The sequence below is a fragment of the Netta rufina genome, assembly GCF_964035555.1.
Source record: "Netta rufina genome assembly, chromosome: 10".
Lineage (NCBI taxonomy): Eukaryota > Metazoa > Chordata > Aves > Anseriformes > Anatidae > Netta > Netta rufina.
The window spans coordinates 12,666,423-12,916,490 of record NC_140133.1 but is presented as its reverse complement, the minus strand read 5'-3'; the positions used below and the strand labels follow the sequence as shown (position 1 = coordinate 12,916,490).

General features: G+C 42.6%; 5 protein-coding genes across 8 annotated transcripts; 3 read left to right on the top strand and 2 right to left on the bottom strand.

Moving 5' to 3' along the window:
- Positions 1 to 7,094: 7,094 nt before the first annotated feature.
- On the bottom strand, positions 7,095 to 54,977 carry LOC311212977 (netrin-4-like; the record flags this gene model as incomplete). The annotated part of the gene is made up of 10 exons (XM_084292710.1): positions 7,095 to 7,231; positions 9,096 to 9,266; positions 10,354 to 10,422; positions 11,439 to 11,575; positions 12,426 to 12,639; positions 20,704 to 20,892; positions 21,425 to 21,551; positions 35,338 to 35,601; positions 47,584 to 48,125; positions 54,911 to 54,977. 10 exons carry the CDS (start codon positions 54,975 to 54,977, stop codon positions 7,095 to 7,097), a joined length of 1,917 nt encoding a protein of 638 aa, XP_084148836.1.
- A 3,474-nt stretch (positions 54,978 to 58,451) lies between these two features.
- On the top strand, positions 58,452 to 97,158 carry UROC1 (urocanate hydratase 1; the record flags this gene model as incomplete). The annotated part of the gene is made up of 20 exons (XM_084292613.1): positions 58,452 to 58,577; positions 65,365 to 65,495; positions 66,584 to 66,677; positions 67,764 to 67,823; positions 70,416 to 70,544; positions 71,223 to 71,284; positions 72,368 to 72,434; positions 72,891 to 73,034; positions 76,693 to 76,781; positions 77,230 to 77,292; positions 78,005 to 78,184; positions 79,611 to 79,708; positions 79,970 to 80,042; positions 81,333 to 81,454; positions 85,253 to 85,323; positions 86,243 to 86,341; positions 87,855 to 87,954; positions 90,775 to 90,856; positions 96,060 to 96,159; positions 97,018 to 97,158. The coding sequence occupies 20 exons, from the start codon at positions 58,452 to 58,454 to the stop codon at positions 97,156 to 97,158; spliced, it is 2,031 nt and encodes a 676-aa protein (XP_084148739.1).
- A 4,283-nt stretch (positions 97,159 to 101,441) lies between these two features.
- ZXDC (ZXD family zinc finger C) lies at positions 101,442 to 112,088 on the top strand (the record flags this gene model as incomplete). The annotated part of the gene is made up of 10 exons (XM_084292516.1): positions 101,442 to 102,606; positions 103,079 to 103,231; positions 104,310 to 104,388; positions 104,506 to 104,636; positions 105,299 to 105,469; positions 105,846 to 106,531; positions 107,299 to 107,383; positions 108,345 to 108,517; positions 109,386 to 109,487; positions 110,536 to 112,088. 10 exons carry the CDS (start codon positions 101,442 to 101,444, stop codon positions 110,620 to 110,622), a joined length of 2,832 nt encoding a protein of 943 aa, XP_084148642.1. The 3' UTR covers positions 110,623 to 112,088.
- Positions 112,089 to 113,312: 1,224 nt separating this feature from the next.
- CFAP100 (cilia and flagella associated protein 100) lies at positions 113,313 to 127,010 on the bottom strand (the record flags this gene model as incomplete). Its single annotated transcript, XM_084292905.1, has 14 exons — positions 113,313 to 113,426; positions 114,411 to 114,504; positions 115,510 to 115,712; positions 116,182 to 116,317; positions 116,977 to 117,128; positions 118,594 to 118,645; positions 120,313 to 120,585; positions 122,116 to 122,196; positions 122,826 to 122,989; positions 123,637 to 123,704; positions 124,263 to 124,455; positions 125,532 to 125,635; positions 126,452 to 126,538; positions 126,944 to 127,010. The coding sequence occupies 14 exons, from the start codon at positions 127,008 to 127,010 to the stop codon at positions 113,313 to 113,315; spliced, it is 1,788 nt and encodes a 595-aa protein (XP_084149031.1).
- Positions 127,011 to 150,707: 23,697 nt separating this feature from the next.
- On the top strand, positions 150,708 to 163,652 carry KLF15 (KLF transcription factor 15). 4 transcript variants are annotated; one of them, XM_084292971.1, is made up of 3 exons: positions 150,708 to 150,861; positions 154,852 to 155,958; positions 161,626 to 163,652. In XM_084292971.1, the coding sequence occupies exons 2-3, from the start codon at positions 154,916 to 154,918 to the stop codon at positions 161,792 to 161,794; spliced, it is 1,212 nt and encodes a 403-aa protein (XP_084149097.1). In that variant the 5' UTR covers positions 150,708 to 150,861; positions 154,852 to 154,915; the 3' UTR covers positions 161,795 to 163,652. The 4 variants fall into 4 exon arrangements, with proteins under 4 accessions (XP_084149097.1, XP_084149096.1, XP_084149098.1 ...); XM_084292970.1 differs by lacking the exon at positions 150,708 to 150,861 and adding an exon at positions 152,949 to 153,078; XM_084292972.1 differs by lacking the exon at positions 150,708 to 150,861 and adding an exon at positions 153,658 to 153,784.
- The last annotated feature ends 86,416 nt before the right edge of the window (positions 163,653 to 250,068 follow it).

Genomic DNA, 250,068 nt, shown 5'->3' with positions numbered 1-250,068 from the left:
TCTCTTTGAGGAAAGTTGTTATCTAAATAGGTAGGACCTACTTTCTTATTCCTAGGGAAGAAAAAAGGATAGTATATACTTCTTGGACTCTTGTTTTACTTCTCATTAAAATTCTAACCGTTACTGTCGTACAGTGTAGAGAAGCTACCAGCAGTTTGTTGTTTATTTTTCATCAGCTCTGTTTATTAAATATGACTTAACTTTGTAGAACAGCACTAGCTTGCCTGCTATTATTATTATTATTATTATTACTTTAACTGCTTTTAACCCCTCTGGAGCTGATGGTTTGCTAGTAATGCTGAGAACTTCAGAGAAAAATCCTCCCCAGTAAAGGAAGGGTCAAAAAGTACAGCAGTAATTACAATACCAATGTTATAATTCTTTCCCAGTAATATCAAACAGTACCTAGTAGTGTTCATTTGTCAGTGTTAGGCTATTTGAAATACAAACTATGTAATTTGGTATCAAATTCATAGCCAGAGCACAAAGTTCTGTAGGCTTGAAATGGTAAGATATTAGTGGGTTTGTGCTCTTCACTGTAGACTAATTTTGACTGCTAGGGTAAAATGACTGGAGTTCTAGTTCTGTAGCTAAGCATGCAAGGAGAAGCTTGTCTCTCAAATACTGACGTATCTTGATGTTATGAAGACCAAGAAATAATGTCAAAGACTGCTAAAATATTGAAGTATTAATGAATGTAGTATGTAACTGCTTTTACTAACACTGAGCGGTGCAGACAGCTGCTGTTAACATGCTAATAGCATTAGTAAAAGCTTGCTTTTGGTTTTGTGCCTATCTCTGCCAGAAGCACAAGGGCTTATGGTTAGAGTATGCTGTGCATCAGCCAGTGGTTCAAGCTGGAAAGGCCTTTTCAGGCATTCAGATCCACTGAAAGTAGCCCCACGCAACACTGAAATGCTTGGAATGCTGCTTAATTTTCTGCCATTTGCTAATTTAATTGAAATCATTAAACAATAGGCCTTTTGTCCTCCCTGTTATGGGGACTGCAGTATCTGTTGCTTCTTGGTATACAAAAATTTTTTATTTTTTTTTTTAATTCAAAGAAAATAAGCATGAGGTGACATGTTTCCTCCAGTAGTGTCAGACGTAGAATATACAGCTGTGGCTGCCTAACACAGGGCTCTGATTTTCTCCTATCTGCTGCTGACTTTACTTTCCTCAGGAATCCTTGGACTTTCTTTATTTCTTTTTGTGTTTCCTCTAGTGAATTCCATGTTCTTAGCATAAGCTATGGTCAGCAGTCAGAGCCTGAATGGAGATACAATCTCTAAATCAATAACAAATGTATTTTGTAAAAAAAAAAAAAAAAAAAAAAATTAAAGATAACACATTACAGACTAGTCTTGATGAATCAGCGCGCAGACCATTCACGAAGGCCCTGTTATAGCCAAAACAAAGAGCACAGGAAGATTTGTAATGATTGCACAGTGCAGATTAACCCGGATGCCACAACGCTTTGAAGGGTCATAGGATTTGCTGTACCAGATCTGATGACAGGTCCTGTTGATTTGTTTGTTTCTGAAAGTGGCAAGTCCTTTATGCTTCCTAAGAAGGTGAAAGCATCTTCTCAAAATAATCTTATTCCTTTCACAGGGTGCTGTATGAGAGAGGGGTATTGGATTTCTGCATCTGTTTCCAGTGCTTTTTCTTGCTGTTACCATGCTGTTTCCATGCTGTTCCTTTTCCTTTTTATGTTGTCCCCTTCTCATATACTCCCAAATATTATTACTGCTTTCTTTTTATCCCCCTTCTGCTGCAGGCAGTCCCCTTTCTTCTTACAGGTGCTTTGTTCCCTTCTTTGGCCCCTTCTCAAAGAGCCTAAAAATGACCTAGGTTGGATACAGCTGATACTGTTCTGATTTGGGACTGCATTGCATGGGACAGGCTAGGGTTGGCAGAATTTGATAGTTGGGTTCGGTGCTTGTAGTTTGCATTTCCAACGCTGTATATATAGTAATTCTGGTTCAGAATTACTTCTGTTTATAACCATTGTTTTTATATTGGGAATGTGTACACATGTTGTTAACAGATGTTTCCTGTACAGGTAAAGGTTGAAATACTCTCAGTGCTTGTGATTTTTCTCATGAAGAGCCATATTTTGAATACATTTGAGTTAGTATTTTCGGAGCTAGACTTAGTTTTTTTAAATGCAGAAGAGCTACTGTCCTGAGAATCTGGTCTACCAGAATTTGTTCTATGTGTTGTCCCCCAACACTGGTACCATGTAACAGCTTTATGTCAGGTGTAGTGCTGCCATGACAACATAAGCCAATGTGGGACAATCTCCTAAAACTAAATTTTAATTCAGGACTCAGACCTGTGCATTTAAAAGTAGTACATCACAAGCTGCAAGACAAAAGTGCTTTCCCATCACAAACTGCAAGACAAAAGTGTGATGGCAGTATTTATCATGTCATTACTGTATGAAGAAAGAAGGTTAGGCCTCAGAGGTCCAGTTGTACAGTATATTGAAGAATAAGTTCAACTACAACAAAGAATTGCAAAGGTAAGTCTCTGATAATTTGTTGGGTTTGGTTTTAAGCATGGGGACTAACACAAGCAGCCTTCTAAGTTCTGAGCATTTATAGGTAAGGCATCTTCCACATAGCAAAAATACCTTTCTATTTTCATGTCTTGCATCCCAGAAATCAGCTATGTGCAAAGAAGTGGTTAAGAACCTGGTAAGTATCTTTTTAGACTTCAAACTTGTAAAACTTCATGCATGTGTTTTAATGGGGAATTAAATACCTGCAAGTACCTGCATGTAAGGTTTTGCAGCATTGAATTTCAATCAGCTATTGGGTTAGCATAAATCAACAGCACTTGTTCTGCGTTCAATCTGTACCTTTTCATACAAAACGGACATTTTTTCACAAGTTAGTAGAAAAAACCATCATGGTTGCCTTATTGGCTAAATGCTTTTCTCCATTTGCCTGACTATGCCTGACTGTTGAAGCAAGAGCCTGATGTCTGTAATGCTTGTGGTTTATTAATTTAAAAAGAATTAATGTGCATGTGGTTTGAGGATTGTGTGGTTTAAAATTTTAAAAATAGATCCCAAACCTCACATCAGTGTAAATGTTTTGAGTATTTTTAATTGAAGTTTTAAGTACAAAAAAGAATGTGCTGTAACACTTAACAAATAACACACTAACTCTTCCAGGTTTGGGGGATTCTTCAGAGAGCACATCAGATGAATTATATTAATTCAAAGAAAACTTACATCAAGCAGCATGGAAAAATCATGAGACACAGTAAACACTACAGAGAAAACTTGTTCTTTATAGCAATGAGCCATTTTCCAAAGAGCACTGCACAAGGTTGTGCGTAGATAGATTTTCCTTAGCCGCTTGCCAGGAGCAGCACAGGAAGAAGCATTAGTAATGATACTACATTGGAGTTAAGGCTGTGCACTCACGATAGCCACTTAATGAACTAATTTGATGCTTTGGGGTCTGTGTTGCAAGAGTGACCATGTGTTAATGGCTGCACATGCTGTACAGCGGCTAGAGAGCTGTTTTGACCAGCAGTTCCAAGCTTGCTGCTGTGGAAACTTAAATGTGCTTCTCCTTCAAGCAATTGCCTGCACTATTACAAATTTTCCACAGCTTTCCAGATTTGTCTTGTGGGTAAATGCTTTTATTTAATCCTTATGCAGGATTTCCAAGCGATGCATTATTGCTACTGTTTGGTATGTGATTGCTGCTGCTACTGAGACACCTTATCCATGTGGGTGTTGTAGGGTTGTTCATGGGGACATCTTTTAAGGTGGGCACTAGTACTGAAAGAAGCTGTCCAGCCACTTCTGTATTGGGCAAATACATATTTTTCTCCATGTTAGTGCTATTTATATTGCTGTGCCACCTATGACAGATGGGCACAAGATATTTGATAGTGAATACAGACCTACAAAACAATTCCTCTTGGAAAGAGATATCTTCTGTGGTAGGGTTCTTTAACTGTTGTTAATTTACTGTGCCATGACCATGTGTACTTGTTCTGAGAAATATGTAACAGCTTCTGCTAGGAAAAGAGTTGTCATCTTGCCATCTCAGGCTCATCTTTTCACATACCAATACGCAAGCAAATAACTTTTTTTTTTTTTTAACTTTCCTGAGTCACATTATGATCACTTAAACTTTCTCCTCAGTACCTTAATCAGTAGCTGTTCTAACTTGATTTCTGCAGTTCATGTTGACTAATTTTCAATACTTATTTTCAGATAGACTACTTGGATTTTTAACACTGCAGAACAAATAGATTGCATGTGGTAGTCTGGGTTGGAACTTCATTCTTCTATTTTTCTTCTCTGTTAATTCAGGTACCAGATCAGCAGACAGAGACATGAAAAGTCAACTTGCAGTGTTGACTCACCCTCATATGCTTTCATTTTGTACTTTGAAATTAAATTCCATACTTATGGAATACCTGTTACTGTACAGAGCAAAGCCATTAAATGAGAACTAGTAGTTGGAATAAAATGTGCATTGTTTCTAATAGAGGGAATTAATTACACTTAACTATACAGCTATGAGCAAATAAATTAGAGATCCAAAAAAATGGGAAACTAGGAAAATAAATTGGTTGAATGTTTTTAGGGTCACCCCCCACACACACCTCACATGGATGTCACCCAGTTTTGAGATATTTGAAGTGTGTGATATATTAATGGCAATCTTTGCACACAGCAGTGTTTGCAGTATGGTAGTCATTAATCGCTGTATTACAGTAGGCCCTAAGAGAACATGCTGGGGTATGAATATTTGCGTTACAGATGGTATTTCTCCTAGCAGTTGCTGGAAATACTTGTGAATGACCCTGTAACAAATAATTTTCGCCCACAGAAGGAACTATGCAGCTGTTTACTCTCTCCACAAAACCATCCATCTGGCACAAAAATTGAAACATGGAAGTTTGCTTTAATACAATACTGACTGTAAACCAAAGTGGAATATGATCACTGGTAAATGGGATGCCCCGCAGGTAAAATGGTCTGTGTTGAAAAGCATGTTCCTTAACTTAGTTATAAACCTTCACTTGATTTTCATTTATACTGAGAGGCCCTTTGAGAACAGACTATAAATTAATGTGCACATCTTTATTGCTACTTGGAAGGAAGATCATCAATCTTTTTGTGCAGACAGCCTGAAGACTATAAAGAAAGCAGTTGTTATGCTTTAACTTCTATAAGCTTAATATAAATTAAGCCAAATATCCTTGTTAAAATGTGTTTTATTGCATTAATTAAATGGCTTGTTGGAGATGCCATATACTTGGATACCACTTTAGCAACAACAAATAAATAGAAGGGAAGAGGAAAATCAATGGCAATGGAGAAGGGGAGCACTTGAAAAGGAAGGGGAAGAAACACTACGCACAGTTAGGAGAAAAGCGATGCTTTCATTTTGTAAATATCTGCCTATCGCCCACTTCCAAATGACCTGAAGATTTTTCAGCTGTTCAACCAATACACAGTTAAAAGGACAACTGACAAATGGAATTAATGAAGCTGATTTGTTCAGGTTCTCAGTGATAAAGAGAACAAACTGATGGCCTGAATGTAACGTGGAACAGACATCCTTGTGCATTAGCTTAAGATTTTCCTAGATACTCCATGCACCAGTCAGGGAGTGCTAAATTACGATATCTCCTCTTGAGAGCTCAAGTCATAGACATGGAGCAGAAATATACAGAAGTGGTATTTGTAACCACCTGGAAGTACAGACTGATCCATTATAATTTTTGCTTTACTTAGCGAGGGAAGGCGTTCCAATGAGCTTCATTTGCTCGTGAGTCCCCTGTCCCATGGACAGAGTCTAGAACTACACTTTCCTCAAAATGCTTTGTTAGGGAACAATTTAAGTAGCTACCTCTCCTTTCCTTTGGAGAACGGTGAAACAGATTTAGAAAGAATGCTTTTGCAGAACATAACTACTATCTAGAGGGCAGGTGTTAACCTCCCCTATATTTCTGGGGGGAGAAGCAATCCTCAGGTACGATGGAAAGGCAGCCTAGGTTCAGATCTTAACCTCAAGTATGACCAAGAGAAATAAAGCAGAATGAAAGCGCTAAGTGCAAATCAAATGGCAGTGGTCTTGAGCACAGCTCGAATAGCCAGGTTGCTCTCACAGTACCTCATCTAACAGTACCACATCTCTCTCACAGCTACCTCATCTAAAACGCAGTCCAGCCAACCAATTTACCTCCGCCTACTTCTGTAGCTTTTGTAGAATTACAAATTCAACAGTAGAGCAGCTGACGTTCATCACTTGTTTTGGCTCTTTCCTAGCATAAGGCTTTTTGGTGGTAATCATTGTGAAACCTTTGTGTGGTGTTACAGACTCAAGTACTACAGGAAAGAGCAAAATGACCTTAAAGAGCACAAGTTGGATTTGGAATCAAGTTGCTTTTTGCAGCAGGCCTCATCACTAAGCACTGATGATAGCAATGTACATCTATAGAGCCTTGTCCGATCTAAGTCCCATGTTAGTTTCTGTTCAGCAGTGTGATAATATTGTCCTCTAGAAAGCAGCATGTTATATTGGCATAACAACAGTTCGATGGTAAATAAAAATATATGAGCTCTTGTAGGTAATTATTATGACATACTTGTCTACTTTATGCCACTTGTAAAGCTGAAAGAAATTGCTGCCTGTTAGTGGTCACTTACATAAAGAAAACTACACCCCAGTAATGAATGCATTATGTAAGCAGCTTATACATGCTTATATCAGGCTCTGACTTGAAGTATGGAAACACTGATCCATAGCTTCAGTTTGGCCTTGTAAAATGATTCTCTGGATACATGGAATCAGGCTCAAATTAAAAACTGACTTGCAACCTATGTATGATGCGCTAGTTCATTTTTGTGTGATAAGGCTGTGCATTGCTGGAAGAAAAGAAGTCATGTCCCAAAGTTTCCTGTCTAGGGAAATGAAAGGAGAAAGGGTGGTGAGCCTGCCTTCATCACTTCAGCTAGGAGCACAATGAATGGAAACATACAAACTACCTAAACCTTTCACTGCAGTGTTATTAAAAGGCAAAGTTCATCACTGTAAATTTTGAAGCAGAAATTACTTGCACCCAGTTCGAAGAATATCTGCTACTTGTTTTCCCAAATGTGCTTTCCAGGGTTTAACCAAGCTGTTCATGTTCACAAGAAGTTTGCTGGTCCTAGAGTCTTCCTGGCCTGCTATAAGGTAGTCAGTACCTAGTTTAAAGAAGGAAAAAAAACATAAGAAGAGAGTAAGACTAAACAGAATTTCTCAATTTCTTAATGATCTGGAATGTGATATTATGGCATTTTTGCTTCCTGCAGTTTTTATATTCCAGCTTGTGCATGTGCAGTCTTACCTATATACATGCCTTTGTGGGCATGTTGTCAGTGCTGACTCCTGGCCACACAGGTTAAATGTCATGCAATTACGTGCAGAAATTGCAATTACAAATTGATTTAGTTCCAGTGGGTTTACCACTTGTGAATTCACTGCCTCAGTGTGCAGGTGACCAGTTTTGAGTCTTATCTCTGACCTTTGTTTTAAGCCAGTATAACTCTGTGTGCTTCAGTAGCATTACTTCTGGCCTGTGTAGGTATAATGAGTAGCAGAATTCAATTTTTATATGTGATAATAGTAAGCCAGACTTCCTAGACCTATAACCTGAAGATACAGGTATGTGGGCCTCAAAGAACAAGGTCTGTGAACAAAAAAGTAGGTAACTGCATGTGCAGACTAGGAACAAGTACCAGTGAAAATCCCGTCCCTGACTTAGATAGATAAGCACTCCTTGTGTTTTATGAACTGTGTCAATTAAAATTCCCTCAGTGATTAGAACTTGGAGGAAATGAGAGGCACCCACAGCAAATTACGTGTGGGGCTGGATATTTTGGTTTTGTAGTATTATTAATAGATGTGTGGAACATGGACTGCACATGTGTATTTTCTGGTTTTGCAAATGCCAGAATACGCTATGCACGACTAGATTTGCACTGGCAGTTTATGATCTTTTATTTTCAGCAGCCTCTATGTGGAGGTGTTCAGGGAAGAAAAGTGTTTTAAAGTCATACACAAAGAATAGGGTTTTTTTTGTTTGCTGTTTTCTGTTTGTTTAATTTTACTTGTTATTGTAAAATTTTGTGCTGGCTGTTTGATCTTAGCTGAGATTTCTACATCCATCCTGATGGAAGGCAGACAACCTTTTTATATCCACCCACTTAACTTCCAAAGAGCAATTCTTTGGGTTCCATCTGTGGAACGAAACTTTTTGGAGTAAAGACAAGAAGGAACTCAGAGTTGAAACTCTTGGCAACAGAAAGACCACATTGTCAGTGTTCTGGAGAGAAACAAAATAAACACAATTACTGAAGTGCCTGAGAGAGGCTGCATGCGGGCTGGCTGTTGAGCAGCCTGAAGGGCTGGATTAATCTACGTGCCCTGTGCAGCTCAGCTGGCATGGCTCTTCAGTGTGACAGCTGTGTGTTCTGCCACAGCAATCCACACTCCCTTCTCGCAGTTGGGAGACTACAGCAATTCAGACCTCAGGAAACAGAACCATCAGGCATTCATGGCAGGATCAGAAGGCTAACCTGCAGTGATGGGGTACCCTAGTAGGTGATCACTCACTCATTGTGTCTCACAGATGTTTAATGAACTGTTACTCCGAAAACTCAGAATTGTCACCACTGTTTACAGGGGAAGCAAGCTGTGGGCTGGAGTAGCTGAACTGCTCATACAGTAGCTGTTGAAGGTAGTTTAAGTCTAGCTACTGTCCAATAGATAAAGGTTCCACCTAGCACACCCACCACAAGGAAGCGTGGTTTGGCTTTGAGTGTTTAAACCTGGAGTGCCTTACAGCTGGCATTTTTCTTAATAGTCCACAGAAAGAAATAGGTTTACTCTGCTTTATGTTACCTGGAACTGCTTTACCACAGTTGGTTTTGATCTCTATCACTCACGCTACATGACTTTCTTCTTTTCGGGGAGTTATTCCTTATTTGTAGCAGTGCAGATATAGATGAGACTGACGAACCTGAGTGTGACCCCACAGAACAAGATCTACAAACATTTTGTCCTTACCAGGATTGAGAATGGGACAGGTACATCCCCTGTTGGTCCAGGATTCGGGGTAAATGCTTCTGTTGCTCCGAGCAATTTTCACTTTGCCTGATTTCAGGATCTTCTTCACTTTCACGACAACTTCTGCATGCGTCCCTTTGTCATGAGCTGATAGGATTCTTGCTTTTATCACTGCCAGAAAACATCAAGATAAGACCAACAAAGAATTTCTAAGTGATTTAACACCTTGGAAGAAGACATGAAAAACACTGAAGTTTTACAGAAGTTGTGTTCCATGGCATTCATAATTCCTTCTAAATGAGTTTAGAGAAGGAAAACTGGCTTTTTCTGTTGAATTACCTAATCCTTTCACCATGTTATTTATCAACTGCTCTTTAATGGGTTGCTGTCAAACACCTGGAACTCATAGTAAAGCACTTGTGTGTAGGCAGAGGAAGGGTACAAAAACAGATACAGTTAACAGTCTGATAGAAGCACACTGATTATTTGCCTTATATTTGACAATTTGAAAACCTGTGTTGAATTTGTATAGCTTTACCTCTGACCTTTCAAAATTTGTGTCCTGCGGGAAGGGACTGTCTCCTCCACAGGAAGGAAGTCAGGAAGTTTCCTGTCAGACTGTAGGCATGTCACATGGTGAAATTCCATGATTGCACAACAAGCCAGAAAAAGTATTTTTGTTTTGTGGTCTAACATCTGGTTGCCATGATAAATTTCTGCTCCTTTAACTTGGTAGGATCCATAACTTTTTGGCAGAGTAGTCTCATCCAGATAGGCCCCACAAGCAGGCTTTGTTGTGTCATGACACAAGCACATCAAACCTCAAAGCCTTCCTTTCTTCATGTGCTGGTATGAACCAGGTGTTCATAACCCACAGCATTAAATACATTCTCGGTAAGCAAGCGTGGCCATTTGAGCCTGCACAATGAGTGCAAAAGCAATGGCGGGTTAGATGCAAGGCTTTTATCATTTATTCTTGATCTAGAGGTCGACCATTCTGCAGACTTCAAATTGTAGCACTCCTGCTGCAAAAAGTGAAAGTGGAAAGGAGACACCAAGGAACCTGGTATGAAAAAGGCTATTCACTGCTCAGCTCTGATCAAAAGTTGGACGCGTCACTGGACAAAAAAGGCAGAGGAAATCCTACCTCTTATTTCATGACTTTGCCAATTCTGTAATTCTTCCCTGCTATCAGCTAATAACACGCATAAACAACATAGTGAAAGTATCATACCTTGAGGGCACATCACTCACTTACCGTAAGCATATTTCATTTGGCAGAAGTCAGTGACACTTCCAAGCACCTTCTCTTTGCACACACACTTTTCTAGCAGGAAAACCACAGCACACAAGGTGTTGGAGAAGAGCCAGGACATGAGAGAGGAAAGAAAAGCATATGCTATTCAGTTATAAAGTTAGATGTATCTAACTTCTATAATCTGGGTGGACCTGAAGTTTGAGAGTGAACTCAGTTATTTGCAAATGTGTTACTTGTTAGATGATACAATAATTGGTCTGACAACTTATCAGTACTGTTGAGTAAAATGAGGCCCTCATGGGGCCTATTATATAGATAATAAACTGATATTTAATAGAGTTTTGTTGGACCCAGGTATAAATCAAGTAAGTAAAAATACATTTTATTCAATCACATAAGCTAAGAAATGCTGAACTTTGCTGTTATTAAGGTAATATGCCTCTCAGGGGAAGTCTTGATATGAAACAGGTGGCACTGTTACCTCCGGGCCTTACCAAGTCATTGATGCTAGTAAGTGCTGACTTTCACATGTGGCAAGCAAAACCAACAACAGTTCAAGTATTAAAGACTCCACCTCGTTCTAAAAGCTTACTTATTTATGACATTAGCTGGATACAGCATAGTAACTCTTTGCTTTCTCTTTTGAGCTGTTGTGCCATGAGGAATTCCTTATTCTTAAAACCATTTGCGTGCCACCCCAGAGGTGGCTGCGTTTCAGTGACGGCTGACATGATATTTTTACAAATGGCATCTGAAGTTGTGGGAAACTGAATACTTGAGAAGCTGTGCAAATTCATAAGCATTGTGACTATAATTAGGACCACAAATGGGGCGTGTTTTTTCACACAATCTTAATTATGTCTCATCAGTTTCCAAAAACAAAGTGCTAGAAAAAAGTAGAGCCTTGTTTGGAAAATAACAATGTAGGTATAATAATAACCAACGATAGTTCAAATCAGCAGATGTTGCCAGCAGATGGGGGACAGATTGGAGCTAGAGACGAGTAGGAGAATTTAAGTAGGGGTGAAGAGAAGAAAGAGCTGGCACAGAGGGAAGCTTCCAGCTGTTCCCAGACTGGGCTGTACCTGGGTGCCTCAGGGCAGAGAATCCCTGCTCGTGGTCATTCCACTTCCACTCATCCTCACTCTCATTAATTGGTGTTTGCACAAGGTCAGGGATTCGTCCCCCAATGGGGATATTAAAGAATGGCTCATTGTCATAGCTGGAAGGGAATAAAAAGAGAAGACTCGGTTAAAACACAAGGTGGGTGGGAAGCAAGTGGTCATAGCATGTAGCTGCATCCAGACAGGTAAACTTTCTCTCTTCTGCTTGGGAGTGTAAATAAGAGCAAAACCTCATGCCATACAGAGAAACCACAAGATCTAGGCTTTTATTTAGGCCTCAGCAATGCTGACTTACTATTTCTATGAAATAACTGTGTATTGAGCCTTTCTTGCCTTTTTTTTTTTTTTTGAGGTTATTTTTGGTTTTGTTGGTTTTTTATTTTATTTTATTTTTTTTTTTTTACTGAACAACCAAGTAACTCAAAGTTAGTGGTCACTTGCTGGCATCGCTAGGAACTAAGGCCACCTGCAGGACCAATAAAACTGCAGCCAGTCAGCAAGCAAGCCATGGGACTCCTGTACTGAGATTAAAGCATGTTTGGGGTGCAGATGCCTGCCTTCCAGAAACAAAAAGGGAGACCTTGTATCTTTTTACCCTGGGCACGGAGGAAAGGCAAGCACTCCAGACTCTTACATTTATTTCCAAGGCAAACAGGTGCATTTAGAAATGCCATACAGACTACTTTGGTGCTGTGGACTTGCCTGTTACTGCAAAAGTCATCATTTCTAGTTTGCCTTGGATAACACAATGGATTTTCAAGTGTGCCAGCCACCAAATGGCATCTAGGATACATTTTACAACTTACAGCCACCTTTTCAAACTATGTGCATCCCCTGGTCCCCTCCAGCATCCTCCATTTACTGTCATCACTGCACTATTTCAGTTAAATTTCGTTTCATTTTTACAGAATCCCATCTCAAAGTGAACCCAAAAAAGGGCTTCTTTACCCATTGAAACAGTTTCCAGTATGCTGGTCGCAGTCTCTGGCACAGTCACAAGGACGACAGCCATTCTCTCCAAAGCCCCAGTAGCCCATGAGACATCTATCGCAGTTGGGGCCCGCCACACCTGGCTTGCAGTAGCAGAATCCCGTCTTGGGGTGGCATCGCCAGCTTCTGCTGAAAGTTGCGTTGGCTGAACCCATTGGCTGGCAGGAGCAAGCTATGGAAATACGGGAAGAGGTGACTGAGATTATGTGCCCAGGGGTCATCAGGTTAAGTGACATTTTTGCAAGGTTGAGAGACCCCTTCCCTCTTCCTGATACTCAGCAGTTTTATATTGAAACGATGCAGGTAACCATTGCATTGTCAGCCTATGCTTGCAATATTCTTTTTCTTTATAACATGAAGCACAGCAAAACACATCCAACTAAGACCCATGGGTGTGAAAGTCAATTCTTTCCTGCTCCACAAATCTGGAACATACAGGGTTTTGAAGCAGTGGCAGGAGGCCTCCACTGTGTGTTCAATTTTCAAGCAGCTTTCAGGTGATTCACAGAGAGATGCACTATCATGGATATGGTCTCAAATGATAGCTACTGCCTGCATTCTTTCCTATGAAACAAACTAGTGTTTCTTCTGGGGCTAGTTGTGGCTTACACAGGTGGTTCAAATGACCTGAAATATTTCTTCAATTTCTGCCTCCAAGAAGTCCACGAATTTCCTTCACTGTGAGATCTAAGGGATGTCTCACCATGCAGTACTATAGGTGTGTGGGGAAACTCATTAAATCTATTGTACAAATACATAAGCAGACTTGTTGAAAGAAAAGGTGACAGAATGGGAGAGGATCTCTAAACTCACTAAACATGCTTCATATATAGCTGAAGGGCAATACAAGAGATAAAAACCAAACATCTTCAACTCTATTGCCTGTTTGACACCAGCCTCAGCAACTCAAGAAAACACAGCAGTATAGTTCCAGCTTCTGTTGGCCATTCTGCCTTCAAAAACAATAAATTGCCATAGTCCCATGCCACCAGTATATTCCCAAGGTGACAGTGTAAGGGAGTGAGGTGGAAAGTCATATCTATATTTATCCATATCTATAGTGGTACAAAGCCAGGCTCGGTTGACTCTTCCTCATCAGGAAAGAGGCTAGTTGAAATGGTCAAGCCTTGTGCCAACAGCTCTGCATAGGTAAAATAAAAGCAGTTAACATACCCATCCATTTTGATATTCAAACAAATTAGATTAAAAGGAGAACTAAGCTGAACTTATATATTAACAAAGCATTGTGCCCTGGCTTTTGCTTGTAGCAGAGACTGAGGAGTAAATGTATCACTACATCATCCATCTGGAAAAGGGGAGAAATAAAACTGTTATGGCTAAGACCTGCTTTAACAGAGATTTTCAGTTAAATGTTGGACACCCAAGGTGTTTGGATAGCTTGGATCAGGGGCCAGCCTTTTGGATGGTTATCTGAACCAAACATGATCTCCAAAGCTTTTGAAGTTTGCCCATCATTGCTACTAATCAAACTACTTTTCTTCATGAGCTCACAGATACTAGAACAAATGAATGCTCTGATTCCACACGTCATTTTCCAAGGGGAGGGGGAGTATATGACTACAAAGAGTGTTAACTGTAGCAAGTGCAGATTCACTTTCATCTGGAACCTCACATCTGATGCTCAAGAAAAAATATCTTCCAAAAACAGTATGAGAAAAAGGGTGAGCAGTTTTGTTTAATAGGCATTTTTCTTATGATCTGCTTACTACATAGTTATTTTTTTCACCATGCCCTGTGTTCTTTATGCCAGTATTTTTAATAATATTATTACACTCTGCTGTAGACAGATCTCAGTCAGTTGTTTTCAAGGGACACTAGCACAATAGCCTAAGGACAGAAAATAAGCGTGCTGTCATGGGCAATGTACTCAACACAATGAGCTGGTTGGCGGATGGCAGCAGGCTCGCCTGTTTGCCACAAAGCAGTCTTGACTTTGGGAGCAAACCCAGGGATTTTGCTGTCAGTTCTGGAGAGCAGGTGTAACAATGAAGCGCTCATTAGCATTGACAGTTTCAAAGGCAAGTTCTGATTTGTCACTGCTCAACTTGAATTACTTTTGCCCAGATTTTTGCAGGGCTGACTACATCATCCTAAAAAAGAAGACTAAATGTCTTCTTTTTTGTCATCCACCACTGAAAAAAAATGGATGCCATAGATTTGGGGATAAGGAGCAGAAACACTCTTTCTTTAATGCAGGTTGTCTGAGGTTGACAAGAAATCAGAGGTTGCCAACATCTATGTTGGCTTGAATCCAGGTTTCTGATTTCATTCTAGTATCTCTGTAGATATGATCTACCTGTGGAGTTTTCACCTGAAATTCCTCATGTTTCTGCAACTTCTGGATCTGTCTTCATTCCTATTTTACTTCCAGTTTTCATGTTTTATCTGTGAGGGTCACATAACAGATGGGTATATCCTTAGCATCATTAGCCTCCCTATTACTGAGTCTAGATTCTGATTCAAGACGAGGCCTTCTCACAGCCTATCCCCAAGGGAAAGTATTGCAGGACAGTGAATGACAGCATTGACAGCTGATAAGGAGGTAGAAAAAAACATGGTTTGTTGTTGTTTTGTTTGTTGTTGGGTTTTGGGTTTGGTTTTTAATTTATTTCAGGACTGCAGTTGATGAAAACTTATGTTCCCAAATGAACTGTGGGGCATATTTCCCAATTAGAAACATGGACAGCCTTCTGGTGGATCAGAGAGCAAGCCAGATCAATAAATGTACAACACTTTCAGATGAGTTATACAAGTGGCTTGCAAATGCTTTACTCAGTCTGTGTTTATTTAGCATTTCAGCTTGGGTGTGTACATTGTCTGGCTTACAGAGTGTTATGGCCAAAATCAGTTATGCATCTAAGGAAACTCCCCAAATAAGAGCTCACTTGCCACATGCTGAAGGGGCTGTTGTTGACGACTGGGTTTTATCTGCTTAATGGTATCATAGATTTGCAAATAAACCTCATAACTAAAAGAACAGAAAAGCAAGTTTCCAAAAACCCATCCTTTCACATTTCCCAATATTTAACAAAGAACCTTCCCCTGCTGAGTTTTGCTTCTTTCCTCTTGGCAAACCCTAGTCTTCTCTTTATCCACCTCCCTGTCTAACAAAACACGAGCCAGCATGACAATGGCCTTGTTTGTCAAAGGCATCATCAATTATGTTAGGGACGGTGTGCGGACAGTTCTGGCCCAGAGATGGCTGGTTTGTATGGGTTCTCCCCTTGACAGCAGTGTAATGAACAACACTTCACTGTGTATTAGCAGCATCCTCTTGGCTTTTACTCTCCTAAGTTTTTTTGTCACTCTACTGGATGTAACATACTGTAAAAGAGGGAGACAAGGAATAAAAAAAAACATATTCATACAACAGTCTCCACTCTAATCCTCAATAAATCTGTCTGCCCTCAGCACAGCTGTCTTCTCCATGTAATTGGACACAGATGTAAAATGCAATATGGGTTGCAACAATGTGGTACCACGTTATAGAAAAATAGCAAGAGGTCCAAGTAGATCAGTGGACTTTGAGGCATCTCCCCTTAAACTTCTGTGCAGTTACACTGCAGGAGATAGTTGTGAGCAGACCAGCTACTTGATGAAAAACAGGCAACAACGCCTTTTGAATCTGAAATATATACACGTGCATCTTTTGAGCATATGACCAAGTCAGAGCAATTTTTAAAGCATGTCAGATGTGGAGATTGACTCAGCCAATGATGCTTCTTAACTGAAGGCAATAAGATAGACAGCTGTGTGTGTGGTCAGGGCTGGTTAAGACAGACTGAACCAAGATGTGATCAGGCCTTTGTGATATCACAATTAAAAGTTTACTCCCTCTGTGCAGAAGTAAAAGGAAGAGCAGCAGAGCTTTTCAGAATGTGTGTGCATGTGCATCTGGTCACATTTTAATTTTCAACCCTTGTGCTTAGAGTAGAAAGCTTGTTTTCCTGGAGAGCCTTTCTAATTGGTCTACATGCCTGCATTTTTTTTTTAAGCTAAGCAAAGTGTGAGTACAAAAGATGGTGCCATTTCAGAAGGATCCTTTAAGCCTCCAAATAAGCCACAGGAAAGAGCCAAGGATACAGCAGCTTTTCTAGCCATTGGTTAGGAAACGATTAGGCTTATGAGTCAAAGCTCTCACACAAATCTATATTCAAACTGCTTAATCCTGTGTTGTCACCCCCAATAACAAGCAGGTGTCCCAGGCTTGGCTCTGGGACTTTTCTCATGCCTTCCTTTTTTTTTTTTTTTTTTTTTAATTTAATAAATCTAAACAGTGTTGAAACAAGTCTCTGTACATGACCTGGCTCTCATTCATCCCCAGCTGGAAGAAGAGAAGCAAAGGGATCAGAGGCGGGCTGTCTCTGCAGATGAAAAGGAGTAGCAGATTCACACTTACATGTCAAACTTCAACAGATTTTTATTTTTTTTTCAAGGGAATATCTTTGCGGTCTCATACTGGAGGTCAGCAAAGGGTGGTTTGGATAGTGCCAGGACATCCAATTGTTATACAACTTTTTTTTTTTTTTTTTCCTAGCAGTGATTAAGAGACAATGCTGTTCATTATTATGACTAATGCTTAAAGACTTTCTGGGCCTGGGCAGCGTCCTGTTCACTTTCTGGGAGCCTGAGGGGGCTGCCACAGCTGAACCTAGACTTTGCTCTGGATGGCAGAGCACTCTTCAAGCGTGCTTTCTCAAAGGGATTAGCACAGCATTTCATTCAGCTTTTTCATCAGATTTCCTTTCCCAGCTCAGTATCCACTGTACACATGGGTCAAGTTTTGATCTCCCATGGAGATTTTTCTTCTCTGATTTCAAAATGGGAAGCTGATGACCAGGTTGCTCTCACCAAAATAATTCATTCAGCCTGCTGTTTGCAGTTTATTACTGCTTTTCAGCATTTGCCCAGTGGGTGGGTTATTTAGTGTAGTTTGCCTGGTGCTGCTTGCATGGTTTTCTCAAAATGAGTTGATGAAGTCCCTTCCAACCTCAACTATTCTGTGATTCTGTGAAGTGGTACGTGCAAATCTTCACATTCTGGTCCAGCATTGGCAGCTCTTCAATTTATGATCAGCAGGCTGAGAAAAATCTACCCGATATGATTATTGCTTTTAGTACTTATTAACAAGGTAAAACAAACAAAAAAAAACCAGTAACTTTTTAACAAATAACCATTTTTTAGGGTCATACAACCTGAAAAATTTACTCATACCACACCAGATTACATTTAATAGCAATGCAGATCTTGCAACATAAAGAATGGAGAAGATGGTCTGTCCTTCAATCTGCATGGAGTCTTTGAGTCTAGTATCAGCACTAGGCACAAGGAGATGATGGTGGTTCTGAAGGTGAAATCTCAAATCTCACCTCTATCAAACTGAGTCTGTTCTAACCAAAACAATTCTGCCTGTCTGCGCTATGGTTCCTAGTTTTGCTATCACTGATAATAATGTCCAAAGTATGGTAATATTCCCTGAAAATTATCTGCAGATGTACAGCATAACAAAGTGCACACTTTCTCATGTGATATGTAGGCAGTGTGTAAGTGTTTGGGGATCAGTTCTTTCATCATACAAAATGCTACCTTGTTAAGGTAATTTGTCAAAGGGCATTGTAGGAATTGTCTTCCTCACCTTAGATAAGAAAAAGCAGACTAACGCCCCTCTCCCAACACGCACACTCCTCACTACACATAAGCTTAACTTTTTAATTATATCTCGAATATCCCTTCTTTTTCCACACAACTACAAGCATCATGCACACACCAATCTGCTATAAAAGTTGATGCTTTCAAGAGTGAACTGCCCGCCCTTCCCTTATACCTTAATATGGCAAGCATTCATGCACTACTTAACATGTCTTTGAAAGGTCTCGGTTACTTCAGTTATGCACACATAAAGTCAGGTTTACTTACTGGTATTAATGCTTGGTCAAACCTGTTAAATTCATCTCAACCAACAGAAACTCTGATGCAGGCTAGTGATCCAGAATACCTCTTAAGTCAGGGAAAAGAAATAGAATTGTACTTTAGAGGGCAATTCAGTTAATCTGTTTCCCCAAAGTATTGACATTGAGCAATGCCATATCAATCATCTGAAGTGCAGACCTCAAATTCTCTTCAACTATCAGTGTAGCACAAGTTTGTTCGGGACTCATTACCAAATCCATAATGAACATTTTCTTTAATACACATATGTCTATCACTTAATATGCAAAATATATCAATGCATCAATGAATGGTGATATTTTCATGCTGCATTCCTAATAGTTTAAAGTAGTTTTCTTACTACAGGACCAGCTACAAAAATGTTGAACGTCATGGTCCTGCAAGCAGTGATGTCCCTGCCCAGGGCCCCACGTCAGCCCCAGGGCCATCAACCTCTGCCCCAGCAGGGCCGGTCTCCATCTCCTCAATCTGTCACAGGTGTCTATGTTGGAACACAATAAATCATCCCCTGGACACCCTACTGCTTCTCCACTGCCTGTACAGGGAGGCTGGAAAAGACACACAACTTTCAGGTAGCTAGAGTGGAATGGCAGCAATCTAGGCTTGATTGCACAAGGCAGAGTGGAAACAATTGTATTTGGGGGACTTCTGCTGGCAGCAGCATGTTCCCAGGTGAAAAGAATGTTACTGTGCTTGATTGGCATGATAGGAATAAAGTTCTTTCAGCATGGTAAATTTCTGCTTATCCCTCTGAATAGTTTTTCTTTTGCTATGCAGAGTATTGGCAGGAGGCACTACAAGGCTTGTAACGGGACCAGACAAAAGATGCAGAGGTAGAGTCAAGGTCTGATTTCACCCAGGCAGACTGTTCTAGGGTTTCCTCACAGGTAGGCTCTATTTTCAAACATTTTTTTTTCCTTTCTGCTTCTCTCCAGCGCACCTTTATGTTACTGGTTATCTAATATTACACACAATGTTGGTTACTACACCTTCACTCGACTGCTGTATACCAGTGTTCATATACAAATACTTTCAGATACTATAAGACTGAAAACTAATCTTCTCACATAAAGATGTATCCCCATTACAAACATTTCCCTGTAGAAAATCTGCACTGAATAAAAACAGGACTGAAGAGAAACCACTGTAGAACACTATGGCATACAGAGTAAATTAGGTAAACTCACTGTAACCCTGTCTATCAGTTTTCTTTGGAAATTATGAAATCAAAGAGAAAGAGTTGTGTGGAAGCAGTCCTTACTGGCCCTAATTGGGAAGATATTCCAGTGGAAAGTATACAGAAGACCAGAAGCATAGGATGTGCTGTTCACAGAAAGTTTAAGCAATATCACAGGCCATTAGTCCCAGGGAGAGGAGTGTTTAAGAGAAATCTTGATGAAGACCATCAAGGTGTTAGGAAAGCTTCAAAGGCATATGCTGCCAGCAGACGTGAGTATGGATGACAGAGGCCGAAGTTCTCCATGCTGGCAACCGATGTCTAAGTTGAAGGGAAGAAAGACTATCCAAAGGGAGAATCAAAATCACGTACATTGTTGAAAATAGCATCCTCCCAAATAGATGCCAGATGGAATAAGAGGTGTGAAGCTTGGCAGAATACTCAGAGAACATCTACAGTAAGGGAGATTTGGGCTTGTTCTGGCTATGTTCCAGACTGTCTGGGTGCAAACTACCTTGATCCAGAGGTTATACATGCGTGTGAGTTACTTCCTAACACATCCTGCTGAAGTGTTAATGAGGCAATTAATTTGGGCAGAGCACCCCATAATACAGCTGTAGAATTTAGAGATAAGTCTGTGAGCTCTGATTCATCTGTTCCCATATGGATATACACCTCCTGTAGCCGTTATCATATACATTTACGTCCACAGATGTTGCATAATCAAAGGGAATTTAACAATAGCTTACACATAGGCACCCAGCCTTAAGAGAGGTGCAGGAAAAAGTTAAATAAAATGCACCTCAAGTGAGAAATAGAATCACATTATTTTAAATGCAAGCACAAGAGGAATGTCACTTTCACTAGGATGTAATGCATTGGGAGAACTATTACAGTCAGCAGAAAAAAATAATTTGTGACACCATAGGGGAATAGACACAGCAAATCAGAAAAATGGCCTTTGATCAGAAAACTGAAGTCTAGGAACAAAATACAAAGAAAGGACAGTAATACTTCCATAGTTGCTGATTGTTTCAACAGGCTTCCACCACTCATTTATCTTCACTGAACATAACAGTAATCACTTACGTTTGCAGACCTCGCTAGAAGACATGGGTTTCCCTTTATCTCGGTAATACCCTGGTTTGCACCTTTGACACCGATGTCCCTCTGTGTTATGCTTGCAGTTGTCACAGACTCCACCACTGCGTTTTCCTGATGCCAGCCAAACACTCAGATCAAAATGGCAGCTGTCAGCATGGTTGTGACAGCGACACTCTGATGGGAAACAGGGAAACATACTTCAGGCTTATCCAATAGGCACAACAAATGCTATTTAAATAGTATCATTTTCCTACTGTGAATCATAGAGGAAATATCTGAATACAACACATTTCCTCTTCTTGCAATCCTTGATTTTCATTAAAAAAAATTCAAAGTTGCAACACAGAGAACACCCAAGAAGCTTGGGTGGTTGCAAATTGTGTCATGTTCTCATAGTAACACAAACCAATCTGATGGTATTGTAAGCCTTACACAAAACCCTAGAATGCTAAAATGCAGGAGGGGATATAGGCGCGGACAAAAAGATTTCTGCCTTGTGAATTCCGCTTTCCAATAGCCCAAATGCATCAGCTGCAGTAAAACAATAAGCATACTGAAATATTCCATCAACGACCAGCAACTTACCACCATTTCTGTAATGGCATCATTAATGTGAATTGATGACATCTTAGCCAGAGAACTTTGCCTGCTGTCATTGTCAGTGCTCACCCTGAAGCCCTGGATCAGTAAACCCCCTCCCACTTACTTCTGCATTCATTCGGTGCCCCTGTTTTTCCATCTCCTGGCTTCCAAGGCTGATCGTTGTATAGTGGTGCACATTTCTCACAGTGGTCCCCTGCTGTGTTGTGTCTGCACACACACTTCCCATGGACCTGTCGGGAAAGAGAACACAGTCAAACAGCTACAAGCATTAACATGGTGGAGTGCCCAACAGCCTCATGAAGATCCAGGACTTCTGCACAGCTCTTCCACAGATGCCTGACTCCGTTAAGAAACCTCCAGTGTCAAATACAGGCTTGGTTAGCAGAGCTGAGTCATAGGAGAACAGAACACAGCCTACCAGAGGGTGTTGGTCCCTGTCTTATTAGGTACTAACAGTGATCTGGAAGATGGTAATTAAATCATCATGAATTACTAAATTATAAATTGTTAGAAAAACAAGCAAGTTATCTGGGACCTCCCAGCACAGTTAAAAATTGAGCAAAAATAATTGTGAAATTTGGAAAAATACCACTCAGCAGACCCACAGAGAAACAATCCAAACCACATGTTCCATGAGGACAGCACAGATGCTGAAATAGACCTAGGTACAACAGGCACCAATTTACCAGCCTACATATGAATATGCAAAGAACAGATGATCAGGAATGACCCAGTTAAACTTTGGGCTGTGTAAGAAAAAGCATTGTGATTCTAAGTAGATAGGAAATAGTTATTTATTGTTCAGTTGTGAGAAAACTGTACCTCCACTACAGCTTTCAGTTCTGACCATATTGTTACCAGATAATGAGAAACTAGAAGATGTTCAACAGAAACTGGTGTGGATGAAGAACAGAGTTGATCTACAGAAACTAAACATATGAACCTACCTAGGCAAGGAAATAGAAGTTCACCAAATATTTGAAGGGGAAACAGTGAAGTGATAAAAAGTCTTGACTGGAGATGGCTGAATAGCATAGTTTCCTCTGCGACTATTTTCTTGAAAAGTTATCTGAAGAAAGATCTTGCTTCCTCTATACTTACCTGCTTTCAGTGGAATACAATAATTTATTTTTACTCATGAAAATATTTTAATACATATCAGTTTTGAAATCAGGTATTCGCACTAGAAACTTGATATCAGAAACTGGGTGAGTCCAGCCTTCAAATGAACTATTGAAATTAGTTCAAATCTAATAAATGAATCTAGTTCAAATGTACTATTGAAATTAGTTTCGTACACAATAATAATAACCAGGTCCACTACAGGTGCATGAGATTCTATAATTGAACTATATCCAAGAAGTGCTTTACACTTTTTTTTTTGTTAATTTATTAAGAAAAGATTGTAATATATTTGCAATGCCTCAGAGAAAGGCCCCTGAGAAATTATTTGAGGAAAGGTGGGACCATACATCTTATTTGTTGCCCACCACAAAAGCAGTTGTCAATTAGTGGCATGTATTTCACATGGAGGGAGACATTTGTTCTAGAGTAGCAAACAAAATCTGGGACTAGACTCTCTCCCTCATGCATGATTCAGGATGCTAAGCTCTGTAACCACCATCACAGCTCTGCCCACGTTACACAAAAAGCAGAAGCCGAGATTTCATTTTGACTGTGGTGTGAATTGAATGTAATCCTTTAATCTCACCACTAATGTGAGTTATGCTTCTCCACAGTCTTTCCTGAAAGTCAGACTTCCCCTTTGCTGTTCTCCCTCAACCCCATCCCTCATAGCAGGTAGCTTGGGATCAAGACAAACATTCAAAAGAGTGAATGCTCTCCCCTGCCCCCAAAGCCATCTCCCTGCAGCAATTTGCTCTCTGCTGCCCTGGTTTTTAATCCTCCCAGACCAGATATGTCATGCAGCTAGCAAAGGGGATAGGCTGCAGCTGATGCCATTGCCCCTCTCTGGCCAGCTGGCAGATTTGCTGCTGCACAGAGCGGTTGGCTGCCTCCTCACGGAAGACTGAGCACAGACTTCAGGGTATGCATTTCTCTGTCAGGGCTCAGCACCAGTAAACCTCAGGAGGATACAGCATGTAGCACATTATGGGATGCCTCTCCAGACCTTTGTCCAAGAAAGTCATCCACGTTCAAAGTACTAAATATGACAACAAATTACAGAGAAACAATAATACCAAGAAGAAATAGTGTTTGGCTTTTCTTCATTTGAATTTGGCTCTTCAGGCTTTTTAGTTCCCCCTCTGAACACAGTGACTTAAAAGCAATGAATACTTTTCAGAAGCCATAGAACAGAGAAAAGGACCAGAGCTGAGGAAAAAGTGAGCCTGACTCAGAACTACAGAATTATTTTTTTTAGTGACCCCAAACTTCAAACTATCTGAACTTTTCAACTGATTCCAAAACAGACTAGAACCAAAAATTTCTTAGTTTACAGGAAATGCCTGTGTATTTCAGCACAACATTTGTAAATTGTCTTTTTTTCAAAATGATTACAGGTATACAAAATATACACTTTCTTTATACAATAAAAATCACATGAAAGGAATAGAGACTATACAGCTGGGAAATGGCAGAATTAAACTATGCAATCTTGTTTTAGCCTTGAATGACATGATCAAATATTCATTATTCCACAGAACCCTGTGCTTACAGTGCACAGCACAGATGGTATGAGTACTCATGAACAATTATTAAGAATAAACAGGAAAGTTCAATGAGGAAGGAAGAATGAAGTTGTTGTTTGAAGGTAAATAGATGTTGTCCACTGACTTGTTTTGTTGCAAGTTGTAGTTTGTGGAGACTATCTAGGGATGACATGTTGCAAGTAAGACAAAGGCATAAAGGAAGCTTCCTGCTTACAATCTCTACTATTGAACAGTTGCAAATATACTTCCAAATGCATGGAAGGATAACTGGCTTCGAGCAGGGAAGAAGCACTGACAGGCATTAAGAAAACAGTAAAGGATAATTGAAGAGAAAGCAAACGTGCCTGTGTTTCTTGTGACTGGGTGGAAGATGTTTAGTCAGTGAGAATCATCTCATGCTACATTTACATGAGAAAATAGTTAAGGAGGAGAGCGCAACATGAAGTGACAAGTACAGAAAGAGGATCAAAAGAAGAGAGCAAAGAAGCAACTCAGCAAGTGGTAATGACAGGAAGACTGGAGGAGAAATTGAGTTATGAAGAGACCTGTTACACCTGACCAAGATGTGAAATGAGGATAGAAGAGGCAGCAGTAAGTAACAGGAGAAGCAATGTGTTCTGTTAGAGAAGAAGAGATAGGAAAGGCAGCCAGGAATGGAAGTCCAGGAAGGAACAAGAATGATATATAGGAAATTGTAAGATAAAATTGGAAATGAGATATCTGCTCAGGGAAGGAAGAATATGAGAGTCACACTCAACACCACAAGAGCAGGCTGGTCTCTGACTTGTTATTCCCTGCTGAAAAACATTAAGAGCTCTTAAGTGGGTCCAAAAAGCAGGTTGTGCTCTCTGCATAACAGAAGACCTCAGGATGCACAGGATCTCACCGGATGATCAAACCACAGTAAATAAAATAGTTAAAGAAATACAGATTTAAGGGAGAGACACACGTTTTCTAGGTTCTAGAAAGCAAGGTAGAAGTAAAGGTAGATGATATGATAGATGACTATCATGGAACAGCAAGGACATTGAGGGATATGGAGCTATAGGTTGACAGTGACTATAGCAAAGACTGTGCCCTGACTTCAAGAACAGCAAGAGACAGACAGGCCTAGAACCAAGCCTACAACATCTGACCAAAACCCACACTGGAAGCAGAAAGGGAGACAAACGACAACAAATGTAACAGCTCTACCAGGAGGGAAACCACCTGTAGCACAAGCCCAACATCCCTCCGGGGGCAGATACGAAGGCAAGAACTCCCACAGCACTGCTTAAACAAAAAGTACAGGCCCAGGGCTGAGCTTAAATGGAGCCTCTGGGCCTATGGAGAGAGGGCATGGGTGTGAGTCCCAGGTGGGGCTGGTTACAACCATTAAAACCCTATTAAAGCCTTCAGGACACTGATAATTGTTTGATTACTACTGGATTCATGTTATTGGGAGATTTATGATATTTGGCTGTTAGAAGGCAAAAATATTTTTCCTTTCTAGGCTTGGAACTGGTGGTCCAGATAGAGGGGATTTGAAAGTAAGGTATGAGCAACACAGACTTATTTGAGATTTGTGCAGTCACTTAAGAAGCCTAGCCATTTTTCAGCTCAAGCCTGATTAGTTTATGACAGAGATTTATGTGAATACATATAAATGTGTTGGTACAGCAGGAGAAAGATTAAGACCCAGGGGATTTGTGTCTCACATCTCTAATATTTCACTTTATCTAACATGAAATATGTGACACCACATCACTCAGCGCTTACTGATCCGTAGATATAAAAGAATTTAGGCCTATATGGGCCTTTCCACAATGCTTATTGCTGCGATAATTGAGTACTTCAGAAATAATAAGGAATTTATTTTCATGACATCTCCCTCCATCTGCTTCTCCTCATTACTGTGATAACTCTAGTTATCTCCAATGATCGTTCCCCTTCATTGGATCATCATTGTATTAAGAGCTCAGTTGGTCTGACAAATGTGTTTGAAACTGAATGGTGCCTTCCAAAGTTACTGTGCTAAATGGATCAAAGAAATAGGTGCGCTTGCAGGCAGACCGTGTGATTATGTAAACTACCACATTTATAAAACCAGTCAGAAGTACTATGTTCATAACCTGTGATGGTTTGTATTCCTGCAGTCTAGCTTCTAGAATGTTTTCTGCCAAGGTTATTCATGTCACTAATGCATGCTATGAGCTTTGAAAGATGAAAACTGTAGCTTTCAATACTAATATTCTGTCTACGTCAAACTTCCAGTTTTTTAATCAGCTTTTGCAAAGGTTAAAAGTTTACAGGCTGATATGCTGGCAGTCTGAAGATATTATTAGTCTAGGACAGGAACCAAAATGTTATACTACACTCTCAATCACAATCATATTGGATTTAGCAGCCACTTGAAAGCAAACTCTGCTTTTGTGTCTTTGTATAGTGGCTATGTTCTCAGTCAGTGGTTTTAGGATATGAAGTCTTTGTCAGCAAGCACAATTTAAGATATTTCTGCTTTTAGTACTGCTTCTGTCTATGTTACTACCTTTTGCATCATGCCTTGAGTCATGTGTAAATTGGACAGTGAAACTTAACCATATTAAAATTATTTATTTATTTTTACTTTGGCAATAATATTCTTAATCTGGATTAATTCCATGATCTGACTCACTGTACAGTTGTGCTGTTATAACAGTCTGGTATTGTTGCCAAAGGCTGTGATTTGTACATCTACCACCTGAGCAGCTTTGAGTCATGACTTGAAGGAGGCTATAGCTTCATAGACTTTAATGCCTGAATGATCAATTTCAATCACTTAGCTCACCCTGCTACACTAAACCACGAATTTCATCTCGTAGTTTTTGCATGGAGCTCAGTAGCTTCTGGTTGGTTTATAACAAATAGTGTAGGACCACCTCTTACTTTGGTACAGTGCTTCCCATAAATTGCACTATACCTATTCACCTTTGCCTGTACAAAATTTCACCTAAATTCTCATCTGCAGCTGAGAGAACAAGTGCATATTTGCCATCTCTGTCCCACATTTTTTTTATTTTTTAAACTCTGTTTAACTTAGAATAACACCTCAAGCATTTTGCTTTTCTGTCTCCCTGTTCAGTTTCTTTTACCTTTTGTCCTTTCAGTAAATGTTGTGGTTGCTAGTCTTTCTCCTGGGCTATTCTCAGTCTATTTTTATTTTTTTTTTCTCTAATGAATGAAGGTTAAATTTGGAAGCCTTCCAGAACAGAGCAACTGTTGCTGATTCAGAGAAAATGTTTGTCTTTGGGCTCTGTATTCACTTTTGTAATGTCGCCAGAGCAATTTTGGATACAGCAGTTTGCAATGACATCAGAGGCTGGTCCCTTACCTGTTTTTAGTAAAATGACCTTTTCTGGGTTGTTTGAATGGTTAAATACAAACTAGTGTCTCCTGTTCCCCTTTGTTTGCCTCACAGTTCAAATGTACTCTGTTGTCTCTTCTAATTAAGAAGTGTATCTGTGCAGATTTATAATAAATTTTTCAATATCAGGTCCTGAGGAGAGTAGATTTGACTTCTAAGAGACCAAATTTAAAAATTACGTCAACTTTTTCAAGTTTTCAAAGACTTAAGAGAATGAGTGGTTTGGGAGTACAGTGCCTGCCATGGGTAGGTTGATAGTTCAAATTCCTGCTCTAATCAGGAATGAAAAAAGCCATTATTTTCCTATGTCACTTGCTGGTTTCTGGGGAAAGGTCTAACAAGTGTGTGTGTCTGAAAACTAGTACACATATGGGTGTTTTCAGAGGGAATTGGATTTCTGGCTTGTACTTGGTCACTTTGGTAAATTAAGTCTGAGGGAACTTGGCAGGGATAAGGAGAGCTGGGGCAGTTGCGGCAAGGCCATCTGAGACCATACGGCCTGTACAGCAGTGAGCGAAAGCTGCCACCAGTTCCAAATTGACTAACCAGGTAATGGTGACAAAAAAAAATCAGTGGCAGTGTTTAGCTGCATATTCAGACTGGCATCGCTAAGCCCCTATCTGAACAGTAACAAAGAACAGGATAAATAGAACGGAAGAGGTACAAAATCCATGCTTCGTGTGAGGGAATATAGCAGGCCAACCTCGGCCTGTGGCAGTTTCAAGACACAACTCCATCCTCTGCCTGCATTCACCTCCGTCTGTCTTTACACACATGCCTGGCTGTGCCTTAGGCCACATTTCTCTGTTTTCCTGTTGTTTTCTTCCTCAGTGCTTTTTTCTTCATTTTTGAGCTGGTGTCCTTTTATTTTTACCTACAGTGCCAACAACTCCATTATCAGTCTATAACAAGCTGCATACAAGTAACAGCTGTCGTGCTGAAATGCCGCCCCTGAGTTACAACAGGTCACAATATCTGAGGGACTGTCTTATGAAAGCAGGAAGCAGAAGGTGGAGCAAGTCCTAATATTTTAATAAGTGAATACCTGAGTCACTGTCTGGACTAGATGAGTTTCTGCTGGTTAATCCATAGTGGCTCTGGGGGTGTGAGATTCAAATCCACTCCAAGTGTGGGCCTGCATACTCTTCTCTGAATTTTTACCTCAGCGAATTTGGCAACATGCGTAGCTCCCATTCAAGTGAAATTATGTTGAGTAATGGAACAGATGAAGCCAAGAGAAAAATAGTTTTCTACAGCTCCTCTGCAGATGGCTACAGTTCGGAGAGTGGGGGAGGGCAGGGTTGACATAGCACTGGACCAGCCAAATTTATAAGGAATCTGTCTGACAGAATGGAGAAAAAGGGAGAGAAAGTCCATAATTTAGCAGAAAACTTGTACATTGCAAGAGAAGGACTCTGAAGCCCTAATGGGCATAAGACTCATCCCCAAGTCCCTTCTAGCTCAGTGGGTGAAGCAAGGCAAGGAAATGGATGTAGGATTTTATAACTTTTAAGCAGAGTAATATGGATTTTTTTTTAAAGATCCTGTGAAAATTTTCTCTATGTGTGCACCTGCCTCCAAATCACTTAACTGCAAACTCCACATACCCACAAGGTACAACTCTAGAAAAATTTGCTTAAATTACTAGGTTTCTGGGGCTGAGTGCATGGGCTGAAAAGCCTTGAAAAGCTTTGGTAAAAGACTGCAAACTTGTGTTGTGGTGAGAGGTAGGTGAGCTGAGGACAGAAACAACATAGCAGTCTGTTCATCCCAGGGGAGCTTAAAAACACAAGGTCCTAATGTATGAGGCCAAATGCAGCAGCTTCTATGACTGTCACATCACAGCAACTTCCTAGCACTGGTGGCTGTGTCAAATTTAACCTAGAGACAGAACAGTGTGCATTCTGTGGAGCTTAAATGAAAGACACTCAGAAACATGCTGGACTACAGGACATTAGAGAAGTGTTGGTAGCAAAATGGTGGCTGATATCTCTGAGATAAAGCAATTTTTTCTCCCTCTCACACATACACAGACTCTCGTAGCTTTGTTGTGAAAAGTAGTTCTTGAAGGAATTGTAAGGCATATTTTACCAGCCCTAAAGCATATTTACAACTGTTTGCAGTCAAATGGTTCTACTAGCAGGGTTATTGTGGTTCCTTCACAGAGATAAAATTAGCAGAGAACATCAATTCAGCAATTAAAAACACAACAACAACAAAAACATTAATGAAAGCAATTAAGCAATAAAATTAAACTACTTTTAAATAGCTCTTTCATAGACATGCTTTTAAGAAAAACACCATTTAAAGGCTAATAATGTGAGATAAGAAATTGTTTACCCCATTCCAAAAAATAAGAGACAGTTTCCTAAACGTAGTATGAGTGTTGCATGGGTGAATCTGCCCTGAGCCCTGACTCAGGAAAGCATTTAGACATTTGTTTAAACACCACTCCTGAATAGGCATGTTTTTCTGATTTGGACTTTAGCAGTAGTAAAAGATATTTCCACAACAATAATAAAATGCAGGGAAAACTTGTTGACTTTATAATTGCAGAATTCCTGCTGGCTGAACCACGATGTGGATCATACCATCAAAATTGTGGTTATTCTCTAAACCATACGTAAAACCTCATGTTGATGGTCTGAATGCCAGATGCTGTGGTGGCAAACCACAGGTTTTTAGTAGTGCTTATGGAGAACCTGCATGAACATCAAGTTAAACACACCAATTATAATCAGTAGAAGCGCAGTCCACACACCTGATGTGCCACAAGTGAATTCAAGGTACAGTAAGACATCATATATTTTACACCAGAGTAGCCAAATTAATTGTCTTTCATCAGATGAAATAGCCCTTAGACTAATTTCATTTCAGAGCTCAAAAAGACGTGTTAGCCAGTGCAGATGTATGGGGCTGCAGAGCAGCACAAAACTCTTCCTGCTCTTGGCTGTAACTCAGTGGGCAGTGCTAAGTGGAAAAGTAGGGGGTGGGCAGACCTGTCCTTACCTGAACCTTACCTGAATGTCAGGTTCATAACTGAGTGAAGTAGTGCTTACACATGTCCCTGCTATTCTAGCTGAAACAGCAAAGTAGCAGGGATGCTGTCAGGGTGGGCATGACCATCTTGTTCAAGTTTGAGTCTACTGGTGAAGAGCCATCAAAACCAGAAATGTTGTATGGTATTTTAACTTAGATGTGAATTTTTAATATCTCAGAAGGAATTGCTGATTTGGGGGTTTGCCATATCAGCGTAGGCATATATTTCTATAATTTATTCTGAAGCTTTTGTGATTCTTTTTAACATTCACAATGCTACTCACATGGCTGATACTCAGACTAACTTTTTTCTAAACAAAACCTGCTCTTTGAGTTGCCAGCTGCAGCATAGTGCACCTCCTGGCAGCTCTGAGTGCTGGACATCATACAGACTGGCACAGCGTGGATCAGATAATGTGAAAACTTAGTTGGGGGATTATCAAGAACTGCACAAGATATTTGAAGAAGAGATAATGTTTGCAAGAGAGATGACAGCCAAGTTGCCTAGAAAATCACTGTAGAAAAACAAGTTTTACCTTATGTAACCTGCCTTATGCCAAACAAGGAATCTTACTTAGGACCAGATCCTGCTCCCTTTGAAGTAAATAGAAAACTTTCCATTTGCTTCATTGTGGAGGATCAGACCCACAGGGAGTCTAGTTTGTCTCTGTAAACAGGATGAAGAAGGAAAAGAAACATCCGAGGCAACTTGTAAGAATTTCCTGGCAGTGAAGGTACCAAAAATTAACGAGTAAAAAAACCTAATGCTTTAGTCAGTAACATTTTAATCTACATTTGCTTTCCTCTGTCCATGCTTATTTCCCATGTACCAGAAAGAGAATTGTGAAATGTTTGGCAAATGGAAAGGAATTTGGTCTAGATTCAGACAGAATTGTCCATGTGTGCTTTCTGCTTTGTAAACATTGTAAGTTCTGGAAGCCCCCCTGGATTCAGCTAAAATATGTCATCAAAGCAGATTCTAAACCTGAAAGGTTCCTAACTTTGCTGGAGCTTATTAAAGGAATCATGTACTATAAAACAACACATACCCTTGTATACTCTTCATCAGCAACATCTTGGACAGGATTACTTTCCATTCCACCCAATGGTGGAAGATGACGAGATGTGTTCAGGTGGCTAGGTCCTAGTATTTGTTTCCCCCATAAGAGCATATTCATGCCCTACACTTAAAAGCAAATGCACCTCTGCAGTTTCTTCACCAAAATACAATGTCAATAGACAGTTTTGTTCACTGACAAAGGAGCTGCCTTAAAAAGTTTGAATATTACAGGCAATGAAATTAAGAAAGAAGAATTTTGTCCATAGTTATCATAAGAAGCTATTTAAGTTGGTCATGGCATCTCCGTGTCTCTTGTCTTTGGTCTGAAGAAAGGAAGTAGAAAAGAGAATATCACTGTCTCTAGCAACAAACCCCAAATTCAATATATGCTTGCCCAGAAGTTTCTTGACTACTGCTTACTGTTCCCATCTTCATTCCTCAAAGCTTTTCTCCTGTCTGACATGATTCTCTCAGTAGTTAATACGGGAAATAAGATCTAGATAAATTGTACTGAGGTGGTTGCAAACTAATTAAAAAAAAAAAAAAAAGCCATGTTGAAAGAGTAATTATTAGTGGTTTGCAGTCCAACTAAGAAGCCAAAAGACTTTTCCATGGTATCCTTTGCTCCTTATTTACTCAGTATTTTCACTAGTGACTTGTGGCCAAATAGAGTCAATATACATGACACTATCTAGGATTCCAAGGTAGGAATAATTATATGCCTTTTGGAGGGTTAATATGATAATTTGCATTTGTCTTGTATCATTAGTTTCTGTGACACTGTGGCATCTGTGACATTACTTCTCATACCACTACATTTCTTATTGGCAGCCTCTGTGGAAAAGCCAGAAGCTGAACGGGTTGTCCTGACTGAATTGACAGATCCACAAATAAACTGGTGATTGATAGATTATCTACTAGTAAGAAATTATCAAGACCCTCCAGAATGGAGTTGAAAAGTGTTGGTTCAGAATTGTCAAGAAATTTGTTTTCATTTTCTCCATTATTTAGTCTCCATACAGTATAGCAGTGCAACAAGTATTAGAAATGGAACAGATTTCTTTCAAGAGTAAGAAAAGCAGACTTAGAAATTAACAATTACATCTTTTCCAAGACCTAAGTGCAGAATGATCTCAGTTTTTGGGCCTATCCCATGACAAATAATCACAGTTGTTTTCTACATGGACTTGCTTCTGTTTTTGTTAAGTACAGAAAAGACCATTGCATGAGGGCTCTAAAATATTAAGAGACATTGACTCCTATTGCTTAGGCCTTTCTGTGGAGGTCTGTATTTTTTCCAGCATTTTATTTAATTACATGACAGAACACAGGAAACTTGAAGTTGCTCTGCATTCATGCTGTTTTATCACCCACGCTAGCCACATAATAAACTCTGTGTCTTGAGACTTTCTCTGTCCATGTGCTTGTTAAATATTAGATGTGGCTAGTGGAATGAACCAGATTATTTCTGAACAGGCAGTGTTTGTTTTTAACATCCTTTTCCTCTGTTCTGTTTTAGTCCTTGTGTGAAAGAAGAGCACCTTCCATCTCTCTGCTGAGAAAGGAGAACTGGAAGATGACAGAGTTTTGTTGCAGTGCAGTTTGGTAATATGACATGTATCATTGGTGTTTGCCACTCAACAACAGAAACCTTTTCCTTCTGTATGTAGGCAAGAAGGTTACCATATTGTAAGATGCAGAGTTATATACTTGCTTGAATACCGTCATTTTAGCCAATTTTCACCGTATATATGAAAAAGAGCTAAGATTTAATGACCAAAGCATAGAAAACAGCAGCAAAATAATAAGACCATCTTTACTTCAGGCTCGTATGAACTTGTGTTAGAATTTTCAGTTTTGACCACTGAGGTTTCACGCTTCTCTGGTTAGTGCAAAAAAGCAAAAACCAGGAGAGGACATGGTAAGAACCTTCCAGATCTATCAGCAGAATGAGAATTGACTGCTCTCCATGATCACTGGAGGAAAAGGGACAAGAAGGAACCACCTTATTGAGGCAGGCACCATGGAAGGGCTTTCAGACTGTTGGAATGGTAACAACTACTGAAGGCTGCTATTAAATCCCCCTAATTAGAGATTTTCAATAACTATTTCAATGGGCATTCACTAGCGAACAGCTTAGGTATGCTTGATCATACCTTAATGCAAGGACTTAAAGCAGCTCAATCACAGTCTTTTCCAGCCCTCACCTAGGATTCAAGAAGTAGTTAAAGCTCTGGAAGGCTTTTCTTACTTCCTGCTGTCTTTGAATCCCTGCTTAGGCAAAGACTTGATAATATCTGTGCCTGTGTTGAATGCTGGGATGCATCCACCCTCTGGTCTCCTGAGACATGACTCACTCATGAAGTGCGTTTCATCAAAACTGCTTCACCTTCTGCCCCATGAAGTCATTGATGGCACGCAAAGATTCTATTCCCTTGTGAACGGTGTAAAAAACCTCCAGTCATAGTTTACAATGGTTATGTCAGTAACATACACAATACCTTGTTTTCCTCTTCTGATGGACAGAGTGTTTATTCTTCTACCAGCTGTATTCATTTAGCCTGTTATTTGGTTTCACCATGTGTGTATTTAACAGTTTGCAATGGGGAGGATGCACTCTTTAAACAGCTTTTCTCCACACAGTTATGTCCTATGTGGGTCTATATTTGTAGTTAACAGAGCCTCATGACATCATCCAGTGCTAGAGTACTGTAAATTAGATTTATACCACAGATGGTACAGATTCAGAAATGATTTTGCAAATATTGTGAAATCATGCAGTCCTAATTATTTGTACAATATCTACGTCTCAACTTAGAAGAGCTGAAAGATGATGAATATATATTCCAGAAGAAAATAAACCAAAATGTCAAGTGCCACACATCTGAATGGATGGAATTTACCTGAGGATGTATTTCTTACATCTATTTTGTCAGAGTGCATGAGGGACTAAAAAAATTAAGGTTATTTTGGTTTTCAAAACGCATTACAGGGATAGACAGCCTACTGGAACCAGTGGAATCATTGGCTAGTTTAAAGTGGCTTGAGGTCTGTCTGTGATGTACATGTTTAGAAGTACCTGGGTATTGGGTTAGCATCATTTCCCTGTGACTGTTATTACCATTCTTCTGCATAATACTTGCAGCTAAATCAAAATGTAGATATCAGTGATAACCCCTGAACAGCAACATCTGAGCATGCATATAAAACACTGAACAGGGGACAGTAATAGTACTATGGAAGATGATTCATATGAAGTTTGTCTCCTTTTATTTTTTATTTTAAGTTCTAACATTTTCAAATAAGTTAAGTAGTAAAAAGGGAGGGAAGAGAAAATATTTTCGGGTCCTGAACACCTCTGGCTATGCAGTGAAATTAACAAAAACATACAAGGCTGACAACTAAAAGTAAAGACTGAAACCCTAAGTATGGCAGAGCTGTTCATGTCTCACAAACTCAGAAAACCTGAAAATCAAGATCTAATAATAAAATTCTGGTAAGTCAGGGCACTCTTTGCATTAAAGAGATTGGTTCATTCTGTGCAGGTAGATTTCAATCCCTGTATTTGGACCTCTGTTCCTGTTACAAAGTTCCCTCACGGTTTATAGGTGTTTGGAGATCCAGAGGTTTTGGAAAATCTCATCTCTAGTGATGCAATTAAAGCTTGGAACTGTATAAAGGATTGTAGAAAATCTTTACCCAGGGTGTTTTAGGTTTCACTGATGTGGATTAAGAGTGCTGTCTTTTTTTTTAGACAGGCTTAAGGAAGATGGGACAGGACCATACACACAATCCACAGTTGGATGGAGACAAAGCACAAGCAGGTAATGATTCTAGGAAATCAGTGAATGCCTACAACTCACCACGTTCTCCATGTCTCCCGTCCGGTTGGCAAGCTCACATTCTTCTGCATGCCCATTGCAAAAGCAGCTTCCTCGGATGATCAGGTCATAAATAGCGTAGTGGGCAAACCTCTGAGGTTTCTCTACCAATCCTGAGCCGTGGCACGGACATTCCTGTCTTTTTAACAAAAGGAGGCGAAGGTTGGTGAGTTTCAGGAGATCTTGAGCCTCGGGGCTGTAGGGGTCTTCAATCTTGTTAGCCGGAGTTAAGGCACGATAAATCACCTGAAAGACAAAAATTACACACAGCACGTGACTGCATACCTGCTTTCATTCCGTCTCGAGTGTGTAACAGGAAACACTTTAGTTTACATTTCTGTCAGTGGGGTTACTGGGCCCAGTCACTTATTACAGGTTGGGAAATATATGGAAACTTGTCAAACACTGTTTACTTCCTTGTGTTTCTGAGCCAAGTGACATCAGAGTGTCACTCGGAGAAACCCAGGGTTTATTGGCATAAATACAGTATTAATGACACTGAAATTTCTTGAAGCATTTCAGGAATATGGCTTTAGTATGAGTTCTAGAGCTAGGTAAACTAAGGCATGAAGTGGATCTGTGACAGAAGTGAGAACTGAGATCACACTTTTGGCATGGTCACTTGGACTATGGGCTAGAAAACACAACTTGGCTTAGGGTGAGTAAGCACTGAGAGAACCCTGTTTTCAAACAAAGCAAGCTGGTTTATTCATTGGAAGAGGAGAAATAGCTACATGGCAGTGAGCTCACAGGATAGGAGGGCTTTGTGCCTGCCTGCTGTCTGCTGCACTGTAGCTCATGTAGTACTTTGCCCCTCTGTATGTCTCAGGGTGTTTGTCTCTGTTGGTTTTGTGGGGAGAGGGTGACAATGGAGAGCTGTGCCACAGTCCGTAGCAGTGAGCTAGAGGGCTGGATGCGTTCATTCCCAGGCTTAGATGCCCGTTATGGATACGCTAACTTCAAACCAAGAGCTATTTTCTCCTCTGGTTCGGTTTCTCCATCATAGCAGAGGGACTTGCCCTGAGGGTTCTCTGGCCCAGCTTAATAAGTGGTGACAGTCTCTGTCTGACTAACTCTGTTAGTGGAGTGAAAGCTTTGTTTCCATAGGGATTCCCTCTTTCTCTCTATTTATTTATTTTTTTCTTTCTTTCTTGGTTGGTGAACCAACCAATTTAAATACTTGCAGCATGTAAAATACTTCTGTTTCGTTTTGCTCACAGGATCCAGGAAAGAGCTTGTGGTACACACCTGGAAGATAATTTTGTTGCATGTTGATGGCACATGGAGAGATAAAACCCCTTAAATTAACAGCATCGGTTTCCAGACTTCACACAGAGCTGCACCTGACAGTAGCACAGTGAAGGCAGCGGTACATTTCCCACCTGTCTGTAGCATTTTCTGTTTGGTTAGTTCTTTTTCTTTTTCTTTTTTTTTCTTTTCTTTTCTTAATTCCCTTATCTTGTACTGTCAGCTATTTACAGAGCTACAAATAGCCCTGTTTGGTGTGATGAGAGGTGTCTTGTTTGATAGAACTATGGGCAGATTGCCCAGGCTGTGCAGTGCAGGTGCCTACATTCCTTTGACCAATGAAGCCATGACAAAATAGCCTGGGCCTTTCCACACCAATGTGTACATTCCCCCAGTCAATGGAACCATAAGCAAATGATCCATCTGGTTTTGTCCTGGTGCCTAGCATTCCCCTTGTGAGGGATTCAAAGGACAAAGTCCAACCTCATCTGTCTGGTTCCCCCTAATTCCGGGCGATCTGGTCTTTTTACTGGAAGCCAGTTTTAAGAGCCTTTTCTCCCTCTTCCCAGTCCCCTCTGGAGCACACAGAGGTAAAGTGGTTTCTCAGAGTCCTGAGGACCTGGTCACATGCAGACACACACGGCCTCCTGCATGGGTTAGCCAATTCATCTAAGACCAATGCAGTGAACTGAACAGAATTGTTCTGCAGAGCCTGCTAAGCTTAAAGATCCCAAAGCAGCGTTAAAAACTAACTACTAGGACATTAATAGCTAAAAGCCCTGGTGAAGCTGTTTTAAATTGGTGTGAAACAGAGGAGCCAAGGGGTAAAGCAATCTGTTCAGGTACCAGTTTTTATAAGCTGCATTCTCACACTTGACTTTCTTGTCTGTGGCTTCTCTAATATATATGCTTAGTAAAAAATGGTCTCTCCTTTCAGGATGGCTCAGCAGAGGATACCTAAGAGATCACTGGCTCAAGAACATAAATGTTAGAGTTTTTTGCTCCAGGACAAGACATCTGAAAACAGGTAACCAATATGTTTTTAGCTTCTGCAAGATCTGCACTGGTCCTGCCAGTGACATCCTTATACAAGCCTGAGCAAGAGGCTTAATGTATCTGGGCACCAGAGCTCCCAGTCGTAAACAGGTATGCATTTCCTCACAGGAGACAGAAAGGAAGGGTGAATGAGGTGAAGAACCAGAGTTTTTACTGGGCTCCTCTGAAAGAAATGACCAGATAATGGCCAAAGGGTTGTGTTTTTTTTTTACTATGCTTCTCCAGCATTGTACTTGCTGGCAATAGTCTTGCTTTGTGTTATGATTAATATGAAGGAAATGTTGTATATTGTGCTAGTAGAAACTCATTTTGCATACATTTTAAGTTTAGAGAGATGTCCATGTCTTGGTATCTCCAGTTGATCATCCATCCTCGCCATGTCTTAACTGGTACCCAGACAGCACTGAGTTCTTTGGGCAAAAGAACAGTTGTTGGGTGCTCTTCTTCAGCATGGTGACTTTTGCTTTCATGAAGCTGGGTTGTTTTTTGTTTCTTTGCTTTACAACTTGGAAAAAAGATTAAGTTTCCTGTGGATTTATTGTTTTCCAGATATTTTCATTTCAGGCTTTGCATGTCTTCAGGAGAGCTGTTTTGGCATTTCCATATTTCCTTAGAACTCTGAACTTTATTTGTGAATAGACATATTAATAGCTTAGTTGTCCCACAGGGATTGCAATATCCTTTTAAGCAAAAAGAGTGCTCCATTCCAGTTGAGATACAAGAGTTTGCTTGTATGATTAATTCATGACACATTTCTGTCTGGAATAAGCTCAGTGGTAAGGCTGGATTTGTTTGTCCTCATCTCTCCCAAAGCAAGATTTTTTAAATGTTAAAGATCTGATTTGGGTGACATAACACTAGTGAAATCTTTTGGGAGCGCCATTTAGATGTTCTTGGATTCAACAACCATTAAAGAATTCATCTTCCCTAGCTTTATACCAGTCAAAGATATCGAGGACTTAATTAAACAAAGATTGTGTCAGCAGAGTCTAAGTAGATATGTTGTGATGATGTAAATAGGTTTAGGTGAGCTGCACTTTGTGTGGAGGTAGCATAGTTTTAATCAGTATTTAGTACTACTTTAGCATGTACATCTACTGTGTGTCCTGCTTACATTTTTTAAAAATAGGATACAAGTACTCAAGTACTTCACAGGAGGGGAGGAAGATTAATAAATTGCTATCTGTGAATTCTCTTAGAATTCCTAGGGATGGATGTTCAATACATTCAAAATTCAAAAAATAATAATAGGTCAAAGAGAAGTTTAGCAATCTCAACCATTTTGATATAAATGTTTTAAAGATTAGATTAGAAATAGATCTAAGTCTTAATGAACTCTTAGAGTCATACACTGTGGGAAGAGACACTTCATTTTCACTGTATTATCTGTTCTTTGTTTATTTCACAAGGTCGTGTTTTGCTTTCTGAAGCGCATGAAGGAGATTCCTTCTGTACACATAGGCATTTGGCTTATGCCTTTAGCTTAGCTTAAGAAAAACATGTGCATTGTTCATTTCCCAGAGACATTTTGCAAATTTGCTCTTTTCCATTACATTAATGTAAAAGAGATTTAAAAAGTGTGATGAAAAAGATGTTCTAATAATTAAGATGCAAGCTCTGAAAACAGCTTCCCAGGGATATTATTACCACAAGGATATTTCTCATATAAGTCTCTATCTGGGGTCAAGCTCTATGGAAGATCTGTTCTTTTCTTGTTGTAACAGGTTATCCCCCAGTCACTTCTCTGAGCATCAGGATGTAGTTTTCATAAAAATAGCATATGCACAGCTACAGAAGAAAATCTGCTGGTGATTAAGTCTGCTAAGGGCTGAGTAATGTAAAGACACCCTAGAAATCTTTCAGTTTCCATAGAACTGTGTGCAGGTTAAGGGTATTCAGCACCTTTATAGTCTCGACCCTCTGTGGAAATACATCCTAGATCCTGAGTTTCCCTTATAATCAGGAGCTGCCACTGGAGCCGAATGCTGAGTAGGGCATTCATGCTTATCAGCATATCTGCTATCAAGCGCATATTTGTCATTCTCATTTTCAAAAGTCAATCAGCTACGCCTCGAAAAGATGGTCAGTACCGTGTCCTCTCCTGACCTTTCTAAGAGCAAGGAAGTTTGGAGAATGCTGTAAGTGTGCAAAGCTAAAAATGATAGCCACTGTTAAAGGGCTGGCTGGTTTTGCTGTACGCAAGTTGGCACAGCTTCACAGAGGGTGATGTTTTATCCCCAGTCAAAAGATCATCTTCATTCCAGAGACAGTGCCTCAGATTTTTGATTTTTTGCCACATGTTTTGCCTCTCCATCCTTGATGCAGATAATTCTGTTTTCTTAACCTGATCTTCCAGCCAGTATTATTCAGAAAAGATGTGGACACAGCAAAGGTTCCCCCTTGCAAGCTTATAGCCTAAGGTCAAGGAATATGAGTCACAAATGGAGGGCAGAGCCAATGCATGGCCTCCTACAAAAGAAGATCCTTGTGCAGAACAAGAATTTGGTATTACAAATCATCCTTAAGCTATGCTGATCATGTTGCACACAATCAGGTTAATGAGGTCAGAAATGTCTGTGTGCTTATACTAGGCCCATCAGAAGGAAGCTGCAATAAAAACTCTCATCAGTCCTAAATCCTCTTCATTAAGAGATTTTCATGTGAGTTGATTTTGCTCATAAAGGAATAGTAAACAGTTGTGTCTCAGAATTTTTCCTACCCAGTGGCAAATATCCTCTGATCTATTTGATGGAGCTCTTGACTAAAATTCTTCCATCTTGTGGAACAGTAGACTTTACTATAAAAGCAGCATTTTTCCTGTTTTGAAATAGCCTAGAGCACAAAGAAAGTCTGGGTACCCTCTTAGCTATCAGAAGGGTTATTCTGATGATTCATGGAAAAGGGTTTCTTAGTCAAGATCCCCTGCTCTTCTGTCCTTCTGGAGAACAAAAGTTAGTAGCCAGCATGGAATATGAGACTTTGTTAAAGAAATAATCTATTTGTCCATTTGATTTTTTAAAGTTATCTGATCTGTGTAAAACCAACTACTTTCAATACAGTGGTGTCTTGAATCCATTCTGTGTTTTCCAAAACAGAACAGGTCAATGTCCCTTCAATTTGCATCTGCTTTGAGGTTATTCCAGTAATCCAGTCAGTGTGGCATTAATATTAATATTTAGGCGTTGCTGCCAATACGATGATGGGGAAAGACTGCACAATTGTGATTAGAGACAGACGAATCTGAAGAACCATGCAGACTTTTTTTCTTCCTTGAACCAAATGTTTCCTGTAGCTTCAGGTTATCTGCAGATATAAATTTCTACATCTGTGTAAAAAACAAGGTTTGTAGGAAGGAGCAGTATCTTGTACCAAGCCAAATAATGTATTTGGAGTGCAAAATCTAGACTGTTGGGTACAAAATCATTCAGTCTGCAGTCCGTATGTAGAGAATGGACAAAATTCCTTCCATTCTACACAGCATCACCTTACATGAGGATCTGAAAACACTTCCTTGCTCCCACACAATGCAGTGTCCTTTTTCATGATGAGTTATGATATTTGCTCTGAAATGGCAGAGGCTGGCATGAGGAATTCTGTGACGCAGACAGCCCTACTGGGACCTGGACTGAGAACAAGAGTCTCATTTCACTCCTCCGAATTGTCAGGGAAAGTTAAAACACCCAGTTATCATTAGTATCACACAGTGTCTACTGAGCTGCATCCTCATGGGAGAGCATCCATTTCTCATAAGTGGAGCCACTTATATCTTTAAGTCTTGGCTGAAATCTTACACATGAAAAGATCTAGTAAAGAACATAGTCTCACCAGGAGAGTGAGGTGTGGACAACACTCATCATAAAGAGCAAACAGTAAGTGATTTTTAGCCTGGAGTTCAAAAATTACAACAATGAATCTCTAAGATCTGTAATCTTTTAGACAAGAACTTTTTTCACAGTTGAGACTTTCACTAAGCTTTCATAAAACAGGGCAGGAAGAAAAATTGATTTGATATCTGCTGCCTATTATGTCAGGAAATTCAGAAGTAATGCTCAAAATACTATTTTGTCTTCCTAGCTGGTTTATAAGGTGCCAAATATCTCTGAAATGGCTCATTGCATACCAGGTCAGAGCAGGACACTTGGTGCACTCCTGAATTCACTTGCCACGGACGGGAATCCTGGACTGGTCTCATGTCAGTTCAAATTCCCTTCAGACACAAATACTTGAGCCCCTTAATTCTTCCTCCAGGGAAGCAGGGCCTGGCAGTGCTATCTGTTTGTTTACACTGCTGGTGTTAACTGCTTCCTCTCAACTTTCCTCTGCATTTTATCTCCTCTACAGTTCAAGTTAAACGAAATGCTGAACAGACGGCCCTAGTCATAACAACCAGGCACTTACCTTCAGGAGTGACTAATCCCTCCTGGAATCTTTTCCATCTGTAAGTCAGAATACTATCATACAACTTTTAGAGGACAGCCCTGATGACTGTTGGACAATTCACTGCAGTGCAAGACCCTGCTCTTGCACCTTAGCTGCTAGGAATTCAACCTCGTGACATGCTGAGCATGTTTCTTTTTAGTGACCCCACTGCTGTATGAGATCAGACCTTTAAGAAGTCACTGAAGCCTCAGTGGTGACCTCTTGAATTATTGATGCTGCCACTTAATGAGGTATGTGTGGGAGGGGAGGGGGATCCTCCTTTGTTTATCAAAAGGTTTGGTATGAATACAGTAAAAGAAAAACCTGAGAAAAGACAGCAAAAATTGTGGATTGTTAGAGCAGGATCACACACATTCCACACAGAGCCCCATCCCTGGCCTGGTTTAATGCACAAGTGGTTCCCCATTGCAGTAATCATTGCTCAAGGAGTCCCTGTAGATGGAGAAAGGCAGCAGAGATCCACAGTGTCAGTGCAGAGGCAAAGATCTTCAGTAGGGTTGTCTGTGGCTTCTGTCTGAACAGCCCGGTGGCTTTTGAAGCAGACAGAATTGCATCCCATCACACCGCGTCTTGATCTGACACTCACAGAGTGTGTTCAGGAGAGTGATTAAAAGTCTCTCAGCTACAAAGCGAGTCCACTGATCTTTGATAAAAGATGCTGTTGGGGACTTCTGTCCCTAAAGAGGTCACCACAGGCTACAAAATGGGGAAGGAACAGGTCTTCTGCACAAGGCACATTTAACTTGTTGCCATAGAAACCAGTACCTAATTCAGCCATACACAATTCTTCCAGCCCCCAGTGAATTCCAGTAATGGGTTTATTATATCACACTTCGTTGGTGTCATCTGTCACGCAGACATTCACATAAACGAACCAGCTTTTGATTTAAAACTACCTTCCTCTAGCCAGACCCAATAGCGGTAGAGTCTTCTTTAGGGTCTTGTGGTTATAAGCAGGTTAGTGTTATACCCAGCTTTGCATGCTAAAGTCTTCCTTTCATGCAAACATCACTGTAGATGGAAGAGAACATTTGTTTTCGTTTCCCAATATTCCAGTTTATTAAAAACCTGCTCTTAATTTGTCAGATAGTTGACTGCACTCCTTAACTGCACATGCTGTCAGGATGCAGGTTGAAACATTTTGGTCCCTGTTTTCCCCAGCTGGTGTATGAACTGTAAATCACACTAACATCTGATGCAACATGGCGGTAATTTCTCCTTTTGTCTGGGTTAGAGTTAGATTTCCAATGGCTGACCTGAAGGTTCATTTTAGGCTTTCCTTCCACTTTGGAAGGAAAGACCCTGTAACAAGCTTATTGGGTTATGATAGGCAAGTGGGTTGCTAGACAGAAAAAACAGCTTGGTTTTTAAAACCACTTTGACTGCTGTACCCCTAATTAACTTGACGTATCGAGGCGTGATTCAAACCCTTGATATGATGTTTGGGGCCAGCTGTCAGTCTGGGTTGGCCCTGACTCAGCTACAATTTGGAGACAAAGAGGAAAAATTGTATTGGAACTGGCAAAGGCCTATGGAGACACAGGTTTTTGGCATATTCAGTAACAAGGACTTCTAGGAAAGAGTGGCAAGAAACCAATATATCATGCTCAGGTGGCTTGCAGATCAACACCAATGAAAGAAAACAAAATGCTTGCAGGGATTGGAACATGCTTTGTAGTTTATTTCTTCCCTTGCTGCAATTCAAAACATATTGTATATGGTATTATAAACAAATGATTAAGGAAATTGCATGTCTAGTGCTTCTCCTAGTAAACTGCAGGACTGCTAAGCTGAACTGGCAACGTTTGAATGAATGAGTGTCGGGCTCCCTATTCACTTTTAGATTTCAACATTACATGACTTCAGGTGATTAACCTACCAGTGTAAATTTGATCTATAAAATACGTAGAATTAGTGAGTACAGGTGCAAACATAACAACTAATAGACATTGCTAAACATTGCTAAACAAGCTTGAGAATTAGAGGATCCTTATTAATCTCTAGTGGTTACAAAGACTGAGGAAGAAACAGTTTGCTGAAAACTGGAGTGCTGGAACTGTAGCTGGAAGTTTGGATGCCCACCGTAACTAATGAGCTAATAGTATAGGTTTTGCTGTGGCTAAAAGGTGAGACAAATGACAAGAATGATGTCCTGGGAATTCAGCCAATGGAAGCTCTTTTTCGAAGAGATGAAACAAGTGAAGCAAATGATTTGCAGACAACTGGCAGTGAATAAATTGCTCTGACTCCAAAGTCAGAAACTATCAATAGCCTAAGTTCTTTGCCAGAAGAATTAAGATGGGGAGATCCAGGATCTGAGATTTTATCTCCAAAAGTGCAGGAGCAAGGGATATAATTAATGCTGGAGTAAAAGAAAACTGCAAAAGGGACACTAAAAATCATCTCCTTGCATTTCTACTGGACTTGTTCCTGAATGTATGACACCGTCTGTCTCAGCTGTACCCCATCTGAAGTAGAGATGTGTGACTCTAACAAGAGGTGAAAGATAAAGGATGATTTACCAAAAAAGGGGGATACAGCTTAACGTAGTGATACATTGGGTTCTTTTGTGACATTGTAATATCACCCCCCAAAGGGATTTTGCTTCCATTCTAAGCTTCTCAAAGTTTTTCTTCTGCCATGTTTCTTTTTATGCTCCCAGACTCTTCCAGTGGTCTTAAAGGCTCACGAGAATGTGCTGACTCAGGGACATGCGTGTCAGTTTATAGATGCATGTAGGTTACTGCAACTCTGCCACCTTCTCTTTACCCACCCACATTCTCAGGTCTGGAAGCCAGCTGACCAGAAATCTTGTTCCATGATGTGTCTCCCATGGGTTTTAAACCTAAGTGTTCTTAGTAAGCTATCTCCTCTTTTTGATTCCTCTTGTGCCCTGTTAAAAGGGAATTTTGCATCTCTTCTGAAAGCGAATAGAACAGCACCCAAGAAAAACCTGACTGTCCCTCAGTAGAGAAAACTGACATTCATCTCAGTGCATGAATTAGAAATTAGGTTGGAAACAGTTTTGATCATTTCAGAAATGTCAGCTTGTGATGTGAGCTCCTGAGCCCTCCAAGGCTTAGCCACCATCAGTAATTGGATGGGTCAGAGTGAGGGTGCAAAAGGAGAGAACACTGCACAAAGCACTGATGGGGATTCAGCTTCCATCCACCTCAGCTGGGAGTTAGTGCTTGAGGGGATACCCTTGTGACTTTTGTGACATCCTTAAAATAAATTGTAAAGCTGCAGTTCTGGGATGTGTGGGCAAAGCTCCCACGAGACTTGTAGTAAGAGCAGCAATGTCACTCAGGCAAATCTGATCAGGTATCACTTTAAATAACTACTCTCTGCTGCCTTTTATTTTCATTCACAAAAGAATCTGCTGTGTCATATTGCTGACCTGAAAAGTCTGACGCTTTTGCACCCTTGCCATAGCAGTATTTGATGGCTTGGTTAAGAGTTCTCTGTAAAGTCTGTTCAGAACTCCAGAATCCTTTTGAGTTTATTTGCTGTGAAACTGTTTAGCTTGTTCTCTCTTAAGTAGCTGTACAGATTCCCATGTGCTGCTTTAAAGCTTCAGCTCTCCATCCCATAGAGGAAGTGACCTCTGCATGTATTCAATTCATGTAACAGTTCATGAAAGTATTTGGGATCTGTAAGGACATGACCTGTAAATATATGACTGTTCTTACTGTTACTATTATTTTCTAACATCTACTACTACAGCATGAATTGATTAAAGATACGCATACTCTTTTTGGTGTGGTTGCTGCCCGAGTAGAAAGAATCATTTGACACTTGTAATGACAAAGGCTTTTGTTGGATGTGTGTTTTATTATTTGATTTTCTGCCATCCACCTCTTGGATTTGTTTCAGCAGCAACACGCGGTCTTAATGATATTCCCCAAGGTTAAGCAAGCACAAAACCCTATATAGTGCAGGGTAACAGGAGATACTGTATAGAAAAGGAAGAGTTGTTTTGTGTCTAAGGCCAAGCTATTTTCCTCAAACCCTGAATTCTATTCCTTATTTTACCAGAACTGTCCTGTTTCACCACAAACCACTTCCACCTTTCTATGGAAGCTTCCTCATCTGTGAAATGGCAACAGGACTGTTGTATGCGTGCTGAAGATCATTATATAGATCTTGCAAAGTACTTCCAGATTTTTCATTGGATGGCACAAAACAGTGGAAAATCACAATAGTTGCCTAGATTATGTATTGACGTGGCAAATTCTAACCTCTCTACAGAAGACAATTGGATGTATATGACTTCATTGTATCCTAATAACTAACTAGCAGAATTACTACTCCAGGAAGAAGACAGTAGTTAGATGATTTGCTCCAGATTTCCAATACTCAGAGATGTTTCCCAGCCTTGTTGCACAAAGGTTGACTCAGTCTCTCCTTGCTGCTCTTTTTCTTTCTCAGGTGTAGGACACTGATTTCTTTCTTCTCAAGTGCATTTTGAAGTGCACTGCTGAAACCACCGTGTTTTTCTGAAGGCTGTTGGGATCATTTACCTCACACCTGAGCTTAATTTACAGCACGTATTACTGCCAAACCTGTGTGATCACTTCCAGACAGGGAAACCAAGAGGACTGTGACTTCTCTAAGGAAGAGAGAAGGAAGTGAAAGGATTCCAGCCTCTGGCAGGACTACAGGAATGTCTCATAGTCTCTCTGTGTGCTTTTCTGTCTCCTCTTAAAAAAAAAGACACCAATGATACTTACCTTCTTTCCCATCTGAATTGTTTTGAGATAAATGAATGCAAAAGGTTATAACTAAACTAATAATCTGATTACTAAGCAGTCACTTATGTTCTTCTCAGAGGAATTTATCAGAACAATTGTGCATTTATTTTAAAAGAAAGCCTTCTGCATATTTAGTCAGAATATTCATACCAAAGGAGGACCCTTTCCCCCTGCTGAACAGTGGAATCTGGCTGCTCAGTCAGAGTTCCTGTTTCTAAATGGTTTCATTTTTGGAGCCTATGTCTTGATACAACCAGAATGGACACCCCCAGCAGGAGTCATAGCATGAAATGTTCAGGGAAGGTAGTATTTAAAACATTCGGGACCTTTTATATGGTGAAAAACAATTTGAAAGTGCTGTTCATGTCATCACAAAGGAGGAAAACATTTTGGATAAATAAGGCTCTACAAATGTGTGTTTTTTCTACATCTGTTTTTAGTGGTGTTTTACTTCAGTTACTGGCATCTGCAATGTAAAAATAGGCAAAAATGTTAATCTCATCCTCTGCAGCTCTCATAAAAGAAACTTGCTAAAACATTTCCATTCGTTTTCATTGATATATCATTTCTTTATTTCTTCCCCTTTATTTTCTTAACATAAAGCCTTTGAGAAGGGGCTACATTTCTTAATTTATAGGCACAGTGTCTCTCTGAGTATGTACTCTGCAACTCTCAGCCAGTCTTTAGCTGTCTGACATTAAACTTTGTCCAAACCTTAGTTATCGCTTACCTCTCCTCTGGTGCAGGGCACTGCATCTGAATATCTGGAAGTACACATGGAGCCCTCCTCAGTGAGATCATCCTGGAGCCCGAAAGTCGCTGTACAGTTGACAGAGAAATACTTGTAGGGCCTCCAAGTCTGCCCATAGTCCTGGGATCTTTCCAGCACCATCGCGGCTGGGCGCGGGGACTTGAACACAGCGATGACGTGGGTCAGGTAGAACTCCGTTTCGAAGTCCAGCCTGATTTCTTCCCTGTGCACCCCTTGGGCAGACTGCCACCAGGAGACTGGATTTGCGAAGAAATCATCTGTCATGTCAGCAGGGAGATGGGAGTTATCAGGCTGGTTGGCATTGCATTTGGTGCAGCGAGACTGCCCGCAGCCACGGGAGGCCAGGTGGAGGAGGTTTTGGTCTGGGTAGAAGCAGTACAGTTCTGTGCTGTTCTGCCCGCACGTGGTGAGGGTGACTGGTGTCCTCCCTCTTGCAAGGTTTCCCACTGGAGGGTTGCAAGAACGGCCATTACAGCGGAAAGCTTGTAGCCTCATGGGATCTGAAAGACAGGCAAAAGAAATAAAGCTAAGCAGAACTCCTCAAACAATTCTCAAGCTGTAAGACAGGTGACCGTGCAAATGTTTGGAGTCCTCTTCTGGGGACCGACATCCAAGAGGGCTTGTCCTAAGGAGAGCTTCATTCACTCAAAGTCTGGAGGGAGATTCTCAGTAAATCTAGTCATTGGTTTAGGTGCCTGACTTAGAAACTGAAATCTCCAGAAAACTCAGCCTTTACCATAAGCACTTGAAACTCTAACTTCGATACCTGTTGCAAATGCAGTTGCATCAGTCTATTAAGTTTTACATTTAACTACAGGAATCTTGTGTTTTCTTACTCTTACTCTTATACAGCTGCATATCTGAGGGCTGAATCTCTGCAATATGTTTATTTTACTGTAATCAGAAAGCTAAGCTAAACTGTACTGTACATTATAGATTCATTAAGAAAAGAGATGATTCCTGTCCAACAAATTGCAGACATTGTTTGCACATAAAATCATGTGAAGAAAGCATAAATCTCTATACTTATATGTTATTGACCTAATTTTAAGAGGCGCTGAATTTCTGCTACTATTGAGATGAGGTGGATTTTCTAATACTTATCAGAGCTGAAAATCAAGTCTGTCTTTCTTTTTTTTTTTTTTTTTTTTTTTTTTACACATTGACATGGAGATAGGGGAATACATTCTGTTTGCCCAGTTTGCAGGTACAGCAAAAAAAAAAAAAAAAGATTTGATATCTTCAATGTATGCATCTACTTATTTCTAAATTAGGAAAGGTAGGGATAACTACAAAATCCTAATACTATTTGGAAATTAGCAGTGTTTTGTGACACTGGATTTACAGGTCACTCCCAAAACCTTATTACCAAATTGGAGAAAACTGCTTCTCTAATGACATACAATGTCCACTTTGCAATTTAACAGTCCAGAATGAGTTAAAGACTGACCTTGCAAGGTCACAAATCTAATCCAAGAGGTCACAAGTCAGATGACTCAATATAAGTCCTACAGGAAATGACCCTTCCAATGAAACATAGGATGACCGTAAACCCTGGGTAATCTAGGAGCAGTTCAAAGGTCAGCTATTAGTTCACGATTCTAGGTCAAATTTTAAAATCCCCGCTCAGTTTATATTTGGTCTTTCCACAGGCAAAATAAATTTTCAAATCAAGTTAGGCCAAAAAAAATTCAGTTTGAGTCACCTTACAAAATTAGCCCAAGCATAAGTGTATTTGGGTGAAGCTGGTGTTCTTCTTTCCCAAATAATTGTTTAAGGTGAAAAAAATGCATCAAACCTGCACAGTTTTGCCTCTGAGTTACTTCTGTCCTTAGTTCCTTAATGATAGCTCTGCACAGGCCAGAAGAGAAAGGGATAGACATTGTTTTGGAAAACATATCATGCATTTTGCATTCCAGGATTAGGACAAATAATCAAGCTGTTGCACATCCACTGGATCCCATTGACCAATGGTGTGTGCTATTTTAGCTTCCATACAATGTAAGGTGATATTAAATTTCAGGTAGCGTGGAAGTGGATGATCCAAAAATGCTCTTTACTTAGAAATAGATGGAAGCCACCTTCAGGGGCACTTGGATTTAATGTGTGTTTGCCTTGCAGACAGTTTTAGCAGGAGTCTCAGCGAAGGACAGTTGTCAGGAGACATAGTAGGCTTTCTCCTGTTGGAGGTGGTGTTCCACCATTGGCTACGATGGGATGGCCAAGATTTATTTGGGTATTCCAGTGAAATCCTAGATTGGCAGAGTTTGGAGGGCAGCAGTGTCTGATCTGCACCTAATTGTCCCTGGATTGAAGGAATGAAGCTGTCCCACCATGAGGTGGGAATGAGGAGAATGAAGAGAATGAGGACTTTCACCAGTCAGCTGGAAATGAAAGGAAAGAAGATGGTGATGCTTGTCTCTATCAGTTCTGTTCTTTGCTCCCCATCTGCAACCGAGCAGTTGATTCTTAGCACTGCTGGAGATCCTCCACCAAGCCCTCTTACCACCCTGACTGCTTGACAACCATATCAAGCCATTTTCTTTCTGAGCATAAACTTCTTATCTGAGGCTAGTAGAGTTACAGGGGAACACCAGGAGGTTCAGACATTTTACCTGGAAGGTTTCTTGCAATTTCTCTGAGTCTTTTCATGAGAAAGGATTCAGGTTTCACCAAAAGTTGTTTAGAGCTTTGTCCTTTTTGCAGAACAATTGACATTCCAAATTTTTCTGCCTGGAGGGTGAATTTCACTGAGTCATGCACAGTTCTTGAGATAAAGATAAATCCATCCTTGCAGGTCAGCAAAAATAAAATGACCTGCAACTGCAATGCCTCAAGAAAGTCTTTGCAAGTGGCACTTAAATGCCCACATTATCTGGTCTGACTTGTTCATGTCTCAGCTGTTCAGTAGAAATTACTGGAAATAAGGAAAGTGCAGAAATTTCTGCATTTAAAGTAGATTGGATAGTAAGTGGTTTTGCTCCGTGCTGCAGAGAGGTGTCATCTTTGCCTCCAGAGAATTGTAGTGGGACCAGCTTTATAGCTGAGCTTTGAACGAGCATTAGCTCTGACAACAGTCCAGATTGCTTAGTTCTGAACAAGAGTGGCTTCGTGTTACAAATGCTATTGGGTTATGGATTAATATACAGTGTAATTAAAAGAAAGTCCATCTTTATTGATGCACTACGCCACTGATGCTTTCACAGAGGAAATGGCATACTGGAGTTCTAAATTTAAGGAGTTGCACAGGGGAAGCTTTGCAGACAAGAATGTGAGAAAGTAAAAAAGGAAACATTTTTTAAAAGGAATGGCTGCTTTTTACATTTCCCATTAATGGGTTATCAGTCCCACACCAAGTTTTTCAGCTGTTTTTATCTGAACCTGGAAAAGGAGGAAGAATGGTGGTTGTTCTCCTGAACAACAGTCAGAAGAAGCTTTATCTGCTTTGCCAGCTAATGCAGCAACATTGATAAATAGTTTCTGTCCAAACTGCTGTGCCATAAGGAAAATGGGAGAAGAACAACATGTAAATTATCAGAAGGGAGTTTGAGAGAAGGAGGGATGGTGGAAAACAAAATCTGCAGTTGATTAAAAACTTTGCATTTAAAGAAATCAATTGGCAGAACATTGCTTGGCTGCAAGGATAGTGCAGCCTTCCCATCACTCACCAATTCTGCGGAAACAACATCAAGTGTGGAATTTGGACAGCGAGGGGGTACTGCTGCAGAAGAGAAACAGCAGCCAGGCAAACAAGCAACTTAACCCGAGAGGGCTCACTGAATAATTAATAAAAAATGAAACAGTTTGATTGTGCACGGGCACTGCCCGGTATTGAAGTTGATTAGCTTGTACTTCATGATGGACAGCTTGGCTCCAGAAGTGATATCATGAATCTATTTGTCTTTCTGCTCCCTCTGAGCTGTGCCACAAAGCGGCAGGTCAGTGGCACTTGGCTGGCACGTGTTCTAACAATGGTGTTAGCTGATGGCTGGGGAGACTTCAGGGGAGGCCACACTGATGATATGGCTGGGACACCATTTCAAACAGAGGTATCTTCCTTCAGGGTCTTGTAACCTTATGGATATTAACTAAAAACATATTCAATGTTTTATTTATTTATTTATTTTTCCGCCCTCCATGGATATCCAGAAGAAGAAAGGTCATATGGCAACTGAGTCAAAGCCCGCTGACATGACTAGAAAAATGCCTAATATTTTCTGTGTGATTTGAATTGGGGGTTTTATTTCTTTTCCATGTGCAAAAATTGTGATTTTGTGCATTTGAGTCTCTCACAGTGAAACAGGAGAGTAACTTTCACCCTTCTGAATAGAAGATCTTCGGGCTTCTTCTGCAAAGTTTTTGATGGAGCAGTTTTACCATCTGTTTCCAACCTGGATTTCACTTGTTCTACATTTGCTTAATTTTTTTCTTAATAAGCAAAGACTTTTAAATGCCATTCTAAAGCCCACTATCCTGGGGACATGAATTGCTCAAGGTTTTATTAATCAAATCTAGGACTTTGGTCCTCAACGCTGGTTTCACCAGAAGTGCTACAACCCTTTGGTTTGTCTGGGGCTGGCATGCAACAAGTTTGACAAGTTGTCACCCATTTGTGAGTAGCCTCACAACTGAAGCTGATGAGCTAGCCTTCATAAATACCCTAAAGGTGATGTTCTGAATATGCTACAAGACTGAACTGCTCCCATGGCCTGAGGCATGGGCAGAATGAGAATAAGATCCCAGATCTGGGCTCTCTTTCACTGTAGGCAGTTGCAGTCTGCCTGCAGCATCCTTTCTGGAGCAGCAGTGGGCACCAGCACCTGCACCCTTATTGCAGAAGAGCTGAACAATCCCAGCCCAGAGGAAACCAAACCCAGCAGATAACGAGGTCCTACAGCTGACCGAAAGCTTGGTGCAAGAAATAGCCATTTTTGACCACACCACGCCCCCTTTTGGAGGGCTGCCATCGGGAGGAGAGCTGGCCCAGCACCCTGGGTGCTGCTCCCTGGGGAGGACTGCGGCTGGCCAGGAGCAAAGGGAGAGCCCAGGCTGCTGTCAGCCCTGTGAACAGCTGGCCCCATATGCAAGAGTTTTCAGGCTGCTGTGGGCTTTATATGAGAGGAATAAGGCCCTACACCTGCATAAGATGAGGGGAAGGTCCACGTCTGACAATATAAAACCTAGGTGACTCCTCCAGCCTAACAGCTAAGATTTTTTCCCCTTGCATTGTATTTAAAGATCTAAGGAGCCAATCCTGACAACTGTGGCTGTCTCCTCTGCACAGAGGTGGCAGAAGGCAAATATGGCACTTGCCACAAATTTTGTACTCCAGGTACTCCCCACACAACTGCCCAGCAATTTGTTTCACTTCTGACCAGGACGGACCAACTATAGTGCTGAAAAAGGAATTTCCTGTGTAGGCTAATAGAATATGATGGACATACTTCTCTGTACACCTGTCTGCTTCCTTTTACACAGATTGGCTAAATACTCCCAGAACTAGCCACAGTCTAAGCAATACTGTCCCTGCCTCCGATAGGACCCGGAAAGATTTAAGGTCAGTTCAAGATTTTTACCTTGCTTCTTAAAAAGAAAAAAGAATTAAAAATGAACAGGTAGCCCTTAGGCTTTCACAGAAGGGTGGTTTGTGCAACCTTTTGGCCAAGCAGTCTATATTTATTTAAAGTGACTTTGAATCCTTAGTGTCGTCACCTTCAATAGCCAATTATTTTGCTGTTAATCACGGTGTCCTACAATGTTATTCTGAGAGTGTTTAGCTCCACATGGTCAGCTGTGGGCTGCTTTTCCTTGAAGATTGATTTTCACTTTATGTATTGGATACAGAGCAAATTAAGGTTAGTTTATAGCAGGCTGCTTTCTGCAGCAGCATCAGCAAGTTTACAAGACATCTCCGTAACCTTCCTGTGCTATGTTTCAACGTATGTATCCTGCAGGGAGAGTCCTAGCCCAGGAGACTAGTGAATGCCCAAGATAAAACACCAAGAGGACTAGGATACCGTGTCCTCCCTCCAATCAGTCCTGTAATGTTGTGATAGCCAAATGTTTTCCCAAGTGAGTCACAGGATAATCTGGCAGGACTTTAAATTTATGAGCTATTTTCAGTTTTTACGAAAATAACTTCTGCAGTTAGGAAATCTAATGTCTGTGTTATTAAGAAGGTTCTAACTAAACCATAATCTGAGCTGAAGCCTCCTGATCTGCCTTTGATTTTACCGAAGACTGCATGGTATCTGAACACTCCAGTCACTTTATAATCACTGCATGAGGAGTGTTGCTCCAGTCCTAATACTCTGAGCACGCAGGTGAAATTTAAACCACTGGTATGCTTTGCTCTGCAGAAAGACAGATCCCAAGCCAGTATCCCAATGAGAAAGTCACCAAGGACATATTGCTGTTTTGTCAACACTTGTTTATATTTTTCTGGGCTGATCTGTATAATTTATCCCTTTTAACCTTAAAGATTTGTTAAACCATAGCAGGAAGAAATCAATCTAATGCTTTGCTTTGCTTCCTTTCCCTTAAGGAATTAGTCTCTGTCATAATCCAGGCATTTGTAGAAGCCTATGTGAATACCAGCGCAGCTATATCATTCTTATGTATGCTCATTTGTACACCCACATATACACACACAACTTATCAACTTCTCTTTCTGCCCTACCCTGTTGTGTTTTTTTTTTTTTTGTTTGTTTGTTTTCTCTAATACTGATTTAATCTTGTCCACTGCATGTTAACTATTGAATCAGTGAATACACTGAATGAATGGGTTTTCTTGGATTAACAGGAATTCCTAAGTAGTGTCTCTGACTTTTAGTGATGAAAAATGAAGTTAGCAGAAAATAATTCAGATTCCTTCAGTGGTGCTGTCCAAGGATCTTGTCATTTCACTCTTGTCCTGCCCAGGAAGGCAGTGTTTCTTCCTCAAAACAAACATCCAGCATATCTCAATCTATCCACCTCTTTCTTTCTCTCTTTTTTTTTCTTTCATTCACAAAAATAATACACCTTTTCCCTTTAAAAATGTATGAAACAGTACATCCTATTATAAGTCTTTGGGGGGAAGCTGAGCTGTAAAGCTGTGTATCACAAGGAATAAGAGGCATTTGTATACATTGACTAACCCAGATGCCTTGTAAAAATGCAATCTAAAATGATGTTGACATTAAAAAATTACCATACTTTACAGATTAGATTTCTATTCCTTTTCCCCTTGCTCAACTTAGGATAAATTGTTTCATGAATGGCAATATTGATTTATTTTGCTTACCTGCTCCTCCGTGGCCAGAAATAAAATATTCCAAGAACACAATCAGCACGATGCCTTTATGCTGCATGGCTGTCAGTAAAATATCTGTCCTCAGTGAAGCAAAAAAGAGCTGCAGTAAACTACAGGTTTGGTGCTTGCATGGCTTTTCTGTATTTTCTTTCTTTCTTTCTGCTCACCTTCCTCTTAGTGCAGGGGTCAAGGCTGCTGTCTCATTCTTCTTGTTTTCCTTTGGGTCTGGAGGCTTTTTTTTTTTTTTTTTTTTTCTCTTTCAGGGCTCAGATGCCTTCTGGGTGTCACCCGTACATCGCTTCCAATAAATAAATAAATAACAAGGGTTTTCCGTGTCTTCACCCCTCTCCATGCAGCGGGCCGGGGATGTTCACATCCCTGCTGCAGCCCCCTGAATGCACCATCGAGGGCTGGTGCGACGCGGGGAGCTCTCTTCGCTCCGCTCTCTTGCAGATGCTAGTCCGAAACTTTCCTTGCTGCTCCTTGCTTTTGCTGGAGCTTCGTTTTGGCTTCCTTCCCCCTGGCAACCTTCCCTACCCCCCTGGCAGCCCCCGCAGCTAGCCGGGGTGGCGATGGGGTCCTGGCTGCGGGAACCCCGCTTGGGTGGGAGCTCTGCCCCAAAACCCGCTTCCCCTTTGCTCCCTGCAGCAGAGGGTCATAAGAAGAGAGTTGGCTTTTCTCGCTGAGAGCTGATGAGAAGCAAGTGCTTTCCTGGCTCTTCTCTCTTTTCAGTTTGGGTTGCTCGATTTTATTTCCTAGCCCTCCTCCCTCCGCTGGCACGGAAGCCACTGATCCCACAGCGAGCGCCAGGGGCTAAGAGCAAAACCCCAAAGCAGGGAGGGGCTCGCCGGGGCCGGGGGACCCCTGGTCGGGGTCGGGGCTGCCGAAAGGAGCCTGGGGCAGGGGCTGCGCTCAGGTGCGGGGAAAAAAAGAGGGGCTGGAAGGCAGCTCCTGCCTCCCTCCGGCTGCAGCGAGGCTCAGGGTTGGGGTTCCCTCCCTCCGGGGCTGGGAGTTAGCCTCAAGTTTCCTCTCTGCCTCTAGCACATCCCTCGGTCCCGAGCGGGCAGTTCGCCTCTCTGGTCCTGTCTGGCTGCAGAGGGGATTATTATAACATGTGATCTTCTTCCTGTTCTCTTTATATGTGCTTTTTTTTTTTTTTTTTTTTTTTTTTTTTTTTTTTTTTTTATAGGGTGGAGGAGGAGGAGGAGGAGGAGGAGGATGGGTCGGTTCCGCACCTCCTCGTCGGCTGGGCTGGTCCTCGGTGCGCTCAGATGCAGGCGTTGTTCCTCGGCAGCATCTTCTCCTCCAGGAGCCTGCCTGCCTGCTTGCCTGTCCGTCTGTCCGCCCGTCCGTCTGTCCGGCAGTGGCTGTGCGGGGCGGGGGCAGCCCCATCAGCCCGCCCCGGCTGCTGCCTGCTGTCCCTTGTCCCTGCAGCACCCTCTGCCAGCCCTGCCGGCACATGACAGCAGCCCCACACCGCCCCCCCAGGGCACCCCAAAGGCAGTCCCAAGGCTTTGGGGCAGCGGGGAAGGTTTGGGGAGGGGATTTGTCCCTCGCAAGGTGGGCGATTGGGAGCGAGCATCGGGTTTATTTCCATAGGCAAGGGCAGACACGAGCTGGGCAAAGCCAGCGAGGGGACTTAAGGCTTCCCTGGGGGGCTGCACCACCCCTGACACATCTGCCTTCACCTTGAAGTCGGATTTGCCAGCCCCAGATTTTTTTGGAGGTGGTAACTCCAACACCCAGCGAGGCTCCAGCATCAGGGGTAAAAGCGCACAGCCCTAGAAATAATTTTAATTCAGGGAGTGACAACCCCTCCCCAACCCACCCCCCAGCTCTATTCTCTCTTTCTTCAGCTGTTAAGGCAGTGTCATACCACTACCTTCTGTTTGATGTCACGGAGGGAAGCAGGCTCAATGGGAGTAGACGAGGTTATTCTTGTGCCCATGTGTGCACAGGATCAGACCTTAGAGGGATTTGCAGAATGTGGGTCATACAAAGAAGAATAAGGAAAGATTTATTTCCCTTTGGGGTGGGAATGTTTATGTAAGGCAGAGTTATTTAGCTATGTATTGGAGTAGAATTTTCTAACTTTACCCTTATCTTCCTTTTTTTTTTTTTCTTTTTTTTTTTTTTTTCTGTTGTGCATTTTTAATAAGAAAACCAAATAGAAAATTTTAAAATATGTAGGAAATTTTTCCTCTCCTTTTTGTCTTTGCCTTTTGTTTAAAAACAGTTAAAATACTGTATAATTACAAAACATAATTCTCTGTCGTAAGTGACAGTTAGCATCCTTCAGAGGGTTTGAGAGCAGTGTGCTCAGCTCCCCTGGGACGTTCTGAGTTCTTTCAACTCAAGCATCTTCAGTGGGAGCTGGGGAAATGCAGCATGTCCTAGAGCTACAGGCAGTGTGACATTAATGAGATGCTGTCATTTAATAATTGTGCTTTGTCGCCATTGCTTGTTGATTGCTGCCTTTGTGAAAAAAATAATGTGGCATTTTTTTTTATTCCTAGGTTTTAGGCTTGTAACAAACTGAAAAGTTTCTTCCAGATAATTTCATCAGGCTTAAACTGTGGCACTTGAGAAAATTCCCTGGCCGTGAGTTGTAGTTCCGTGGATGTAATAAAGGTCAAGAAGCTCCTGTATAATTTAAACAACAACTCAAAATGGGGAGCAAAGTTCATGTTGCTCTTTAAGTGGAAAGTCAAAGTTAAGCATATTCATTTACTAGTGATGTCTGGATGGCAACAACATAAGACTTTCCAGTTGTTGTTGACTGTGGGTTATAAAAGTGACTTAAAACTGAAAGCCTTAATTTCTCTTCCCTATTATTGCCTGTCTTGAGGAAAGCAGTAACAGAGCTAATGTTTTCAGTTTAGTACTACTAAAACCCAGGCATGCCTGTGAGCTAAGAGGAGCTAAAATCTAAGGGAGACATTTTGCTGTTATCATTGACAGCTGCTGCTGTCCAGAGGACATCCTGATGACATTTGAGGAACAGCCCATACCCAGAGGTGTCAGGCAGAGAATGCCCATCTTAGCTGTACAGTGTGTATGAACAATGACGTGAATAATGATGATTTGCTTTAGTCAGCTCCTAAACTATAGAAGTGTAAAAGCACAATCCTTGAAGTCTCAAGCAAGGTTCATGCTCCAGACCATGACTTTTGCTGGGGTGCTGGGGGAGCCAGATAATGTGGAAAGTGACTGCTCTGGTGGCTTAGCACAGTACCACCTGACAAAGCACCCAGAGAACAAACAGCAAAACTGTGAATCATTCATTTTGGAGGAGGACAGGAGAGCCAATGGCATGGCACAGAGGGGGTAGGTGTGTCACCTGTGCTGCCTGCCCTCTGTGCTCCACAGGCCTGATTGCAAAAGCCAGAGGACGGGCTGTCCTCTTGGAGATAGCCCCGGAGTTGTGGCACATCTCAGTCGCTTAGCATCTTGTTTGCCTGCACCCTTTGTCTCCATTCCTTGCATCTCTCCAGTTTGCTTTGCCTTTCCTCCTTGTATTTCTTCAGCAACTATGACCAGCCTGAAGGAAATCTGTCGTGGCCTTCCTCTAAACCCTTTGCCTGAAAACAGAGGTCGGAGGAAAGGAATACCTCATGCACCTGTGAGAACCCCTAATCTCACTGCTCAGGAGAAAAAGGTAACGTGGGGTTTCACAAGGCCTCACTTCTCTTCCTTTCAGATAAATGCAGCTAGGAGCAGCAGACCTGATCGCCTCAAATGCTCTTCTGAGTGCCAGCAGATGTATTTCTTTGGTGTTATATTTTCAGTAATGAATAGTGAGACAAAATACTGGAAACTTTTCTGCATGCTTGCTTTCTCTTTCTCCCTAAATTGATTGATATGAGGGAAATTTGACACACAACAGCATTGTGCATGACTTTAAATAGCTAAACAAGAGTCCTTAGACTTCAATGCTGTCAATCCAGCATTGTTCCTTGGAGATGAAATTATGAATGCTGCTGCAAAAACGCTGCGTATGTATGGGAATGAATACTATCCCCTCAAATACAGTTAACATGAAATGTGGCAAATCACCATCATGGTTCAAACTATGTATCTGTATGTTTGCATAGGGATCCAAAGATAAGTTAGTTTAACCAGCAGTCTGAAGCATCCTGGCATTTAGACAAGCTTGTAAGGGATTGAGTTAATTATTTGTCTTTAGTTGTGTAATTCTTTTTCTGCCTCTTTTTGTTTAAATAGTCTGTGCACACTCTAAAGTAATTGTTGAATTATTTCATGCTAGAGACATATATATATATTTAAAAAAAAAAAAAAAGCAGTAGAAATTAGTGTCCAAGGGGTGGACATCCTTAGGAATTTTATGCATGATGGGATAAGGTTGGTTTCTTAGTTTGAAAGCCTTTTGCTTCATCACATGTAACTTACAATGTGACTTTCTGGTCAGAATGCAGAAGTTCATTCCCCACTAGCAAGTTACACGCAACTTCCTTGCCCTCGTGGGAGTTCCTCATTGGCATCAGCATGGAAATTCTTTCAAAGTCCACTTCCACAAGCAGAGGAGAGCCCAGCCAAGGGGTAGGAGGAAGAACAGCTGTGAGATATCCAAAAAGGATTTACTTCAATGTCAGCAGCATTCATGGCAGAGGCATCCAGTCTGTGCCCGGGACAGCTCAGACAGATGGAAATGTGGCTACTGAGTGTGTGGAAGGAAGCTGAGGTGATAGCTGTGGAGATAAAGGAGCAGGGGGTGAGCTTCACTGCATGGTAGAACGTTGCCAACCATCTCCACTTTATTCCTTTCCCCAGGAGAAGTTTGCTTTATCATGAGAAGTCAACATCACAGGGGAGAAGATAGTATCTCACAAAACAATGCCAAACCTTACTCTTTACCTGGGGAAAGATTGGTAATGACAAAGCCCTCATTCCTATACAGAAACTGGAATTGTTTCCTGCCTCCTTTAAGTGTTCAAGGAGACAGCAGTAGACTGCTTTTTTGGTCCGTCTACTGTCTAACATCGTACCCTCATCTCTCCTTCTTATCTACCACATGTGATAAAAGGTCATGCTGACTGGGTCTTTTATTAGCCTGTTAAAAATTTAAAAGCTTCCTTTCTGATTTATTTTACTCTTAATCCTCCACCTTAAACTCTTAACAGGGTTAGGGGCTCAGATGGTATTTATTTTATATCTGAAAGGCCGAATCTCTTTTTTAAGAGGTGTTTCATGCTGGGAAAAGGTTGTCTGTCTACAAGGTGGTTCGTAAGTCTTGAGACAGGCTTCCAGATTTTGTTGGCAGTGTGTAATGCTGAGCATATTGTGAGGCTTGTCATTATGTATGACACCGCGTTCATTTTCTAATTGAAGTGTTCATGGGAAGCTTTGACAGTAGTGAAGTTAATAATGCTCTGCTAATTTTCTCACAGTAAGGATCTGTCCCTCTCTTCATATGCTTTCATTCTGACGTTACCCTTTTTTACAATAATGATCTGTAGTAGTGCCTTTTTTTTTTTTTTTTAATTTTTTGAGGCTTCCTTTTGTGACTGTAACAGAAATCCTATAGGCAAGATTTATAAAGTTCTGCGTGTTTTGGGGCTTGCTGAAAGATATACAATTCCTCCTATCATATCAACTTTAATCTCTTTGGATAAATCAAGCTATTTCTCAGAACTGATTTTTGTTTATATGTTTCCTGAGTCCTCTTCCTTCTGCATTCTTTGCCTGAGGCCTGTAACATCCACATCCTCTCCCTTTCCCTCTGCAAGAGGAAACTCTGGTTTTCTGTTTCTCAGCATCTGTATCTTTGTGTAAATATGCTGCAAAGCAGATATCCCTAAAATCTTACGTGTGCTGTGTCCTTTGCAAAACAAGGGCATTGCATGCTTGATACTCATTGACGTTCCAGTAAAGTCAGTGCCATTTAGGAAGAATGTACACTTTTTGGTGTTGCTTAGAATCAGAAAAAACGTCACGTCTTCATCCATGTAGCAGTTCCCCTAACTTTGAGCCAAATCATATTACAGTTTCTTTCTCCCCAGCACGATCACCTGCTATCTGACTGTATTATCACCTGTGTTTCTGTCCCAGGGCCCTGAGGGAATTAACAAGCTGTGATGGCTCTAACCAGCCTCACCTGAGAGCTACACACACACACACACCCTCTGCCCATAGGCTTAGGGGCTCCATTTAAGCTTAATTTTACTTACATTGGAGATTTGGCTTATGTTAGAGCTCTGTCATGGGGGTCTGCCTGTGCCTAGCCAGGGGCCTAACTGATCTGGACCCCAACCTGTAGGATGACTTGACCTTGAGCCTGCCTTGTCATTATGGACCTTCTGATAATCTCTGAGCTGTATCTCCTTCTGGTAACCATCATCTGGTCCAGACCTGCATTCCTGATTTCACTGAGATCTGCACATCACCATGGCCTTGCCTGATGACCTAGACTCCTGTTTGAACCAGGCTGCCAGCCCTGGGCTGCCCTGCTTGCCTCCCTTGGGCATTATGGGCCTGGGCCATGGTGGGTGAGGTGCCTGTCCTGTTGGCTGTTTTATTCTTCTTGTCTCCCTGTCTCTCAGGGAGCAGCTGGTCTTTGCTGCTTTGTGATGTCCTGGTATAAAAAGCTGAAAACCAGAGCCTGTGAAGTTGCATAGTACCTGAAGTTCCTGTTGAATTTTCTGGAGAAGAAGCAAGACATTTGTCCTTAATGGCTGCTTTACATGCCTAGAAATTAGGCTGCTTTTGGATGTTTGTATATGGATTGGGAAGGCTAGCCTGGTGTCTTCTGTTTTGGAAAGTCTGGATGATAGAGATCTTGGCATACTTTCCCAGCCAATGGGACATTTATAGCAACTGCTACTCAGATATTGCTGTGTTTACTTCCTAACAGCTGATCTGAGCTACGGCCTATGAGTGAGAATACATGCAATCACAATTTTGCTTTTACATTTGTTTAGATAATAATACCACAAATGATTTTGGACCTGGATGTCATCACACAGAAGATTGGATGGCAAACAACATCTCTAGTGGGGAAAAAGCAGAACTAAGAATGGTTCTCATTTCTTCTCTTCATGCTTCCCTTTTGCCCCAGTAAATGGGGCGAAATATTTTGCCCCAGTAAATAGGGTGATTGCAAATCTTAGTGTTTTTTTTTGTTTGTTTGTTTGTTTGTTTTTGTCTCATGATCCTTAAATTGGAAGTCTTGATCAAGGTGTTAGAAAAGGAGACTGAATGCCATTCTCAGAGAGGCAGTGGCTCTCTAACAAACACCAATGGAGTAACAAGCTGGTATACTTGGTTTCTCAAGAGAATCCCACAGCAAAACAGTTGATAAACTGGAGCAGGATTTCATGGTTTCTTTGGAGTACTTAGTTGACATTGAAAGTCACTGAATCTTGACTAAATGGCAGCAAGATCTTGGTTTGCTGTGTAAATGCCAACAAGAACCAAAAAAGGAACTTCTACTAGTGATTAGAGTTTATGAACAAAAATTAAATGTTACCTCTGCCTGTTAGATCTAAGAACAAGATTCTCCATCAGATGTTTGCATTGCACTGAGCTGGACTGAATCAGTAGCTCAAAAAATTCACAGTAGGTTTTTAAAAGCAACGTATCAGTTTCAGAAATGTGATGTTGTGTGTGTTTTTTTTTTGTTTTTTTTTTTTTTTTTTTGAGATAAGTGATCTCAAACATGATTTTTCAGAGGTACTGAGCAGACAAATGCAGCTCATGCTTCTGTCTGAGGAAGCTATGAACAGGAACACCTAAATATCAAACGCATGCTGTCTAATATCAGAGCGGAATGTGTCAGTTATGGGTAAAATTAATCTTAGAGGTCAAAATAGTATTTTGTATGGTGTTTTAATAAAACTTAAGGAATAATGGCCTTGTATTGACTTACCATGAAAGCCTGATGATCAGTCTATTTAAATTTGTTCCTTAAATGCCTTTCTCAGGTTATCCAGTTTATGACTCAATCATGAATATGCAAAATTCTCCCTGATGCACACGGCAATTGCTTTTTCATGAAGCAGTCAGGCTCCATCTAAGCAATTTTAAGGGACACAGCACTGCTATTGAGAGACTGCTTCAGAATTCGTTATTTAAATTCCTTGAATTTCAAGACTACATTTCTTCATGGCTAATTTACAGCTATTTATTCTTCTCCCAGCATTTCCCTGAAGCTCCTTCCTGCTTTGACACTTATCCAGCAGTAAGACAGCAATCAAATGTCAGCTTTGTTCTGTTAAGCTAAACAAGCCACAGTCTTAGTCTTCTTTTATAAGATCAGCTCTCTATTGTCTGTGCAACCCAGGAGCCCTTCTCACCCTTCATGTAACATTGAAGTTCATGTTTCATTAATGTTTGCATCATCAAAATTCAGGCTTCTGCTAGCATGGAACACTAACAGTACAGGGGCTCACTCTAAGTGAATTTATTTGAGAATCCAAACATATTTTACCTTCTTGTATTTTTAGAGCAAATAAAAATATTTTCTCATCGTTTTCATTATAATAAAAATAGTATATTGATCAAAGGCTAGGTGATCCTTGCCAGGATGCAAGTAAAACACTTTCATCCTAATAGTTTTCTGTAGCAGAAAAATGCAGTAACTTTTTTTTTTTTTTTTTTTTCTTCCCTCACCATATCACTCTTTTCCTCTTGTGGAACTAGATTTTGTTGTTGCAAGGGGTACAGCTTACTTCATTCTCACTGTAGGAATTTCTTAGAGGTAGAGCCCCCTGTGATGGCTGCTTGCCTCTGAGACTTCGAAAGTCCCCTCGTATTTTGTCACAGTGTGTATATAGCTGGGATTTTTGTGTTTAATAGCCTGTTTTTGAAAAATGACTGCTTATCTAGCTGGAAAATAAGGCAGTATATGGAGGTGGAATTTGTGTTTGCTTGTCTTAAGTGCATTTTACCCCTTGTCATTCTCTGTGTAGAATAGCAAAGCCCATTTGCAGGCTTAGCATCCCTGGTCTGAAGGGGTCTGACCCATGTTCCTGTTCAGAAGCAAGTACACCAAGAAGAACATCCTAGTATGAGGTGTTTGTAGATTTGGGGCATTGTACTTCATCTGCTCTAAGGTATGTGAGACCAACATGCTCAGATGATGAAGGTACTGGAGAACTCTAGCCAAAAGAGACACAGTATAGTCATGTTAAATGAGGAGGTTTGTCAATAAGCTGAGAAGGTGGCTTTGTAGAGCTTTTCAGATTTTATACCAACATGTTTTATCCTCCCAGATGAATAAGGAGAGTAAAGATACCCGGGCTGCATGGCTCTATGCGTCTTTGTTCTAGATACTTATTTTCTGTACTATATGCAACCCCTTCACTTCTTTCAGTAAATACTTCCATAACTCTCTGGTCTTCCAACAGCAGGTTTTACAATGAATTATCCTTGCTATAGTCAGCAGTCTCCAAAACTGGTCTTTCCTGGTTGTTTTTAGGCTGTTATCAGATCAGAAACCAAATTTGATCCCTTCCTATCCTTTCCAAAGCTCCTTAAATATCATCCTAATGAAGATGTGAAATTCCATGTGAGTTGTGAATCTCTTCAGTTAAGATTCATTTGGATAGTGTTTTCATTTATTGGGGAACTTATAAGAGCTTCTGGCATCTTTGCATGAAATTGGCTTTTTAAAGATTACAAAGTCTTTATTCTCATTATGGTTTTAATCAAGTGGGACATGGAATACAGAGACATGACTTAACTAACAGACTGTTACTAAAGATGGTGATTTATTTATGATTTCTTTCATCCAAAAAGACACACTGTACTTTGCAAACTATGGGTGATGTCTTTGAAGGCCATAGGGACTATAAGCCACTTAGTATCATCTGCAGAATTTAATTCAATGACTACTAATCACTTCAGCTAATGTAGAAGTGATACGTGTAGCTTCAATAAAATAATGTAAACCACCACTCTCTGTAATACATTAGTATGCTAAATGTAGTGAATCTTTAATAAAACTTAGGCCAAGAATATCTTCATCTGTTGTCTCATAATTCAAGGCTAAGGTTTCTTTCTTAACAGAAAGTATAGTGAGGTCTTCAGTGCCTCTAAGAGTTCAGGATCTCGGGATAAGGATTTCTGGACAATGTTTTTCTTGGTAGTTCAGTGCCCCCTAGCACTGTAGGAAGGGATTCATCTGTGTCAAGTGTCTGTAGGATTGAACACTACTTCATGAATCTTTGAGGTCTTTCCATAAAGATTTGGGGGGTGGGAGGGAAGGGGAACATTATATACATGCAGCAAATGAGTTTACAAGGAAAGATGCAGATGGAAATATTTCAATGGGAAAGCAGGAATGGAAGCTCCCCTGGTGTGAGGTTGGCCTTTTAAATTAAATAATCTCTGTAATAGCTGGGGCAGTTTTCCAGCTGACTAAAATTCAGGGCCACCCACTCTACCTCCATTTCTCTTTCACCTATTTTTTTTTCTCTTCCTGGCAGCTTGCTTTGCGTAATGCCTTGCGCTATTTCCCACCTGAAATACAAAAGAAGTTGGTGCTGGAATTTGCTGAAGAACTCAGGCTGTATGGCCATATCTACATGTATAGATTCTTTCCAGATATTGAGATGAGGTAAGAACTAAGGGGTTCACACTGCATTTGGCTACCATTTGCTTACCAGCTTTCACCTGCGGAACTGACTCTAAATAGTGGTAGCACTGTGGATGGCACTGGGACCTGCTGTGAGAGGCTGGTTATTTTCCAGTCTTCCTGGGCTAAAAAGAGAGGCAGTACTTTTTTATTTTTTCTCTCTCTTCTCCTTCCTTGGAACCTGTATCTGACCCTGGTTTGTAATATGCTGTGCCTGTTGATCTTGGAGCATCGCTTCATTATAGGGCTGATGGGGCTAATGTTTGTGAAGCAGAACAGTTTTGGAGAGGGCTGCCAGGGGCTAGCTGCTTTTTTTAGACTGATTGATTCCTTTTTGCATCCAGCAGGGGTCTGGTTAATGTCTGTACATAAATCTGAATAAAGCAAGCAACTAGAAAGCACTCTAATTTCCACAGACATACATATTTCTGTGCTGTCCATACTAGACTGGGGTCAGCTCTTGCAGAAATCAGCTACGGGGACAACAACTGGAAGACAGTCTGAAAGGTATTGCAGAGCTGGACTGCATATTTCTCCTAACTAGTTTGGTGTTTGAGAGTTTCTTTGGAACCAAATTTCAAGCTGGGCATTTTTTCTTAGATAGGATCTTAAATAACAAGGGCTAATGAGCCTGAAGACAATTTTTCCCATTGCTCTTTCCCTTGGTATTGCAGGACTGAGCTGCTTGGCCTGGCAATTGGGTTATAGAGGCCAGTGCAAGTGTGAACCAAAAAATTCATGTAGAAAAGCAATGAGTGCTTGTGGCTACCATGTTAATAAACAGTTGTGATAAATGAATTCAGCAAATGATAAGCTGAATGTAATCTTTCATTATTTTTTTTTTCTTTGCTTATTTCTGATTAAAAGTTGAAACCTGGTTTGCTTGTTAAGATGCATGTCATATCAGTTCTGCACTTTTTCCTTTATTTTCTTAGTCCCTCTTGAGTAAAAACCTGTAATTCAAAGGGATGTGTTGGCATGCAGCGATATTTCTGTGGCATGTTTTGTTGCTGTTGCTACCATTATGAGTCCCTTGCTTGTTTCCTGACGTCTGATGAATACAATTTCAGAGCGTACCCCATCAAAGACTATCCCTGCAAAACCAAGTCAGCTGCTGCCATTATGCTGATGATCATGAATAATCTGGATCCCTCAGTGGCTCAGGTAAGCTACGGTGATAATAAAGGAAGCTGGATTCATAGAACAGAAACAAATCTCTATGTTCCTTCCTGCTAACATAGAAATTGGATAATGTAAGCATATAGGTAGAATTAATCCTTGTGCAAATGATGCTCCTTCAGTGGATTGAATAGGATTTCAGCTGTACAGAAGCCTTTTGCTGATTCTGTGGTGCTGGCTGCTGTGTTAGCTAGGCAGGCCAATTTTAGTAGTGCTAAGGCAGTCTCTTTGCAGAGTGATGTGCTAGAACAATCATTTCTGTGAGGCTAACCTTGTGAGGGAGTAAAGGTGATTCTACCTTTTTTCTGTGGTGGTTTTGATACCTCTGAATGTGGTTCTTATTTGCTAAGTTCTTTTGGTTTGTGCTGTGCATAGTTCTTCATTCTCCGCAGGGGGTTCTAATTTAGACCTATGAGGACTTCTGCAGCACTAACAAGGCTCACTCCAGCTCCCACTATTTTCGGGAGATTGGTTGCTATCTGTGAGATAGGCAGAGTTCAGCTCTTAGCGCACTGCTTCTACAATATATGTTGAAAAAATGGTGTTGATATTTCCTGTAGCTTGTCAAATTTAGCCCCCAAGGACAGATTTACTAGAGGGTTACAGGACTAAGTCCCTTCTTACAAGCACTATCCAGTGTAATGCATCTGTTCTACAAATGGCAGGGGAGAGGCCGTTCAGCAATGCCCTGCTGGTCTTAGACTCTTCCAGCTGTAAAAGCTAGTGGCAACTGTAAGCTCACTCAGGCTCAGTTTAAGGGATTTTACTGGCATGTATGTTAAAGAACCTGCAATCCAGGAATTACTTTCTAGCATTCTGTATCACCAAATTGTCATTTTAACAATAATAAATGCTTACTTTGAAAAATAATTTTATTTATTTATTTATTTTTGCTTAACCATTAACTTTTGGATGGTATTCCCTGTTTTTAATAGTGTTGGTGCAATAAGCTATAGAAGCTATAGAAAGGATTTATTACTGATATTTTTATTTTTATTTTTATTTTTTTAAATACCTGTGAAACATTTCAGAAAAATAATTGTGTTATTATTGTTAAATTGTCTTTCTCAGTTTCCCCAGGAGCTTGTCACTTATGGAGGAAATGGGCAGGTCTTCAGCAACTGGGCACAGGTAGGACACTGCTGGCTTTGCAGCTTCTTTCATTAAACCCATTTCGCTGTCCCGCAGGCACATTCTGCTTAGGCAGAGTTTGTGATAATTCTTGGCAGTCATTGTCTCACAATACTCCAAAACATCCTGTCTGGATAGAGGAATGCCCAGTTATGAACTGCATAGATGGGGAGAGCTTTATTTAGTAAGGAGAGCACAGACAACCCAATAAAAATACTGTATTTTAAACATATCAAGATGATGTAAAAGTTCTTTGTCTTTCTCTAATGCATGTGTATGTGCCTGTACTTTGCACAGATAGTTTTAGAGGCAGAATAAATTCTAGGAAACAATGTATAACTTCTGCTTGCTTCTCTGTAGTACTTTTGCGCAATGTATAGTGGAATAAAAACAAAACAAAACAAACAAAAAAAACCCAAACAATATGGCTTTAAGAAAGTGTAGTCCTTAGTCTTTTTCCAATAAAATCAGATGAGCTGAAAATATTTGCATGCTAGCTGGTCATAGTGCACTTTATTTTCAGGCCTAACTCTGAACTTCTGATAGTAATGGCAGGTGGGTGAAGTCCTGTCTGAAATCTGAACTGAGATGTTTAAGGTATAATTGTCCATCCAAAAGTGGCACTAAATACACTTGCTTTAATCCAAGTACTGCAAAATGCATGTGAAAAACATTTTGAGAAGAAATTTGTGGCTTTATCTGAATCTCGCTTTATGCTTATTAAAAATTTCAAGCAAAACTAATCTGTAAATGATATTCCTCATTAAGGAAAAAAGAAATGGATTCCTCACTGTAGCACAGGACTGAGAGATGTGGTCTTTCTTCTTTGTGATTTTTATCTGTAGCTAAGGAAAAAATCATGGTTCAGTTTCCAGATCTGGTAAATGGGAGTTTAATGGAAGTCTTAGGTAGCTGTTGAGGTTGAATAATCACCTGTACCTTTTTACAGTAAAGGTACTATGGCAATGCACACCATTTCTTTATACTGTGTTAATTCATAAATGTCAGTTATGCCAGTTAACACATTGCACGAAAGTTTTACAGCATTTCTTGCATGCCCAGTGCCAGCAGTTCATATAGTGGCATTGCTTGGGCTGACATCGCTAAGACGGATGTTGGGCTGCAAGGTGAAGTAGAAGCTCTGCCAAAGTCAGAAATATTTTCTCTTCTCTTGTTCTCATCCAAGTTAGAGCTCTGACCTGCAGTTGTTTCACAGCACAGCAAACAAAACCTTTCTGTTTTTGCTTGCTTAGAGTAGCAAATCACATGAATGATTCCGTTATGATGGAACATTTTGTTCTCTGAGGCTTGAAAACAACATCCTTTCTGAAAATCTGTCATTGCAAAATTCCTAGGGAAAAGGCTGGGTTTGGTTTATATCATCCACACAGGCTGGTCATCCACACACATTTCTACTGAGTGACTTTTAAAGAGAAAAATATGACCAGAGGTAAATTTCCCCTTACTCACTTGTCTGCAAGCCTGCAGGCTAGGAAATACAGACTCCATCTTCCTTTTCCTTCCTACTTATTAGATATTTCTCCATTGACTGAAAGATACAAGTAAGTATCTCACAGCTTCTGGTTTTGTTACAAGTTTTTCCCAGACTGCTAAAGTTTTCACAGCTAGTTACCTGTTCTGTACTGGGACAAGTTCAAAACTTTTCATGAAACAAACTAAATGAAAAGCAAACAAACAAACATAAAAGTAGTTATTTCCTGCCCAACTTAACTTGCTAAACCCATCTTAGAAATTATCTGGGCTAGAAGGGACTAGCTTCAAATCTGTACCCTTTTAATATGGGTGAAAGGCAGCCACAGAAGTTAAATGTGTTAACAGCAGTTAGCAGCTGCTCTTCTTGGACCTGGTTGCTCATACTAAAATTCCCATGGAATATAATGGGCTTTGTAGTAGATGATAATGGATGTGAGTTAAATTTATAAAAGTTTAGATGATCGAGTCTACTTCTTGGCACAGATCAAGAGTAACTGTTGAATTATGCAGTTAGATTTGAGATGCATTTATTTAGATTCCAGGGTGTCTCTAGGACTCTCTTCATTGTCCATAGTGAAAGCTATTTTTTGAGAAATTATTTCATTAAGTGCATACTGTAATGATGATCTCTTGAAGAGATGACAAGAACCAGAAGATGTTGAATTTAACCATATCAGGTTAGGATCAACATTATACATGGGTGTTTTGATCTCTTTTTAAGTGAAAATTTCACAGCTTGCTTTTGGAAAGATTGCCAGAAAATTGCTAGGTCCAAATGGTTAACCTCAAGATAAAATTAGAATGGCTTTAAAAATGATGCACTGAGAAGCTAGCAAAGCATTTCTGGGGTTTGTACTGCAGAAATTACTCTGGAACTTATTCAGACCTTTGCCAGTTGATTTATGTTTCCTGCTGAGCGATGTCTCTTAATGGACTTTATTAAAAGCAAGAATGTGTTGAAATGTCTGGCTGTTACTCTGTATGTGAATACACCTCATTATCTCTGTGGCTGCCATCATACTTGGTTTAGCAGCTTCATGAAGAAACATAATGCAAGATAGAAACGTATTCCATCACTTTCCTTGCTTTCCCTTTCAGTTCTGGTTGGTAATGCAGTATTTGTCAGAGATGACTGAAGAGCAAACATTAGTAATGTACAGTGGACATCCTCTGGGACTCTTTCCCAGCCATCGATATGCTCCTCGGTTAATCATTACTAATGGCATGGTAGGTGTTAACATCTTGTTTTCTTTTCTTTTTTTTTTTTCCTCTTTGGTTTATTTTTCAAGTCTCTGCTGAATTAAACATTGTTCGTGCTACCTGAACTTATAATAGCACACCAAAGAATCTGGGGTCTAAATTCTACAGTATTTGTTCCAGTACAGTCACTCTCACCTCAAGCAGGCTGATCTGCAGTGATGGAGGGAACAATTCTTGCCTTGTCAGAGGATTTATGTTCTGACTCAGCCTGAGCTATACGTATTCTTGATCAAAACAATTAATCTAGACTCATTTTGGAAGGCATGAAAGTCCTCGACAGTCAAACAGATGACCTACATCAAATGCTTAGATACCTGGACTGATTTGCTCAGAAGGCAAGCTAGACAAATGTGCCTGCTGGTCCATTGCCTGTCCTCTTGAGCTATTCAATATTCATCTCTCTGTAGGCTGGTTTTGTGGCTAGACAACTGCTTTCTTTAAGATTTATATAACAGCCATGCTGATGGAAAGATCAGATATATTTTGTATAATACTAGAATGCATGGAATAAACCCCCTGAATTACTACTTCTGTTTTTCATTATTTTTTTTTTTGTGTTTGACCATGGAAAATTCAGGTGGTGAAAAAGATCTGCTTAAATCTTTAATTTGCTTATCTGTATTGTCTTTTTGATTGTTTTCTTAGGTTATTCCCAACTATTCTACCAGAGATGAATATGAGAAGATGTTTGCTTTGGGAGTAACAATGTAAGAAGATACCTTACTATTAAAATATACAAAATATTTATTTAAAATTTAACTCAGGCATTGAGCAGTGACTGGTTAAAATTTCCAATACAGGTGGATTTCAACTGCACTGCATAAACTCCTGATGTTGCAAAGCATTAATGCACACTTAAGTGCAACTGCTTAGGAGTTTGAGTTATGTTCAACCACATATATAAGGTTTTCATTGAGGTCTGCTAGGAGTTAGTATTAGGTTTATGTGTAAGACTTGGCTGAATTACACCCTGAAGCCATAATCATAACCTAATTATAGCCTGGGCTAGTTACACTTCGCAGTGGTTGTTTTGCAATCTTCAAAAAAAACAGCTAACCAACCAACCAACCAAAAAAAAAAAAACAAAACACATAAGTTATGAAGTTTTCCGTTAATTCTACACTAAGAAAGAGCTTTGAAGTAGAAAGCTATATATTTTTAATATATTTGACATGTTTGTTTATCCGTTTTTTTTAAATGCTCATTTAGCCAATGAGCACAGGATTGTTATTCTGCTGTGTATGATGGAGAGAACCAGTTTAAGCTATGAGAGAGCTGGATGTGTATAGACCAGAATGCTGGAGGAAAGGAAAGGGAATGAGCAGAGTATGTTCACTGTTGCTTTGTCAGGGATTTTGTAGGAATGTGGACAATGATTTTGGGGTTACAACTTCAAAAAACAATTGTGACTTAAAAGTGGGAGTGCCACTAAAATCCAGTGGTATATGCTCAAATGGGAAAAGGAGTCTTTTTGTGTCTTAGTTGCTATGCTAAAAGCTAAAATAAAATTTACACTCAATTCTTTTGTTCTACACATTTTGGAGCTCAATAATTTAAAGAGTTAAATGATCTTCTGAAAGCCTGTTTGTGCATTGAAGATGAGGAAGGTCAGTTAAGTTAGGATTTTAATAATGCCAGACCTTTAGCATCAAAAAGAAACACAGGGGATTGACATGTTTCTTTCTTTTGTTTGTTTTGCTTTTGTTTTACTAGAAATATATTTAGAGGTACACAGCCCTCCTTCCAGCCTGAGTAACTCCTGGTGTTATTGTTTTCATTGATATTGCCAGGTACGGCCAGATGACTGCAGGAAGCTACTGCTACATTGGACCTCAGGGAATAGTCCATGGGACTGTGGTAAGAAATCAAGGAAAGATTTATTTGTTGATAGCTATTGGAGGAGGGTATCTCCTGCAGTGGCTGGTGACTGGAGTGGTGTGGACTGCTGTGAGAGGATGTTCCGATTACCAAAGAAATTCTCATTGCCTGCTCCTTAAAAAGGCAGTGTCCTTCTACTCAGTCCATGACATAACCAGAAAGCAGACATGAAGGAATCTATTGTCAAGGTCTCAATCTGAGATCACATCTAGCCACAGTAAATGAAGTATGAATTGACCAAAAGGAACAGAATGTCAGTTGGACGTAGGAAATAAGTGCCTGTGAGTCCCCTTAACAGTCCTGCTTGCAAACATCCATGTGTTACAGGTACCTATGGAAATTAATTGGGAAAATGTGACCAAAATTTAATGAAAAAATATGAGGTGACTCTTGAAGAAATACCTCCTGATAACTGCTATATTGTGTTGTGTGTAGCTCACAGTGCTGAATGCAGGCCGTCGCTACTTGAAGGCAGAAGACCTATCCGGAAAGGTGTTTGTTACTTCTGGTCTTGGAGGGATGAGTGGGGCTCAAGCAAAAGCTGCGGTCATTGCTGGGTGTGTGGGAATCATTGCAGAGGTGAGAGCAATTCTCTTGTGTTGTCATCTTGTCTTCGTGCGCTGCATTAGAAGGCTCATTCTCCTGATCAGATATGCTCCTCTATCAACTCTGTCAGGACAAACTCAAAAAAAGATACTGCCTTCCAAGATCTGTGTGTCTTTCCATTGCTGAGCATTTTTCACTGCTATTCCACCTTCTATCTGTTTGCCCACTGGGTTGTACTGTAAAGATATGAACTGTTACTTCTTATAGTTGCTTCACAAATACTGCAGAATGATTCTGTTAGATAGGCCATACTCAGCACTTGAACTACCATCACTGAATGTGTGAAAGGATATAACTTCCACAGGCAATTCCAATGGGAACTATATCCTCTTTTGCCAAAAAGTCTATCAGGTTAAAAAAGTGATAGTTATATTACAATTAACCTTTAATTCCTCTGGCACCCTTATCAGGTGCAGTGAAAATACCTGTTAAATATGGTGGTATGATTCAGTCATCCAGGTTGGGACTAACAAATGTGCTTAGTGTTGTGATTCTCTGAAGTCAACGAGAGTTTGTAAAACTGGGAAACTCAAAGTTGGCTTCAGCATGAAAATGGTGAGGGTAATTAAAAGCACTGATGAGAATTTCAGTTGTAGACTGTCTATCTTTGTAGACAACAAAGGTAAATTCTGCTAAGAGAAAATGCTGTTGGGGAGAAGTTCTGTGCTATCATTTTCACTGTTCCCTGAAGCTCACCCACAGCTTATATTGTTTTGGAGAGTCTTCCATCCTGATGTAATATTTCTGTTCCAAATATGTTAAAATTACCTATCTGTTTCCTTCCATAAACAAAGAGAATCTAATAATGATCTGTAATTCAAAGATTGCTAATGTTTGAGTGATTAGAATAGTGTATGGTAGGATCCACTGGATACGTAGATATCTCTAAGTATCATATATCTGATGCTGAACCTGAACAAAGTCTTGATAAGTATTCATAAGTATAGTTTTCAAGTAAAATAGATTTTTATATAAACAAAGTAATGTTAGGGTCTCCTAATACTTGCATTTTCAGCTATTATTTTTATCACAAAATTCTGTTCCAACAAATCAGAAGACTGGACTATAAAATCATTGCAATAGTTTTTAACTGAAAATGTTGCTCTGCAATTCTGTGAAAATGGTAGTGAATTTCTTTAACGATAGTGACTATTGAGAAGTAATAAACCCTTCCATGCATTTATTTCTTCTTGACAACCTTTAAATTCAGTACACTGGGGAAACATTCTTAGTGGAACAGATATGAGCTGACCAAAATGCATTGGGCTCTTTGATTGGTAGGTAATCAGCTCTTGCTACTGCTTCAGAGGAAGATTTTCAGAAAATAACTTCAGAGCAGACTAGAGTGGGAGTTTAGCTTTCTCGGCCAAAGTAGCTTATGAAAAGAATTAGCTGGCAGACCTCTGCTATGGACATGCCACTTGCTGCAATCCCAAGGATAAGAATATTGCAACCTAACCTGTAATAATTGTAAGTTCAAAACATAATGGGTCAGACTGCCTACGTGGCATGCAGAAAATCTGTCCCACTCTGGCTAGCAGAAGTCTTACTCATAGAAAGTTAGGATTTCATCTATTTTGTAATGATGGTGCAAAAATATTTTTTTAGCACAACATGAATTTTGCGTGTGTTTGAGATCTCATCAGGTAGATTGAATGAAGATCAAATTTATTATTGAATAAATTACTTTTGAATAAGTTATCTTGTTCAGACTTTGACTCTGTCATCATGAACTTTCAAATGCTAGAATACAAAAGGAGAGATTTCAGTGAATGCTATTCAAAGCAGTCCTTTGTCCTTTTCATCTCCACGGCTGCAGATGATTTTGTTCAGGAGACTGAATATCGCCTGGTTTTTATCTCCTGTGAGATGATCCTTGTCGGAAATGAGTCTCAGGAGCACATGTGGATAGCTATATATATGTACATATTATTTATTTAAGGAACTATTTATGCAAATGGCATTGATGAATTGTGCAAGAGATGTCATTTTGTCAGCCAGGGCTTCCGAAGCTCAGACAGAAGGGATTAATGGTGCAAGTCTTTTACCTCTTCTGTTTGACATGAAGCAGATTGTAATTTTATGAAATAGCTGTGTGGAGGGCCAGATGATCTCCTCTGAGCTGTGCTAAGCTCTCTAGGGTTACACTGGAGGTGACATTAGCTCATCATGTTTGTGCAATTTTTAAAACTGAGTTAAAAAAAAAAAAAAAAAAATCCCATATTTGAAAAGATGGTTCAAAGGAAGCTAGTTTTGAGTGTGCCAGCAAGTCTGAAAGACTTTCCAAGACTGTCAGAGAGGTTTGAAATAAAGTATATAAGATGTGGTAACAGATTTAAATAGATCTGATCTGTATTATGCAGAGCTTTAAATGAACCCCATTCCTGTAATTCATATGGGCCATTTAATATCCTTTTCCCCTGTGATGATTTAAATAATTCCCAAAGCAGCTGTCCCCCACGGCACCTGACTTTTTTGTTGAATAATTCTATTGGTAGTGACACTGCTATTATCATAATCTGGGGTTTTGGAAGGACAGTCTTTATTACTGATGTGGGAAATGATGGAAGGTTTCTCATGCTAAGAATAATTGGGGAAGAAAAGGTTTCCTGGTGTTCAAGCAACTCCTGAATACAGAACTTATTTAATTTACATATAAATACTTTGTTAATGAGAAATAATTAAATGGAAATGATGGGGGTGGATTATAGAGAAGTAAAAAATGCTTTAATGTAATGTTGTAAGATACTCAGGTTATGCATTCTTGTGCGCACACACAACACTCTGGGTGTCTAAATCAGTTGCCACCACAGAAAATTTGCTTGAATTAATTTTGCCATTTGCTTTATGCCACTGATAACTCATTATAAATGTCTTAATGATGTTTATGCATCATTAAGTTTGTGCATTGAATCATTAATATGGAATCTGTGCCAAAGCCTCCATAATTTGTCTATCCATTTATATTTTTATCCTGCTGTCTCTGGTGCATACACACAAACTGGTTCCAGAAGAGTACCAATTTGGGATTGAGCTTGTTTGGAGCTTCGAAGTTCAAAGCAAGAGGGGATTGAAGACGTAGTTTTGTTTTGATCCATTCCATTTTTCACAGAGGCACCAGCCAGCTGGGACAAGAAAATACTTTCTTCTTTTCTTTCCCATATTTGGTTGAGATTTTCAACCAGAAGTCAAAGTACAAAAGTGCGGGTCAAAAGCAAACCATTCTTTTGTCCTGGGCAGTCTGGCAGAAAAGTCTGAGTTATTAGGGGAAAAAAAATGTTTACAATTTTCAATTAAAATCATCAAAACAAACATTAAAGATCATTTAAAATTGATGTAAATATATTACCTCTTGCACAATTTTAATGAGAATTTCTGGTTTGTAAAATATGTTTGGGAAGTGATAGGTCAGGTTTTTTTCTAGCTTGTACCCTAAATAATAGTGAATGGGATTGGTAAAAATCAGAGATGGAAAATAAGTATTGGAACAATCACTTCATCTTAAGGCCAATGTAGGGCTATTCCTTTCACTCACTTGCTACTTTCTTATTAAAAAAAAAAAAAAAAAAAAAAGTAAAAGGGACTCAATGGGAGAAACAGGAGTTTTAAGATCTTCTGTTATTTGTCTTAGGTTGATGAAGCAGCGCTTTTGAAACGTTACAAGCAAGGCTGGCTCATGGAAATCTCTAACAACCTGGACCATTGCATTGCTCGTCTTAGGTATGATTTGTAACGTTCAGTTACTTTCTCTGCTCCCTAATCCTTGCTTTACATCTTTCTGCATTGTGCTATATTAGTATTGCATAGAGGGAGGGGTTGAAGGACACCACCTCTTACCCTAGGTCTGCTTTTGAATGTGAATCTATCCTTCCAAACAGCAGCTTTCATTGTTAGTGACTACCAGTGCTTACAACTTGCAGTTATCAGTGCTTCATATAGTTTATATTATATGTTAAATGTCTTCATTTTTTTCATGAACATGCATATATATCAATTACAAATAATGTTACACTTGAAAAATCAACCTACCTAAAGGTCAGAAGTTCTATTGCCTAGGTGAGTGTTGGAAACAACATACAGACTTATAGTTTTGTTTGCAAATTGTATGTTGCAAGTTAGAATTACGAGGTACTTTTTCTTCAACCTGTCTTTTTAAACTCTATTCTAGAGATGCAAGAAAGAATAAAATTGCCCTTAGTTTGGGTTACCATGGGAATGTGGTGGATCTGTGGTAAGTAATATATATGGATATATTAATGTTCTTGCTTGTTAAGTCAACCTGGGATTAGATCCCAGACATGGAAGAGAAGCAGCATTAAATGTAGTGCTGAGTTCATGACTCTAGATATTTATGAAACTGTATTGTCAAAAGAGGGATTTTCATCCTTGTGTCCCAGTTTCCAGCTGCATGGGAAATGCATCATCTTTCTTTATGGAACAGTGAATTTCTTAGGGAAAGAAATCACTAAGATTCATCCTTGGATGAAGAGGGAATTTCTCCATCTCCTAAGCTTTTGCTATTTGGTTAGCCTAATAGCCTTGACTTCAGTGAGGAATAGAAATATTGAGGCATTGATTGAATAAAAATAATCAGATAGTGGATGTAAATTCTAGCACTCTTGTGGCTTTATCCAATGGTAAACCTTGCTGTTACACCATAAACCAAGGGTTGAAACTGATTGGTATATGGCTGCTACATCATACTGGCATTTGACTTAACTGTTGGCATTCCTGTGCAGGGGAATGTGAAGTATATGGTGATGAAGATTTGCATGCAACTTTCAGTTTCCCACTTCCTGACTGCTAAAATAAAGCCAGCTTGCCATGGCATACCTTCATAAACAACCTTTTGTGATGGAAGGAGTTCGCCTGAAAGAGGAGCTTCAATGTGAGATAACAGCTTTTGTTCAAACATTTCATTTATTGTCTTTCCTTCCCTCTAGGGAGAGGCTAGTGTATGAGCTGGACACAACAGGAGAGCTGCTAGTTGATCTGGGGTCTGACCAAACTTCATGTCATAACCCATTCAGCGGGGGATATTATCCAGTCCAGCTTGGCTTTGAGGAAGCAAAGCAGCTCCTGTCCACCAATCCAGGGAAGTTCCGGACCATGGTACAAGAGAGGTAAATGTTTTGATGATTCATCTTCTAACCTTTAAATGTTGTTGCTCTGCAACTGATTGGATCTTTGTCTTTTTCACAAGAAGTTTCACTTAAGTATAAGATACTGCCCTTCAGTAGAAAGCTGGGGTAGAGCTATTGTAGCAATAACACTAGTAACTGCTGACTTGGACTTAAACGGTTGTTACTCGAAGTCTGGCAGACATGTCACCTACTCACCATTTTAGGAATCATCACTAGTATACAAAATCCAGAGGCCTGAACACTTCTGATTTATTTCACTTCTAAATATTCCTAAATTGTATTAGGTTTTAAACATCCAAGGCAATAAATACAATTCCATGTAGACTAACAGTTGGTTTAGGTTCACTGACTAAGGCATAGAACAGCAATTGGTAAGCCAGGAATCCATGTAGCCTACCACACTTCCAGCTGTGGCTGGTGATAGGTTTTTTATGGAATGATATAACAAGGGAACAAACTTTTCCAATCGGTCCTCCCAGCTTTCTGCAACTGTAACCAAGTTCTCTTAAGCATTTTGATTTCAGGGAGCTACTCCTGATTTACAAGTTTGCAAGTGAAATTGGAATTGGATGTTACAAAGGGAACAATTTAGTATAATTTATATACAAACAAGGATGACTCTGTTATTGTTCACCTCAAACATTCTCACTGGAGAGCTATTTTCTAGTAGAAGTTAGAACATGGCTATGTAGTCTATTTGATTTTGGATTAGGAACCTACAAGAACCTTTCCAGTTTCCCAAGTCTGTATCATATGGACTAAGACAAAGGTAACAGGTAAATTTTTAGGAAGGACTCATTTGTAAGAGTCTGATATGACCTAAACAGACACAATTTAGTTTGTTAGGCATTGGTTTACCTTTTTAGAGTTCTAAGAGGTTACACCTTTGCATGTACAACTCCACATGCAAGTATACATTGAGATAAGAACTGGATATTGCTAAGTGACAAAGGTATCAGGACAATCCTCGAGTATAGTCCACTATACCCAAGCAAAGGGAAAAACTGGGCTGTTCTGGCCAAGGGAGAGGCCAGAACAGTGATGTCAGGCCATTTAAATTTTTTCTGTCTTTGCAGGCTTTCTCTCTGAAGTCTTTGAATTGTTTTGCATATTTGTAAAAGCTGTTATTGCTTTCAGTCCTCAGAGCTGGCTGCACTTCTTTGCTGAAAGATATGACCCTTCACTGTTAATTGTTAATTGCAATGGCTATGCATCAGTTCAAGATTTGGGGATAACAGGTGCTACAGAGATAGAAAGTATCTTAAATATCTTAGGGGTTTGTTTGATTTTTAGTTTTTTTAATTCCATCTGTCTCCACACTGCTTCCCTGCCTTTAGTGAGCTCATGATATGATTCTTTTTGATATTTAATCAATCAGAAATAATGGTTTCATTCTTTATTTCAGTCTGAGGAGACATGTGGCTGCTATTAACAGACTAGCTGATAAGGGCATGTTTTTTTGGGATTATGGCAATGCGTTTCTCTTGGAAGCTCAAAGGGCTGGTGAGTAGATTCTGGAGTTCTTAGATGGGAACGAGCAATTCTTAATACTTCTTTCCATCCCTATTCTTTGGTTGGATAGGGTTGGTCACAGCGTTATGCCAACTCTTTAGTCCCTCTTGTTCTATCTCTGTTCTCTGGGGTCCTTTACTTCCTCTGTGGCTAAGAGAAAGCCTTCATGGGAACCCAGGTGCAGTCTGGTTATATATTTTATATTTTTTTCGTCAAAATCAAGTTACTGATGACTCTAAAATCCTTTTATAGGTGCTGATGTTGAGAAAAAAGGAGGCAATAAAACAGAATTCAGATATCCTTCCTACGTTCAGCACATCATGGGGTACGTTGGGTAGATCTGGGACTAAAGTACTCTAATGCTTTATGGCTATTGGAGGCTTCACTTAATGAAAATCTGGCAGCGTAGTGTATACAATGAAAAGGAATCAGCTACAGCAGTAGGAAATTTGATCTTACAGGTGTTATGTCAGAGTTAGTCTAATTCTCTTCTAATTTGGAGTAGTGTCCAGTGTGGTTTAGGAGGATGTTCTATAAGCATCATGCTTGTGTTTTCTATTGGTTTCAGTAGAGCTACAAGGAAAAGAAGTGACAGATCTGGAAGGACGTGTGTGACTAGTATAAGACTCTAATAGCAGAGGTGTTTTGCTAATAATTTGCGGTGAAAGGCATGACAAGTCTTGTTAACTTGGTGTAAAAGCTTTATCCTTTTTTGGATTAAAAAGCCTTATGAAAACAAATACCAGATGTCTGAATAGTAAGCTAAAACATTGCCAAAACAAAACTCTTTATTCCTTTACATGAGTAGTTGCATTTTCTCTTTTGTTGCATCAATTTTCCTTAAGCAGCTCTACTCAAGAAAATAGCCAAGTTGCTGCCTCAAACTGTAACTATCTGCAAACTCACCTCTAAGAGCTTAAATTGAAGAGCTTGTCTCTTCAGAGCACTAGAGCATAATTTCAAATCATTGGAGCCTATGTCTGCACCGAACTCAAAACATGTCTGAAATAAGACTTTTTTCTGCCTGTGTCACCAGCTGCTCTCCTCATTCAAGCTGTCCATGCACTGCTTGTAGAAAGATAGAAAGACCTGAGCTCAGGACATCCACTGAAAGACTTGGTTATAACACCTTCTGACTCATGCTTAGCTTGCCTGTCCTATGTGAATAAAAGCTTGAATGTAGAGTAAGGCACCCACCAGATTCTCTGAAGCTTGAATGAAGTGTCTTACTCTTGTGTGTAAACAATGTGGACAACAGATGAGTCTGGACTCAGGCACTTTCTCAAACCTACAATAGTCTGATAGTATAGATAGTAAATTTTATGAAACAGAAAACAAAATTGCAATTCATCTGATGGTGCACCTGTTTGATTGAACTGTCCAACATTTCTATCAAAATTGTTGTCTGACTGTATTTTTACATGCCAGTCATTGGCTGCAGGAAACAGCACTGTTTAATTAGTTAATGGCTCCTGATGCTTCTGTTTAGATTAGTTCATTGAAAATGTTTGAAATTCTTCCGTCTCCAGCTAATGAAAGAAAAGCACTGCTAGCAGCCAGGATAAATAAAGAAAGAATTTCAACCATCTGTTAATGAAACATGTTCTCTTCCCAGGGACATTTTTTCCCTGGGATTTGGGCCATTCCGTTGGGTTTGTACCTCAGGTGACCCACAGGATCTTGCTACCACTGACTCAATTGCCATGTCTGTGCTGGAGGACTCCATTCGTCGGGGAGGTAAGACAACATCCCATGCCCCCATCACTGGGAGTGTTTTTGAGGACAAAAGTGAACTGAGTTGTACATGTGATGGCTTTTGGCTGAAACCATAGAAAGCAGTCTTTTGCTTGTTCCATGTAGGCAGGAGATCTCATTCTTCCCCAAACTCGTATAAGGAATGTAACCAGTAGGTAAGATGTAAAAACACCAAGTAGCGAGGTTATTGATCCCAAAACTATTGCTTCAGTTTTGGCTAAGAGCATTTATTTTCATTTGTTAAAGATTTTCCTGCACTCTGTCACCTTGAAACTTTAAGGCAAACAGTATCTTTCATTAGGTCTCCAAGAGCTTCATAAAGGAGTCAAATTGTTTTGCCCCTGTCTCTCAGGGGAATGAGATATGGGAATCTACAGAGGTTTGTGAGTGGTTAGTAAGCAGATCAGTGGCCTGAAAGCCAGATTTCATGGGCTTGGTGCTCCATCCAGTGTCATTTATTTGGGATTACAATTTTGAGATCTGAAATTTTTTTGCTATTTGTTAATAAAGTGGCAGCTGATTCTGCCATTTGTGAAACCAAATTGGGATTCATGGTTGTGTATACTGCACCAGTATCTAGGAATTACACTTTCACTCTTCCATATCAAAATGCTGTAGTTTCTTTAAAAAATAATGTAGCTATTTTTCTGCTGTGTACTGAAATCACCAGTCACCTCTCAAGACTGAACTGATGCATGACCTTTGGATGGTTTGCATTGCAAGACTCGGAAATGGATCAGTTACTGTGTGCACAATAGTATGTGGGTATTTTTACAGATGCTACTGTAAAGCTGAGTAGAGAATTCTCTTCCACATTAAAAAAAAAAAAAAAAAAAAAAAAAAGAACTCTTGCATGTATATTCTTAATTCAAATTTTAAAATGGCATTTTAAAATCCCAACAGGTGAAAACAGGCTTAAGGGAAATGCTAGCAATGCTATTATTTGATTTGCTGTTGTGTTTGGCAGGACAATGGGAATAGGATTTCAAAGAGAAATGAAAGCAGAATTTGGCCAGAAAATAAACAGCCGTTCATGGGTTCATGTTCTTAACTGTTACACTTGCTGTCCAGTCCCTGTGGGACGTGAGCTTAGACCAAATTCCAGGGTCTGGATATACTCATATGCATATGTATCTAAAATCTGAGCCTGCATTTGAATTTTATAAAAGAATTGGTTGTGATGGTTAAAAGAAAACTCCACAGAGCTGAAGTCTATTGTATTCCAACTCTAAACTTTTGACCCGGCCTTGAACTCAATATTAAGCATTCTTCCTCTTTTGGGGAGATGAATTTTTATGCTTAAACCTCACAAACTGAAAATATCCAATATAGTTTTATTTGCTTCCAATGCCAAGGCACCTCAGCTTTAAATTAGCATCTGTGCAAGAGATGCAGCACTGATGACTGAAGTGTAACTTGGATTTACTACCTCTCTGGCAGCTTGGAGGCTGAGCTGTTAACAACAACACAAATCTCCCAAGAGCAAAAGAGAAGCAATCTCTGTGTTAATGAAGACTGTTCCTCTGCTGCATACACAATGTCTTCTAGTATTTTTTTAAAGCCTAAAAAAGCACAGGAGACCATGAAATTCCAGAAGTAACATGGTAGCCTTGCCTGTTTAGGAAGGATTCCTTTTGGGGTGTGGGATTGAAGGCTGGCAGCAGTTTAGCAAATGAAACACATGGAGCTCTTTCTAGAAAGTTAAGCTCTTTCTAGAAAAAGCTGTAAGATTTTCAGTTGCAGGAAGGTCCAAATAAAAGGGAGGATTCTTCACTTCCCCAGGGCTAATAGATGAAAACTAAACTGGTGGTCACCTCTGCAGTTTAGGACAGAGAATGACTGTTACTGGAGCTGTCTGGGAGAGACAGACGTGCTGTGTGGAGATGTGTGTGTAGGCAGTTTGCTCATCTGACTACCCTTCTGGTGATGTTCTATAGAATTAACAGATGGATCTTTTCTATAAGTCCATGCACAGTGAGGTATAAAATGTGATAAGTATTCTGAGATGTTTTATAAAAACAGTAGAAAGGAACTCAATGGTTTATAAAAATGGTAGAAAGGAACTCTTTCACTATTTGGTTTTCTAGAGTAACACCTGTAAACTCTCACAAAATGTCTGTAATAACCTAAATTAATACTACCCATTACATTCTAGAAGATGTTTCCTTGAAACTTCTGAATGGCAGCACAATCCTACTAGGACAGCACAAGCAGATGTTTTGTCTTTCACTCCCTATGAGTCTAAGAGCTGACACGTTAATCCTCATCACAGTGTTTAGAAGCTCTCATTTGGAAGCAACCCATAAAGCCCTGACAGGTCCTTTTAGGATTGTTAAAGCTGTGTCTTGGAAGGCCTTCCTCTGCAAGAATGAATGTATTTTGTATTTCTCTTTAATGATATGTTTAACCCAGAGTAGTTCTAGTTTTACATGCGTATTTGCTGTCATATTGCCTAAATGGAAAGATAGCAGTCTAAACACTCTGCTCAGTTACCTGGCCAATTTCAAGTTAGCAGTGTGCAGTTACTCCAGTTTGACTTGCAAATGCAAATCATTTGTACATTATAATCTGACTTGAAAATGGGTGAGAGCTGGGAAGAGGTAGGAGACATGCTGTCTTGGCATCTGCAGAAATGATTATGATTTGGAGCTCCGGTGCACAAGCAAGTCACTGTGGCTTAGCATGCTGCCACATGCCAGCTGAGTCCTGGTGGCTGCCTGTGTCTCTCAGGCCAAAGTAATGCAACATAACTCTAGGCCAATCTTTGCCTGTAACTACGCCTATAGGGAGTAACTTCCTAAGCACTGTAACCTCAGCTGTGCTCACACGCACCCTTTGTAGAAAGGCATAACTGTGAAAGCCCCCCGAATTAAGATAATAAGACAATGTTTCTGTGCTGCTCTACACTCCTCCCTTTAGTTACTCATGTGATACAGATGGTGCCATGCCTTTGGACGCAGCTGGCTATACTGATGTTGCCATGTATCTGACTGATATGTGCCATATTTGCCTGTCTTTCACTTCAAATATCTTTGTTCTTTGTCCTCCTGGAGAGTAGTTCAAGATGTTGTATTCAATTCTCAGATAACGTACGTGTCTAGACAAGGTGTAGGGTGAATTTACACGCAGTTGCTAACCCATAAGTCTTTCTGTGCAGCTTGTGCTCTGTAATAATGTGAGGCAACGTACCGCAGTTTGTAAGATATACATGGCTGACTTCAGGTTTATCTTGGGATAAGAATGTTCACACGAGCAATTCAATACAGAGCAATTGCAATCCTATAAATCTATATCCCAAGCACTGATGTAACTTATCCTCAAGTATATATTACCAACTGCTTCTGAGAATTTCTGATAGATGCTCGGCAGAGTTATTTACTACCTGATGCAACACTGGGCTGTGGTACCCAATATCATGGAATTTGCTGAAGTTACTAATTTAGCAAAGGCTCAGAAAGTGTCTGGTCATCTAGTAGGCAGCAAGCCAGGTTGCTGAAAATGAGCAGTATGTGCAGCCCATATTTCAAGGTTTAATTTAGTTTGCCAAAGACCTGAATGGGAGCTATAATTCTAACTGCCTGCTCCACAGCATCTCATACCTTTCTCTAAATATATTTTACCAATTACTGCATTGGCTGTGAAGAGCACAGCACTTTATATATGCGTGCTTATATCTCAGAGCAGAATTTGACTTGCTAGTGCTGTCAGATGAATTTAATTTAATTTAGAGCATATTGCATTAATTTTCAAAACCTATTTTTTCTTGCTTTCTCTTGCAAGTGAGCACATCTGTGAAGCAGCAGTACCATGACAACATCCGCTGGATTCGGGAAGCTGGCAGGCACAGCTTGGTAAGTGCACAACCTCCTTCAGCACAAGCGATCGTTCCTTATCCAGGACAGTTTCAAATGCTGGAGTGAAAAGTAGGAATGTGTATGAATGAAAACACTGTCTGTAAATACCAGGGCTCATAACTAAACATCTCTCCACAGCAGGGGTTTAGGGTGAGCTGAAGCAGTTCTTTCCCTTCACCTCTTCATCTGGAAATGTTAAAATAATACAGCAAGCTGTAGTCTTGTATCTGGAGTGAAACAGGCTAGTGATTTTTCTCCACCTGATTTGGAACTACCTTTCAGCACCATTCAAAATGTCCTTCATTTGGCCCAACCTCATTAGGCCTACAGTTCTCAGTTCCCCTTTCAAAACAGGTATGTTATATTATGGGAAGCAGGATGGCAATGAAACATCCCTTGTTTTTCTTTTAGGGCAGGCTCTCACTGTGAAGCTAACTGGTAATACTGAAGGGCTTACATGTGCTCTCCTCATCTGGAAACCAGACTGGTCTGTGGAGTAAAGGCTGGAGAGGAGCATAGCAGTGCAGGACAGATGTTCTTTGACATTCTTTGTCTCTGTATTTCTCTTCCCTTCCAGCCCACCACCACCAGTTCCAAACCTCTGCTTCTCAGATGTTGATAAGGGGTTTGTTGATAGGGGGATTATAGTTTAGCAATCAGGTTGATTTTAAAAACAGGATTTATTGGACAGTAGTGGCTGAATACAGAAATACATCTCACTGTTTGTGCAAGTGGAGATAAAACTCAGTTCAAAGAAGGGCTTTAATTTATATTTTCTGAAAGCTGGATGTTGATGAATGAATAATCTGTACTTTCTCCTACAGAAGGAGGCAATCCTGTGACTATATCTATCTGGGACCTGAAGATAAGCCAGTTGCACAGAGAACCTTATCACTCTGGCTTTTTTATTTTGCAGGTTGTCGGCTCTCAAGCTAGAATCTTATATTCTGATCAGAGGGGTCGTGTGTCTATAGCTGTGGCTATTAATCGAGCGATTTCTGAAGGAAGGATTAAGGTTTGCCTTTTTCCTCTTGATATGGTCCAGTAATTGTGTTTAGTATCTGAGGCTAGGGTGGCAGGTGGGAAAGGAGAAAGCTTCAATCAATAAGAGCAGAAATGCCTGCTATTTATGTGGGACCATTCTGTTAAAATATGTTAAAGGTCAGTCCTCCTCTGTAGGTAACCAGTATTGTGTTATGTAAAGGTTTAGAAACTGAAATACATTGCCCTTTATTTCATGCTGGAAATTTGCTTTATTCTGTGTTTGAGCAACTGCAGGTACAATGCACCACACTGTGACTTGATGAAAACACAAGACAGGGTCTCAAACTCCTTAGCAGTGCCCCAAGATGACACATAACAAGAGGCCATGCCACTGCCCAGTGTTTCTTACCCTCAATCCCCTGCTTTCAGCCATATTATTACATCTACTGATTTAATTCAAAATTGTTCCTTAACTTTTGAAAGATTGTGATACCTGCTTTTAAACAGTCCTCATCAGTGTCCCTGCTGGGTGTATACAGCAGCAGCAGACCTAGGCATGTTTACTCATCTCAATCTCTTTTATAGCCAGACTACAATAATTGCCATATTAAAAGGGGCAAATTCAAGTAAAATTTAAAATGGATTCCAGCTAGGGAAGGCTTGTGTTTTTGTTACTCAGAAAATGTTTGTTAAAATATTTCAAATGTTGAGCTGTTGACCTTCTCAGGATTCAAAACGAACATCACTGCAAGCTAGTCTTAAAAAATAAACCTGACCAGGCAGAGCACTCCCATGGAGCTGTGACTGACAGGGTCAGACTCCCAGGCCCTTCAGATTTTATGTACTTTTTTCATTACTTCAAATCTCCATTCCGCCTCTTGCAATCTGGGTACTCATTTCTATTTTCAATTATTTTCTAATCCACTGCCAGCATAAAACAAAGCCAGCTAATTCTAGACCAAACCATGTCAAAAGAGTGAATTATTCTTACAGAAGCCTGGTGCAAGACCTGCAGCTGGTCTAGATTCATACTGTTAGTTAAATTCCAAATCAAGAATGGACTTGTTTGAGATGCAGGAGATCACTAATTTTCATTGTTGCCTTATTTTTAGTCTTGAAGTCTTCCAAAAGAATGAAAACAGTAATATTTGCTATTTGTTTGCTGTTGTTCAGAGAAATAACTACTTGTGAAGGAAGATTTTTTGCATTCTGAAGTGTCTTTGAAATTTCGGCAAAGAAAGGCTTCAGATGAAATTGCCACACTACTTTTCTTCTTCTTCCTGTCCTGTTTGAGGATGGCACTGACAAAAAGAACAAACTCCTTTTGCTGGCTATGAAATGATAATGACTCTCATGAACAAGCAGCATATCAATGTCCCTTTGCTAATAAATTATAGCAGGGAGAGGAGATTTAGGGAGTTTAGGAGATGGAACAAAGCTGAGATTTGAGATGACTTCAGATAAAGTGAATTCAGCAAAATATGATCTGTGGTAACATTTCCAGTCCATGAAGGACTCCATTTGCTTGTCCTTGGATTTTGCAGGCTCCAGTAGTCCTCAGCCGAGATCACCATGATGTGAGCGGGACTGACAGTCCTTACAGAGAAACGTCAAACATTTATGATGGATCAGCCTTTTGCGCAGGTCAGCAGAGCATCTGAGACTTGTCTGTACAGGCAAACAAGAAAATTGCTTTAAAAGAGAATTTTTTATGCAACATTTTGAAATGTTTTTGTTCAACCCTATAATCCCAATTAATCAGATTTTCTGTGAATGTGACATAGCTGTCAAGAGATAAAGAAATGTCTGTAGAGCTAGATAAATAGGGGAGGCTCAGAACAATGACAATTCAATGAAGATGCACCAGATTTACTTCACTGTAAATGGAGAGCAATCTGTTTTAGAGAACTGCATCTTGTGTTTGATTTTAATTTTGCACCTCACTCTTTCAAAGAGGTGATCTGACCAGAATTACAGCAGTAATTCATCAGGATGCACAAAATCAGATCTATAGCAGCATTTTGCTTAAAGCAAAATCAAAGACTCAGAAGTCTGGAGTTTCTGAGAGGAACTTTTCTGGGCATAAGGGTACATATATACTTTGCTAGTGAAAGCACAAAAATGGAAGTCAGGAGTTCTGGATTATATTCCAAACCTTGTTGCTCACTCAGTGTGACTGTGGGCAAATTATGTACACTCGCTGTTCAAAAGAAACCTGACCTGAGCTAACCAGAATCTGCTCTTAAGGTTGTGAAATGGTGCTTTAGAAAAAAATAAATCCAACATATCAGACTGCAGATGTGAAAAATGAGTGAAGCACTAAATGTTTTTAACCTAAATCTTCCTCAATTTTCCATCCATAAAGTGGAAATGATGATGATAATTTTAGCCCGGTAGTGTTATCACATGCCATGAACTGACAATCATGAAGTGACTTCAGAGAGGAGGATGCAAGCTGCTGTAGAAAGAGAAATTATGATTGAGGTAGCTGAGAATATTGAATGGCTCCCATTATGACTGAGAATTCATAATAGAAACAAATTATGGCTCAATGTTAAGGAAAAAAGTTCCCTGCTATCTTAAATGGACTGCTTGATGAAATGAGGCTTTTAGCAGTACCTATCAGCCCCACTTCAACATTTTCTGAGTTTGTTGGCTGGTTCTAATGTGCCAGATGGATAGAGGCCTGAAATAATGTTTGCTTCTGCCAAGCTGTGAGAAAATGGTGCAGCTGCACAGAGAACAGCAATCCAAATTGAAGTCTCCACCAAAGAGCCTAACCATATAAGTAAACACCAGGCAATGCTCTCAGAAGAGGGCAAATAGAAACAAGGCCTGCTAACCCGATTGCTTACTATGTTATCTGTTTTTCTTTGAGTTTTGTGAATTAAATGAACAATTTGCCTTCTCCATGGGCTTATCCAAATCCTGTTAACCACTGATTTCACTGGTCTTTAAAACCAAGTCTAACTCTGTTTTCCAGATGAGTCTCTGGAGGTAATTAAAGAACACCTTGCATCTTAGGTCTTCCTCTCTCTTCTTTCCCTCCTTTTCTGTTGTTTTAATGCCAAATTTGAGCTAGTTCGATTGAAATTGGCTCCTCTCTGGCACAAAAGGAATTTTTGAGTCTTTGCCTGTGTCATTTTGTTTTGCAGTAAGGACCTCAGTCTGATCCCTGTCAAACGGGTCATCGCTGCTCTGCAGAGTATTTCAGCACAGACATTTGTGCAGTTAGTGACCTTTACTGAAACCAAGGAGCACAGTGTTATTACTTTGTTGGTCTATTTACCGTGCTCCTTGTCTAAGCTCCACTCTTATCGTGCAAGTGGCTGAGGAAGAAATCTGTACATTTTTAGAGTATAGGGATTTGAATCTCTCCCATTTCCTCCTGACAGCACTGTAATTATGATAATTGGGTTATTAAAGTGACATAATGCCAGATAAAAGATGCCATAATGGGGCTTTTGACAGGGTTTAACATAGATTAGTGCTCAAGTAAACTCATTTTTCCATCAGATGTGTAACTACTGTAGGTCTACAAATGTGACTAGGGACATTTGCTATGTCCCATTTTTTGCTGTTAAAAGCTTAGCAAATAATCTATTGCTCCTGAATTAAATCTGGACAAGTGTTTTTTTTTTTTACTCTTATCCTCAGTGTGTACCTTTTTCCACCTCTCTGGGTATATCTTTTAGCACAAGTTGTAGTGAACATGAAATTCTAGCGATCACTTCAGCAGATATCGTGCATTTAATGTTAGTCAAATTACATTTGGCTCCTACATTTATTTTTTCTTCATTTATTAAAACAAAAGAAACATCCCATGTGACTTCAACAGTCACAGTTTTGAGGGTGAAATTCCTGTGTCCAGAGAATGGCAGCTTATATCATTTTCATTGTGACTGTTCCTAAAATGCAACCCATTAGCTTTAGACTGGTTTTCTGCAGAGGGCTGAATTAACTCCTCAGTCTGATCTGAAAATACTTCAGCTCAGGCTCTCCTGAGAGCTACGAGGTACGTAGTTTTCCAAGTGTCCCCTCACTTTGAAATCTTCTATGTGGATGTGTACAGCCTATTCCATGACTGAGGCACTCCCAAGGAGAGGATTGTCTTTCTTTCCACGCTCAGGAGCTACCTCCCAGCTGAGAAGCAGTACGTTCTTCAGCTTCTTGAACTGGATCACAAATACATAAAACTCCTTGTAAACCACGGTGTGAAATCAGCATTTGGTTCCTGCAGTGTAGGGAGGAAAGAAAGAATGGGAGAACTCTTGCCTGTTTGCCCCCCACCCAACATGAGATATTTACTATGTATGTGAGAGAAGCTGTGTGTAAGCCCTGCTTCCAACACTGCCTTCAATCAGCCATAATCGAGGTGGCAGTGGAAGGAAGTGAGCAGCACAACAACAAGAAAAACAAATGCAGCATGCCAGAGCCTTGGTAACTCCTTTTCTCTCCTCACAGACATGGCAGTACAAAACTTCGTAGGAGATGCGTTCAGAGGAGCAACCTGGGTTGCACTGCACAATGGTGGTGGAGTTGGCTGGTAAGAACTTACTTTTTTATTTTCTAAAGCTGGACTCTGAATCCAGTTATCACTGCTGTGCATGTGTGTGGGGACAAGAGACAGGAGGTGAATTTTAGAGAAGGTGTGCGTATGACTGGAGAAGTATGATGGGAAGGATGGGTTTGGAGACAAGGGATGGAAGGATGCATTATAAGGTAAAGTGTGGTGTTGTATGAGGCTCTCTTAATTAATGTCCATATGTCAAGAAAAAGTGTTTTGGACATTGGCCACAGCACAGTTTGGAGAACTTAATTTGCAAAACAAGGACAGTCTGCCATGGTCTTTTCGAACAGATCCCGTTTCCAAAGTTGTCTTCACACATGCACAGCCAGAGTGTTAGTGGATGGATTATGTTTAGATTTCCCCTTAAGCTGTATTTAAATCTGTGACCTTAGGACCCCAATATAAATGCCCATGTGCTAAAGTGCAACGAGGGGTTGTTGATACAAAACAGCTCAGGTGCCAGCAAACCCCCCACTCTTCTTTCTCCCCTTGTCTCTGCGTGGTACCATAAAAGACTACAGCTAAGCAAGGACTTGATTAAGCACCTTCTTCACGTAAGATGCAGAACTAGGATAAATGCCTAGACTAAGAAGCAGAATGAAAGAAATATCATTTATTGAGAGGGAAATTAATCTCCTTCATATGCTACTAAAAGGCTACTCTGGCTTGGCACAGACTAAGGGTAAAGGAAAGCCTGGGTACACTACAAAGTATTTAACTCTTGTTTGTTCTTCATGGCACAGTCCAGCAAAACCTCTCCCATTTACAGTCATGTCTTCATTTTGTCGTGTAGCCAGTCAAAAGGAGGACAACCCTCTATTAAATACTCTAGTGATCTCTCACTTCACTGTTTCATCCAGCTCTGGAATATGCCAACAGCAGCAAACCAAAGAACTTGTTGCAGATGTTTTCCTCAGAGACACTTGATGATACCTAGTTATTACTCATCTGGATGAGCTGGAGCTAGAAAAATAACCCTTCAAGTCAGATGGAGAATTCCCTCCCCTGTACTCTACCTCCTTTGATTTTCCAGTGAAGTAGATACTGAATAGAAGGTATGCAATAGCAAAACTGAACAATGGGATAAGAAAGTTTTCTGCGGGCTTAGACACATGGAGTGAAAATCTGACTTTACTGATTTCAGTTGTAACAACCACAACGGTCAGGATTTTATTCACAACTTCCATAATTCTGAATGGAAAATACCAGAATATCCACTTATTCTGGTTATTGCAGTCAGACTCCAGATAGTAGCAGACTAGATCTGTCTGAATTTAACCTTCTAAAACATTGCTTATGGAATACAAGAGAAGAAAAACACTTTCCGCTAACTGTTGTGCAAAATGCTTGGAATGTTTTCATGGTGATTATAATTACTGGAATTGCTTAAGTAATTGCTTATGCCATGAGTGTTCTGTGCATTAATGATGCTTAATCAAGATGATCTTATTCCCTGTCTCTTTCTGGCCTCTATAAAACCAATCCCTCCTGCACATTCCTAGCCCTCTGAGCAATTCAAACAGAGTGAATCAATGGTGAGACTGCCCTGACTTCTGGAAAAACTGGGAATACAGTTTCATTGTATTGTTGCTTCTGAAGTGAAACTGCATCATTGGAAAGAAGTTGTCCCTGCAGGCAGAGGAAAGGTGCTGTCATTTATGTAATGAATTGGGAAGCTAGCATGTGACTATTCACTGAAATCAAAATATCCATGGAAAAGCAGGGCTTGATTGTCCTCTTTACCAGCTCCTATGGCTGCTTAGTGACTTGTCATTGTGGCACAGTGTCTGCTCACCTTGTTCTCAGGAGTAGTCTTAACCCTCTGTGATTAAATGACTGTGCTTCAGTGAAGAATGCAGTGCCTGAAAATTAGTCCTGTCTCTGCATGAGCTTTAATAAGCCTCCATGCTGGGACTCAGATGCAGTAACAATGTCATGTCATTAGATGCCGCGGTCTGCAGGGCCCCGAAAGCCGTGGCACGACAGGTGGTTCTGCTTGGTTTAACTAATCACGGCACCACCCGGGCTAGTTAAAGCACTGTGCCCCTCTGCCTTCTCAGGAGAAAGAGAGGGATAATTTAAAGGTGGGAAAAGAAGCAAAACCATCCCCCAACCATTATAAATGACTTTCCTTGCCTGAAAGACGGATGCTTCTAGGTTTTAGGACTGTTTTGCTTTCTCTCTGGGGAGGTAAAAATTCAGCTGACTTTGTAAAGAAATCTCCATGTGCCTGATAAAATATTCTTGTCAGCTGATTTGGAAATGTGAAGCATGTGAAAGCTTATATTTATAAGCAATAAACATATATTTATAAACAAACATGCGTATGATTAGAAGGAAATGAAGTTGCCATTGTACTGTTTTTGTTCAGGGAGTTCAGAAATAACATTTGCACTGTGCCAAGCTCCCTGTCCTCCTTGCAGAGGCTGGGCTCGCCTGGATCTGTTGATAGATCTGCTGTGTCTTCTTTCTGAGACCAGAGGGATGTATTTTACCTGCTCTGACATCCTGCACAATAGCCTGGTGGGCAAATGGAAAAAAGCAGGATTAATATTTAGCTGGAATCTGCATCATGTGCTATTGCAGAGGTTTAAGATTAACATGGTCTTGACTATAATTACAGCAAATGAATGTTATTCATTTCTTGCTGCCTCTTTATTTGCAGGAGAATATATGTTAGCATGGAGCCTGGGTAACCTATAGTAACAAAAAGGCAGAAGTAATTTAAGAATTGAACTGAGCTGTTGACAGTGTGACATCTTGTTTGTGAGAGAGGCCTTGTTTTCTTTGATCACCTTAGAAGGAGACATCTGGAAATTATAGGAGGTAGCTTAGGTCAAAATGCCACATGTTTCTTTAATTACCTGAAAATATGACCCAATGCTAATGAAGGCAGAGAGTTCCCCTTTAAAAGTGAGAGGTTTTGCTAGAAAATCCATCCTAACAAATGTTGACATCTAATTTATGAGTGATTTTTAGACAGTAGGACAGATTCTGATGAGTAATTCTGATTTACACTGGGGTAACTCCATGGAAATTGATGGAGAGACTTTGACTTTATGGAGTGCAAGCCAGATCAGACGCTCACTGCTGATGCTTGAGCTTCAAAGGATGCTCTTTGGGATGCTGTGCACAGAGGGGATCTCTACCACTGACAGAACATCATCTGTCAGTGTGAATAATCTTTACAAAGCACCAATTCAGAAGTCTCATCTTCTTATTGTCTGAAATCATAAGTAGGCTGCCTTGAGGTGTGATCATACTATGATCCTGATGCCATAACTGATGTTTGTAAGTGTACTCTGGGCTTATACTTTCACACTAGTCTTTTTTTACTGTTAATTTGGTCTCTGTACACAACAGAAGCAGAGTGTAGTGTGGTAACTGGCCATGGTCTTCATACGGTGACACTTGTAATGTTGTAGTTCAATCTGGTCACCTCTTTTGGAGAAGACAGTAACATGAGCCATTCAAAAAGTAGAGTTGGCAAGAAATACAAATGTTTGGATGCTTGTTTTCATCCCAAAATGAGACCTAGAGCAGTGTTAATGAAAGATTTCACACAGTAAGAAAATCCTAGGAATTAAATTCCAAACTGAAACATGTTGAGTGTCAATCAAAATGAAATGTTTTATTTTGAATGTCAGAGGTTAGAATATTGAAACATCTCAGTTAAAACATGATTTTGTTTCAGATTTTCCTGCTAAATATAAGAAAGTGGTTAATCTTCTGATATTCTGCCATGACAAACGTTTGTTGGGGAAAAAAATAATTCAAGATAAAATGTATTTGTAATAGCAACATATCTAACAATGGTAAAGTGGAGAGAGTTCCAATAATGGGTAGAATCATTGTGACACCCGGAGCTCTGAGTTCTTTGCTCATCTATGTGACAAGGTCCTGCTTATCACACAGGTAGTGTATATAACCAGTGAAAGGGAATTAATATCACGTAATTAACAACATAACATTGAAAAGGGGAAAAATGTGAGTTTTAGTTTCACAAAGCAGATCAAGTTTGAGGCTCCAATGCAGCTTGATTTTTCCCATTTCCTGAGAAGCAAAAGTTACTGCTGGAAAATGTAAGAAATGATTCTTTTCTGGATACCTAACTTCTGCCTGATTCATGGGTTTGTCCGATGTTATTCTAAGTAAATTTTGTGAATATACTCATTCGATTAACTATAAAACACTGAGGACAAATCTTGCCTCCAGGACCTTCGTTAGTATTCTCTCACACCACATGTTGCTTTGCTGTAAAACATGCCCCATCTCACACATTGCTGATGCTGGGTTATAGTGCTAGAAGTCTCTTACAGATTTACAGTAATAGATGATTTTCAAACTGTGTTCTCTACTATTCACCATATGCAACAAAGCAGGAACTTGAGCATACCAGATTTTGAAGTGAGACAAGATGTTTTTCTCTGTGTTTTCCCTGTCCTTTTAAAACCAGACTGGTATTTCTCCCAAGTATGGTCTGTTAGTTTGGAGCATGTTTCTGTTCTTCTTCTGCCAATAAGTCTGCTTCCTGAAAAGTTGGCACTGGTGTCTTTAAACATCTACATATCTCATACAAAATGAATGACAACTTTTGAAATGATCAAGGCAGATGTGCATTAAGCAGTGGTTAACACTTTTTTTAATTAGAGATGCTCTCTCATTTGTCTTGAGAGAATATAAATAGATCCATCTGTCTGCTTCAGTAAGTACACAATCCTCCTCATGATCCTAAGTATATGGCAAGCTCTAGCGTAGCAAACACGAGCAGCTTAACCTTCAAAAATACCTTAAGATAGGTAACTCTCTAGTCCATCAGAAGTGCTAACCTTTCTTTACTTGTTTCTAGAGCCAGTACAAAGTGTGGTCCCCAGGAAACACAGCATAAGCTTAGTTTTTGGCACACCTGCTTGGAGTAGATACTCACTGCTAGCAGAACTTTACATGAAAGGTAGAATAGGTTTTATGCAGCTCAGGAAACTAGCCCCCCCCCCCCCCCTTTTTTTTTTTTTTTTTTTTTTTTTTTAAAGAATTTAAGAGGTCACTGTTAGTTTCTCTTATTCAGTGTAATTTCTATTTTCATCCTTCCTCCAGTGCAACTGAACAAATTAACTCCTGTAGATTTTGTGGGATTGGCTCCAGTTCTTTTGATTGAATTCTATTATGTTTATATTTTTAGGGGTGAAGTGATCAATGGGGGATTTGGCCTGGTTTTGGATGGGTCCACAGAGGCTGAAGAACGAGCTAAGATGATGCTCAGCTGGGATGTTTCCAATGGAGTAAGTAAAACTCACTATATACCTTCACTGGCATATACTGCCAGGAATAATCATAGGTGAGTGGCAGGGAAATTGAGTTGCTGACTTGAAAGGTCATTTCTAGCTGTTATTGCTATGATCCTGGCAACTTCTTATTAGCCCTACATTAATCAAATATGTAAATATTTTGCTAAATCGGAACAGAGTGATTTTCTTGCTTGAACACATTTGAGCCTGAATATTTCACATTCTGATATGCAATTCATAATGCAGAGACTTGTAGTGCATTGGATACAAGCAAGTGCTTCTTTCCTTTGTGCCAATACATTATGTTTTTTCATGTGGGGTACCTTTCTTGTACACAGACCTAAATGCAGAACTTTGCATTTAGAGATAGAGAGTGCCTGTCTGTGGAGTTTCACTCATACATACTGGCAGAGAATTTGGCTCCTTGATTTCATATTTTAAAAATGCATTGAGTGTCATTTATCCTTTTATTTATCCAACTGAAAAAGCATCAATTGTTTAAATCAGACTATTATCTAAATAAAAGGCTTGTTTTTACCAAACTGGGATGGAGTACGTAAGTTTTTGTAGAGAGAATTTTGGGAAGTATCTAAGGTACATGGCTCTACCAATGTTATCAGCCCAGCAACATGCTTCTGCATGAAAATGTTTCAAAACCATCCAAATACTCATGAAAATGAAGTACCTATTAACAAATTACTTCCAAAATTAGTAAGGAAACTAGAAACTGGCAGAGCTGAAATATTTATTGTAATGAAATTGGGTGCCAGTGTTTGCACAAATACTGCATAAGATGGGATGTGGCATGAGAAATGTACGATTTTTACACTCATTGATTTTCTTGTCTGACAGGTTGCAAGACGCTGCTGGTCAGGTAATGACTACGCTTATGAAACAATCTGCCAAGCAATGAAAGAGAATGTCACGTTGAAGGTGACTCTTCCTCAAAAGGTGGCAGATGAAGACATCTTAGAGCAAGCCCTGCAAAGTTAGTGATATTCCAAGTGCACTGTTATCCTGGCAGAAACATTTGAAGCTGCTTCCTTGATAGCCTACCTGTGCAAATGATAAAAGCCTTGCAACTGTCTCTTCCATGTGAGTTTTTGTTGTTGTTATTTCTTTCCTTGTTAATAGTGCAGGCCTGTATTGGTCTGTGACAGGTCCACTGTTGTCAGGAACAGCCTTTTCACTAACAAAATGGAGGAGTATTTGCAATGAGAAACTGTTCATTTTAAGAAAATGAACTGGAATTTTGTCCCATATATATAAAAATATTCCTGATAATTCAGAATTTGAGGAGACTTCTTAGCTCTGGCAGATCAGACTTTGAATTGGAAATTGGAACTGTGTCCTAATTCAGTCTGCTGCTATCAGCAAATAGTCATGAAATCGAGTAGTCAACATGTTGATTTGTAAAACAGATTTATTCTCTGGCTGTTGGAGTATGTACTAATATTACATGTGCTGGAATCAAACTTTTCTATATCACCATAAAAACATTTAGTTATTGCAACAGAAACAGACAGATAAACTGTAAATGGCCAGTGCAGCTTGCCTGCATGTGTTTCTCCCTGAAATCGTTACCTGAGAAAAAAGAACAGAATCTAGTGCCAATTATTTAGGTAGGTTGGGAGGGGTGGTGGTGGTGGAGGAGAACCAGAGGGTGGTAAGTAGTAGACCACTTCCAAACATCTTAGACTAAGGCCAGATAAACATGGAACAGCTCATAATAAATTAGTGGGAGTCAAATTCTGCCTCAGTGTGAGATGGTGCCCTGCTGCTGAATCTGCCACGTGCTTTGCTGCCTCACACTGATGGGTTTCTTCTGTAGAAGTGCACTGCACTTGAGCAGTTTCCAAATGGATGGAAACCCTCATAAAATCTAGATCCTGAGTGCCGGCTGACTTTTTCTCATAAGAACTAAACTAAAGCATCAAGGACAGGATGATATGGGCTTCCTTCACACAGAAAATGGTTATAAAGGGAGAGATAAAAAGGTCTTTTGGCCTCCCTTCTTCCAAGAAAGAGAGAGGAAGACACAGACCCTAATATGCCTAGATGCAACCAAAAGAAACTTCCTATTTTGCACTTGAACTTACCATTATATTTGTTAACAGTAGCTCACTGAAGTATATTTTGTTCTAATCAGCTATGAGGCTGAAGTGAAATCTGAGGCTAACTGTGAATGAACTCCTACGCATACATATTGACAGATACATATATCTATATTTATATGCACACATAGAGAAATGTTTTACATATTGGTACGTGTACAAAAATAGTTCTCAGCTATCATTAGCCTCATGTTAAGTATGGCCTTTGCCTACGGGCCTCATTCTGACAGGAACACAGAGTGCCAGCGGTCCCTGTCTCAGTGTGCACGTAATTCTGGACATGCACTGCTGATCCTGCCTGGCACTCGATTTGCTTGGCACGGGATCCCTCATCCCATGGTGGGAAGGTGGGGGTTACACAGGTAAACCCATGCTGCCTGCTGCAGGTGAGTGATGAGCTGCGGTCCTTTGGACTGTCGGGCCTCAGGAAAGCAAATAATTGTTAGACCCTGTGGCACTTACCAAGCATGCAATCACTGCACCCCTGTATTGCCTCTGGTGTCAGGCAAAGAAAACCTTTTAATTTTATTTTTTTTTAATCAGAAATCAGTTCTTTACTCTGTTCACATACTGTGTGTGTCTCCAGACGAATAGTGAGTCTGGCATCTGCTTGCAGCTGAACCTTCTGTGAAGTGCAATCTGCAGTTCATTGGAATTGCTTTACATTATGGAAAAAACACACACATTGACAAGTTGTACGATTGACACGTGAGTAGCTGACAGCCAGATTTGACAGCCTTTGCTTTGACATATGTTATGTGTTACCTATTATTAATAACCACACTGGGTTGGGCCTAAAGTTGGCATCTCAGTAACTATCATACAAAACCACTCTAGTTTTCATAGCCCCAAAGAACTGGGGTACTGTTTTGTTATGAGGAACATGCAGAGAATATAATGGCTTTCTGTATTACAGAATCTGCAGCTGCTCCATAGTCGTCATGAGTTTTTCACCATTGTGTTATTTAGTACTGAGACACCTGCCAGCATGCTCACCTTCACATCCCAGACAAAACACGGGAACCCTGTTTTCCTCCTTGCAACTTTACTGCCAAGAGGACATAACCTTGCAAGTATGACTATATTAATGTCACTCAAGTCCCTGGGAGTTTGTAACTCTGGTCTACCTGTAGGGAGACACGGCACCTGAAGGTATATGTGAGAGCTTCTAGCTGAAGATGAGGCTATCAAATATTTGTCTATTAATTAGTATGAATATGGCAAAGGGATTACAGAAAGGCAATGATAATTTTTGAGTTATACAGTACATGCAGTTATGTGTATACTCTTAGTCTACTTTGTGGTCCTTTAATGGTATATTTCAAATTACTCAACACATGTGAACTGAGGTTTACAGTAACTTTAGGAAAGCAGAGGGGAACAGCAACCTGTTCCTGCCTGCTGGGAGGAAACAGAAGGTGATTTTGCCCTGGCCTGGCCTATGGCTTCTGTGTGCTCAAAGATTCCCTTTCTGAGCTTGGCTGAGCCTCCTTATTTTTTTCTGCTCTCTGCTTGTTTGCAGAGAAACTGGGACTATGAATGAGCAATTGTTCTGTCTTATTCAGTGGGGATGCAGATGTCATTTCTAGGTAGATGACCTCACCGCTGGAAAAGCTCAATGCAGGCAGAGCAGTCTGTCAAACCACGCATCTGCAGTCATTGTATCAGATCCTGACAGTGGATATAGAAGTAGTGAATTTTTGTAGTGAGGTTCCAAGCTTGCCACAGGCTAGTGTCCTTCCTATGAGCTGCGGTACCTCGATGCCTTCCTCGTAACACAGACACTTGTCTGAAAACCTTTTGTGTGGCTGCAGATAGAGGCAAGAGAACATCAGAGCCTTGCGAGGAAGAATGTGCAAGACGTGTGTGTCTAAGTACAGTGGCTTTTGAGTGCATAAAGTTTCTGATGTCTGTTGCTTGCTCTCCTGAGCAAGATACTAGTTAGAATCTTGTCAAGTCTCTCCTGGCAATGACAAATTAGATTTGTGGCTTTTTTTTTGTTTTATCCTTCAGCTTTGACATCAACTTGGGATGAACCTATGGCTTGAGCAGTAGGTCCTGGGCACATTTTTCTTTTCCTAGGAACGTGAAGGAGAGCTGCTCAGAGGTGAGATCAGGATGGCCAGGGGCAGCCAACAGGAGTGACCCTGACCCAGTCAGCACGGGGCTAACAGGGATTTTGGGGAGGCTGAGCTCAGGCACCCAGAGTCTTCAGCCTCTGCACAGGCAGCTGTGGAGGTGCAGAGTGGAGGCACCTACAGTGGTATTGCAACAAATACCAACTTCCCCAGAGCCAAGTGTGGCTGGACAGCAGTTCCCCATCCTTGCCGTTGGAGATCCGATGCAAAATTGCTCCAAGGAAAGCAGAAATTTGCCTAGTGGAAGAATCACAGCACCATCTGCTGGGACTTTCGTTATTTCTACCACAGAGTTCTCCATTTTGCTCAAGACTGGAGCGAGAGAAACTCTCCCAAATAACTGGGGGGGGGGGGAAAAAATGCACACCACTCTTTATGCATCAACTACCTTTGTAGGTTTTTTTTTTTTTTTTTTTAGTACTTCCACCACCTTCAGCCACTTGCTTCTTCCTGTTCTGCCTGTCCCTCTGTTGGTGACACTGGCAGCAGGGTGAGGGTTGGGCCAGGTGGTCGTGAAGGCCTTGTCCAGCCTTAATGATTCTAGGTAATTATTGTAGGATTTCCTGCTGGACTTCCTCCCTTGGGTTCCCTCTCTGAGGGGCTGGGGTGAGGGAGCAGCACAGCCAGGATTTCAACGTGGGGGAAATAATTTGCATCCATCAGGGCTGGTTCACAATGCTGTTTTCATGATCCTAATAGCAGTGCATGGGCTATTTTGCCAAAACATTCACATTTTGCTACATCATTCACATATTCCACCTCTCCCACCCCGGCTGCAAGTTTAGGAGCGCTCTGCACTGACACAACTCCCCTGAATTAACATTAATAACAACAAAACAACTCCAGCGGTGCCTTTGTAGGGCAGCACAGCCCCAACCCCACTCCTGCAGCAGCTCCGCTCCGCAACTCCACTCTCCGCCTTTTCCCCGCCTCCCGCTCCGCTCCGCGCTCCGCGTTTCCCCGCGGGCCGCGCCGGCCCCGCCCCGCGGCTCCGGTTTCAGCCGCTGCTACAGGGACCCCCAAGATGGAAACGCAGGGGCTGCCCGCCGCGGAGGCGGCCCGGGCCCGGCCCGGCGCCCAACATGGCGGCCCCGCCGCGCCGCCCGCCGCCCCGCCGCCCGCCTGGCAACCGCCGCCCGCCGCCGCCTCCTCCTCAGCCTCCTCCTCCTCCTCCTCCTCGCCCGGCCTCTACGTCAGCTTCCCGGTGCTGCTGCTGGAGGAGAAGCCGGAGCCTGGCTCCAGCCCGCTGGCCGGCCCCTGCGCGCCGCCGGCGGGGCCGCAGCCGCCGCCGCCGCCGCCCGACAGCGACGGGCTGCTGCTCGTCTTCAACGTGGTGCGCGGCGCCGCCGAGGCCGGCCCGGGCTGTGGGGAAGCGGGGCGAGAGCAGCAGCAGCAGGAGGAGGACGAGGGCGAGGCCCCCGCTTCTTCTTCGCCGCCTCCTCCTCCTCCACCACCACCACCTCCTCCACCTCCGCAGCCTCCGTCCCCGGCGGCCCGTGAGGTGACGGAGGATGATGATGAGGAGGAGGAGGAAGGCTCCTTCTCGGGCACCATCACCATCAACAACCAGAGCCTGGTGGTGCGCATCGAGAACGGCGTCCTGACGCTGGGGCCCGGCGCCGAGCAGCAGGCCGCTGGCTCCGCGCTGCCTCCTCCTCCTCCTCCTCCTCCACCACCTCCTGCGGCCGCCTCGTCAACCTCAACCTCCTCCTCCGAGCCCCCGGGTGGGCCCCGGCCGCGCTCCCCGCCGGCTTTCCCATGCCCGGAGCCCCGCTGCGGCCAAGCCTTTCCCCGCAAGCAGCAGCTGCGGCTGCACCGCCTGACTGCTCACGGTGGTGGAGGAGGAGGAGGAGAGGAGGAGGACGGCCGGGGGGCGGCGGTGGTGACGGCTGCCCGGCCTTTCAGCTGCCAGGTGCCGGGCTGCGCTTGGTCGTTCGCCACCGCCTACAAGCTGCGGCGCCACCTGCACTCGCACGACAAGCTGCGGCCCTTCGTCTGCTCCGCTCCCGGCTGCTCCAAGCGCTTCACCACCGTCTACAACCTGCGGGCCCACAGCCGCGCCCACGAGCAGGAGGCGGCGCACAAGTGCGAGGCGTGCGGGCAGCGCTTCCCCAGCGCCGCCCGCCTCGCCGCCCACCGCCGCCGCAGCCACCTGGAGCCCGAGCGGCCCTACCGCTGCGATTTCCCCGGTAAGGCAGCGCCGCGATGGTCCCCTGGCTTTTTCGTGCCTTTCTTCGCCCGTTGGGGTTGGCACCTGATAGGGATGGGGGCGCCCGGCCCCGCCCGCCGGTTGTTTTGCAGCCCACGCTCGGTTTTGGGATCGCCCTCTGGGTCTCCAGCAGGCTCCTGTTCCCCCACCGCCTCGGTTATCTGGGAGCTTGGCATCTTCCTTACGGCTTTGGTAGCCTGAGGTTGAAGCACAGGTCTTTGGCTGTGTGCCCTAGGCCGGGCTCTACATGTTCTCATCACTCACCTTGTCTAAGTAGCTATAATTGATGCAAATAACATAAAAAAACAGCACAATCATAGTTTTTTTCTTTGTATCTGGATGTACTTTCCAGGAAGACAATGAAGGTCGCTAACTAAAACAAAACAAAGCAACACACCTTTCCTGAACTACTCCTGTATCAAGCTGATTCGCTGTCTCCCTTCTTTCCTCAGGCTGTGAAAGGACCTTCATCACAGTGAGCGCGTTATTCTCCCACAACCGAGCCCACTTTAGAGAGCAAGAACAGTTTTCCTGTTCCTTCCCTGGCTGTAACAAGCAGTATGACAAGGCCTGCCGACTGAAGATCCACATGAGGAGTCACACAGGTATTCATAGGGGCAACTTGCGCCTTGGGGAAGTAGAAGAGAAAGTGTCAACAGTGAAATTCAGTTTGCTGGAAAGACTGACAGTCTTGAAGAGAGGAAGAGAGATATGAGTTACTTAAAGGCAGTGAAAATGCTTGATACTTGGGATTCTAGGAGTCCACGGGACATACTGCCCAAATCTGAGATAACAATTGACATGCAAGAGATAAAGCTTTTGGCATGTGAGCTTGTTCATAAAAATCATCATAGCTCTATTCCCAAGTTCATAGACGTTCAGATCACTGTGTAAATTCTAATCTTGTTCAAAATAAGATGCTAAAAATGATACTCAGAACATGTAAAACATCTGTACTAAGATTTGGAACAGCACAAAGATATATTTCAACACAAGCAAGCACTCCTGACTTGGAAGAACTACTGCTAGGCTGAAATCCAACATTTTAGTGTTTTTAAGACAATTTTGTGTACTTGCTAGTGTCCTCTGTTTTCCTGGTTTCATGGCTTTACAATATGTTTCAAGAAGTGTCCCTTTGTTAAGTGAAGGTTAATAGAAGTGGTGGAAAATACAAGTACTTCATTATACTGTAATCAACATGTATTCACAGGTCATGGAAACAGGAAAAAATCCTGTCATGTTTCTGTTTTGAACGATGTCATCACTGGTTATTGAAGCAACTTCAAGATAGCTGTGGGTTATTTGGAAAGAGTATTTGGGAGAAAATTAGGAGAACACTGTGGAAGGTCTGGTGTTAGAAAACAAACAAGGCAGGATGGACCGTGATTGCTGAACGAAAAAAGAGCACAAAACCAGGAAAGACCATGTGTTTTGACAAGCACAAGATGGATTGATAACAATCCTTGCTCCCACGTACACGTGAGAAAAGGCAAAGTCCTTGTGTTAAACAACGTTCAGACTTCAGGAGAGGGAAGGTGGTATCGCTACTCAGAAATCATTTGCCTGACGGGGTGGTCAAGTCTTCTTGTCTTAATCTGATTGAATTTAAGTAGCTTTTGAGATTTCTTGATAGCAGTGTGTAATTTGGTATTATATTATTAATGTAACCTTTCTTTGCTTAAGGTGAAAGGCCTTTTATTTGCGACTTTGAAGGCTGTGGTTGGTCTTTCACCAGTATGTCCAAGCTGCTGAGACATAAAAGGTAGCCTTTTCTGGTTATGCTCTTCTCAGTCACTTGCTGTTTATTATTTTTTCATTATTATTGCAGAAGTTAAGCAGCGGGTTTAATCTTGCCATTGGTGGTTTCCTTCCTTTGTAGGAAACATGAAGATGACAGGAGATTTACGTGTCCAGTAGAAGGCTGTGGGAAGTCTTTCACAAGAGCAGAACACTTGAAAGGCCACAGCATAACCCACCTTGGTACAAAACCATTTGAGTGTCCAGTAGAAGGTATAGTTCAACTTTTGCATTAACTGATAATTGGTGTATATATAGCCTAAAGGTTGTGTGCTTTTCCCCAGACACAAGCTAGGTACAGGATCAGAGAAATTCAGACTGAGTCTTCTAACACAGTTTGAAGAGGTAAAACAGAAGACAAGTAACTGAATTTAACTGAGTGATCATTTTCAAATTTATGGATTGCCAAGAAAACAGGGCTTGCTCTAGGTTGATTTTTTTTTTTTTCTTCATGCTAAAAAAAACCTGCTTTACCCTGGAAAATCCAACTTTTGATGCTCAGTTTCTGCAGCTCAGCATCAGAAGCTTGGTTCATCAAAAGCAGTGAAAAGTACCATCCAACACTTCCCAAGGCTCCATTTTGCTGCCGTGATGTGATCTCAGGTGTTCAGTTGTTGCTCTGTGATAGGCTCTGCTGCTGGAAAGGCAGTGTGTTTTCTGTTGTGGTTTGTGGTCACATGGGAATCTGAGTTTCTTAGCACTACATCCATTGCTTCAGTAAGATTCCAGGAATCTTACTTGCAGGGGAAGCAGGCGATCAGGCCCAGTCAGCATGGGTTTATGAAAGGCAGATCCTGCTTGACGAACCTGATCTCCTTCTATGACAAAGTGACGCGCTAGATGAATCTATAAAGCTTTCTGTATCTTTTTTGCAGGCTGTTGCGCAAAATTCTCAGCACGTAGTAGTCTGTATATTCACTCCAAAAAACATCTTCAGGATGTGGACTCATTAAAGACACGTTGCCCTGTATCAAGCTGTAATAAATTGTTCACTTCCAAACACAGTATGAAGACACACATGGTCAAACAGCACAACTTCAGTCCAGGTAATGAATTTTTTTCAAACTGTGGCAAGGTGCAGTCGAACACCTAAAAGTTTCTAAAAGCTTCCTCCTTTGATCTTTCATATTCTTTCATCCCCGTTGTCTGATGAAAAGGGGCCCGAACCCTGCCCAGAAAGATGAGTTGCCTTTACTATACTGTTGCTGTTTTATCTTCACTGTGTTCCCTAGAGCAGATGACAGTATTGTCTGTTTGTGCACTTTCTTATCCATGTTTATGAGCAGATGACAGTATTGTCTGTTTGTGCACTTTGTTATCCATGTTCTTGTATCCTAATAGCTCGTTCTCCTGATAAGTCATAGCATTATCTTCTTTGTTTGTCCTAGCAATTAAAGATGTTTAAACTGTATTCTGCTGCAGATCTCCTAACTCAGCTTGAAGCAACCAGCTCCCTCACACCCAGCAGCGAACTTACTAGTCCGGGACAAAGTGATCTCAGCAACATAGACCTGGTGTCCCTGTTCTCCAACGTGTCAAGTAACAATTCTGGAATTGCAACAGATATGGCGTTAGTGAACTCTGGAATAGTCACGATAGATGTTGCTTCGGTGGGCTCAACTCTCGGAGGAAACCTGCCTGTCAGTAACAGTTCTTTAAGTCAGGCGGTTGATCCCTTGATACTGGTGGCCAGCAGTGACATGCCGCAGAGCCTGGACAGTTCTCTCTTGCTGGGAACCAGCACAACAGTTCTACAGCAAAGCACTTTAAATTTGGATGATGTACAGACTGTCAATGCAGAAGCCTTGGGTTCGCTAGCGTCTCTGTCAGTGAGGAATTCCAGTCAAGATGTGCACAGTTTGACATCCAGCAATAATTTAACAATTGACACAGCCACTTTGACTCCTTCTAGTAGCCTTGGTGGTACCAACGTGCCTGAGTTACTAACGCCAACTAAAATTGAACGGAATTTGCTTCCCAGCTCGGACGTTGTTGGTCAGCAAGAGGGCAGCAAAGTAGTGACTCAGTTTGTTTTCTCCAACCCTCCAGGAAGCTACAGTGCTCAGAAAGAAATGGATCTTAGCGCAGTCACTGGCAGCTCGTTTTTGGTATGCAGTAGCTATACTTGTTTGCCTTTAGATGAGTGAGACACCCTGAATTTATCCATTGCTACTTACACCTTATAGGCAGACTCTTTTCTTGGAGTTTGCAGGTGATGTGTTTCGACTTTTTTTGTTTTGGATGAAGAATGTAAGATGTTATGTTGAATTGTGTGTTGTCAGAAGTACAATCAACATGGTGATAAGTTCTGTTAAGAACAGTTGGAATTCTGGTGGTGAGAGTGGAGGGAAAACCTTTCAAAATAAGGGATTTAAAAAATAACCATCCATCTGAGGATGAAATGGGATGTACAAGAAAACCCAGGAACAAGATGATCTCGTGTACATTACGTGTACATTAGATGCAGGAAAAGATTTAAGTTAGGAGAGTAACTGAAACGTTTTCATCTTAGTCCTCATTCCCATAGCTGTTTCAAATAGTCATTCCTTTCTGCTTTCTTATGTTATTGGAAGCCTGTTTATTTACAGCATGAGGTATTCTTTCTATTGTGATGATTACCATATTAAAATCTGAAAGCTTATAAATATGGAGCTAACTTCCTTTTGTGTTGAACTCCAGATATTAACTACATGCAGGTAAGTTACTGAAACCCTAATGTGAACAGCATGGGAAACTGGAATTCAGTGTTTGCAATATAAAAGATAACCATGACTGGGAATTCATTAGTCTGTTCTCATTGTCTTGGTTAGTTCTTGCATTCAAAACACTTTGCACCCTTTGCCCCTCCCCTCTTTATTTTTTTTTATCCCCTCAGGAGAGCAGTGGGTCTGCAAGAACAGACTACAGAGCCATTCAGCTAGCCAAGAAAAGAAAACAGAAAGGGAATGGGAGCAGCACAGGTGAGAAGATGCTCATTTTGTTAAATTTGTTAAACACAAGTATTTAGGGGTTTTGGCAGTGAAATGGGAGCAGATATCAGAGTACATTCTTAAATAACCCATCCATTTATTGGTAGTTAAAATAATTATGCCTATGGTTTACCATCGGTTAGTAAGAAAATGACGTTCTGTGGAATATCAAATTCACAGTAAGTTTACAAAGAACTTTGCACCCTATGTTCTGTGATGTTTAAAAAGATGATCCTTCCGTTTCTTCATTTGCTTTTTATTTTTTCTTATTAAAACGAATATAAAAAAGTTAAGGTCGCTTTTGGTCTTACATTGTGGGTTTTCATTTATTCTGTACAGACAATGAAAAGATCAGCTGGATTTCTCTTGCTTCTGTTTTTCGCTTGGTAACAATGTTTATGCAGTGTTAAGGAACTTATTTTTTCAGTTACCCAGAAATACTCAAACATCTCTGTTAGATTTTAGTCTTGTAAAGAGCAGGGTGAAATTTAGGTCATGCAGACATGGAAGTATGCAAACTTCATTGCTTCACTATGCTTTTTTTTTTTTTTTCAGTTTAGAAAAATTGTGTACATGACTTCTCAGGAAATGAGTTGCAAAATTAAAAATAGAAAACAAAGTTCTAGTTCCTAATTCCTCACTATAACAAATGTGCTGGTATTTCTGTTCTACCAGAGGGGAGAGCCCTAAGCTTAGCAATTTGTGATGTGGTTTTAATGACATTCATGTAGAAAGATAACTGCTCAGTCAGCAGGTGGAGTTCATCAGCTGATTGCTGTCTGGCCTTTTTAGCTATCAGATGGTGCTTAATTATATTGCACTGTTCCAGGCATTTGCTGTGTAGTGCTAATTAGTGGTGCAGTTTAAATTAACTGCATAAAATTGAAAAATGCTAGCAAGAAACTTTGGCAAATTGCTTCTGGCTATCTAAATATTAAACCGTCTTTTTCAGGGGCTTCTGGCTCTGGTCAGAGGAAAAGCAAGGGTGGTAAAGTAAGCCCTACAAACTTTTCATCATCCAATACTGGCAGTCGACTGGGTGGCAACATTGTTCTGCCAAATGGGGGGCTGACAATAAGGGACCCTGCCACTGGAGCACAGTATGTGCAAATTCAGCTTCTACAGGTAAGAGCTGAGGAGGACAAACATGCTCGTCTCTGTTACTTGAGCTAGCACATTTACAGGCAAATCTGACTGACTGTGAACTCAGGTATGACTGCCCCTAGAGAAATATTCTGGAAGTTTACATGAAATGTGGCTTTAGGGAGGTGTAGAAGTGCCTGAGAACAGCTGGTTCAGTCATGCAACAGCTGGGGCCAGAATCCCAATGCATTGCACAAGTGGATAAGATAATTTATTTGGTTTAGTGCTAACATTCAGTCCAGTCTGGACCATATAGGCACTGTAACTGTAGGGAGCATCCTATTCAACTTCTTAAGCTGAACTTTTTCCTCTTTGAAAAAGGAAAGTCTTTCCCTTTGACGACCCACCTCCACTCCTGTCCCTACCTTCCACCAAAATTCTTGCATTGCTCTCTCTTTGTCACATATACAAGGTAAATAAAACTGACATGAAAAGTTTTCTGCAAAATGAAGTTTTAGCTTAAACTAGTGTTCCTCTAAACTACTGAAATAAGGTTTGAATTTATTTTTTTTTTTAAATACTTAATAATCCATGTGGGCTGGTTGGTGGAGCATGTTGGGCAGTACATTTTTGGTATGGTGGATATCTGCGTATTATCCAGAGGGAAGGTAAGTTCCACTTAAGATTTGGTATGGAGGAAGTTATGGACAGAGTTCTGCCTCTCTGTCCTTATAGGTTTGGATTTAAGTGGTAGTTAGCTTTCTTCATATCTTGGTGGGTCTAGGCTTTATACTAGTACAGAGTAGTTGCTTTATCAGATCTTTTAAGACTCTAAGGTTGATTGAAATTTGCTGTATTGTGCTGAGATGCTTCAGAGTCTTGTAATTGCATCATGTTTCTGCCTTCACAGGATGATCCCTCAGGAGAGGGAGATTTACCCTTTCAACTGAGCTCTCAGTCCTCCTCATCACATTCTCAGCTTACAGTGGATTTACCTGTTCACATACTTCAGGTAGAGCATGTCTAAGCTGCTGGGTTTTATTGGCTTGCTTGAAAGTGAATATAGCTTACTGTGAACCCTGATGTTCTGCCTAATGGAAATACCTCGTTTTCCATTAGGAGTTCAGAACTGCACTGCGAGTTTTATCTTGTGTATGTTACCAGCCTGTGATGCATCATAGCCACTTGTTTTTCTTCCTCTGCTACTGAGCAATGAATAACTAAACGTTACTAATTTATTACTGAAGTGCCTTATTCTTGTTTTCCTAATCCCATTCTGCAGATATTAAGTAGGTCAAGAAAGAGGATCAGAATTGATATTCTTAACTGTAACAGGCTACATGAAGGGTGGGAAGTGGGCAATAAAATCGTGGTCCTAGACGTCAAAGAGGTGTCTATATGAGAATGGCTGTTAAAGTCTGCTCAGTTCTGCAATCCATGGTTTCACTGCTTGTTAACTACTGAGTGTCAGTGGAAATTCAGTTGTTCAAATGCAGAAAGTTTCATATGGCTCAGTGTCTTGCTGCTAGCATGAATATTTTGTTATCTGCTGTTCTGGTAAGCTGCTTGTCAGTGAATATGAGCAGCTGAGAACCAAGCAGCAATGAGTGATTAACGGATATACATACACCAGATTTTCTATTTGACCGTGTGGAGCTATGGTTTTGTTAAACTCTGCCATGCAGTATTCTTACCAAGTGTGTGTGTGTCTTGGATAGAAAATAATTTCTTGTATTTGGGAGAAGCACCTTACTATGATAAATGTAGAAGTGCAGGAGTACTAGGATCATTGGCTGTGGTAGAGAGTTAACAGAGGAAAAGCAAATAGTCAGTGATCTTAAATTTTATCTCCCTTAGTAGTATTTGTGTGAAATTTTCCAAATTAAAAATGGAGTGGCACTGTCTGAGTGGGTCCCTGAAGTAGGAGAACTTTGGGTTTCCTCTAAACAGTTAAAAGCATTTCTCTGATCTTGGATAAATGTCAAGGTAGTCTTAGTGATAAGCATTAAGAGCATCTAGAGCACCACTGAACTCTTCATGCTATCTGTTTGCTTTAACAGGAGCCACACAATTCCACTGAAGATGATGCAGGTTCTGATAACTCTCAGTTCACTGGAAGCACAATAAACTTACAGGATCTGGAGTGACCGTTATTAAGAACTATTACTTGAAAACAAATTGGGCAATCATGTCTCAACAAAGTGAGATAACTGTGTGGGTCTTTTTCCAAGGAAAATATGAAAACTAGGAGTACTGGACTATGGGTTGCACTCTTTGCAATTTGCTAAAGACAGTTACAGCTGAAAGATTTTCTTAAAAAAAAAAAATGTAAATCCTACTTGATGTGCCTGTGTAGTATAACCTGTCTGCCTAATGGTCACAGAGACCGAGGCAGGCTGCTGTACAGTGTTGTTTCAGGGAGAAGTACTGTATTAAACTTCAAACTGAGGTAATATTTACTGTTTTCACAGGAAAGCAAGTATTCTACAGCTAACAAGTACAAATTTATAAACCTCTGCCTATGACAGTTCAAGCTTCCCTTCCATTGGTCTCCTGCTGAAACCAGTGGCATTGAGAAATTAAAAGCTAAAATTTGCAAGTATTTCACATGTGTACACACACAGATTGTTTTGGCCCCTGTGTTTTGGCAGAAAACTGGAATAAATTGTCACATGTAACAAAGTTAATGTCCTACACCATGAAAATGAAAGCTCTAAAGTCTTTGTTTTAGCAAGCTAGATTCTAAATGTTAACTTAGCTGTGAATCAGTTTGTAGCTCATGTTGAGTTTCTCCCTTTCCTTGCTCCTGCATCCCAAATTATCTGCTGAATTCTTCCAGCAAAACTTGAAAAAAGAACTGCAATAGAACTGTACTCACTGTAAGTGATTAGCTAAGACTCCAACAGTGTCTGAGAGAGGTTAGTTTTATCTTTGTGTTCCCTTTTTTTGGGAGAGATGTTGACCGTCACATAAATTTTAAGCACCTTGATTATATCTCATCTATGAACTGCTGCCAAGTTAGCTGTAAACTGGCCACTACCTTTTTTTTTTTTTTTTTTTTTTAATTTTTCCTTTTTTTTTTTTTATGGAACACTGTTAACACTTTTTTGTTATTGATATCACAGAGTATCACATGCATGTGGAGCTTCCGTCTGGTTTACAGAATATGCAGTTGTTAGAATATGTTGGGAGGGGAAAAGAATTGTTACTAGATTTGTCCCGTTGAAAAGCTGCAGTTTCTGCCGGGGGGGTGGGGGGAAGAGTTTGTATGTACTGTACTTCCCTGGATTGGATTGCAGACAGTTAAGTTTAGGGTTGTATAGGGGGGAAAACCACCATTTGGTTACATTTTAAGGTGGCAATTTAAATGTTTCTTATGGTAATGTACTGAATGCCTATAAAATTATGTATAGGAATTTGATAAAAGGGTGTATGTACTGTTTTTTATTCTCAATGAGGTGTGTGTATGCACGTATGTGTATATTTTTTATGAAATAAGATATGTCATGCAGAAGAACGTTGTGATCTTTCTAATCTTGCACATATTTATTTATTTTACAGTTTTACTGATGTTGAATTCACACGAGGTCATTCAGAAATGCTTTTACTTCCTGTGCCTTTTGAACTATGTATGTGTCCAGAACAATACTTTTTTTTCTGGTTGATGGGAGGGGGTGGGGGGGAGTTTACAGGTTACATTTAACTTCAGGTCCTGGTTTGTAGGCAGTATTTTATCTTCTGGTTTAACCAGTCTTTATTTTTTCTATCTTTTGCTTAACTATCTGAGCATTGAGGTCTCTCTGTTCCTCTCATCCTGAGTTTACAGCATATGTCCAGGGAATATCATAACCCTCTCAGGTGGGGTTTCGAAACCACGCTAATTGGTAGGGGATATACTTGATGGCTGTGACCACAGCATAGAATCCACTCCTGAGAGGTAGAAGGGTTGAGGAGGAATCATGCTGAAGGGACTACTGGTGTTTTTCCTAGTGGTCACCGTGCTCTCTCTGGAAGCTGAAACTCCTCAAGCTCCCATTGCCTGTGTTAATCTGTTTTCAAGGACCATACCAGTTCTTAATCTAATAAAATGGCCAAGGAACACACCATCTTTTTATGGGACTTGCAACTGAATCTTTATACTTCTGAAAATGTACCTCATTCAGCTTTGTAAATGAATGTAAAGCGCTAACCTCTGGGGGCCGAAAATTGGATCACTTGGCTTGAAGTCCATTGCTGGCAATGGATACCCGAAGAACTGCTGGTGCAAAAGGGTTAATAAAGCTTTTTTTTTTATGGTCAGTTTGTCACTGGGTGGTGTTCTTTGTATGGATGCATCTGACATAAAGCTAACGGTCAATAGCTTGGTTTCTGTATAGCTTTTTTCCTTTGCTCAAGTTATTGATATATAACAAAACCCATCCTTTAGGCTAAGGGATAGCCTCTGTTTTTGTAGTCATTCACCAGGTTTGTGACTTTAATAGATGTCTGGTAAGTGCCTGACTTAGTTCTACCATAACAAAAAAATCGTTATTGTGATAAATCTCACTAGTCAGCTTTTTAGGAATAAAGCTTTCTGCTTCAAGAACTGAATGAGAAAAACATTGTTGCCTGCAATGAAATGAGAGAAAATTTTATTTCCGTAAGCAAAAAACTGGGGGCTAAAAAGTATTTACCTGTCACTAGCTCTTTTCCCTGGGATCTTGTGGTATAATATACGGAATCTTATGGAAGTTCATACACTGAGTAAACGGCTTAGACTCTAACAGACTGTAGATCTAGGAAAACCTTTTTTCTAGAACAATTATCAGCCCTACATGGTATAGCAAAGGCTGTGCTGTCAAGTGAAATAATAGAGTAGTTCTTCCTTCTCCTTATCCATTTGTTCTTGGCTGCGCTTCTTCTTTTCCTTCTTGGTGGGCGGGCTGGAGCGGAACATCAGCTTCCTGCCAGTCTGCAGAGAAAGCAGAGGCCGTGCACATCGGTGCTGTGCTGAGCAGCATCTCTGAGCCCTGTGGCTCCTGCTACAGCTGCTTCACACCATGGGGCTCTCCTGCTGCCTGGAGCCATGGCCCTTTGCTGGCTGCTTTCTAGGCAGGCTTGAGTGTGTCTATTCAGTGTGCTTTTTCTATTAAAGTGTAAGCGTCAAGCATCTGAAGACGATTCATGTGCTAGTACTTCAGCTTCTGCAAAGACTGTAGATGTTCCTGCAGCTGTTTTCTGATTAAAGCCTTGTTAGTACTGCTACAAGAAGGTGGGAAGTTGGAATCTGAGGGAGCCTGCAGAACTATTGTATATTGCGTAAAGTAGCAGGGACTCATGGTGCCTGTTCTTGGTCACCTGTCCTGGCACCAGCTTGGTATGTGGCAGAGCTGGGCTGCCCTCACGGTCACGTTGACCCGTGAAATGTGTTCACTTGGTGTACAGCAGGAGCCCTGGCCTGCGGTTCTGCACATACCTCTAAGGAGGGAAGTCTTGGATTGTTGTGATGAGGACTATGCACCAAAAAGTAGGGCTTGAGGATACAGCCGAGCTGGTCTAGGGGCTTGCTGCTGCTGCAGGATGTCCTGCTGCTGCCTCCTTTCTCCTTTGCTGATTTTTCTGCCTTTTTTTCTTTTTTAATATTGCCAGATTATCAAGTTGAAATGAGCTTAATGAGAAAATTGACAAGCAATGGAGAGGACCACATGGTTAAGGCACAAGAATGGGAGGACAGTAGAAGGACACAGAACTGGAATAACTCTGCACAGCTGCCCTCTGGCAGTTGTTTAAATTATATGAATCCTGTAATCTGGCCTACACGTGAGCATGGGTGTCATTCCCACGCAGCTGTGGAAGCCTCCTTGCAACAGCTCTTCCCTTGAATGCTTGAGGGTACCCCCAACTTCTCTGAGGCAGGCTATGGAGACAAGATATTCCTATGGATTATTGCACTGACCTTTTTTTTTATGGTTGCCTGTGCTCTTTCCAGGGCCCGTTGCAATCTTTCCTCCTGCAGCTTCTTCTGTTGCTTTAGTTTTTCCTCTCTGAACCTTTTGAAGGGAATGAAAAAGGATTTAAACGTGCATGGCTACACAGAGTACGCTTTTGATATACGTGTCGTCTAACAGTGTAAGAGCAATGGAGTGTGGGGGTTGAGTATAGGTGATGTTGGATTTTAAATGATCTTTGAATGGTGTTTTTTGGCATGGGGGGTGTGGAGGCAGGGGCTGAGGTTGGTCAGATTCCTTCCTGGGTTTCTCTCTTCCATCCCCAGAGCACGCTACCTGTGGGTCTTGTTTCTTTTATCAGTTACAAGTGCAAAATCACTCAGAACATCAGGAAGAAGTATTGCACCCTTTCTACTACAAAGGTGAAGAAAAATACAGAGAAAGAAACTAAGCAGGAGCAGAATGTCACTGTTCTGGCTTTAAATGCTCAAGCTACTTCTGATTAATCTGGTTCACCTGGGAATGGCCAGATCCAGTCAGCTCTCCATTTTTTCCAGCTCTCTTTGCAGTTTGCAAGGGGAACTTTCAGGTGGGTAACTGAAGCAATGTCTCAAAACCTGAACTTATTGTATTAACTGGCTATTATTTCCATTAAAAAGCACAAGTTAAATTTAGAGTTCTGTAGAAGAAACATTTAGAAACTGGTGTAGCTGCCAAAAATTCTTATGTACTTATACAGAGGATTAATTTTCTATCCAATTACTTTAACCGTCAATGCAAATTGTCTTCTTAAAATTACAGTTCTCATCAATTTTGCTCAGAAGACTTTTTTTTTATCCTTTTCTAGATTTTACCTTTCAGTTCAGAACACAGGCACCTTCCAGGTCTTTTCTAACATAGCTGTGGCTGCTGTTTGCTGATGAAGAGTTGTGAGTACCATGAATTTGAAGCAACACAGGAGTAAAATGGGATCTATTGGTCACCTGGGCAGTCAGATTTCTGTTAGTTTCCAGGGTTGATTTGAAAAATTTAGTTCTTTCAGTGGTTTTGCTTTTGACCCTCAATGTTTAAAAATAGAGGACCTGTTTCCAGAGAGTCTGGTTTTACCTTAATCTCCTTTCTTTTTCTTTGGCTTTCTCAATCTGTGCTATCTTTTCTGGTGGGACTCTCTCCAGGTTGTCCAGTAAATTGTTGAGCTGTTTTTCTATCGCTGCCAGCATCTGCAGTGTCGTCAGGTTTGCCTCATTGTCTCCAATGCACTGGTTGTAGACCTCCTGCACCTTTTTGTTCAAGCTTGTGAGCATTTTGTCCTAGGGATAAGAGGAGATAAGGTGAGATGCACCAGTGAGCTTCTGCCCAGTAGAAACACCACATCCCTTCAAAAGAATAGAAAAGGAAACCAGTAGATTTCAATTCCCTCAACAAAACTCAGTTGTTTGCTTCTCAATTTGCTTTGCAGTGCCTGGGGTGGCAGAGCTGTATTGAGCTGTTCTTATGTTGGCCTCCTCATCCCAGCTTTGCTGTGGCCCGGGCCAGGTTGCAGCGGCCTGGGTGCCTCTGTGGGTTCTCCTCCCCCCTCATGGCAGCTGTGTGGTGTGGGCACATTCGTCCCAGTTTGCTGCCTCCACTGTGCCCCAAACCTGCCCTTGCTGCAGCTCCACTGCTGAGAAAAGTGCTGATCCCAGCCCTCTGTCACTTTTTACCCAGGATGATTATGGTCAGTGGAGAGGAACTGCTCATTGCCATGCTATCCCACCTTGCCTTGATCTCAAGGAGTACCTGGACATCAGTGTTGTGTTCTTCAGAAGAAAAGGCTTGAACTCTGTGCTTCAGATCTGCTGCCCTCTCTTCTTCTTTGGCGATGGTGGATTTGAGGTTGACCACATCCTGCTTCAGCTGTCCTATCTCCTGCTCCCTAGGCCAGAAGAGAAGGGAGGTATTTTGAAAAAGGCATCTCAGAACCCCTTGGCTGCTCTTCTGCTTTCCAGCCCAGGACCATCCCTCCTGCTGCCGGCAGATGGAGGTAACACTACATGCCATTTCTGGACAGCTTGCACTGTAGCTCTGAGAGCAGAGAGCTTTGGGTTTTCTGGAATAACAGTTCCTGTGTCGGTGTGGGGGATGGAGAAATAGCATAGCTAAATAACACTTGAGAATTTCTAATGAGTCGATGCAGGAAGTAGATTGCATTTAAAAACATTCACAAGGGGTTAAGGTGCACTGCAAATGGGAATAGGTGTGCCTACCTGCGGTAGAAATACTGTGCTGCAATTACACTCAGGTTCCCTGCTGGCTTCCTCTGGGAAGGGTTTGCATTGAGTCAAAACAGATGCTGGTCTGGATAGCTCCAGGTTCCTTGTTACTTGCTTTGATCTTTTCTTATGAGAATTACATGATACTTCCTGGCGTGTGTACCCCACAGAATGCTAATTGCATCAGTTCCCCAGCCTGTGCCTTGAGGACTAGGCAGCCTGGTGGGAAGGTGCTAGTAGATGGGGGAGGTCACTTGTGTTTGAAAGCCGGGGCACAGGGACCCCATTCCCATCACTCACAGAATCGCAGGATCACACTTACGTCCTTTGGTGTGTGGTGATGAAAGTGTTTTGGAGCTCATCCAAACTTTCTTCCATCTCCTGGGAATTCTGGATGAAGGACAAGTTCTCTTCCTCCATCGCCGTGAAAATAGACAGCAGTTGTTGGGGATCAGTAAAATATAGCTCAGGCTCCTGGAGAGGAAAGCACGTGTGATGAGTTTTTGTCCTGTGCTTGTTCTAGTTCTACTGCTTTGATTTGAGACTGGAAGAAGGTGCCCTAAAGCTTCCTTGTGTTTTTTGTTGTTGTTGCTTGTTTGTTTTATCAACTGTTGGGAAAAACAAAACAAAACAAAACAAAACTTGAAAAGACTTGAAAAAAGTATTTTTTTTCTGGAAAAACTTTGCCTAAACAACATGCTGTTTGTAACTATTTCAATCCCAGAGAGAGAGAAATTTCCTAAAACTTTGGAACATAAAAGTTGTTCAATATCCAAATAAGATGATTTTGTGACTCCTCTCTCTCTGTTCCAGATGAAACTGCAAAATGAGGAAAGAGGGAAATGCCCTCCAGTGCCTTTGCCTACTGGAGTTATTAGTAGCTCCCCCCAGCAGGACAGCCAGGCATGATCCCCAAACATGACTATATTCCCTTTAAATAAAAAAAAAAAAAAAAAAAAAAAAAAAAAAAGTTAGGGGAAACTACCAACTAGACCCTGCCCTAGGTTAAAGAAGTTTTGTCGCTCAGCAGAGTGGCTCTCTGGTTTCTTATGGCAGTGTGGGCTGGAGGGGCTGTGGCTACAAAAAGCTGAATGCTTTGCACCCAACTCTGAGCATTGATTTTTGACTCCTGAAACCTTCTGTCTCTTCTCTTCTCTAGGACCAGGCCTGTCTCTGAAGCCTTGCCTTTTTATGGAGAAGGTTTATGTGATTTGTGATCTGCAGTCAACGTGATGAACTCAAGAAAAGAGGGAGGTAAGGCTTACTTGAAGAGAGAGGCAAGACTTACACAAAGTCTGTGTGCCTTTATTGCACTGGCTGATTTGGGGTGGTGATGCTGCTAGCTTTGCCTTAATTTCATTCAACTGATGTAAAACAGTGGAAGCTCTTACTTCAGTTTTTGCACAGATGGTAGAAAACAGGCACGAACTGAAATAAAGCAAGTGAAGAGCTTATTCAACCCCAGCTGTCAAACTGTTCTTGCATGTAGAGAGGTACCTGGCTGTCCACGTACAAATGTCTCCTACTTTCCTGCCAGGTGTTTAACTTGACACTACCTCAGTAGCTGCACCAAGTTGAATTTCGGGAAGTAAAAAGTGATGCAAATATCTGAATGAGAAAACTTCAGTTTTGGACATAAAACGGTAACTTTGCTAATCTCAAAACCTCCTGTTGTGGCATGTCGTATCTTGTTGTGGGTTGGCAAGCTTTGAAGTGATAGTGGGTTTTTGGAAAGCAGCGGAGGAAAGTTATATGAAGATACTTATAATGAAGGTTTCTAAAAACATGAATATTTATGAATATATAAACATACATTTACAATTAGTGGCCACAATAACACCTCAACCCCATAATGAATGGTTAGAAGGTGAGAGAAATTAATAACATCAATAAATGACACAGAACAAAGTGTAAATGTTTCAGTATAAAGACTTCTGACCTCATCTTCTTCATCTGAGCAGGTTTTGCTCTCTCGCTCCTCCCGTGAACTTCTGAAAAAGCATTTTGTGTATCAGGCCCTTAGAGAAATGACAGCTCAAAGGAGACCTTGTTAGTATATCATGAACATGGCAACTAGCCAACATTGACACCTCAAACAACTTCTAGTTTCAGCTGCAGGTAGCTGACAGCTTCCCTTTCCGTTGTGTGTTGGCTGTTTTCTCCTGAATAGTCCTTTGAATGTTTGCAGGTTTGCCCCCCGTTTGTCTGTGGGCTGATTGGGCATCAGTAGGAGCTAGAAGCCACACCAAGATGCACTGTAGGAGCTGCGTCTATCCTCAGGCAAGATGTTTTTTGAGCTGCTCCAGGCTCTGCTGGCCAGCGGGGTGAGAACTCAACAGAGGAGCCTGACCTGAGGGTGTTGATCCAAATGCCTTTAAATGTGGTGGGAAGCTGGGCTCTTGGGTAATGAGAAGGCTGAGGCAAAAGACTTGTTAAAAAGACACAGCAGCACAGAAAGTGTAGAGAAAGCTTTGTGTGGAGTGTGCTACTGCTCCTGAACAACATGCTGTGGCCACCACAGGAGTCTGCAGTTTTTACTTGCCCTTGGAGAAGGCTGTTAAGTGCTTCTTCTGCACAGCCATCTGCCATTTACCAGCAATGCAGTCTCTTTCTTCCCTGCTCAGCCCCAGGGATAAGCCTGAGCTGCAAAAGCAAGGCAAGAGGAGCCTCTCTGGCACCGGCAGCAGTCTGCTCATTGCTTTCATTCGCACCTATTGCCCCGGGGCTATGGGAGGGGTGAAAAACCTCAGTTTGCATCGTTTTAGTGCCAACCCCACTTGTGTATGTATTGTTTCTGCCACATGGCAGCAGCCCAGTAATTGCAGTAGCAACACAAGGGGTGGCACAAAGCAGCCCCGCTTGGGAGGGCCTGGCACCTGCAGTGCTCTGAGGGGAGGCCGAGGAGCTGGCCCTGCAGGTAGAGACTTGGCTTAAACTCTACTGCTAACCAGGTGTTTTTTGGCCTCAGGAGGCTATAGAATCACCACAAGCCCATGCTTTGCATTTTCAGGCAACTGTTCAATTTGCCTTCCAAAAAAAAGTGGGCCCTTCTTGTCTCTTACTCTCACCTGCTCTCCACTGTTCAGTCTGGGCTTGCCCATGTTATGGAAGCCTCTTACTGCCTGAAGCCTCTTACTTAAAGCAGGTGGTCAATGCAATGTGGACCTCATTGATGGGATTGATGTGACCAACAGTGGGAACCAGTAACCCAGCCACAAACAGACCACACAGAAGCTTTGCTCCAACCTAAGGTCTATAATTCCTCCTGGGGTCACCTTAGGGCCCAAACCCTGTGCAGGCTCTTATCAGAGGATTTGGGGATGGAGCTTTTTTGGGGTAGGTGTACAAGTATTGACTTGCACATCTTTGGAACATCTGATATGTTGATTTGTTCCAATAAGACCCAGACCTATGCATGCTGAGAGCGAAGGTGAGGAGTAGGTTTTATCTTCCTGATTCTCAGTTGAGTGTTCTCCATATTACTTGACTGTTGTTTTTTGTTGTCTCGTACTTACTTCTTTTTTGTCAAGAGAGGCTTCAGGAGGCTTTTGAGTTGTGGCCTGATCTCACATAACAGCTTTAAATTCAAACTTTCTGCAGACAGCAGAGAACTTGACGCATCTGTGTAACCTGTAGTGTACAGACAGGCAGCATTAACCCAGCTGTCAGGCCTGGGCCTGAACACCAGAAGAGGTGTACATTTAGAGCATGGAGCTGGCCTGGTGAGGAGTGGGGAGCTCTTCCATGGCACTTACCCTCTTCTGCAGTGGTGAGAGGAGAGGCACTTTCTTGGTTAGCTTTGGAGGCTGTATTCGACTGCTTTGTGTGCTTTTTTACATATTCCTCCTGCCACTCTTTCGGAGATAGCTGATAGAGGAAGTCCTTGTAGATCTTGTACTCTTGCAGAGTATTCTCAAATCTGTATATTTCACTAGGGTGAGAGAAGTGGGCAAAGTATGTTAGCAAGAAGGAAAGCCCCTGTTTGAGCAGGTTCTTTCTAACTCTTGACAGTCAGCTCCACACAGAAAAGGGACAGGAAGGCACATGTCCTTGTGGACACACAAAGACAAATGTGAACCTGCCCTGCATGTGCCCTCTGTGGTTCCTCATGTGAAATCTCTCTGGTCACATCTCTCTGGGCAGACCTCTTCTGTGGCACTGGGCTTACTAATATAGGAACAATACTAGGAAAGTTTGTCTGGGTGACTGGCATCTGGCCAGCCTGAAAAACAGGCAGACAAGTTCAGGTCTAATTGCACATGTCCAGAGAGAGTTACTTGATGTCAAAGCAGCAGTATTTTACCCACATCTCCAGCAGAATCTTGAAATCTGAGCAGCAGGCCTTGGAGCTTAATTTTTACATCTGCCAACCCTGCAAGGCCTGTGCAGCTAGAAGGGAGTGAACAGAGATCTCCCTTGCCCACGTGTCTCTGATAGGAGTGGTGACCAGCTGCCATCTGCAGCTTGGCCAGTGTCAAAATACACTGATGGATGTCAAAATACATTCTGATGGTGTCAATTGAGATGAAGAGGCAGAGATGTGCATTTAGAAGAAAAGAAATGCTTCCATTTTGCTGTCTTGTCCAACCCAAACTTCAGCCCCTGTGCCTTGGGAAGCCAGCAGAGAGCAGCCACGCTCTGCAGGTATCTCCAGGGGTTTAATGTGGCCTGTGTCACCTTTGGTGTGGAAGATGGAAGCGGTGAGATTAAAGGACCTGACCTGGCTCTGAGCTCAGTGTGAGCAAACACCAAGAAGGGATATTAAAATAAAGCAGTCAAGTTACCTTCATTAAATATCTGTTTTACTTCAGAAGGGCTCAAAAGATGCATGTGATGAGGTATTGTGCCTTGGCTGGCAGGTGATAACTGGTTCAGCTCTTTTACTTTCCCCCAAGTATCTGTCACCTCAGGAAAGAAATACCTGCTCCCTGCACGCTGCCCATAGGAGGGAGCATGGCAGCATTTAACAAAATGAGTAATTAATGTATTACCAAGTGCTCCTGCTGCCTCTAAAAAAGCTCAGTCTTTCAGTCAGTGAATCAACCCCCAAGCCACATTTCATAGCTTTGGTGCCAAATAATAGATTTTTTTTACTTGAAAAATGAATACAAATCTTGCCAGCTCTGCTTGTCATGGGAATTATCATTTTTAAAGACACTATTAAAATGCCTTGCTGTAGTTTTATTTGTTTTTAATCTGAGACTAGGCATTTCATTTTGGTTTCAGATTAGTTCTTTTTAAAAATACTGTTAAACTTGTTAAACTGTTAAATTGTTTTAGAGAACAAAACCAGCATCTGGAAAACAAAAGCTCTAATGTTTTGTCTAGAAATCACTGAAATGTTTTGACTTTTAAAATAGTACTGTTTTCTGAACTTCCCTCTGCCCCCCCCCAAGGACTGTAAGGGTATAGTGCTGTAGGGGCTGTTAAAGGTTGAGCAAGAATAATGTGCTGCTCTTACCTTTGGAGACTATTTATTTGGGAATTGATCATCTGGATCTCTGTTATTTTCTTTGTCTTTGCTGCAGATTCTTTTTCAGCGCTAGAATGCATTAACATAAGCCATGAAACAATTTAGCGATAAGCAGGTAGTGAGCTGTGATGCATATAAAATAGATCAAAGATGGGGAGGAATCCTAGAAATATATATATTTTTAATGGTACAGATGTACCACAGGTGACACTTGGCTCCTGCCTGAAGGTCCAACTTGCCTTGGTGAAGGGTTTGTGGGGTCCCCTTTCTGTTCAAGGGGTCCCTAACCGGGCTGCTGCTGAGTATCACTTGCTGCTCTGCTTTTATGATACCTGTAATGGACCAAAGTGCCCAACTTGCTTCTCGTAGGGAACTGTTCCTGCTGTGAAGGGTTGGGAAGAAGAATTTGCCTGTCATAAGGGTGTTGTGAGAACGGAAGTGGTGGAGACAATGTTAGGTTCTTCACTGCAGCCAAATCAAGGGCTTTTGCAATAAGATGATTCCCCTACTATTGATTCCTTCATCTGTTACATTGAATGTGTGGGGAGAAAATGCTACTGGGACTGTAACTCTGGGAAAACCCAGACACACAGAATTTGAGGTTGGATGCTAGTCCAAACCCTCAGGGGGGAGGTCAAGCAAAAAACTTGCTGTCCTATGCAAAAGAGTATATGTGTGGTTCCCTCAACATCCTTTACATTTTCAGGGCGTGAACAGAATTTCTGTGGTTCTCCTTCAGGAACTCATCAAACATGGCAATATCCTTCTCCAGGCGGTGTTCAGCCTTTTCCAGCTTTTTTTCCTCTTTCTCTGCTATGTTCTCCAACCTTTGAATCTCCTCTCTCTTCACTGCCATGGCATACTGAAATGAACCCATAAAGGCAAATCAGTTCATTGGTGTTAATTGTGTGGTGTTTTGGCTTCGTTCTTGGTTCCTTTTTTGCCTTCTAGTTGTTGGCAGAGAGGGTAAGGATTTCAAACCAAGATATGTCTTAGTGCAAACTTGATACACAGAGGCCAGAAGATGTTTCAGAAATAACACAATAAATAAGTGGTGAAACTGAAGGCAGAATCAAAAAGTCCTAGCACTGAATTAACTCCTAGCTGATAAAGATTGATTCAGTGGTGTTTTAGTAAAACAATAAGGGTGAATAATGGGGATATTCCAGCACGGCTCCCATATTTTGGTTTCATAAAGGCTCCCAGCTATAAAGTACATATGGTACAGCAAAAGCCAAAAGGTCAGTGTATCTGCACATCTTGTAAATGAAGGGGAAATAGTTGGATGGCTGCCACTGGGTGGTGTGAGTGACCTATGTTCACTTCTTAGTTGTGGATTGCTGGCCTATGTATAGATTAAGAGCCTCTAACACAGGGTTTGGACAATCAGTTCATGAGGTCTCATCTATGCTCTATTAGCGCAACCTCTATGCAATGGGGGGGAAAAAGCAACACAGGGAAGAATAATTAAGTGATCAGAGAACAACGTCCTTAAAGAAAGCAAAGTACCTCAAGTAAAAATATTTCTCTTCTGTCATTTATGTAGTTGCGGAAGGTCTCCTTTTCTAGTGGGTAATCTGAAACAAAGACAAAAAGTTCATCAGACTTGGGGGGGAAATATGGTCATGCAAAGAACAGTGAATATGGTGGCTGCTGTGAGCATGGATGTGGTTGGCACTGAAGGCAGCAATACCAATTATTTTATTACCATTTTGACATCAGTTAGGCTCAGTTGGCAAAGCTATTCCCCACGTTAGAGGCAGGAATTTAGGGTCATGTCTACTAAGCTAACCTAAATGTGGATTTTAGTGGAAATGTCTCCATGACACAAGGTCCACCAAACTCTCAGCTGATTTCTGTGCTGCTTCCCAGGACTCCCAGCTACTGTTGTGGCCACAGGGGATGGCGGAACCCCAGCTACTGTGGTGGTGACACCTGCTGCATATGTAAATGCATGAGACGGAGACAGCCTAGCCACACAAGGGCTAGAAAGGTGCAGCAGATAACTACTGTGTCTGCAAGAGCTCACTAAAGTCAGCTAGAGCCAACTGCTAGTCCCATCCCCTGGGTGACTTTTGATGTAGTCTGTTATCCAGCTGAGCAGCACTGCTACAAAGACAGTAACAGTTCCCTACCTTTTTTAATGGCTATCTTCCATGAAAGACACTCCTGAAGAGCCTTCATTCTCTCCTCATCTGTTGCCTGTTTGCTGTTTTCTTCCTCCTCCTCCTTTTGCAGAGCTTTCCTGAACCCGTTTTGCTTTGCTTTTACTTTAGTGGAGTATGTCATTTTCTCATGGATTTTCATGGTCTTCATCTTTTCACGTTCCTATGAGGAGGAAGCAGTTATGCAGACAGCTTGATAATGTGTTTTGTCTGCTGTGGTTTTTAATGACATCAGTGGTTATTCACAGTCTAAAAATTAGCAGCAACTGATACCCTGCTGATGCCTGTTTGCCTGGTTTATCTGACTGATCTCAGTGATACCCTCTCTTGGTGCAACCAAAACACTTAGTTTCTTTTCTTAGTATCTGTTCTCATTAGTTTGTTGATTTTGCGTTCTGCATCCAGCCACTAGCTGTGACAGTTTGTACCCACTCAGTGTCCTCATTTTTCCTTCCTGGGTTATTCCTGGGACAGAATGGAAATTATCAGAGGTTCATCCTTCCCCTAGTCAAAGGGAACAGGACAGCCCACGGTCAGTACCACCTCAGCCAGCCTTCACACAGGCATGTAAACCCTCAGGTTTGAACTGAGGATGTCTCTTCAAACCCTCTTTAAAGCTTTGGGCTGAAGTCTGTAATTCATTGCTCCGGGCTCAGTGTGGGCCTGGGTTAGGCTGAGGACATCAGGCAGCAGACATCCTTAGTGCACTTCCTGCTAGGCCCTTCCCCATATTTACATTGTGACATTGAACCTAAGCTGAACACAGACTATCAGTCATCAGTTGGTGAGGTGAGGAGGCTTGCCTAAGCTTGTTTGGAGCCTTCCCTTTGTGATTTAGAAACAAAAACCTCTTGCTTCCACACTACTGCCTGGCTTCTGCAATCATCTAAATTCTCGGGCCTCTCAGGGGCACCATAAGCTCTCCATGCTTCCTACTCCACTTGGATCACATGCCCTAGGGAAAATCCACAGTGGAAATAAGGAAGAAAGATGTTCCATGGACCCAGCTCTCCAGGCTAGTGCACTAGTGACCAGCAAGCCTATGCTTGCATTTGCCCTTGGTAAGCGTAATCTTTCATTGTGGACCTCAGTGGACTTGTAGCTGATCTGGGGGACTCTCAGCTGAATATCGCAGGTGTTGTTTCTCTCATGCAGTAAACTTTGGTCTCATTTTGTATTAGTTGGTTGCCTCCCCTAGTGAGCCCCTTCTATATGCACTGGTGTAAAACGTGTACATACCTCCTTAGCCTTTTTTCTTTCCTTGTCCCTTATTAAGAAAACATCAAGATCTGGAGGAATTGTAAAAGGATTTTTCATTGGGTTTTCATCTTCCTCTGGGAATTCTGCAAGAAATAGACAAGGATGTAGAAAGTGCAAGGCAGAACGTCAGGACCTAGTGCAAAGGGACACTGCTGTGCTGGACCGCAGCAGCACATCTCCTGATCTGAGACAATGTATGCCTCTGGCTGGTGACAGCTGACTGCTGACTTTAACATTTAACATTAGCATTTAACAATCCCACTCCAAGATTAGAAGCCCCAATATAACAAGTGTCGATTGTTTGGACCTTCTCCAGTTCTCTTGTAGCTGGTAGGTACCTAGTCCTCTCAGGAGAGGTAATTGGAAAAGTATTATACATAGGTCATACCTGTTAATATAAATATAAGCTTTTAGTTAATTGTCAAAGCCTCAAAAGAATTAGTTTATCTGTAAATCAGGAAAGCTTTAGCCAGGCCCAAGTCTGAAGAGCAGAATGCTTTTTGCCCCTGTGCAGGAAGACTCTGGTTCACAATTTAATACTGTGATATAAAGTCAGCCTGGGTAAATGCTCAAGGTAAAATCAGTGTCTGAGAGAGCAAGAAAAACTCAGGAAGGGCCTCAGATCTTGGCTCTACTAGGAGATCTGTCAGAGACCAGACTAATTCCTTTGCCCTTCTCTGAGGAGCTGTTGATGGCAGAGCAAGAGCTGTGTTCCCTTACAGTCCATCTTCCCATTTCCAAACCTCATTTACTGAAGTGTTTGTTCCCTGTTTTCCTCAGGCAGAACTTTTCCTGAAGCTTTTGGGAGTTGGTCTAACCTGATCATGAGCAGAAGAGTATGAACACAGACCTCTCCTTTGACCTAACCACAAAAAGCTGCCAGAGCATCATGACCTTACCTGACAGCCCAAGGTACGTTTCCATTGCAGGTTTGGAAGAGAGACTTTCAGAGATTGACTCTTCATGTGGAGATGGCATCGTTGACCCTGGCCCAAAGAAAACCATAAACAAATCAATCAATTGGGACCTGCCAGTAAGTGATGCAGTAAGGTTTTACAGCAGTGACGGCCTAGGGGCTTTCTGGATCTTAACCACTGAACTTTTTGCGTCTGGGGGAATTAAAAAAGGCTTCAGCAAACTGGAAAATGTTTGTGTTCTGACAACAAACAGGAGATGCTGATCCTTGGCTGATGTGAAGGCTGTGTAAAACAAGAGTCCTCCTTACATACGCAATGATGGGAAAGCAAAGACAAAACAATTTGGAGGCAATAAGCAGCTCGAGTCCCTTGCCTTTTCTTGTTCCATTCACAGCTCCAGTTCTGATCTAAACCCATGCTTTCATCTGCCCATGCTGGTTCACAAGCAACATTTTTACTCCCTAAAGCTCTTACCAGAAATTGCTCCAGTACTGTGGGTTTCTTGTGATAAGGCTGAATGACTGCTGGACAACACAGACATGCTGTAGGGAACTGATTCGTGTTTAATTTTAGGCTGGCAAACTGTTGAAGGTTAGCGTTTTGTTTCTCTGAATCCAATCTCTTTTGTAGTCTTTGCTGTAGGTCCTAGGGGAAAAGACATAATTGTAATGATCTCACTCACAAAGAACAGATAGATCATTGTTACAGTTACCCTGTAATCAACAAAGGCAGCAAGCTGGGTCCAGGGAGGTATTAGTTCAATTGATGTAATTCTGCTGCTGGGACCATTCCTGATCCACACTGGTATAAGACACAGCAGAAAATATCCTCTTCCGCTTGCACTAGTTTTAAGGCTATTTTAAAGCATCATTATTTGCTCTGAACAGCCTCCAGTTTTCATGTATTTTGAGCTAAACTCATCTGGCCTAATTTCCACGTACGTCCTTGGTGCTTTGTGTTTTCTACTGGCTGTGTTTCTGCAGCTGCCCAATTAGTATCTTATTCTTCAGAGGTGTCAAACTTTCAGCATTGATGAGAGACAGAGACTGAGGTAGAATTTAAGCTGTTTGAATGTGCCCCAAATGTTTTCTCTCTGCTTTTCAGAACCTGAAGTACCTTTTCCAAAAGTATCCTTGACTGTTCACTTAGATTTCATGTCTCTCTGAACCTGGGTGTAACTTCATGGGATTTTTTTTCTCTAGGGGTCCCCCATCTGTGTCCTGCCACAACATAAACCTTGCTGATGTTGTGAGTTTTAGAGGAAAAACCCATCAGGCCAGGTGTAGGAAGGCAATGTTCAGATGAATACACTTTGTGAAATACACAGAGCAGTTCTAGCAAACATTCAGCCCTCTCAGTGCACACCTTGACTTCTGTAATCCCCAAACCTTCTCATCAAAATCTTTTTGTTCAAGTGGTTGATTCCAACTTCTGCTACAGGGAATAGGACTAAAAAGCAGGACTAGACAGAAGATACTGATATATTGCAAATAATTTGTCAGAGAAGCTCCCTGAGATAAAAAGTGCTTTGTAATACACTTAACAAAGTATACAAAGCCCTGTTGCTAAGATTAATTTATAAATATTCATTTTTTTAAAGTATTTTTGTTTTGAGGATATTGGTTTTTATGTTTTTTTGTTTTTGTTTTTTAATAGATTGTTTGCACAGCACTTTAGAAATAATGCCAAAAGCTACAGAAGCACGAGTTGTGCTAATTATAATTATTAAGCTCCATAATGCTAATGAAAAATACTTTGTTGCTAGAATCATTTGGCATGTATTTCACTGCCTCTGACACTTTTATGTTTCAGTAGTTACACATCAATATCCAGTAGTATGTGAATCAGAAGATAAGGCATTCATGGCTTTAATCTACTGAAACGTTTATTCAGTGATTTTCCAAGCACCAATCTGCTGTGCAAAAAAAAAAAAAAATAAAGCCAAAGTAAACATGCAAACAATTCTAAAAATAATACAATAAAATCCATCCACTACGTTCCCAGAGTATGTGATAAGCATATGTGCTATATACTCAAATAATTTAAATGATAACATCACTCACAGAGAAGGCTCGTGCTCACTGGGAAATTGCTTCAAGTTCTGAGCTGTGGGGCAGCTATTGCAGGGACAGATGTGTCCCATTTCCCAGCTGGCACGCAGAGGAGGAGGCCATTAGTGCGTGTGATTTCCCACTGAAACACCCCAGTACCTCTGCTTGTCTGAGCACAGTTATGTCCAATGCTGACAAGCAAAGAAAATGCTGCAGTTGCTCTCACCCCTTTATTTTTATGGCTTCTCACCCAAAGGAGACCTCTCCACGGACGGCTGTGGATGTGGTGCAGCAGACACAGCGCAGCTCAGCTCAGCTCCGGCTGTTGTCCTTCTGTTTGTGCTGCCATGGGAACCCCTACGCCTGCTGTCGGGTGGCACCCAGCCCATGCACGGAAGGGATGCCTTGGCCCGGGTTCCCTGCAGCAGGGACAAGCATCTCTGCCCTGATGGCACAGGGCTGAGCCAGGTGGGTCTTCCCGGGAGGCTTCCCAACACAGGTGATGCTATGTGTCTGCCAAGCAGGCAGCTCCCTTAAGTACAAACCAGCCATCTGGATGGTAAAGGGAGAAAACTTCTCAGGTGTAAAAGGCTCCCCCCCCCCTTGCTGGGTTTCTTTATTTCGATCCACCTGGCCTGGGGATCAGGCATTTAACCTCATCTCAACAAGCAAAGCAGTGGGCTGAGGAGATGGGAGTTGGAGCCCTGGACTGTGGAAGTGACTGTAATTTTTAGTCACCATGTGACTTTGAACCATTTTTTTTCTCTGCTTTGGTCTTTCTGTTCACAAGGTCTGAACAGTCTCAGTTCAAGGCTGACGTGGTGTGGGTGAATGAACTGACATTTACTGGATTCTCCCCAAGTCAATAATGCTATAGAAACCCAAATATTCATTCCATAAAGTCACATAATTTGAAAGATGATTTGATACTTTATCAGTTGAAAAAAGTAATATATTTTAAGAAGGAAAAGATCTTTAAATACCATATTTTCTTTTTCCTCTTTCTGAAAAGACTGAGTCTATTCCAAATGGACCATGTTCTTCTCTAGACTCTTTAGATTTTCTATTAATATAATTTCAGCTTTCGGAAATAGCAGTTTCCTTCATTTACAGATAGGTTTCCAAACAGCTTTCTCCCTCTGAATAAGTCATGCAATAAATAGCATGATTTTCTGTAAGTGCAAACTCTCATTTGATTGTTATTGTTCTTTTCCATGATTGCTGATTATCGAAAGATTGGATTCAGGCAACAGAAGGAAAATGCTTATAAAGAAAGAAATTTCTCTTTATTCTGCACATGATTACTTTGATTTTTAGCAGTGATGCAGAAAAGTGCTATCTTTGGTATATTTGGGGAAAATTTCCAAATGTACTTGGGAGTATGTATCAAAAATGAGACTGTAAAGTAATTTCCATTACCAAAAAAATAATTCAGGAATGAGATGTACTTAAGACGCACTTTTCTAAAGGCATAATATCAAATGGCCTTTGTTCAGAAATACCAGTTTATTACAGAATTGCAAATTTGCAGTAGTAGTAACAGCAGTAGCCATCACAGAAATAGATAACAGGACTAAGACATTGGAACAGCTACAGCTCTGTCTGGCGTAATCTCTACATCAATGAATGATGCATTTATATAACCATTGCTCAATTCTGTGCCATCCTTCCTAAATGCTTATCTCTGTTCCTGTTTGGGGAAATTATTTAAAATCGGAGATGTATTTTGTGAATTCTTGGAAATGCACAAGCTCTTCATAGTTTTGGTTCCTTCTTCGTATCCTGCACATGCCATAAGCCACTTGGGCTCTTTGTTTCCTTAAGGGCAAAGAAGTTTTTAAGGCCAGAAGGACATCTGGGGTCTATTCTTGGCCACCATTAACTTAGTTAATGAATGGAATAAATATCATGTGCACATCATGGGAAAGCCTGCTTGGTGGCATAGGCTGTGCAGCTGACTGGTGCTGTAGCTCGTTAGGGATTTCCGGGTTGTGCAATGTAGCTTCAGGGCACTGCATTTTTGGGTCTTATTAAATGTCTGGACAGTGCTTCCCTGGTGCAGATCTGAGGAAGACAGGCTACATGATAAGAATTGCAGATTACCTCTTGTGTTTCCAGCAGAAGGATGTTTTGGGGGCTTTCAGGGGATGATTTTGTTAGGACCTGGGATTAGGATTGCAAGATATGGTTATTTCTTTGCTCCTTTCATTTATTTCTTGAAGGTGTTGCTTGTCTTTTCTACTAGCACAGAGGTGCTGTGAGGGTTAATTAGTGTTGGCAAAACATTTTGAAATGGCTGATTGAGAAATGCTGCCAGAGATGAAAGCTAAATAAGTATCTAGATAAATAAATATTCCTTTGTAGTCTTATCTTTACAGGAAACTCCCTGTGTACCCAGGATACTGCACAGGTCACTGAGCAGCCATCTCCCCATTGCCTGGAGTCTTCTCAAGGGGAACTCATTTATTTTAAGTATTCTGCTTCAGTTTCTTCAAAGTGAGACACAATACGTACCACACAAGGGGAAAAGCCTTAGTAAACAGCAAATGGCACAGGAATACTAAATGGTTTGGCAGCTTTTTCATTCTCTGGAGCTTTTGTTCCTCTGTTTCCTGCTGAATTGTGTCGCTGCAGAACCCAGAACATCCCAAGAGGAAGAAGAGAAAATCAGAACCTATTTCCAAGGTAGCACACGGGGTAGGAGGAGGGATCCAGAAGTGAGTGTCCACAGCACAAAGTGTAAGAGTTCCACTGAAGGTGATGAAACCAGCACTTTGCTTCAGTGTGGTCTTAGAGCTTCTGGGTGCTTTTCTGCTGGCGGGTCTCTTAGGGAGACTGTTCTTGTGCCTTATCCCTGCTCAGAGGGCAGCAGCTTCAGGATGGCTGTGGAGACGTGATGGGGAAATTACAGCTGCTCACACCCTTCTTGCAAGGTCTGTACACACCACTGAGCTCCGTATAGACACTGACTCAGGGAGGAACACTGACCAGGTGGTTCTCCTCTGTGCTTTATTTACAGTACATATCCCTCCATCAGCACCACAGCTCAATGAAAGATGCCATAAAGAAACAGTACTGGAGACTATATCCATCCCATCTGATCAAGCATTAGGGCTAAAGCATGTCTCTGCTTCTCTGCAGATTTTCTTCCTTCCCAGCACCTGACTGTTGTAATGGCCGTGTTGAACTGCTACACATACCAACTGCTGCATGTGCATGGCAAACCCAGGGCCTCTTGACAAAACTGTGGATGTTTCCTTGTCTCCTTTGGTTGTGGGGCACAAGGAAGTGGTGGCCTGACAGAAAAAGAGGTTCTGTGACTTGGGCTGGAGCCATCCCAAACAGGGACAAGCAACTAGTGCAGAAGGTAAGCAGAAGACCTCATGTGCACAGCAAAGCTGTGATACCCAGGTGCCCTGGTTCCATGGGGTCTATCTATAGGCACTGCTGTTTACCCCCAGCTGAAGCTTACTTCTAGGAGGGATTTTTATCTTAATGTAAAATTCTCCAGCTGGAACAACATGCCCGGTGACCTTTAGATGGTCAGAGCCAGCCACGAGGTGGCAGCAACCTTGTGTTGCCATGGACAGGGATTTGGCGCAGTGATCTGTATTTCCCACTCTTACCATACAGGTGAGGTCTCCAGACATGATGAGCACCAAGAAAAACCTGGCCCATCCTCTGGCTGCTGAAGAAGTGACACTGAGAAGTGTCCCCAGAGGGGGCTCTTCAAAAAGACCTGTGATCTCAGCTCTCATCGTTGCAAACAAGTTGATGGAGCAGGACTCACTCAGGTCTTTGAGTCCTACCACTGATTCTCACACCCAATGTCTTGCGGGGCTGCCTCATCCAAAATGAATTTGTGATATTCTTGCAACGAGAATTCTTCTGGATTCAATCTGGTGGTTAAAAGCTGATAAATATTCTAAAGAGACATTTGGAAATGACAGGACAACCCCTGTCGTCCATCCTTTTGCTGAGGGTACTTGTGTAATGACTTGGACAGCAAGTAGCAAGTGCTCAATGATTTGTACTTCATGCTCTCCTTTTCCTGCTGAGATTGTGGACTCTTTCCTGCTGAGAAGAGGAGAAAATACCCTGCTGTCTTTATTTTAGGACCTTCTCCAGACCTGGGCCAGTTTCTTTTGCAATGTAGAGCTTATTCTAGCATGTGCCATGGTGGCAAGGATCCTCCCTTGCAATGACTGTCAGCGGTACTCTTCTTAGACAACCGCGTGCAGATAAGCTCTGGGCTTTGCTCTGTCTCCTGAACTAATGCAGCCAACACTGAAGCGTCAGTTGATTCAGGCTCTCTGACTTCTGGCCTGGATTAGTCAGTGTGAGGACACCTGCTGATCTGTCTGCTGATAGTGGCCTAGCAGAGCATGATGCAAATGCAGCTGAAGATGACAGAACCACAGAACACTACCACTTGGGAGAGACCGCTGGAGGTCTCACGCCGAACCTCTTGCTCCAAGCAAGGCCAACTTCAAAGTCACATCAGGCTGCTGAAGGCTTTGCACAGCTGTTTTGAAAACCTCGGAGAATGGATGTTTCACAAACTCTCCAGGTGGCGGAGAGGAGGTCTGGGAGGCTGAGCTTGGGCCCCTGAGTGGCTCCACAGCCTTCTGTTGGTAAGGACGATAAATACATGACATAGTTGTGATTTCAAGGCCAGTTCCGAATACCTGTTTAGACCTAATCCCAAATTGAAAAGTAGTTCCAGATTTCCCTCAAAACTAAGTACGTCTGGGACCTAGGAGTTTGTGCTTGGCCCATTGGAAAGAGAGCCACGGAGCTGAAGCCAAGGAGACTTTCCTAACCAGGGCTATAACAAGGGCTATAAATTCTTGCTATTTGCAGGGACAAATGACCCAGGAACCTGAGGTTGCAACTTCATGATTTTACATTAAGCTCTTACGGCACAGTTCCAGCTGTTTTCCTGGCCCTTGCTTCATGGCAAAAGTACAGCTGCTGTGACTGTCCAGCTGAAAAATACCCTGCCTGAGGAAACAATCCTTTTATTTTGATCACTGTGATAAAAGGTGGGGGGAAGGTGGGATTGGCCCTGTCAGTGCCAGTCTCTGCTTAGGGAGATAGTGAAACTGTGGCTTTTTGTTAGCAGAACAGGTGGTGGTGCAGGCTCCCTTCCTTCAGTAGAGGCATATGGATCTGACCAAAAAGGATCTGTAAAGTAAAGGGCTGATTTCTGAGAGCTGCAAGAAAGAGCACATGCTTTATGGCTCCAAACCCTTTCTGCTCACGTGGAAAGGATTAAAGAGAAAAAACAACCCAGTTATTCACTTTGCTCCTGAGCTGTTTTGGTCCTGTCCGTCTTCTCCAGAGAAGCTTTGACAGGAGTTGTTATCTGTGGTCCTAAACTGCAGCTTATATCCCCAGGGCAGCTCATGGGATCTGTTTCCCTTGCCAGAGGACTAGGCGTCAGCAGGTACCCATCAAAACAGTTCCTAAACATGTGGTGCCAGCCTGGCTGTTTCCTTGCAGGACCTGCCTGTTTGCCTCCCTGCTTTAAGGATGGAGTAGTGGGGCAGAGAAACCAAGTGACTCCTCTGATGCCGCACGGTGGGGCTCTGGCAGGTCAAGCCCCAGATCCACAGCTTCTCGTAGCTGTTCAGCTGCAATCACAGACAGCGCAAACATGCCCCTCATGCAACAACAGCCTTGTTACTTGGAAATGCTAGGAAGTTTCCACATCCTGTTCCTATTCCATTGACTGCACCTGCGTGAATGCCCGCTGTTCTCTCCACCAGGGTGTCAGCAGATCCTGTAGCTTGTTTTCCACTGAAATGTCTCCTCTTAGGTAAATATTATATCTGAGGTTGCTTTGCCAGTGGCTTTCCTACCTGGAGTTTGTACAACAGGTCAATGCCCTGCTCAGAGATAAGAGGAATACTTGCTGTGAGTGCTCTTTGCTGCTGTGATATGCCATCCTGCTTTTCCCTCACCAGCTTCTCCTTTAAAAGTTTTTGAATGCTGCTGAAGTCGTGGAGGTTTCAGCAAAGTGAGGGAAATTTAAGACAAGCTGTCTAGTGCTTGGACAGAGCAGAAGGGCTTGTTTATTCCAACAGCCGTGGCTTGTAAATTATTCATCTGTGCGCAATTGAAACATGCAGATCCTCAAAGGTCATGTTACAAAGGGTGAGGTGAAGGATCAGCAAGCTTTGAGCAAAACAGGAAGGTTAACAGGTCCTAGGGAACCCTTCTCCATCCACCTGCATCTGCTCAACAGGAATTCTTGCTTGCAGAAGAAAACTGAGTCTCAGATAAGTGAAGCAATGCACAAATGTGTGTGTGGTGGGGAGGACATCTGTAAAAACTCTTCCTGTGCCTGTTTTCCCTCCAGATGGAAGCTGGTTGCAGTGAAACTTATAGAGAGCCTGTGGGCACACACAAATATCAGTGCACAATAGTTTTTAGCCTCTGTGAAGTGTAGAAAAAGTTTCCAAAGACCAAGAGAGATCAGAATAGCCAACTAAGCAGAAAAGAAGCCAGCACGCTTCTGCTCAGCAATTCTGTCTCCAGACAAAACCAGACTTCAACTAATTAAAAAGAGCAGATGCTAGCTGGAACATTAATTGGAACAAGTATCATCTTCTGTCTGCTTAAATCTGTATTCTAGCTCTCTCCTAGTAGGTTTGGAGATCTATAGAGAGTTAACTCTGTATCTGGCTTATTATTTTGTTACACACAGCATGTACTTAGAAGAGCTTAATGAAATATCTATGAATAGATTTGTGTGTGTGCATATATATATATGTATATACATTTAGGAGCAAACAATTCTCCATCTAATAATGCAAAGCCATCAAACCCAGCATTTTCAACCCTTCCTTCTCACGGTGTTAGTAATAAAGTGATCTTCCTCAGCTTTGAGAGGTCTTAGAAGTAGCACTGGGCAAAGGGCCAGCTGCTGTTCTTTCCCATCTGCATTATATTAAAGGACACCTCTTCTCCAACCTCTGCTCATTTGCTGCCCTCAGCCCATGTTCCTTCTCGTTAATCTTGATATATGCTCCATAGAAAGTGCAAAGAGCTTAGCTGATATCTGATACACTTATAAATAGCCTGTCTGCCCTGCTATGGTTCTGCAGCTATCCCAACACGAGTAAACACCCAACGTATTGCACTCTTCCTGGAACTGGGATGCTATCGAAGATTTTCCTCTAAAGCATCCAAATTTGCCTCTTCTGGAAGCTGGGTACTTGACTGCAGGCACCACTGCTCTGTTCCAGATTGGCAGTTCCTCAGTCTTGTCCTAGTCTCTGATTCCTCCCTAAGAGATGAGGGAAAGGCATCATTTGGGTAATGAGGCTCTTTCACTGTTCCCTGCCCTCCGTGCTCCATGGGTGCAGGCTGGGGCTCCCTCTGTACAGCTCCAAGTCCCAGTCCTTCCCCTCTGCTTCGAACACAGCTTGCCCCCAGGCTCCTGCTATTCCCTTCATTCTCACACTCCCAGTTTCCTCCTTCTCCATCGGGGACAGATCCTGTTTCCTTGCTGGACTCACTGAATCTGTCATAGGTCTGGCAATCCCAGCAGAGATTTGTCCTGCAATGCTTTCCTGAGCACCAGTGCTCCCATCTAAATGCCATGCAGTCCTCTGCCTTCCAGGGAACTAGGAGCAGCAACAACCCTGTGCAAACTTCTCTGTGCTTCCTTGGTACATCTCTCTTAGTCCCTTTTTCTTTTGGCGACCTCCTTGAGTGATAACTTTCATTTCCCACCCTCATTTGAACTGAATGAGCCTCAAATTCAGCTCCCCAAGAGCCCCCTAAATAGAGCTGAACGTAGGCAGGAGATGTAGGGAGGCCGATTGGGATATTAGAGATAATCCCTGACTCATTTTCTTGCAAGTCTGATGCAAGAAGTGAGTCAGATCCCTCCGACAAAGCTTGACCCAACAGCCACAGCCGGCAGCCAGCCGAGTGGCAGCGTGTGGAGCTTGTGTCGTTTTGCAAATGGAATAAAGTTCACTTTGCACAGTGGCGTCTGCCTGCATGTGCCGTTAGAGCAGAGACATCTCGCCTGAAGACGCCTTGCAGCTCGCTTACCCCATCACTGCTTGTGGGTGGGATAAGCTCCCCAGAGCCCTCAGCAAAGGGGACGGGTGCTGCTGAGCGGCGACCCTTTTTCTTTACTGAGATGGGGCAAAGGTCCCTGCCCTGCAACGCCGAGCTGGTCACGCTCAAAATGCTGCCAGTCCCCAGCCCCTTTGCAGCCAGGGCTCAAAAACCCTCTCCTTCCTCTGGGCATTCTTTCATAGCAATGCTGCCAATACTAATCCTAATGTAACGCTGCTTTTTGGCTGCTTTCTCTTCCTAGGTGTTAATGCTGTCATTACTGAATGACGCCTCCTTTCCCCGCAGCTCAGCTGCAGACAGGCATCTCCCGGGGCTGGTGGCTGAGGTAAATGGCTCCATCTGACTCCTTGTGTTGAGCTCTCAGTGCCCATCCTCCTTCTGGAGGTGTCTTGTTGACTACCGAGAGCCACGGGTGACTGGCTCACGTGCCGATATCTGATTATTGAGGCAAGGAGATAAAGTTAATTGATATTTGTCTCCTTATATTTACCTCCCACATAGCACCAGCATCTCCCCTTATCAGGGTCCACCCTGCTTCTTTGGCTTCTTTGCCATCTAGGTCTCAGCGGTGGTCTGCTGTCTGTCCTGTTTTCCCTCTCAGCTGGTTTCAGGTTTGGACTGTGCCCATTTTCTCCCAAAAGCAGACAAACTCCTAATGTGGATTCTGCAGCTGGCATCCCTGCAGCCTATCCCGACCTCGCTGAGACACCTCGCATGGAGCTGCCTTGAGAGTGGTGCGTGCAGTTGGACTGTCTGGAGTGAGCACCAGTGTCATTGCCTTTGGGTTGGGGCCTGCACCACTGCAGGTTTTATGATCCTTAGAGTTGCTTTTAGTGGCTGCTATCTCTAAACATGCACCCCAGAGACATAAGACGGATCCTGACCCAGGACTTTTCCCTGCAGAGAATGGGGGAAGTGGTGCTCAACGCCTCTGATGGGAGCTTCTTTTGGGTACGGCAGCAATCTCGCTCTGCTGAATGCAGGCTTGTGCCAGGTTAAGCACTCACCCCTGAGTGCCTCTTCTGTTCTTTTTCCAACACAGCTTCTGAATTGGAAACCCTACCACCTGCATATGATACGAAGAGGGATTTTGCAACATTGGGAGGCTGAGTCAGGGCACAGGAACGAGAGCCATTTCTAATCGAGCTGAAGAGGCTCGATTGCATTCAGGTGCCCACTGCAACAATTTCCCTTCTCACTCTGTCTCCCCAGGGGTTGTGCAATGCTGGCACCGGTCAGCCTGGTGGCGGAGGAGCAGCCGGTGCAGCTCGGTGAGCTCACTGCCTGCCCATCACTTTTCCCCCTGTCAGCAGTAGCATGTCCAAGGTAAATCTTTGGAACCGCTTTGGTTCAGGCTCAGACTGGCAGCCCCTGTCTTACTGTGAAATTTCGTGATACAGCAGCTCCCGTTCAAAGTTTAGTATCGCAGCAGGACACCACCTAGGCATGGAAAGGAGCCTGCAAACCCTCGCCGTGCTGCACCCTTTCCAGTGGCCTGCCCTGCGTGTGGGATACACAGAGCAACCTTCCCTGAGCCCAGTTATCCCAGGCTGTACCCTGCAGCAAACCCATCTGGTGCTGGTCCTTCAGATCCAACCCCTCTGGCCAGTGCCCCCTTTGTAAGCTTCCCAAATAAATTTTAACGGAGCTCGTTAAAGCTGTTGAGATTGGTGGCAGCTGTGGGAAAAGGTCTTGTAAATAAGAGTGCTTAGATTTCCCTTATCCTCCTCTTTAGTTTCCTGTAGGCTTTTCAGTGCTTTCTGAGCCTGAGTTATGGCTAAACTATTCTCAAGGACTAGTTGAAGTCTCTTGTTTGTTTTCTTGATGCTGTTCCTAGTGTCTTGTAAATCATCTTCTGTCTTTGGCACTGGTAAAGGGTGAAGCAAGCAGTTCCACCACTGCAATATATCTAGGTTTTGTTACAGCAGGAGGAACAGAGCCCAGCTCCTGACTGAAGGTCTTTTGAGTTGTTCTAAGTTTTAATGTATAGCATCATTTCGGGATCAGCCCAGTGAGCACTATCAGTTTGCCTCATTTACAGAATCACAGAATTTCTAGGTTGGATTACCTTCCATTCCTGTGCACTGTGTTAGACCTGGGACTTTGTGCTATGCTCCTCCTGGGTCATGGGTTGGTCTCTTTTCAGAGGGTAAATCCTGCAGCTCCACCAACACACAGCTGCTCACAATGGCCTCGTGAAGCAGCCCACGTGGCTCGTCTGCAGGCAAGTCACGCCTTGAAGTCAGCCAAAGAAGGCTCCTGGCATGTCTTCTCCTCAAAGCTGGGGATGAAGGAGGAGGAGGCTGCAATAATTGAGCTGAGAAAACTTTTCGTCTCCTGTCTGGGTCTCAGTGGGCTCCAAAGAGGGTTGAGAAGTGCCAAGTTCTCGGGCTGGCCCTGTCCCATGTGGCGGCTGCCTTCCAGTGTGGCTCAGGAGCCTCTGCTCAAGGTGACTTTTCAGCATTTTAATTCCTTTCTGCACCTCTTCTTCTGGGTTGCTGAAGCTTTTCTGCTGGCTTGTATTTTTATGAGGGGTTTGTGTCACCCACTGGGCTCTGATGGCTGGGACACCTTTTGGTCCCTGTTTCTAGAAAAGCATCACCGCTGCTGGGCCCTACCCAGGACGCCTGGATGTGTCCATCAGCTGCCCCGGCAGGCTGCCACTAGAGTTCTCTGGTCCCTCTTCGAGCCCATTGCTCCCTCCCCATTGCTCATTTTCTCTTGGCTTAGCATAAACGGCAGCCCTCAGCATTCTCCTTGGAGGTGACAGCCCATGCCTGAGTCCAGCAGTGAACCATTTGCTCCAAGCAGCAAACGGAGCTGCCTGGGAGCCCTTAGGGCTTGCTTTGCTCCTGTCTGTGTCCAGCTCCTTTGGTGCCTATTGCACCATGGGCTCTGATTTCTTTCCCTTTCCCCAGAACATCATCTCCTTTTGGCTTCCTTGTAAACTTTCCTTGATTCTCTGATTCCAGAAAAGACCTAAATGTCTCCATGTGCTTATCCTTAGTGATTGATCCCTGAGATTCTTGTAACCTTTATTTCTCTTGCCCAAGCCCAATTGCACTGTCCTAACACCAAACAGCAAGTCCAAGAGGGGTTCAAACCCTCTCCTTCTGCCCCATGCAAACTTTCTGGCTTGAGAAGGAAACAGCTCTTTTGTCTATCATTTTTGCTGCTGCATGTGAATGTACACTCTTTTAAAATGTTTTTGCTTGAAGACAAATTATTATAGAGTTTTCTGAGCAGACTTGCACCAATTTCATTTACTTCTGCATGCTCGAGGACTGATCCTGGAACTGAGCTGATGCACTGTGAGGCAGAGTTATGCCTGGTTCCTCAGCGAAGTCTGTCCTGGTGTTGCACAACGCATCTGTTCTCGGGGGGGCTGTGCGCAATCTCCCATCCGGACAGACGTCTGAGCCTGATCCTGCTGGAGTGACGTCAAGGGCTGCAATACTGTACCTCGTCCTGGCACTCGGCTGCTGCAGCAGCTGCAGGCGCGCTGGAGGTTGTGCAGCTGCTGCTGCTTCGACCTGCAATTAGTAGGTTACCAACAGGCAGCACGGGTGGCTCTGCAGCTCCGGAAACCTCTGACTGGAAGCAAATGGTAGTCGCTTTTAAAAGGAGGATCCTCGTGTTTTGACCTGTGAGCAGGGCAGTGGCTGGGATAAAACTCCAGCAAATTTGCAGCCTTTCTTGAGGTTAGGGCTCAGGCTGGCACAAGCGAATGCCTTTTGTGATGGAGCTGCAGCAGCCAGCACCACAGAGAGTGCCAGTAAATCACTGGCCTTGGCTTGGTGCTCATCCCCGTGGCTCTGATTAAGAGAACAAGAGTACATTATCTACAGGCAGCTATTGTGAATACTTGCTGCTGAGGTCTGTTGAAAGCAATAGTGATGGATAAAACAGCAGCCTCAGCTTGCACCCAACCCACCGTGGTGGAATATAAGGGTGGCGGATACACCGGCTACACCTGACTGCAGCAGGGAGGTTTCCTGCTGCTGCAGGGAAGGAGGAGAGCTGCACATCCTCAGGGCAGCCCATGCTTCCATCCCTGCACCTTGAGGCACCCAGGCCTCTTGCACTCCCCAGAAGCAGGGCAGGAGAGCTGTGAAATGGCATTGAGCAGGAGTGGATTTGCTGGGACTTCCTGGCATCATCACAAGCATTGCCTGCGCCTCACCAGCCCAGACTGATTCCAACCCCAAACTGGAGAAATGATGCTTCTAAATCTTTCGGCTAGTCAGCTGAGTGCTGGCCCAGGCTAAGGTCCATCTTGACAGCTCTGCACATAGGTCAGAAGGAAAGAAAAAGCGACTGACGGTTTCAATTTTTATATGAATGCCCACGCACTTCTTCAATTCTTCTTCAAAGCTGCTTACAGAATAAGATCCGCTCCCAAGTTTAGATTTTGGAAGTATCCTTAAAAAAAAATCATAATTTTGATCTGGAAACAGGACTGAGATAAGTCTTGAAGGTAAATATTTAATTACTGAATCAATTTTAATGAAGATTCAGAGTTTGCAGTTGATTTTTTTATCCCTTGCAGCACCAACCAGTGAAATTCCTGGTTAGTACTGGTGTTGCTGTGGGTCCCATCAGCAAATAACTTATAATTGTGATTATAATTGACTTTGCATGCTAAAAGTGAAAAACTTGACATCCCAGAACCAACGTGCTTTCTGTGTTCTCTCATGAGTGACAGCTATTTTATTTCTGGGGGTAAAAGCAAAACTAATTTTCTTTACCGGTCACCCTAGTGAGGTTGCAATACTTCGCAGGGCAGCAGCTAGCCTGTATTTACCTTAGGGGCTGTGATATTTAGACAGAAATTCCATTGCAAAAGGGAATTACAGCGGTGAACTTTAGCTAAACCTGGCAAGTTAGCATGACCAATACTTGACTGTAATAATGGAGTTGATATTTATTGATAGGAGCCATAGTGCTATCTAGAGAAGCCCTACTGCATGCATTCATTCGTGGGATGCACACAATTAAATACAGGCTTAAGCAAAAGAAAACAAACAAAAATAGACCTAAATGCTCCCCAACACTGTGGGAAAGCAGCTTTAGTGCCAAGGGCTGGTGCTGCTTTGTGTCTCTGCAACAAGTAGATCCCACATCCACTTTGTCAACTATTGGGTGATGTGAAATGGTTTAGAACCATTTTTATTTTTATTTTTATTTTTATTTTTATTTTTATTTTTATTTTTATTTTTATTTTTATTTTTATTTTTATTTTTATTTTTATTTTTATTTTTATTTTTATTTTTATTTTTATTTTATTTTATTTTTTTTTAAAGGAAACACTGAATTATCATGTCAATAAGCAGAGGTTATAGAAGACTGAAATGGTTAAATAAGATGTGTTGCTCTCCCATGCAGCGATGGCAGGTCCTTCCTGCAGGAGCTGCCACATTCCCTGTGACATTGGCACAACTCAGGTGTCCTGAAGAAAAGGCTTTGTCATCATCGTTTTGCTACATATTCTGCACCAGACAGTTAAAATGATTTTTATGAACATCAGTTTATTCAGCGTCAAGACTGTTATCCTCAGGGAACCATTGGAAAAAAGAGGAACGAGGAGATGAGGTGAGTTGCTTCTGGCCATATAGACGTTAATTAAATAGGAGCAGAGTTGGGAAAGGACATGTTTTCCTCCAAAGCAGTGTTTATGGGAAAAAATATATGCCAATGATCTGATTTCAGCCCTTAGTTATTTCTTGTGATGCTAGTAGAGGTGAATATTTTGCCCAGGAACACCTACAGCATAAGAAAATGTGTGTTTTTAGATCACAGGATGCATGACTAAAATTTCCCCAAACTTTCTGACAAGTCCAGGGCTGGTGTGAATGAAAACACTTCCTATGATCATGTCTGTATTTTGGGGAAGTATAATCCAGGTCTGCATCTGTGTTTTCTTCATTGCTTACATTGCTACTAAGGATTCAGTAGATGAAGAAATAGAACATTACATCACAATGGATCATTTTTAAATGAGCAGTCCCTCTGGCTTGTTTATTTGTTTGTTGTTAATTATTCTGTTGAGAATATCTGCCCTGTGACAAGCAAAGCAGTCAGCTCTCAACAGCAGCGAAATAAATCTCAGTCCAGGGCAAAACAAATTGGGAAGAAGCTCCAGAGAGTGGTGCTATTTGAAATAAGTTGAAGTATTATTTTGAAAGCTTGCATGGAAGAATGGAATTTTGCCAGCTATTACAATTGGACTTCAGAGTAACTGCTGAGTGGGTAATTATTCCCCCAGGAACACGGGAGTCTGGACAAATGTAAGGCAGAACAAGAGGGAAAAAAAGTGTATGAAGAATTAACTTTAGAAAACAAGCTAGAACATTAGTCACAGGAGGGATATAACTCAACATTCATTTAATGTTTATTTCTGTGATGAACAGAAACGTTGTTCTTAACCCCTGTGCTGAAGCAGGAAATAGGAGTCTTCTCTCTTCTTGAGGCAGCTGGAACTGCTTTATTGAAGTCCATATCTTTGATAAGAGGGTGAAGGGGAGGATAAAGAAATGTGCTGAACATGCTGCAAACCCAGCAAATGGGCCTTGTGCTTGGAGCAGGGACAGAAACCACCTGTGGAGCTTGTTGAGATATTATGTGGTATCTATAGTGGTCTTCAGTGGCTCCCCCAATGTGAAGATTGGGGCAATATCCCAGAATTTAAAAGCTAATGCCCCCCTCTCCATAGGAGTATTTGCTCATGGTCTGTCTGCAAGGCATGGTCCCATTTGCCTTTGTGCTGAGCAGCACCTCATCAGCAAGGAGGTAATTCAGCTCTACTGCATGTTGGAGGAGCTGAAATACAATGGCAAAGAAAACTCAAAGCATGTGAGATGCTTTGGGTTATACAGTGCACTTGTGGTAACTATTGAACTGTAGACTTACCTGTAGAGTGTCCACACTCAGCTTTTGGGATTCCTTGCTCCCATTCTGATCTTAACAGCAGCAATTCACTAATCAGTCCTCTTTCTAAAGCAGGACCAGTATTGCTTTGGATGTTTGGCAGTTTGGAAGAAGATGGCTGTAATTCTGGTGGCTCACAGTCAGGTGGTGCTGGAGAAGAATGAAACTTCACAAAAGCATCGTATCCATTCAACATTGATCCTATCTAAATGGGACACACGCACTGAGCTGAGTGTCTGGAGTAACATCACAGTCAAAGGGTCCAGACCCCCAGCCTTAGATCTCCCCAGTTTTGTGGACTTTGGCTTTGTCTCATCTCTCTAACCTCCAAAGAGACTGACTGAACCTCCCTGCTGTGCTCTCACCACATCTCTGGCCAAATGATGGGCTCCCACTTGCCTGTCCAGCACTGGTCCCCCCCAGGCACATGCCTGTTGGTGTTGCAGTGTTGCATTTCTGACCTGTTGTTGCTCTGTGACCTGAGCGAAGGTTACCAGTGTTTTTGTGTGGACTCTGTGTTTACTATTTAAGGTGAGCAAGAGGCTCTGGATTCCACTGGTTGGGTCATCCTCTCTGTTTCCCAACTCAATGTAAACGGACAGACAGGCAAGGTAGCTCTTCCTTGAAAACCTTCAAATTCTGTTGCGATGTGCCAGTTTCTGGCAGACTCAATACTGGCAACACACGATGGATACAACACAGTCATAGTTGTTCAATTTTGTAAACGTTGTCTTCAAAAGGACCATCTTCTCTTACCACCTTGAGCCACTTGCTTGGAGTCCTCAGCACCAGGCTCCTGCACAAACACACCCAGCTCTGGCATATTCCTTCCAGGAGAGGGCAGGGGAATACAGTTTATTGCAGATCCACTCCTGAACAGGAGCCAGGTTTAGTCATGTCCCAGATCTTCCTGTATGTCTTCTAGTCTATTTTGCTTTCCTAAATGCAGTAGAGAGGTAAGTGCTGAATCTTGAAGTGAGTCAGTGGATTTTGTCACATTTGCAGACCTGCCTGTTCCTGAGTCATCTTCACGAGGGACAGCTTGGGCTGTGCTGCTCGCCTTGCTCTTGAACCTCTAGGAACGAGCCTCATCTGTCACATTGGAGGCATCAGCTCCTGCGCAGCTTTGGGACCAAGGCTTAAACAGCTGAGGCCCAGCTCTTCTGCTTCATATCATCACATCAGGGGAGGCAGTGATGGGACAGCGTGTCTGTCACTCACTTAGCACACCCGTATTCCTGCAGGAGATGGCCTGATTCCCTTGGCCGTTCAGAATAGTGCAGCTCTGCTCTTGGGTGTGTTTGACCACAGATTAAAACCCAGGAGGTCTGCATCGAAAGCCAGGTTTGGAACAGGACCTGGTTAAAGATGGTTTGGAAAAATAGCAGCCAGAAAGTCAGCTGATATTTTCTTTCTCAGTATCTTAATGAACAGAAAGTTTGGGAGAAAATCAGAAACTCTTGCCAGCTCTCCGCAGTTTTTAATATTCCAAAGGGCATTAACATACAAAAATCCTAAAATGAGTTTCTTCCATCTTATCCCCGCCTAGGCCTATAACTCTGACTTGAAAAGACCACATAATTTCCAAACTAGTTAAGGAAAGAAAAAAACTTATATGAAAGAATCAATAAACTGTTGGCTCTGCAGCACAGATGCCCTTGATAGGCCAAAGAAATGAAGCCCTGAGATTGCTGTTGCCGTTTCCACCTTGTCCTGCAGAACCACAGTCAGGGATAAACATATTCTTTGTGTCAATATTTCTGTAGTACCGAAAGAACTTGCAGTCCTTATCTGCGAGTGTCAAGGACTGCCGAGTTAAAGCGATCGTAATGTTACCGGAGAGTTTGACAGGCTTGGGCACTTGCCCTGGGCTGTTACTGCTCCGGGGCTGAGAGCTGCAGCCCAGCAAGGCTTGGTCGGACACTGCCACTGGCTTTGTGGCAGAGGAATGGGATCTGTCTGCGTGTGGCTGGTTCAGGAAAATCTCCAAATAGAAGCTGAACTCCTTAATTTTTCTTCGCCTGATTGTTTTTGCTTCTCTCATTGGGAAAGAGCGGCCTCGATTTGTAAATCACATGGAAATGTGCAAGTAATCAATTCCGCCTTGCTAACCCTTCTGCCAAGCGGCCGGTTGGCTCTCCAGACTGCTGACAGCTTGCTGCTGCAGTAACGGGAATAGCAGGGGCTGGGGCAGAAATACCACAGGTGACCGACCTCTAAGGCAGCAAAGCACTTACCCTGTGCAGCCCAAACCCTCTTTTTGCCCATCCGTGAAGCTCAAACACTTTCCCTTCCACTCCCCTCAAAAGCGAGAAGCCATTTGTAACGCAAAACTACAAAAAAACTTACAGAAGATGGGAAAACCTGAGGCAGGAAAAAAAATAATCAGTTTTGGTACAGCCACATGTGGAAAGGCAAAGCGTGGGCAGGGTCAAACAAGCCTGAGGTGCAAACTGCTGAGCACGGAGCAGCCTTTTGCTCCCTCTCCCACCTTTCCTGGTGCTGTGCTACGTAGCACAGCAACTTGGGAACAACTTCAGCCCGATTTTTTTTTTTTTTTTTTGTCTTTACAATGCCGTGCTATTATTATCCCCAGGAAAGTTTTAAAAGCCTTGAATGCTGAGCTTTATTTGCCTTTCCTGACTGGATCTTTAGCACACAGCCATCAGACAAAGGACAATGGAAAGTGCCTTAACTTCGCTTTAGCCCTGGTGTTTGGCGGGGCAGTAGGAATGCCACAGAGGCTGTCTGAGCAGGGGAACCAGTTTGACTGAAGTTCTCTCCTGAAAGGTGGCAAAAGAGACAATGGAAATTCCCCAGGCTGGATCAAACCATAGAGGTGACAACTGGTTTTTAAAGAACTTGGTGACCAGCTGGATAGGGAAGGAAGTCACCTAGCAATGCACAAAAAGCATGGGGCAGGGGAAAAGGTCAGTGAGCATGGGCTCAGTTTTGCTGCAGTACCAAATAAAGCCACCGGACAGAAGAAAGCTGAAGTGAGACATCGGTGACAATGGCACAAAAGATCATCCCCAAAAGCCTGCCCCAGCCCAACAGTCATTGCTGGTTCTTGTGAAAAGTTGGCAGCCAGAAGTGATCAGAGGATAAGTCTCAATATGTGCATTTCTCCTGCTGTTATGCAAAAGCTCACAGTGCCTCCAAAACCTTGAGCAAAGCTGAGATGTGTGCCAATTTGCTTTCACTGTCATGGGGCTCCAAGGAATTGATCAGTAAATCAGTTCGCAGCTTGAGAGGTTTGTTCAGTTATCCTGGATGGGTGGAGAAGAGGCTGGCACTGCCACTGCAGCTTGTAAATCTCAATTTTGGTTTTAAGCCCAAAAGCACTTCTATGGACCCCAGAACCAGGAGTGTGATGTGAGGCCTCACAACAGGCTCTGTGCGAGGAGGAAAAAAAACTTCTGAGGTAAAATCTCTGCTCAGAAAAGATGCTGTAGAGGATGAGGCTGTGGGCATCTTTCACCAAGGATGACCCCAGATCCAGGCTTCACATGACACCAACTTTTGCACGCTTTGTCATTATTCTGTTACACGGTAGTGAGTTAGCACAGGAATTAAATTGTTTGTACTGAAATGAAATATCAGAACTTGTGCCTTCATGTATCCTGTTTATTTGTTTTTAGCATGTCCTTTGTCTGTCTAGAATTTTTGTCTGGTCAGAAAAAAATGGACTTTGGCTATTTGTCCAGGGTGTCCTGATGTCCAATAGCCTGGACAGAGCAGGAATTTCTACAAAATTGCTGGACCTCCAGAAGTCCCCAAGGCACAGCCTCTGCACAAATGTACAAGAACTTTCCTGAAGTTTCCCAGCACAGCTGATCCTACATGCATGGCTGAGGGCATCAGGACATGTGCGAGGCTTTTGGGGCATCCAGAACCAGTCACACGGTGGGTGAGTGAGCTCATGTCAGGGGTTCACCCTGGACGCCCTGGACTCATCTCCCCTGGCAGTATGTGTTGCCTGCATGCATTTTAATTATTATTTTTTTTCCCAGGGAAATCTCCAGGAGAAATATAGAGGCCTTAGTTACACTTGCATGTTTATTACCATTGCATTTAAACTCCAAAGGATTGCTATTGCCTTGTACTGAATGGGTATGAAGCTCTGTAGGGTTCTGCATGTAGTTGAAGTTACTCCTCCCTGAGTGATGATGAACTGAAGCTGTGTATATTCATCCCGTGGGTGTCCTTGGGCTCAGACTCACAAGCTCGTTACCTGGTTTACCAAATTGCCACCTGCCTCTCGAAGTGACTGGTCCATAGCAATGGGAAAAAGACACGGATCCCTCCTCTGTCTGTGTGCAGCCTTACAGGGCTAGCACCAGCACAAGGGGCAGCGGCGGTGCACATCTGGTTCTGCTGGAGCCCTCTGGAAACACCAGCCTCTGTATTTGCTTCAGTAAGAGCTGAATGCACCCAGCCCTGTGGGATACTGACAGGGAAACAGAAAGGTTTTGAGCTGGTGAAGTGGAAGCAGCTTGAAAGCAGAACTGGGACTGGTTCGTTTCCATGTGAGTAAACATGGGATTTCCCTACCCCTTCTGTGACCAAGAAAAAGTTGGAAATTACTGTAACTTAAATCTAAAGAAGTTGTCCGAAATTCAGAGCAAACACTAATGTGTCCCAATGCATTTCTAGGTCATAATGATAACATTAAGACTATAAATTTGGGTTGTGTTCATGGCATTAAACATTCTGAGGTAGTTCTGCACAAACCAGCAATTGAGATTGCAATAAATCCAGCCTTGAGGGTTTGGGATTTTAGCTATATCTAAATCAAATCCTTTGCATTGCATTAAGCTAAACTTCACCTACTCAGGGAACAAAGGGGTAGAAAACAGTGAAACAAGGCTTGCTAAAGATCTATTTGGGGTACAAATATTCAAGGCCAGTGTTTTTACCGATGCAATGCTTCTTACATCAGTGAAGTTACACTAATGCAGAATTTGGCCCCAGTGTTTGTATATAAATATAGTATGTAGGAATCTGATGAATGTGCACTTATGCATTATTCATTGAGATACAGGAACGGAAGAGCGGGGTTCCTGCACGAGAGCAGGACACAGCGATCGTGTGCGCGCTGCTCCGTGCTGCAAGCTGAAAGTCAGCACTGCACGTGGGACGGCTGCAAGGGCACCGAGCATCTGGAGAAAGTGGAAATTGCATCTCTAATTCCTCTGGCTAAACCAAGGGAAGGTGAAAACCTCACTAATCTCTGATAAAGCAAACTTAGTAGAATAAAACTGGCTGAAATGAGAAAAGCCTTTCCACTTTGTTGAGACCATTCCTGCAACCCCTCAGGGTCTTGCCCAGCCCAGCTTGGCCACTGCATCCCCTCAGATCCTGAGGCACTGGGTACTGCCTGGGCACCCCCAGGTCCTTCAGCTACATCTGTTTGGGCTTGTCTTGCCTGGAAGTCCTTTTGGAAGAGGCTGTTTGGTGTTTGCCAAAGTGTGAAATCTGCTGCTAGCAATTCTGAAGCAATGAAGACTGAGGAGAGTTTTCCTCTTCAAGGCACTGGGCTGGAGTTGAAAAGAGAATAGGCTGTGTCTTGGTTCTACCACAGACATTTGGTTCAACCGCCTGTGCCTCAGTTTCCCCATAAATTCATAAAATGACGTTAATGCTTCATTTTTCCTACAGGACAGCAATTTGCAGCCCTGAGGCCCACGGTCCTGCAGCATCAGAGTGCAGACCTCAGAAAGGTGCCCAGACTTATCTCACTGGGCCAGCCCAGCCTGCGCCTTCCCAGGGATCAGAAAAATTAAAAAAAAGTGCCTTGAAATATCTCTGATGTAGTAGGGAAACCCACTGCTGTGGGAGCTGGCAGCCCTGTGCGTCCGAACAGTAGCTTCCTCGAAGGGCTTTACCACTACAGGTGTTAAATGTGGATCCTGATCCCCCCATGATATTGCATGAATATTTGCATATATAAAACTTGTAAAATTATGCATAAATTACAAATTTATGTATAAATGTATAGATTTATGTATAAATTATACTTAAATTGTAAATGTATGTATAATTTGTGTATATATAATTAATGTATATGTACCTGTATATATATCTATATACACGCTAGTTTGTATATACATATATGCATACATACATACTAGTGTATTTAACCAGTGTGCGTGTATATATGTGTGTGTGTATATATATATATATATATATAACCGGTATATATATGTATATATATAGCAAATGTATATATCCATGCATATATGTAACTAGTGTGTGTGTATATATATATTTAATGAGTGTATATATACATATATATGTAAACAGTGTATACATACATCTATATACGCTCTCAGACATATGGTCTGATTTTTGGGTGGTTCTGTGTGGACTCAGGAGTTGGACTTGATGATCCTTTTTGGTCCCCTCCAACTCAGGATATTCTGTGATTCTATGATATATGTAACCAGTGTGCATGTATGTAGTTACGCAATAAGTGTATATGTATGTGTATATATAACAAGTGTACATATTTCTGTATATATATAACTCGTGTATATATCCATGTATATATATAGTGTATATATGTAAATACAAAAGTGTATATATGTAAGCGGTACATATGTATGTATAACGAATGTATATATATGTACACATCCACGTACATATACACTGGTTATATGTATGTAACCAGCGCATATATCAGTGCATATCAGCCCATACATAACCTGCATATACATACGGACACAACGCACATACAGGTGCATATTCGTGCACATACCCCCCCCCCGCCGAGCCCCTACACGCGTGCCTACAGCCCCCCACATGCTAGCACGATGGAGGACACCCCCTATCCCCAGCACCCTCCTTCCTACCCCCCCACAAGCATCCAGCGGCCGCGGGCACGCCGGGGGCCGGGCTCCCATCGAGGCCGGGCCGGGGCCGGCCCCCGGCGCCGCGGGGCCAATGGGGGCGGCGGAGCGGGGCGAGCCTCTCCCCGGCCCCCCCGCCGCCGCCGGCCGCCCGGCCCGCGGGGATAAAGCACTACGCGGCCCGCGCCGCGCTCCGCACCCGCGCAGCCGCCTCCCGGGGGAGCTGCGCCCACCGCTCGGGGCTCGGATCTGTTACCGGGGGGTGGGCTGGGCTGGGGGCTACTACGCTCCCGGGGGGGGGGGGGTGTCTCGGCCTTGTTTTTTTAATTTTTCATTTTATTTTTTATTTTTATTTTTTGCATTTTCTACTATATTTTTGCACCGCGCTCCTTTGCCTTTTCGTCGTTGCTTTTGCATTTTTCTGGGTTGTTTTTGCCCCGGCTCGGCTTGCGGAGGAGTTCAGGTGAGGGTTTGCACCGGGGGAGGGTGGGATATGGCAGCGGGGGGGCTGCAGCAGGGCTGGAGCTGGGCAGTGCACAAGGGGCGGTGGGGGGGTGCGCTGCTCCCGGCCGGGTGGGATGGGGGGGAGAGCTACCAAAGCCTGCTAAAAAAATAGAAAAAGGATCAATAAAATAGGGGAAAATAATAACAACTTAGCAGCGTTGGAGATCTGGCAGTGCCGGGGTGAGGGTTGTGTCCCCCCCCGACCGCTGTCACCGCGCGGTGTTTGGGGAGTTTGGTGCCGACCCGGGGTGCGTGCCGCTCGTGGAGGCCGAAGTTTGGGTCTAAAGGTGGGCACTTTGCAGAAAACGGGGAGAAAACAGGGCTCTGAGGAAGGTTTTTACGGCATTCCAGAAGCAGTGGCGTTGAAAAAAGCCAGGGAGGCCCCTAAGTGTAGCCCCCTACCCCTAGTGTCCGATAAGCAGTGCAGCCACCTTGCAGCAGGACTGAGCGTAAACGGATTCCCTGGCTCTTGGATCCTTTTTTTTTTTTTTTTTTTTTTTTTAAATTATTGTTTTATTACCTCCCCATGCATTTCCATTTGATTTCTTAGAAACGCTGGCCCTGATTCACTGCCCAGTTTATGGCTCTGTCTGTGGAGCACGAGTTAGCCTGAACAGATATTAAATCTTCCAGGGAACAAGGGAAAACAGTAAACAGGTTAGTCCTACACTAGAAAGAGCTGTAGCAACATACATGGGAAATGACTGTCGGCATATCTGAACCCAGGTACTGCTGTGTTATCTGTGCTGGGAAATGGGTCCCCGTGTTGCAGCAAGTTCCCGGGACTTAACATTTTAAGGTTATTCTGAGACAGAGTATGCCTTCTCTCTCTGTTTCCCTTTAAGCTGGTGATTAGACGGACAGATTTTAAGCAGAACAACATGTTTCTGGCAGAAGGGACATCATAACAACCTAGGGAACTCTTAAAAGTTGGAGCCCGTCGCGTTGCCGTGCACTGTTGAACAGCTGCTCTATTTCACTCCAGGAGCGGCTGTTTTCCAGTGGCTCGGGCACTCAGCTCCCTGTATAGGTGCTTACATTTCTGACATGTTTTCATCCCTCCCAGAGATGAAAGTGCTTTATGTAAACAGCATCATTAGTTTTCATAGCTCGCGTAGCCCTGGCTTTTTTTTATTTATTTATTTTATTTTTGTTTTCTAAGCTTCTGGTTTTGGCTTTAGACAAAGTAGGGATGAAAGCCTTTTAGTTGTTAGTCTGGCCTTTAGGATAAAATAGAGCCTGGGCCCGATCCCGCATTCCAGGCATTCCCCAAAATCTTCTTGGCTGCTGTGCAAGTTTTGCGAGCGCGCAGAAAGCAGCTCTGGCCCGCGATGTGCCTGGATCTGTTTGCCTCTGACAGTCCCCTGTCTTCTCGAGACGACTCTGGTTACACCAAGTGACATTGCTCCTTGTCAAAAGCGATAGGGAAATGAGCGTGCTGCCTGGGTTCTGCTGAGGTATGTTGCTCACAGCAGCTGCTAGGGCTCGGTTGTTTTTTTTCCCCACTCTCTTTTCAGTCTCCATTCAAAATAAGATTTAGTTTTATTCCCTGTGAAATCCATGGATATTTTGATATGTGGCTTCCCAGTTCTTGCAGGCATTTAAAGAAAACTTGAGCTTTTTGTTTTTTCTTTTTTTTGCCTTTTTTTTTTTTTGGAAAACCTTGCCAGCTGCTCTGAGTGCACGCTCATTCCCCGTGCATGCAGAGCACGCCAGCTTTTCTTAGAAAAAACACGTCGTGGTCCAGATTTCACTCACAGCACTGTTCTTCAGCAGTTGAGCTGGAGCAATGCAGACGTACGAGGGAGGATTGGAAAGCAGCTGAGGGCAAGAGCTCCTCTCTGCCTCCTGTGTCACAAGGCAGTCACCCCTTTCTGGTGCAGGCACGAAGTGAGCTGCCGGGGTGAATTCTTACTGGGAGCAACAAAAACTTCTCAGAAACAGACTGGGTTTTCTGTTTCACATCGCTCAGTTCTATGACTTTTGCCTCAAGGGAAAGTTCCTCCAGCAGAGTTTTTTTTTTTTTTTTTTTTTTTTTTTTTTTACAAAAAGAGACGTCGTGTGTCTTAAACACGGCTCTCCTGGCTCTTCACTTTTACTATAAGAGATTATTATAGTCTGAGGTCGCAAAGCAGAGCCACTAACCTCTGTTTGAACTTCCTCGTGTTCAGCACATGTGAGTATTTTGTTATCAGGTCAGAGGCGTAGCTGGCTGACGGGCTGTGCAAACCAGGAAAATGCTGTCTTACTTTTAAGTCTCTTTCTATCAACCTGTCTCTGTGTCCTCATGTGCATATAAGGGAGGAAGCTGTGTCTTTAAGAAATATAGAAATGTGTGGTATTTTTTTCCTTGTTTCCTGTGAAATATTAATAGGTGCTGCTAGTGGGATGGAGCTCTTTAAGGGTGTTGTGTGAAGCATCTCGCGCCACGTTAGGTGCTAAGCACATAGATGGCTTTTGATTTTTCTCCAGAGAAGGCAAAGACGGGCAAATTCTGGAGCTCAGGCAGCAAGGATGCTCGGCAGTAGCAATAACAAGCTTCCCCTTCCCTGCACAAAACTGGGAGCTATTGACTATTCATGGCAAAACGTCCAAAGCGCAGCGGCAGAGCCTGTGGAAAATGACAGCGTGTAACAAGCTTGACTGGCATTTCCTTCGCGCTGGTCACATGCCTCCTAATTCACACACACACAAAACCTCATAGGCTGATCAAATGACTTCTATCTCTGCGCTCCGCATACCTTCCACAGAAAGAGTTGTTTTATTATGCACATATACAGCTCTGTTTTCAATCAGTCACCTTGAGCGGATGACTGAGAGCCAGTGTTTGCTCCGTCCGGAGGTCTCTGCAGTCGCTCTCTAAGGGGCACAGTCTCCAGCCCGTAAGCAATTTTTTTTTTCTTTTCCACCGGGGTGGGGGTGAAAAAAGAAGAAAACAAACCCACAGCTTGTCCCTCCTGCCTCCCCAGTAATTGTACTGGGAATTTTGCTGGGCTTAACTGGGAAAGCAGGGGATGTGCCTGGCTGCGCTAGTGAGGTCAGGTTTGGCCGCGGTGTCTGCACGGGTGGCAGCAGGGTTAGGGCTCACGGCGGGGTGTCCCTGCGGGACACTGCCCCTTTGCCACCTCCACATGGGGGAGACCGGGCACAGGGCTGCCCTCCCCACTCAGCAACTGGCACGAGGCTGGGGTCAGCTCGTTCGCCGCCGCCAGAGAGAGACGGGAGCGCAGAGTGATGGGGTGAAAGCAGCCACCAGCTGCCTTGCCAGGCCGTGGCAATTAGCTCAGCGCCGTGCCAGCCTGATTAAGGGCAGCGCAGGTGACGATGACGTTGGCACACTGATTCATTACATCTGGAGGGGAAAATCCGCCTAGTAAATGCTGAAGCACAGTAAATATTCCTGGCTCCTGACAGATTGATCCTTGCATTCCGCTGATTAGCCTATATTTGTGGAACGGAGGAAGTTAAAAATAAGGTTGGTGGAAAGCTACAAGATAAGGAAAGGATTTGCATTTTATGGACACCAGCAGTAAACTTGATTATTTTTTTTTATGGGTGCTAAAAATTTCAATACTTTTTTCTTTTTTTTTTTTCCGCTCTCCATTCCCTTCTTTGGCTCTCAGTTTCACTGTTAGGTGAAAGCCCGCAGTATATTTCCTCTGGCCAGTAATATTCTGGAAGGGAGCTGTAAATCTAGAGTACACACGGTTGTGAAATGGTTTCTGAAAGAATTCTTTTGCAAATATGTGGTGCAATCCTGCGAGGCGCTTAGGCCCTGACAGTCCTTTGGGGGTGGTACAGACGTATTGCAGCGTGCAGCAGCATGTGCGCACCAAGGCTGGATGCTTGGGACTTTCCTGCGAGCTAGAGGGCTTTGCGAGGTTTAGTTCGTGGAGGTAAATGATTAAACTGAGTTCTGACTGCTGCTGTTTTGTTTCCCTGCACCCAGGCTCCCACCTGAACCTTTGCCGCGTGGTATATGCTGTTGGGATACCCTAAGACATCGCCCAGGAATGGTGGATCACTTGCTGCCTACCGATGAGTCCTTTTCATCTATGAGGTCTTCTCTGGGATACTTTGGGGACATGACGGCAGGGGTGAGGTCCTACCAAATGCTGCCTTCTCCCCTGTCAGAAGATGACAGTGACTCGTCCAGCTTTTGTTCTTGTTCCAGCCCGGACTCCCAGGTTCTCAGCTCCAGCTATGGGAGCACGTCCAGTGCGGAGAGTCAGGACAGCATCTTAGACTACTTGTTGTCCCAGGCATCTCTGGGGAACACCGCCATGTCATGGTGGGACAAAAGGAGACTTCAGCCCATAGTCAAAGAGGAGTACTTTAGGTTGCCTGAATTTGCTGTGGATATGGAAGACTCTGGACCATTTCAGCCCACACTTGAGGAAATTGAGGAATTTCTGGAAGAGAACATGGAGCTGGAGCTCAAAGACAGACCTAAAAGTGAGACCAAGGACTTGAGAGCTTGCAGCCAAGTTTCTGTTGCCTCGCTACAGCAAAAAGACCATATGTTACCCAGCGCTAGTTTAAAAGAGAGTAAAAACGAACAGTTGAGCAGCTCCACGGAAGGTGGCCAGGCTTCAAATGGAGGAATGCCCCTGGAGAACGGAATACCGGTTATGCTCCAAATTCAACCTGTACAGGTCAAACAGGAGTCCAACACCAGCCCTAATTCCCAAGGACCAGCACAAGACAACATTAAAATTGCACAGCTCCTAGTCAACATCCAAGGACAGACATTTGCCCTTGTGCCCCAGATAGTTCAGTCATCCAATTTGAACTTGTCCTCTAAATTTGTCCGCATTGCTCCCGTCCCCATCGCCGCCAAGCCAATTGGGCCAGGAGGCATGATCCAGGGTCAGACGGGAATCATCATGGGTCAGAAATTTCAAAAGAACCCTGCAGCAGAACTCATTAAAATGCACAAATGTTCTTTCCCTGGTTGTACCAAGATGTACACGAAAAGCAGCCATTTGAAAGCCCACCTGAGGAGGCATACAGGAGAAAAGCCTTTTGCGTGCACGTGGCCAGGTTGTGGATGGAGGTTAGTATTGGGGTGCAGCAGGGTCCTGTTCCCCTCGCCCTTTTGCTCGTTTCACTGAACTTTCTGAGCACTCTCAGTGTTTGCACTCATTTCTGAACAGTTTCTGTTCCCAAAAGTGGCTCGGTTTGTTTGAGAATTTGAACTTTTTTCTTACTATTAGGTAATCCAAGGGCTTAGATAAATTAAGTGGCAGAGCATCACCTGCTGCCACCAGCTGTATGAGTGTCTTTAAAGCCCATTATAACTTATATTTCATTCCAAGATGGTTAGATTAAGCCTGTTACTGCAGGCAATGCCTTGCAGTCACATGGATCTGGTTGCAACACACCAGCTGCAGCAGATGCTCAGCTGGTACCAGCTGAGGGCTGTAAATGAGCTGGGTGGTTTAGGACAGAGTCATGGTGTGTATAGCTGTGTGGGGTTCCGGCTGCGGGGGGTTAAGCATGATCAGCGAAGGGCCGTGTTATGTAAATGCAATTAAGAAGAGCATTTTGTGCAGTTTCGTAGAAAATGCACTCCATCCTGTTCCTTCTGGAAATGCTGGCACTGGTACTCCAGCCTGCTCTGGGTTTTATTCTCTGCATTGATTGAGAAAAACGCGTGGGTGCTGCTCAAAGTTGCAAAAAGCTGTCAGATGTAACAACATACCCAGAAGGCTGAGATGGAATTGAGTGTTGCTTGAATGGAAGATTGCAGGTTTGATTGAGCAAAACGTCTTGTACAGGTGATCTCTACAAAAGTAGAGGTGATTTTTATTATTTTTTTATACCAGTAGAAAGCATTAAAACTTTTTAAGAGAAAAAGTTGAAATTTTTTTGACAGAAACTTTGATGGAGGCCTTCATCCCTCTTTCCAATTAGCTGTGCTAATAGTCTGCCTGCTGGCTAGTGTTAATAAAGAGCACCGCAAATTATGATGGGAGCAAAACATAGTCTTAACTCCCTTGTAGTAAATTAAACCACATTTCTTTCAAAGAATATCCTGCAGAGCTTCAGTGAGCAATGGCTAATGAGGAAATGGGTGGTGATCATGGGGAACAGACAAGGTAAAAAGTAACAGGAGAGCGTTGAGTAAAAATGCAACTATGTGAGACATGCAGCAATTAGAGATGGCTGGATTGGTTTGAGGGAAAAGGTTAGAATAGGGCTGAATCCTCTGTTCCCAAACTGGACTAGTTTGAAGCCTCTCGGGGGACCTGGGGGGATCATTGCAATTGATTTCTTTGGTGATATTTTTTTTCCTTGTTTCAGTTTGTGGTGTTTCTATAAACAGGCAGGGATTTTCTTTTCATTTGTGCCTGTGGCACTGCTGATGAGCTGGGCTCAGGGGCTGCTGCTGGAAATGCACTGAAATTAAAGCCCCCTTGTTCCCCGGTTTGTCCCACCAGGCGCAGGCGGTGCGGTTCCTGGCCTGTCACAGGGGCACTGCTCCTGTTTATTCGGCTGTCAGAGTACGTGTGCGCAGGCAGCAGATGTGCCTTCTGCCTGTGAACGTGCCTGTAGGTGTCGTGTTGGCTTTCCTCGTGCTGGGATGTGAGCAAAACCCTCGTTTCCGTGGCAAATGCATGTGGCACGTGAGAGTTTGGGTCTGGTCCATGCCGAGATTTATGCCAATGCTTCCGGTGACTTGTGTGGCTCAGGCTCAGGAGTCTGAAGCATTGCCTCTGGGTGACCTCTAGCTCTGTCTTCCCGCAGGGCTGCTGCTTTCCAGGCTGCAGAACCAGAGGGAAGCATTTAGGGAAACACGTGAAGCAGTGAGGGAGGGATGCTGACTTTGCAGCTGGGTGCCTCCTGCTGCAGCACGGGGTGCATTGTCGGGTGGGCCAGGAGATGTGCTGCTCCAGCAGCACGGAGCATCTGCACCTTTTGCTCTCTGCCAGCCAAGCCCCTTAAAGAAGAGGAGCCCACTAGGGATGAATTGATCCCTTTATCTATGAGGAGTTTCTCCTGTTCACCAGCAGCTGCTGGGGGAGCTGTGCAAACTCACTTTGTCTGCTTGTCTTGTGTTCACGTGGCACAGGCAGGTACCTGGCCCCCAGCACCCCCAGATGTCAGCAGGGCATCCATGGAGGTGAGAGGGGAGGGAGGCATCTCCCGGGGAGCCCTCTTTGCTGCTACCTAGGGCTTCATGCATCCCACTGCCACACCAAAGGGCAGACCCAACAGAGCACTGAATTGCTCAGCCCCCTTTCATTAATAAGGTGTGTTAACCTTTTCCAGAAGTGCAACAAGAGCTGTGGTCTCGCATGACTTATGTCAAATGCATCCAGACTCTCTGTCCTCTCCCAGTTTTGTATCATCTCAAATGAATTTAAGCACCGAAGTGCTGCAGGGCTCTGCTTCCCTCCCTCTTTCCCCCACATTCTTGTGCTTGTGTGTTTATTTTTCACCAAAGACACTTGAGATCTGAGCTCGCTGAAGATGGTCATTTCGAAAACAAAACAAAGTGTTGCCTAGCACAAGGCGGCTGAGTGGAGGGGATTAAAGCTCGCCCTGCTCACTGGGCAGCGCTGCCACAGGGAAGCTGTGTGCTGTAACTGCACCAGGGCAGGGCTGTGGGGGGGCTTCGCCAGCCCCCAAGACAGTGGCAGAGCCCTGGAGGAGGCTGAATCCTCCTTGCTGGTGCCCTTCTCTGGTGCAGGGAGAGAAATGTTTCCTGCAGGGTGTGGAGGAGGTGGTGAGGAGTGGCCAGTGACCCGTTGAGTTCGATACCCCGCTGGACTGGCTGGCGCACTGATCCGTGCCTGGCCAGCTCGTGCCTTTGGCAGCCGCTGGTTCTCTGCCCCTCAGACATCCCCACCAACACACGGGGCTGTGGCACGGGCTGGCCTGAGCAGCTGTGCTGCGTCAGGAGCCGCAGAAGCTCTCGCTGTCCCTCTGCTGGGCACCAGCACCCAAAGCTGCCCTTGTTCCTAACACCTGCAGGGTTAGGCCAGAGCGTTTAAGGGCCCTGCGCATCCTGGGGCTGGGAGCACTGCCTGCAGCTCGCTCTGCAGGTGGCAGAGGTTTGGCTGGGGGGGATTTAGAGGCTTGGGGCAGGTCAGGATACACATCCAGAGCCTCTCCGCTGCAGGGCAGAGGTACAGCCTGGCTCAGCCCAGTAGCTGGTGGCCATGGTGGAGGCTGTGGAGGACCAGCTGAAGTGATTGACCTTTCCTGCCTTGTGAGCCACGTGTCCTCGTGTAGCCAGGAGCCACAGGACATGTGTCCTGCACACCAGGGAGCTCTGAGGTTTGTCTCCAAGGGAGATGCGCTTACAGGTCCTGTGGGGTCCCACCAGACAGGGGGATGAAGCAACTCTTCCAGTTGCTGTGGGATTGCCTGGTTCTTGGGGTGTTTTCAGCGCCAGAATGTGCTGCAAATATCATTTCACCATGGAGCCAGGCCGCCAGGTCTTCCCGGCTTCCTTGTCCTAACCTTTGCGTTGTTTTTTTGTAAACACACCGATAGCTTGAGGTTTATTTCTGTGGGCTCGTAAGTTGATCTTTCCGTGACTGCTGGGGAACAGTATTGCAACATTCCTGCCTCTTCAGCTAAGGACATCGTTATGAGGCAGAGTGTATTTTTATCGGATGAACTCATCCGAGCTCCCAGGGTAGGAGCAGAGCTGCTTGTTCCCAATGTGCACCTCTTTCTCCCACACTCACCATGCGATTCCCATTGAAATGCACTTGTGGAGCTCTTGTGCGGGATTAGCCATGTGCTACGGCACTTCTGTTGCAGATGGTGACCTTAACAGCCAAGGACATGGGACAAAGCAACCCAACCACATCTGGTTTTACTCCTTCCCTAGATGATAAGGCAATATATAAGAGGGCAGCTCTTTGCAAAGGAGCTTTCCTCTTGCTGCTCCCTCTTTTCCTTGACGTGGTTGCCATTGCCATCACTGGCAACTGGTCTATTCCTAGTCCTGAGTCCCTCTGAGACAGCCTGCACAGGCAACAACCTGCTCTCTCCAGAATGTTGCCAAATCCCATCTGCTTGTAGCTCTGCAAGACCATCCCTCCAGGGATGTGGCAGTGGGACCTGCTCGCTGCTAGAGACAGGAGAATCTCCTGGCCCTGCTGCTCCCAGGTCCAGGACATGGTTTCAGGAAGCCAAGGCTGGAAGGAGAAGGGGTGTTAGAGCAAGCAAGTCTGCAGGTCCCAGAGGTGAAAAGAAGCTCCTGTGGTAGCCTTTGTGAAGATGCATCCCAGGCAAGGAATGGCTTGGTGGCTCCACTAGAGCACCTGCCTTTTGCTCTTGATTGTAAATTTGACTCTTTCACCATGGAGGTACCACAGCAAGGACAAGGCAAAAAAGTAAGAGAACAGGTGAAGGAATCTCCCCTAGAAATGCCCCTGGGGGAGATGCATCCACACCTTGCCCAGGGCAAGTATTTGCATCTGCTCTGTGCTGGCTCTCTCAGGGTAGCAGCAGCAGACTGAAGAGCTGTGGGAACTGAAGGAGCTCTTCCCAGCATTCCCAGTGCCTGTGCCCTGTTCTGCAACTAGTGGCGGGAGATCACTGCTAATTAAAACCTTTATGTGGAAACTTATTTTTCTTGCATGAAGGACTTATTCATAGGAGCCCAGCAGTCCTGTTTTTCCCCTTTCATAAAAATAGCGTATTCACCCGGTTGGTGATGTGATATTTTGCTCCAGAAGGGCACATTTTTCTACATGTTCTTTCCCCCATTTATTCCACTACTGCCCATGACTTCATTTATTTATTGTAAATAAACAGCTGATACCATTTCTTGCAAGCTCGCTTTCTGTGCTGCTCTTTGTTACTGTGCTGGCAACAAAACACTTAATTGCCCTTTGTCAGGCAGCAAATTTTTTGTACCCATCTGGACAGGGCTGTTTTAGCATGACAGTGCTAATTAACCCTGTGGCTCCCAGTCATGTCCAAGCTGGAAACAGAGCCAGCCCTGCTGCCCAGACCAAAGGACTGGCTGATTGGAGTCCAATAAAGCCTATGAAACTAGCAGTGGGATTTGGGGATTTTTCTGTTGAGGTGGGAAGTGGGGAATATCTGAAATTAAAATGACTCTGAGAGACAATTTTGGTAATTAAAGTCCCCATCTTGATTTCAATTTGCTCTTGAAGTATCTATGCTAATGGCCATGGGGCCCACCTGGATTTCAGCTGTTACAGCCCTGAGCATCTCTGGTACTGAGATGCTAATTGCTCTTCATTTAGCCTGCAGGAGCATGTGCAAAGGCTAATTTTTCAGCTGGATCTGATAAGCCGGATAGCTTCTGGGTAACTATATCTGACTATTATCTGGAGCTCATCTCAGATGGATGTGCCATAGCGCTGGTGGGAGCTTGGAGCAGACCTCACCTGTGGGATGTTGGTGGTTACCTCTGCTTGGCTTTGCAGGAGGGAGGCTGTGGGACTGGCTCTGAAGGGGACTATGATTGGGCTTAGGGCAAGGTTTCTACAAATGATGCATCCATGCATTGTGCCAAGTTGAGTTTACATGGGATGAGGTTGTGAATTGTGTGTTTTCATTACTATTGCTGACCTCTGGCTGGGACCAGACTGGCTCTGTCGTGTGTCTTGGCCCTTTCAGTTTGCATATTGGGCTTTGCCACAAGCAGTCTCTGAGTGGCCTGAGGGGAGGTTTGGGGGCTGTAAGAGAATTTATTCATTTGTCTGAAAAGGCCTCTCTTCTCTTGCAGGTTCTCCAGGTCAGATGAGCTGTCTCGGCACAGGCGCTCCCACTCAGGGGTGAAACCCTATCAGTGTCCCGTCTGCGAGAAGAAGTTTGCTCGAAGCGACCACTTGTCCAAACACGTCAAGGTGCATCGATTCCCCCGAAGCAACCGCTCCGTCCGCTCCGTGAACTGATCAGTCCCGCTTTCCCCTTCCCGCCCAGCCGTCCTACAGCAGCCGATGACAGCACTTTGCTCACTATATTTCTAGTGATAATTTATTTGTCTTCACACAACAGTCAATGCTGTTACTTGATACCACCATGTCTGAGTGTCCCATGTCCTTTAAAGATGATTTGAGAATGAAGTTCTTTTTGGGTCAGGGGAGGGGGGTGTTCTTCCTTTTATGTCTTTTTTTTTTTTTAAGGATGTTATTTTCCTTTCCTCCTATCTTTCCCTTCTTTCCTGCTGCTTCTTTTGGAAATTACAGTGTTTTATTTTTAGCTGTTTTCTGCTGCACATGAAAATGTAAGAGTTGCTTGCAGCTAGTTAATTATAGCCCTGGCATTCCTGAGGGCTTTGCTCATGTACAGGCCATTCATTGTGAGTTTTTATTAAGCTGCTCTATTTGTCCAGTTTGGAAACAGCAAATTCCTTTTGAAATGAAAACAACTCCTTTGTTTTTGGGTTGCCTGAGCCAAGGATTTGTAGGGGCTGGCCATAGGAGGAGGAACAGTGGGAGTCGGGGAGAGGGAGAGGCGAGGCATGGCAAGCGCTGCAATGCACCCCCACACCTCTCTCATTTCTCCAGCTCACATTTACCTTTTCCTCGGTTAGGGCTATATATAAATATTTATGTATATATATTCATACATATATATATGTATATATTTAAGCAAAGATATATCCCAAACAAACCCAAAGCTCAGGCTGGGTGAAATGGCTTGGTGTGGAGACCTTTTGGTGTGGCTCATCGCGTACCATGTGCATGCTTTTCCTGTCCTGTGCTGCCACTGAGGGTGAAAGGATGCCCACACATCAAAGGAAACGCTGCTTTCCTTTGACTGTTTGGAAGCATCCACTGTCTTTAGCAGAAGATCTGTTGTGTAGAGTGTAAAGCAACAGTAAGCTGTTTGTGAGAATGGCTGTGCTCTGCTCCCATCTCCATTCCTGTCCTCTTGTGTGATCCTGGAGGAGAAACCCCAAGGTGCCCAGTGGTCCTGGTGAGCACTGGGCATCCCGAGCATCCCCTGCCCACACTGGCTGGGGCTGAGCCTCTGTATCCCTGACCATTTGTCAGGGTGTGCCAGTGACTTGGGAGTAAGGGGAGCATCATGGCCTGGTGGGACAGCACCAGGAGATCTTCTGACCCAGGGTGAGCTTCAGCGCTGAACCTTCCCTTACCAACAGCCATGTCAGAGCTCCACGCAGCTGGGCTGGGCAAATGGGTGAGAACAGTAGCCAAAAAAAACAAATTCGTATGGTAGATGGCTAAGAAGGGAATTTAAGCAAATAATCAGATGGTAGCAGGCAAGCAATTTTGTTTGTGTTTCTTCTTCTTGTTTTGTTTTTCCTTTTGAACTCTGGCAATTGTAAGAAGCTTTAGAAGAAAATAGAATTCAGTAATTAGGAACGATTTTATAATGGATGTTGCATTTCCTTTCCATTTGCAGACAGCATCTGTTTGTCTTTTTGTTGGCAAAATGGGAAATAGATAACTGCCGTCCTAGTGCTAGGCAGAGCAGGAGCCCGTGCTGTGTAAGAACAGCAGGTCTAGCTAAAGCGAATGCATTCCTTTTGTCCTCTAGAAATTAATATAAATGAGCTATCATCTATTGACTGGTTTATATCACATCCTATGAATGTATGTAAATAAAACTGTACATAGATGCATATCTATATAAAATATCTTTTAATAACGTATCAAAATTTGTGTAAATTGGAAACAAAAATACCTATAAAGCCAGTGTACATAAGTTACAATTCTGTATATTTTCTTTTGTTCTTCATAAAAATATATTTACTTTGACAATAAAATGAAAATGGAAATTTTATATCCCTTTTTGAAATTATTATTCATCAATTTCCTTTGTAGCCAGCTCTGTAATCAAGAAAGTGGTTGAAATCAAGTTAGTGCATGAAATTTTGATTCACCTGGATGTAAGTTTTCAGGTGCTGAGTAACAGAGAGGTGATGGAACAGACCTCAAGCCGCCTTCAGTTTTTCCTCACCTCAAAACTCTTGGGAGGTGCGAGATGTTTCACCGGAGCTCTCACGCCTCGCCTGGCAGCCGCTGGGCCCTGAATGCCTTCTGTGGTTTCTGACGGCTGTGGAACAGGTCTGCAGCTGACTATTAACCTCAGTCAGATTGTGGTTAATAAATTAGAGCGAGCAGGTTTTGAGGAAATTCAAGCTCTAGGGGCTAGCATGAAGAAGGAGGGCTTCAGAGTCTGAGATTGGGATGGTGACTCGCTGTGTGACCCAGGGCAAAGGGCTCTACTGCCATGTGCCTCAGTTCCCTGTCTTGTCAAACGGGGATGGCAATTCATCGTGGTGATACTGTGGGACTTGACTGCTGTGTATGCGATCCTTGGATGGAAGGAGCATGCAGTAAGACCGGTCACGGGATTAGATTGTGAAAGAATGGCTCAGCATGGTGGAGGTCTTGGTGCCAAGGCACTTCAGTTGGCTCTGCTGCGAATCCCACATCTGAAGGAGAGATGTGTGGGACCTGAAGTAAGAAGCATGCCTCAGGCCTGAGGATAAGATTCCCTGTCCTGCAACAACCATTGCTTCCCATGGGCAACAACACAGGCACGAACACGATAGTCTTGTGGTTTGCAAGCTGGGACATCTCTTGCAATATGCTTTCGGGTGCTCGGCCTACACTGGAAGAAGAAACCAGCAACGTTATCGGTGTCCGCTTCTGAGTCTCTATGGGAGCAATGGTGCAGCGGGTCCAGAGCTTCTCCCAGCAAGAATCACACTGAGACTAATGGGCACTTGGTGATTAAAGCATTTCCCTGAAGTACAGCCACCAAAACAGGCCAGCTGATGAGCCATGGATCTCCAGACCTTTATTTTTCCTAGAGCACTCCTATGAGCCTGGCAAGAGGACTGAGGGACTTGTCAGAGCAAGCTCTGGTCACTCTGTGGTGTTGTTACCTCCTGAGATGTAGCCTGAAGACCAGAGTCCTAAGGACAGCTGCTTTAAGAGTTCTAATTGCATAGAAGCTTTAATTAGCAAACCTGCACCAAGAGGATCTCCGATTCCCTTCTGTTCTCACCCTACAGACATTATGCATTAAACAAGTTGCTTTATTTTAACCAGTGTCTCAGTCTCCTTCCCATCTCCTTTGGAGTTCTGATATTGCTGTAATGTTGGGTAATTCACCCTGCAAGGTACTTGGGGCAGAAGTTGTTATTTCTTCTGCAAGTGGCAGTACTTACAGCTGAAGTGGAGTAATGCAAAATACCCACTCTTGGAGCACAGCAGTGCAGAAATCTTAAGATCTAAGCAATGTTTTAGCCTGGAATATTGTCCACGAAACACTTATTCTCTCTTACTTTTTGTTTTCCTTTTCTAAGTACAGTTTCTGTGTGTGGGGTGTGTGTGTGTGTGTGTGTTTTTCTGTATTTTTTCCCTAGTTTTAGATACTTACCTGTAGGGAAATATAAGCTTATCTTAAAGTTTCAACATTTTGCTCAGAAGAGCAGTGTCATATTTGCTGTGAAAGGAGAGTTAATTCTGCATGAGAAGTAATGGTATTTTCAGAGGTTTGTCACACACAAAAAAGTAGAAATTTTAAAAAAAATAGTTTGGGGTGTTTGTTTTACATGGAATTACTGGCCTGCCTAGGCTGGGCTGTAGGTCTTGCTAATTCATGAGAAAAAGGTGGCTTTGCCTTAAGCCACCTGAAGATAAGCATATATATAAGTTCTTTGACGCTACATCTGTAGATAGGTTTATCATGTCTTTGTTTTGGCAACTCTGCACAGCATGGCATCATTATGCATATACCTAAGTCTCATTGACTTAAAACATCTCTAATTGGCTTTCTGAGGCATGAATGGACACCTGTGCAGTGTTACAGCCTTTGTATAATGACTGCGAGCCAGTCCCTAACACTTGTCAGTGCTCTCTATGATTCTGAATGGTTTTACTGGCGATTTCTGGCTGTTTATAAACTCTTCATGAGAGCTAGTGGTGGAGGAACAGTTGTCTGGGAAGGTCATTCTCAAGGTAAGGACTAAGTGTAAGGAATAAGAGTAAAGTGACGTTTCTGTAAGGTGACCTGACTTCTATGACCTGTGGCTAATCAGAGGGCAATGGAATGATGTGTCCGAGACCACAGAGCAAAGCAGAGGGAAAATGGGAACAGGACCAAGAAGTCCCAAATCTCCTTTGCCCCAGACAGTGGCACAGACCGCGTATCAATAGCAAACAGAAGGTTATAGAAAGCAAAGAGTGATAGGACGTGTAAGTGAGACATCAGATAAGCAAAGAAAGGTAAAGACGGGACATGAGATAAAGTTGAGCTGTGCTGATAGTGTCTGCTTTTGGAAAGGATGCCAAGGAGAGAGAAATGAGAGCTCGCTTGCTGGTACATTGCGGTCGGGACTCACCCAGGCAAAGCTCCCTAAAAAGGGTCCTGCTCCCCTGACCACATTACATGTTTGCAACAGTCCCCTGCTCACTGCCCTCCCTGGGGGTTGTTTCCACGTAAATCCTTGTGCCGGGAGCCTTCTCCTTGTCTAAATGGCCACTATACATTTAATCCAAACAGCCAGGTGACTTCAGCACAAAGCCAGTGGCAATAAGCCAGTGTTAATTATTACCCTGGGCCCCTTGGGTTATGTAAGCCTGGATGTGCTGTACCATGGGCACTTGGCTCAGGCCTGCCCTCCCCGTCTGGGAGAAATACCAAGGACCTGCCAATGCACATAGAAAGCCGTTTGGAGCCAGACGGGATTTTCCTTCTCCCCTTCTGAGAGCACCTATGAAACCCATTATTCACTGGGCTCAGTGATTGCCATGCTGTGTTTTCTTGTTATTCAGAGACATTGCTCTTAAAGAATGAGTTGTGCTAAGCTCCCACTGACTTCAGTGCAAGCCAAGGACAGTGACTGCCATGGTTTACCCAGGGAAAAATATTTCCAGCTAAGGCAGGGACCGCAGATCCCGGCAGGTCCTTGGCTTCCCTCAGTCGTTTCTTCTGGGATATCTGTGCTTTTGTGGCTACCAGTCTCTTATCCCACTGGTTTTAGTTTTATTCTAGTTTGCTTGGGGGAAGGGGCTGAGGGTGTGTGGTGTGTGAAAAGTAGATATTGTAAAGAATCTTCTGGCCTTAACACCTAGTGTGTGTTTGCATGCAGTTGCAGAGATAGGACTTAGTGACTCTTCTTATCCAATGTTTCTATATTGTAAGGTTTGTAGCTACTCAGTGCTCAGCATTTCCCAGGGCTAAGCTTCGATCTGCTCTGCCAGCTCCGCAGGTCTTCCTCCAACTGGAGCTAGAGCACGTCCTCCAGCTCTTGCTGCATTCCCTGCCCAAGTACCACTTTTCTAATGGTTTTGTGGTCAGGCTGACTCAAAGCCCATGTTAGTTCTTGGTCTCCTACATTGCTACAGCTCGATGAACCTCTTGGCCCTTGGAGACATTGCTGTGGAGAGCTTTCATCAGCTCACCTGTCCTGCCCTATGGAGTGTGTATGCCTTGGCCAGCATCTTGCTGAGCTCCAGCTCTCTGTTCAAGCATCCTGCAGTGCAGAGCAACATTCAGCAGCACTCTGGCCAGCAGGAGCAGAGGGCAGTGTTTGCATCTTTGCAGGGCCAAGTCGTTAGGTAAAATGGGAGTAAAATGCAGGGGTGACAAGTAACTGTTGGAGAAACCTGCTCTCGTCTTGCTTGCACTAGATGACAGTAACTTCCTCTGCTCATGTTGGAATTGTAACTGTCCTGAAAGGCAGAAAAAATCAAGGTGAATGTGGCCTGTAATTTCCTGGAAGGGAACAGAGAGGGGAATGAAAACAGAAAGTGAAGCACGTTATGGTGTAACAGACCCCATTTGGTCTTTTTCCAGCATGAATAGGTGACAGGCTCATTGCGCGCAGAAGGGCTTTGCGTCTTGTGTAGGAGGAGGGTGGTCTCGGCCAGCAGCCAGCGGCAGTCAGAGTGCAGAACCCTGGGGCAACTGCAGCTCGGTGGCAGGAATGGCATGGAGGGGAGTCCCAGGGCTGCGCCTTGGGCAGCTGGCAGGCATGGAGAGACAGGGCTGGGATCACACTGAGTCCCCTGGGGCCTTCCTGCTATAAGGATGTCACTTTTCCTGATGCCGTAGCTGATTCTTGGAGGGGTCTCGAGTGAGTCTTAGCACTTCCATAAGCAGAAATGTTATTTATCCATATGACGCGGATACCAGGAAACTCAATAATTACAAAACACTCTGAGGTCTTTAGTGGAAACATCCATCCAGGAATTGTTTTGCATGTGACTGAGGGTGGAGTCCTGCAACCCACAGAAAGAAAGGTACAAAGAATCACTGTTCTGCATCTAAAAAAGCCTCTGGCACCTGCATCTCCTATGGACTCCAGCGGGCACCAGCTTGAGCCCTGCTAGTTATTCCAATGTTATGGTTGCAAATGCAGAGATGGGACTGTTGGGCTGAAAAGAGTCCAGGCATTCAGTACGCTTGCCTTCCATAAGCGAAAGAGTGACGTGAATGTTCAGGTTTGGCTGTTGACTGCTGGCTTTTTCTGAGAAGACTATAAGTGGCAGCCAGGTAGTCTCTCACTTTTTGTTTCTCTGCTGTGTGTTGTTTTTCCATGGACAGCATGTCCTGGACCTTAGAGAGCTGGCTGGGGCTTGATTCATTCAGCCCGGCTGTCCCTGGTGGCAGATAATGCATCAGGGAGGGCAAAGGGCTTGGAAATTTTATTATGTCAGAGAGGCTGGAAAAACACCCGGACTGTGCTGAGGGCAGCAGCACGTCTGCACGCGGGCTGATGGATGGGAGCTGGGGTCTGACCATGTAGTGTTGCAGTTCTATGGGGCTGAGGTGGGATGTGAACGTCCTGGGGAAGGGCTGATGCGGGGAGCCCCATGCTGTCAGTGAGATCCCTCTGCTTTGGCTGCCAGGGGAACAGCCTCTGATGATGAAAAGGCTGATAGATGTCCATCTCTTCTGGAAGTGGCAAGGGCTGCTGGGGAGGACCAGCTTTGGCTGGAAGAGATGAGGAGTAATCTGTCCTCTCCAGAAAAGCCAGTTAGTGATTTACAGCTGGCAAGTTGGTGAGCTCTTCCTCTCGCTCCCTAGGAATTAATGGCACAACTGGAGGGTGTTCATTTACCTGCCACCTGAGACCTTTAGTCTCCTTGCTGTGTATTCCAACAGCTGATAAATAAACACACATTAGTAACACATTTCTCTTCAAGGGAGAGTGGGTTTTCTTTGGCCACCAAAGCTCACAACAGCCCTTCTCAAGCACTGCCCAGCTGCCTGAGTGCTTGCCCCTTGCTCAGTATTGCTGGCAGTGCCTTGCGGGTAGTCCAAGCTTGTGCATGAGATCAGAAGCGCCCATGAAAGTTTAATGTGAATCAATCTGTGTCATGCCTCAGGAAATGATTAGCAAATTAGAATCAGTCCTGATGACTTCATGAGAGTTACCTGATACCCTGCCATGGATCCCTGGTGGGTGGAGGACCATGAATCCAGGGAGAGCTGGAGCTACCTTCCTCACTTGGCTCCAGCAGTCATATGCTAATCTCCATGGAACAAATTAGCTGTACTAAATTAATAACAATATTTGGCACTTCACTAGCATCTCTCAGCTGAAGAGCAGAACGTGCTTCCCACTGGGGATTTAAGCCTTTCAAGCCCCCTGAAAAGTAGTTCTCACCTTCATTGCACAAAGGCAGAAAATGGATTTAAATGATTTGACTAGTATTTCTTGAGCAGCTTGTAGCAGAGCTGTACAGCAAACCCAAACACAACATTTCCTTCTGACAGACCCAGACCTTCATCACATGATGTGATTTTAAGACATGTACGCTGATGTGTAGATGCAATTAATTGCAGCACACTGGGGGAGGAGTGGGGATGCATTTTAGCCCTCTGGATAGGCCTAAGATCTGTACTGTAGAAAACCATCAGGTCAAGCACAAGGGGTGACAAATGTGTTCATTTTGCTGATGTAGCATGAGTGACATTGGAGCAGGTGTACTGTGGTCCCTGCGGCTGCTGCAGAACCCTGGGGAACAGGAGGGGATAGCTTGGCTGTATCTGCTTGTGGATTTTTGAGTCCTTACAATGGCCCTAGGTGGCCTCTGCAGATGGTTCATATTCTTCTTCTCTGGGGGCCCTGTTAGCTCCCACAGTAAGTGGCAAGAAGTTCAGCTTGATTTCCTTTTATTGCTGACTTTATCACTCCATGAAGCACTTCTACACTGTTTAAAACTTTACCATTATGGTGTGAAGCTGATAAGTACCCTCAGAGGATTCCTTGTGCTAAAATCCAATGTGCACCTTGCTGGGTCTTCCTATTCATCTGCCTGCAACCTTTCCTTCCTTGACTTTGAAACTTTCTGCTTATCAGGAATCTCCTCAAACTCATTTGTTTTAAAGAAAATGACCAGTTGCTGATGCACTGTATGTGAGCTATCTATCTAGCTGTTATCTATTAACACAAACATTTTAGATTGTGTAAGAGTGCTCATTTTGAAAGTTGGTACAGAAGATCTAGTCCAATTTAATCTCTGCTGTTTATTCTGATCTTTTATTCAACTTCTGCAACTAGATAATTTGTGTTGGAATTAATAAACTGTACTCTTTGTTGTGATAAGTGCTAATTATTGTTTTCAAGGCAGTTAATTTGATCAACAAATAACTAGTCACTAGCTAGAGAGATGTGCTGCTGAGAAACAGGTTTTTTCCTGCCTTGTTCACAGTGACTGCTTAGGTACATGTAATCCACCCAGAAACCTCACAAGTAGGGTCTCTGTGATATAGATGCAGTATATTTGTAGAGGCAGGCAGTTTAATCAGATGGGCAGACAAAGAAAGCACAGTTAGGGCTGCCCAGAAAAAAACATAATTCAATTTCAGTAGGAAATGCCAAAATTATTCACCAGAAAATATGAGGGAGCATGAGGCAGAGCTGAACTGCTAATGTGGTGGCAGGCAGTTACTGGGAATGTTGGCTGTCCTGGTTCAGGTCCTAGAGCTGCTGGTTTGGTCCCTCAAATTGGCCATATTGAAATGGTGCTTTCTTGTTTTCTTGCTACTGAAGCTTCCCTTGTGAACTGAACATCTTGATTTTACCAGAAAAGCTCTATTGATAAGCTAATGTAAAAGACAAAAGTATGCAGAACTTCATAGTCTGCTAAGGGTTTTACTTAAGTGAGGTGTTGTTTGGGGACTTACTGAGGTCATGTAGCTATGCAGCAAGAGCAAGGAGTGCAATCCAGTGAGAGCACTTCTCTCAACTTTTGTCCTTGAGGAGCCCTTATGAGTCACATCTGTGTCCACACGAATGGAGGAGCCCTGGGACCATGGGTCACGAAGGTTAGTACAGGCAGTGGACGACTCTCCATAACCCCTTTGTCTCTACTCTCTTGCCTGGTCAAGGTCTTCCTCCACCAGTCAAAACTTTCCTGTCAAATAAACTTCAGATTTTTTTTTTTTTTTTTTTTTCCCAGATATATATTTTGTCAAATGGGAATTTTCAGGAGAACTGTCTGGTTTTGTTCAAACCTCAGCAGCTATCTTTGAATTTGACTTTTCCCTCACTTTTCAGCAACCCCAGAAATATGATTTTTCATGACAAGGCCCTTTTCATATTCCAGGGCAAATGCAACACTGGAGAGATGTGAAGACTCAGCTAAAGTTTTTAGGGCCTTTAATTGGAGGCAGCAACAACACAGCAACAGTTCTGACTAGTGTTGCAATGTGACAGCTACCATCATGAGGGAAAAGAGAAAATATTGCAGAGAAAAGATGTTCAGATCTTCTAGGTCATATTCTCAGTCGTTTCTAAACTGTACCCTCCACCTTGCTTTGCTTTCTCTGGTCAGAAATATTGTTTAGGCAACGCAGTGGCTTTAACTCCCCTACATTTTTCGACAGACACAGGGACACTGGTGGCTGCCTTGACAGAGGTGGAAACGTGATTTGCAGACCCGATGTCCTGCCTCGTGTTTGATCTGTGAGCCTGTGGCTGCCAGGTTGATAAGCAGGACACGGATTTGGAGCCTGTCCCATTCAGGCTCTGAGTGCAGAGACCAAGACAAAAAAAAAGAAAAGGTTTCGCTCAAGTGAAGTCTCAGCTCTGTCAGCAAAGGCTAAATTCTTATGGAATTTGTCAGAGCCATGGCTTCACCCTGTTTGTACTTGAGCACCTCCCTGCCCAGGGTTGATGACTTCAGGCTGGCTACAGGTGGGATGTGTGATTCCCCCCAGGGCCTGGGGCTAATTAGAGACCTCAACTGAAGGCACCTCCAGGCCCCTGTAAGGGGAGTTGCTAATGCAACTAAAATTGCTAATTATTGCTAAAGCTTGTGGCTGGCCAGGAGTAATTATTTGGGTGCAGACCCCTCCAAGACCCCTCAAGGAAGGAGACTGCAGGGAGGAGCAGCTGCCCTGTGCAGAGATGTTTTGAGGAATAAGCCTTCAGCAGGTACTGTGCTGGGGAGGCTGTCACTGACACAGTTGAACCCCTTGAGGTTGTTTTTGAGGAGAAGAGGGTCATTGTAGGGGTGAAAGAGGCTTGAGGCAGGTGGGTGAAGACTGTTTTCTGGTGTTTGAGCCACATGGTGATGAACCGTGCTTGGCTGGGAGGAAGCTGAGGTGCTCTAACCAAGGTGTCTGAGCTGAGGGTCTGGGTTGAGCCTGGCCTAGTCCAGGGGGATGTAAAGTTGGCCCCTGGCCAGTTTAGGTGGCCAGAACTAGGCTGCACAACAAAGTGTGACTCAGGGGATCGTGCTCCTGTCTGGATGCGTGCTTGTTTCTCTTCTCCTGGCACGGAATTGAGGACTTCCTCCTGCTCCACTGTCATACTGTGAAAACAAACCTCAACTCTTCATTTTCCTCCTCTTGGGATAGAGGAGGCTGTACGCTGAGCTTTAAAGGCAAGCATATAGGCTGTTTTTGGGGAAGTGGGGAGGAGCAAATGCAATTTAGCCTCTGAGCTAGAGAGTTTCCTAGTGCAGGGCACAGTCCAGATTTTTCCACGTGTGGGCCTGAGCCCAGACATCACCCTGACAACACGCGGGAACATAAATACAAACAAAAATAACTTCCAGATGAGGGTTATATGCAATGTCTTGTTTTACTGGCATTTATGCTTGCTTATTTGGCTGAAATCAACAATCAACTCTGCTTATTGCAGCAGGCTAGCAGGAGGATGCTAGGAACAGCGAAAACGCCAGTTCAGCTGAGCCCACATCCCTGGGGGATGCAAAGCCTATGACAGTCATCTCAGGGAGGCTCCACACAGTGGGCAGAGGGAGGCAGGGACCAAAACCAGCCTTATCAGTGAAACTTTTTTCAGACCCTCACCTGTAATAGTTGAGGAACTCTTTGGGTCTCATCTCATGAGCCTCTTCTCATCTGACCATGTTCCTTCAGGACCCTCCTTGCAGGTTTGCGTAGGACTGCACCCTCAGGAAGTGAGAGCAATCCCCTGAGGACAGGAGGTTTTGTGCTTTTTTTTTTTTTTTTCTTTTTTTCCACCTTGCAAGTGATATTAGTGGGTTTAAAGGTATATCTCAAACTCCTTTTTAAAGTCAGAATATAAAAACTTGATTTCTTATGCTCACATGTGTATGTACATAACTCTTTTTCTATAGTTATTGTTGCTTAGAGCAGCATATTTCTGTACTACCAGGATGCTTAGACATGATTCTGTATTGCAGACCTTAGTAGAGATTCTAGTCTACCTGGCCACTGAATTTCCTGCTCTTTTATCCCCAGCAGTTCAGGAACATCATGGAAAACACCAACTTTAAGTTGGTGAGAGGGGGGGAAAAAAAAGGCTAACTGGTGTGGGGTGCCCTTGTGTGTGCTTATCTCCTATTCTCTGGAAAAATTAGTCTGTGGCTCTAGCCTGGTTTTATTACAATAGCCAGTCCCTGATGTTGCTGCTTTAAGACTATGAGGTCTAAAAATAACTGAATAAATCACACAAATGAGGCAGTAAGCAAATAGATTTGCCCGCCTGTTTATTAATAAACACTTGCACCCGAATCTATATTTCTATATTAGAACATGGCTCTGTGTCTCCTGTGGGTATAAAAAGAAAAACACCTGGCAAAGAGTGAGGGCAGTAAGGCAAGTACAAAGTTTCCACAGTAAACATATTTGTGTTTGCTGAGCAAGTGTTGCCTTAGGAAGGCAGGAGAGGCAAGCAGCGAGCGCTCGCTTGCAGAGCTTCGGATTACCAAGCACGGGGAGAGCTGACTCTGACAGCTGCAGGTCTGCAGATTGCAGCTAGATTGAAACACGGGGAGTGTTTTTGGGAGAAGGAACTCACAGGCATCCTTCCCAGCCTCTTTCAACGCCGACCATGTGCATGCAAAGTCCAAGTGCACTTCCTCCTTGGAGTTTGGTTTCAGAAAGCAGCCAGGGGATAGTGCAGTAATGAAGCTGAGCTTTTGGTGGGTTTGTTTATGTTCTGGGGTTTACCACTTGGAGGGTTCCTCCTCAGGATGGCTCAGCATGTGCTCTAATCCTCACCCTTGTGGAAACAGCTCTGCTGCCTTGCAGAGCAGTCCTTTCTCAGCCTCAGCATAGAGGTGACCCATAGCAAACCTTTTCTGGTTGGACCTGTGTTTGTTTACTGGCAGAGCTGTAATGTGGGGGGAAAGGACAAAGGAGGCAGGGAGGAAACTGAAGATGACTGTGCCTGTTGTAGGGTCTATGGGGAAGGGTTGGGCTGCCCTGATAGTGAGTGTGGTATGCTTGCTGTAGGATAGAGGTAGCTGGAAAAAAAATAACTGGATATGATCATCCTGATGACTCCTCTTGCCTTCTTATCACTGCCAATGATGTATGGTGTATGGCTTTCCCAGTCCCACTCATGTCTCTGCCCCTCACAAGGTCAGCTGAAACTTGCTGAATGAGGGACAGAAGGGTAGCAAAAAGCAAGCAAGGTAGCATCTGACTGGGATGTGTTAAGACGCCTGGCCAATTTCAGGACTGTCTGGGTGTCTCAAGTCTCTATATGCAGTTTCCTAGCTCTGCAAGTGAGACCCAACAGCTCAAGCAAGGATGGTACATCCTTATAATTAAACAAATTGTTTTGCATTAGATTAAGACAGTTTCCCATCAACTACCTCCAGCTGTAATGGTGCAAAGCTGATGACAAGCTTTCATCAAAGCATGATCTGAGCACATGATAGGCAACTGGGCCTGGGCCTGGCTCCTCTAATGTATTTATAGAGCTTTGGGTTCCCCTCTTCCACCAGCAATGGCAATAAATATTGTTTTTGTGAAACTGTTGATCAATATAATCATATTTCACAGCTTAATTTTACATGGTGATTTTCCTGACTACAATGTGTTGTGTTAGTGGCTACTATCTGCAGTTGAGATCTGTCTGCAGTTCCCTCTTGGGAGAGGAGTATCTCCAAGTCAGATTGAACTTTTTTTTTGGCTAAATTTAGGAGTAGGAAGTAGAGAAGCATTTTTCCTTTTAATTTTCATTAAGAGCTGTGTCCAACAGGGATAGGTATAGTCAGACATGTGGGACCTGGTCAGAGTAGGTCAGAGCTGCAGGAATTTGCTAAAAGCAGTGGTCTATGGAAGTCCTCCTTCAGTATGCAACTGCCAAAGATGTGTTACTTTGATCCTGAAATAGAAGATGACCAAGTGAGGTATCTCTGCAGCCTTCCTTGGGGTGTTCTTGCTCAGCTGGAGGGCAAGCATAAAGTAGCTTCAGCTAAGGGGTCCCACCTGGGTGTTTACAGGTTTTCATTGATGAAAAGTTTCAGTTAATGTTGAAAGCTGGGAAAGGAGTAACCTGCCAGGCATCTGAAAAAGCACTGAGGGAGGCTAGACATGTTGAAGCAATAGGAGGGGATGGGTCCTTTAATTTTGCTGCAGCAATCTCTTTCCATTTGGTTCTACTCACTGGGCCCAAGGCAAAACGTAACTTGTCCCAGAACAGTTGTCCAAAGGACAGACTCTAATGAGGTTAAAAATGAATCACGCTCATTCTCATTAGCTCTTAAAGTAATGTGTAATGCCATTAGTTTGTGGAAATCTTTAAGAACAATATCCTTAGACATGTGTTTCAAGTGTTTGTCTGACATAAATGATCAGAGGAAGTGGCTCCTTTCCTAAGTATGGTGTTAAATGATTTCTGGTAGGAGGCAGCTGTTGGAGCCTGTGTCACTGAGGATTTGGACTTTATTTGGGATATATATGAAAATCTTAATGGTCTCATGGCTGCACAGCTATTTCTGAAGTAGCTCCACAAGGCAACCACTAATACAAAGTGAGCTGCATGTTTTTAAACAAATAAGAGGATTTAGGTTAAACGTTAACTTTTGGTCATTTCAGCTCTGATAGCTTTGGCCTTCAGGTTGATCATTTAATAAGCTCCTTCCTGTTGCTACAGCAACCGCAACCCTGGAACACCTTGATGTTCAAGTCAGCAAAAAAATAAAATAAAGCCTGTTCTGAAATTTGTTTAGGCTTCTATTGATAAGTGTCTGTGCTCAGAGTCAATTGTTCAGGCAAACAGGGCTTGGAAATGTACCACGGGGTTTAATGCAATCCTTGCACAACCCCATCCCAATCCATCGGCTCTTGCGCACAGCTGAGAACAAAACTTATATTTTTTTGCCCTTCTGACATGCATTAAGCCATTCAGTGATGTTGTTTCAAGAAAGCAAACAGACTCGTTTGTTCTTCTTGCTGAGTTATCGTTGTACGCAATGTAATTCTGGCACAAGAACGTGCATGCCCTCTTCAATCTGCTGTGCACCAGTGAGTGAAGCGCGATGCAGATTTCCTTTTAGAAGGACAGCTTTCATCTGCATCTCCTCCCAGCATGTGCTTGAGCACAGCACCATGCCAGATCTCAGCTGCCTTGCCTTCTGTCCCTTTCAAACACAGCTTCTGCCCAGAAGGTCCTTTATCCTTTGAGCCCTCCCAGTTTTAAAGCATTTGAAACTTACCCTAAATGTTGATTCTATTTTACAAACAAGTTTTGGGGTAGTTTCTCAGCTGGTGTAAATTAATATTGCCTCGTTGGATTCACTGCAGCTGTGCCATTTAATGCCAGATGAGGTTTGGGTCAGTTGGTTTTGCAGCAGTAGAAACTTTCCAGTTCTCTTGCCTTCTCTTAATTTTATTCTTAACCCTGTGAGTTCCTCTCTCTAATTTTCAAGGACAACTATTGTTTCATATTGCTATGTCCGGGCAATTGCATCTCCATCTCTGACATATGCAGAGGTCCACAGTTTAGAGGGGGAGCAGTATTCACTTTTCTTTCTAGGAAGAGTGTGCATTCTCCCTCTCTCTGAGAGGTAGCAATATTTTAATGAGATGTGGGGTTACAGATTTATAGCTGAGTGCTCATCAAAGCTGATGGCAAAGCTGTCTTTAGAGCACAGTCCTGAGGGCATCTTGTTTGAGTTGTATTTCACAATTGTTTTTAAATGTAAAACTTCATGGCTTGATTTACAGTACAGCTGGCAGGAAAATGTTTTTTGTTGTTGTTGTTTTTTTTTTTTTTTTTTTCCCCTACCCTAAAGAACACTTGAAACCTTCTAAAATAGTCCTGCTCCATCGTGAGGTGAACCGATAGGTCCCAAACTGGAGCCCATTGGAACTAGCTAAAGCTCCAGTCATTTGGATTCTCCTGGGGAAGCTGAGGCACATTTCAATTGGCAGTCTGAACCCAGGCAGCCTGAATCAGTCTCCTGTGTTGGGGTGGATGGCCTGGCTAACAGTGCTTTGCTGCTTCATGCTTTTGCTTCCTGCTCTGGTTCTGAAAAGTACACCCTGGACCTGAGATAACGTTTTCCCTGAGCTGTCACTGTGATAGCTATTCCCAGGAACTGTTTCAATTTCAGTGAGTCTGCATTTTCTGTCAAAGTAACATCTTTGTCAAAAACCTCCAGACTGTTTCTCATCCAAAGCCTTCTGAAGTCAATGAAAAACATTCCTCTTCAAGAGAATTTTAATTATTCTTAAGTATATCAGAATAAAAGCATAATCACATTAGGAATTTGCTCTCTTGACAGAGGTCCATATTGATCTTTTTTTTTTTTATTTTGCACTAATGAGAAGTAGGAATGGGGCTATCGGATAAGGATCTGGACTTCCACTTGGTCTGAAGAAATAGGGTATGAGACAGGTTCATGCCTGCAGAAAGCTTGTGTTCCTTTCCCTGCTGGAATAGTCAAGCAAGGACAGCCTGCTTCAAAGGACAGCCTTGGTCACACAGTAATGTTGTGGTCAGATGTGTGTTAATATAAATCCATGCTGAATTAAAAAAAAAAAAAAAAAGGCAAAACAAAAACAGTTCATAAACCAGAAACATGGCCTTTTCTTCCTCCCTTGAAACTTTTGGCTGATAGAGCATCATAGATCTTAAACATGTCTGGAAGATGTTCAAGAGGCAACAGTTGCAACATCATCGCTTAAGGAAGAAAAGTACATAATTAAAAACAAACGACAATAAAAGAGAAATGAAATCACCTCTCCACCTAACTTCTTTCACAGGCATGCATGTGTGTACACACACACACACACACATTCTCTCAAAATCTTGGTGAGCTATTAGCCTGGATGTTACTCAAGTCTTGGAGTGATCCAGTTCTCTTGGGAAGAAGAAGAAAGAAAAGCTGCCAACTTCATGCATCAAGTGGAACAATAATCCTGAGCTAAGAGAAAAGCTTCCAAGTCTTCAGATGGTGAATTATTTATCTGCTGACATAGAACAATACACACTTTGTAGTTGATGTACGAGATTTCCTATGTGCGTCGCATTAGAAAGCGTGGGGGTGTGGAGTTGTATAATTATACTCCTTTTTTTGACAGGGGAAACACCCGCTCCCTCCATGGCTTTAAAATCTATAATTAGCCACAAGGGAACCTGAATGTCTCCAGCAGCCCTTTCTGAGGTGTTTGGTTATGTTACTAGGACCAAAGGATGCTGTTGGCAAAAGTTGTTGGAGTCAAAGCCCTGGGATTATCTGTCAGCCCCCAGGGTGACTCCCCTGGAGCATCCCAAAGGGCCCCAATCAGTGCACTGCAGTTGCTTTTTAATTTCTTCCTTTTTTTCTCCTCCTGTGTTACTTTTATTTCTCTGACTTTGAATCTGTCATAAGGATTTTGTCTTCGAGACTGCCTGTAAAATAACTCTTACCACTGTGCTGTTGGGATGATAATGGAAATGTGGTTTGTGACTCAGCAGGGAATGCCACCTTAGTAAGTGAGCCTTCATTTCAGGATGGCCAAGCCTTGGCCCTGAAGTTGAGACCTGGCAGAAGGCAACTGCTGTTAGGAGTTGATTGCCTGAAGCCCTGAGTGGCAAGAACATGGCTTGTTTTACCTAGGAAACACCTGAACTCTTGTGACTTAGTCAAAAACAACAACAACAAAAAAAAACAACTATATAAATAGCACCAGTTATCTCAGGGAAAAAGACTTTGTATCCTGTCACAAAGCTTTTGAGTCAGCTTTTAATTGCTTTAATCTTTATTGAAGGTAATATTCTTCTGTGGACCAGCTGCACTACTGCCTGTGATCAGCAAACTGGTGCTGTGCTCCCCAGCATCCCTGAAGCAGGCAAGATGCTGCTGCAAGAACTGCTGGAAATAAACCCTGGTACTGCCCTTATGCAAAAAAGCACCCCCTGTGGATAATGTAAAGCCAGTTTATGGGACATAAAAATACTTTGGAGATGTTCAGCAGTGTTAAACACCCCCATCTCCTGATAGTCTCTTAAGTGCACATAGCTGCTAGATAGATGTCCTCTGCCTGGCTGGTAACGCTGTGCTGGCTTTCTCAATGGAGAGGCCCAGGGCTGAAGAGAGCAGCTGGTCGTGGGGGTCAGGGTCATGGCGCATTGCATTGCCATTGCCTGTTTGGGAGATCAATATAGGACTTCAGCCTCCGCCACTTCAGCACCTTTCATTGGGACTGTCCTCACTTGTGTTTAATGTGAAACAGGTCGGGTGTGTCCCAAGATCCCAGTCTGGGGAGTACAAGTGTTTTGTCCATCTTGCTCACATGAGTTGATTCCTATCTGGATGCGTTGTCTCTGCTTCTGGAAACTGTCTTTTGATTTGTAGTCCTCAAAGCAGGAGAGCATGGAAAAAAAACAGGCATGGAGGAATGAAAACAAGATGAGGATGCAATAGCTCCATCTCAGGTCCTGCTGTAAAATAACTTCATGCATTGGTTTTCAGAGAGCTCGGTGACAAGCATGGGGCATCTTTTAAGTGAAATATTGTGGACAGGATACCAAAAATAAACTATTTTTGTCTGTCCAAAGGAGCCACTGTCAACTTGTGAGGTGTCTTTCAGAATAGGAGAAGGCTGCGTGGAAGTGCAAGAAAACATGGTGTGGGGCTGTTTCCCCTCTCTGACCTAATCTGAAGACTGGTTCTCCTGGTGGTGAGGTGTCCAGGCTTTAAACAAGATAGGAGACCATTTCCAATTTTATACTAATCAGGCCAAATGTCAACGAAGCTGATTTAAATCCATTCCCTCAAGCTCAGCTCCCTACCCAGGCTGTTTTGCAAAGGAGTGTTGATTACGATTAGTGCTGATAATCACTTTTCTGATAGAGGTGTTATAAACCATGGTTTTATCTCGTGGTATCAGCACCAGCAAAGGGAGAAACCACAGCCATGAAACTTGACACCACTTGCTGCCTTTGGTCACCCAGCTTGGTGCAATAAAAGAGCTCACACAAATCTCCTCTCAGAGCCTTTGCTTCCTTGTCTCAGGATCACAAACACCTGCAAAACTCTCTGCAAATATCTAATCGCCACCTGTAACGTGACTGAACGGCGGCACCATTCCCAGCCTTCACCACCTTCACTGTCCTGGGCAGGGATTGCCAAAGTTGCTCTTTGCCTTCACTTTCTTTGAGCTTATGCAACTCTGCTGTTCAGCATGTTGCAGAACAGCCTGGTGACTGATGAAATAGCTTGCAGAGATGACAGGACGCAGTGTAGGTCTTCCCACAGCACTCTTGGAGCAGAGCCACGTGTTGCTGTGGGTTGGGGTCTGTCAGAAAGCTCCAGGCTTTTTGACCCATGTGTTCATGCTAAGCACAAGGTGATGATCTGATATTTGGAACAAGGAAAAAACTCCTTGGATCTTGCAATGAGTTTGTGTTTGTATCCAGAACTGATGTTCTTTCACACCCTAGCATTTTCTGTCTTAAGACCCTCCTATTCTACAGGCTTGGGATCCCACCAGCACACAGGCATTTTGCAATACGTGTTCAGAGTGATCAATGTGCCAAGTGTACATGAGGAGTGGGAGTAACGTGAGGTCATTTGGCCTGCTGGCATCTTCAAAACCCTCTTGACCCAAAAATCTATGTATGCCCAGGTGCCATTTATTCAAAGTGGGGGGGCATTTGACATGTGCCCATGCCTGTGTTCTGATGGTGGGGCCAGCTCTGCAGTGGGATGTCAGCAGGAGCTCAGCTGAAACCTGCCTCACTGGGCCCTTTTGTAAGCTCTAAGATAGGAGATAAAGAGCTGATTTCCCTAGGAGAGATGTGTCCTGCTTCTAAGAAGGTAACTGCCTCAGAAATAGGGGTTTGTAGGAAGGGCTGAGATGCTCCTCTGGCTGTGCTTAAACCTCATTTAGTTAGTGACATTTCCACACAGGGAAAGTGGGCACAGAAGCAGCTGAACCTGACATTACCTGTTGAGTTGGTCTTACCATTGCTCTGGATCACTGTTTTATAAATACTTCATCTCCATGAGAAGGTGCTTGCTGCAGCATGTTGGAAGCTGATCAGGCAGGAGCTTTGCCTTCGATTAAAAGTACGAGAGAAAGGAGCTGTCTAGTTTCGTCCACGTGTTTTTTCTAGAAATCTTTGAAGAGAGATGCTGTTTTGCATTCATTTAAAATATGGTTAAACTGCAATGAAACGCTTGAGTGCTTGCTGCAAGATATCTGTACATCTGCCAAAAAGCAGGGATGCAGAGGGAGTGATGCAGCCTGGTGGCATGTCAGTGCTGATCCCCCTGTGCAGGAGGGGGCCACCACACGGTGCTGCTCCCAGCAGACCTCACACCTTTCTGTGTGGGTTGTGGTGCTGAGGGGATTTGTTGAGGATGCTGTGGCAATGCCAGATGTTGTCAGATCCAGACAACTTCACTTCTCTGAACCTGGAGGAGAGTGCTTGCCTTCCTAGGCTGAGGTCTGGTAGGAATCCCGTTCCCAACCAGCGTAAGAGCAAGCAGATTTTGTGCCTCCAAGAGGCTGAGCTTTGGAAATTTCAGCCTTTAATTCCCACTGGTGTGTGTGCTGACGGCAAGTCTGTTCCTCCTGAGCAAGGCACTGCCCTGGGACAGCTGACAGGGTTCACTGAACTGGAAACTTGAACCTCTGTAACTCTTTTTGGACCCTGTATCTGCTTAGCAAGTCTTTCATTTTAACCAGTGCACTCATGTGGCACAGTTTTAATCCTTCACTGCTTTTGAAGAACAGTCACTTAAAGCAAAATATCAGCCTTGGGGGAGTCAGTGGAAATTTTGTCGCTGACTTCGGGCACTTCTTTGCCTTTTGTGTCCCCACAAGGGCACTGAGTGAGCGGAGGGGAGAGCTCCCGTGTGTCTCAGGCCCCAGGTGAAGCCAGGGGGCTGGGAGGAGGAAGTCAGGGTGCCCAGCTGTGCATTGAGCTGCCTCTAACGAGGGCCTCCTGCCAAGTCCTGGCTAAAGTGGGTAATATGTACTTTACATGCCCCATACACACAGTCTCTCCTCGCTCAGCGTCAAGGCCACGACGTACCGAGCGCTTCTGTGAGAAAGAAAAATACGCAGGTAAACAGCGGCAGCCCTTAGCTCCAAACATGTCTTGGTTGGTTGCTCCTGTTTTCTTGTCCGAGGAGTGGTTCAGCTAAGGGAAAGGTGATTTGAAGCATTACCAGGGCATGGAAAACACCTATTAAAAGTGGAATGCTTTGAAATACTGGAAATGGCTCCCTTGTGCAAGAGTGGCTGTTTGCCTCGGCCACTGACCTCTCCTTAGAGATCCTCTCCTCTCAAAACTGTCTGAGAACTCCAGAGTGATCCCTGACCTGGAGGGAGCTGGAGCTGGGCAAATGTCCTCCTCCACAGGATCCAAGGGGCTATCTGGGAGAAACAGTGAACAACAAGAGCACCTTTGAACCCTCTGCAAGTATCTAGAAACACGGTGAACACTGAAGGAAGGGAGGGAAGGGAATAGGACGCTTACTTTAAGTAATTCAAGTTTGAGTGTCAGGAGTAAAAGGCTTAAACTGAGTGATGGAAACTGTAGATTTAAATGTCAGGGTATATTTCCTAACAGGGATTTCTGTCAAGCTGTTGGATAATCCCAAAGGAAAATGGTGGAAATCTCATACGTAGATATTTCTCAAATTAGGTTTGGATAAAGGCAACAGAGAACAGATTCTAGCAAAAAGCAGTTGAACTAGATAATCTAGGAGTATTTCCCCATCTCTAAAGTGTGATTTATGCTATAAACACTGCCAGACCCTGCAAACTAATCTGTTGTGTTAAAAGTGACTCAAACATGATTGCTTATATTTTTATACCCCTCATGATGTTAAGCTTTTGGTTTGCCAGGAAGAGTTGGAGTATCCAGGACACACTTTACTGTGAATGGGTTTCATGAACTATAATTACCAGGCAATAAATCCATACAAGTGGGAAACCTCTCAGCTCTTGTGCTGAATAATACGAATGGACAGGAACAGACTTTTCTGTGGGTTTATGTTTTTGTGTGAACTTGGAAGGAATTGAAACACAAATGCTACTTTTGAAGGGCCAGTTAGGGCAGAGGCCACAAAATTGTTCTTTACATTAACAGTAAAAAATGTATTTGCACAGCTATTTCTTGGATGGAAGCTAGTGCACCAACAGCTGGTTTTAATTATGCAAACAGATGCAATAGCTGAGCAATTACAACTTGATCATGGGCCCATGAGAAGCGAGGGGATCTTTAGCAGTCCGTGCTTAAACTACTCGTGTTGGGCAGGATCGGACCCCCAGGTGAGAGATCTTGCACTCAGCGCAGCAGTTTGGGAAGTGGTTGAGAGTAAGACTTTTCCCATGGCAGGCTCTGTTCCTGCTCTGGCACATCACTGTTTAGTTTGGGGGTGGGTATGGGTCCCAGGGAACGCCCAGCTCAACTGTGGTTCATTGGCTCCCTTGGACTTTCTTCCTGCTTCCAATGGCGTAAATGACAGGAAAATATGACTAGGAGCATCCCTGGGCAGTTCCCTGCCACTATTTGGGGGAGTTGGTAGCTGTATCTTGCCAGGGAAATTTGCTACTGATCATCCTTGTAATTACTATCAGGGTAGTGGATTTATGAGAGACCTCAATACAGGTTTCATATTACTACAGACACACTGCAGAGAGAGTCTCTTGTCCAAAAGAGTTTAAAATTTAAACTCAAATATGGAGCTATTGGTCTGAGTGTTTTATGCACAGATCACCAAGTACCAGAGGACTGCCAGGCTTACCACCCCACTGAAGGCAACGGGACTTCAGTTGTCAGTGATGATATGAGTAGGGTTAAGCCTCTACAATTGGTGTTTCTTTATTCAGTGTCTTTAGTTATTATTTTTCCTCTTCCTGTACCTTAAGGGGGATGTACAGGCTATCACCAGGTGGGCCACAGCTTCATCTGCAAATAAATGTATATGTCTACAATGTACAGATGTATACGTATGCATGTGTATGCATGCACACATATATCACACACACACACACATATATTTACACCATACAGAATTTAAAGAGAGAGAAGTATGAGCTCCCAGCTGCCCAAGTGAAGCATTCTTAGTATCATCAGTCACAGCGCTGCGCTGGAGCAAAGACCTAGCACTGCTGAGAAGGACAAATATGAAGTTATCAGAGAAAAGATGTGCAATTCCTTGTGCATTCAAGGAATTGTGTGAAAACCCAGCCTTCAATGGCTTATCATAAAAAGCCATGGTTTCTGCAGGTGGTTCCGATCACTCTTTCCCCTCCTCTGCCCCAGGACAGAGCCTGTTCACTGTGTCCAGCTGAATTGAGAGGAAAGTTGTCTTCTGAGACAGTCCAGCCGTCAGGCTCTGGGTCTGACCCTGAAAATAGGAGCTCTGACCCAGATGAGGTTGGGCCTTGTTGCCTTCTCAATCTGTTTAATATCGCTATCAGCTCTGTAGGAGGATTGTTCCTGGCACATGTGAGAGTACTGACGAAGCATTGCTGTGCTGATTAAAACATGTGCAAAGCAAGCTGTGTCAGGTGCTGCCCTTCCACCTCAGGGAAGTCTGCCAAGCCTGGATGGCCAGCTGAGACCTTCTTCAACCCTTTATTAGAGATAAAGGAGGGTGGGAGACTTCAGAAAGTAGGCCTGTCCTGTTGCTTTTAAACACCACTTTGCAAAAGGCTGACTCAAACTGTTCTTCCATGGACAGTGATGGTGATGCCCACCCAAAGCTCTCCGACATGGCAATGTCTGGTTTGGTTTCTCCATGACAGAAAATCATGCTGAAGTGGAGGTCCTCAGGTTGGGTTGAGAAATGGTGATGTAGCTGTTGGAGGAAAACATACAGGCTCCTACCCTTGGGCTAGGCGTTAAGCCTTCTGCCATCTGGTTGGTAAAATTACAGCTGGGACCCAAATCAGCCAGGTTCCTTCCTTCCCATGGCTGGACCTGGCCCTGGGGAACATCCTGCCTGCATCTGGCTTGCAAGTGTCTCCCTTTCCTCCTCCTGTCCCTTTGGTGCAGATCCCCAAATCCCTCCCCATGTGGTAGAGAAGGGGACAGGGGGGCGGATCTAATAGGGCTCCCCTTTAGAGCTGTCTGACATTGCATTGCCAGCCCTGTTCCTTCCAGTCCTTCTTCCTTTTCCACCTGCAGCTCCACGCTTCTCTTAGCCTGCTCCCTCTACTTTTCCCATGTGCAAAACATGGTAGGAATTCAGTCTTGTTTTCCTTCTTGTACTCCTGTTTAAGATCGTTCCCTTATCACAAGTTCTTCCCCTACAGGTATCCTTACAAATTGTATCTGAACTACTGTCCTAAGCTAGGAGAAAGTGTCCTTGTCTGTTCGGTAATGACTTCTGGCCATCCCAGACCAGGTGCAGGAGCTCTCTCAAAGAACCTGAGGACGTGCAGGAGTGAATAACCAGGAGGTGCTGAGCACCGTGTGGAATCAGACCTGGCAGGAAAGGGTATCATAAGGAGAAAAGTTTAGGCTCCACATTTGGTTACTCCTCTGCCGTATGGCCTTGGGCAGACCATTAACCTTCATTCCTACCTGCCTGATGGGAATAACATGTGGCCCACTTCAAATTAGAGTGGAGACTTCTTAATCCTTCCAGAATTACACCCTTCCTATGCAAAGCCTGAGTTTTATTAAAGATCTTAGACCAACCTTTACCTCATAGCGTTTGATCACAGATTTTTTTTCTTGGCTAGATGTTTCTTTCATTGCAATTCCTGCTGTGACTTTCCCAACACTGCCCTTTCTGTCAGTCTATATATTTTTCTGTTTGGAACTGTAGATCTCTGGACAAGCAGTATCAAGTATTGTTTTGAATATTGAGCAATTAGATGATAGAAAGCTCTTCCACAGAAGCCAGTAAAATAGTCTCTGGTGCACACAGTTATCACAGTGCTTTGGTGCTCTGTTCCCTTTTGCTTTATTAACCCTGGCCCTGTGGGCATTGAGCAATGAGCCAAATGATATCTGTGCTGCACGTACAGTCCATTCTGCTGGCCATTTCTACACAGAAAAACTGCAGGTCAGATTTCTGAAGCTGCGTACTTATACTTGCAAGTATGTTTGCAACATTAACATAAAATAACTTATGCTTGCAGATATTCCTGGTGTATGCACGACTGTTTAGCCAAGAAATGGGCATGCACTCGCACTGATGTGAATAGGAGCAATTTTCCTCTGTACGGTGGCTGTAGCTGCAGCAGGAATATTCTATCCCCTCTCTAACACCTTGTATCTGCAGCTATTTTTTTTTTTTTTGATGGTTCATAAAGTGACTCTGAGGGAAATGTTATGCTTCCTTTGTGTGAGATCTAGGGGATTTGTGCTTTTTTTGTGTAAGCAAGCAGGATGTTTTCCAAAGAGGGACTGAGAGAATGACATGGAAAAGAGCTGTCTGACAGGGTAGGGCACACATTCTCCTGTAGAAAAGCTTATTTCAGTATCACACAATGGGCTTTATTTTTACTTCTGCTGGCTTCTCTGGGGCTTTGTTGGCTACATGACAGCAACATGCGAACAATATGTTACTCATCCAAAGCTACCTGGCATGACTTACCCAAAAAAAGAAGAGAACAGTGAATAAATATGGCTCAGAAGGAAGTGACGACAGCACCCACATTTTCAAATAGGTTAATCTTTGTTTAAATTGTGTTTTGATGAAGAAGGATTAAACGATTTGCTGGAAATGGCACAGTATGACTAATGAGAGGATTCACAGTTACGTGATAGGAAATATCAGAAGGGATATAAGCCATCAGGCATCCACACACTGGTGGACTGTCAGGAAAACATTTTGCTGATTGGCACACGATACCACTGTTGGCTGTTTTTCTAATCTTCCTCTGAGATGTTTCAGCCCATTAGAACTATCTCTGGAGGATCCAGAGATGAAAACGTGGGCTCAGAAGAATCTTGTAGCAGCTCCAGGCTATGGCTGCGTGAACAAGTTGGCCTGAGATGAGTTTGGGCTGATTTCTGGCCTGTCTGTTCCTCCCTAGTCACAGCCCAGCTGCTCACCTTGACACTGCAGAGGACTGAAAGCATCTTCCTGGGTGTTCATGGCCAAGGAAGCACACTGACATTTATTGAAGGGTAGGAGCTGCACGCAGGCAGATCTTTCTGGGATGGAAAACTTGTGATTTGTTGTTTGCGCTTGGGCAGGAGGGACAGCAGGAATGTCATAGCCCTATTGAATTGGTAGGGGAGCTAAATTTTCAGTTATACGATGAACATTAATGTCATGTTGCAATTCTATGCATATTTCCTTAAGAATTTTCCAGTCCTTTATTAGACCCTTTAGTCTGGGTACCGATAGTGTTAGTGACATATAATAATAATTAGTTCTACTTTACAGAAAGTAGCGCTGAAACAGAGCAATGACTTAGTGGGTGCTGTATTGTTAAAGTCACAGCTGTGTTGGTATTGCAAGACTTTGGGGACACCACAAAGTTTTACAGTCAAAGTCAGTCAGAAGACAGTGAGACAGCACCTGGCAGCCCAAACCAAGCCCTAGCAGCAGTGCTCACACACAAAACAAACCACCTTTTCTTCCTGACAGAGATTTTGATCACTGATTCCTATGGCACTGGATACACAAAGGAAAATTCCTGTATCAGGAAAAATCCTTCAAGAGAGAGAAGAGGTCTCTATGCTCTGTTCAGTTCAGTTGCAGCATTTCAAGACTTATCCAAAACCTAATGGATCAATGGGAATCCTTCCAGTGGCTTCAGTGAGGTTTTATAAGGCTGTAATTCATGGCCTGGTTGCCGCGATTGTGCACGTACCTCTCACAGTACCATTGAGGGTTGTGCCTCTGAAAAAGATTTAAGCAAACAGGGCTCCTCATCGACAGTTTGCATACGGCAACAAGTTTCCTCACTTGAGAACGATTTGATAGCGAGGTTTGTCTCCAACTGTCTAAAAGTTTTCTGCAATAAGTGAAGGGAGAAAAAGCTGGTTTTGACCCCACTTACAGACGGCTTCCAGCTGTATTAGGTTTTAGGCTACTTTTCTGATAAGAGGTAAATATTTAACATTAATGCTAAAAATGCCTTAGGATTAAGGAGCTCTTTGGAGTTTATGTGAGTGTTTAGCAAGGGACTGCAAACTGTCTCCCGATTCAGAGGAGAAAGAGCATGCTCTGGTGTAAAGGTTCAGGTTCCCCCGTGGTTATTTTCTTCCCTTTGGACAAGGGTCTCAGCAGCATGGCCTACCAATCCTCCTGCTACACCTGATTCTCTGTTTCTTTTTTTCTCCTTGTGCTTTTTGAAGAATCTGTCCCATCTGTTTTTTTAACCATGCTGCTCATTTGCCCACCAAACCCTCCCTTTGCTCTCCAGCACCCCCTAAGCCTTATTTCCACGCCAGCCTCAAAGCCAGCTGTGTTCCTTAAAAACCAAACAGGGTTTTAATACCCAGTCAGCCAAGAGAGGCTGGTATTGCGTGGCAGCTCGTGTACCTGCTTGCACCCACAAACAAGGCCCTGCAATCCTTGCCTCCTGCTAGAAAATAACTGGGTTTGAAACCACAGAGCTGCAGACACAAAGACAGGGCTGTGGTCAGGACAGGGCTGACTCTCTCTAGGCAGCATTTAGTGATGCAGGATTAAAAAAAATAAAGATCACAGTACGTACTCTGTAAGAGCGTATATATATGTGTGTGTGTAAACCCAGAGCCACGCACATTCATAAACAAACCACAGAACACACTGCAATGCTTGAACACACTCCAGTGTGCCTATGGACATCTTGTTCTCTCCCTCCTTGTGTCCTTGAGGTATCAGGTTTCCTTGTTTACGCTCTGCCTCATTCAGGATCTGGAATTCCTAAAGAGAAGCAAAACACAATCATGTGACTGAAGACTCGTTTCCAGGAAAATCGGAAGAGGTTCTAGGAAAGGTCAGCGCTCACGTTCTCACTTGCTCCCATCAAAAGACAGGATGGAGGAGAGAAAACTGGTGTGAAGTTCCTGATCCTTTGTCTCCGTGTTAAGCCTAGGGTCAGCTCTTAAAGGAAAATTTAATGCTTAATGAGTTTCTTAGTCCTTATGTTTTGTTTTTCTCTTCTTTAATGGTTTATTCATATGGAACACGTCACACAGAAGCAGGATTGCTGCCTCCTGGGCTGTCAGTTGTTCCAGAGGCTTTCTTATCTTCTGTAGGGTTATTTTTGCATGTGCTGCCACAAGTGGTCACGGCTCTGGCTGTGCTATCACTAAGAAGACCACATGAGACATCCAGATGACATTGCTTATAGGGGACTCCACATTAATGTACTAATAGAAAAAACAAAACCAGCAGCCCCAGGTCCCATATACCAAGAGCATAAATGAGAACATTGTTAAAACTCTTCTCATTTTGCAAGTGCAGAAGTGGTGAACCTTGATTGGGGTTACCTGGATGGGTAGGATCTGGGTGCCTGGCCATGTGCTTTCAAGGGCTTTGTTCTATAGCAAGTCTGCAGCACTACATGTCCCAGGACCCTGGCATTTCTCTCCTTGTGATGGGGCCACTTTGGCTTCCTCAAGGAAGCCCCTCTACTTTTTTAGAGGCTGTTGTCATGGTTCCTGGCACACTCACAGTGCTGCTGGTCATGGATAGGAAGGTGTGTGATGGAAACACACTGCTAAAACCTAATGCTGACATGCCTTGATCAGGTAAGATGATGATGAATATGGTGGAAGCGAGTGGTAGAAAATGCAATGGAAATCCCTAGTTACCTAGCCAATGGAAGACAGGAGGACAGTACTCACAGGTAGGATGTTGGTAGAAGAAAGGTAGAAGTCAGGTGGCTGACCCTGCCCCATGGGGCCATTTTGGCTATTGCTGCCATGAGGGAGGGACATGGTAGGGATGCTAGCTATTCTTGGGAGCTACTGTCAAATCCCTCCTACAGGCTGCAGCTGCAGTTTCCAGCCCTCTGATCCTGATGGCAGCAGCAGGAGAAATTAGCTGAGCTTCCTTAGGTTCTTCATTTCTGTTTTGCACATTACTTGTCTACCTACAACATTTCCTAAAGGGTCTGTGCCATTCCTCCTTAGGATGTGTGGTTCTACTTTTGGCCATGCTGTTGTTAAGTGCCCAGCTGGGCTAAGAGCATGTTTTCCTTCGTCCGTCGTTTTCTCCAAGTCCAATCTGGCCTAGAAATCCCTTTGTCATGCCAGAGACTTGTCTTTTCTCAACAGATGCTATGGCAGACTATCTTTAGCTGTATTTTGGGATTGATAAATGAACCTTTGGATGATGAAAGATAACTCATTTTGTTCTGATAACATTGTGGTTAACAGCAAATATTCCAATTGTATAGATTTCCGTGCTGTAGCTGCATGTCTTGGTGCTTTTTGGTGTTGATTTTTTCTTCTGGTCTAGCTCCAACAAGAGCATGTACAATCATGCTTAAGTTTTAGCAAGAATCTTGTGAAGATTCTCATGTGCTTAAGTCCTGTCTTAGATCCAGGCTCAAACTCTCAGCCCCAGATAGGCAGGACCAAGTTTGTAACAATTCTCTATTACTGCACAAATCTGCTGGAAAAATCCATCTGTCTGGAGAGCTGCAGCAGGTCAAGGGTTTAAAACATTCCCCAGACATCTTTCACTTGTGTAACCAGCTCACACATCCACACAGGCAGCCCGCACAAAGTCCCGTTGTGCTGTGTCAGTATTGCAAGGGTCAGTGGTGAAGTTGCAGGGGAGAGAAGTACCAACAAATCTGCAGTTAACACACCGCTGCTCCTTTGCTGTGAAGTGAGTGGTAGGTGCTCTACGCTCCAGTGACCATTCCAACACAAATCGATGTTAGATTATGGAGCAAATCCAAGACTTGGAGAAGCAATAAGGAAAATCCGTACCGTCTGCAGTCTTTATTCATGAGGCATGCTAACTAGGTGTTATTCACACAGGTGCCTGTAAAATCTGGAATGTGCTGCTATGTTATGAAAAGAAAAATTGTAGCTGTAGCATGGTAAATACCTACAGCACCTGATGTGGAATTAATTTCAGTAAATCCTGATTCACTGGCTAAAGTCTAGGCTGCAACATAAAATTCACCATACTGCCTGAGATCAGGGCCTTAGCTCCTCTTGCTGATAGTGGCCAGTGGTGGTTATTTGCAGGCAGAGAAGAAATAGGTATGGCTAAAGCCTGTATTTTCAGCCACAGCCAGCAGCAAATCAGGGACTTTCTAAACCACAAGTTCCTTGTGGGTCTTCAGGTTAATGCTAGAGATCACCCACGGGCTGATCCTCTGTTTGAACACACTCGTGCTTTTGGCCTCCATAATGTCCTGCAGCAACCAGTTTCATAGGTCCATGAAGCTCAGCATGAGATATATTTGTGTTTATTTTAAATGTATGTAGTAGTATACTGTTTTATGTAGCGCTTTTGAATGTGTTCCCTTGCCCATGCAACAACAGCAGGTAATTGTTCCCTGAGTTCAAGTCCCTTTTATCAGTCAGTTGTCTCACCGCTGGGTTCTTGGCTACTCACAGAGGTGAGACTGTGAAGAGAAAGTCCTGGACTTGAGAAGCCGTATCCCAGAAGATACCAGACTGACTGCTATGTCAGAGTTTGCACAGAGTGAAGTCTTGGGCGCAGTCTGTTTGCTGACCAGCAGCTGCCAGGCTGCAATTCCAGCCGGTTTGAATCAACAAGCCTGGCTCTCATTTTCCTGAGATCTCATCAGAGCTGCTATCAGCTTGGATCCGACCTGGTGGATCAATGAAAGTTATGACGCTATATGGATTTGTTTTTCAGTGGCATTGATAAAAGAGTGTTGCAAGATCCTCATCTCAGACTCAGTCTGGCTAACTGAAGGTTGTGAAATTTCCAAAGATGACAAGGGGAAAAAAGAGCAAAAAAAGCAAAAAAAAAAAAAAAAAAAAAAAAAAAAAAAAAAAAAAACCACTCTCCTGTGTGTTGCAACTCTGAGTGCAATCAGTTGCAAACAATAATTCTCTCACTGGACACTCGGCTTCATTTTAGTTGGGTCCATGGAAAGTAATTTCTATGTATATCAACTAGATGTCTGACCTGAGGGTTGAAACAAAGAAATGTGCTTGCAGAAATGTTGCAAATGCAAAATTCTGGCACTGAAGTCCAAGTTCTGCCCTTGACTAATGTAGTTTGTCTCAAAATTGTGACCACATTGAGCAGTTGTACAGGGAAAGGGAAGAACTGAACCATTCTGAAGAACATCTGTAAGCTAAAAACTAGGAAGTAAGATCCACTAGGAATGGAAATACTTGATTAATGTGCAACACTGAAGCGAAGATATTTGCTGTGAAACAGCTCCCAGATCTACACTGCTGCTTCAAAGCATTCCTTGTCATCTTGGACAACCATGGCTTTACCTGCTCTGTGCTGGATGAGAGGATCCAGTTCCCTTTGCTCAGTATTTCCTCTGCTCTCTGAAATGCTCACCTATTCTGCTAGCCCACTAGCTGTGGGCTGGTAACTGCAACATGAAAGTACTGTGTTTAATTGGATCCGATTCCCACAGCAAACTAATGAAGCATCTCTGTTATTAATGGGGACGCTTTAACGGTTGATCATGATATAAAGACAGGAAGAGTTTAATGAGTTTTCAGTGATATTGGTTGGATTATAGCAGAGCAGAGAAGCCCTAGTCTTATGCCAAGGTCTTTGTGAAGGTAACGTACAGGCAGTCCATACCTCAATGAGTCTGATCAGAGTTTAGCAGGACTTTCCCAAAACATTCCTTTAAAGAAATTCAGAGGAAGGAGAAAAAGGGGAGGAATCAATACAATTTGCACCTGGGAGTTGAGGAAAACAGCAGAAAAGCTCTGGGAAATTCTACTCCAGCTTTTGCATTTGGCAGAATGGCTTCATGGTAGGATTTCAAGTGCTCAGAAATCCCCTGGAATATGGTCCAAAACAAAAAATAATCTAATCAAATCCAATCTCATCCAATCTAATTTCATTTCTCACTATTGTGAAATCACCACAAAAGCATCTGAGACATTTTTACTTTTTTAAATGCTAAGCTTCTGCAGGATCAGCTCACACATATTACTGCTATATAGACACTGTTTCTTAGCAGAATTATCACTTAACCGAACTGCAGGATGTTGCAAGAGGAAATCCTTGTCAACGACAGCCATGGCCAGGAGAAGCCTTGTCAGTGTTTCTACTAGGATCACCATAAAAGTGATAGGAATATGCCACATCGTGACCATCATTATATTTTTCCCACTGTAGAATTGCCATTGTAGGTGATCTTTCAGCAAGAGCAAAATATTGCAGTTTACTGATACCTCCATGGGCCTGATTTCAGTGACCTTCCACATTCATGCAAGAAAGAATTAAGACAATTCTGCAACTGAATCTGAAAGAGCAGGTGTAAGAGTAGGTCAAAGCTCTTCATATCTTTTAGTGCAGTAAATAATGTTGTATATGTCTTGTAACAACCACTTGAGGTGGTGCTTAACACTTCAGTTTTCCATTTCTCCTTGACAAATATCTTTATCACTGGATTTCTATATTTGTAATTGATGTTACATTGGACTCTGGATATGAAAACTAATGACAAGAGAAAGTGGTGGTAATTTCTGACTCAACATTTTCATCAATAAAAATCATTCTTAAAATGACTGACACTGCATTGGCCGGGGCAAAAGTCTGATCCCTTTGTACTTGCTATATTGCATTAAATCATAAAATTGTACAGGGTCACATATAGCAGGGTGTATGAGTGAAGGCATCAGCATCTGACGTGTTTCTAGTGATCCACCTTGAAGTTCTCAGAAGGGAGGTGCAATCAGAGGGTGAAGTGTTAGTAGTTCTTCCGGCTTTTTATGACTCCTGTTTTGCAGTGTGATCATGTGCTGTTATTTTGAACTTCACCCCGTGTTTGTTCTGTTTCCTAGATCTGCCTTTGTGATGAGCACTCCCATAGTAATCAACCCCGAGGAAATTCATGTCTAGACTGATGAAGCTCAGGTTTATTGTCAGTTCCTCACTGAGAACATGGAAGGCTTTATTCCACCTGCATTTTTTTCCAAAGTCTTCCTAATTTAAAGGTCAACTGTCAACTGTTCCATGCCCTCTGCACATGATCTAGTACTTTTAGGATCCGAAAACCAAAACCACATGTGAAATGTGCTAGGTTGACTTTCTGTTGCTTGGTGGTACACAGGGTGTGTGTTTAAATTCTGAGCTGGGTGTACTAAGCCTGGATTTCAGTGAACCAAGATGCTGTGCTGACACCGTAGGTATGGACTGATCTGTACCTCTGTATTTTACCTTTCCATGTTTCCTGTTTTGTGTCCAAAAATGTCTTGGGATTGCCATCTTCTTCCTAAAGGATACCCAAAGGCTTATGCTGAATTCAGCCTGTTTTTTCTTTTCCTTAATCATATGGTCACAGAATCATACTTTATTTCCAGAAGGAGAATCCTTTAAACTCCACATGTCAATCACAGACTGTGCCCTGCACAGAGCAAAAACTGTCAGGCAGACAGGAGGAGGACTTAGGGTTGTGAAAATGGCTACTCAACAGCAAGGACCTCAAGAAAACTCTGCGTTTCTACAGAGGCAGAGCTAACCTGCTTCCACACCAAGCACTGAAGGCTGACAGGGGCAGAAGCAGCCCACGTTTGGATGCATGAAGACTCCACATTATAAAAACCTCCCAAAAACAATACAAAAAGAAAAATAAAGTGTTTCAAAATTTGAGCCCAAAGGAAAAGCAAATTGACGTCTAACAAAAGACTGATTTTCTTCTCCCGTAGAGAGGTGTCTGCCACTTACTCGAGCTGGCAAGGCAGTGTCTCAAAGGGCAATTTAACCATGTTGCATAAGGCCTTGGCTGGGTGGCTGTAGAAATATAGGGCCTCTTATCTGAATGCTGGCCACAGCTGTTAGAGATCTTGAAGGAATTATCTCTGTGCCTGTCAAACATCTGCTTTGTAAGCAAACAAAGAAGCTGAAACACTAGCAGTGCACACAACCCACTGCAGCTCATGGGGCAGAGCCAGGAGGCAGCAAACGGGAAGCTTTTTCCCTGGCATCATAAACCTGATGTCCCATGAGTGACTCCAATGGATGGATAGGCCTTCATTCCTCTGTGTTTTATAGAGCTGTGCCTTGTCATTGAAAAATAGCCACTGTGGTCCAAGCACTGATCTCAGTGTCTTTGGTAAGCTATAAATTATCTACAGCTCTATGAATACTCTGGCATATAGCCTACAGAACTACATTTATTTTCTCTCTCACCACCCAGGAATTGTTCCATATAAATGTAGGTAGACCCAAAAGATCTGATGCTAAAAATCAGGATACGCACTGGCCCCCTTGGCATTAAATATCTTCTTCCCTTCCTGTCTTCCCTCCCTTAGCCATCACTGCATTTTTCCTCCAAAATACATTCACAGTGTTTGATCTTTGAACCAAGATAGCTGCCTCCCTGTAGCTGTGATAGTTTCCCCATTACCAACACCCCCCCCCCCCCAACACATAGTAAATACCCTTTGAGAACCTGGCCACAGAGAGTGTGGGATTCTTGCATGCTGTGTAACCAGAATACTCCGTGCTCGATTTTTTTTTTTTTTTTTTTAATATTAACACCAGTCCCATAAAACCCCTCAATAACTGCATTGTTGTGTCTCTTTGCACGCATGCATGTGAGTCCAGATCTGGTCCAAGTGCAATGTGAACACTCAGTCTCCTGAAATGTAGATGTTGTGGGAGAATCTAGCCCAACTAGCACCAGGAACTGTGTGAGGATACTGATTTTGTATTTTGTCCATTCAAGACTTTCCTCCTTTGTTCTCTATCAAAAAATCACTTGCAGTGTAGAGGAGGATGGTGACAATACGAATGGATGAACAACCAGATGAATGAGCGTGAAGGGTTGTCCTTTGTTATCTCTTATCTGTTCTCCTGGTAGAGACCTCTAGGTGTTCCTACAGCATGTTCCTGAGATGTTTATTCACGTCTTTTTGAAAATATCTTAGTTCAAAGTGACGCAGCTTCACATTTTCTTTATATGTCTAATCAAATGCAAACAATTAAGATTGCCCAACCGAACTCTGTGCCAACAGGTAACTACAGTTCAAAGGGCCTTTTACTCAGTTAACAGGTTGGACAGCATTTTCTCCACACCCTTCGAACAAAGTTATGGTGTAACATCTAACAGGGCTTTTCTGTCAAAATCTCCAGTTCTAGCATGAGCGCTCAGGCCAACTGCCTGAGGTCCCAGGTCATGAAGGATACCTCTGGGCTAAGGAGAAAATCAATGCATGTCATTTAATGCTCATCTGGAAAATTGGGAGTGCAATCATTTCATGCTTGATGCAAGACCACAAGGCTATTGCCAGTTCCGCATGTGTCAGCTGGACACTAGCAAAGCAGTATCACCTTGCAATGAAAACAATCCTATCGAGAACTACTGACTAATTTCCATTCCAGTTATGTTGGTGCAATTTTTATCTCATTAATCTCAATGACACTGGGCAGAGGAGGTGTTAATATAAAGGAAAATTGTTTTTATAGTTACAGCTTAACACCATAAAGCAGAGAGTGTTTTTTGTTCCAAGCTTTACCACAGATTTGGGTTGCTTAACAAACCTGTGCCATAGGGCTTTTAATCTACAGCGTGAACAGTTACACTTACCTGTGAAACTAAAATCATTGCTGCCTTCAAAGCGTTTTTCATGGACGACAGTGCTGGTGTATAAATACCATTGCAGCGTAGGTGGCTTGGACTTGTCATAGAGAGATCATCTCCAACTGTCTGCTCAGATGCCGTATTTTGAAGATTCACATAGTTAAGTTTGTGTTCATCATTCATGTGGATAGTTGGATTTACTTTAGTGTGGGCTGGAGGTGGTATTTGGCTAGAACAGTGACTGTCTCATTGTCTGAATGAAATCTGAATCTTCAAAGAAAGGAGAGCAGCAGGGAATGGATTTGGCTGAGGACTGGCTGTGAGATATGAGGCTCTGCAACTCCCAGGTTCAAATCTAGTAAAGTTAATAGAGATCAAATGGCTTTCCTGCCATCTGGCAGCCAGTTGTGAGTTGCATGCATTGTATTGGTGAGTTCTACTATCAAGTTACAGGACAAGTGACTTCATCAGCTTTAAGGACAAGCTGGGAACTGAGAAGGAAGCTGTATCATACTGTGACATCCTAGGTTTGGTACTTAAGAGTGATGAGTGAGAGGAATGAATAAAGTCTTAGTCTTATGGCTTCCGTTTTTTTGATAAAGGAGGAGAAACCTTAGAACAGATGAACACCAAGGATTCTTACTGGGAAATCAAGTAGGCTGAAATCTTCTATCAGCTATGTGGTCCACTTCAAGACACAAGATGACCATTGTGGTGTATCAGAAAAACTCACAGACCTAAACATACAACTTCTTTGGTTTGGCTCAGAAGACAGGCTAACATTGTGTGTTTATCCAGCTTCCTTGCCTTTTTTTGAAAGGGTGATTTATTTTTTTTATTTAATTTTTTTTTGGGGGGGCCTTCACCGTCCAGGAATGCAAGGCAGATGTAGAGGGGTGATTTGCCAGCATGGCCAGCACACCTGCAGGAGCTAAAAAATGTCCAGTATCCCAAGGATGTGCAGTGGTGTTATAAAGCCTGTATCAATCTTGCAAATTTCAGGGTTTTTACCGCTGAGGAACCTGAGTTAAGAGCTCTGACACAGCTCAGCTCCAGGCTCATAACCTCTCATGGCTTTTGTGCTGCCTCAGCTGGTGGCCATTTTACAGCGGTTTAGGGCTTTTACATGCTGTGAAACTACAAGCCCTATGATTTCTGAAGCACACTGCTAATTTAAAAACAGCTATCAAGGCATGTTGTGGTCTACCAGGAGGGTAAAGGGTTTTCCAAATTTCTGCCTGTCCCACCTCATTTTGCAGGAGAGCTCTCATTTCTCCACAGGCTCTAGAGTCTGCTTGCAAACAAAACAAATGAGGGATCACTGTGCTTCTTTCAAGGGGGTGTTAATTCATAGGTGAAACACGGGGAGGAATGTATTTTCCAGCAATTTTTTAGTTTTCTTTTTTCCTTAGCACAGCTGAAGGAGGAATTCACTGAAGGCCACCTGGAAGCAGTGAGGCCAGAGAGCTCAGCTGACGCAGGTCAGGATCTCTGATGGGCTGAAAGTGCCCTGTGTAGCCCCGGGAAGCCGTTTTAGTTCGTAGGCCTGCTTTCTGGCTGGAGGTGTTTGGGCTTGTGTATGTAGTTGTGTTAAATGTTTTTGTTGTTGGTGTTGCAGGAGCGAGCAGACTGGCAGCTCTGGCGATGGAAGAAGTGAAGCACTCGTGTGTTCTCCATCCTCTGAAGGCACCTGAGGGGAGCCCTGTCCCAGCAGAGCCTGCAGCACTGCTTGGGGAAGCCTCCAGGGTAGCAGGTGAGGCTCTGCGTGCCTCGTGTCATTGAGTATTTGCACAGTGTAAATGCTGTAAAAACTCATCATGGCGTGTGTGGGGAGGAAGTGCTTCATTATCTAAAGACTTGGGTGGACTGTATGTGCATAGAACTCCTGGCATGTATTTCTCTGATGTTTGGTTGCTTTCTTTTGCCTACATTTGCATTATCCATCTTAGTTTCTCATTGCTTACCTGGAAGCTCATAGCATCTCTCTTTGTCATTGCAACATCTCTTTTTTAGGTAAGGGGATGTGTATGTGTTGTTGGCTGTCTAGAACTGCAGTATCAAAAGGTTGGCTAATATAACTGAGGTCACGGGAGAGGCCTAACTGCAGTGTGTGCGCGTGTCTCCTGCTGCCTGGGCTCAGATCTGGAGCGGTTTTTGCTACTGCTTATTGGGCTTATGCCTCTCCTCACACTTTGTTTTGAGTTTGTGGTCACGGAAATGATTTGGTGGATGGTGCTGATGTGGTTCTTGGTTATGAAGTTTCAGTGGAGAGTGGGGTGAGTGTTTCTGGGGATTTTCAGGTGGAACAGGGTGTCCCAGGCTGAGGCTGGAGCTTCTGGTGTTGTGGAAAAAAGTCAGTGTACTTGCATGAAACCAAGCAGTAAATCATGGGCATTGTGTCAGGTTGAAACATGAAAGCAAGTAACAAACCCCCTTGTCACTCATATTTCCTTAGTGCTAGCAAATAAGAACTACATTGTGATTGTGCAACTGGGGAAACTGAGGCAGGGAGTGACTGAGACCACACGTGAAGTCACTGAAAGGCTTGGAGTGTCATCCAAGGATTCTGGGTGTGACTTCTTGTTTGAAATGATGATTCTTGCTGTCTCAGTTTGAGATCTGTAATAGAGTCTGGTGAATGTGTGTGCTTTTTCCCTCCCACAGCCTCCTCCATCTGTATGTTGACTCCTGTCTATGAGGTGTACAGTGCATAACTTTGAACACTGCAGAAATAAACTGTCCAGAATAACATTTGGTTTTGAGAAATCTTTACCTTGCATCCAAGTTCTTCCTCAAGTAAGAAAGATTAGCTATGGGAAATGGTTCTATCTACATGTAATCTGAAGCTATGGTCTAACAGAGGGGAACATACTCATCTCTTGTCTGCTGTAGTGCATAGGTGAGAATGGGCTTCCACTGTGCATGATTTACCACTGTAAATTTGCCTGGTTTATACAAAAGGTTTATACAAAGAACAGCAGGTGTGGCTGCAAACCTGCTAGAATGTATTTTTCTCAGTGTGACTTGCACATGTTGAAACCAGGGTCTCCCCAAGTAAATCACAGATGGGTCTGTGAGAGGGACAAAGAGAAGTTAAAACCTTAGCGTGTTTGGCATGTTAATGTGGGGGCTCAGAACTCTAAAGGGAATATCCCAGAGGCATGTGGTGAGCAGCTTTGGTTTGGCACAGATAATGGGAGGCTGCATTCATAAAGGACTAAGTGTACAAGTTTATTAAAACACTAGTAGTCTGTTGTCTTCCTCCAGGATAAATCTCTTGTCTTCTTTCGTAACACTTCATAGAGCATGTTGAGACACAATTGAGAACACTGCAGTTCTCGTTTAGAAGCAGGGAGTGTTCCTGTGAATGGAAAGGCTCCGTTTGAATTAATCATGGGTGATTAGGCATCGAATGGCCTCTTCAGCTTTTTTAGATCTGAGGTCCCCAGCAATAGCTGATGTGAAAACGGTGTGTTGTGCATGACAGTAAGAGCTGGCATGTGAGGGCATGTGTGTAGCCTGGTTTATAGGCATGTATTTGAGTTCTATTTTTCCAGCCTTGCAGTTTCATATGGGATATGTCTCCCTGCTGTCTGCATGATCTTTTTCTCTTGTCCTCAGAAATATTTTTTTGGGGGGAATTGCAAGAAACTACTGAGTTGTCAGGAATGTGTGCGCATGTAGAAGCAATACTGGTAACATCATAACCCAAAAGGGAAGGTTGAAATGCAGAATACTTGCTCCTTTTTTTTTTTTTTTTTTTTTTTTTGAGGGGGAAGCCTTACAATAAAACTGCTACAAAAACAACAAAACAATGCATAGAATAACACATTATTTCGTTTTTCTTACTCATGTCTGGTTAACTTTTTTTTTGGTACATGAATAAAAGCAGAAAACACACTGAGACATTCCTTTTTGGCAGTGTCCCAATACATTTTTCAGACGTAGGCCTGCCATTGATCTATTCAGCCCTTTCTCTGGGGATTTTCACAGTGAGTCTTAATTCCTAAAGGCTGTCTCTTTTTACACCTCTCCATGTCTTTACTCATAGCAAGGGAGAAAAATATTGTCAGATGTCTAAAAACTGATTTCAAAGTGGAGTAAAAGATGAGATGTCTTTTTGTTCTGCATTTGTATAGCCCATGCTCAGCATGGGCTCATGACTGCGACTCTTGATTCATATATCAAAATGGGAAAGCTAGTAAAATAAGCTGGTATCTGGTGCAGGCCAAATTCCTAAATCTGGTCAATGGGGAAAAAGCAGGGCTCTCCAAATGCCAAATAAACCATCTGTTGACATGTTATGCCAGGTCTCTAGACCGACAGTACAACTCAAATTGTGAAACTGTCTAAAATGTTGCATAGATAATAGTCTGGGATATGAAACTTCTAAGTTGTGATGAATCTGCAAAAAATCCTGCAGTGTAAGTTGCACTGTCTGGGAAGGCAGCGGTCAGACAAAATAACAATTCAACTGACTCCCCAAACTTGCCTACCAGTGAAACTTGACATATTGTAGGGCCATGCACTGCACTTGATGAGACTGATGCATTTCAAAAGATTGTATTAGACTAGAACATTGTAATCAGCTGTCTTATTCATGTTCTTGAAAGGTATCTCTTGGCAAAATATCTTCACTGAGACTCTCTTTAATGTAGTCAGTCCCTATTGTAATGATTCATATGAAAGAAGATGGATCCTTGACCCCTGCTGAATTCTGTTTTGCATACTGATGACGCTTCAGAATGAATAGAATATGGGGGTAATAAAAATTTAGCCCAGTTTAAGGTAGGTTGAAAGGAGGAGGTGTTGCTAAATGGATGCCATATTGTTAATTGCTGAGCAGGTGCCTCCCAGACTGTAAGAAGTCTTTACAAAGCTGCCTCTGGGAGGCAAGATCCTGAGCTGATTCTAGCCTGACAAATGACTACAACACTTGCTTAAAGAGGCTGCTAAAATAATTCAGTTGAGATAAGCTATGCTCTAGGTTTGTTTTTACCATCTGAATGCTTGTCCTTTCCTAGCTCCAATTTGTGTGATTAGGAGCTTAATCCTTTTGCTGTGTTGTTGTAATATGTACTATTCTATACAAATACTATTTTTTTTTTAAGTGCCCCAAGTGGGTGCAGATAGAACTGCAGCACTCTTAAGATGGCTGCTTTTTTTCTGGTAAGGTAGAGAATCAAATTAAACTGGTCTTGCAGATCCATCTGCTGTGATAGCTGCCCTTTAACCAACAGACATTTCCCTGCAGGTTCTACTCCAATGGTGACCTTATTCTCCTGACTTCCCTTTTGCACAGTGAGATACTTCCCAGCTGATGTTGCAGTGAGAAGCCATTGTTGTGGGCCCATTCTACAGATGGGAGTGTCCTTACCCTAGTTTCTATAAACTGTGCGACAGAAACTGTGAGGTTTCTGTACTAAAATAAAGCACAGGGATGCAGAGAATTGGAGAGAACAGAAGCAAGTGTGTGATCTCATTTGTAACTGTGTGTGTTCTCTGTATTTGTATTTGAAATGCATTCATTTTTCTGTATCTGCTTGGGAGACCTGTTTCAAAAAAGAAAAGGAAGAGTAGAAGCGTTTTACTCCAGGATTGTGATGGTTGCTTTTGGCAAGAGGTGGGATCAGTTTCTAATTTGACAGGGTCACTCCCTGTTATGTCTTACAGCATCTTGTTCAAGCATCTGTCAGTGTTTTGGGTATTTATGGGCACAGATCTTTAATGGCAGAAAAATGTGTGTAGTATCAGCAAAATAATGGTCTCTTGGAGACACCTTGGATGGTTAATTGAGGGTCCTTCCAATGCCTGACTGAAGGAAATGTTTAAAGGCATGGAGGCAGTGTCATCGTGCAGCGTGAGAGGCTTTGAAAAATGTGCATGTGCTTGTCTTATGTAGGTGACAAATGGATTTCATGGGTGTATGCTCAGGGTCTATGTCCCAAAATGTTTTCTGGAGCTGCAAAAAGGACTGAAGGAAGTCTTGGGGAATCTGGGATAAAGCTGTGAAGAAGACTGGCTTTTAGTAGGGCTCTGTAGATTGGGAATTATGTAGATTTCTCCTTGTAGCACCATGAGACCTTTGTATTTTAGAGCTATTTTATTATATGGAGTCTTAAATAGCAGTGAATCATACTTAAAAAATATCAGGAAAACTTTTCCTTTTTTTTATATGCGTTCTAATTCTTTTTTTCTTCTAATTTACTAGTGGCTGAAGTCTGCAATAACGTAGTTGCAAGTATGATGGTCATCACCTGCTAGCTGTGGGCAACATGTGCTACACATCAGGTCTTTCCTGAGTCATCGGTGAGGGCTAATTGTGTATGCACAGGCTGATCCAGCTTGTGCTAAGGTTCAGATTTAAGAACTTTGAAATAATACTTGGATTTGCCTGGCTATCTGTGCAGGCAATGAGGAACAGTTATAACTGCTCCTAAATTAGGAGCATGTGGTAGAGATCAGACCATGGCCTGTGAAAATCCATCTTCTCATCTGTTCTTGTTGCCAGTGGGCACCTATTTCAGTAGGCGTATCTCAGTGTAGCTCTGAGCCGTTTTCAGAAATGCTGGTTTCCAGCAATTCCCATTCCTGGTCTGAACTTCAACCTCATTCTGTGCTGAGACTGATAACTGTACTCTCAGTGGTGACTAATGAGTTGAGAGGTGATTATAGGATTAGGCAGTATCCCCAAGCTGTGGGAAATCCTTTCTAATACAGTGGCACACTGAAGTGTGACACTTACTTGATAGGATATGGTGTAGCTCTTTGCTGTATGACTGGATTTGTTTGCTCGTTTCCAGCCAGACTGGACAAATTGTGTCTGGTATGTGGCAGTAATTGTGACAAGGAGTTGTACTGAAGATGTACTGAAGGCTCCCTCCCTTCTTGCTTACTTGTGTGTTAATATGCGGCTGTTTCCATGGTTTTCTTGTGTGGCATTTTTGGCAGGAACATGGGACCTAGAGCTAGGAGACTCTTCATGTGTCACCATTCAGCAGGGCGACTTAGCTGTGCAAGAAAATGTGCTGACTCTGCTCCCCATCTTCTGGAGCCGTGTGTGTGCATCTGCGTGCACTTGTGCCACAGAAGCAGCCAAAGGCCCTTCCTACTCAGAGTGTCTGTCGTCATGTGTTTTAAATAATCTGAAGCTAAAACGGGAGCACTCACTTTCCCTTCCTCTCCAGGAGCCCAGAATAGGCAGCAGAGTCTGCCTTAAAGGCTTGCAAGATAATTGTGCAAGATGTTGGCAGTGAGAGCATGTGGCACGTGTCTCCACAGCTGGGGAGCTGTTGCAGAAAGGAGGTAGGGGACCCTGTGCAGGACTGCAAAAGATGCCATCATAAAAGCCCTGCCTGTGTTGCCAGCTTGCAACTCCTGTGGTGATGGAGATGAGTTTTTGTAGAAACCGTGACCTTTGGATCTACTTTCCTTATAGTGTGTTGTCCAGCCACAAGTCTACAAACTAAGTACAGGAGTAATTTTCCCATACACAACACTTCTGTCTTCTAGTATACACAAAAATGTGAGGTAAATTAAGTAAGAAACAAACAGTTCTTAATTTAATGGTGACAACAGTAGGACAGGTGAGATGGATGGTGGTGGGTCACTTCTCTGCAGGCCTGGGAATGCCAGCTTCTGGGTGGAAACGCACCCTGAGAAGGTGTGCAACTCACATCACTGGAGGCCAGTGTGCTGCCTGTGCTCATGCTTGCTTGTGAACGGGTGTGGAACTCCAACTGCACTTTTGTGAATGTATTGTCTCTATGATGCCTGTACAGGAGTAATTGTTACTCATATAAACATCTTCCCTGTCAGGCAAACAAAGCCATTTGTGCCCAGACAAGTATTTGCAGCACTTTGTTCTGGTAAATCATTTTTTAAAAAACATTGCCACTCAGCTGTGGAGAGGAAATAATGCCATCCCCGAACAAATAAAGGGCAGCAAACACTCTGTGGTCTCCTCAGGCTAGAAACTGTTTGTTCAAAAGATTTAGCGCTTATTATCAAGTAACAAAGATCCTCACGAAAGCACAGAATAGAAGATGATTGGTGTGGGTGCTTGTTTTGTCTTGTCTTTTTGTTGTTGTTGTTGTTGTTCCCAGCCTGCCTTCCCTGTACCCATTTGCTGTATGCATGCTGTACCTGGCCCTTTATGTGCTGATCTCTAAAGGCTGTTGCACACAGAGTATGATTAAATGGCTTGGACAAGCAAGAGTAGTGATCTCTTAAGGAAAGGTGAATGCAGTTAAGAATTGCCCTTGTTCTGTTGACTTTGTACCACCAGAGATGAGATTTTCTGATTCCTCCTGGTTATGGCACTGGCAGAAAAACATCAGATACCCACATTAGTTTACTTGGGCTGAATATAACACAAGATGACAACAACATCTTGACAAGACAGTCCAAGAAAGCTCCTCAGAGATCAGGAAGGGGATAGCACAAACTGTGTTGCAGTCTGCGCCATTGGAGCTGGCACATTTGTCACCCGAGTTTGTGTACAGATCTGCAGGTGGAGTACTACCCCTGAGCATGATCTTTCAGTGCACTTGTTCTTCTATACATATATACAAATACCTTATATCTAATCAAGTATCTTCTCTCCTATCTTTTTCCTCAAATAAAACAGGGAAGTATCCTGCTGTTGTGGTAAAGTCCAGCAAGACCTTCCCCCAAGCTCGCTCTCTCTTTCTCTCCTTGGCTGTTATCTATGCTATTTCTAGTGTGTCTGCAGAGATTTGTTAACTGAATTGGATTGTAATCCATTAGGTGCAACCCTTTATATTGCTAATTGCTACTGAAGTCTTTGCTCGGATGTACAGGCCTGTTTCAAATAATGGAAGACTGAGGTGAGTTCAGTTTGGGATCACAGGTTGGTAACTTACTTAGTAGCATCTGTCATTGATTTTTCTTCACATTCTATGGGCTGTGAAGATCACATTGCATAAGGCACACGGTCACTTATTGCCTGCATCAGGAGCTACATAACAAGCTGCTGCTGGAATTAGACTGGAGTACTTATGTACTGTGCTGTAGTGTGCTCTATGTATGGCAGATTACCTAACAGTCCTGCTTAGCAATATGTGGTAGAGTAGTAAGATGCAAAGCAGTACATGATGAGATCACTCTACATAGTTTTAAAACCTCTTAAGCTGTGGGACAAAATGGTTACCTTACATTCAGAGTGACCTGAGTCATCCTGAATACTGTTGACTACACACATACCAGAACTGCAGTCTTACTATAGAGGTTACTGCATCAGGACTTGCCCGTGGATACACTTGCCTGTGTGAGTAATTGCAGTGAAGTTTGTAACGCTTATTAAGAAGGTACAACTTCTGGGAACTGGGTCAGATCAGGCCTTGGTATCTTATTGTAGCGTGCACTGTACAAGAACACTTTGTTCCATTACACCTGTACTTGTACTGATAGCTTTTAGTGCTGTAATAGCCGTGATTAGCGGCTGCTCTTCTCCCATACAAACATCTTTCCCATGTAGATTTTCTGGTAATTCTCCCATTGGTCTCCTGTTGGATGTTGGTTTTCCCAGAGCCTGAGAGGTTCTGCCGCTTCTGAGATGGGCAGATATGGGAAAACATGCTCCAAGAACACCTTTATGTCAACACAGTAGGAAAGTACCTCTGTGCATGACACGAAGGTCAAAGCCTTAAATCTTTAGAATTAAACTGAGGTATTAGCAAGCAACCAGAAAGTGGTAAAGGCTAATAGGAGAAAGTATGGCACAGATGAGGTTAGAAGCAATTAAAGTGATTGTTCATCTGCATAAAGCTCTGCTCTCAAGTTTTTAATGCTACAATCACCAGCAGCAGAATGAAATTGCATAACTAGTCCTGCCCCTGCTCAGGCATGCAGCCACCCTGATGACCCTGTGACTGTGGAGTGTCCCAGCTCAGAACCCTCCTTCCCTCCTGCTTGGTGAAAACTCAGCCCTGCAGAAAGAGATGACCACAGTGCTCCTTCAGTGCATTGTGGTTTCGTGTTTGTCTCAAGCTCTGAAGGAATGTTTGTGCTAGGAGCTGAACCAGGAAGGTTCTTGTTATGTTGTGCTGTGTGTTATTTAACTTGTGACAACACTTACAGAGTTGTAACCCTGCCGAATTTTGGCTGAGGTGTGTGGCTGCATGCTCCAGCTTCCCGTGATTAGAGTAGGCTCCAGCAGTGCTCCTTGCCTTTGATCATAGCGTTCAGTCAGCTGCAGGTATATTTTTAAGTCTGAGGCCAAATTCTGCTTCTGTGTGAAGCCCTGCAGCTTAGAATAGCTCAGCTGATTATCTGAGTGCCTGAGACCAAAGCTGGTGTGTGTAGCGCGGTGAGCAATGCGGCTGGAGGAGCAACCAGCCCCTCCGAGAGGGCCAGATGTCGCTGTGACCTTGCTTGACTGCTATTGTATATGAAGTGGCTTTTGTCAGGCAAATTAATTCAAACACTGACATGTAACCAACAGCTGAGAAATCACACCCAGTGTTTGCTTAACCTGTTGCTTTGGGGGTCTGTCTGAGTTATGTCACTCCTCTGAAGCAAATACTGTTAAGGTCAAATTGTTTAGCTCCTGGTTCCTGTTTGGTAATTTTGATCTATTTGTGGTTGACATGAGGCTTGCTTCAGTGCTCCTTTCAATTTCTTTACTTCTAGCCAAAGTGAGATGTATTTGTCAGATGAAGCAGGGAAAGTAAAGATGATAAAAGTGATATGGGAGCCCATTAAGGGAGGAAGCAGATGACTTTCTGTTCTTTCTGTTGTATATGCAACTTTCCGGGGTTACCTTGCCTAGTGTAGTTCGGGGGGGAGAAAAATGCTTAAGTGGACCAAAAGGCGGCTCCATGTGTGAGTCTGCATCATGGCTGGCTGCTGTTCAGACTGCTGTGGCGTGCAGAGCCTTTGTAGCCACAGATAAGTAGGGCTTGCTCTACTGAACTGGTGTACAAAGCACTTCAAAATGCAAAATCATCTCTAATTGTTTGTAGTAATAGCTTGTGTATTGTGCCCTTTGCCCCTTTATATTCTTTCTTTGATTCATGGCTTATTTATAAAATTTAGCAAGTTACCTTTATAGCTGCTTCTAATTTAGGAAACTAGTGAAGCAAAATGGAAAAATAGCTCGCAAGTAGTAGTGCTGCCTCACACATCTGGTCTTTCTGCCATGTTCATTATTCTCTATTCCCATGTCTTGACTATGTATGTACTTCTATTTTCCCAGAGAGCCTCGATACCTGCTAAGAAGACAGGGAAGGTAGTAGGCAATGAAACAGACAAAGCTGGGATCCTGCCTTAATCTGATCAGGGAGATTGTGAAATGTTTAATAGCTGTTTATAGACTCTCTGAAAGGTGTTAGCATCCAGATAGAGGAAAAAGATTGCTCAAGGAGCAGCCAAGATCAAGGCTATAACCTGGAGGAATTAGTTAAATTAAGCAATGGAAAATGAAGCATGTACATCAAGTTGTTTCTGGCAGTTAACTCCTTGAGGTTGTCAGAATTTCCCAAGAGGTGAGATGGACTTGATTAAACTAGATGCATACCCAGGACCAGATTATGAAGATGGGATCTAAGAATGAGCTTTTCCAGAGTCTGGAAGTAGTGCTTAGGTATAGGACACTGGCCTAGATCTTTCTTCCAGACCGGACTCTTTCCCCCTCCAAGCAGTGCCTTCCCAGGGCGGTGTTGTTAGATGCAGTGAGCTGAGTGGCAAAGTGAGGAGGCTGTCCTGTTGAATTTCTACCTTCTGTCTTACTTCCCAAACCTGATGTAACCCTAAAATGAGAGATCTTGAAAGTATCGGATGGTACTGAATGTTAAAACAGTGTTTCTGTGGACTCAAGGCTATTGTTAAGCCATCTTTCTTGAGTAGCAAAGGCACACAAGCTTTGCCAAAATGAAGATGTGCAATGTGAACTTCCCAGCCAAACTAGCTTCATGATGAACCAATACAGGCCCTTGCTGTATTTTTATATTTGCAATCGGTAACGTAGCAGCATGGCAGTTATGCAAAAGTTTTAAACAAATCCAACCACTTCCATAACCAAGACAGGAAGCCATAGGCAGAAGTCGCCTGATTTCTGTGGGAAGCTGCTGCATTACACAATATTTTTGTGGTGTTGTAGAGTACCAGAGAATGGGGAGAATTTGAGCCCAAGATAGGACTGTAATCTACTTCAAATGGCCATGTCCAGCCTGACTGCCATAGCAAAATCATCAGCTTGCTATTGAGATGTATGTGTGAGCAATTCCCCTGTAACCAGTGTGTTATCTCAAGATGTCCAGCTCAGAGGCTCTATCTGTCTACACAATGCGATTTCACAGTAGGCTGCCTTGGAATAACAACCAGGCAAGAAGAAGCAGGCTTGGAGCATCTTTTTCTACTGAAGGGAGATGCTGATTGTTCCCTTTGGGATGTGACCTTAGAAAAGGAGAGACTGAAGCCAGGTAGGAGGAACAAAGCATTGGATTCCTCAGTCCTCAAACCAGACTTGGAGCTGGCACAGTCCTCTCCGCTGTGTGGCCTTTACAAGGGCATGCTTTGAGACATGAACTCAGGCTGTCCCTGTGGGCTGGCAGGGCCCACTGGAGGCTGCTGTGGTAGGGACTAGATGTCCCCCAGGCTCTAAACCTCTGCTCAGCCACCCCCAGTAACATCTCATCTGTGTGTGAAGGCACGTTTTGATGGGTTTCAGGGTTTGCTTGTAAATGAGCAGACCCACCACTCTCTATGGCTGTTGTTCTGTTTACTGCTGTTAACTCCTGTGTCTCTCTAGGCCAGGCCAGCTGTTTCTCAGCATCTGTGTGGGTTTGGGCACAAGAACAGAGTATGAAGAAAAAGGCTGAAATCACGCAGCAAGCCCAGAAACTTTGGGTACCCAGTGACTAGCCAGGTGCTCCAAGTGGACCTAAGCAGTTGACTTCTCTTCCTGCTCTCTCAATTGAGACTGGAACTGCTGTGTGTTTGCACAAAGGCATGAGCAGTAATCACCTCCCAGATTTATTGATGGGGTGCCTATTCCAGGTATCACTGCCATTTGGGGTGGTTAGCTCCTTGTTGCTTAGTCAGTGGTATGGTTATGCCCCTGGAGCATAAGGGTTCCCATTACCTGCTAGGAGAATGAAAAAGCAGAAGGATTCGCAGCAAATGCGGCCAGCTTCCCAGAAGGGAAGGTGTTGAGAGCTTTCACAATTGTTTTCTATAAATATTTTTAACAGTATCCATTCCTGTTGTTCCCAAATCATGTGTCAGGCTATCGTTCACCTTAAGTGACCACTTAAGCATAATAACCCTGGGTTTCCTTCTGTTTCCTCTGGATGGCCTCAGGCTGACAGCTTTAAGAGGTTGAATGCAAGTGTGAGCTGTGTGGTACCTCTGATGTGACATGGGGCATGAACATGCTGGGGCTAAGCCCTGACCCTTCTGTTTTGTGAAATACTGTGTCCTCTTCTCACCTCCTGGAAGATGCATCAAGAGTGAAGGGTAAGGAAGAAATGAGGCCATGAACCTCTTCTGCTAGTCTTGGAAGTGGGTCTTATATGTAGGACAGAAGAGGTTATGTATGACATTGAATGTAGGCTCAGTGATAGTTGGTTGGATGCCTTATTGAATAAGTGAATTAGAATAATAATGGCTAATAAGAAAAATGTTGAAAGAGCTAAATAGTGAAGATTACACTGGTCTCAAGCGGCACACCACATTGAGCAGTTCTGGTGCTCTCCAGGGGACAGGTAGTCATGATTGACCTCTTGCACATACCACAGAGCTACTGTTTTGGTGGTAAAGATGATTTTCAGATGTATTTTCTGCTCTCCTACTTCCCTACCACCCCAGTATTGCAAAGGTAGCTGTTACACACCTAGAGTATCCCTTCCCTGTTCAGTTTTTATACTGTGGCATGTATTTATCCTGAGGCAGGAAGTGATGGGGTTAGCCCCTGCTGAGCTGACAGATTAACAGAAGGTATTCTGGAGAAATCTGCTTTACGCAGGAGTAGCTGTGAGAGGGAATGGGGGCAGAGAAAGGAAGGATGATTCAGGCCAGGCTCAGCTACAGATACTGGGCTAAACAAAAAGGGGAAAGACAGGAAAGCACAGGGTGGTAAGAAATGTGCATGCCCCTTTAAACTTAAGAAGTTAAACTCTTTATTTCTGTCTTGATCTGCCATTAGCATGTCAGACTATGAGGAAATTAATGCTAAGTAAGAGGTTTAGAAAGATAGGCCTTGCTTGCTTTAGTATTGACAGCGCCCATACCCTCTGTAGTAGTTAAATTGCAGTCTAAGCACAACTTTCTGTTCCTCTTTTTCTTTTTTTAAAAAACAAACAAAAAAAAACAAACAAACAAAAAAAAAAACACACAACAATGAAGCAAACAAAAACTGGTAAAGTTGTGAGCAGAGCCCTGTGATTGGGAATAGTTTTAGTAACATCAGCCACCTAGAGAACATGCTTTAAAGAGTGAAGTAGAGGGGCTGCAGCATTGTTTGTTGTTGCCACGTGCATGCTCATGCTGGCAGATGGTTCCTTTGGCTCTAGCTCAGAGGAAGGACTTGAAATCTCTGGGCACAGAGTTTGGTAAAGGGGAGTAAAAAATATTGGAGTGGCAAAAACAAAGTGAGGGTAGTAGTTTTCTGATATGTGAAGCTGGCCATGAGGATGCAGTTTCAAATGCTACCCTTGCATAGAAAGGAGATGTGAAGAAGATCAGGAAAAAGCTTCCTGTTGATAGTGGTAAACAGCCAGGGGCTGGGTGTTCCTGTGCTGTGCTTGCCTGTTCCTGGGGGCTAAGGGATGCAGGTCCTGCTTGTACCTGACCTGGGTAAGCAGTGGGACCCACAGAATTGCGGACAGATGGTGTTTTTTTCTTTTTAAACATATACTAGTGCACAAACCCTCTTCAGCTGATAAATTCATATTTCTCAAAATAGCTCCTTTATTTAGGGTGTGGGGTCCTACTGAGCTCTTTTCTTGTGGATGCGGAGTGCCTGCTATGGCTGTCCTGTTCAGGCTGGCTTGTGTAGTTGAGCGGCTTGGGAAATGGGAGCAATTCATGGTGATGCTGATCTGTCTAATGCTTGTGGATTCCCCTCGTGTTTCATCTGGATGGACCACAGACATGGCAGCAGATCTGAGGAAGTGGAGGGGCCAGCTGTGGTGGAGGGAGGGTGCAGTGGCAATGGCTGTGGAACCATGGCTTGAATCTGAGCTCTTGTTTTTTAAGGTTCTGTTGACCTGAACAAAAAAACTGAACCAAATCCAAACCCTGTTACATGCTTTGAATAAGTTTGACAAGAAAACTGATGTTCTCTGGGAAGCACTGCTGGCCCTTGGGAGGGGTGTGTGTTTTATTTTCCAGTAATCTGGCTGGAAGTCGCAGAACCCATAAGCAGATGCCTTTTTAATTTTTCTTATTCATTAAAAAAAAAAAAATGCATCACCAGAACTAAGCTGGATAATTTTACCTGAAGGTGGATTGGAACCGTGCTGAAAAGGCAACCATTCAACTTCTTGTTACAAATTTACTCCGTAATTAATATAAAAACACCTCCCCAGGCCTGAAGTGACAGCCAGGTTTGATGCAGGGAAGTGCTGGGTCTTGTCATGGCTGCTAAGTTCAACCTCTCAGGTTTCCAAGGTGGGAAGATGGTGACAGCCTGATAATTCCTTCCTAGGATATTCAACTTGCTTGTCCCCTCTTTCCAGGAACAACAAGGTCAGTGCTTTTGGCAGACCAGAGCTTTGGAGATGGCTTGTGTGAAATGAGAGTCTCATTTCCCCTGTTAATTCCACTAGAGAAGATTGAATCCTTCTCCTTCAAGATGTACATCTAGCAGTATGGAACTTGGAGGAAGGCTTGCAGATGGCAGAAGAAAGGCCCTGATGGTGATTTGGGGATGTTTAGCATAGCCTGTAGGGCTAGAGTGCTCTCTGCTGTCGTATTGCATCTCAGAAAGTTGCAAAGAAGGAGTTGGCTGAGGTTTCAGTCCTACATTGCATGTTACTCTGGACAGTAGTTTAGCACAAAAAGAGGTATGGGAACTTAAAAGGCAAATTTTGTGGTGCAAAACCAAACAAGACCATTAACATGTCAGACAGCTGCATTCCTTTCATACTAGGCCCTGAACAAGAGAAAAGAAAAAAATGACCATTTCGTTGTTTGGAGTATGGGAGCTGTTCACCTCCTCACCTTTCACCACAGCTGTATCTCTTTAAAGACAGCTTGGGGCTACTTTTAAGGTGATAATGATACTTTTCTGAGCCCTCCTTTACTTTTCTCCTCTTCCTTCATGTCTAAGGGGGGCCTGCCTGCCACCTGTAGATCATTGTGAAAGCAGACTTTAACTTAGAGCTTCCTTCATCCTGAAATGAGTGTACTTGCTCTTGAGGTGGTGGAATGAGTTATTTTGGCTACCTCAGTTTTCATTCAGTTGACTTCCCACTTACTATAGGATGTGGAAAGAAAGATGGTTCTGTCCTGAGAAGTCAGGGAAAACATTTTGAGGATGTTGAAAGCCGCTAGATGCAGTATTGGAGAGTCCAATATTGACATTTCCTTCCTGGTTGTAACAGTGGAATTTCCAGTAGTCTCTACAGAAACTGTTTATGTAAAGGCTGTATTAAGAGTTTTGAAACAAGCATGCGTTTTGGCTGTGACCTCATTATTGCTTTTTTTTAAGGCAGTATCTTGAGGCTATCTTGGGAAGAATTGCAATGATGAGAGCAGCAGATAAGGAGTTGAATGAAGGCTTGGAGCTCTCTCTGTCTTTCTAGTCCCAGAGCCCTGGCCTGATTGTTGTTTGTATAATACCACTTTTAATTCCCCTAATGTTTTCAGTTGATTTGAGTATTCTTTGCTTTCTTGTAAAAGTTGCCATAGAGGATTTTTGTTCTGTGTTAATGATCAGCTCTTTATTGCTTTAAAGGTAGAAGAATAATCCCTGCATGGGGAGGGCTTGCAAAAGCACTTTAGAAAGAATGTCGTGGCATAGATGCACACAGACTGTTATTATAAGCATAAAGATTTTTAACTGATCTGTGCAGTATAAAGCTGACAGTTCTGTACAACATTTGACTGAGTCATCCACTGAGCAAGCCTAGAGACTAGACTACTCACTGCAAGTGTCTAATGTCTAATTTCCTTTGCGTATGTACTTTCATCAGGCCTGGAATTCTAGTCTTATCTGGACCTGTTCAGAACTTCAGTCCCCCTCCTGCCCCCAGTCTAGTATGATACAGTTTAAAAAAAAATAATAAAATCATTATTACTAGGGTTTTATAAGTCTCCATGTGCAACTTTGATTACTAAACTGAATCTTAAATAACTTTTTTTAGAAGTGAAGGAAGAATTTAAGGCTTAGGTGGTAGAGATAAGGCTTAGGTGGGGGGGGGGGGGGGAGGGAGGATATACTTTCCATAAAGCAGAAAAGATGATGTTTCAGTTCCAAAGTGCAGTGAAAATTCTTTTTCCCCGCTAAGTGTTATATGTTGCATCCTGTGGCTTAGTTTTTGAACCATGTGGGGTTTAAAGGTATCATAGGATTATGTTGTTCTCTATGAAAACAGCGAAACTAGACTCTCACATTCTAAACTGGAAGCTGGAACTTTTTGCTAATCACAAGACTGTGAACTGGTCACAAGCGCACCAGATGAAATCACAAGATTTGCAGTGCTGCAAGGGGATGCTTTTCCCTTCTTTCACAGCAGGATTCAAATATTTTATCTGCATTCATATGAGATAAAGGACTTCCCAGAATGTAGCATAGTCTTCTATGATTCATAGTCCATGGTGTAAATATCCCAATTTGTCATAATCTCTGGAAGGGAAGAAACAAATAACTGAGCGAATCTTCCTTATGGTGACAGTTTCCTAAAATCAAAGGCAATATGCAAACCAATGGGGTTCTGTCAACCATGAGCTCCACATACCAGTCTTCTCCTTTCACGTTTGTCTGCAATGCGTTGTCTTGACATAGTGCCAAGGATGATATGAAGAGTCTTATATTAATAAACTGAGGTGTAATAAATGCTTTGTATGGCTTATAAATTATAAAGCTCAGGGTGAGGCTTAAGAATAATACAACAATCCAAGGACGTGTTTAAATATTAGTGGTAATAGTGTTCCTGTGAGAAATCGATATGTAAGACGGTGATATTTTGATGTATACAGTTTAGACATGAAAGGTGCTATGACTCCTGATGAACTGAGGTGCAACTCCCTACATTCTCTTGATGCCATTCTGCTTCCCCAGTAATGATGCTGCCTGACGAATCAGTAGATGTGGGAAGAAATTGGGCTTAAAGAAGCTCTGAGCAGGGACAATTGTATCGCTCATCAGGCAGGTCATGTTAAGCCACTCTTGTTTTCTGTATTGAAAATGTTAAATGTATGTTACATGGTGGGAAGCTAATCTTGTTTCCTTAAACAGTATTTCTCAACAGAAAATATCTCTATATAAAAGAAACTTGCCTTTTGTGTTTTAAATGGAAGTGAGTGGGAAGCTGTGTTGTGGAATTTCATTGTTTTCTTTCTAAATATAATTTCTCATTTTGTTCTAAACATCCCCTCCCCTGAGAAAAGCATTTCTAGAGAAATAGGATTTCTCTCTCCATTCAGTGTTATGATATTATTGCTGCAATGAGTTTTGAAATTTTCCTTTGGAGGGGGGGAAGATTCTTTTGTTTAAAAAAAAAAAAAAATTTTTTTTTTTTTTTTTTTGTTCTGGATCCAGAAGCTGGTTTTGGTCATTTGTAATGGACAACTCTTTCACACAAATCAATTTAAAGACTCTGTGTTTCTCATTGGAAAACATCTGGGAGAAGAGGAAGAGGCAGCTTGCTTTAATTATGGGATGAGCAAGGTTTTCATGAAATATAAAATTCCTTTATTAAAAATGAAATGAACCAGAAAAACACTAATGGAACCGATTGATTAAAATAGTTTAGAAAGGGAATTTTAACATCTAGAAAACTTTTCACAATTATTAGAGATGCAAAAATCTTCCCAGCATGGAGTTCTGGACAGATGCCATGTGGTATTAAGAGCAAGCAGATATAGAAATCCATTCTTAGGGGACATCTGAGTCTGTTCAACAGGCGCTAGTGCCTGTGTTTATATATGGCTTGCTAAATATTGTGTAAGTCATAATGAAATTAATGGCTGGGAAGAAAACAGTTGTGTATCTGACTGTAGCTATTGAAAGTAAGGGTATTCTGGGGGGTTTACCCTCTTAAATATTTTTTCCTCATTGCCCATGATCAAGTCACTTTCCGTGTTCAGGAATTCTGTGTATCGTACTGTGACCTGCTAGGTATACAGAGACTATCCACTTTGTTATAAAGTTTAACACTTCAGACTTCTCTCAGTTAGCATATTAGCATGTGATTCTTACTGAAACTCCTCCCCAAATAAGGATATGGTTATTAAACAGTGTCAACGGAGTCTGACTTCCTGAACTCTTTTTTCCACTGGTTTCAGTGGTATTAAATGAAAGATTTAAGGTATGTTGAGATGGATGCCTATAAAAAAAATACAGGAAGTGGTGGAGAAGGTACAGTCCATCCTGAATACCTGGATATATCAGTTCAGTTCAAAAAGTTCTGTTGCTCTTGTGAGAAAACACCATTCAGTGCGCCAGCCTACAAGTAGCTTGATGTCTTGGCATGTGGTGTGGCTTTTATTTAGTTAGGAGGAAACAAATGTGAACTTCTTACAAAGCAAGAACCATTAGGAATTTATTTGAATAATAGGAGAAATCAGTCCAGCTGACAAAGTGCTAAAAACCTTTTGGACAACTTGAAAAGCGGAAGCCATAGCAATTGATGAGTCAACTACTGTGGTCACAGTTGACCAAAGAAACGAGGAGCCTTAACAATAATGAGACAGGTTGTTCTTGATACAAGTGGGCATGGTTTCCTCAGCTGTGACTTTTGCCTGTTTAGCCTAGTCATTAATGTGACACAGTGGCTCAGTTATTCAGTTCTTGCTTGATTTTATGATTTCCAGTTGTTCTCTGCTACTGAGAGTTCATTGGGTCCTGTTCACATGGGTACATGTGTGTATAAATTTGACCTACAAAAGAAAATCACTTGCCAATAAATCTACACCTGGATTCAGTCTGGAAGATGCTGATGTAGAAGAACTCTCTGGTTCAGACTTTAATGAAGCTGGTGTAGTAGCAAGGATCAAAATGATGACTGTGCTTGTTGTACTTCTGAGATCATAGCATTAGGCTGGCTGCTAACAATCCAGTTAAGTCATTTGCTCCTTAAAGACTGAAGAGAAGGAGTCACTGCCCTTCATTCACATCCGAATTGAAGACTCTTGTCACATTCCAGGAAAAAGAAAGCTGGACCCTTTCCAGTTTTTGGAAAAAAAAAAAAAAAAAAAAAAGCTTATGAATCAAATGTTTATGTTCAGTCTTGTTTTCACTGGGAAATGGTTTGAACCAGTTCTTTGTTTACTGGAAAATTTGTGTGCTTTCAGAGGCCACTGAGTCAGAGAGCCATATGGAGCAACTGAAACTACAAGCAAATATTTTCCTCTTTCTTGCAGTTAAGTGCCTAATAAGTCCCCATAAACATGAGCTGTGCTAAATGAGATGGCATAAATAGGCTTTATTAAGTCCAGACTTAATTTATTCCAAAGCCACTTTGGCAACATCTGGCAGCGAGGAACAGCCTTGAAGTGAAAAAGTTGCTAGTGCTGATGTTGCAGCCACAGCTGTGCAAATGCACCTTAGTGTGAATGTGAGCTGGGCTAATGGTCTCAGGTGGGACAACGGGGATTGGTTCAGGGGTAGGAGATTCAGGATCTCCTGAATCAGATCAGCAGCAGATCACGTCTATGAGCCAGAGAAGTTAGAGCTTGCTGCTGCAGGTGTCCCGTCTCCTTCTGCAGCAGCTGGGACTGAGGAGTGGTAGAGGGCTTGGTGCTTCTGCCATTTGTTTCCTCCACACATCAAAAGTGGCAGTCTCTGCCTATGCTCCCTGCTGCTCTGGCATAGATGGGGTTCCCTTCTTGGTCAGATCTGGATGCCTTCTGTTTCCATTCGAGCAGCTTAGCAGACTGGGAGCTGATGATGGGGAAGGAGGGATGTGAAGTTGCATAGGAGGAGAGGAGCAGTTGGCAGCTTCTGCAGGGACAGAGGTACAGAGGGGGGAGATGAGTTTCCTATAGCATAGGTCCCATAGGCATAAGGAGCTTGAAACCTTGAGGTAATGAGGAAAAACTAAAGGAGTAAAATGAGAGAGACTGACTATAAATCTGATTCTCATGGAGGTTTCCCAGAAGGCTTCCTCAGCTGACATTCCTGTAGACTCCAATCACCCCCTCCAGAATTCATTACACCACGTGAGAAAGTGAAATAGATGACCTCTCTCGTTCTTGGAGAGGCAAACTGAATGATGCTGTTGCTGCTGAGAAACTGTATGTTGGCTCTGAGAGCTGGGCTCTGATTTTAGATATTCTTGATTCAGACAGCAGCAACTGTCTCATACAGATCTGTCTTAGCACTGGACAGGATGGTCAGAATCCAGTCATGACACTGTACCAGGATGGGTGATGCTAAGGGATGGGGATTATCATCTTTCCTCCTTCCACCATTGCTTCTTGCCCTCCGTCTGGCACACTCATAGTGTGGCCCCTTTCCCTTGCTTCATTGGGATCCAAAGCTGTGCCCAGATGTTTTTTTATAGCCCATGTTTGTGAATCCAGACAAAGACTGATTAGTGGAGTGTTAGAGGAGGGAACTTGGCAAGCCTTTCACTTTTGCTCTTGAAAGAAGATCAGAGTAAGACAGATAACTACTTCATTTCATTCAGGGCTTTGACACTCAGTAGTCTGGGGCCTAGCACAATATTTACTGGATAACAATAAAAGATGTCAGGAAGTTCTCATATATTGTGCCCAAAACCTTCTCATCTTTCTGTATGCTTTCCATTTGTCCATCTTGACTAAATTGTCTTCACCCAGACACCAAAGCATACGTCCAAGTTGCTAAAAACAATCGTCATTGGTGAGGTCTTTGCTGAAGCTTTCTGCGTGGAAGAAAAGTTCCCTCTTCTTTCTCAGAAAGGTGTCCTACAGCTCAGAGTCAAGGCACACTGAAAATGCATGCATTTCTGCACATGTTTCCAAGCAAAATATTATTAAATCTGTGGAACTTCTTTACGTCAGTTGGCATTTTTGTCACAATTACAGAATGTACTTTTAGACTGGCTGAAATGTGCACACAAGAATAAATAAAAAACAACAAAACGAAAGACGTGCTTTTTAGTATGCAGACATGTAGGGAAAGAGTGTGGTAATGAATTTGGCTCTGTTTGTTGAGCCGGGGCCAAATTCTGATCTCAGTTACGCTGGCCTCAGCTGAGTTGCTCCAGATTTTCACCAGTCTGACTGAAGCCAAATTCTGTTCTTTTGTCCTTCAGCATCTGACTGTTGGTATTAATAGTTTGGGGACGGAGGAGAGAAGTGCAAAAGTTTGCTAGGGCCCTGTCCTAAATGCATACTTTGAGGGTACTTGAGAAGTGAACTGTGCATATTTTCAGTCACTGCTTACCTGGTGTGGCAGGCGAGTTGTTCAAAGGTTTTTTACATACTCTGTATCTGCATAGATATCACCTTTTATGCAGGGAAGCACAAAAAGCTGGCTCCAACATCAGTGTATCCGTATCATCTGAGACCCATGCAGGCTGTTAAAGCTTTTCCCAAACAGTTAGTAGCTGTCTTATTATAGACCACAGATGAGCACATCGCTCGGCAGTGTATGCTTGGGTATATTTAATAGCTTTGGTATATTTAATAGCTTTAATCTCCCTAGACGTGTGCAGCTCTTAGTTCGTTTGTTGTCTTCCAAGTACAATATTTATCTGAAAAAATATCAAATGCAGTGAATGAGTCTAGCTCTTATGACCTTTTTAATGTACAGAATCTTTTATGCATATATATAAACCTACGTATAGAATATATGTATACCATTCATGAAAGCGGTGGCTGAGCTCCAGAGTGGGTATTATCTCTGTTATTTTGCATCGATACTGTACTTACACAAGGTAGCAGGAGAAAAATCACTGAAATCCTTAGGTGCACCTCTAGGTAAAGCGTGATAGAATTTTTCTCAGAGATGGGAACTCAGTCATCTCTACAGTTATATTATAGGTATTGTCCTTGGCATGCTGTTGGTTATCTAACTCTCTTCCAAACAATTCCTTGGTCTGTTAGTGCTCCTTGGCATCAGTCTGCAGAGGTGTGACCTGTCTGTCTCAATGAGTGAGTTAATGGTATGTCTCAGGGAGGCTCCTGTGCCAGTAGTTCTCATTGCTAAAGAGCAGGCCCTTATGTGGGAAGAAAATCAGACCTTGTACTTTTAATATCCTCCATCTCTGCTTATGCTAGTAAATTAATCAAGAACATCTCTAGTCAAGTCAGTGATATTTAAGAGTAAAACCAGTGTAGCATTAAAAAAAAAATAATTGTCATAATTCCAGTGAGATGTGTCCTTAAATTTCTTATTCAAAATTAAAGTTACTTAGCAAAAACAGACTGAGAGGGAGGAAGCATTTCACATACTATACACATATTCTAAAACCATTTATGTTTTCTATACACCTTAATCTTAGAGAGGAGGAGGAGATGAGAATTGGACAAAGTTGAAGACTGTGAAGTATGGACTAGAGGTTGGGGATGCTAATTAGAGGATTCCTCTGAAGGGGAGAAGACGGGATGCAAATAAAATAGGTTGAAGAGGGCATTAATGCAACAGAAGAGTTTAAACAGAAATAGGAGGAAAGAGGCTTAAAAACTTGAGATAATCTAGTCTAGCACTTCATGGTGGACGAAGGGCAAGACTGAACTTCCAAAACCATGGAAGAAAAATGATATTACATGCAGTGATGTACACGTAGGAAGGAAGGCTCCAACTCTGAAATTGGGCTGAGATCTGAATGCCAAGGAGGATGGCAATGTGGTCAGCTTTGGCAGAATTGGACTGTCGATTGGGCTCAAGGAAATGGCTAGGAGTTTGGTCTACTCCTGATTGCACCTTGTGTGGAAAAAGTTGACAGTAGAACTGGTAAGGGAAGGGAAACAAATGCAGGGCACAGTGGAGCAGAGTGACTTTTTGAATATTTTTTGGTTTGAAACCAAGTGGGTGGCAGTGTTTCTAGGAGCTCTCTGCACTCTAGGTTTATGTGAAGATTGCCAGAAGATAAAGACATAAATCAGCGTCATGGATTGTCATGGGTACTCTTGCTATTTCCAACATGTTTTCTAAGTTATGGGCAACACAAAGACGTGCTGACCAGCCCTTTTGTCAAATATCTATCTGTAGAATGTGTGTATCCTGACATTAGGAAGGTTATCTTCAGTATTTCCATTTGGTGTTACATACATGTTACTGTAACTGTTCTTGTGAAATGGAGCATATGCTTTACTGGAAAGACTCGAGAGCATTACAAAACAAAGTAATGTATCCTGAGAGTAATCGTGCTGTGGGCATGTGGTGCAACTCTGTGCACCCCAGCAAGTTTGTCTAAATCCATAGCAACTGGAGTAACCTGGGCTGTAGTTTGCCCGTGAGTGTGTGAATAATTTGAACATAATGTCTGAGAAATTGTTTAAGGGGTTGGTTGTTCACAATACATCTAAAGAAAAAAGTGCAGCACTGTATGTCACTGAAACCTTTCTTTCTTTCTTTCACTTTCACACCACAAATGTAAAACTAGGCACAGTCTTCCAGTATTTGTCCTCTTAAAAAGTTGTTAAACATAGGAATTAAAGGGATAATTTCAATAGGCAATAGCGTGCAAAAAGCAAACTACAAAGAGGCATAATGTTACTTGTTAAATGAATTTATTTACTTAAAAGACTCATCATTACATAACAAATGCCTAATGATAAATCTGATATATACAGAACTGAACCTTTGCTCAAAAGGAGCAGACTAAGTGGCGTAAAAGTGGTGTAGAGAAATGTCCCCAGTCTCCTTCCACTTATATTCCACTATTATTAACTTGTGTCACTCCTCTCTGAGTCTTCATTTTCCTTATTGTAATCTATTTGCTTCCATATGGTGTTTTTTTTTCTACTTGGCAAGCACAGCTGTTGGCTTTGATGGAGGCATCAGCTGTAAGAAAAGTTAGAGATGATACATCTGTGGGGCTTTTCATCTTCCCAAGCAGTCTGAGGACTGAACAGAGGGGGTTTCAGGGCTGAAAGTTGGAATTCCCGTTGCTTGAGCAAAATTGCTGTCATGCACTGAGACATGGGCACCAGGCAGGGTGCTCACCCCGCCCTATTGGCGAGTCGTACAGGCTAAAGTGATGCTATCCAAAAGAATACCACTGCAGTCCTGGTGGCTTGCTCAGCCTAAGACTTGTGTTTGGTGGTTCAGCGCAGGTGACTGAGGCACAGACCTGGCTCCCTGTTTTGAGAGAAGCTGGGAGATGCTATTAAATGTGAGGGATTTTGATTTCTGATGGGGAGCTCCATCTCCTCTGGATCCAGTTTGGCAAACTTGCATCTCATCCAGGCCCCTTCCTTATGTCTGCAGTGATCAGGTACATCCTCAGGGTGTTTGGCACAGTAGGGAGACACATAAGGGCTGTTGGGTGTAGCAGGCCCAGTGCTATGGGACCCCATGTTCAGCACTGTCTCTGATACTTGGCCAGAGCTGGCACGTTTGCTTCCCTCCCTGCAGCACTGTGAGTTGTTGGGTCCTGACCTGGTCTTTTAGAGTCAGGTGAGACATGGCTGCAGTGAGGGTGCCCACTACAGATCCTAGTAGGGATGACAGCAAAGTTGCAAGCATTTTATAGGCATCAGCGTAGACACTTGTGTACCTAGGGCTGTATTTGTAGAATGGGCTCAATTTGAGCATATTCTCATTGATTTTAGGGTATCAGCGTAAAGATATAGTTTGTGTTCCTTTCACATTAGCTGCCTCTTTGTCACTCTTTTGTTGCTTCAGGTGTGCTCAAGCTCTATAGTGTCAGAAGACGGCTAAATTGCTTGTCTGGTCTCTGCAGATCTACTATTTACTTTGTCTGTTTACATAATCTATAGGATTGGTAACAAATTCTGATTGCAGTTGCCCTGGTATGGTGCAGTTGACCTGGTATGGTTCTGATGGAGCAGTTATTACCCTGCTTCAGCCACTCAAGGCAAAAAAAGGTCCCTTCATCTGCATGCTATTACTAAACCAAAGGCAAACGTGGGGAACTGCTTTCTTAGAGACAGGTCAGCCAGTGGAGTGGAAAATTAAGGTGCAAAGATGGGATTTCTGATAACGAAGCAAGGGTATGGTGTTAAATTTATAAATATCTCCAGATTAACCTTAAACTAGAGCAGCATTTCCTTGTCTACACTAATAAAACTTGCAGAGTTTCACCAAGGAATCTTGTAATCCACATCCTGAACACAAGCTTGCATTGCTTTAGATACAAACCTCAACTGCTGCACTATTTCACTGGGGTAAATGACACCAGAATTGAATAAGGTGCTTGAGAACATGGCCTGCAAAAGGAAAAGACTTTGAGCATCTTTCTGCCCTTCCTTTCCTTTCCCCTACATTAAACAGCTGTGACTGTGTTTACATTCCAGGTTCTTAGATCAAGAGACTCTTTACTTTGGGATCATGGATACACATGAAAGCGCATGAAAATCATGTTGATCTTCCCTATCCAAAATAAACCGTGGTGTATTTTTTCCTTGATGCTCACCCTGCCTTGTTCCTGAATGTATATACTTCCATAGCAGGTCATCAGGCTCCAGGTAGGGAACTGGCAAGTCCCCAAAGTGTAAAGACAGTGTCCTCTGTCCTTTAATGCTGCCTTCACCAGCATAGCAGAGTTGTAGTAATTTCATTCTTGTTTTGAGAACACTGTTTATGCCACTTGTCTTGGAAATAAAGTACTAGCTTAAGAAGGTGAGGGTTTTGTCCCCACCTTATCTATAGCTGGTATCACGTAGCCTAGCAGGATTTCTGTTGTATCATGCTGGGTTGTAGCACCCGAAACAGGGCCTGAAGTTCTGGTTCTATTATCCCGCTTGCTGTGTTCTGTCTGCTCCATGACTTTTGAACTTTATCTCTGACTGCTGCTCCTTCTTCTCTTCTCCCTTTTACTGGTCTTGCTTATTTAAATTAAAAGTACCTCAGGGCATGGATGGCCTCTTGCTCTGGAAGAAATCCTATTACATAAATAATAAAACTGTATTTCATTTGATGCTGGTGCCTGGATTTTACCCTGCATGTCTATACAGTGCTTAACGAAATGAGACCTTGATCTCTGCTGGAGCCTGAAGGTGCTACTGAAATCATAACAACAAAGGAGATGAAATAAAAGCATGGGAAAGCAATTTCCTTTTGTATTTATTTAGTGCTGGGTGCCCATCTGTTTCTGCTGTGTTCTAGATCTCTTACCCTTCTGCACAGTATTTCCTCTTGAGCTCTTTCCAAGGCGCTGATTTTAGCTTTTACTGTGCCAACCTAAATGTGGAGATGAGTGAACTCATTACTGGGTTACACCTCTCTGAGTCTGCTTCTGCAAGCCATTATCCACAGGGTACCAGCTCAGGCTGATGGCAGTAAGAGCGTTAGCCTGTGACATCCAGTGCCTGGAGGAACTGGGACTGATTCTACCACATAACACAATTGTTTCCATCAGATACTAGGTGCTATACCAAGGGCATGCTATCGAGGCCTTCATTTAGTTGGTAAAATGAATATTGAAGCTTTTTCTTTCTGCTGCTCTTCTTTTTATGCATTTCCAAAACCATCCTGTTTTTATGAGATTCCTTACATTAAGAGTTTAATTTTCAAGAGTACCTCATTGCATCCTCAGTCTGAGCTGAGTCTTGGGGTTTAAGTATAGTTCCTATAAAAAACAGGCTTTGAGTTTGTTTAATATAACTCTAATGCTAAGAAAGAATTGGCAGTCTTTGGCAGTTCCACATGACTGACAGATCACAACGACATCAGTGTGTGTGTTTTGCACACACATGATGTGTTTTGCAGTCTCTACAGTTGAATCAGAAGTTTCCTTTCTGGTAGCAGTGCATTAGGTGAATTTGCAGCAATGTATGTACTGGAAGAGGCAGGTTCTTTAGATGCTGGCATTGGAGGACATCTCTAACTAGGTAGCCTTATAAATAAATGGCGTTTCTATGGTTTTCCTTGGAATGAAAAGTGTGGTACCCAGGGTGTTCCTGCTCTGCCTGAGCCACGTTCCTCCAAATGTCCTCTTGCTGTAGTAGCTGATGCAAGGCACTTCTGCCAAGTGGGCCTGTTGTCCAGAGCATCTCACACATTCGTTTTCTTTGGCTTTAGCTGGAAGTTGCTCTTGAGCTACCATCGTGCTGACTCGTACAGACAAACAGTCATGGCGCTAGTATCCAAAAGGAAATAGAAAAAAGCACTCTAGGAGAGCATGAAAAGGCAGAACCAGCTTAGCTGTTGTGATTCTGTCTGTTCCACTCATTATTTTGTCTGTTCCACACATGTTATTTGTTCACTGGTGCCCAGATTAGTAACAGGAGCTTTGGGGCTGTGACTTCAGTCTCTGACGTGGCTATTTTAATGTTCTTCTGACTGCTTCAGCAGGCTTTTCTGGTGATTCCCTTTCATTCATTGGGGCTTTCACTAGAAATACCTGTTTGTAGCATCGGGGTGTCTTTCAAATATTGCTTTTAACATGTGCCTTTTTTGCAAGTAAATATTTCTAGTTAATCTTTACAAGACTATGTTTCACCTCTATCTAAATTTTTCATGTCTGCACCAAGATAGTCAATTGACACTTTGAAGATTTAATTCAGTTGCTGGTTGGCTGGGATGCTAATTTAACATCAAACAGGTTTTTATGAAACCATTCCAAATGTTCCCAGCGTTAAATTGATTGTGTTTGATAGAATACTGACAACAGGTGTCCTGTTTTTGCCAGCAGTGATGTGAGACTGGCTGCCAACATGTAGTGTTTGCCAGCATACCACAAGTCTTATGCTGGGCTATTTTAAAACTGTGTTCTGTAGAAGAGCTGGGACACTTTAACATACCTATTAAAGTGTAATGGAAACAACACATGACTAGAATATGCAAAGCTGTAATGCATAGTTGGTATAGCCTGTGCTATATGTAACATGCTACTGCTTTGTAGGGCAAAAGCCTAATATTCCCACCCTTTTAGAACAAGTTGGTCGAGCTGGGTACTCCACCCGGAGCTCTGCTTTACCAGATGCTTCAGAGCAAGGTGTAAAATCCTATTAAATAATTACAGGGATCATTACCTAGAGAAGTTTTCCTCTGAATTCCTGGAGGTTAAAGTTTGGCTTGTGTCCTGGAGCCTGAGGGTGGTTCTCTCATACCCTACTTAGTGTCACTGCAGATACTTTCTCATCTGTGGAGCTGTTGAATCCTTCTCTCAGTCCTCTGATGTGCTTCATTTATATCTCGTAGTACTTGTTTTACTTTTGTCTTGTACTTTGTATTGGGAGTGCAGGAAGGTGGCATCTCGCTGGTTGGAGGGAAGGGGGTATATTTTGTCAAGACAAAAGAGGTGTCTGCCATTTCTTCTTACTCATGTTCTTGGTTTGTCTTGTCCTTCTATAATGTCAGAAGGAAAGTAAGAGTGACCATCGTATGGATGCCTGGAGGAAAATCACTGAAAAAGCTGGGGAGTAGATACATCATTGTGCCATGCATTCTGTTTTCTGTAACCTTTTTAGCGATGACTTACTTCCATAGAAAAGAAGAAACTCAAAAACATTGCAGATTTATTTCCCTACGAAGCTATGTTGGCCTAGAGTATAGGCCAGAATGAGGGTATAAAAGGAATTATCCACCAGAACAGGTGTATTTCACAAGTTTAGTGCATAATTGCTTTAATGTGTTTCTACAGCAGGTCTTATCAGCTGTGACTGGAGATTTTCACATGCTGTATAGAGTAACGCTTATCAAACTGTCACCTTGCTTGTTCTCCCCAGCTCCCTGTGTCCTACAGCTCATACCACGGGGAGTACAAATAAAGCTGTGCCTCCTTGTTGGTGGAAGAGGCAAAGAGCTATGAAGACTGGAATCTAGTTCATTTTGTAGTTCAGTAAGACAAAATGTAACTTATTAATGAGCCTTCTTTGTCAGAATCACAGATGTTTTTTGGAAGGTTTGAAGTCTTGTACTTTTAGTTCGGAACTTGCATTGGTAGAGCAAGGGAGAATCTGAGTGTTTTAGCCAGAGAACTTGAAAAATGCAGCATTTCTGTTCTTAAGCAGTTTTTATAGGTCAGATTTTCATTAATGCCATTAAGATGTCTAATCTTGTTTCAGCTGAGCATTCCTGTTGCAAAGTGTAATAATGCCAGAGGATTAGCCAAGCTGGGGTTAGCATTGCAGCCTACAGGCATTAACTTCTTCACTGCCAATGGCATCAACAGCAATAGGAGCTGTATCAGCGTGTGCTTTTGCTGGTGTGAGCTCATCTAATGTCACAGTGTGTGCAGAGCTCTCCGCTGGTTCGTAAACACCGCTGTGCTGCTTCACAGAGAACATGAATGCTAAATCTGGAGAGATACATCTTTCTATTTATTTCTGACCCCTAGCTAGGTGACTTATGGTGTAGACAGCTTTAGGCTATTCCTAGAATGACTTCTCAGCATGTGAATTTTGTGTGTGTTTATAGCAAATAGATGTTGTGCTATAAATTAGCTTTAGAAGTGACAAAGTAAATTGTTCATTCATCCCTACGCAGCCATGCTGCTTGTCCACTTAGGAGTCTTTAAAAGAAACTGGGTGCATGCTTTAAGTTTTCAAGTAGCTCGAATAGTAATTGCGCTGTGGGTTATTGTTAGAATTACAATGACAGAGGCTAATTAAAAAGAATGCTATTGCCTTTTAGGAAGAAAAACAACTTTAATTGGTAACATCCCAGACATGTTCTGCCAGAGTCTTCCTCTCATCTTTTCCTAACTGGTTTTGATTAATATAATTTTAACAATAATTTCTCTGTGTAACTTGGCTTCTAAGATTCTTTCTGCCAAATTGCATTATTGTTCCCTACTTGATGGAACTGTTTACGAGTGTGTCATCTTCAGAATACTGTTGTGGGAAAACACTGTACTATTGCTACTACTTAATGTTCTTTCTCACTAGCTAGCAGATAATAAAAATTAAGAAAAACAAGGTAAGTAGCGAGAGCCGTCTCTTCTGTGCATCTAGAAGTGTTTATCCAGTACTGGAAGCAATTAGTTACACAGTACATACCCAGAATAAGTGTATGCAAATTATGCTTTCTTCTGTATAAACCATACTTTTAAAACAAAACCTTACAAATGAGTAGCAAGCTGGATACAGGTGTGTGTTGGTATTACACCAGGAGTTTACTCCCATTTTTCCACTCCCTTTCATTAGATGGTTTGTTCTGATCATGTAGCCCACCCTGATCTGTTCCAGGAGCTAAGTTCCTCTGGTTCATCCTTCCCTCGGTCCTTATTTCCTGGGAACTGTCTTGAGATATGCATACGTAGTACCTAGAAAATAGTTGGTCTGTTTTTGTTTTTATTTTTTTCCAAAAAGTTTATTTGCAGTGCAGATTATCAGCTACCATCATATTTTAATTTCTATACTGCTTATAGGGAGATAAGAAAAATAGAGAAGTGGTGTTTGGGGGTACTGTGTTTTGACTTGTAGAGTTAGAAGGGTCTCACCCATGCTCTAGAACCTGCAGATCTCACACCATATCCTATAGGCTCTGTTTTGTTCCCACTCAGCTTCAGGAGTGTGTTATGAATGGACTATGGCTAAACCACAGTTTTTATTTAGTCTTAATTCACCAGAACATCATCTTCAGCTGAGTTTAACTTTCCGTTGGGAAATGAATGAATGACCTTGGTTCAGTGAAATCATGTGATATAGATGCTGCCTCTATATGTAAGGGGGAAAACCCCAAATGTTATGTAAACCTTCAGCAGATTGTCATAGATGTCTGTGCTCATTGTATACAACATAATGGGGTTTTGAGGGGTGGGGAAACAGCTGTCTATTTCTTCTGGCTTCCAAAACTCCCACCAAAGTTTAGGTGGGACATGGGTACAGAGCCCATGCTAAGCTGGACATCAGGTCTTGTAGTGCTTGGGGCCAGTCCATCAAACGCATTGGCCAGCACCTGACTCACTCACCCATGCACAGAGGATATGACTTTGCACCTCAGCTGGACACAACTCAAGTGTGCAAGGCCCCACTCCATCCCTCTTGGCTCTAGTGGTGGCCTTTAGCCATGTAGCTTCTGCTATGTGATGTCCTGAAAACAATGGGATGTAAAAGCCTCTGGTTGGCCTGTACCCTGCAGTAGTCATTGCAAGAGAAACTGAGAAAGGTGACAGGGGCATTCTGCTTACTGACTGAAAGCACGGAAATCTTTGCCAGTTAGAGACAGTGCTTTGCAGGTGTCTGTCAGACATCACAGGACCCAGGTGAACTCATGTACTGTGTGCTGAGGGAGCTCAAAGAGGTCTTCAGGTAGTGTGGTGCTTCCTGGAGCTGCCACAAAAGCCAGAGGATCTCAGCTGCAGCATTGTCCTTCAGTGAGCCTGCGCTGTGCTTTTCCTTCACAGCTGGTCACTCTTTGAGAATGGCCCAGGTAGGGCCAAAGATTACCGTTGTGCCTGGCTTTCTAGTTACGGGGTCAAATTGGAAGTTGTTCTTGGGGCTTTCTCACCCTTGAGTGTCCAGCAGGAGCTGGGCTTCAAGCTTCTGAATGTTGGTTCTGAAACCTCTTGGATGAAGCATGTGTATCTCTGTGCGTCTCGAGGGAGCCAACTTCTTGTTCTGAAGCCCGACTCGGCAGAGGGAAGGTCTGCATTTCCAGTAATGAACCAGCGTAGCTCCAAATGAGTCCCTTGTGGAACTGACAGATAGGTGCAGAGTGGAGCTTGATTCAGCCTCTGAAAAGAAATAACAAAACTTAAAAAAAATAAAAAATAAAAAATAAAAATGCTCAAAGGCCCAACCGTTTCAAACCCCAAATAAAATACTGATTAACAGTAAGCCTGCTCATATATATAACTCCGTATGACAGCTGGAACAGAACTTCTTTTCCTAGTAGAGTCATTTTTTGCCTCAGCCTAATTCCCTTACCATTGGAGATTAACCTTCTGAGGACAGTGCATGTGTTTCAGTATTACCTCTGTTGGCAGCCTTTGAGATAACGTTAGCACTTTCCTAATCCGAGTTCAGAACTGAACCAAGCCCATAGATCCAAACTCTTCTGAACTTGGGGAGGGAGGGGAGGGCAGAAAGGAATCACAAGCAAATACAGAGTTTTCTGGCTCATGGTTTGCACTAAAGATTACTGGGAACAAAATTATGCCTTCATTTACGGAAATATTATTTATATTCAGTTTTGGGCCTGCTCTGATATTGCGTAACTCCCCAGGTTTCAGTGGGGCTCCACCAGCTGGGGATTTGGCATGTTTTACCTTATAGTGTGTTGTTTTTAATTTTCTTCCTTATGGTTCAGAGCAGTTTGAGCAGGGCATGAGAAGATTTGGGGCACGTGGGCTCTGTTCCTGGCAGCATGGTGGGAGTGTGCACATCTGGACACTACTTAGAGCTTGCATGTTCCCCGTCTGCACAATTTCCCTGTAGGATGTGGAGGGAGTGAGGTGGTTGTAGTGGTAAGAGTTATTACTGTGATGCTACCATGAGGTAGTTGCCTATCTCTCTTGAGATCATTGTATGGGTGCACAAGTAGAAAGGGATGTGTATGTGCATGGTGCTGAATGTGCACGGGAATACTGGAGTCCATTGCCTGGCAAAGGTTTCTGGGGAGAAAGCGATGATTTTTTTTTTTTTTTCTCAAATGATTTTGTGCCCATGTCTCCAGCTATTTAATCATTCTTGTTCTCCTACCATCCAGTATCATGTAGGGCCTTCTCTAAGAGACCATCTTCCATGTATTTCAGCACTACTCAGGACAATAGAGGTTAGGCTCTGAGAAAGACCTACAACGCAAACTTTCTCAGCTCACTGGGGATGTTTTTAGCTTCTCCTCCCCATGTCTCTAAAAACAGCCAAAAACAACACTGAGTCACTCCAAGCTTGTTCTTCCCCAAAGCATAAGTATGTTCCCCACCCACACCCAGAGATGTATTGCTGTAAGAAGGGGTGCGGGCTGGATGCTGAGCCCGTTCCTAGTGGCCCTTGTGTATGGTTTTTGTAGCTGCATGTTGTGTGGTTATCTCCAGCTGAGGCAAAACATCTGCACAGGTGCTTGCTTATGCACTGCGGAGGCCATGGATGGAAAGGGAAAGAGTTGTAAAGACTTGGTTTTTAAGATGATTTGGCTCGTTTTTGCCTGGACTGAGGAGTGCTCATGAGCAGCCCTGCTGGCTGGGTGTTGTGAGCAGCTGTGGTACATTGAGGGCCACATTACAGCCTGAGGAGGATGTTTTTGGAGTACTCTGCTGAGCAGAACTGGGCTGTTTGTGAAATAGTTGCCTTCATGCAAGTATAGGCTTAGAAGAAAACTGAAACAAACCTTCATGTCACCATAAGCACGAGGCTGTTAGTCACAGATTTCTGAATCTTTTACAGACTCCCTTCCCCTCAGTCATGGTATTTACAAAGTGGCTCACAGGGATGTAGTGGAAAAGTACCATTGCCCATTTCACGTATGTGGCTTGGGACTACAAACGGGCTTGAAATGGTCCGGGGAGAAGGAGCAGGCTGGGATGTGCCCCAACTGCCCTGCAGACAGCTTGGCTGAAGCCCCCTGCCAGGGGATGCCTGCTGCTGGGGACACCTGTGTTTGCACCTATTCCTGCATGTTAGGGCATACCCCGGCTGCCCTCAGCCCCCTTAAAGTCCTGTAGTTCCTACCAAGTGGAATTTCTGGGTGTCTTGATTTGATTCAGTATTCAGTGGCACGTGATTTATGAGCTGTGCTCTCTGATTTATGATCTGAATGGCTGGCAAAGAAAGCAGGATCAGGCACTTGGCTGTTGTACAAACAGAGATGACACATAATATCCAAACTAGAAGAACACAGGAAAGATAAAATTACACAGATTGTTGAAATACTGTCCTCAGCTGTGTTGCTCATGTTGGATGAGTAAAGCAAGAATAAGGGTTGTTGGGTTTTGTAGAGTTGTTTTAACTCTTTTTTTTTCTTTTTTTTTTTTTCCTGTTTGTGCTTTGTTCAGTCCAGCCAGCAATGCTGGACTCTGCAGTATAATTTGCAATTCTGGATTTGGGTATTAACATAGAACTGTTCTTTGGGTTTCTACCAACCGACGGAATTGCTTTATATTTTCCTTTCCCAAGCTCCAAATAAAACTTGCTTTTCTGACACACCAAAATGCTTGTGCTTCTGACTTACTGGATGTTTTATTAGTTTCTTAACATTTTCCTGAATGTGTATTTGAAGAATTGCCTTTTTCATTCAGTACTTGTTAAGCCTCAGCAGTGGAGATTCAGGCATGGACTACGTGAGAGGAGGTAAACCGGGGAGGAAAACTGCAGAGTGTGTGCAGCCCTTTCCTGTGACAGCAGTACAAATTCAAAGTGATTTCACCGAAGCTTGTGTTGTAATTGAGAGTAGAACTCAAAATTTGAATTAATTTCAAAGGGAATAGCAAGTAGTTATAATCAATATCCTCCTGGACAGAGTTCAATCACATTTGATCAGCTGCTGAGCAGTGTGGCAATCACTGTTCTTTGTTTAATCTTTTCATTGAATAACAAGTTCCTCTTCGGTATTTCAAAATTTGAGATTTCTGCTGAAGCAAACCACTTCTTTTTCCACTGCAATTAAACTCTGCTTTTAATGTGAAGTGCTTCCCTTTAAATGCCAGTGTGCGCATCTGTGCGTGACAGAATTAACTTGGTCTGTTTTCTGAGATAACAGGATGAGGGATGCAGGGAGCTGATAGTGACCTAGCTCTAGCACGTTAACACCAGACCAAACGGTGATCACCAGGAGCTCTAAACCAACAGATTTCCTTCTGTGGAAGATGGACTTGCATGTTTTAGCCTGGCAGAAGGAGTCAGCTTTTGAGCATCTTGTAATGCTGAAGGTAGGGAGATACAAGCACATAACACCAGTATAGGAAGACTTTTACAATACTAGGTTGAGGAACTCATGAGTTAAAGAAGCCTGTGGGACTGCCACTAGCTTAACTTTATGTTGGGGAATGCGATCCCCATCCCCAGTGTGATTCTTCAGAGAAGATGAGAAATCACTTTGCCTTCTGTCCTATTAAACACACAAGAAGGCCAGACTCTGGCAAGGTTCAGAAGTCACAGGAGCTGATGGCTGCCACCTTGCAGAGAGGTGTTGGCTGATGTTAAGGTATTGTCTCCAAGAAAGGCTGAAATTCCCAGCTCTCAGATGCTGTCTGCCAGCATGCCTGTGTTGTCTATCAGCATCCCCACCCTCTAATTGTGGGAGGAACACTGAAGTTTTTTTATGGCGCCCACAAAAGGTCACTGACCTGAGGTTTTGGTCTCTGCTGTGTCATCAGCTGGCATTTTGGCTGGTAACATTCATTCTCAACTAGTGTAGTGTAAGTGGATCAAATACTTCAGGACATCACTGTAAAATTTTCCATTTGACTGCCTTTTCAGGAGATGAGTAGATATTGAACTAGATGAAATTAAAAGTGGGAAAATCTCCCCTTCTCTTAAAAGGCTGCTTCTTTTTCCTTGCTGATGAAAGACTGACTCCCCTCTACCCTGCTCACTATTTCACATTTGGTAGATGAGACCTGAACTTTCCCCCCAGGTCTAAAAGGGGGGAAAAAAAACACAAAAACAAGCAGCAAAAAAAAACAAACAATCGAAAAAAATACAAACCCACACAGGAGAGAGGGGGAAAAAAAAAAAACAAACACCAAAAACAAAATCTTGGAGCAACTTTTTTAAACCATGTGATTTCTGGAATATGGAAGAATTAGTTCTTAAGGAACTAGCACTTCTGTCCCACAGACTTCCACCCCCTCCCCCCCATTCCCCCTGGCTGTATTGACAGCAACATATAATGTAGCTAAGGTCTGTGGCGACAATATTTTAGTCTTGTGCAATTATCTTGCCAGAGGCAAAGGATATTCTGGGAAATCAGCCAGCAGAAACTGCAGTGCAAGTGGTATAAATGTAAGAATAGGGTGGGATGCTTGGATGTGGAAACAGTTGGCCTGGGATTATGTTCAAATGCATGGCAGCCACAGAAAAGGAAGCTTGAGTTGAAGGTATTTATAAATGCCAGGTCTTGTGCAGACCCATCCTATTAATATTAAGAAGCTTGAGGGGAGGTAAAAGACAAACATTTTACTCTTGGGCCATGAAGACAGTTGGATCAACACTTGGGTACATACATCATCAATTTCCAAGTAAAAAGGATCTGGCTTTCTTCGATACTGTTCACATGACAGAGTAGCAAGCCAAGGCACTATAAAGCAAATGAGCAGGGAACACACGTACCAAAGCAGCCAGGATGTTCAATTTACTTATTAGCGTTCCTTTATTTCTGCTTTCTGTGCTGGAATGGAATGGAAGGCACAGAACCTCTGTCTCCAGCCAAGTGTCTTATCTTCATTGAACTTAAACTTTATTTATTTCTTTCAAGCACGTGCAGAGAAGGTCCATTTCCAATGTGGTTGAGCTGATCTCTCCAAGCATGTAAGTGCATCGAGCCGGAAGTGAGCACAGCAAGAATTTAGGGGATAAATAGGCTTAATTGCTTTAAATGTGTGTAAGTCTGGGTGTTGGAGGGAGCATGTATATCTGCTAAGCAAGATGCCAGAGGATATACTTACTCACATAGAAAACAAGGCACTTGAAGTTGTTCTGCAAAGTCCTCTGATGGAAAAAGCAGCTGAGGGAGAATGTCCAAGGAACAGAAGAAGAAAACAAACTCATAGAATCTGTACATTCCAGTCATAACATCCCCAAAAGGAAGAAAAAAGCTTACTATTAAAAAAAAATAATGGTGAAATAAGGCCATATGTTTCTCCATAACCACCAAATGCCTCAACTTAGTTCCTTCTTAATGCCAAGTATGTTGAAGTAACCACACTGTGCTGTTTAAAAGCAAACTTTCGCATATAAGAGCTGTATGATGCTGAGGCCTCGTGTCTGCCCTGCATGGCTGTTTAATTCAGTGCTCACTGGATGAGTAGAGGAGAAGTTGTGTGGAGCTGAAGATGGGGCTGGGACTGTTCTGCACCAGAGAGAGTAATCCTCAGATGAGGCAAGGCATTCCTCTACAGGTTGAGTTTGTATACTTAGCACTCCACCCAGTGTGGCCTCTTGGCTCTGCATCCAACTAGTTAAATTCCTTTCAAGCATCAATGTCAAGCTCACCTTCCCACACAGTGCAAAACCTGTTCCCACCCACGTCACTTCCCCTTCCATCGCAGCATGCCCTGAGCAAGCACCCAGCTCATGCTCACAGTTCTGCTGTCCCCAAAGCCAAAAGGCCCAAAGAGATGTTGGTGCTCACTGATGTGTAAGCCAGTATCTGGGGTGTTGCTGCGAATGTGCTGGATCCAGCCTTGCTTTTGTCTTCCTAACTGCAGGGTGATCTCTGTTGTCTCTGCTGTTGTTCATGTTCTTTTTTTTAATTCCTGCTACTGCTTCCAGAACCTAAATGGACAGCATGTGCTGGATGGTCAGGAATTGCAGCCCACCCCATGATTTGTGTGCTGAGATTCAGTACTGGTGTACTGAATTTTTTTCTTGAGGTGTATGAGGCTAGTGAAGTGAGCACCCAGACTTGGCAGGGATTTGGGAGTTGAAGCAAGCCCAGCGTTGCTTATTTTCTCCTTTTTAGCTCCTTTGCAAGAATGGTAGATGGTATAAAAAGTATAACTCTGTTCCACAGGGTATAATGGTAGAAATGGATGAAGTTGTTTGGGAATTCATTGTTCCTGGGAAGTTCTAGAAGGTAGCGTGTCTGCCTAACCCACTGACTACTCTAAGGCATTTCCGAGTGACAGTTGGAGTCTCTTAGCATGGGTATAAAGCCAGTAGGAAAGTGCATAAATAGCCTTGAACTCTACTATGCAAACGCAACAGGTGCAGTGGAAGAATAAACCTGGTGTCTTTCCAGCACCTAGTTAATGGTAAGCTGGCTCATGCTTCATCTAGATAAAGCTGACGCAGTCTGTTGGACTTGGAAGAGGCAAGTGGAAGATCAGGGGACGATGATATCTGTGCTCCAGACGAAGGGAGTGTGCTGATCATTTAGGTCTGGATTTCAATTGCTTTCAGGAGGCCTCAACAGCAACAGCTGGATATGAGCATCTGGCCCATATTTTTGTTTCTGCTGGGGTTCTCCTCCTTGCTCTGTTATTGTCTTCATTAATGCTTTGAATAGCAAGGGATGCAAACCACACGAGCAGCAGAACCTCAAAAGCTGTTCTGACTTCAGAGCTTTCCAGTATTTCCATTTTTTACTTAAAAGCACTTCAGGATCTTTTCTCTCATTTCTGCACATTTAATATGAGCAGAAGTATCCACGCTGAGAAACCTTGTATACAACCTCTTATGTAGTGTTTTCCACCTAGGTTTCTGAAGCAATATGGTCTAAGCACTTGCTTTTATGTGTCAGGCTTCCTTTTCCTGCAAGAACCTTTTGGTTGATTTCAGCTACGTTCAGCAGAGAGGTGGTAGTTTGTTGGCTTCCTACTTGCTTCAGAAAAGCAGGGGAGGAGAAAAGTCTGTAGCACCTCTGAAAAGGTGTCAGAAGTTCCATAAGAAGGTATTATAAGAGATGCTAGAGAAGTGTCATAAATGATTGAAATGACACCAGGTGATCGACTATGAGGATCCAGTACTACAGAAAGCTGTGCATGACTTGTTCAAGAGGTTATAGAAGCATTTGCCAGACTCTTGAAAATGTTGATTTTCATGGGTAGTCTGTGCTTAGGTTTGCTTGCCTTCTGTGAAGTTTACCTTTTTTTCACTGACACTTTGTAAGGGTGAGTTTTGGGGAATATACAGGGAATATGACTTAAGTTGATTAGTTAAAGAGATTTTGTACTTCATGAGAGCTGTTTCACTGTGATTTGGAGGGATTTCTTTATAACATGAATCTCAAGGTATTTTTGTTTTGCCTTTTTTTTAACCTCCAATTGCTAGTTCATAATCCTTGGAGAGGTACCTAACAATTTGGAAAATACACCAGAACGAAATAAACTGAGAAGTGGAAAGGTTGCATGTTTCCTTGATGTATGATGGAATAATGTTTCGGTTGCAATACAAATGATTTATTTACCGCAGGGTAATCCTGTACTGATAATAAAAGCACGTTTCCACTTGGAACAACCCGTAGCTATTTGCAGATCCAAACTGTTCATTCATGAAGTTCCGCGTACAATCCCTTGTCACTGCATCTCATGGGTGAGCATCACCAGGCGCCAGATGCAATCAACGCAAATTCTGCTCTTGATCACGCTGGTATCAGCCTCGTCCAGAGGAGAACTTGGCTTTTAAACCTTATGTCACGTTTTAAGAAAAATAATATTGACTCACAGTATTTCAAAATTATTGTTTATAGCCAGCAAAATTTAAATCAAAACAGTCAGACACGTTTTCCTTTACGCTCATTGCTAAATAAGCCATGGAAAAGGTTTCTGTTTTCAGAACTGCTTTTTTTCCCCAAGATTGCTACATTTGATGCGTTCTAGTTCATCCCAAGATCATGGCATTGTTCTCTTCAAAGTGTCCTAGGCCATTAATCTCTCCCTATTGTTTCCATGTGCCCTCAAGATAGGTCAGCTGGAAATTGCATTGCTGGAGAATATTCTACTCTTGACAACACCAAAAAAAAAAGAAAAAAGAAAAAAAAAAAAAAGAAAAAAAAAAAAAAAGAAGGGGAGCCTCCAAATAATGTCAGTTCTTAATTCAGAGCATACAACTAAGTAAACCTACAAAGGTTGTGTTACTAAGTCCTTTATCTTCGCAAGGCCAGGAGAGCATACTAGGCATCAGGCACCATGTTCAACAACAGCTCCTATTCTGCTGTTCAAGAAGTGGGTCTTTTCACATCATGTTTCTATGCTGCTTTATTTTTCTCCTTTGTCTTTAACTATCCACCAGGGCCCGCTGTATTGGATATGACAGTTCAAAATGTGTATTTAAGGCTCAGTGACACGCAGCAAGCACTGTGACCACAAAGGAGCTGTTATGGCAATCGAAGCGTGTGAGCCGCCGCAGTGTTGCAGATCCATCAGTCTTTCCATTGTAACTCCTTCCCGCTCCTGGAGGATTTATAGGCGCGTTTTTGAGAGGGCTCCAGTAACTAAAAGAAAGATGTGTTTGTCTCCGCAGAAGTGCCGTACATGTGGCTATTTGTGTGTTTGTGTGGAAATGAAGCCCCATCAAACTTGTATGATGTAGTGGGTCTACTGGTAGATTTCCAAAATCTAGTCTTGAAGCATAAGACTATATATATATACATACATACATACATATATATATATATGCATGTATGTATTACATCTCCATTTACTGTTTCTGACAAATATAGGGGACAAACTTGAGGAAGGACAATTTTCTTAAGTCACAATTCCTCATCTACAGCATATATACCCTATATGACAGTAAGGCTTCATTTGGCTACTTTATGAATAAGTATGCAATACTGTCTTTTCTGGTTCAGTTTTTTCTCTTTGCGTAACATCTCTGCTTCATTCAAGGCACAAGTTGGTTATACTCTGGGGCAGAGGGGTAGGAGGATGTTTTGAGCCGCGACAAGGCCCAGGGGTGCGGATGATACAAGAAGACACCCTTAGAAGGCAGCTGAAGATGACCCAGCTGCACTGAAGTCTATGCTGGCCTTTGTCCCAAAAGGTCTCGCTAGATTTCTTATGAATGGTCATTAATGGGGTGTTCTTTACTTTGTGGATTTATCAGTTCAAGTTGATGGTGTTAGACTGGCGGTTACAGCCCCAAACAAAGTCCAGAGGAGCTGTAATTTTTATGCAGAAAGCAATTTGGATGCTCCATCCAACAGATCTTTGGCTGGAAGTCGAGTGAGCTGTGCCCACATCCTGAACTGGCTAGATGACGTGTTGCTGTGTGACAGCAGGACTGAGCCGGTGCTAATAAACCCCATCCTCTCTGCTGGGGCCATAGCCTCTTAAAGTCAGGGGGTGAAGGGGCTTGATGTAAAGGGTGTCAGCTGAGGACGAGTGCTCAAACTCTCCTGTTGCCTGATGTAGGAAGAAAGGACAAAGACTCATTTCTGGGGTGCATGCTTGTCTTTCTGATAAAGGAAGCTCTTGTTGGAGGAAAGTCCCAGGATGTGGAGTTCCCAAAAGGTGCTGGGTTCCAGCTGTTCTCTGCACAGTGGGCTCCTGTGGAAGGGGTGTGTAGGACCATGTGATAGCAAAACAACTTCTTTTAATGTGCACAAAGTGACCAAATCAGAGTCACACAAACAACTTTGCCACCTCAGCATAAAGTTGCTAATGCTGTTTAGGTGAGTGGGTTTTGTGTTGTTTTTATTAACAAATATAGCAGAAAGCTTGCATTTTCTGTAGTCAGAGCATCAGGTATGAAACTGAAGGTGCTGCCCCCAGGGACTGGTTAAATGCCTACTCCCAGCACTGCTCAGTGACAGCTGGAAAGAAAGTCTTGTGAGGGATGGCAGACAAATGTGACATTTTGAGTGAGGAAGCCCAAAGAGCACAGCTTGAGAGTGCTAGTGATGAGGGAGATTTCTCTTTCATTCTGTGTCAGAGGCCTGTCACTTGGGAGACTGAAGCTAGAGGTTAGAATGTGGTGCTGAGTTTGAGTAATTACACCTTTTTTTTTAATATATAGATTTTAGGCCTTCATGGTTATTTAGGTACTGATCTTCAGGAAACAACCATAGCTACTTGCTTTCTGGGAGCTGGCACAATCTGAGGAACTCCAAATTTCACTCAAACCAGAAAACTGTTGTACTATATAAGGGGTATAGCAGAACACTGAGACAGTCGTACCACATCTGCTTTACTCTTCTACAAACTCTTTGTGTTGCAAAGTTTGATTTATGATCTATGCAGAAATCCTTATTTGAATATTAATCTAGCATCTAACCATGCAGCACTTGCATGTTTGTAGATCTTTCTAGGAAGGATCAGTCTCATTTGGCCTCCAACAATCTGTCTTTGTTTGCAAAGTACTCCAGTCATCTGGATTTCAGCTGTTGCTCTTTTTTTTTTTTCTTCGAATTATTGGAGACATAACTATCTCCAGAAAAGCAGAACTCATTGGCTGTACAGAGAGCCCATTGTGCTGTCCAATCAAAGAGAAACCACCACCATGTGAAATAAAACATGGCCTGGGGCAAGCCTGAATCTGGTGTGTGCTGGTGCTTGCAAACTTGCTCTTGAACTTGAGGAGTTGCAGTCCGTCCATCAGTTTATGGTGAGTTAGGGTCAGCTTCCTAACACGTTTTGAAGTAAGATAATAGGTATTTGAAGGATGGGGTGAAAACAATTTTGACAAAGTACAGGCAATCCTTTATTGACTTTATTTTTAGGCGGGGGAAGTCCCTCTGTGTGCTGATAGAGTTCTAAAGAAATCAGTTAAAAAGGTAAAGCAATAGGTCTGATAAGGAACAACTTGCTTGTCTGCAGTAAGTGGCTTAATAGCTGGGAAAAAGAAACTTCTGAGCTTTAGTCCTGGTAAAACTGGTTTGCCTAAATTGAGAAGTGAGAAATGAAGGGCAGCGCTAAGCTGTTCTCTAACAGCAGAGCTGACAGACTGATACATCTGCTGACAAAACCACCAGCAAAACCATGCACACACACAGCCCTCATAGTGGAGGTGGTGTTCATGCATGCAAAGGCAGAATTGTAAGAGATGAAAGAATACAACCTGTTATTTCTTTATTTTTATAATGTTCACTATTTCACTCATTGAGTGAAATGTTCTGTACCACTGGAAGAAAGGATTAATGCCTCTTACGAAGTAAAAGTCAGCTTTTGAGACAACTTTTTCTTCCTGAGTGTCAAAGGGTCAAAGACTTTATGGTCAGCCCATAGGCTGATGGTTGTTCACTTGGGAGGGTGGGGGGCTGAGGGGTTGAATAGGTCTGAGGCACTGTTTGATTTTTCTTCAAAATGACTTGTGAAAAGCAAGTCTTGCAACTGAAAGAAAGTAGTGTTTTTGTTTTGCTTTGTTTTGTTTTTAATAAAAAAAAAGAGCAAGAATCGAGTTTAGTCTTGGTTCATGGTAAAAAAAATAAAATAAAAAAAAAAATCTCTTGTCCTATGCAGTGGTAAAATTAGGTGGATATGAAAGGTGCAAAATGGAGCTAAGTAGGATCGCATATTAGTTTCATCGTGGAGCTCTGGGTTGCATGTCTTCTGGTGTGCTGTGTGGAATAGGCTAATTTTTTGGGGCCCCCTCATTTAGTGGCACTCCGAACTATGTCTGCAAAAATGCTGCAGCCAACAGAATATATCTCTATTCAGGCTCTGTTCCTGGAATGTCCCTAAACAAAAGCTAATTCCCTGGAGGGAAATGCTTTAGTGTCCTTTTGCTCGGAAGTCATCAGATTTCAGTCCGTTCTGAAACCCCATAATTGTAATAAAATGATTCTTTCCAAAAGATACTTGGGTTGTTTTCCACTCTGCTCAATGAGATCCATATTCCATGGAACTAACTGGAAGTGAACAGTTTGAAGATAAATGAATGTCATGTCATGAATATGTTTTTACTTTGTCACGGGAAGACACTGGCCAATTAAATTCTGAAACAAGAGGGTTTTTTTTTTGCCACAAAAAATACATAAATCATTTTTTCCAATGAAAAATAACATTTTTTTAACCCTGCTTTGGTTATTCCTATAGCAGTCTGAGGAATGAAAGGAAGTTATGGGTAGAACTTCAGTGTTATTTCCAGCACAGACTTTTGAGAGACCAAATTACCCTCACTTTTTCACAATTTAGCAACAGTTTGGATTCATTTAATAAGATGCTGGAGGAGCAGCTGTGCTTTTAATGGCTTGCAAAGAAGTGAGAATAGTTCTTTAAAAGAGATGGCAGTGTGGGTGTGTACATGTGTGAACGCCTGGCTTCTAATTTGTGTGTCTCTGGAACTGGGATGGGGATTCAGGGCTATTATAATACTCCTTGTTAGTGTACTTAGGGGTCACTTCACAAGATGCTGTCCCTGTCATCTGAAAGAGAAAATGGAGAGCAGAGGTAGAACCTCTCTGGAGCCAGACAAATATTGCTGTAAAATCTGGTTTGAGTCACAGGCTTCCTGTGGGCACTGAGAGGCAGCAAGCCTGGATGGAGAGTGTTGAAAGAGAGGGCTTTGTTTGAGAGTGCTGATACGTGGGAAACATTAGATTAAAGGCGAATGAGAAAACAAAACCGAGAAATCTGCCGACTGAACAAGGAAGAGAGAGTCCCCAAGGCAAGCTGTGGGCTTGCTCTGTGTTTGTCTTGAGCTGCAATGGGTGTCCCTATAACTTGCTGAGACAAGTTGCCAGACTGGGGGGAAATACAACAGCACTGGGAGCTGGACAGAGAGTGAAAAAGTGCATTCGACGACAAAAATAGATGTGCTAATTGGTGGGAAGGGGCTCAGGGATGAGCTGTCGTCCCTAAGGCTCCTCTTGCTCGTACCTGGCCTGACAGTTTAGTTTTTGCTCCGAGTGCTGCTGTGGCATTGAGAAGAAGAATGGAGAGGATGAGGAGACCTTGACCCTCATCTCTGAACTCCAGGCGATGTTCAAGGACTTTCTGGATTCAAGGTCTGGAAACAATATTTAAGTTTAGCTCCAAGTGACCTACGCACCATACCTTTTTCCTGTACCCACAGTGGATTGCTGAGATGTGATTAATGCAAACACCTGTGTGGTAGAGTTTTTGAGGCCTCAATACAGCGGTGCAAGGATATAAATCAGAGTAAATTTAAAAGAGTAAGATTAAATTCCCTGTTCTTCTTTCCTTATATAGTAGAACTTTTGTATATTTGGCTTTCCTATTCCTCTTTGTCCTCACAGATCCAGACTTGGTAAGGCACCCTCAGGATGAGGACAACTCCCTATCCTGGGTTCAGTTCAGCCCACAATAAAAGTCCCCAAAGAGGTGGCTTTTTGTTCTGTTTCTTCTAACCTGACTCAGTCACGAATACACGGAGTGACCACTTAATCAGAGGCTCCTTTGCGGTTTCAAAGGCTTCTCTTCCAGATTTAGCCTGTTTCCAAATAGTTTCCTACTCTTCTGTTCCTGGTACCAGATCATCTGCCAGCTTTGTCAGCCAGGATGAAATATGGACAGTGGACTGAAGGTATTTTCATCCAAAACTTTCAAATAATTACAAAGTAATAAGTAGACAATTTTCTTCATCCTTGGAGAGTTAAGTTTTTACAGTTGCTGGCCAGGCTTTTTCATGCAACAAATTCAGAAAAGAAAAACAAGTTTTCTCATAATGAGGAAGGAAAGTATCTCTAGTTTTTGATGGATAACCGGTCTTGAATAAGAACTGTCTGACAGGCGTTCAGTTACAGCAGTTGTGTACAAGCAACACAATGTTCACTTTGTAACTCTACAAATCAGGACCCCAAAGAAACTGCTAACAGCTGCCCAGATTTCATTCGGCAGCAAAATTAGAAGATGAGGAAGTAATTTAATGGTAAATCCCTTTCTTAGCAGCTTGAGGGCTCCCTTTTGAATTGGATCCTGGAAATAGTTATTCTGGCCCTGGTAATGCTTAAAGATAGACTAAAATATAAGGAAATAAAAAGACAGGATTGAATTGAACTTAAATCTTAGATCCAAGCTCCCTGAATTTCTGGATTGCTTGGATTTGGACCTAAACTATCTTGGATCCATTGCTGACGAGGAACAAAAAAATTGATTGTAACAACCAGCCAGTTACTCATAATAGAGATCAGCCCTTGTTTGTTAAACATCTGAGTTCTCAGTGCACTGAGAAACCATTGTTACTTTACCTGAATTTATCCAATTTATTCAAATATAGTTTACATTACTGTGCACTATTACCAGTGACTAATACCGTTGTTTCCCTATATACCTTAATAATTGCTTTTTTTTAATATATAATTTTTTATTGACTCATGGTCTGAAAGTGTTAAACCCATGAAGGATGTGGAGAAGGCTCTGCTGGGATCCACCAGAGAAGTGTTTGCTGCTCTCGCTGGCAAAGCCAGGTACCTGCATGCTTCAAGGGTAAAAGTTACTGATTTTAAAAATGTCTGTTCACTTTCTCATCCTTAGTTTTCTTGCCTTGCCATGAAGATCTACTCCATTAAAATGGAACATCTTAGGGCTTACAAGTGTGAGAAGGTCAGAAAGGCATGTGTAAGACACTGCAGAGAAATAGGCTGTGGAAGAAGAGAGGTAAGAATTTCCTTGCCATTCTGTGGTGAGTTGGACTTCAGAAGGAGGTGTCTAGAAGAGGTTTGTGCCCAGAAGTTCACTCAAAGTTAGAGTCATTGTGTGGGTGATGTCCCAGAAACACAGAATTTTGAAGCTTGGGACCTCAGGGCTGTAACACTTTTAAAATTGTGTACCACTGGGCCAGTCATCTGCTTGCTTCTGGAACTAACTTGACAGGGGTGGTGTTTGCTCTCCAGGTATGAGGCTAAGGGTATAGATAAGTGTTGGGCCAAAGAGGAGTCTATGCACCCAAAATGTAGCAGCTGCATCTCTTCTATTCTTAAATATATCCTAATCTTAAGAAGAAAAATGGCTGTGCTGAGGATGTGCTGATGGGGCTTACACCAGTGGGACATGCAGTTTATGTGAAAAGTGAGTCTGTTAGATGATCTAGGGAGTGAAATGAGTTGAAGGGGATGGATTCAAAAAGTTTGCATCAGAGTTTTTTGCTTTCCTTGTGTTTTTGAACTCGTTCTCCATTTCTATTCACAAGACCCTTTAAATATGACATAAGAAAATTTCCACTTGTCACAGCTAATATCCGGGTGTGGAATGGGCACTGAGGACTGGGCCCAGGCCTACTGGTAGATAATTAGGTGCTCATAAGAAAGTGACTTTTTACCAACCTTGGCAACTTCATTTTTATAATTGCCAGCTTGAGCTGCTGACACAGCTGAGCCTGGGAAACAATAAAACCATGTCTCCTCCTAGCAGGAAGGAGTGGTCCTGTTTTTATAGTATATCTTAAATGGCCACTTTCAATTTCCTGCAAGATGTAGGGGTGAGACCAGAATATGAATAACTGGGGAGGAGGGGAAGTCAGGAGGAGGAGGTGTCAGAGATAGACAGGTGGTGCATGAAAAGACTTAAATCCTGAAATTAAGCATAAGTACATTTAAATTAGAAAATTGGAAAAGCATGTTGATTCTGTGGTCAGTTAAACATAGAGTTGTTTGCTGAGGAGATCACTGAGGGTTCGTCAGAGAAGCGTTCAAGTAGAAAAGATGAAACACTTAAAATTTGCTTGAGGTAGCAAGATAATGAAGGCTGTCATGAGTAAGACCATTTCTCTGTTCATCTGCATCCTCCTGGTCATCCTATAGGTGAGGAGATATTTATTGCAAGTACAATATATGAAATGCATAAAAGGGGATGTAATGCAAAACATCTACAAGCTACCTGGAGAATTGCCTTCCACCTCAGCCCATTTAGGGTTCATTCAAAGAAAGGACTAGAATCCATTCATAGCTGTTGTCAATGCTTATGGAAGAGGATGCATGTACTACTCAGTGGGAATGTGTGCTATTAAGTGTTGGTGCCCATGTCCATACAGAAGTTGACATGTTCTTGATGTTCATGATCTAATCTTGAGGAGGCATCTACCATCTTCAAGGACTCAAAGGTTTGCCCTTCTTTAAATGTGCTAACTAAACAAATAAGCCCCTTTAGGTCTATCCTGAACTTACTTCAAATTTTGGGCCAGATTCTCTGCTAATGTAAATTGGCAGTATTCAACGATGTCAGGAGGATTTACAGCAGCTGCAGATTTGACAGATCTCCCCAGTGACTGCCTTGGGGTTGAATTCTGAGGCTGACAGATTGAGTGGTGACTCTTGTGCTCTTGGGCCCTTCTGTGAAGAGGTATTTTAAATTCTCCAATTCATCATCTTCCCTAGATGAAAAAATAAATGCTGACTTTCAGCCAGGAGGTTGAATCTATGGCACTTGTAAGCCAAAGAAAGAAAAAGAAAATGGGGGTGGAGAGAACAATCAAAACAGAGACCTGTTTAATGCAGAGAAAGCACAAAAATTTTCAGTCTTCCCTATTCTAAAATGTGTTTGCACATTTAACTTTTTTCACCAGTGTGCTCAAGAACACACAGCTGTTCACATCAAGAAGATGTTAAAATCTGAAGGGCTGCTCCTGACAGTTACCGTATGCAGATGTAGATGTATAGTGGAAAGCAGAGAAGAATCAGGCCTTTTCAGTTAAAATATTTTTCTGCCCCAGATCATAGAAGTTGCCAGTGAGGGACTTGGTGCCAAATTCAGTGAGCCTCGCTAAGAATGTGATGACTGTACTCTTCAACCACTGACACTCCTGTAAATCAGCAACATCTGATTAAAGGACAATGAAGTTACTTCAGTACCAGCTCGGCTGAAATAAAAGGGTTAGAATATTATTTCAGTTTTCATGGGTATCATTTCTGCAAAGAAAATTCTGAAATAGATGATGCAAAAGAGGAAGATGCTGTTATGGGCAAGGAAAGATGGTTGCAATTTCTTTATTATTATTAACAGCATCTTTTCTGTCGTGAATGTGTTTTTAATTCATTAGCCTCAGTTAATCTTCAAGTACATTTTTATTATTAGAATGCGTTTCAAAATTGTCCTGGATGCAATTTTGTTTGTATGTTTGGTTTGAGTCAGCAGTTTACAGTTTGTACAGAAGTAACATTTGCAATACCAAGTCCTAGAGGAATTTTTCAAGACAACAAGGTTATTTCATATGAGAAGTTAAAAAAAAATCAAAAAAATTACAAACATCTGTATTTTCTCAAGGGAGACATAGATTATTGCTTACAATGGTGTGGGCTGGAATGTGCCTCTTTCAGCTGGATGAATCCATGTGCCCTTGCCAAGAAAGTTTTACATTTCCCTTTTTCCTCGGCTGCTGTATCCAGCCTTGGCACTCTATGTACTTATTATATTTATTTCTTGGAGTTGCTGGTTCCAGCTTTGGCATTTACTGCATTTCTGTATTTGTCTCCCTATCCCTGTCTGACATCATTCAAATGAGATCAGGGTGGGAAAAGAAACCACAGTTTGGAGCGTGTAGTCAGGTATAATAATAGGAATAAGATCTTATATAGTGAGAGAAATGATAGACAGTTGGCTAGTTCTGAGCCAGATTGTTCTCCAGGAGTTTTGCCATTGTTTTCAATGAGATCAGAGTTGGGCATTTGGCTGCGGTGAGAATTGGACTGGGGCCATGTTTTTTTTCATCTAGACTGTCCCAAAACTCAGGAGTGTTTAAATCTGGCTTCCCCTTGGTGAGACCATGCAATGCTTGGATGTACTTGTGTGTGAGTTGATTGTGAATGTGCCATGTAGGCAGAGCCCTGGGGTTACGTTCCCCAGCAGAACTTGCAAGAGGGATTGAGATTGTCTTTGTGCCATATCGCCTTGCGTCCTCTTTTTTTTGAAGACATGCCTGTCCCAGATAATGGCCAGAGTCATTCTGGCTCACTGTGGTGTCTTTGCAAAACTGTAAATGCCCAACTGTTATGTTAAAAAAAAAAAAAAAAAAAAAAAAAAAAAAGTTGGTGCTTTATATATTTTCAGGAAGGCAATTCTCTGTTTTTGCTGATTTCTTGAAGTCTTCTGATGTGTAGCTTGAGTTCAAAGAAAAAAATCGAGACACAAGGCTATCCTGTTAGTCACTCCAGATTTAGAACAGTGTTCTTTAATGCAATAGTTATGCTTGGTCTTGGCCCTCTATAATCTCAATTTGATTTATTTAAACCACTGTGAAAAAATCTGGGAGGTTGGCAAGCTGAATTTCTTAATTCCCTGATTCATTTTCTTTATTTCTTTAATAAAGAAAATGAAAAGAAAACAAGCCTGAGAATTGATGTATGGTCTATACCACAGCCTCTTTGGATGGGTAACATGAATCTGTCACACGTGCTTCAGTTATAAATCACTCTACGCCATAGGGACATTAAGACTCTTATTACAAATGTACGTGTTGGGAAATTGTTCTGCAAATGCTACATGTACGTGTTCAGTAGCTAATTTGCAATTCTGAAAAACTTGGCTTGTTTACGTCTTCTCTGAAGTAACCCAGGGTGCCTGGTCCATGTTAGGAAATAGGCTGCTTTGCCAAATGAAGTTTGGGGGTGGGGGAAGAAAAAGAAAAAACGGAAAAAAGTAGTTAGTTGGGTAATATTGTAGCACAAAATGTCCCAACCTGGTAATCCTTTTTTTTTACTTTTTTTTATATTATTATTATTTAATTTAATTTTGAATTTATTTTTAGCACTAATCATTTCAGAGAGATGTTTTTCTCTTTGAGGGTGGAGTGGGGAATTCTCTACGTGGATGGAGAGGCCAGGTCCTGGCACTGCTTCGGTCCATGGTTCAGGCCATGGGGAGCACATCATCTGCTGGGCACGCAGCGTAGCATCCTCTGCTCAGTCTCTAGAGGCAGACTGTTACAGGCCCAGCTCAAAGAAACTGGACTTCCAAATTGATTTATAGTGGCTAGTGATTTAAGCTCTAAAGATCTTGTTTTGATCCTTGCTACGTTTGTCAAAGTGAGTGCTTTACCAGTCTTTCCACCTAAGATTTATGTAGCAATGTCTGTCTCTGCACAGTTTGAATCTGCCTCTGGTCTGAAGCTCTGAATACTAAGCTTCATTTTTATGTGATTTTTTTTCTTTCTTTTTTTTTTTTTTTTCCACAAAATTAGAATTAAGTCAGATTTTCTTGCGGGGAGGGGGAGAGGAAGAAAATTTGTGAAGGTTTCCTTGCCCTGAGGGGCAAGAAACTAGTAGCCTGTGACTTATTGTGCCTGTGGACTAGCCAAAAGCCTGATCTCTTATTTTTGAAGGAACTGATAGAGCTAAAGACCATCTGTCAGAGCAGAATTTCTGAGATATGAATTAATATTTGATTATCTGTTTTTAGTGTGGACACTGTTGAACGTGCCATCTGGAAAGAAGAAGAGCCTATATAATTATAAGGCGATATGTGTAGAAAAGGAATCCAAATTTGAGGATGCAATGAATGAATCAGTGCTTAATTCAAGTGCTTCTGAAGTATTTGGATGATATGATAGACTATTTTAAAAATGCTTTTGTCAAGTCACTGCTCTCTAGTTGTTTACCTGGAAACACAATACCAGCCAATAATAGAAGTATGTTGCTGATATGATAACTTTACGCTCAGCTAATGTCAACAAAACCCAAATCACAGGGAATTCAGAGGGCGTAAATAAATCTGTTGAGTTTAACCCCATGTCTGATTGCAGATAGGAAGGAAGCCAAGTTGCCATGTGAGTCCCGAAGATGTTTCATGGTTTTTAAATGCAACACAAGGCATCTTTTCTGACTTGTGGCTTGGTGAGGACTATGTTGGTGGACCAGAGGTTTTAGATGTTGATGAGTTCAGCCAGCAAACAGTGCTTTATATGAGAAGGGCCCTCTTGTGTGGTCGCAGATTTTCAAAAGTGGATCAGAGTTTTACTTGGCATAGCTTGAAGTTCAGGCCTGGCACGTTGGTAGGCTACACCAGTATGTAGTGGCTGCACTCCGTGGCTGCACAGTGCATAACAGGTTCTTGGAGGACAGAGTGCTGAGGCTGTTCTCCCCACCATACTGCTTGCTTTGGCCCAGGGACTCTGGACATTACGTACAGTACGATAAATCACCTGTCTATTTGTGAAAGCTGCAGTTTCTTACAGAATTGAATAGCTTTTGAAGGAGGTGATATGA

Coding starts and splice junctions, on each gene's coding strand:
- KLF15 (XM_084292970.1), top strand. Junction 155,959..161,625: donor TGGCCAGGTTGTGGATGGAG/GTTAGTATTGGG, acceptor CTTCTCTTGCAG/GTTCTCCAGGTCAGATGAGC.